The sequence below is a fragment of the Lissotriton helveticus genome, chromosome 1_1 (genome assembly GCF_964261635.1).
Source record: "Lissotriton helveticus chromosome 1_1, aLisHel1.1, whole genome shotgun sequence".
Taxonomy (NCBI): domain Eukaryota; kingdom Metazoa; phylum Chordata; class Amphibia; order Caudata; family Salamandridae; genus Lissotriton; species Lissotriton helveticus.
The window spans coordinates 1878274429-1878562786 of record NC_136057.1 but is presented as its reverse complement, the minus strand read 5'-3'; the positions used below and the strand labels follow the sequence as shown (position 1 = coordinate 1878562786).

Below are 288358 nucleotides of genomic sequence, written 5' to 3'. Positions count from 1 at the left end.
ATTAGATAAATGCATGATTGCAGAAAAGGAGGTTTTCAAATCCAGGGGATGCCCTAAGAAATGGGATAAAAAAATGGGGAAAATAGAACATGTACCAAGGTGAATTGTGTACTTCGCCTACTAATGAGATGGAAATGACGGAGAAGAGGTGGAACAGGTAAAAATAGGTGGTTGAACAAAAAAGTCAAATTGGAATTGAAATTGAACCTGTATTACATATGTAACATGGAATAACTATGTGATGATGTATAAAAGGCAGATATGTGTGTGATTGACATGTTCTTAAATTAATAAAAACATCTTATAAAAAAAATAAACCCTCATTGTCTTATGTTACACCCTGTACTTTGATTTACACACTTGTATGATTTATTGTCAATATATAGTGTGTGGATGTAATGTAAAACCCTTTGACACCCTACATTGGGATGAGCAGTGATATAAAAGAATTAAATAGAAAAAAAATAGTAAATGCTATTTTATTGTTATTTGTGAAATATTTGTACAGACCGATACATCTGACATTCTTACAGTGCATGCATACCTCTTACGTAAAAAGATTGAACACAGTCAATAGCTTGTCTCTAAATCATAATATTTCTATATTTTCTCTTAAGTTCTTGTGAAATGCTAACAAGCTGTGTGCCGTTGTATCCCTCCCTTCCATTACATTCGTATCTGGATGTTCAGCTCCAGATAGCTCCCTGCAAGGCTCAAACTCTAACAAAAGGAGGACTGATCGCCCTTTGTTTTTGGGCCCATCTTGAATCTAAAATTAGAAAGCCCTCTCACCGCTTACACATTGCTGCTACGAACAGAAAGCAGAATACGTGTGGGCAAAGCTGAACTGTGTGCGCGGTTTGGTAAATTACACCAAGACAACCTTGTCATATTTCACCAGGACCAGATGGATCCCTGTTCAAGCTCAATACTAGTTTCTGGATCTGAGATCCGACTGGATTCCCCTTCATTCTATCACTGGGCTCAAGCTTCAGTATTCTAAAATCGACCACAAAAGAAGAGCAGACCAGAGCTGATGCTCCTATGAGTTGCTGGCACGCCATAGGAGGAAAATGCAGACAATGGCACTGACTATATTTTTCATTACATTCCAGACTTCCATATTTCCAGGGTAAGTTTGCCATATTTCCGAGAGAAAAATCCCAGACATTTGTTCATGTTTTAAGATTCTGCAAAGGCCCAGATATGGTACTTGAATTGCACTTTATATACAGTTGTCTGTATTCATTTTTAACATGACTGGTCTCTCATTGCTTGCTGTAGATCAGTCAGGGATCATTAAGTCACCTGTATAACAAAATTAAAAATGATCTCTTATGTTTACTGTTTACAGTATTTACTGATAATGGAAAAAAACATCTTTGGTTGATTTTCCTAATTTGTGTACCAGCTGAAACATAAAAATACTGGTCATGCCGGTATATAAAAGCCAGGCGGCAAACTTATTCTGGAACAAAGCTGTCAATAGTGCAGCAAGTGCAGTGGTCACAATGCCCAGGGTTTGATGAGCCCACTGCAGCCCAAATAAATTTCTTCGATATTGCCAGTCCATGATATGGGGTCAATTTTCCTTACCTGAATACCATCCTGTGGCACCCATGCTATGCCAATGCACATTTATGTTAGGTTTGTGATCTTGCAAAATATTGTTCCTCTAGCTTGGCCACCTTGCTTTCTGTCATCTTGAAAACTCAATTTTTAGTGCTGAGCTTTTCCCTTACTGATCATTGTTATCAATGTCTTCGTCTAATTAGTGCAAATTAGGAAACCAGGACTGCAGCACTTTGAATGCATTAGGGTGTTAGATGAAAGTTCAGGAGTGGAGATGTGGGGGTCTGTTGATATGGAGAGATGGGTACCATAATGTAACCCAGGCATTGAATTAGACATTTCATGTTGTGCTAAAGCTAGAGAACCTTCATTAAGACTTTTATAGATTCAAAGATATGGGAACCTGAAGCCAGTGTCCAGATTTACTATGTCTTTCTAAAGAACAAACCACCCTCTTGTGTGAGTAAACATGTGTAAGATAACATGTATTTATAATTGCACGTTCACCCAAGGGTATCTCGGCACTGAATAACAGATGTTTATTGTTACCCAACACAATGGTACTAATTGTATCGACCGCCCAAGGAAGAATGGCCCTGTCAGGATTTGAACCGGTGACCACGAGGTCGAACACAGGCCCCCACAGTGAACGCATTAGTCCACCAAGCCACCAGACCTAGCTGGGTCAGAACCCATGAGTGGCTTTTTTTCAGAACCCGTGTGATGTCACTGTGATGAGGTATCCTTACTCCATTAATCAGCCCCGGGGTACCCCTCACAAGGATTCTATTGTCATCACTGGCATGCATGCGTCACCAGACACTTCCATGGTACACGTCTGCAGTGCGTAAACCGGAAGCAAATGAATGTGGGAAATGAGAACCAGCTGCCACACGCATTTTAAGTGTTCTCCATCCAAAGCAATGTGGTGGGCGAAGAGGAGGCTCTTACTAAATTAGTGCGTCACATTGAAATCAATTGGGTGAATGTTCCATATTTGGCGGACACAGGTGCTACTGTGAACAAAGTGACACGCCACATGATTATTCAAAACCAAAAGGTAAAGAGCTAGGACTGTAGGACTGCCGTCCTTGTCCCTGTAAATATATTGTAGCCAAAGAAGACAGCCAAGAAAAATGACTGTCTGACACTAGAGTGTCTGGCACCTCAAAGGTTTGTTAAGAAAACCCTCACACACCAACCTGGTTGGTGTCATGCTTCATCATAGGGTCCCACCCGGGTAGCCGAATGCTACCCAGCTGTGCTACAACACCTGTTTACAGTGGAGCATGTTTGAGGTGTAGTGAATGTGATGAAGTGAGTGGAAAGAATCTATAAAAATACCTCCAGATTTCAACCCGTTACTTTATTCTTGGTGATCTGGGGTATGGTTAAAAGACAAGAGAGTGGATAATGGGTTACAGATACTGTGTGTAGCTGTTTTTTATCCTTAGGTGGTCCACATGATTGGACACATTAAACTAAAGCTACTAAATGTACAATTCATTGCCTTTGGTTCTAATACACCCCTTTTGCTGCAAGTGCTATTTTCAACCAGCTGGCTCCCAGGCAGAGCATTATGGCGATTTTGACTGATTTGATCGTAAGGTTCCTCGGTTTACTGCAATGGTCAGGTTGTCAAAAGACCCTGATGTCGGGCGGGTATAATTTCTTTTCAAAGGTCCCAGTAAAAGTAAAGGAAGACAAATAACACTACACACTTGTGATTTTATAAAGACCGTTGTCCAGCAGCTGTGTTATCCCTTTATACATACAGAGAAGAGTTGAGGCCAAGATTAACAGCCTTCTACAGCAAGGTATAACTGAGTTTGTGGGAGGGCCTCCTCATAGGGTATCCCCAATTCTCCCTGTGCCCAAAAGACATACAACAGAACAAATTTGAATATAGACAGACTTACGACAGCCTAACAAAGCCATACATGAGAGCATCACCTTGCTCTTGGCACCCAGGACACGATTCACCAGCTGAACGGTGCACAGTTTTTTTCCAAGTTTATCACCAGGCTGTTGATTTCTTTGGGCCTATCCCCTGTGGTCGATACGTCTTTCTTGTTATGGAGGAATTCTCCTGATTCCCAAAGGTCATGGTGGTTCCTCACATGTTGATCAATGTTGTCATTCTCGCCACGGGGAAAATCATTTCGATTTCAAAACACTTTCACTCGTAAAAACAGACAATGGACACCCATTTCATGATAAAGACTTCAGTGAGTTTGTTAAATATTTAGTTTTTCGTCACTGCAAGTTTACAGTCTTGTTGTCACAGTAAAATGACATTGTGGATCATGACCACTCTGAAGAAGGCTACACATGGGAGTGCGACTTGTAAACAAGATGGCCACTTTCAAAGGGTGTTCAGGAACTTGTAAGTTTATGTGCTGAGTTGCTGTGCCCTGAGATGCACAGCTGCACCATCTAACTGACCTGGACGAATGGGCACTAGCTGAAGGCCTGGTGTGGAAGAGACACAGTGCATTGTTAAACAGTCATCATATTCCCACCCAAACATCTCCCCATGGCAGAGCAAAGGAGAAAACACTCACCTATGTCAGACTGTCCCAGGTCATCTTCACCTTCCAAACATGTTTGTCTAAACAAGTTGCCAAAACATTGAGACAACTACCACTTGTACAAAGGAGAACCAATTAAAAATACATAGAGGACACTGCACAGCAGCAGCAAATTAAATACCTGGAGAAGTCTTTGGAGGATGGCGATATCAAAGGGTTAAAGAGTGCACTCATTAATACGAACTGGGTTTTGGCAAATCATCAGGAGAGGACAATTTAAAGAGTTGTATAAAGGTTGTCTATTTTTTAACTGTTGGATTGGGTGGGCAGGGACCAGATCCTAAATGGTCCTTGACACTGGGCTAGAAACTGTAGAATCTTGCACATGATGGTTCTACAATTGAGATCCGCTGACTGCTGGCATATCAGGGAGTACAGAGTACAGCCCCAGTCAGGCCAAAGGGTGCCTATGACTATCCTTATCCCGAAAGACAAGAAAGGCAAAGACATGATTTTGCATGAGCTTGGAAGAATGCGAGGGGTCTATGTCAAGATTCTCTGATCTTTCGTTTTCTAGAAGTTCACACCACCACAGAAAAAAACAAATGCAACTTGGGGACATTGACGAAGGCCATTGTGACCCGAAAAGTGAAGGCAAGTATTGACTGCTAAACTGATGTCATCAATGATGGCATTTTAGATGCCTGGCGGGGGCACATGTTATAGTTATCTCTGCTAGGTATAACTGGTTAATTTCTGTGTGTTTTTGAAAACATTACTGTTGTCACTGACATATTCACCTAAATATAACCGCACTTTAACTTTACATTTTTTTTTTATTTCTATGGTATTTTATTTATTTTTAAAACATATTTGTTTTGTCACACCTAGTTATAACATTACTTTAACCTTTTGTGTTTTTTTCAGGAAATTTCTTGTTTAAAAAAAAAAAGTGAAGTAATGTTTCATTACCATATATAAAGCCCACCCCTGCCGCATACAGCCTTCAACTGTGCACGGAAGGTGTTGGCCACAGGCAGGCAACCCAACGCTGGGCATGGCCTTTGGCCGTGTGCAGCAGGGAGTTGGCAAAAGGGCCTGGCCTTGTGGCTGGCCCACCCGGAGGCAGCCAACCCCACGCAGGCAACCAACCCCATGCTAAGCATGGCCTTTCATCATGCCTCGACACAGAGACATCACCCAACACCTGCTTAACCTCCACTGGCTCCCCGTCGAGAAAAGAGTAACTTTCAAGATACTCACCCACACCTACAAATGCTTCCACAACACCGGACCCCAATATCTCAACAACAGAATCTCCTTCACTTACCCAAGAAAAACCTCCGATCCGCCGACCTCGCCGAACCCCCGTGCATCTGCAGAGCTAGAATGGGTGGAAGAACTTTCTCCTACATCACGGCCAAGACCTGGAACGAGCTCCTGATTAACATCAAACGTGGCCCGCGCTGCACATCTTCAGGAAGACCCTCAAGACCTGGCTCTTCGACTGACAAGAGCTGCTTCCCCCCCACCCCAGCGCCTTGAGACCCACACGGGTGAGTAGCACGCTTTAAAATACCCCGATTGATTGATGCTTCCAGCCAGGTCCTGCATTCAACCTACTCCAGACAGCCGCCCAGAAGCAGCCAATCCCATGCCACACAAGAACTTTGGTCTTACGTGTTGTGGGGTTGGCCGCAGGGCCTGGCTTGCAGCCAGGCTCTGCATCCAATTCACCACAGGCAGCCAACCCCACACAGCACATGGTTTTTGGGTGTGCACAGCAGGCCCATGCCCAAACTCCCAGCAGGCTGCCAACACCACACAGTCTTTGGTATGCGCTCAGTAGAGTGGGCTTTGGACCTGGGGACCCAATCCCCCTGAGTCTAAACAAATAAATAGTGTGCAGGCCCCTTCCCGTGCCTTAATTGGCCTTGGAGACCCCATCCCATGGGTTCAAATTCCAATAAAAAGGAGAGGGAGCGTGCAGCCCTCCTCCCCAAGCATTCTTGTACCCGGTGACCTAATCCCCCCGGGAGAAATTTTAAGGGGCGGGGTGAATGTAGCCCCCTCTCCAAGATGTAATAGGCCCAGGACCCCATACCCGGGGATAAATACAACAAAAAAGGAGAGGGGGCATGCATCCCCTATCCTTGAAATTTATTAGGCCCCGGGGACCCCATCTCCCGGGCCCAAATACGATACAAAAGAAAAGGGGGCCTTGAGATCCCCTCTCCAAACCTTTTGGCCCAGGGGCACCTATCCCCAGGATCTGCATTAAATGTAGGTGGATGACCTGGTGCTCACCCACGGCACCCACCAACACTGTTCTCTATACGGTGCGCGTGCACACGTGCACACCTCTGTCCCCCCGAGCGCACAGTGCCGCGTGTGAAGCATGCACAAAAAGCACATCCCGGGAGAACATTTGTGCGCCGGTTTTAAAGCGCTCCTGCACTTGCTGCATTTTATTTTAAATAGAGCGTGGCTGCCGGACTGATTGTGGCCCTTTTGAAAGTATTTATGTTAAATGCAGCCCATGACGGGTACTGTGATTAACATAATTACTTTCTCAAAGGCCCACAATCAGTCCCGCAGCCGCGCTCTATTAAGAAAAGAAATGCAACAAGTCTACAAACAAGAGGTGTGTTTTCAGAATCATCTGAAAGCACACAGCTGTGCTTTTAAACTTGACAAATTTATTTTCTAAATAGAGCGCAGTGCGGATTATTTGCTTTTTGAAAGTATTTATGCTAAATACAGCCCATGACAGGTGCTGTGATTAACATAAATACTTTCTCAAAGGCACACAATCAGCCCCGTATTCGCGTTGTAAGAAAATAAATGCATCAAGTTTAAAAGCACGACATGTGCTTTCAGATGATCCTGAAAGCACACGTTGTGTTTGTAGACTTGCTGCATTTCTTTTCTTAATGCAGCGCGGCTGCGGGCTGATTGTGGGCCTTTTGAAAGAATTGATGTTCTTTAAATGGAGCCCATGACAGAGCTTAAATAATGCGGGGGCTGTATGGACCACCGGGCCCCGGGACCACCACCTCCCTGGGGCAATGAATATTAGTAATGTGGGGGGAGCGCATGCCCCCCTACAGCCCCAGGGACTACTTCTTCCCCAGTGCTAAAGTTTAATAATGTGGGGGGGCACTACCTACCTGAGGCAATGAATACTAGTAATACAGGGGGCGCACCCCCGCAGCCCCAGGGACCACCACTTCCCCAGGACAAATGACAAATAAGGAGGGGGGCCACGTGGCCCCCTCCTAGAGCCATAGATGGCCCTGGGGACCACGACCTCTAGGGCTGGCTCCTGCAATGTCCCGGGATGCCCAACCCTGGGATATTGCAATTTTCTATGGCTTGGCGGGAGTGCTCCCGCCAATACATAGCAAACTCTGCTCCACTTTGTATGCCAGAGAGCACGTAAAATGCTCTCACTTGCACAAAGCTTAGCAGAATTGCTTTTGGACAAAGGGAGATGTATAATCAGCAGCTCCCTCTGTCCAAAAGCAATGCCAGCACCCGAAGATCGCGATGAGCCGGCAGGGACCATGGGGGCCTTTAGGTTTCCCCCGTGGTCCCAACATAAGAAACTGGGTACCCTGGGTGGGACCAAGACACATAGTTTTGTGGCCAGGACCTGAAGGATGGGGTCCCCGGAGTCAAACTCAGCCTGGGAGGGGGGCAAGGCGCCCCTTCCAATGTTAAATTGTTTTTTTTTTTTAAATAAAGCGAGGACCCGGGGGATGGGGTCCCTCTGGCCAAAATCTGACCAGGAAAGGAGGGGCCATGCAGCTTACCTTCCTTTATTAAAACATTTAAAAAAAAGAAAAAGTCGGACCCCAGGGGATGGGGTTCCCGGGGCCATATTCAGCCCAGGGAGGGTGGCTGCGTAGCCACCCTCCTCATTCTAAAAATACTTGGCCCCGGGGGATGGGGTCCCTGTGGCCAAAATCGGCCCAGTGAAGGGAGTGCGCACAGCCTCCATTTCCTTATAATAAACATTTTTTTTTTAAAGTTTAACGGCACAACTCTGGAGGCACGCTACTGGGTGGGGGATGAATTCCACTATACTCCTGAAAGTGGACTTCTTCCCCCAACCAGTAGTGTACCTGAAGGTGTGTTTGCAGAGTGGTGGAGAAAGGTGCATGGCCTCCAACAACCTCTTAGCAATCCAGCTGTGTGGGATTTACAAGTGGTAACAGGAGGGATAGTAGGCCCCCAAGGACCCTTAGGAGTAAAGTGGACTTCTTGCCCCAACCAGTAGTGCGCCAGGAGGTGCATTTGCAGTGTGGTGGATAAAGGCGGCGTGGCCTCCGAAGACCTCTCAGTAATCTCCCTGTATGGGACTTACTGGATGTACTAGGAGGGCTTGTTGGCCCCCAAGGACCCTCAGCAGCAAAGGGGACTTCATTCCCCAACCAGTAGTGAACCAGGAGGGGAGTTTGGAGAGTGGTGGAGAAAGGGGGCATGGCCTTCAAAGACCTCTCAGCAATCCTGCTGTGTGGGACTTACTGTAGGTAACAAGAGGATCTAGATCTAAATCAGGCCCTTAGTTCGGGAATATTTGTGCAGTACTAATCAGCCCGTCCAACAAAAAAATGCATGGCATGAATATCACAGTTTTCTTATATAATAGTTGGAAGATCTCCATATAATTTAAAGTGAAAATGCATTTAGAGATTCCATAAGTTGAATGCCATATCCGCATACAGTACTTCAAGTTCATTTAAAGTGCAAGTGCATAAAATATACACATTTATGAATGCGTCAGTCTTATCCTTCCTCAAGAAAGTGCAAAATGCAGTAAAGTGCAGATATAATACGAAAAATGCCAAAGTAACGTTATAGGTAGATGAATTTGTCAATAACAATAAAAAAACTTTGTTCCCGACGCTTCTCGAAATTGTTGAGCCGTGCGGACTTGAGCTGCCAGAGAGAGAAGAATTTATTCCTTCCCCGGCGGTGTATTTTTCTACCGAGTGGGCATTTAAAGTGAGCACCAACCTTGAGGTACCCCCCCGAGGGGTGTACTCCTACCCTGGATTTTGCAACCACGGTGCACAGGGACCGTATAATTTCGCCGGATCCCTGTAATTTGGCCCTTCTGTCCTGAGGAAGCCCATAGATACGTGTGGCTGAAACGCGACCGCGACTGCGTCGACAGACATTCTGTGGAGGAGTCCGTTTCAATTGTTAAATTTGTGCTATACTGTAGCATAAGCGCCAGTTGAAATAATCTTGTTGGGGTAATTAGTTGCCCTAGGCGCTGATACATAGGACTACCTGGTAGTGTAGCATTGAAATTCAGGAATGCGCACATAGACATATAAGTGTGTTTTCGTGTATTTTTAGTTTTTTTGTCTTTTGTAGGGCTGTGGTCTTTGTGCAATTTGAGTGTAAATATATATATATGTGATGTATATGTTGTATATTGTATTATATCGAAAGATTGAATACAAGTGAAGGTACTCTCGTTGTATATAATCATCTGTTGCTTGGTTTATGTGCTCCACCTAGTTGTTTGATATAGCTATATATGTGACCATAATTTGTGTATTTATTACTTTATAAAATTCATTTTTGGATATATCAAGGCTTTTAATTTAACCTTGATTACAAATAAATACTGAATCGATCCCTCTGTGCCTCTTTGTATTTATATACATCTTTTTGATGTCATGTGCTCATGTACATGAGGGTAATTTGGGCACAACCCCCCTCTCTTTTTTCTAGAAAGTAACGTTATAGGTAGATGAATTTGTCAATAACAATATTAATGTTTTGAACTAAAAAAAACACAGAAATTCACCAGTTATAGTTAGCAGCACTAACTATACCTTGCGCCCCGTCATACACTGCTTATGACCTCGCATATGACATCACTCATTACATATTCTATGACATCATTTATGACATCACTGATGTTATAAATGATGTAATTTGATATCTCATCACTAATAACCTCAGGCAATGAGTGCTAGTTTGTTTTATAGTTTACATGGCAGGTAAGTACCATATTACATGTCTACCTAATTTAGTACAGCCTGGGACTAGATTTGGCCATTCGCCCAGGGGGGTTGACTATATGCCTTGGTCCTGGGGACCCCATCCCCAAGGGCGTTTGTTTTTTAATTAAAGGAAAGAGGGGGCAGCGTGGCCCTCTCCACAACCCTTGTTAGGTCCTGGGGACCCGATCTCCCAGGGCCATTTCGAAAAATAAAGGAGAGGGGGCCACATGGCCTCTCTCCTCTAGCCTTATTAGGCTATGGGGACACCATCCCTCTGGGCCACTCTGAAATCAAGGGGAGGGGGCACGCCTGGCCCGCTCCTTGCGCTGATTTCGACCCCGAGGAACCCAACCCCGGAGCCCGCTGTTCTTTTGAGGGGTGCATACAGTCCCCTTCATTGGGCCAATTTCAGCCCTGGGGACCCAATCTCAAGGGGCCCGGTGTTCTTATGAGGGAGGCGCACGTGCCCCCCCACCTTCCCGGGCCGATTTCAACCCTGAGGACCCAATCGCCTGGAACCCGGGCCAACTTTGTCTTTAGGGACCCAACCCCTGGGGCTTGGCATCATTTATTAGCGGAGGGGGGCATGCAGGCCCACTCCAGTGCTGATTTCGGGCCTGGGATCCAATCCATTGGGGCCCGGCATAGTTTATTAGAGGGTGAGGGGGCACACAGCTCTCATCCCAAGCTGACTTGAGCCCTGAGGACCCCATCTCCCAGCGCCCAGGGCAATAAAGGTGGGTGCCCTGGTGCCCACCTAGGGCACCGACCATAGCATAGTTGGGGGCCACTGGGGGAGCCCCTATGTTACCACAGCCATCTCCATGCATACAGTGGGAAGCAGCATTGCTCCCACACCCAGTGAACAGTTTCTATTTCTGCTCCCTGCAGGCGGGAGCCATATTTTCATAGGTTTCCCAGGTCGCCTAAGTGCAGGCAGGCAAACAGATGAAAAGTTTGCTCTCAGAGGGCGGGAGCACTTTTGAAGCTCCCGCCCATTGCGGCAGACTTAGCATTTGCTCCCACTTGGCGGGAGATTTAAAAATGCTCCCTCCAAGCGACAGCAAGCACAGGCTTCCCTGCCTGCGCCACTGTAGGCAGGAACACCACTATTTCCTGGGGGTGGGATCCACCAGGACATAGCATCTGACCCAGCCCTGGGGGATGGGGTCCCCAGGGCCACTAATGGCTAAGGAGGGGGTTCACATAGCACCTCTCCCTTTAAAGAATCTGCCCTGGAGGTTGGCTTCCCAGGGTCTTTTCAGGCTCAGGGAGGAGAGCAGTGCGACCTCCTTCCCAATTTCCTATATTTTGTCCTATGCGGTGGGCATTGTGGTGCCTCTTGAGGTTCAGGCTGGGGGGGGGGCCATATGACCCTACTCACCATAAACAGTAATGCCAGCCCTGGGGGTGGGCTCCATTGGGCCCCTGGTGGTTCAGGGAGGGGCCCGTGCATCCCACCGCCCTATATAAACCATTTCCAACCCCTAGGGCCTTTGAATGCTCCTGGAGCAGGGCTGTGCAGCTCCCCTCTCTTATATGAAATCAGCCCTGGGAATAGGCTCTCCGTGTCTTATAGGTTATGTGTGCAGCCTTCCGCCATTTTTTTTCTGCAATCCCTTGGTAGTCTCACAGGATTGCGGCATTTTATGCAGTTTTTTTTGGCCCCATGGGGGTCCCTCTGGCCCCTGAGCCCCTTGAGGCCTAGGGAGTCAGGGTATACCTACCCTCTAACCTGCCCATATATCTTTATTATTTTAGCACTTCAGGACAGACGACTAAGTCCTGAGTCCTGTAATGGCTGCCAGCAACATTTTTCTCATGTTGCTGGCAGCCAATCTGTCGTGTAGTTCCTACAAATCCATGAAGGATCTGCACATTTAGACTACATAAACTAAGGGATTGGTGTCCCGACTGATTCCAGATGCCCCCAAAGGATATGTTAGTCTGTGGACCAGCTAGCTCACAGTGCCACTATAAGCTCCACAACCTTACCAAGGAGAGAATAGTTTCTGGTAACTATCGAACATGACAACTCTGACCCCACATGTATCGTGGAAACAGTACACTCGTGCTCACTCGCTCTCAGAGAGATATACAGAATAAACGGTGGGGACTTTTTCAATAAGTATTTATTGAACCAGCGTCATTCTAGTATAAAATATGTATGCTGCAACAACCATTAGACAGAAACAGATGTATACGGTTATAAGCACAAATATAGTAAATAGAAGGTAGAATTCTACCATAGTGCTAAAACAATGAATATATGAAGGCATATAGATTCATGACAATAATAATGCGCACTCCTATGTTGGAAACCCTAACTAGATGTACCTAAGTGTACCTAGCATCTAGGTGTAAAGCCAAAAATCCCCCTGCAAAGAGCCAAGCCGATTACCCAATGTGAGAGAACAAAGGACCCCGTCTTGGTCTTGAGTCGCCACTCTGCAAGGGATGTCAGAACCCTGCGTGCTAGAGTGTCTGCGTGCAGGGACCTCAGCGTCTCGTGTCAGCATGGAAGCTAGTTCTCCTCTCCCTTACCCAACGAAGAAGTGGTACTTATATACCCAACAGGTACCCTCCGGGGTTCTACCTAGATGTGACACGGTATTGTCGGCATGTCAGCCAAGGATGACAATAGTGGCGACCCTGGTACAGAGTTATTATGCAGAAACGGTAATCCTGCTGTGATACTGAGAATAATCATGCATAATAAATTAGGCTAGTTTTCGGAGAAAACCACACGACATTTAGGAGGCACCTAATTAGGTAAAAGGTCAGCACCAGAACCGTTATGTAGAACAATGGTAGAACAAATGTAGGAAAAAGGTTGTGCAACTACCTAGGCCCATATCGGGGCACATTGGGGTTCATAACAGATCAGAGCCCTCGCGGGAGTCTGAGTCCCGTGGGAACAAGATGGACCGAGGGAAAAAAAGCTCCATGGTCTAATCACCACGCTCTATCTTTAAATTGGCGCTCCTGCAAGAGTCTCAAGTCTCTCACGGACCCACCTGCCGAAATATACAATCATTGTTTACCCTAAATATCTCAAAAACTACTGAATGATTTACACCAAATCACAAAAAGCCGCTGGCGCACCTAAGGCAAGCCCGTCTGTGCCCGTCCGTGCCTGGACCGCGCCCAGCGCCAGGACCCCTGGACACCATGAACGCCACGACGCCCGACACCGCTACGATGCCAGAACCCTCCACGCACTCAACACCGGACGATCACACACCTGCTTCCTGGCCGCCCTGAAGCGCACCCATGGAGCTTTCACCTGCCGGAACTGCAGCTTCCCAAGCATCCGCCCCACCATGCTGCTGACCAGGAAAGAAACCAACCACATCAGATGCATCCTTCTCAACACCCGCTCTGCCCGAAAACATGCCGTTGAACTCTGGAACCTACTTGACTCAACCTCCCCAGACGTCGCCTTCCTGATGGAGACCTGGCTAAACCCCGCCTCGGCACCCGACAGAGCCATAGCCGTCCCGGAAGGCTACAAGATCACCCGCAAGTACCGCACCAACAGAGCGGGAGGAGGAATCGCCATCGTCCACAGGAACACTCTCAGAGTCTCAACCAACACCGACGACACACTCAGCACCGCCGAACACCTGCACTTCCAGATCCACACCGACCCCAACACCACCCTCAGAGTAACCGTCATCTACAGACCGCCCGGACCCCGACCACAGTTCAGCGACTCCATCGCCGACTTCGTCAGCACACACGCCCTCCCCTCCATGGACTACATCCTCCTCGGGGACCTGAGCTCCCACCTCGAGAACAATGACAATACCAACGCCACCACCCTGATCGACAACCTAGCCAACCTCGGACTCAGACAACTCATCACAACACGCACCCACTCCGCCGGTCACACGCTTGACCCCATCTTCTCCGCAAGCCCCCACGTCTCCTTCAACCATACCACCGAACTCCACTGGACCGACCACCGCTGCATCCACTTCACATTCAAGAAACCCACCACGCACCACCGCACCCAACAGATGCCTCACCGCTGCTGGGCAAAGTCACCGAAGACCAGCTAACCACCACCCTCGCCCAGAGCCCACCCGCCGACCATACCGACCCCGCCGCCCGCAACCTCAACAGTGAATCAACGACTACGCCAACACCCTCGCCCCGATCAAGAAACCCTCCAACAATCATACCAACAAGAAAGCCAGCTGGTTCACTGAAGACCTCAGGGCCTCCAAGCAAACCTACCGAAAGCTGGAGAAGATCTGGCTCCGTGAACGAACACCGGACAGCCACGCCGCCCACAAGAATGCCACCCACAGACACCATCATCTCATCAGATCCGCCAAAAGGGCCTCCTTCAAAGACCGCCTAGACAACAACTCGCACAACAGCCAAGAGCTCTTCAAGATCGTGAAGGAACTCCCCAACCCGAGCTCCAACACCAACGACGTCCCACCCTTGCAAGACCTATGCGACTTGCTGGGCACCTTCTTCCACCGCAAGATCACAGACATCCATGACAGTTTCAACGCCACGACCGCCCCGACAACCACTGAGACCTTCGCCCCCACGACCACCATCCGCACCAACCACCTGCTCAACTAGACCAACATCAACGACGATTACACCATCAAGAACATGAACACCATCCACTCCGGATCTCCGTCAGATCCATGCCCACACCACATCTTCAACAAAACCAGCACATCCATTGTACCCCATCTCCGGAAAGTCATCAACACCTCCTTCGAGACAGCAGCCTTCCTGGAGAGCTGGAACCACGCTGAGATCAACGCCTTACTCAAGAAACCCAAGGCGGACCCCAAGGACCTCAAGAACTTCCGGCCCATCTCCCTGCTCCCGTTCCCGGCAGATGTCATTGAGAAGACTGTCAACGAACAACTGACCCGCTACCTCGAGGAGGACAACATCCTGGGCCCTTCCCAGTCTGGGTTCCGCAGCAACTTACAGCACCGAGACTGCCCTCATCGCCACCACCGATGACATCAAGTCCCTGCTGGACAATGGAGAAACGGCGGCCCTCATCCTCGTGGACCTGTCAGCCGCCTTCGACACGGTCTGTCACCACACACTACGAACACGCCTCTACAACGCTGGGATCCAAGAGAAGGCCTGGACTGGACTGGACCACCTCCTTCCTCTCCGGCAGAACACAGAGCTTCCGCCTTCCCCCCTTCCGCTCCAAAGCCACCGAGAACATCTGCGGTGTACTCCAGGGCTCATCCCTCAGCCCAACCTTGTTTAACATCTACATGGCACCGCTCGCCCACGTCGCCCGTCGGCACGACCTCAACATTTTCTCCTATGCCGATGACACCCAGCTGATACTCTCCCTCACCAAGGACTCCCACACCGCCAAAACCAACCTTCACGTAGGAATGAAGGCCGTTGCTGAATGGATGAGGAACAGCGTATGAAGGATGAAGACGGAGGTCCTCATCCTCGGATCCAACCCTTCGGCCTGGGACGACTTCTGGTGGCCGACCGCACTGGGAACAGAGTCTTTCTCTGGGAAGAGAAAGACACTTTCGCATACGGAAAGTCAATTCACTCTCCGAAAGTTCAGACGTAATTCATCTTCCAAGTCAATCTTGAGTGATAATTACAATTTCACAATATATACTGTTAGAAAAACAGAGTGCACTCTTCAAAAATGAGGCACTGTATAAATATATATAAATGCAGCAAAAACAAGTTAGACACAAATCAATCATTATAACGCAAAAACACAGTGAATAAGCAGAGAAAAGAAACAATTCACATAAATCATCCCTGGAAAAGACTGTCCGGTATTGGTAAATAAAGCCCAAGTGGGCAATTAGAATAATAATTCCTATGGAAAATCACTTGTAAATTACGAAACCAGTAATGATAACAAAATACACCAGATCTGACAGTTGATCTGAGCTGGTATAAATACTAATTATAAATGCAAGAACTAAAATAAAAAAAGAAGAGATAAGGAGAGTTAGCAGAAGTATGCAAAATCAAATGCATCACAAATATCAATTTACCAACAGACTACAGGCAACAAAAAAACTCTTGGGCAAAATTATTTTATGTGTCTCTCCAACTCCTCGTCCTTAATTAACTGTCCTGGATATAATGTCCATAGATCCAGAATATATCTGGTTTCAAACTCCCCAGTCATTTAATCCTAATGCCTCCACGTACATTGCTTTGACTCTATCAATCTTCCAAAAAATGAGTTTAGAAACATAATTTCCATGAATCTGTCCAAAATGTCTTGCCACCGGATTAGTGACATCCCCGTTTCTAATCACCCTCTGATATTCCAAGATACGTTTCTTAAAGAGGAAGATGGTACTTAATACATATTGAAGACTACATGGACATGCAAGTACATATATGCAATAATCAGAAGTATATGTGAGGAGTTGATTGATATGTTGCTTTCTACCCTCAGGTAAGACATACTTCTTATTATTGCCTGAATACTTGCAGGCCTTACATTTGTGGAACTTTTTAGTCTTACCAAGGCAGTTCCCAGTGATCTCCTTGTTCGAGTATTAACTGTGCGTGAGGGCATCCCCTAATGATCTTCCCTTCCTATATGTGATGGAGGGTTTGGCACTTAAGTCAGAGCTTATAACATATCGTATAATTCTTTAGAATCTTCCAATTTTGACTCATGATGGATCTAACTTCATGGGAAGCACTGATGTATGAAGTGATTAGCAGAATATATTTGTTTCCTCTCTTGTCGGTATTAGGGAAAAGGAGTTGATCCCTATTCACTGCAGCCACTTTATCATTGGCTATCCTAAGAATTTTATTAGGCTCACCTCTCATTCTGAGTCGATTACTAATATGGGGTTTTTTCTTTATGGAATTCATCATCAGTATTGCATAGGCATTTGGCCCTTAGTATCTCACCATACGGGATGCTGTTGACCACACTTTTTCAGTGATAGCTATCATGATGGAGGATGCTATTCCCAGATGTCTCTTTTCTATGCAAAATATTATACACTGTCCCCTCTTCAATCCTGAGCTTTACGTCTAGGAATTCCATGTCATACTTGCTAATTATAGACATAAATCTAAGGTTGTAGGGATGGCGAATTAGTAGCGCATTAAATTTAGCAGTCACCTCCCAAGGACCAAAACACACAATAGAGTGCAAAATATAGTTTCAACAAGGTCTTCTATTTTCGTTCCCAATTTGAAACGGAATTCCAACCTTCAATATCACATCAAACGTGTCCTATAAGGAAGTGTCAGGTGCGGATTCTAGTTCCTCTTCTGGGGTTTGACTGATACCCTATTTTCTGCAATTTGGAAATCTTTACAATAGGTGACTGGTGGATAGTTTGTTTCCATCACCTTATATTGTGGTGCGCGTCACAAGCACTTGATAGGACACGTTTGATGTGATATTGAAGGTTGGAATTCTGTTTCGAATTGGGGACGAAAATAGAAGACATTGTTGCAACTATATTTTGCCCTGAAGAAGTGTATGTTGTTGGTCGAAACACGTTGGAAGTTTGGCTGTCTTACTATCACATATTTAAAAGAACTTTTTGAAACGATGCATAAAATAAAAAGATCTACCCATAAATTGGAACCCTTGCCACTTGGATTGTTTATTTGTCTGAAGATAACATTTGGTGCACCCTATTGTGTGTTTAGCTTTGTTAGTCCTTCCTTTTCATTTGGACTACACCTTGACAGCAGATGTTGTAAGTGAGCGCACATTCTGACTACACATTTCTTAACCTTTTTTTGATTTTGACTACTTGGGGATTACAGATGAGGTGTGTTCTGTTCTAGGGGTCCGCTGTAATGCTTTTGTTTTAATCTCCAAGGACCATCCCAGAGGAACATACAAGTGGAGTTAGGTATTGAAAATCTACACTTACTGACCTTTCAATATTTTGGATTCGATATTTTGGCCTAATTATTTGTATGCTTTGATATTCTGGATTTGATATTCAGGAGGTACACCTGGTAAAGCGCGTTTTGGGGGTTTTAACGAAGGGCCTATGCTCCACACATATATGTGTTAAGCAAGTAAATTTGTGCTATTGTAGAGAATTTGAGCAGCTTAATTTATTTTCGGGATGTAGCCCACTGTTTGCGCATTGCACAACAAATAAAGAAAGATTCTTTAAAGCTATGCAAGTTACAAGCTCAACAAGTGACGATTGCTGATGTTCCGTATTTGATTTTGAAAGACTAAAGCCACACTCCTCACTTATTTAAAGGAAATTAAGAACCAGGCATCTATTCACATCATTCCTTTCTAATCCTGAAATATGCAGATGTGAGGCATGATGATCACCACAAAAAGTCACGGATGAAACACTCTGTAGATAGAACAAGCTGGATCCACAAAGTTGCGCAAAGGAAATCTGGTATTGTCTCAGTCGAAGATCTGCGGTAAGGATAATTTACCTTTTGACTCAAACATACTTGATAACGAATAGAACAGGTAATTATAATGCAACGGTCTCACCTTTGCAAAGGTTAGAGCTATTGGCATTGTAAATGACAATTTTTTTTATTTATGTGTTGATTTTGAAAACAGATAAATAAATGCCATTGTCATTTACAATGCCAATAGCTTAATCTCTTGCAAATGCGAGACCTATTGCATTTGCACCCCCCCACACACACACACACACACACACACACACACAGAGCCACACACACAGCCACACACACACACAGAGCCACACACACACACAGAGCCACACACACACACAAAGAGCCACACACACACAAAGAGCCACACACACACATACAGAGCCACACACACACACAGAGCCACACACAATGCAACTTGAACTCACTTTCACGAGACAGCAGGCTCCGGCACTGGGCCGCATCTGGGGCGCACAGAGCTCGCGCCTGTGGTGGCACCGCTCTTGCAGAGGGCAGCACAGATGGCGATTCCGTGAAGGCCCAGAGCAGCTCCCATCAGTCACCGTCATGTATAATGCACAGCACCCCTGCATTCAGTGCGCAAACCTTAGAAAGGGTCACATCTCCAGCTACAATACTCTTCTGTTTTTTACACCGCACCTCACAAACTTAAGATGCCATTAAATTATGATTATCGTGAAGGATGAACACCTGCAGCTCTAGGATACTTCCATTTTTACAACCACGAGGTGGCAATCCCAGAGTGCTCTAAATTATGCAAATCTTGAACGGAATATCATCTCCAGCTACAGGAGCCTTCAGTTTTAAAACACATAACATCAGTTTAGAGGACCCCAAAAATTATGTTTTGTAAATTGTGTAAAGAGCCCAAAATTTGGATTTGCAAATTATTCAAATCGTCAAAGGCGTAACATGTCCAGCTACGGGATTCTACTAGCTTAAAAACACAGGGCACAAGGTCAAATACCGCATACCTTATGCACATCGTCGAAAGTGTGACGTCTACAGCTACGAGAGTCTTCTATTTTTAAAAACAAACAGTCCTTTGAAAGAGTAACATCTGCAGCTGCAAGATTAATACACCCCATTATGCCAAATCAGGAGTGCCGCATAAATTATGCAGGGTTTTGAAAGAGTGATATCTATAGCTGTTGAATTTTTCTATGTTTAAAAAAAACACTTTGCAACCTTATTCATTATAGGGTACCATTATTATGTGCCTTTGCTTCTATCGTTTGCAACATACATGCACTTTCCTTCTCTCACATGGTGTTTACTCTTTGCATACTGTGATCACTGTGCCGTGGCCCGAGACGGCGGCCCCTGAAAAATAAATGCATGCTGGCTGGCGGGGTGTGCATTCTTTTCTCTGAAGCTTGTCACCTCCCATGCATCAGTACTTGTCATTGCATTGCGAGTGAAGCAGGGGCAGGGGGTGTACAAACATAAGGCAAGGCAGAGAGACACTCCAGTTCGGGGCGTCAACATGGCGGTGAGGGAGGTGCTTTACTATTTGCTTATGCCTTGCGCTGGTGGCATGCATGTCTTTGCAGGGGGTCAGCGTTTATGATACTTTCAGTCATTGCATCATATGAAATAAAAGGTTGGCACTTTTTATTTCAGTCACACCTGCTCTTTTGTGAACCGGGTCCTTTGAGGCACATCTTCACTAATGGTTATGAGTTGGTAGTAAACAGCAACATCCCTAACATGACTATGTACCGGCACAGAAGTGCAATTGCATTCCCAGATTATAACTCAGTGAGTTGTAGTACATATTTCAAGCCTGTGTGTCAAGGCTTGAATCAAGGCCTGATCGCCTTAGCTGTGAAAACTTTCATACTTGATAAAATGAGAACCACTGTTAAGTAAGATAAAATGAGTACCACTATCAGGTACTGGTAAGGCCTCTTATCAGTGTGAATAGCTTTATGATAAGAATACACACAATTCAATGTGTAAGAAATTTAAGTAATGCAAGCAAACACATTTGAGTGGAAGGAGGGGTACGGGGGTAGGAAAGATCTTAGAAAAACGGGAAAGGAGCCCGCACACTCGTCAAAACTTTCATTCCACCCCACCTCGCACACGTTTTATTCTTAACACATCTGGGCTCTCATGCCTGCAGCAAGGAGCGGGCCCCCGCACCCCGCTGCTCAGGACAACACACCGCATCTCCATCACAGCTCCTCACTCCACACAAACGACGAACCCCAGGCTCACTCAGCAGCCCAAGGACTCATTTCCAGTCCTAAGCATTTCAATTAGTGTATCAAGCCAGAACTAACCCTCCCGCTGCACATCCTCGTTCATAAACAGGACAAAGACACCCACAGCGGGTCGAAAGTGACTAGGAGAAAAAAATGCAGTCTTCGAAATGCAGCGATCCATGAAGCCTACAGGGCAGATGTTAATTTGCATGTTTAATGTGCAACGTACACCTTACAGACCAGAGACATGCTCTGTCTCTATGTATATACTGTTTAACACTATGTGCAACACCCCCTTTCCAGACCCAGAATCAGCGGAAATAAAATTATTACCATTATCGCTCCTGTTCATTTTAATACCAGTGTAGGCTGAGCATTCTACTTTTCCACTTACCTCTGCAGTTAAGCGTGCAAAATATTTTGAAAGTGAATTTTAGCACGTTTGTTGTCACAAGCTCACATGCCGGAAGTTGCACAGCTGGGGCCTGCCAAAAAAACACACTGAGAGAGGAAGTCCCCTCGATGTGGTGGTGGTGGATGTGGTGGTGGTGGATGTGGTGGTGGATGTGGTGGATGTGGTTGATGTGGTGGAGGTGGTGGTGGATGTGGTGGTGGTGGATGTGGTGGTGGATGTGGTAGATGTGGTAGATGTGGTGGATGTGGTGGATGTGGTGGGGGTGGATGTGGTGGATGTGGTGGTGGTGGATGTGGTGGATGTGGTAGTGGTGTATGTGGTGGATGTGGTGGTGGTGGATGTGGTAGAGTTGGTGGATGTGGTGGTGGTGGATGTGGTGGACGTGGTGGTGGATGTGGTGGTGGTGGATGTGGTAGTGGTGGCTGTGGTGGTTGTGGTGGTGGTGGATGTGGTGGATGTGGTGGTGGTGGATGTGGTGGTGGTGGTGGTGGATGTGGTGGTGGATGTGGTGGTGGTGGTGGATGTGGTGGTGGATGTGGTGGTGGATGTGGTGGTGGTGGATGTGGTGGTAGTGGTGGGTGTGGTGGTGGATGTGGTGGTGGTGGATGTGGTGGTGATGGATCTGGTGGATGTGGTGGATCTGGTGGATTTGCTGGATGTGGTGGTGGTGGATGCGGTGGTGGATGTGGTGGTGGTTTGGGATATGGTGGTGGTGGATGTAGTGCTGGTGGATGTGGTGGTGGTGGGTGTGGTGGTGGATGTGGTGGATGTGGTGGATGTGGTGGTGGTGGATGTGGTGGATATGGTGGAAGTGGTGGTGGTGGATCTGGTGGATCTGGAGGATGTGGTGGATGTGGTGGTGGTGGTGGTGGATGTGGTGGCGATGAATGTGGTGGTGGTGGATGTGGTGGTGGATGTGGTGGTGGATTTGGTGTGGTGGATTTGGTGGTGGTGGATGTGGTGGTGGTGGTGGATGTGGTAGTGGTGGGGGATGTGATGGTGGATGTGGTGGATGTTATGGTGGATGTGGTGGTTTTGGTAGGTGTGGTGGATGTGGTGGTGGATGTGGTGGTGGTGGTGGTGGATGTGGTGGTGAATGTGGTGGTGGTGGGGGATGTGGTGGTGGATCTGGCGGTGGATGTGGTGGATGTGGTGGTGGATGTGGGGTTGTTGGTGGATGTGGTGGTGGATGTGGTGGATGTGGTGGTGGTGGTGGTGGATGTGGTGGATCTGGTGGATGTGGTGGTGGTGGATGTGGTGGTGGATGTGTTGGATGTGGTGGTGGATGTGCTGGATGTGGTGGTGGTGGATGTGGTGGTGGATGTGCTGGATGTGGAGGATGTGGTGGTGGTGGATGTGGTAGATGTGGTGGATGTGGTGGTGGATGTGGTGGTGGATGTGCTGGATGTGGTGGATGTGGTGGTGGTTTTGGATGTGGTGGTGGTGGATGTGGTGGTGGTGGATGTGGTGGTGGATGTGGTGGTGGATGTGGTGGTGGTGGTGGTGGATGTGGAGGCGGAAGTGGATGTGGTGATGTGGTGGTGGATGTGGTGGTGGTGGATGTGGTGGTGGATGTGTTGGATGTGGTGGTGGATGTGGTGGATGTGGTGGTGGTGGTGGATGTGGTGGTGGATGTGCTGGATGTGGAGGATGTGGTGGTGGTGGATGTGGTGGATGTGGTGGTGGTGGATGTGGTGGTGGATGTGGTGGTGGATGTGCTGGATGTGGTGGATGTGGTGGTGGTTTTGGATGTGGTGGTGGTGGATGTGGTGGTGGTGGATGTGGTGGTGGATGTGGTGGTGGTGGAAGTGGATGTGGTGATGTGGTGGTGGATGTGGTGGATGTGGTGGTGGTGGATGTGGCAGTGGTGGTGGATGTATTGGTGGTAGATGTGGTAGTGGTGGATGTGGTGGTGGTGGATGTGGTGGTGGAGGTGGATATGGTGGATGTGGTGGTGGTGGATGTGGTGGTGGTGGATGTGGTGGTGGTGAATGTGGTGGTGGTTGATGTGGTAGAAGTGGTGGTGGTGGATGTGGTCGTGAATGTGGTGGTGGATGTGGTTCCAAATCGCTAGGTCAGTCGCCAGCCCCCACTTCACAGCAAAACGAACGTGGGTCTTACCTTTGCATACAACCTTGTTTTCAACCCCTCAAGCCGAAACACTCACCAAAAGCACAGGCTACCAAATTCGCTTGGGCAGCGGAGGCAGCCTACCGCTTCAATTTAATACAGAAAAGTGCGATTGCCAGGTCTAGACGAGATTATTACAATTTCGCCCGCTCAGTCTTCCAGCGAAACACTTGCAGAAATTACTTTTTTTTAAAGAATTATGCAGATCTATTCACTCCCCAATCAAAAATTGTATATCCTATCACGCTTACCCATCCATAGTAACAGCCCTACCATGACTAGCTCTCAAAAGCTGAGTCACATTCAAATTTCTGTGTCCATAGAAGCGCACTTTGGAAAACTGCCTCTTACTACAGTCTTGCAAAGTCTGCAGTCCCTTAACTCAAGAAGGACAGCTTCCAATGGCGCTCAGTGAACTAACCAATGAGTTACCAAGAGCGACCCTGAGGAGAAACACGCGCCTCGGTTTTAGGCGCCTGACAGACCATTGAGAGGAGTTTGAAGACGCTTCACTTCAAGATACGCTCAAAATGCTTTCATTCTTGTGCGAATCCTCCCGGCGCTCTTCAGATACTACTAACCTATGAGGGTCTTGTTTACTGAATATTTACATCACCTTGTAATGCTCTCTTAGTACCAGCAACATCTGTGCAATCTTCATCCACAAATACTGTGACCTGGCTTTTGATAGTAACAGTACTATATAAATAAAACAAGCACTCGCCATGACGCAGGTTTTCTCTTTTAGCCCGTCCTTTTCAGACTGGGCTCCTTGACTTCCTGCTGGGGTAAAAGGTTCCTTATCTCCTTTGTGGGGCCATCTGGACCCATAAAAAAGATAAGAAACCTTTTACCACAGCAGTAAGTCAAGGAATCCAATCTGAAAAGGACGGGGCCTAAAGAGAAAGAAGAACGTCATGGCGACCTCTTCTCCAATGTGTACACACTCTAAAACATAAAATCTCACGAGCTCGACTGCGCATGTGCGCAGTATGCCACGCAAGACCTAAAAAGGCCAATACCTACCTTTTAGAATGATGGGCACACCCAAACTATAAACTCTTCATACTTTTGCGCGCTTAATGGTGCATCCTTCAAAAAAGCATTGGATGATGAAAACAGAGACAATGAAGAGGCCCAAGGAGAAATCTCCCTCCTGATGAATTTGTATCAGACTCTCCAAGCTCACCTGTTTCACTGACTTTCTCCTCCAGTTCTTGACCTCCAGCCTCTCGCCCAATCTGCAATATCAACCCTCTGACTTAGACTAATGGACATATCATCGCAAGTTACAATGTAGTTGGGAGGAGGGGAGGTGTAGTGGTGTAACTTGAGAGTCATGTATCTCCTGACACACTCATCCAATTTTTCAGGATTTATAAAAAGAGGCGGCCAAAGGCAGGGTGGGCCAGTAACTGAAGACCTTGAAAGTACTTTGTTACACTGTAGCTACATGGATGTCATCATATTGTAAAGTTCGGTCATTCACCTCCAGTTCCTGTTGTGAGTAATAGAGAATGTTTTTCTTCTATATAAAGGGTCATTGAACACTACAACAGAAAACGTATAGGCTGTCTAATGTGCTCTTGGCACTAGACCAGGTACACTATATGCAGCAGCCTGTTTGCCAGTAGGTGCAACTTTCACTTAAAGAGCTTTGACACCTTTTGACATGTTAGTCATCACATTCTTACCCAAGTGGATAAACTATCAGATAAACCAGGATAAAACACAACAGCAGGGACCCTATTGCTAGGACAGCCTTCACTGTGGACCTAAGACAAGATTGCAAGAATGGGATCATCAGGAACAGTAGCTGTCACTACTGTTTGCCGAGAGTTTAGTTATTGCCAGTCCAAGCCCCACATGAGTGTCAAAGAAGCTCTAAGAGGCATCCCAGTCTGATGGGACATGTGCAGCATAAGTCCCATTATACTTCCTAAGTCAGGAATGTTCCTTAAAGTGAGTCTTCCCTCTGGTGGCAATTATCATAGCGACCACTCGCTAAACGATGGTCAGGGGTTGGGTCTCAAACTGGATGACCAGAGTGTTTCACGCCAGCGACAGTCTTTTACTTGATCTCAGTCTGCTTCTCAAATGCTTGAGGATGAGTACCTCTGCTGCTCACTCATCGTTTCATTTTTTTTTGTGTTGTTGCCAAACATTGGGAACCTTAAGGTGAGTTGTAGCAACAGTGTGGGATGACTTCCATAGACTTACAAGCTGACCCATTAGCAGAGTGAAAGTGCTATCTTTGTTGATGTGCAAGAGCTTGACGGATATCCTCTTAAGCATTAAAAGACAGTTTAAGTCCAGTTTCTTATTTTTTCCAATTTGCATGGCTTTCTTGGGGGTCTACATGAAGCTTTCAACATCCCGATTTACCGGCAGCCAGTGTGTTGCGACTTCATTTGGGCAGGTTCAAGTTCTTGAGATATTTCTGAAACTCCCACCCCTTTAAGGTGGGCCCTCTGTTCATTTGTAGTTCTTCATGGATCCAGTGGGTTTTGCAAGACTCTTCTCTAGTATGGCTAGCACCACCTCCATGCAAGGGATGTTTACTACCTCCATTAAAGGATATTTTGAGTGCTCATCTGTTTTTAGAAGCAAACAGAATCCATAAGGTGCGTACCAAAACGTGTCATCATGTGCATGTGATATTCTCCTGAGTTCTTGAATGCAATAAATCTATACTCTGCTTTCAAAGCAACGCTCTCTGTCATTCTGAATGATTGTTGCTCAGCATTACAAAATGTTATACACCTCTGCCATTACACCCCTGCTGCTCTGGATGTCTGATACCTCCAATAGATTTTTCACTTTTTTGTTTTGAACATTTGGCATTCTGCAGTCCTGATCTGTGATACTGGTTCCCATTCGCTTACTTCTATCCCACCAATGATTAAATACTTCAACTCAACATATACAATTGCATTGTAGCCAAAACTATAAATTACTTTTACTTTCAAACAAAACAAAAGCTGCTCACAGCTATGACTAAATGCTGCTCAATCTGACAACTACTTCTCTATCACAGTGTTTATACCTTTTTGGGTCTCGCTTAGGCAGGGCATGCGCAGTCTCTTTGAGACTTGCTGATACTCTGTCCATCACCACCCCCTTTTTGCAAGTATCTACTGTAAGGGCTTTCAGCAAACCCATCCGTTTTGATTTGCTCCTTTATGTGCCTTTAGAAATTCCTTTGTTTTTGTCGGTGAATAGTTTACATTTGGACCTCCTTTTGCTGTTTTGGTAACGCCCTGGAGACTGCCTCTGTTACATGAATCACTTCACTATCGACCACACATGTTAGTTTCTTCACACTACTTTTCCTTTTGCCTGGGCATGTTTGGTTTTCCGAACGCGCTCAACCAAGGGCTGCAAATCATGTCTTTATCTTGTTTTCCACTGTCTTCCCTAGCGCTTTTCCAGCCAGAGGCTATGTTGTTTTTCATCCTATTGCATTTTTGGTTTCATTAGCTCAAATGTCCAAACCTTAAAAAATATACTTACTTAATGGAAGTGTAGTTTAAGAAGACGGCTAACATTAGGATTAACCTATTTACATTGTGCTTTTGACAGTGTGATTATTTGAATATGGTTAAAGAGGTAAACATGCTGTTATTGATCCATTTTATGAAAACGGAAGCAGCTTTAAGCTGTGCGCTTTAGGTTTCAATCTTTGGTGAAATAAAACCAATATCAAGGGATGCCTCCTTGTGCTCTCTAAATGTGGTATGTAACGTGAGGTTACTTAACAATATATCCTGCAAGTAGACAGCGCAAAACCACCTTAGCATCAGCGCAGCACCACTTCAGCAGCAGTTAGCATCACTCAGCACCACTTCAGCAGCACCTCCAGAGAACCATCTGAGCATCACTCAGCAGCACCTGGGGACCAGTACAACCCCAGCACAGCACTATCTCTACATCACTCAGCCCCAGCACAGCACCACCTCTGCACCAGTGTAGCACTACCTCACTACCAGCGCAGCACTACCTAGGCATCAGTGCATCACCACCTCAACATCAGCGCAGCACCACTTCAGCAGAAGTCAGCATCACTCAGCACCACCTCAGCACCAGTGCAGTTTCTCCACAGCATCACTCAGCACCAGCACTAGCACACCACCAGCGCACCACCAGCGCAGCCCCACCTCAGCACCAAAGCAGCATCTCTTCAGCATCAGGGCAGCCCTACCATCACCTCAACGCACCACCACCTCAGCATCACTCAGCACCACCTTAGTCTACCCTATGAATATGGCATCTGTTGACTCTCCCCTAATGTCAATCCCCTGCTTGTGTTGTAATTCAGGTACTACTTCCCAACCTCCACTCTCCTGTTGTTTAAGTGCCCCCCTCCCACCCCCCCACCCCAAGGGACAGACTGGGAACCCTAAGCCACGCTGGCAATTTTGCCATGCCAGCTCCCCTGCTGCTTTTGTTACTAGGGGCTGATATAGCAGCACTGCTGCAAAACCTGCCCCCAGTAACCAAAATGTTCCCCACAGCTGCAAAATGACCCTCCCCCTCCTTCCAACCTCCTGAGGTAATGCCCGCTGCGGCAAGTCCAGCCCTGGTCCCCGCCCCATAACAACAACAAAAACTATAACAAACAATCATTAGAACAGGTAGGAAGAAGTTGCCAGCACTGTAAGGACAAAAAACTAGAAGACATTATTTATGTCAATTCTTTTTTTAATCGGGTTGTTCAGTTGTACGTAATGTCTCCTTGGTTATATATAAGGTAACAAAAATAAACACTCATTTTATTATAACTAACTTTTCAACATGCTGCACAGCAGCCACAATGCTCTACAACATAGCTTAAAGACATTGGCAAAGTCAATAGCTCTGGCTAAACACTAATAAGGTCCCAAAGGCAGGACCTATTGGCTATGCCAATGATTGTTACAATAGTCATCCTCATTCTCTGTCTCTTTAAAAAGGCTCATGTCCCCATGGCCACTCACAGAACTCATTGCTGCCCATCAAAACTGGTCGTGGGCTGCTTGTGTTTTGTTAAGAGAGGGCATGCCTTGGCAGTTTGGGCTGGACTGATTTGCGTATGGCTGGGTCTATTCTGAAGTGGCATGGTGGGCAAGCGAATGATGTGTTTGAATGCTGCCCCACGCAATTGCCAGTTGTTAGACTTGTTGCAAGTATCCCCCATCACCTTTTGTGTGTTTGGCCTTTCGACACACACCTGTTTATAAAGGTTCATAGTATTTTTTTGGAGGAGGGGGATTCTCTTCTCATGATCTCACACATGACATCACAAACAACTTTGGTGATGGCATACCTTATCTAGTTCTACAAAAGGCCAGCATATCAAGACATGCCAAGAGTGCAGCATAGTATTTTTACAGGGTGTGATGTCACTTTTATCAATAAATGACACTCTTCACCATAAAACAGGACATAGGGGGTCACATGAAGACACTGTAGGGGTTCGCAATTTCTACTTTTGAAAATATATCGACAACCGGTTGTCAAATGAAATGCAAACCACAAACAAGCATAGCATTTATTAATCCTATAAATAAGAATTAAATCTCGAAACAAGAAATTAACATATTTTCATAGCCTTCTCTTGATGGAATAGTATTGTTGTCTATTGACCCCGCGCCAAACAATGGTCAAATCAACATGGAATGCACTAGTAATTTGTCTATGGACACGGCAGGGGGTGAGGGGCCTAGAGCTAGTCCTAGAATATTTATATGAGCAGCTACTCCATGCATTAGTAAGCATGAGACATCTTCACTGACTTCAGGATGATCCCACCCCAATCATCAAACCCAATACGATTGGCCTCTTCCCACAACCATAAGCAACATTACTTTTCACTGAGACCATGACGGTGCCACATGGACAAACCAGGACAGAGCCATCCTATTCTCCTAAACCAGAGCTCCCATAGAAAACACACTCGTTTACAATGCGATATCCAAGACTTCCTATTTTTGACATATTTCTGAAATATCAGCATACACATCGCTCCCTCCCTATTGTACTTTTTCTTTAAAGCCAAGAACTCAATCTTCCATTACAACAGTGATAAGATCATCAATTAAGCTTCTGTTCCTGAGAACAAGAACCAGGTCTCTTGCTGTCTTCAACAGTCTCCCCCACTCTAACCAACCAGCACACCACAGAGATCAACAAGTGATTTTCCATAATCATTTTAAGATTAATAGGATAACAAATCGACATACAGGGTGTCATCACCAGAATCTATAGCACACCAAACAAACCTCACATCAGAAAAGCCTGGTAGTGACAATAGGTATTGCTTTAGCAATCTGGTGCGATGAATAATTAAATATATATATATATATATAAATATATATATACTAAACCTATGCAACAAAAATAAAAAAAGTTAAAAAAGAGAACATTCACCGTTAAAAACTGCCATCCATAGGCGTGCAATTAAAATGTTTTAAATAACAAAAAAACATTACACATCGTTTTAATCGAAATGCTGCTTCCTGGAAGGTAGGTGCTCTTATAGCAGATTTGAAAATGCTACTTTAGTTTTAATACACATCACTTGAAAAGGTCGCAAAAATAAATGGTACTATGGGCTTTAAATTACTGTAACCTAGAGACATAGTTTAAAAATGCATGAATGACTAAATACATCATAAAGAAAAGAACACAGCATTGTCAAAGTAACGCATTGGCCCTCCAACACTGGTGCTGAAGTAAACTGCTTTCTAGGCAGATCTGCATTAGTGCGCAGTCAAAATGTGGCCACTCACTGTGCAAGAGAGCCAATGGCTGAAGGCGGCTGATCCACCGCCCCATCCTGTAAACTGCGGCGGGTGGAATAAAATTGTGAATGACATTTGCACAGACGAATGGTTGACAAGGACTGGTCCCAAAGCCCCTCTGTTTAAGTATATATGTATGCATTCGTTTTTTGTTATTTTCTTTTTTACTACTTGAGGCTACTGAGGCAGCTAATGTTGCCTCAAGTAGCAGACCTAAAGAGGACAGCAAGCCATTTCCCACTATCATAACAATAATTGTGGATTACAGATCGGCAGACAGTACGTCGCTACCAGAAAATACAGCTTGCTAATCAAGTCTCAATATAGAACAAATGGTTGAAAGCGGAAGAAGATCGAATCCAGCTCACTACAGGTAGCCAGAAGATGATAGTGTCTAAAACAAGAGCCATAGACCAACTTGGCACAGGCAAAATGGTATTAGAGGTAAACAGCAGAGCTACCCAGTGCAACTGCGCCCTCTAAGTATTGGTTAATCAGTCAGAACAGAAGGTAAACAGCAGTACTGAATCTGTAAATCCTTTCAAACCAGTGCGCACCAATCTAGAAATCAACAGCATATTCAGTAACATTAACTCCATCCTAACAGCGGTGAGATAACTTTCATAAAACGTGAAGCAACCACAGGCCTCTAAGTCTAACCTCAAATCGAAAGCACCCACTTGACTGTGCTAGCAGTCAGGATCCTGGACCGATGAGATAACTCTCCCCTTACAACAGAGAAGGCACCGAAGAAGGATTTAATTCTCTGCAATTTACCACACCCTGACCATCATGCACACAAAGGGAACGAAAGCTAATCCCAAGGCAAAGGAAAGGCATCCACTGACAGAATCTCATAAAAATTAAGACCACGCCCACCTCGTTGATGTTAGTCAATCAATCTCTGTTAAATGTATATTACATAGCTGTGGTCAAGCAGACTTGATTAAGGCACATAAACTTGAATTATTTTTTCTAATGGAAAAATGGATGAATGAGGCAGTGATTGACAACTGCACAGGGCATATAAACAGATTGGAGGCGTGGCATTGATCCACAGAAAACAAATTATATGCAAAAAGCTGAAAAACAGCCTTTAGTAGAAGTAAACACAGAGACTACCAACTCCATTAAAATCCACATCATCTACTGCCCCAGGGGAAAACACAAACTTTGTGGAACAACTCACTGCATTTATAACAGGCAAATTGATCTCTTCTGAGAACAACATATTCATGGGTGACTAATGTTCACTTATCCTCATTCTTATTCAACAGTGACTTCGTACAACAATGCCTAATGCCCCATATGTGAAAGGATCAGATCTACAACCCATCCTCACCTTAAGAAGGAATGGATAAGTTAGAATCCGCTATCCTGGTCAACAGGTCTTATCTGTACTTAATCCTATGCGCTCTACGTTCTGTCAAAATAACTGTTAGAGTGCAACTTGAAAACCTAAACAGTGGGTTAGATACCTTAATACACCAATGTCTGTACCTCAGCCCACACAGTACATTCTTCTCTGCAAGCAATCCCTATGGACCAAGATATCAACATATTCAGAATGAATCTGGTGACCAAATCCATCACCAATGACCCGCAACAATGTAAAGAGTAAATGAAAAAGGCAAAAAAAGTATGTTTAAACCAAGAGCGTCTGCCCTTAGAAAGCAGTTTGAGATGGGGAAAGTGCACACCAACTTCTCTAATCTGATTATAACCAAAGATCCAAAGGAGAAATCTGAAAAAACATTGGGCCCGATTACGATGGCGGACAGACTTCAGGCTGTTCACCATCGTCTCCTATTTGGAACCACCAGCCAACAAGGCGGCAGTCCCACAATAGGAAATAGGATGCGACCATCACTGTGGCGGTAGCATCAGCCACCTTTAACACTGTGGCGGGTGCTGCAGCCAGCAGCACCCGCCGCATAGTTAAAAAGGGATGTTTTACATATCCCTGTACTACGTGACAGATGACAGGCACCATGCAGTGCCTGTCACTTTGTAGAGGGACATGTAGAGGGGCATCATACGTGCCTCCCCACACCCAAAGAAAAGGACCAGGGTTGAAGGGGGGCCCGCTACGGTCTTCCAATGTCCATCCCCGCCAACCTTTTCATGGCTGATGAACCACCATGGAAAGGCTGGTGGGTAGGGAGCATCCTAATCCCTATGGTGGTGCCGGGTAGGAACGTTCACCATTTTAGGGATTCGGAGGCCCTCTGCCGCACTGGCGGGCTTAAAGAGCCTGTCGGATGTGTGGCAGTCGGAAACACGGATCCGCCTGCCATCCTAATGTGGTGGGCGGGGAATGGCCTTCCGTTGGCGGTCCTTCAGCCATCGTAACGAGGCCAATATTATTTGTGAAAAAAAAGTGAAAAGGTTGCACTGGTACTCAATTCTAATCCAGAAGATGGACTGACATTTTTACAAGTTCAAAAAGTGAACTCGCCCTGGTCAAATTTCAGAGTATCACAAACTAAAGTTTTACAGACCATTGATGAAACTAGACCATCGTCACATGTCTTCCAGCCACTTAAGTCAACAATAATTAAGGAAATCAGACACTCCATAATACTGTTCTCCGCCAACCTGATCTACTCTTGATATACTCTTTGTTAGTTCAAAGGAAAGTTCAAGAACATCGCAAAACTCTAGTTAAGTAAAAGATACAGGACATCAAACTTCCCCAAACTTACACCACTTCTTTCAAAAGTATTAGAACATTTTGTGACTATGCAACACAAACAGTTTATCTCTGACAACAACCTACCAGGCATATATCAATTAGGCATTAGGTCAGGATGCAGCAAGGAATTAGCCGTTCGGAACATTGTTGATAATGCTCTTAAGGTACTAGATTTAGGTGAAGTAGGTCTTTCTATCTTTCTTGACAATTCAGCTTTGCTTGACACAAGAAACCAATTCACCCTATTAAATGTGTTGATAGAAAGAATGGGCATGGAAGGTGCAAGCCTGAACTGGTTCACATCTTATCTGGATAAAAGCGCACAAAGAATGAAAATAGCCAACTCTCTATCAAACCCATTAATATTAAACCAGGTAGTCTAAGAAAGTATCTTCCTAACACCAACACTTTTTAACTTTTACATGGGACACTTAGTCACACTGCTGAACAACACACACATTTCTTATTGTTGATACACCAATGACACTCAGCTCTATCTCCTCTCAAAGTGACATCACATCTGTAGTTCAAACATTCAAAGATGTACACGCTGGGATGACATGTCATCCCTTTAAGCTTAGCCCTCTAAAAACAGAATCTTCACCAATTGGTCTCCTAACTGCTCCACTCCTATACAACAATGGTTCAACAAGTTGACTCTTCTAAGCCACAAGCCAGAGGATGTTCTCTGTGCAAAAACACTTGCTTTATTCTGGACAGAGCATAATCCTGTTTCCGTGAAATCCCGGAAAGAAGAAAATATGGAAAAGGAAGCAGGTCAGTCTTTTGGCTTTGTCAATGCATGTTTTGCTGTGTCATGTTTTTTGTAAAACGGGTTTGCTGGGAGCTGCAAGACCATCAACTATATAAAAAAAACCCTTAGCTAAAAGCAAACCTATTTTTGTCTATACATAGGATGGCTTCGGTATCCAACTAAACAACTAACACATTTATAAATGGACATTGCGGAAGAAATAACGGATTCGTTAAGTTATTGATTGATTGCCTTTGCTGATGAGTATTTTGGCATTCCTCGTGCAAAGTAATGATGTTTCATGTTGGCCATGTAGGAAGAATTAAGCACTCTGAGAAGTGTAGGTTTAGTTGTCAAGTAGTTTCCAAGGTGTGAATAATTGGGTAGCCCATAAAAAGAGGCAAGAGAGACAGCCCTCTGGGACTTGAAGGTCCCTGGGAGACTTAATTGTGTAATTGCACGCCTTGGTTGGTCCTAGTATGTCCTTAGCAGTTTAGAGGCTCTGGTATTTGTCAGTTTGTGATGTGGTTTCTTATTCCTTCTCTTTTTTCATAGTTTAGCTAAAAAGTAACTTGATGAAATGACAGCTTAATTAATTAAAGCTTAATAGACTTATAGACTATATCATGCCAGACAGAGTACTTTTGAAGGATATGTTCTTATCGATTTTTCTTGTATATAATACACCATTACAATAAAATCAAAATGGCAATCTTGAAATAATAAATACATTGTTTTCCCCATGCTAAGGAAGTATGCCTTACCAGTGGCAGTTATCACTGTTGCTCTCTTTGCCACTGGACTCAAGCTAGCCTGGCTGATGAAGGGTGTTACCCAGAAACCGGTCCCAGGATGCTCGTTTCTGGTTCAGGGAAGACATGGCTTGGGACTTTGGGCTGGACTGTTCCCATGAGGCACAGGGTCATGACTGATTTGCATATAGCTAAGTCTGAACTTAGGTGGTGAAGTGAGCTAAAGAATGATGATGGATTCAACCCAAATCTGTGACTGGGGGCGAGTGTCTGAAAAGTTTTAGCTCTCCGTCCATCATCTTCTAGTGTTTGCTCAGTTACCACAGATGGCACCTGTCTACACAAGGGCAAAGACTTTCATGCCTGCGTCAGTGATGCTCCTTCATGTAATAACAGTGACTCCTTTCTAGGAAGAGTAGCAGTAGATTTTACAGTGTGTTTACTGTGTTTCCACAAAGAATTAGGCTGAGTGAAGTCTATGATTATAAGAGTTCTTTGGATCAATTTTTAGAGATTAATTATTGGAGCACACGGACAAAAGCATTTTTGTGGTCAGAACCAGCCCGATTTGCAGAATCAGGCCTTTACCGACCACAAAAATGCTTTTTCATAAGTACAAAGCACAAATTGCGATTGGTAACATGTTACTGAATCGCAATTTGAGTATACCGATCCGCTATTTGGAAGAGGCCTGCTTAGGACATCCCTTCCTAATACCAATTCAAAGTGGTATGTATGAATGTTTTGTGACCAAATTACAGTTGGAAAACATTACTTTTTTACTGTAACTTCAAGGGTAATGGTCCAAGGGACTACTGCCTGCTCTTAAAAAATGAAACTTAAACGTTTCATTTTATTTGGGAAACATATCCTGTTTTCCTTTAAGGAAAAGGGGCTGCATTTAATAAAAATAAAAAAAAGCATTGCTTTATTAAAAAGCAATCACAGACATGGCGGTCTGCTGACCCCAGCAGGCCACCATCCCTGTAATGGCAGCAATTCCTAATGGGCTGCAAATTGCGACCTACTTAATTTAATATTCATCGGGTAGGTCTATGTGACCCTATTAGGAATCACTATTGCTAACTTGTACATTCTTGTACAATAGGAATTGCTATGTCCTAATTGCAATTCAGAAAGAATCGCAGTTCGAAACTCGCAAGCCCTAAATTCTGTACATATGGCCCATTGTTTTTAAAAGAAAAGGCGTGTCGATGAGGTATGAAAATTACCTAACCGAAGTTTTGGTGAAATTAAATTAAATTGAATAATTTACCTGTGAACTGTCCGATAAAATATTCATTGTAGCATGACATTATACAAATGACCATTCTGATGTCTGATTTGATAGTTGTATTTGATGAAATAGGGATTCTAATTATGTTGTATATATATTGCTATTTGTAGATTTGAGGAATAACCCACTAGGAGTTCACAGGTCCTGGTGATGGACAAAGTGAAGAGAGGACTGAAACGTAAACTCTTTGTGATTATTTAATGTCATTTTTGTAAAAATGTATACTGGCTTTATGTTCACTTTGTTACAAGTCTTTTTGTTACATGATCAGTCTTTGTTATGTAAGTCTGTTCATATCAAAAGCATGTTTTTGTGGTGATTGTGTTAACACTGTCTCTGACTCCTGCCTCATCGTTTACATTTTGCATGGTCTGTTTAAAGCAGCCGCGGCCCGTGTAGGTAAGAGCGGTGGGGCCGGGTGCGGGGAAACTTCGACAGACGCCAAGCAAAAATTAAATCATTTATTTTATTTTACCTCACAGTTGTCTGTCGGATCCTCCCCCCAACCTGGCTCCACCACTCTTACCTGCATGGGCCGCGGCTGGTTTAAAGTTTGCATAGAAGTTCATGACTTTGAATGATTCTTTTATACTAATTTTTGTAAGTCATAATAAAAGGTATAGACACTAGTTTTGAAATCCTCTTTTTCTTACCCTTTTCTTAAACTCAATAAGCTTTTAATTGTGTTAGATGTTATTTATTAGGTTCTTTGACTTTGAATTGTGTCAGCTAGGAGCACTCTTCTGTTGTAACTATTCTGCAACAAAGCTCTGATCAGGAGCAGGATCATTCACCTGGTCAACCCAAAGGTGACTGTGGACCCAACAGTTCAGTTCACTTTTACTTTTTGCGGTGAGGATGGATGAATGCTGCAGCGGTCCTACTCCTGTGGTGATGGCTTGTGAGTTGTTGGGCTGCGGTGGCAGCCTCGCTGTAAACATTAAGAGGTTTTCACTGCTTGTCTTGCGGCGACAGCTCTTATTTTCAACCGTTATGGTCTCACTAGGCCAGCTGCCGAAGGAACATGGGTGCGGCAGGTGTGGCCTCTGGGTGGATCGTGATCTTGTGGAGGGCTTCTATAGTGACAGCCTCCAAGCTGATCAGGGTGCTCACCTAGGCGTTGATGGGGCATTTGTACTCCAACGTTGGCAGAGGCAGCATCAATCTCTTAGTCTTGCCAGATTGCTAGTCTCACTAGATACTTAGTTGTTGCAGAAAGACTGATGCACTCCATGACTAGAACACTTTAAAGAGATCAGATCAGAGAACCCCCTTCCACACATGGGTTGCTCGTGGCTTTATCTGGTGCAGTCTCATGCACTCTCCAGCTACTCTCCCCACCATTAACACACTGGAGTTCTCCTCTTGGATAGTCTCCAGAGCCAGCACAGTTCTTACCTCCCTCAGAAGATAGACTTTTAGGCTCCAGGGAGGCACTAAGTTCCACACGCAGAAAGTGCTGACTTCAGGTGATGTTACCTCACCTCTGCAAGACTGGATGTCATGCCAAAATCAGCCTCGTTGACACAGATGACCTTGGAGTACTCTGCGGAGTACTTCCTTCCTTAGTCGCAAAGAACTGGAATCTGGAACAAAGTAGAGTGATTTAGATTTCCCCTTTTTACTCATTGTCCAGAAAGAGTACGACAATTCAATGTCTAAGGTTTCAGAACTGGTTTGGGGTGGTCTTTTTAAAATGGTATTTATTTTCTGGCTGTTCCTCAGACACGGCCTTTGTGAAAGGTGAAGATTCTTGCAGCAGGTAGCAATGATGCTGGTTCCAAGCATGAGTGTCCAAAACAATGGCACAATAAAGAGTGGGATATGGTTGTTATCAGCCTCCCTGAATCAGTAATCAAGGACAGGCCCTGCCAGGAAACTTTCTCAACTTGAACAATTGAAAGTGCACTCCTATCCCTCACCCTACCATCTACTAAAGGGCAGTTCTCAGGAAGAACTAATCAGCAGCCTTTTTCTAACAAGATCCTCAATACATTTCTAACAGGAGGCTTGGCTATGTTCTTCTTTGCAGACTGGGTCTCCGCCCTCCAGCCACAGGAATGCATTCAATACACTTCTGCTTTATGGGGAAACTGTAGCCACCTTCCATCTTGTGCCATATTAAACCAGGGGCTATCCAAAAGGGACCACCATGCACACACCGCTCCCAACCTAGTTGTGTAGCACACTTGCTGAACATACATGCATATATTTCTCTCCCTCTCTCTCTCTCCTGTCTTCCTCACTCAGAGAAAAAGGTCTGGTCATACTACTGATTAACAAAACACAGTAATCTGCCACCACCGCTTTATGTATCTCACTTCACACATTGACAGTAGTCCTATGCCCACACTGAGAGTACTTGTGGTATGCCCCTCCAGGTCACAGGACTAGATCTGGACCTTGCATTACCAGGGATATATCTAGGTCTCTATGCGCATGTTTGATTAGCGTGATGTGAGGGTGAAATAAAAAGTCAGGACACCAGTTTCACAAGCAGTCGGGTACTCAGGGCATGGTACATGCCCGTTCACCATGAAGGTGTTATTGCCATCTCAAAAGACATGCATCCCAGATCATTCTACAAAGACTATTACTCCACCCATGGAGTAAAAGTCCACATTTGTAAAGCGCACAATCACCCATAAGGGTCTCTAGGCGCTGGGGGCCGTCGGGAAGATTAAGCGAGCTATTGCCCAGAGTCACATGGTGCTGGGCTAACCTGCCGCCGGAGCCGGGGATCGAACAGTGGTCCCCAGATTCCAGCGTCAGTCGCCCTAGCCGCGGCACCACACCTCTCCCACTAGTACAGTACAGTAATCTGGAAAGACCACCTGCATTCCCATGATTCATTCCGGTTTCATGCTTCACTGTGGAATCTGGGCCTTGTAATGAGATAGACCATTTCAACAAATTGGGATTCTCACACTTTGTTGCTTCCAACCACTTGAGCGGCGTATACATCACATTCTTAGTTGCTAAGTGGTTGTAAGGCGTGCATCTTTGGTCCCATGGCTGGTCACAAAATTCCAATAGTACCCAGTGAGTCCTGAAAAGGCTCTCACTTGAGTTTGGGTGGTGGGCACCTCACACTCCAGTACAGACTGGATCTTAAAGTCCAGCCGGTGGAACTTCCCGTTGCCCAAGGTGGACTACAATGGCCTGCCCCAAGTGGCACTTGGGTGTCTTGATGTTCAGTTTCGTCATCTGTATCCTGACCACCACCTGTTCCAGCTGCTTCATGTGGTCGTCCCATGAACTGCAAAACACCACAATGTCACCCAAGTAAGGCACACAGAACTTTTCTAGCACTGAGAGAACATGACTAGGCTCTCCAGTTTAAATCGGAAAAGCCCAATTTCAGCCTATCACAACAAACACTTCCATGTACGGTTTAAACCATAAGATACTGCTTACTTGTTTCCTGGACCATACCAAAATGGTACCCGCATATAGTCACTGTGATGGGGTCCCCAGTCAGGACCAGGGCACAGGGAAGAACTGAAATTGTGGAGCTGGAGGCGGGAAATCATGGAAGGTAAGGACTCTTCCAAAGTGATGTCTCCTTCAATGGGGCAGGTTTGTAGAGCGTCCAAGGAAGAGACCTGCTGTTGTTGCTGAGAAGTTAGCTAGACACTGCCCACCACTGCAACCTACCATTTGCGAGGAATCAGAACAGATCTGCTGCAGGGTAAGACTGCTCTGTTAATACGCAGGGGCTTGCCCAACGAATAAAGATAATGCAGCTTTACAAGGGCAGCTTTTGTATGGCTGACTGCAGCATATCCTTTCTGAAATTAGACAACAGTTTGCCTATACGACTCACCCGGCAGATCTGTGCATGGGCGGGGCACGGAGTAGAGCGTACAAGACTGTTCCGCCCTTAACCATTTATCAGTATATTACCTTCCATCGAGGGCGTTACAGCCTAACGCCTGCAGAGAAGCCAGTGTTCCCCATCCATCGTGGTTCTCAATGCAAGAAAACCAAATACAAGAGCTTTGGCTCACACTGCATCCTTGCTGTCTTTCTTTTCTCCCCAGGAACTGTTTCCATTGTAGTTCTTTCTCATATGGGTGAATGAAAGGTATTTGGGGCTCATCTTAGAGGCAATTGTTGCTGAAAGGTACATGTGCAATAGACCTTTCTACAGCAAAATGATTACTGGGGAGGTGTACAATTTGTGTGCGTTAAAGTCCTCCAAACCAGTGTTTAATTTGCATAAGACTGAGTGCCGGGGCCCAAACAGGGTTGGACTGGCCTACAGGGCAATCAGGCAGTGCATGATGGGCTAGTCTGACAGGTTAGTGTGTGATCCAATTTTTGGCTATTTGTGGGCCCTTTTTATGGTCTGCTATGCTGTGTTTAGGTTTCGCCTACAGAGTGCTTGCAAAAATGTCTTGTAACTAAAACAATCTTGAAAGGGACTTAGAGCCTGCCCATTAATTACCTTTACTTACCATTGGTTGGCTCCCACGTCTCTCTCATTTGCTTACTGGACAGTGACTCCTCCTCTGCTCCAGCTTCTTCCCTGGGCTCCATGTGTGACTATGACGTGGAGCTTGGACCAAGTACTACTTCCTGCCTGTGCCTGCACGCCTGCAGAGGTACTCTCTTTTCAACTTTGAACTGTAGTTCTCCATCAGAGTGCCTCGCTTTGCAGACTACCTCTAAACGTCCTTTCCACCCGAACTGCATGTGTTACTGCTTGCCCTGTTCCCCCCACGACTTCCTCCTCTCGCTGCTTGCAGGTTCTCACCTCCCTTTGCCTGTCCCTTCCACAGATCTCTTTCCCCAACACCATTACCAGGGGTATCTTAAGGTTTTTGGGGGCCCTGGGACAACCGTATTTTGGGGGCTCTTGTCCTGAACAGCTTTGAATTCATGATCCAGTTCCAGTTCTTTCATTCCCTCTTTGGCCAGGTCCCTGACAATGCACAAGCACCCTCATCGAAATTCTAAATGGGTTTACATCTAATATTCATGGATAGTGCCATGTGTTTTCAATATTGTAACACCGCAGCAGCGCACGAATATTACTGCAAATAATCACTGTAACTCCTCCCATTCCTCATATGTGAGGTCCTGTTGTGATCTTCAAGGAACTTTTTTTTATGCATGCTGCATAAAACAAACACACTTTCTTTTGCAAAATGTCTGTAACAGACTCTCACACATCACCCAGAGAAAAAATAAATCAAAGGAAAACAGTATTTAAAACAATCTATTAAATAATTATTTCAGGTCATGTACAGGTGTGCAGAACAGATCTGGCTAGATCTGTGGGCCCCTGAAAGGCTGAGGCCCTGGGCCGGAGCCCACTGTGCCCATGCTTTAAAACGTCTCTGACCATCACTGCTTTCCCCTTTGTTGCCTGCCTACCCCATAGCCGCCTCCAACTGCCCTTTCACCGCCCACATTTGTTTCTGCTTGCCCTATTCCCCTATGACCTCCCTTCGATCTCTGCTTACTACCTCTCACCTCCCGTTTCTTGCCCCGTCCACAGATCCCACCTCCAACCTGTCAGTGATTTTCCACTCAAGGCAGCTGTCTCCAACTGTTCTTTGCTGCTTGTTTTGGTCCCAAAAGTCAGTTTTTTTCTCCTGATGACCCAGCCCCTTCCATTTTTTCTCCCTCCTATCCACCAGCCCCATCACCCTCACCGGCCCTCCGAGACATGCAATTAGGTAAGTCGCAGGTGTACTGTGTGCTCTTGTGCAATTAAGCATTTTAAGGTTTAAAAAAAGCGCTATGACGCGGCCAGCATTGACCGTGTCATAGAGCTTAACTTTTTTATTTGTCATGTTGCACAGCAGCTCATGCTGCTGTATATATAACATGTAAAAATAAATTTGACAAACCCAATAGATACCGCATAGGCGAAACATATTGACTTTTCCAAATGCTTGTTTTCTATTATTTTTCTCAGATATTAAAATAAACATTCCATGCAGCAAGCACAAATCCATGCAGTCTCTCATAGGTTGCAAAACATTTATATAGTGTGACTTTACTAGCTCTATTCTCCCCCAATTTCCAGACATGGCCCACTTTTTTAGTTCTCCAATTAACTAATGTGGGTCATCTTTATTTTGGTACCTAGGACTATTTTCAGTCCACGTCTGACCCTGGCCCTAAAGTGCTGCTCAGAAGCCCAAGGCCGGCACTACCAAAGGTTAAGGAGCCACATACCAAGGCCGAGTAGTTTTGATTCCAAATCATGCCTCCTCAATCCACCACTATACACTCCTTGCCTCTTTAAATCATGCTTGGAGGTTGTTATTCTTCCTTTTTCACAGTTTTTCTGTCTTTCTCTTCCTTCTTTCCCCCTTATGTGGTTTGCTCGCTCTTGCTCTGGATCAAAGTCTGCTGAGATAAAATAAGTTCCAGTCCCCAAATATGAGTGCAGACGGATCCCACCTGCAACCACCTGCTCAAATTAAACACTGCTCCAAACCGCTTTTCTCATAGTTTCTCCAGATCAGAAAAACAAAGAAGTGAAGTTGTGAGCATTTGATGGAGCAAGGACTCATGAAAAGGAGACCTGCTCGAAAACAATCTTCTCATGTAACCTCTAACCCTGTATTAAACCTGTATTGTTGAAATAATATACACAACAGAACATTTATGAGAAAAAAATTAAGCTTGCCTATGTGTTTTACTAATAAGTAAATCAAGTGTAATTCTAATATGGCCACTAACCGAAAATCTTTAGTGCGCATGCGTCTACTGCATCTACGTAGTATGACATATCTTTTGCTTGGAGGGAACTTTCTTCATTTGCGCAAAAGTTAACAAAATGGCCGCTTGAAACTCACATGCTTGCCACCTGCTTGCCGAAACACTAAACTCAGCTATTTTACTAATGCTAATGCGGGGAGAGTAGCAATAAGTAAATGGGATTAGAGTAGAGATAGGTGGTATACAGTGAAACCATTTATTTATGATTTTAACATTTGTCTTTTTGACTCTTTCAATAGTACTTATTATGGGCCTCGAAACGTGAACCACAGTCTATTCCCTCTCGTTCTACCGCACAGGCATAGTGAAATCAAATTGGAAGACACAATGTCAATTTGAACGTCGTCCAAGGTTGCTGATGGATACTATCCTGAGAACCGGAACGACAGTCCACTAAAATGGATGGGAACCTGCAGATTTTTTATAATTTGTGACAATTACATTTCGAATGCGGGTGTGAAATAAAGTTTGAATAAAGAATTAAGGGGATGGGCTTATTAACAAAGGGCTAACTGAAAGGAGTAATATGTAAGCATGGTGCGATGATCACCTCCCCTTGCCTGTCCAATCAGAGTTAGTATTTTCATAAGTTTGAAACATTATTGGGTGGTACTAGCATACAGAAAGGTATAATTGAGGTAGTTTAGTTGGTTAGTTAGAAGTTCCAGACGGAGATGATGAAGCATGAGACTGGGATGCTGTCGGAGTGACGAGTGATGCTGAAGAAGAATCAAATCGCCGAACCAATTATCTAAAGCAAATAAATAATAGAAGTAGATTGCGGAAGAATCTCGAGGAGGAAGAGAGTGTCAGAGAGTCGTCTGTCCTGTCCTGATTACTGTCCTAATTCCTGTCCTGAAGCCTTTGTTCGCCAGATCTATCCTTGGGGACCCTTACCAATTCCTAGGCCTGGGAGTTGGTTTTCAGACCATTCTAGGTAATTATAATTATATCTGTGTATGCGCTTATGTGCTTTTCTCTCTATCCTCTCCTTTTCATGCAGTGTCATTTCAAAGTATAACTGAATGCATTTTGATTATTTGAAATCGTATGTCATTTCACCATCAACTAGTTCAAATAATGGTCCATTGACCAGAGGAAAGAACTTTTTGATCAGTGAAAAGATGAGTTAGGGGCTAGAGATAACCAATCTAGAGAATTACAAAACATGACCCCATCGGTTATTGTCAGTGTGTTGTGATTGAATTTATGGGCCCAGGTGAGTATGTGGTGTTAGATTACCTGTTGCTGGTAACCCGCTGGATCAGCAGCATACATCAATAAGAAATGCAAATTAGTAAAAAACAAATGTTATGTCACTCCTCTTGAAGCTGGGTGAGACTTGTGACATTCTCCCAGGGAGGCGGGAAGGGTGGTGGTGTGTGAATTGGCACAGAAACATAAATAGCCCCAGGCAGGATTGTTGACAAGCTTCTGTGCCTTTGTATTTAAGTAGGGAGGGAGGTAACTAGCAGGCTAACTAATCTTGTTGAGTGCCAATCTTGTTGAGTGCCATTGATTAGAGTGTGTGCAGTGTGCTTGCATTCATGATTTCTTCCAGAGCAAGAAACCCCACATTCTGAAACATGTAACACACCTGCCAAGACCAATACCCCAGGGCTATTATGTATTAAAAATATATGAGGTGCAGTTACAATAGCATTTGAGTGTGCCTCTGTGCAGAGTTTAGGACTGAAGCATATATAATTGAGGTAGCATGTCTTGTGTGGCTAATTCCAGTTCTTTAGCCAAAAGTGCCTTGAATACCCGGACGTATGCTTTCACTTGTAACACTGTAACCAAAAGATGAAATGTCTGAGCATATAAAGTGCTACTGGCTGGAAATCCCACAGTGGCTGAAGGTGTAACACGTGTCACCTGTGTGAGCATCTGTGCCATCGTGTTTGTGTGATTGTAGGAGGACGGTGAGGAAGTTGCTCTATTTCCCAAGGTTGGAGATTGACATTTCTTTCTTATTAACAATGAAAGTAAAACAGCATAATGACAATAAATGAGAGAGATACAGTGTTTTCTTAAGCCTTTTTGGTGTCCCGGGCGAGATATATTTTGGGGCCCACTGTTCATAACAACTTTGAATTTTATTACCCATTTTCTTATCTTTGAAGCAAATATGATGCAACACAATTTTTAAAAAACAGGGTTCACATAAAAAACAGTTAAAGTATGTATTATCAGGGCTCACAAAATCCAAAAGATGCCACTGGATAAAAAACGGATACATACTCAGATGTAGAGGCAGGCAGAGAGGAGAGAGGCTGAGATATGGAAATAGACAGAGGCCAGTTAAAAAGAGAAAAAGTTTACTTTCCCAGGGGGGTAATTGGAAGGTGGGGGTCCTAGGCAATTGCCCACTTTGCCGATGCCTTATAACATCTCTGGAGTGATGCTTGTCATTTGCCACTGATTTTGTCTTTACAGTGAGTAAGCAATCTTTATTTCTTCAAGAGTAAAAAACTGTGTTCAGGACTATGCGGACACTGTGGGACTACAGGGGGAGGGGCGAGGGAGGGTGGGAATTGGGGGGAGTTCAGTATTATTTGGTATGTCTTTGTTATGGCATTTACAAAAGTCAATGGCTTTCATGGTCCTATCTGGTTTGATTTTGCAGATACCTCTGGTGTGCAGAGCCCTGCGATGCATGTGCAATTTGACAAATAAAATATGTTATTTTTTTTAAAAAGGGTAAAATACTGTTCTGTCTGAATCTTGTAAAACTCCTCACAGTGAAATGATCTCTCGTGGGTGACTCTGGGCCGGATTAGGAGTCTGGTGGTCTTCGAACCATTGTTGCGTTGGCACCAGACTCACTGCCACAGACCAAATGGTCCACCGGCTGTATTAAGAGTTTGGTGGTTTGACAAACAAAAGACTTCTGGAGCACCACCAACACCACCAGCCGTTCGACGATCGCCTCAACAGCGGTCGGGGTAAAACAGCTGTCATAGGGCGGTACAGAGGGTTCACCACCATCTGAATTACGAGGTGACTTTCTGACGAGCCGACCAAGGCGGTGGGACCGCCTGCTTCAAGTTGGCAGAATCAAAGGATTTGGTGTGCATACTCATCCATTTCCATTTTATCCCTTCAGTTATAGACTTGGATACCTTCCTCCATGGATCCCCTTCACAGCAGGATCTTGACCGAGACGAAAACGACACTGGTGGCATCAAAATCCAACTACGCCCATTTTGTACTATTTACCCATTGATTGGACTGGGCACTTATGGTCCAGATTCCAGCAATGTAAAAAGTACTGGTAGTAAGTATTTTTTCACGTCATGCATATGTGTATACTGCAGTCAAAAAATACACACCTACATTGAAACATGAACAAATAGACACCACAGTCAGAAACACCGCTGCCAGCCCTTCGGGAACAATGTAATATGGCAGGCGAAAGGCCGCTGCAACATTCCTGGGACCACCGCCATGGCGGTCGGATGGTCAGACCACCAAACTCACGATCAGGCCCTCTGTCCCACCTGAAGATGCTTTATAATCAGAAGGTGCATTCCAGCCCCCGGTGCTCAATATTACAACTACACAAGGCATACTAACATTGTTTAGGATTGCAGTCACTTCCTCTATGTATCGAAATGCATTGAGTGAGAAAAATATTTAAACAGGTTCAATTAAAAGATCGAGATGGAGATGGAGAGAAAAGGCTGGCGTGCTAAAGAAAACTTGCTTTCTTCTCCTGCCCTTCACACCTCTGCACCTTTACTTTCCTATTTCCCGTAAAACTTCCTTGTTACTCTCCCTGCTCACTCTATTGCTTCTCATCAAGTCACCAAAAGCTTCTCTCACCAGCAGATTGTTGGTGTTCCGAGTGAGGCACCTTGATAGTTTAGCTGGCCAATCAGGAAACAGAACTATCCCACACCTCTGCCCCCCCCATGCCCCATACCCCCCAGCCAGAGCACATGGCAGAGAGCTGACTGTCACATGTTGCTGCTCTGCTTAACTGCCCCCATCTGCATCCCTGTGGGTGAAAAGCAGATTGAATACTGTTCCACTTCTTCTCTCCCAAAAACAGAGGCGTTAAACAGGTGACTCTTGATATTTCATCCTCTTATAGCAGCAAAGATGTGTTTTCATTGTCTGTAATTCTCCTTTATACACCACATATGTTTAATATGGTACAAACACAATAAAATATTAGTGTATTTTGTAAACACAGGAACAGTATTGTCTCTAGCAAACATTTCTGGCACCAAAATATATAAGCACTAATAAGCATTGCTGTCTGAAATTGGGAAGACACTGGAAAATACCCACTGTAATTCACACAAAAACCCACTGAAAACAGAAAACCCTAAACAAAGTTCACGTGGTACTGGAAAGTGGCAGGGGCAATTTTCATCCCAAAGGGCATTACTCTAAATAGAAATAATCCGCTACATGTAGGAAATGCTATCTACTCCTTCGCACCAGATGCTAAAGCAAGCTGCCTGTAGCCAATGGTCAGATCAAAGATACTCAAGAAAGCTAGCAGCACCCTGCTGGTCCACTAACCCATCAGTGCTGGGAATTGGGTGTGCATATGTTTTGGTCATCTCATTGACATACCCATAGTTCACAGAAAATCACAGATCTGTGAATCCTAATTTCCTCAGTCTTGTTTGTCATTGTCAGGATGTTCACTATAAAATCCTTCTGTGGGTATAACTTAAGCTGGTTTACATGGAACACCCTCTTTTGCTCCCTTGTTAGACCTAGGGCCCTCAAGTCATTAACTTCAGCTACCTTCTGTACTACCTTGTAAGTCCACATCACTTATTCTACAAAGCTCTTGGGTAAATGGGCTGCAGTACCAACACCTCATGACCCTTCTGCTACTCACTTAGTTTCATTTTCTGGCCATACCAATGCTTCACCAGTTCTTGGTTTGCCTGAATGATTTTCTTTCCCTGCCTAATGTATTATGTCATTGACTTCCTGAGGCCAATCACATAGCCCAACACATCCTTCTGGGGTGACCTGAAGGCTCCTTCCCACTCTTATCCGGCTACAGTGAGAAGGTCACACACTGGGAGCCTAAACAGAAGCTAAAAGGGATTTAACAACACCTTTCTGTAGAACTTCTCTGTATGTGACAAGAGACCGAAGATCATTTCACTTCCTTCTGAAGTTCTCGAGAGTGCCATTCATGCCCTGATGGGTCTTTTTACATTTTTCCACCAAACCATTGATTTGAGGGTGGTATGCTGTGGAGAAGGTGGGTCACTCTAGCTTGCTTCACATCTCTCTCATATAGGAGGACGTAAAGGGTATAATTCAACTCTTGAGATGATACCTAGAAGTGCCTTAGCTACTACTTTTGCAGTTGTGTCCTCGGATGTACTACCTATGGATATCTGCAGGCATGAAACACCACAACCAAGATATACTTGTTGCCTGATGCTGGGGAGATTGCGGCCAAACGGACCAACAATGTGAAAGCTTAACTGGTCAAATTGAACACTTACTACTAGCACCTTCTGACTTCCCACTAAATTGGCTAGTAGGACATGTTCTACAGAACCTCTTTGTGTCTCACCGCATCCCTGGCCAGCAGAGAAAATAGTCCAATTTATCCTGCCCAAGTGTTCTGCTATGGGTAACTTGAGGGCCAGAGACAACAGGAAATCTCTGTGTACTAGGGAAACCACTAACCTCTTGCTAGTGCATTTTTCAGGATTCACAGGCTCATTGTACACCTAACCAGCCAACATGCCTTCCAACCCACTCCCTGACTGACCAGTTCCTGGGCTTCCTTGAAATGTTCCACAAGAGTATAGCACTTAATTTGTGTCTGGTGAAATTTCTCCTAGGTATATCTCCACCAGCTAATAAACTCTGCATCAGTGGCAGTCTGTCAGGCACCAACACCTGGTTTGCTTTGGATGTCTCATCCTGCTCTCCCTCCAGAGAAGAGCAAATGAATTCCATGACCTGTGCCTTCTCAGATTCTGCCCTTATCTGTTGCCAACCTGTTGGAAAGTGGTTTATTAGTAGGTACAGGTCAGTACCTTCAGTTAGTAATAACACCAAAATCACAAATAAGGTTCAGTCAATTCTCAATAAATTAATCCGTGCTCAACCCTTAGTAGCTTGGCTGATGAGCAATTAGGCTTAATTTAGGAGACAGGTGTGTAAAGCATTTAGTATCACCAAAACAGTAACTAAATCCAACACCAATTTATAACACATAGAGAATAGTTTTATCTTTAAAATGACACCAAAACGACAAAAATCCAATGAAGGAAACCGGAGATATGAATTTTTAAAGTTTACATTTAAAAAAAAAGTGTTTTCTAGTGCCTAAAAGTGAAAAGTGCCAACTGACTGGGACAAAGTCAAAGTTTCAGGCTGACTGCGATGGAGCACGGGTCATCTATGATGCGCCGTAGAGCTCAGTCAAGTTTTTACCTTCTCACTTAGCCACTATTGTTGAGCTTTTTCTCTTGATATCAAGCGATCGGGTCCTCGGATCCGGATTTAGGATCGATAATGCCGGCTCGTTTAAGCGCAATGCCTCGGTCAGTCCTGTAGGTCTTTGTCATCAATCGCAAGGAGCTCCGGAGCTTTCAGTGAGACAAACCTGCACGGTCAGGCCTAGTCGGGGTTTGACGTCGCCGGCTTCACTCTCATCATCAATGCAAGTCTACTCAAGCAGCTTTTGTTGGCAAAAAGTTCACAGACTTTCAGATCTTCTTCTGAAAGGTTCCTTGAGGGTCAAAAAGGGCCCATAGCACCAGCCAAGGGTTCAGAAATTCTGGTCTGCCTCTTGGAGTCTGGGTCTCTAACTCCCACAATGTACCCGGCCAATCCAAATAAAATACAGGTGAAGCTGGTCAGCTGATGTTGTCCTTGTTGGAGATAATGCAGGTAGCTTTTACCAGCACTTTTTTACCTGTTGCTGACCAGGGAGTCCACTCCTTTATTTTTATCAGGTGCAGTCCCTCTGAGTGCAGTCCTCTCTTGTGCAGTCCAAGGGTCCAGAAGGGCAGTCCTTCTTCTCCAGATGTTTTCAAGCAGGGATCTGAGGTTCATCGCAGTTCTCCCATATTTATTCCATATTTTGGGCTGGCAAGAGGGAGTGCACCCCAACAAATGAGGTTCAAGTTGCCACCTTCTGTCATTACCACTTCCTGGGAAGTGTGGCATATTTCTGTCCCAGAATGCACATCTCAACAAGAATCAAAATGAAGAAAATCTTCGTTGGAGTTCAGGTCTGGCTAACCCAACCCACAGGTGTGGATGACTTTTCCCTACACTTCCCTTCCCGCCCCTCTCCAAATCTAAACAGAGGGGCTCCCATCTGGCTGGGGATCAAGAAAATGGGGGAAGGCCTGGATCCCTTGTTATTCGGTCTTCCTCCTTTGAAGACCAGTTTATCTCCCCAGCCCCCTTCCTGTCCTGGCATCTGCAGGAAGCAGATCTCCTCCCACCAGATGGCTGCATTGTTTCAGCCCCAGGCCTCTTCACACTAATCAGGGAGCAGCTTGGCTTAGGCTGTTAAAGGCTGGCCAGTCAGAAGAGGCTGCTACAGGGCTGTTTAACACCTTGGCTGCTATTTTTATTCCTCCCCTATGCTGGACCTCAATGTAAATGGGTGTGGTCATGACGAGCTGAGCTCGTCATGAGCACCGAAGGGGTTAAGGTAACTTCAGGAAAGCAAGTTCTAAAACTACTTTCCTGCAATAGTTATGATAGATCCGACCTTGACAAGTTGTTGGATTTATTGTAACTGATATTTTGATGATGTTGCTAGCTCAATCCTGCCAAATTGAGACTTTATTAGTTTAATGAAGCTTTCCAATGTTAGCCTATGGAGCTTGCAGAATTAAAAAGAGTAAAATGACTTTGGCTGTTCTTCCCTCACCAGGGCATATAAAACATAATTTATAATATTCCTGCTTTTTATAACAAGGCGCCCTACCCTTGGGGCACCTAGGGCAGACCTTAGGGGTGACATATGTGATACAAAGGTATTTTTAGACTTTGAAAGCACTTTTTAATTCTAAAGTCGAATTTATACAAAGTTTTATTTTAAAACCACCCGCCTGCAAGGAGGGCTGGCTTTAACATGACACCAGACACCACAGCAATGCGTGCATACTTAAGTGCATTGAATCCACTGGGGTCTCTAAACCTACATGCCCTGCCATAAACTAGGGACTTACAGGTAGGTTGTCTGAACCAACTGTAATTATTCGAGTTACGATATACCGTTTAAACAGATCACTGGCTATGGACCTGGTTAGCAGAGCCCAGGGCACATTCAGAGTCAGTTACCACCAGTATTAGTCAAAAGAGGGGATGATCAGGGCAAAAATGATTACTTTATAACACTACCCTTCTGGGGCCTTTGCACATATGGGATGGGCACAACCTTTTCCTGAGACTGATGTGCAGCCTGCGCTCTGGTCAACGAAACTGGCACAGTCCTAACCATGTAGGCATGTGGTACTAAACCAAAGACAATCAAATAATTGCTCAAGTAACATCCAGCACATTTAACATATTCGATTTGTCATTAATGTATACCTCAAATAGGGCAATTGGGTACTTCATGGCATCCCTACTGGCAACCAAATCTATGCCTTAGGCACCAGGGAATACCTCCTTGGGTTTGAGATACTTCCTCTCAGCCATGGTCCTGTAAATACCTGTATCCTTGGGGGCGGGAACATTGCTCTCACTGCTACCTGCTTCTATAACAATTACCATGGAATATGGTTGGATATGCTTTGAAGCATCTGGGTCCCTTTCTAAAATGTCCATTGCTACTAGGTTGTGTGCCAAATGGCCCTCTCTGGTCCCCTCACCTATAGCGACACACTAACTGTCTGGGTGCATCTGACACAATGTCTTTGGCCTAACAGTCCCTTTTGTAGCACCCCTCCTTGTGGCACCTATAACAACAAATCACCTTAGCATTGGGAGAACCTTCTTGTTCTACTTTTTACATGCTTTCCTAACTTCAAACAACTCAATTCACTTTTTGTCTGTGTCTTTGGACCCATGGGAATCGCCTTGGAACTGCACATTCATCTACCAGCAACTAGACCTCTAGTGAGCAGGGACAGAAGTAGGATTGTAAAGTACAGTATAATTTCCCTCTACCCCTCTGCATGGTTTCTACAATCTAAGAGTTTGAATACTTGCCACTATCCAATGAATGCATGTGGTGTAGGTCAATTCCATCAACACAATCTACAATCAAAGATGGAAGAGCTTCTGCAATTGGTGCTCTGAGTTGGCCTGGATCCAGTGATGAGTGAACCGCCTCAACTCAGTGTGGTTTTGTACTGAAAGTCCTCTACATGGCTTGGTAAGATGAACTGCCGTGCCAATGTACATTTCTGGGCATTCCTATGTGTTTAATTAGATGAAAATCACATGTGTACTCCTTTGATCTACTTCTGTTTTACTGATCTAAGGCATCTGGCTTGAGTTCTGATGCCAAGGGGACACCCAAGTGCACCTGTCTCAGTCGGAGTGCCTACTTTCCTCTTGGCCCAGACTGAGAGACCGAAAGTGGAGACTGCGTAATCTATAGTCAAACAAACATATAGGTTCCTGTATCCTTATGGAGAGATGGTCTGTTGGCTCCTTCTATGGAAAGTCTGCGCCGCCTCCCATAACTGGGGTTCTTTGCCTTCAGGAAGAGGTGGGAAATGATGGGAGGATTACGGGAGGATGAGCGGGATGGTGATGGGCGGTGAGAAGGAGGAAGAGCAGCTGATGATGATGATGGGGTGGAGGAGGTGCAGAAGGAGCATGATGGGATGGAGGTGAAGGATGGTGATAGGAGGGATGATTATGGGAGGAGGAAGGGGAGGATAGTGAAAGAAAGAGGACGAGCATGAATGGGTGAACGTGGAGACCACTGGATGCACTTCTGTGATGCATAAGACGGTGGTTGTCAGTGAGCTAAGCTCACACTTGGACAAGGGGTCTGCATATTTACACCTCTTTTGTTCCTTCCTGACACCAGGTGTCAATGTAGGTTGTGTGGGGATAGATTTCCTATCAAAGTCTTTTTGATATTTCCGCAGGACCCCTAGTAGAAAGAAACATACATCTCTCCTCTACCTGTTTGAGATCTGCATTCTTTAGGACATTGACTCATGTCTGGATCCATTCCACATTTCACCTGAGCTGACCTAAATGGCCTTAGGAGAGGGAGTAGGGCTGCATAGCCAGGATATGAGGTGATCATGCCCCCTCAGGACAGAAGGGGCTAATGGAAATTAAAATGGTGATCTTGTATCTTGAGGATAGGCACTTCTGTGATCTAGCTTTCCAGTTTCCTACCGCTGCTCCTATTTATGAAGATTCGAGCTCCTCCTTCTCAGCCTCTGCTTCCTTCCTCATTGCTAAAGGTCTTGAGGCTGATCACATGACCCAAGTGGATCTCCCTTTCAGGGCCTACACACCCAACACACAGACATGGAAGCCATGAGTGCCTGCTGGTAAGTAGCCAGTGCTTTTAATTGAAACCCGAGAGGCCAACAGAAGGGACTTGGTAGCAGCCACAAGACAGACTCTGCACATTCTGCAAGGGGTGCTTTAGAGCTATTTTCCACCCACTGTATCTGAGGTCTTCTTCTCATCAGTTTATGAGCAGCAACAACTGTCATTCTACCCATGTAGTCCTAACTGTTAATTTGTTCCACCTCGTACTTGAAGTATTTTTGTTCAGTTTACAGCACTTGCAGTTTTTAATATTCTTAAGCCCTTTTTTGTGTTAGACTTAGGGATGAGACGCCATCTTTGGCTGCTCCTATGCGAGAGCTGAGACTTTAGCCTCTTTCTGTCACCTGACTGCTTTCCTCATCACTATAGGTCTTGAGCAGAAGGTGTAGCCCAATCTGACCTCCCTTGCAGGGCCTATCCCCTTAGGCATGGGCCTGATGGGCAGGGCTCTTAGGCTAGTGGTGACTATAGGTGAGCCTGATTGGTGCCTGAAAGCGACCAAAAGTTGGCACCCTTCCCATTCTGTATTCTTCCTACTTGCTCTTGTCAACCTACCTTTATCCTGCTACCCTTCCTACTACAGGTCTTGCAGTTCATGATGTGACCCCAGTGGCCGCCGCCATGGATTGGGGGTGGCGGTGAAGAGGGCGGGGCAGGAGTGGGGGTAAGGGGATCTAAAATAAGAAAAGAAAAACAACTTACCTTACCGTTGTGTCTATCCGCTGTTTCTATCCTCCGTCTCTCCTCCTCGTCACTCTGCACCACCGGAACAGGATGCACATCCAGGCTCCCCTAAGTCAATCACAATGCTGCAATACAGCATTGTGATTGGTCTGAGTGCCGCGGTTCGGCGCCCAGACAGGGAATGGGAGCCTGGGCCTGAAAATGCCAAGTGCGCATGAATGTTTGGCTGGCCCGAGACGGCCGGCCAAACATTCATGCGAACTTACAAAGTGTGCTCTCCACTCCCCCTGCTCTTGTCGGAGCAGCCACACCCCGCCCTGCAAAGCCGCAGCAGCAGGACAAAATACAATGATAATAATCTCGAGTTATCATTTTATTTTTCCTCTATATCACTGCATGCAAACCAGTGGGGCAACACACCTCTGCCTTAGCGGAGAAGCTGCCACTGCAGGACCAAAGCACACCTCCATTGGCAGGTTCACCACCCTGGTCCCACATACTATATACCCCTTTCTCTCAGATTGTTCACGTTGGTCCTCCAGGTAAAAGGTGGAGATATTAATGGTGTCTTCCTGTGGCATTTTCCCTGTTTGGCCCTCTCAATGACCTAACCCCCTACCCTTCAAAACCCTGCCTCTTCCTAGATGCCACCCAATCTAATCTTCCTAAACTAGCTATATTCCTTGCACATACTCACAGATTGGTACTGTGTACGACAACTGGCCTTATTCAGGGGCCCTACTTCCCACTAGGCATAAACTGTATACACCATTATGATATTCCCTGCTTATGTAACAGCGTAGCCAGGAGATGGCCTCTGTCGCACATTAATAACTTTATATGTAATTACACTGTTTGTTTAACTCCAGAGACCAGGCTTCTGCTGCTCTTAGGCAAATTCACAGACACAAACTTCATGTACTGGTTTCAGTGCTTCCAGAAGATGAGTTTCTGTCACTCCTGGGTAGACTCCATACAAAACTCAATGACCACTTGACTTTACCATTAAACAAAATAGAATCCACTCTGGGAGGTGGTAGTGATCCCTAAAGTGATGGGGAGCACACAGTGTTGTTTAAATGCCCCTCACACACCAAAAGGCCCCTTGGTGTCATGCTTCATCATCGGGGCCTTCGCACCCCTCTACGGAGTGCGGCGTGCTACGACTAACGGCTACGTAGGAGCACTTGATAGTGAGCTATGTGTAGATATGTGTTAAGGGAAGCAAAATGAGTGAGTGAGGTGAGGTGAAAAAAGTGGAGTTTAAAAAATACCTGGCTCGTAGGAAAGTTAATATTTATTATGTCCTCGGCTGGTATTGTTAAAAAAGTGCAAAGTGGGGTTGATAATATACGTGTTAGGGGATATCAACCAGGAAGTGTCAACATGTTTCGGAGTACAGCGACTCCTTCTTCAGGACAAGGATATGCACGTTATCCTCACCTTACTCACATGGGATGTCAAAGTGTATTCTACAAAAAAATCTCTTAAATAAACTAGGTGAAATGTACCTATCAATGTTATTTAGTGGACATGCTCAGTTGCGCCCAATTGGCGTTGAGGAGAACTTATAGTTCAAGGTTGGGAGACCTCATGAGCCTTAGCGTGATATTGGGGGATTCCTTCCTCACGGCTTAGTTTAAGCAACGGTTAAAGCCCGGTAGAATCGCCTGCCTCCCCTCAACGCTGCTCCGATGAAGTTTACCTTCAGTGACTGCCATCTGTCACTCCTAGGTGTTTAATACAGTGTTTCACTGGTACCCTACAAGTGCGTTCATAGGATGGTTTTAGGTCACTCTTGTGCAATTCCAGCTTCCTCTTCATAAACATGGCAAATATCCACATGCACGTATACGTCTATTCTCACGCTCAGCAACACTTCAGGCCTGATTCACAAACTGCACTTTGTAGTATGTTTGGTAGTATGACAAAATGAACTACAAAGTGTAAGTTTTGCTTACACTTATGTGGGTAGAGTTCTCTATCCAGACTGCGAAGTCTATGCACATATAAGTACAGATGTTAGTAGTAAACACGGCACTGGATGGGAGAAGGGGCAGGCTAACTATTAAAGAGGACAGGATTAAGGAGGAGTGAAAGGGGTTTAGGGAGGGAAGTCACCCACCAACACAAGAGTAAGCCAGTTGCATTAATATGGGGTTGGAGGACATGCAACTTACACTTTTGTAGTACGTTTAGACTCAGTTTGTGAATACCGAAAGTAATAAACTTACTACAATACGTATACTACACAAAAGTGCAACCTACTTTTGTGAATCAGGCCCTTCCTTCAAGTTTTTGTGCAGCAACGTCACTGCACCATGTTCAGAACACAGTGCCCAAATTCATGTATGTCAACCAAACACCTCCCACAGAGGCCAAACTATAACTTATCACCCTTTCCTACTGCGCGCTTGAAAATCTTGATTAGAATTTTGTCAGTGAGAATGTGTAATTATAATAATAGTTTTTTTTAGAGAGCTCTCCTAACCCTCAATAACAGCTCTCAAATTGCAGACTACACTACTGCCAAATTGAGCAACCTCAGAAGTCTGAGGTGACTGTAGTGTTTGCCACGATGGCCCTCCCCATTTGTCCACAATTGGGGGCCGGGGGAAATCAGCAGCCCTCACCCGTGTGTGCCCTCCCATGGTATGGCTGGACGTGCATTTGCATGTGATGGGCAGTGAAGAACCTCACAAAGCAGATGCTGTGTCCATGTGCTGTTTGTTCAAGGAGAAACCCTACAGTGGCCCTGCTGGGGTTTGAACTCACTACCTGCAGATCACAGCAGTTGTCAATAACAAGGTTTTTCACTCACTTACCTAGGCTACAATCCACTTTAGGTAGAAAGCATTCAATCAATCAAACAGTCTTGTAAAACACTGCTCTTCACACCTGAGGGTATCCGGGCACTGAGGTATGGGTGGTGTCATTCAATAAGCTAGGTCTTGAGTTCAATTCTGAATTCCGCTACGGAGGGAGATGTTAGTAGGTGGAAGGGCAGGTCGTTCCAGGCTTTCGCAGCGAGGTACAACAAGGCGGGCCTCCACTTCGGTGGATGCCGAGGTGTGCGCGAGGGCCCAGGAGGTGGAGAGCAGGTGCCTGGCAGGTTGGTGGAAGTTCATACGGTGGTTGATGTATACTGGTCCCTAGTCTTGTAGAGCTCGGGAGACATGTGTTAGGAGCTTGAACTGGCATCGCTTCAGGACGGGGAGGTGATGTGGGTGCTTTTGGGGAGGTCGAGGAGGAGTCTAGCTGCTGCATTCTGTCTGGTCTGGAGTCTCTGGAGGAGTTGAGAGGTGTTTCCGGCGTAGAGAGCGTTCCCGTAGTTGAGATGGCTGTTGACGAGCACTTGAGTGACGGGTTTTCTGGTGTTGATGGGGATCCATTTGAAGATTTTCTGGAGAGGCGACTCCTCCTGCTTCCACACCCATGTAAAATGTATCAATTCACTAACAACATTCTGTTGTCCCAACGTAAACATTTGTATTCTCACAAGATCTTTAAGTTTTGGATCATCGAAGATGCAGCCCAGTCAAGTCATAAAATTACCTGAGCCCCCAATACAGGCAAAGTATAACACCTTTTGCGTTTGTGTATGTACAATCACATTTTTTGCAGTTTTATTTAGCACAAACTCGAACCGAAGCTATTGGAACGCATTACACGAGCAGCAGTTATATTACACTAAGGCCACATACATTTATTAGGCATGGGGGGACTAAGTGATTTGCCCAGAATCTGATGACGTTGAGCCGATGGCGAACCTGGTTCCCCAGTGCCAACGTTGGCAGCTCTGGACGTAACGCCACATCTTCTCCCCTATCATGGCAGATTAGGGCGCCTGTAAAGTATCTGATGTACATGACCTCCAATATGTAAATTTATAATACATATCTTGAGAAGTTACAGTATACAGAAGGTGATAGTTGAATGCTAAAACTATTCCCTACCAACTGTAAAACCTCAAGGCATTACAGTGTAAATATTGAATTCCAGTAGACCGGTTTTTGGGGCATGGGATCTGGTGGGTTTGTATTCTCCGCAAGGCCTCTTGTATATTCTTACAGTTATCTTTCATTTTCACTTAAAATCAGAATTTGAAGAAATTAAATAATGCATAAATAGCGTACTTTTAACTCTGAAGGCCAGGGTGCTGGAAAAGTAGTATTGAGTGTTGTGTAATTCATTTTTCGTCCTGCAGCGCCATCTGCTGGACAATAGTTGAAAATGCAATGGGAAGTATAGGAACTGCCAAGACGACAGGATTTATTTTATTGCATGAAATGCAACGAAGACCGCTCCCACTGTAATACCTGCCGGCTCAACTCACAGGCAGTTTTGTTGTGACCCCGTTATCCATCTAGTTGCCATTGGGTTGTATTTTATGTGTGACACTCCCAACCAATTCCTACCCTTTTATATTGTGTGACTCACACCCACACAACTACCCTCTACGCACACACTATCAGTTTGTAGCTAGACAGGTGAGCAACGTATATTTGCCATGAAAGCTGCAACCAGACGGATAAGATGCATACAATCACATTCAGACTGTAGCTAGAGGGTAAGCCGTAAGACTTATTTGTAGATTTATCTACAGCACAGGTGGCCCTCAACATTTTGAAAGGAACAGCACCAAGATTGGAATTGCACACAGCCAGGTGAATGCACATTAAACACCTGCAACAGCCTCTCATAATATGCATGAATCGTACCTTTAGGTTCCTGGGTCGTCCAGTCAATCTAAAGTGCCGCCCCAGTCAATATCCTGAGGTGACACTTTAGACTTCAACCACATCATCAACTGATTGTACATCCTCATTACTATGGGTGATGAACCATTAGTCAAAGGATCCCTTGCCGGTTCCCTCTCAGGCCACTCTGTAGCTATCATACAGGCTGTTCATAAATTACTTGGGACGATAATATCAAAGAAAGTATTAAAAATCAGTCCATGAAACTTTGCAGATTTTCACACATCGCTCAACTTGTTTGTACCATTCCACAGGCTTCTCTCCTAACCTAGGGAAATCATTAGTGAATGATGCAAGATCACTCCTACTCCAAGGCACATGAACATAACCTCCACTGGCTACCTCTCGAAAAGGAAAACTTGCAGCTCCTGCCCCTCCCTCTCCGGATGCAGGTGGTTCTCCCATCTTTTTTTAGGGACCTTTCCTTTTCAACCATTTGACTACCCACTTATCCAGCGCACTCCTAATCTGGATGCTTCATCTCTCATATTCTCTATATAAACCATTTCACTGAATCTTCCTTGCAACTGGCACGGTGCAGAGTCCTTCTTTTCATAGCCCTGGTTACTTCCCCCAGTAAAATCAGTCTGCGATTTCATGGGCAGGTCCAAATGACCTGTGACCACTTCTTCTGATCCAGGTAGTACACAGACGGCACTTAAGCTGGACAACTAACTTTGGCATTCTGTTCACTTTCGGTCTGCTCCCTTCTGCTGGGTACTCATTTGCACAAGGATTGTACTGTGGTGTATGGAATACTGATGCACACTAACAGGGCCCCGGGCATTTCCCCGGCAGGCGGAGGGATGGGGGCCGGTTTTGTGGATGTGGGGGTTAGTTTTGTTACTCAGGCCGGTTTTGCAGCAGTGGTGCAATAGTGGCCCCTGAAACAAAAATAGGAGTGGTGCTTCTTACAAGCACCTGGGGACGGTCAAGCAGCAATCTGCCAGGGCTGGTTGCTGTTCCCAGTCCAGTCCTGCACGCTAATATCTCGGACAAAATAGCAAAAGTTATGTGAATATAGGGAAGTGTAGATCTTACTATTCTTAACTCCTCATAAATGTACCTTGAGGATATGGTACATATATGTGGAGTTACGTATAGGAACTCTATACAAACCTTTTGATATTTTATCCTGCGATATTCTGTCTATGATATTAGTGTCCCATGATATTCTGTAGTCGGTAATCAGGATCGACACCCTGTACGAGAACTACCATTGGGTATACTGAATGGCACTAGGCTGATCTAAATCAATATTGTCCACGTATTCTGGACAGTCCAGATGTTTGATCATCTGGTATTCCTTAAATCGTTCCACGATGAATCATTTAATTCTTGCACCCTTTGCTTGATTAGTAATTTGAGAAGTGTGAATACTCTATCAATTTCTCTACATTTCCATGTTTTTCCTGAAACTACTGTAAATGGCATTTTTTATGGAAATGTCAAAACCTTTTTGTTGTGTGCCAGAGATAAGATAACATGATGTCCCTCTTGCTTTTGAATTCTAATTTATCTTGTCAATTATCATTCCCGGTAAAACCTCAAATCCCTGAGCTATATTGCCTGTTCCCAGATCCCCTCACTAAGGCCTCCAACATTTTCATTCCATGCAGGCCTTAAGTCACAAATCTCTCCCTCTCAGAGATCACCGGAGAAGGCTTTGAGAGGCTCCTATTCTGCATTGTTGTGAGTAACGGCCTCTCGCAAACAACTTGCTAGGAGTGATGCACCTCTTCTGCCACTGTTAGGTGAAATATTTAGGGCAGTGTTCCTGTGCTTGGCATGGTCACTACTCATTCACTGGCATAGACACAAACATTTGGTACACCGCATATTGCATCTTATGTTGGGCCGGGAGAGGAGCCTTCTCAATGACTTGAATGGTCTCTCATCTTCATCTCATACTGTGCAGGTGCTGACACTGTTTCCTTTGGTTGCACAGTGTCATCAAATGCCTCACACTGTGCTGGGCAGGGCCTCCTCTTCTGCTTTTAGTAAAAGGTCTTTTCCAGGCTCAGATCTTCTTAAGAGGTCTTCCAAGAACTATCCTACCATTGGTTGTCGGCTGCTATCCCTTCAATGGACTTACTAGTTCTCGGTTTCTTGCCGCGGTTCCAGTTACGGATATGTTGTCTTCATGCATCTTGTCAACCAATGGACTATATTTACTCTTTGACAGCTGGCCTACTCTCAGCCTCTCACATTTGTCTGTGCTATACTCTTCCAGATAATGTAGATGCTATCTGCTGAGTGCGGCATTGGCAGCTTCCTCCAGTCTGAAATAATATCAAGACCCTCCAATCTCTCTTTAAAACACAATCCACACAAGAAATCTTTGCTTCTTTTGCAGATTGGTTTATTTAGGCAGAGTGCCAGGAGGAAGCGTTATCCAGATACATGCCGGGTAGCAGATCCAGATAGTCAAAATATATATGAATAATCAATTAAAATATTCCTTAGCACTTGCTAGGACGTGAAAGTCTCTTCACAGCAAACAGATATGTACCACTGCCCCGAGTAAACCAACTGCATGTGAAACTGGCACCCTGTCTTTTTTTTGGCCCAGCTAACATGCTAATCATGTGCACGTGCAGAGGCCTACGACTGTACTTGAGGAGTGTGAGGTCTAGAACCTTTTCTGTGTCATGGAGGGACACACTGACACAGGACTACTGTTCATGCCCTTGGTTGTTGATAGAAAGTGGTGATGGCAGTGTACAGTTTTTTAATTCTGTTGCTGAACAGACCTTTTTCTCCGGTTCAAACAGACTGCAGTGCTTGAAGGCCTCACTCGTGTAAAGTTCTGCTTATAAGTGGTACCAAGACACGTGCTGACATCCCTTGTGCATGTCGAGTGAATATATGTGAAAGGTGAATGGTGAAAGGAATTTTAATATAGCCTTATATCCCACCGTAGCGGGCTATACCGGCTATTAAAGGCCCGCCCCAGCGTTAAAGGCCGGAGCTGAAGGCTCGGGCATTTAACAAGGGAGCAGGACTTTAATAGCCGGTATAGCCCAGCTACAAAGGGCTATAAGGCTATTAGAACATTCTGCCACTAATTAATTAATTGTGGGTTTCTAAAGCGCTAGAATCGACTCCCGAAGGAGTATCTCTGCGCTGTAGACCGCTGGGGAACCCGTCCTGGCTTTCCCTGTGAGATGGTCCCTACTGGGTATCTCCAAGGTGAAACCAGGCATCCCCGGCGTATGTGGGGGGCCGTTGTGGAGATGAGGCAAGCTAATGCCCAGAGTTGCCGAGTGTGATCCCTGGTTAGAGTAGGCACCGAGGCGAGAATTATCGAGTCCGCTGACCCTGGTCCTCGACCCTGCCGCGTCGGGAATAGAACCCTGGTCCCAGGCCGTCCTCTGCTTCCAGGTCTGCTGCCTCTAACCAGTGAGCCACACCACTCCACTAGAGGGTAGAATGTTCCAGCAAATAAAACAAAGGCCTCTGCGAGCCCGAGGGGGTTTAAATCCCCTCGGGCTCCGAGAGGCCTTAGTGAACACATCATTGGAATGTTAATTTGCGGGCCTTTACCGGCCCGTAGAAGCACGGACCACTCCATTGTCTTCAATGGAGTGCTCCACATTCCAATGTTCCAATTTAGTGTATGGTTGCTGAGACCAGAGGGATACATTTTGCATTGTTCCGGTTTTTCATGGCACAAGCAGGAGGCTGGAATACAGCATCCCCAGGCAGTGGATGCACACTGCCTGCATTCTTGAAGCTAAAGGGAGGAACCCTAGACACTGAAGTATGGACGGAGACAGGGCTGGCTTTAGACACTAATTGAGGATCTTGTAGCAGGCGATTGCTAATTAACCATTCCTGAGCACTACCATTTAGTTAATGATTGGAAAATGTGAGTGAGGTAATAGATTCGGTCATTCGAGGGAGGGAAGTATCTATGGAGGATACTACCCCATTTGGCTCTCCCCGAGTCCTACTTCAAGAAGGCTGATGGCAGCTAGGTACAGATGGTTCACACCCACCTGTGCTCATGTTTTGGATACTCCTGCTTGGAGCCAGCATCATCACTACCTTCTGTGGGAGCCATGACCTTGCACTGCAACAAGAATAAGACATTTGAAAAGGAACAGCCCCAAACTGGTGCCTGGGCTCGTGACAGTGGATCAATATCTCCTGTCTGGAAAATTGGTTTAAAGGGACCAAACTATCCCACTTTATTGCAGTTCCAAGTTCGTGAGCAAGGAAGAGAGTGCCTGGAAGAGTACTCCAAGAGGTACTGTAATCCATGGCTGGTGTCAGTTTAACAGCCAGACTTCCTTAGGTGATGTGACATGACTTGACGTCTGCACAACTTGCTGCAGAGCTATAGGTCTGCCTAGCAATGAAAAGCCAGCTTTCCTGTACAAAGGGGGAAGGAGTGTGCATGACCCTTCAGCAGGAGGGACTGCCCAGGAGGAGAATACCAGCTGGATTCATAAGTGTGTGGCACGCAGAAGGGTGGAACAAGCACCAGCAGCGTAACTGGCACCAATCCAAAGTAAGAGGGGTCTCCCGGCCTCATTGTATAGTTTATGTGGCAAACTACGTGAATCATCATCAGACCCAAACGAAAGCATGCCGTCCAGCATTAAAGGGACGTGACCAGAGGATCCCTTTTTGAGGTGGTGCAAGTCCTGTGAGGTCTGTAGTGTAGTGTAGTGTAGGACCCCACCTGCCTGCAAGCACTGCCTGCCAACGAAGAGTGACAACTGAAGAGGCCTGATGAGTTGTTCATCCAGCATCAAGATCCAAGAGGTAGGACGGCTGTCGACAATCCCGTGCCCACTGGCTGAGGTGCTAACTGTGCAACTGGAATGGGTGCAACAACAACCCCAGCACAGACCACATCTAAGCCAACAGGTAAAACGAGACCTGAATCTAGAACCCGAATGTATCTTGGACTCAGAAAGATACTTTTGCACTTAGGAGACATTAAGAATTGCCACTGAGAACTCTAAATCAAGATACGTTACAAACTGGCATACGGATTACTGAACAGAGTAGTTTGCTCACCCAGTCCAACTATGAGCTGAGCTTGCATGCCTATGATCGTTTTGGTGGATTGAGACACCGGATTTGCATATGTATATACATATTCATATGGATTTGAATAGATATTCATCTCCATAGGTTAGCCTACCCCATAAGATGCATCCTAATAGTCCTATTCAAGGGGAGAAGAATACCGGTCCCCGAAGAGACCAGCATTTTTGATGCTTGGGTATAGTCATGCACTAACCTTGTCCTGCATCCAAATTCCCAAGAGCTGATCCTTCATATTTTCCCCATTTTTTTGTAAGCAATTTTTTATTGGCGTACAGGTTCATGTGACATGCGCACAGCAGCTTACAGAGCACAACAGTACGAACCAAGAAAAGACGAAATAGTACATGTAACAGAACAGTCCTTGACCAGCACGGGCAAAGTCTAAGCACCCATACTTTTTAGGCATATAGAAATAACACACAACCCAAACCCCCCTCCCCACCCATAAAACCTCAACGCCCCACCCACCCAGTGCCATTGAACTTCGTCCCACATCTATATATCCACCTCATGGGTTAAAACAGAAAAGGAAGTTCCCCTCAGAGCACGCCCAAAAGACCTCAAGGAAAACTACGCTACCACCATGTCAATGCCCAGGCTTAGAGGCACCAATATAACGAGATCCCTTCATGCCCATCTGGCATGCAGCAAGTGGTATAAATAACTGAGAGCCTTCAAGGCAAGCAGTAGTTGTCTTTGATAATGTTTTTTAATTGCTCTAGGAGCATGTCGTAGGTCTGCGAGATAAAATACTTTTGTAGACCCGCCCAATCCTCCTTATGCAACAGTACACTGTCTGCACAACTCTACATAAGCAACGCAGAGGACCAAGAAGCGATGGAGGGGGCGGTCGAACACCTCCAACGCATAGTGACCACCCACTTAGCTAAGATGAAGGCTAAGTCCAGGAATTTAGTAGCAGGCCCTTCCAGGAAAGGAGGGCATGAAGCAAGCACGCTAGAGAGTGAGGGAGGAAAGTCCTATTATAGTCAACAGAATTTGGATGATCTGAGCCCAGTAGTGCCACAGGGAGGGGCAAGCCCATAACATTGGAAGAAGGTCTGCCTAGGGTAGCGCGCTACGAGGGCAGACCAGGCTTGCATTCGAGAAAATCCCACCAATTCTGGCTGGCATGAGATAAGCCCTGTTAAGGACACTAAATTGAATTTACTGAAATAGGGCCCCTCCGGACACCTTACGGGGTATTCAAGTACCTTTCTCCAGACTGAATAATGGCAAGCATAGGCGAGGTCTCCTTCCCAGGTCGCCGGAGTGTTGTGTGAGACTGGTCCCTCTGCTGCAGAAAGGCTCTGTAAAGCCATCTAATGAGTTTGCTCCATAAACCCGATGTGTGGAGAATTTAGAAAACTTAGTGCGTGCATGGCACCATATTCTGGAAGGGGAACAATTGATGCAAGGATTCATTCATATGCCAAAATTGTCCAGAGGGGGAGGTTATACTCAGCTACTAAGGTAGGGAAGGCCATCAGCGCCCCGTTCTGGAAGAGGTCACCCACAGTGGAAAGACCCACCACATGCCAGGCCCACCGCTGTCCTAACCGTAACTGGCCCATAGCTGTTGGGAGGCCCACCAAAGGGACAGCCAGATCAAAAGGGGTGCGTCCCGCCGTCAGATTACCCACCCTTGCCAAACATGCTATAGCCCCCCGAAACATCCATGTAGCCGGCACGGCACCATACGCAGAAGGATAGAGCGCATAATGAAGCAGTCCATATGGAAATCGCTCCTAGTCAGCCCCGTTTCATGAAGAGTGCTATCCGCCAGCCTGCGGGCCACCCACTGCAACTGAGCTGCCAAGTATTTAAAATTGGAAATCCATAAGAGCATTACACCTTGTCTCTACAGGCAGCCTCAACATAGCAAGCGCAAAACAGTGGCGACACGTACCCCAGAGCAGCAAGTATCAAGTTGCCGAAAAAAAGAGTGGGGTATAAAAAGAGATGGTTAACAAAATAATAAAGGAGGTAAGGGAGAACCACCATCTTCGCCAAGGCCACCATCACAATCACCAACAGAGGCAGAGACTCCCAGAAAGACATCTGGGACCAGAGAGCACGAGTGGTTTTACCCAAGTCACCATCAAGCAGATCTGCCGGCGAATGATAAATCTGAATCACAAGACAGTGAAACATCGTAGGCTCGAACAACAAGCAAGGGTCAGGGGGGGGGCAGCAAACAGCAAGTGCAAGATGCCAGAAGCAGGGTAAAGCAGGATTTAGCCCAATTAACCTGAAGGCTGGAAACACCAGCAAAATCCGAAAGGGTCTGAGCGATGGATGACATGTCCATAGAGACATCCTGAACATACAACAGTAAATCATCATCATACAACGAGATTGTGCGTATCCTGGCTCGTACCAGGATACCCCGCTCCCCTCTGCGCCTACAAACCGCCAAATGTTCCATAGCTATGGTAAAAAACCGAGGAGACAACGGGTAGCCCTGCATGGTGCCCCCCGTGCCATGGCCATGCCACAGAGCTACAATGATCGTTCTGAACTCGAGAAGCTGGAGCAACGTAGATAATGTGCATCCACAGATGCCACGTGGTCCAACCCCACAATGTTGTAACACATTGTGCATATAGTCCCAACAGAGAAAATAAAAAGCCTTATCCAAGTCCAAAGCAATACATGCCATGTTAGGAAAAGAAGAGTCAGATTCCCCCATGACATGCCACAATGGATGAAGATTATGCGAGGAGTTATGACCGGGAACACAGCCCGCCTAGTTCTTGTGTACAAGATTAGACAACAGCGGTAGCAATAGGATGGCAAGAATCCTGGCAAGTATCTTATAATCAGTATTGAGGATGGAGAGTGGCCATAGGAGCCAAGTTCCATTGGGTCTTTTGAGGCTTTAACAAGGAGGTAATAAGCGTAGTGTTAAGAGATGGGGAAAGAGAGCCAGTATCATAAAAAGCCTGAAACAACGATTGCTACCTGGGCATCAGTGTCAAAGTCCATATAAAGTTCAGCAAGCAAATCATCGGAGGCCGACACCTTGCCCCGGGGCATGTCCTTCAAGCAAAAAACAATCTCCTTGCTTGTCAGAGGCTCATCCATTTGCCACCCAAACCTCGGGCGAAAGATGGATGAAGGGACTCTCAGAGAAGACCCGAAAGGCGGCAGTAGGAACCCGAGGCATAAAGTGATTTGCAGTAATCATGGAAGGAAGCATTAATAGAATATTGAGTGTTGGCAACCTCCGTGGATCGAAGAGAAAGATAAGTAGCAAAGCAAGGTCACAACAACAGGACAAGACCAGATGGGCCGATAAGCGACCAAAACTATCGCCCTCGTTATGTGTTCTCGCAACATATGCGGCGTGGTCATGTCAGGGAAGCAATTCGAGTTTATCATAGAGCTCAGCATGCGCATCCTTTAGGGCATCTAGCGCCCCCATGTCAGCCACCAAAGCACATTACGCCCCGTCCAGGGTAGTCTCTGCCTCCCGAACCTCCCACACGAGAACCCTATGCAATTAATATAAATCACTCTAGTAACTGCTTTAAATACATCCCACTCGACCAATGGCAAGAAAGAATTCCCCCTATTAGCTCTGAAGAAAGAATCAATGTGCTTGAGCAGCGTCTGATGGAAGACCGCGTCTTCCAACATTGTAATCGAAGACTGCCAAGAAGGAATCAGAGAGGGAGGGGCCCCCAAGCGAACTCCATGACCAAGGAATTATGGTCCAGGAGCAGCCAGGGACAGTAACCGATTGAGGGCACTGCTGTATGGATAGATCCCGAACAAACAAAATGATTGAGGTGAGAATGCAGTTTATGAACCGCAGAGTAGAAAGAAAAATCATGGCGCATCAGGTATTTAATCCGCCAAGTGTCATTGAGGGGCCAATAAGTTAACCAGCTACGAAAATTACACATTCAACAGCACGGGAGACTGAGGCAGTAGTGGTGTAGAACGATCAAAAGATGGATCAAGGATCGTATTAAAATACCCATTAATGACCCAAGGCTCTTCCGGCCAATCAGCCATATGACAAGTTACCAAAGACCAAAAAGACAAATGGTCCTAGTGAGGTGCATAAACCACCTCCATGTTCAACGGGTGTCCATTAGGGCCCGCCAACTAAAATAGAAACCGGCCGGCGGTGGCCACGTATATCCTGTCCACCTTGAAGGATGTCCCCTCCCTGACTCAGAGCGCCACTTCCTATAGAATAGGCAAAGTAACCTGTACCAAGCACCCAACCCCATCACTTGGACTGGCGTTTAGTCACCTCGGTATCCTACAAATGCTTCCCCTGTAGAAGAATGAATGAGGCATTGATGGATCTGCCCCATGCCTATAAGGATATGCAAAAACAACAAGGTGATGAATGGAACGCTTGAATTAATCTCAGCCACTGGCAATCGCTCGGGCCGCATGCCAATCCATCGTTTTTTACCCACCATGCGACCTCGGTTTGGACACAGCCCTGTGTAATTCATGGGAACAGTCCAGCCTGAACTGTCACGCCAGATCTTCCCTGAACCGGAACACAAGCAACCAAGGACCGGTTTATTTATTTATTTCTTCATGCCCTAGTTAGGGATCTTCAGCCAGGTACAGCTTGGTTCCAGTGACACAGTGAGCTCAGGACGCATGTCTGGACATGCCAGGTACACTTAGGGCATCAAATGCATGAACAACAAGGTGATGAATACAATGCTTGACTTAACATCAGCCACTAGCAATCTCTCGGACCGCATCGCAAACAGTTTTTGCCCACCATGCCACCTAAGTTTGGGCCCAGCCATTTGCAAATTATGCTTATAAAGGATATGTCAAACTTGACTGCTATGCTGACCAGTTATGTCATAATGTTATCTATATTTACTGCAAAAGCTAATTAATAAAGCTTATAAAAAAAGTAATAATTATGCAGGAAAGTAGGTGTTCTGAAATTTTTCTTCATTTGAGTATCATGTTTATATGAGAGATGATTTGTTGTTAGCCCTATGATATCATGTCACCCCATGTTGACAGCGTGCCTTTCATTGTCTGAAAGCGCTTTGATGCCCCGTCAGGGGTAGTAAGCGCTATATAAATGCAATTACAATACAATACAATACAAAAAAGCTATACAATGTGCCCTTTTGGGGAAATGTATCAGACTATTCTCGCTTTCCGAACAGTGCAAACTCCAGGTTAGTCTGCCTATTCGATTTATACTTTGACTTTTCTTGCCTTTGAAATCCAGCAGTCTCTATGTCAGACTGTTATATGACTTTATACTTAAACTTTCCTTGACTTTGAACTGAGTAGCTGTAATGCTGCTCCTTGGCTGAACTATATATTGGGTCTGGCTATTTACTTGCTTTAGAGAGCCACCATATGTTATTACCTCTTGCAATTGGCTTTATTTGATGCATAATTGATGCTGATTATGAATCTAACAATGTTTTGCCTTTTATAGACTTTTGAATAATTTTTTATGGTTTTGAGTTTGAATTTTGTCATGTGATGGTTTTCTTTGTTATCCTAGGGCCATTAAATTATTAGTCAAAGCGTTGACACCAGTTCAGCAACATAAGATTTATATATCAATCTTTAATCAAAGAGAAGCCACTCCCCTTGCAGCTAAGCAGCCAAGTGCACTGCGCTTGAAGCCAGCGCGTTACTGACCTGCTACTGATGATGTATCATGATTATTAATCTTGGCCTAATATTTCAAAGCCAGGGAATCAGGCTGAGGCCCCAGAAGCAATCAACCTAGTTTAAGACAGGGCTAGAGCAAAGTACACAGAGGCAAGGACAGAACCAGCTTCTGTTATGAGGACTAGAACATATAGTTTGCTGTTATGCTTTAGGGTTGTCCAAAACGTTCTTAACTAGCATATCTGGGGGACCTTATTTATTTATGGACCTCTCTGTCTGGTAATCTCTTTCAAACTTCTACCTCCTAATCCTTTCCGTGATGTTGTATATCTTTTCCTGTTACCCTTCCTTTGTATTCTACCTGAGATCTTTAAGAATCCTCTTTATCTGTGACTCCCCTTTATGTTCCCAACCCCTAAATTATTTCATAAGTATATCTATGCTACCCATCCCTTGTACCCTTTTTCTGTAGTTCTGAAGGACTGCCGTGTAAGCAGTAGCTCTTTGTAAGATTCTAGTTCAGTTTAAGATGACTTACGCTGACAAACCCACCCCAAGGATTTTCATTATATCACAAATAGCTGATCATTATTTGTTGTCTACGGGAGTGCAAGCAGAAGAGAGTTAATATAATGCAATAGTCAATTTCAGTGCAAATAAATCTTTGAATTTAGTTACCTGCTAGGATATCTACCAAAAGGGATTGCTAGCTCAAGTGTTTGTTTTTCCTCTATTATAACAAAAACTTTAGGGCCCAGCTGCTCCAAACATATCTCTCCGTCTAAGCCTGCTGTCTTTACTTCGATCCTTGACAGGTGTGAGGTGCACTACTCCTTCTCCGAACTACAACTTGTCTTCTCCAAAATGCTTTTGAGTGGGTTTGAAGCTGAACATCAACCTAATGTCATAACTGTCACTTCATTTAATGCATTTTCAGGTCATTATGCCATTGTTTCTAAAAAAGGAATAATCAATATTAAACTTAGACGCACAGCCAGGAAATGGAATCAGGATGTGCAAAGGACCTCTGATAAGGTGCGAGTCCCAAGTGCCACTAGAACCATGCTATATCTGACTGATGAGTCCCAACAGGGAGTCTTGGGTTGCCTGTGTTCTGGTTCAGGGAGGGCATGGCCTGACAGTTTGGGCTGGACTATTCCCATTGGAGCAGAGTCAAGACTGATTTGGATCCAAAGTGAGGTGGCATGGTGTGCAAAATAACAATGGACTGGGTTGCGGCCCAGAGTAATTACCAGTGGCGGAGATTAATTCATGCATTCCATCCATCACTTTTTTGTATACTTCAGTGATATCAAGTGGCCGTGACTGTCAAGCATGCAAACACACACATGAAGGTGGTCATGAGATAATGTCCCTCATGATCAGGTGGCCAGACTACGTTCAGAAGTATCAGATAGGCAGGAAGAGGGTTCTTCACTCTTTCCTTGCTACCCTCTTATGGTTCCAAAGATTAGATTCTGTAAACAAGAGTACTTGGTGGTTGTACAATTGCCTGAAGGTGTTTGGGAGGGGAGAGGGGTGAACAATGCATGCACAAGAGCAGTCCTTTTCCTCCTCTTGTGACATACACGGATACCAATACACTGCCATATTTGCTGCAGAATCCCCAATAGACTTGCAGGCTCAATGTGCGGTCAAATCTATTCCAAGTTAGGGGTGGTAGAAATTTACATATAAGGAAGGAGCCCAATCAAAGTGTGTGGCATCAGCACCTTCACAAGGACAGTTCATTTAGAAGTGAGGTCTGTCCTGAGTTAGTACAAAAAGAGAACGGTCTAGCGTCTTCGTAAAATCTCTTCAGTAGACAGAGGTGCTGCTGTCTTTCACTGTTATTCTGAAATTGATGTTCAACTTTGCTTACCATTTGTACTTTACTTACCATTGAGGTCCACAAACAGTGGCGGCTCATCCGCAAAGGCGGAAGAGCATCCCCGCACTGACTTCAATTGGAAAACTAAAATGATAATAACATATCGTTATCAACATTTTATTTTTCTATTGAAGTGAGTGGCTCTCGGGCGGGGCTGACCAGAGCAGGGAGAGGAGATGTTTGCACCCCTTATGTGCGCAAACAGTCCTGTGCAGTTTGCATCTTCCCCACCAGGCTTGCTTTACACAGCCTGGTGAGGAACATGCAAAGCCTCCCAGTCCCTCTCTGAGCGCCGTGGTTTGGCGCTCAGACCAATCACAACACTACTGCAGCATTGTGATTGGCTATGGGGACCCTGGGAGCCCAGGTGCTTCCTGCTCGGTGAGACAGAAAGAAGAGTACGGAGAAGAGGCGGCGCCCGGCCGGTCCAGGTAAGTGTTGTTTTTTATTTTTTTTTGGTTCCATCCCACACATCCCGATAGATCTTACAGCTGCATTAAAGGGAAGCATAATGGCAGTACTGTGTGGTTCCACTAGACGGGACTTTTCCCTTGGGCCACGCCCCAGAAATTTGGTCATTTTCCCTAGATTCTCCACCTCATCCTGATAGGTTTCAATGAGATGGAGCAATGCACGTCTAGCAAACAACTCAAATATATATTTGCAAACGACTGGGCTAGATTTAGAGGTCACTCTGCCTCAACCAGCTCTGTAACACTGATTTTGCAACCTGCAGAGGCAGGGATGTAACCTTGTTCACATGGGTACAAAGGGTTGCCAATGTTGCCCAATGTATGCAGAATACTATGTATTTGATAGCAGACATTTCAGTTGAAGGTGTGTGCTGCTCTAACTGCAGAGTGGACAGGTTTTCCTAGTCCATGCAAGAGTATTTAACCCAGTCAGGTTTTTTTTTTGCATTCTGACACTTGAATTCCTGCTTACCCCATTGAAGATTCTCGGCTACAAGTACCAGGATGCAAAGAAAAAACTTGGACTGGATGAGCTTCTCGCACACGAAATCAAACAGTTCTCAAATGAGCATACCTAAAGCTAAATAAACAAGTCTTTGGGACCTACTGGCTTTGTCAATGGTTTTCAGTGATACTGTACGGCTTCCCCAATACTGTGCAGCATAGCTAAAGAGTAAACAAAAAATGGAGCAATGACACATCTGACCATCTCATTGTATGAGTGCGCCTACATAATGACATGGGTGTTATTTTTTCTTTTTATTTACTGACCCAAGCTAGATCAGTAAATAATTATTTTTTTAAAAAGAAGCCAAAAGAGTTTTTTTCTTTTTTTGAGGCATTGGAGGATGCAACAAGGAAGGTGCGTGTGAGGAAAACAACACAGCCCGTGTGGGTGGGGGAAGAAAAATGAGTGAGAGAGAGAGGAACGTGGATCGCTGTGGGAGGACGGGGAGGTGGGTAGAAGCACACTGGCCAGAGAGAAGAATGTATCATGTGAAGCTGTTGTGTGGAAACACAGGCGAGAAACTACGCGGGTGGGGAAAGCACACTACCGCGATAACAACACGGAAGGGACAGTGGTGGCCGGCACAGGTACGAGTGGTGAGACAGGGCGGGGGTCGGGGAAGTCGACATACGACGGGATAAGTAAAATTAAAAATAAAATAAAAACCACTTACCTTGCGATCGCCGTCTCGGCGAGTGCAAGGTAAGTGCTTTTTTAAAATGTAATTTACCCAGTTATATGTCGACTTCCTCGACCCCCACCCCGTCCCACTGCTCTTACTAGTGCCAGCTGCGACTGGGAGGGGACGGAGAAGAATCACAGGGGCCAGAGAGAGCAAGAGTTTGCAGAGGAAGGGGGTGGGAAAGCAGTGCTTTGGGGAGGCGGCTGGAAGACATATGCACACTTGTGGAGTGATTAACCAAAAAGAAATAAGCATTTGCAATGCAATCGGTCTCGCCTTTGGGACCTTATATGTATTTAGCTGTTTAGCACATTAGCCTGGGTGCTGAAACATCTACTGTTCTTTAACATGGAGGGAAAGTAAGTACCAAACTGCGTGATATGCCAGGTATAGGAACACATGGAGAGAAATATTGCATTTCAGTGGGAAATGGTATAGTCCACGCTCTGTTTTTAATATAAAACTAGGGCCTTCGGTGGTCATATCACTGAAAATACAAGATTTGTTTTTTTTTAATTGTCTATGGGTGCTCGTGGAAGACAATTTCTATGGACTGGAATCTAGAGAATACTGAAGTAATTCTGGTATTTTACTGCCCTCTGCTGGTCGTTTTCTATCACGAAAGTTAAATAGAGGCAGTTTGCAGACATTTTTTAAAAAGAAAGACCCTCAGCAGAAAGCAATTCTGGTATTTTACTGATCTCTACTGGTCGTGCTCTATCAAGACAGTTAAATAGAGGCAGTTGAACAGAAAAAAAGTCCCTAAGCTGAAGCAGACAAATCCTAGGGCCTGATCCTCAGAGGCCACAAAGTACATACACATATAAGTGTATACTAAAGTATATAAGTATATACTAAAGTATATACAAGAGGTCTTGAATGCTCGACCTAAAAAGTAGTGCTTCAAAAATAAGCAGTGGAAGGGCACAGTAATGTATCCATGTTCCAGGGAGGGACAAACACAAGAAGAAGAAGAAGAAGAAGAAGTACAGTCCACACAAGCTAACTAACGAAAAGCAAGCAAATGAGAATGCCAATAAAGCCAACCAATGGTAAGCAATGGTTAGGCTATAAGCCCACTGTAGGCAGACCGGTGCTTAATTTGAGCAGGTGCTTTCAGGTGCTCGGCACCTGCACTTCTTTCAAAGGGCCGGGGCTACAATTTCTGAACCTGCAGGTGGTGGTCTCAATATTAATTGTTCAATTCAAAATAAAAAGAATAACATACATTGCATGGTGACTGGCTGGTAAATGTTCATAGGCAGGCTGGCATATGCCTGTCCAGGCAGGCATGATTGTGCATCATCACGCTGATCACAAATCCAAGAAGTCATCGACAAACTATGGCTTGCATTATATTCCCCTAGTCTGCTGCATCATGCCACTGCTTGAGCCTAAACCTCCCATTGGATAATTGTAGCTTGGGGCTGGCTCATGACGGAGTTGAGGCAAGGAAGCTGCAAGAGAGCATTTGGAACTTGGGAGTGAGGGCTCTTGAGGAAGAATAAATAAAGTAAGTGTGGACTTTCCACTTGTTGCATAGCCAGAGTAGCATATCCGGCAGCCCTGCATTGCTGCTATCCACAATATGCACGATGCGGCTGTGGCCCAACACAACTTTTGTGCGCCATGGCGTCACCAGTAGAATCTGTGCGCTTCACCCCAGCATGGTAATTGCTGAGCGTGAGTGAGTCCATTAGGCACTACAGCCATACTTGCCGGCATTGGCAGCATTACTGCTGGGGACAGGAAAATACAGAGTTCAAAATAGCAGGGACATGTACACGCTGACGACAGGCAGAAGCAGTGTTCGAGATGAGAGACGGCAAGAGTAAAGAGGAGAAGAAACAATAACGGAGGTGAGAGATAAAATGGAGCAAAGTAGAAGAAAAGGAGGAGAGCAAATCAGATACAAAGAGAAAGCAGCCATGATGTGAAGAAGAGATCTTTAAGAAGAGAGAAAATAGAATGAAAGGATGTGGAGGACAGGACAGAGAAAACAAGCATTGAAAATGCAATAGGTCTCGCAATAGAAGAGTTTAACATTTTTCGTTTTGCAAATGGATGAGTGGCGTTGCGTGGATGAGTGGCGTTGCGTGGATGAGTGGCGTTGCGTGGATGAGTGGCGTTGCGTGGATGAGTGGCGTTGTTTGTGTGAGTGGCGTTGTTTGTGTGAGTGGCGTTGCGTGTGTGAGTGGCGTTGCGTGTGTGAGTGGCGTTGCGTGTGTGAGTGGCGTTGCGTGTGTGAGTGGCGCTGTTGTTTGAGTGGCGCTGTTGTTTCAGTGGCGTTGCATGTGTGAGTGGCGTTGCATGTGTGAGTGGCGTTGCGTGGTTGAGTGGCGTTGCGTTGTTGAGTGGCGTTGCATGTGTGAGTGGTGTTGCGTGGATGAGTGGCGTTGCCTGTGTGAGTGGCGTTGCGTGTGTGAGTGGCGTTGCATGTGTGAGTGGCGTTGCATGTGTGAGTGGCGTTGCGTGGGTGAGTGGCATTGCGTGGGTGAGTGGCATTGCGTGGGTGAGTGGCGTTGCGTGGTTGAGTGGCATTGCGTGGGTGAGTGGCGTTGCGTGTGTGAGTGGCGTTGCGTGTGTGAGTGGCGTTGCGTGTGTGAGTGGCGTTGCGTGGTTGAGTGGCGTTGCGTGGTTGAGTGGCGTTGCTTGGTTGAGTGGCGTTGCGTTGTTGAGTGGCGTTGCATGTGTGAGTGGCGTTGCGTGTGTGAGTGGCGTTGCGTGGCTGAGTGGCGTTGCGTGGCTGAGTGGCATTGCGTGGGTGAGTGGCGTTGCGTGGGTGAGTGGCGTTGCGTGGGTGAGTGGCGTTGCGTGAGTGAGTGGCGTTGCGTGTGTGAGTGGCGTTGCGTGTGTGAGTGGCGTTGTGTGTGTGAGTGGCGTTGTGTGTGTGAGTGGCATTGCGTGGTTGAGTGTCTCGTCTTCATAAACGTTGGACAGAGTAGCGGATTGCCTCGTTGACAAAGGCCACATAAATTAGACAAACGGAAATCCAGGTAAGCACACACTGACACGGGAACTGAACAGAAAAAGACAAGCATGCACATGCATTAAAGGACATACACACAAGCCTATGAAAACACATACAATGCTAAACTAAAGCACTAGTTAGTCAGATGAGACGTTATGCAAACCTTCTTTACACAGTAATCCCGCACCAAAATTAAATAGCAGGGCTAGATTTTCCTAGAGGTTAGAGAAGCTATGTGGCCTTTAATTGAGATAGATGGCCGCGTATGACAACTCCATGTTTGTTCTGGAGTGGTTTATTGTCCCAGGAGAGCCGCAGAGTCTCATGTGAAGCAGAGGGTTGAGGAGTGTCCGCATTTTGGCAGCCCCTTTATAACAAGCATGAGATGGGACCCGAAAACACTGGAATGAGAAGGGGCTGAAAGGAGCTAGTGACAGAGTTCAACTGGAGGAGAGGTGGGCAAAAACAATGAAAAGGTGGACAAGGGAGGAGAGAAGGAAAGGTGACAGAGAACTGCTGGAGGAGCAAAGAGGAGAAAAGAAATGCGACACGGCGGGCAGGGGAGGGGGCGGAGCGGGTAAAAAAAAAAACAAGACGGAGGGAAAGGCAGATAAGGGGAGGGGGGAGGAGAAATGCGACACGGCGGGCAGGGGAGGGGGTGGAGCGGGGAGAGGGTGTGAACAAATATGTTTACTCACAAGTTAAGTAATTTCACTCCATACCTTCTGGTGCTAGCACATACAATTACATTAAGAATATTACAGTGAGTGGATTGATTTTGTTACGGTAATTTTAGCAACATATCATCTTCGAGCAGCGTTTTCACTAGACTTCAATGGAATTAACAATATTTGAGGATTCTGTCAATTATTCAATCGTTTTAAGGTCTGTTTCTTTCTGATGTAAACAACGAGAACACTAGCAAAGGAGTAAAACGTGATGTGTGCGAGTGATTAATCAATGCTTGTACTGCGTCTGTGTGGTGTTTCCTAGTGCGTGTCTGTCCGTTTTCCCGTGCATTTGCAGGCAAAGGGAGCTTAACCCCAAGCATGAGATGGGACCCGAAAACACTGGAATGAGAAGGGGCTGAAAGGAGCTAGTGACAGAGTTCAACTGGAGGAGAGGTGGGCAAAAACAATGAAAAGGTGGACAAGGGAGGAGAGAAGGAAAGGTGACAGAGAACTGCTGGAGGAGCAAAGAGGAGAAAAGAAATGCGACACGGCGGGCAGGGGAGGGGGCGGAGCGGGTAAAAAAAAAAACAAGACGGAGGGAAAGGCAGATAAGGGGAGGGGGGAGGAGAAATGCGACACGGCGGGCAGGGGAGGGGGCGGAGCGGGGAGAGGGTGTGAAAGCAGCAGGGGACTGGAGTGCGGCTGAGGGAACTGATGAGCACACGCTTTTAAGCTCAATGAGCATGCGCATTGAGCTTAAAAGTCACGGGCACTGCAAGGAATCGCCACGATTCCTTGCAAGTTAGTTAAAGAGTGGTTAAGCCCCAATAGTCTCGCAAGCTCGATGCGCATGCGCATCGACAGGCGAGACCTAAAAAGCAGACAAATGATTAAATGGAGACGCAGCTAATCACTGCTAGAGAGTGATAGTAAAACGCCAAGATCGAGGGGAGAGAGAGCAGAGCATTGATAAAAGTGAAGAGAAAAGAGGGCAGGGCTAAAATGATTAGAGGGCAAATCAGAAATACAGGGTGTGACAAAGGTGAAAGAAAACAATTAGAGAGGTGAGAGGATAGACTCTTAGAGCAAAGACTTAGGGGACAGACAACAGATCAAGGTTAGAAGATAGAGACTGAGGCAGTGAGTGTTGAAAGTGGGGCTCACCAGAGGAAGACGTGAGCGGTGGCCTCCTTGGCAACATTTTCAGCACCTGCACTTCTTTTTTTACAATTTAAGCACTGAGGCAGACAATAAGACTTTTCACCAACAGACAGCTTGCACTGTCTGGTAGGCGAGACCTAAAAACGACACTTTCCAAATACACTGTTTTGAAAAATGAAAGACCAGGACAAGATACATGGTGTACATACTGGTCAACTCACCTGCATTTGGCAGGAGCAAAGGCAAAACTAGAGCCACATTCCGGGGTTCTATTGAAAATGTTGGGGGGGTGTCTAATTCTTCCAGTGATAGTCAGAATGGAGATGCAGGGGATCTAAGAAGAGGTGAGAAAACAACAAAGCCTCGTTAGCAAGTAAATGGTCTTTCAAAGACCTGTGAAGTGCTCAGGTGCGGCTGTATGTGTGCCTTGGAAGCTGTCTCAGCACACACGACAGGGGGAGGGGATGGGGGGGACTGAAGCCCTTTGAGACCAATGGGCAATGCGCGCCTGAGCAGGAGTCATCTTTTTTGCTTCTAATCACCCACCTGCCAAACAAAATACCTCCAAAGTCTTTAATGGGGTCACTCCCTTTTCAGACCTATGTCACCTTCCAAAAAGTGTTCATTCCCCATGCACCTTAATGGGATTACCTTCTTAAACGCCTCACTTCACCCATATTTTTTATTCAAGAAGTTGATAGGTATGGGTAAAGGAATGTGGCAAATCAAGCGACACACTACTTAGAAAATCTTATCTACTCACCTGATCAGGTACACGTACACCTGACAGCCACCGGCTCCTAGTGTACATAATGAGGGTACGGTCGAGGCAGTTCTAACCAGAGATTTTCATTTTTTTATGGCGTTCCCTAATTGAGTAACACATGGATTTGGCAAAAAACAGAACTCTCAGATTGTTCAACGTTAAGCATGATTACTGTATCCAGTGCTGGATTTAATATTTGCATTACCTGCTTGAAGGTTTGTTTTTTTCTACTATATAAATGTAAAAGATGCACTACAAATTCCGAATGCAACGTGAATCGTGTGTAAATGCGCTACTCAAGTCTGGCTTGGCAGGATGTGAGGTGTTGCAACAGCTGCATTTATTCACCCCGGAGGCTGCACCGCCTCTGCTCAAGCTCCCGCAAGAGGAACGGCGTCCAAAGGCGGCAGCGCCGGAGTAGAGGGCGGCGCCACCTCCCCTTCAGCCTGGGCCAGAGGCCAGAACCGCTGCCTGGGAGGCGCGGCCTGGCTGTACTTTGAGTCCCCGGCTTCCGCGTTCTACTGCTACCGGGGGAGCGCGGGCAGAGATGGCAGCGACAGTCCGGTGCTGCGGCCCGAGGGCTCCACTCCTGGGGGCACTGCGGGGCTACCTCAGGTCTGACCCGGGATATGACGGGGGGAGGCCAGAGTTAACTGCAGAAGCGTGGGGAAGCAGGTGGCTATAATGGGGCGAAGCAGATAGGAGTGGAGGGGGCAGATACAGGCTGTGAAGATGGCTACGGGCGTGGGGCTGGTAGGTGATGGGAAAGGTGGGGGTTGTATAACAGCAGAAAATGGGCTGTGGAGGAAAGGAGCAGCAAAGAGTAATTTGGGGCTTCCTCCATGCATGGTTGAAACCTTTTGCAAATCCTGGCTTTATAATCGGCCACCCTTTGCATTCTGGTATTTGTAGTCTAGGTTGTAACCATTTAAGTGTGTGTTCCTAGATCAGGTGCTATTGTCCTCAAAGCTAGGTTTAACTGAAGATGTCATCATTCGTAGGACCGCTTGGCTTGGAAGCTAAGAATGGGGCTGTGAGGGAATGTGTCAGAAGGGGCTGACAGAAGATGGAACGGAAACGGGGTTGTGGGGAGTTTGGACAAGCAGCTGTGTAGTGAGTTACTGGCACGAATAGGTCTGTAGTTGAGGATAAATGAGCCCGAAAGAGAGTTGTTGGGTTGTAAAGGCCCTGGTAATGGAAGTTGCTGTGATTGTTACATTCGGAGACAGGTCAGGATGGGGTTTTGGGCGGGTGACATACTTATCACCCCTTGTGTAGAGCACTCTTTGAATGCATTTAACTATTCAAGATCCAAAGTGGAAGAGGAAACTGATGGGTGCGTCGTGCGGGGACTGACGCACACCATTGTGTTGTTATGTTTGAGATGGTGTTTACACTGAAAAGACATTTTTTGATTTGTCTGTTAACTTTAAAACTTGGCAGCCTACTTACTCTGTTAAGTTTCAGCATGCTAACTTTCATAAAGATCCGTCCATGAGAGAAGGAGAGTGGGGGGACAGAGAGGGGCTTACCATTTCCAATTTTAGCTCCCATAGGAGATTTCGCCGAAAGGTAAAGCAAAAATCTTTGAATGCAAAGTTGACATGAACTGTGAACTATGCTAAGAGAGAGTTATTTTAAAACACATTTTTTTATTTGGGTAAAGCCGTCTAGGAGGTTTTCAAATAATAGCATTTGAAGCGATTCGTTTTCTGTTATGTCCGGCTTTGTGCCAATCCATAATGGGAGGGTAAGTGATACCCAGTGCAAGTATATTACGTTTGGTGAATATACAATGCGGTTTGGGGCAAAGATGAACGGGACAAACTTAAAGGGAGGGGGTCAAAATATTTTTGATTTACTAATAATGTTGGCTTTGATGGATTTGCACCAACCGTGACAGGGACTTTGCATGTTTCTTATTTTGGTATTTTAAATGTATAATGTCCACCAAGAGGGGGCGCAAGAAACGGTTAGGCAAAAACTGTTAATTTGCTAATAACATTGTCATTGTGTGATAAATCTGCACAAAATGTATCCGAAGCAAAGGCCGTTCGCAGCAGGCATTTAAAATAAATGATCTCGTATAATGAAATTCACTGCAAAAAAACACAGTTAAAGATTTATCTTTAAAGCTCAAATGCGTAAAATTACTGAAATGTTCCAGTTACATTTAAAACACATACAGCACATGACATAACTCATTTTAATCTGCCATGTTGTTCCCCAGGAAGGTTTCTTGTTCAAGGTGGTCAACCATGACTTATGTCATATGTTGTGTGTGTTCTCAAATGTAACTGGCAATTTTCAGTGGTTTTACAGGGTTGAGCATCCACCATAAATCATTATTTGTTTTTTTCCAGCAAGCTTCCATTGAAAGGCATTTTTAAATTTACCTATAACATTTCACCTTTTGGATGGATTTTCATGAGATATGGCAAACTACTACCTCAGTTAGCCATGGACAGCCATGCCAATTTAAGTGCAGATCCATGCAGGGCTAAAAAAAAGTTGAGGGGTGGGCATCAACAAAGAAGTCATTTACCATTTTGACTCCCACAGGAAGTTTTGCTAATGCCTATATCCTGAATCGCTAAACAGATTTACACCAAACTTGGCATGAAAGTAGAACATTACCCAAAAAGCATACTTTTGTTGGTTTGATGTAACCCGTTAAGTATTTTTTGCGATATTAGTGTTTAAAACAAAAGTTTATTAAGCAGGTGTTAAAGGGTTAACATTTTAAAACTTGTGAGTCTTGGTTCATGAATCCTGTTAATTACATTTTGATTTTCTTTTTAAACGGAAATGTGATTGGTTCTAAAATAAATTACTGCCTTAATGAAACTCGTGAATTGGCCTATACTCGGGACATTTATGATGTGCAAAACAATTTTGCACAGCCATTGGAGGATGTTCAGGGGTTCTGAGAGGCATCAAAACGTTAAGGACTGCCACAGAAAAAAACGCAGAAAATTCCACATGGAATTTGTGTTGAAAACAGGTACCAATGGTAAGAATGTCCCTGCCCTGAAGGATATGTGCTTTCAGGACTGGTTAATATGAAGTATCTCAAACCCAGGAGTTTCTCCCTGGTGCCAATGGCTCAGGCTTGAAATAGTGGTGTTACATGGAGTACCGATTGCCCTAGTTGAGAAAGAAATAAATGGCAAGTTGTTGATTGTTGATGTGCAGGCCTCGAAAAAAAGGTACCCGCCCACTTGCTATGGCGAGTCAGAATTTATCAGGTCGAGCTATTTTCAGAACCTCCTGGTCCATTCTGGTGAGTGGACTTGAGCTGGAAAGGCAAGGTGTACTGTTCATTCAGAAAGTGAATGACAAAAAAAATGCCTTTAAATCTAGTTTTTATCTTGCACATTTGCTGTCTGTTGAAAGACAAGTAAAATGTCAGTTTGTCTTTTTACTAATTGCTGCTTATCTTATCGTGGAAAATGGTGTTTACTTTTCTTTCTCTTACTACAGTTAGAGGATTTTGTCAAGTGAGCTGTCTGTCTGACAGTCATGGTTCAACCAAAGGCTGTAGGATATCTTTGGTTTTCTAACAATCAAATAGCTTGTAAATGAATAGTACAAATATTAAAAAGATTATCAGGAATTACGAAAGCACACTTTTTTTTTGTAAGTCACAAGTGGGGTGCAAACAGAATTAATTCAGAGCAGAGCAAATCAGAACACTTTACTTGGTGATGTGCAAATGACAAATATTTGCAGAAACCCAATTTCTAAACATTATTGTTTGTACACAGTAAAGTGTATCAGTAAAACTGCATTTCGGTGGGAAATAATGTGGCTACTTTAGCAAAAGATGTACAGATTGCAAATGACCGTGCGCTACCACTTCATGCTTTAGTTATGTATTAAAAGTGATGGATTTTAAACATGATTTGAGAAACATTCCTGCCCTGATGACAATGCTGTTAATGAACTAAGAGGCCAGTCAGGGGTCATGTGTATCTATATGTGGCTAGATTTCTATCAAATATGGAGCAAAAGTTCAGTCAATTAAATCAAACAAAATTGTTTTTTGTATAGCAGACATGCTAAACTCGCGTATTTGAAGGTGCTCTCATATGTGATAATGAAGAAAATAGCAGCTCACTTATTTAAAATATTTGCCCAGTATCACATCATTTGAAACCAGTTTATGGGTCAACAGCATTACAGTTATATTGGGTGGAATATCTAAGTCACTAGACCTGCAGGTCTGGTAACATTTCTTTTTTGAGGCCTGATGTAGTGTGTTAGAGAACCAAGATTTTTTTGGCAATTATTTTCCTGCCCCTGGTTCAGGACTTAAATCGTAAGCCTACATAGCTTGGACTATATCAGCTGTGTTGACCACATCAGAGGCTGCTGGTCAATTTCCAGAAGAGATTGGGTCTGTCCCAGATTTGGAAATACCAGACATGGGTAGCAAGTGGGTCGGGGGGACTCTGAAAAGGTGCTAGCCGTGGCTCCATCATCCCTGCTTCAGAGGCCTTGGAGGATAAGACTTCCAAATCTGACCCAGTGTTGTATACGTGGCCAATGCCAGAGATGCAGGGTTCAGTAGCTGCTGGAAGATGTAAAGGGCCGGATTGGGAACCACAACTGGCCCTGACAAAGTGCTCGGCCGGCCCGCTCCCCACTCGGGGGAGGGGGGGGTTGGAGGTGCCGCCGAGCTCTTTACCGGGGCCGGTTTTCGGCCGATTTTGGTACAGGGCCAATTTTGCAGCTATGCTGCAAAAACGGCCCTGTAACAAAAACGGCCCCCAGGGGCCCAAAACCGGCCCCCACCTGTGCGGCGCGCCGGGGGATTGCCCGGTGCCCGCTATGGCCAGTCCCGCCCTGAAGATGTACTCGGAAGGAGTTCAGTCAGGCACAAGTTTCATGCCCACACTGGTGGATCTTTAAAAGGAAGCCCAGGAGAAAGGACTTCAAGGGAGTGATTGTGAAACCTTTTGTTGGCTGACAGGATGGACTACTGTGCAGTGAGCCAGTGAATGCTCAGCCAGGAACTTGTAAGAGGTTAGTGGTTACCATCATGAACAGGGCACTTTTGCCAGTGGCCCATCAGATGTCCTCAGAATGACACTTGGGCATGAAAATGGCCCAGTATAGTTTGGACTCTTTGTTCAGTTAGCCAGGCATGCACCAGTACACAGAGACGTTCTGTAGAACAACATGGCTTACTTGCCAATTGATTGGTAAGTCAGGAAGTAATATTAAGGCACCACAAGTGCCACTTCTACAAGTAGGTGTTTATTTGAACGGCTGTTCATTGACCTTGTTGATCCATTTGTCACCCCTCCCAGCATCAGACAAGAAGTGCATCTTGATTTTTGTTGAATCATGCCACCGGGTATCCAGAGGCAGTACCTCTGAGGAGCACGACTTTGAAAGTAGTAGCTAGGGCACTCCTAGGGATCTTCTCAAGGGCTTGATTTTCTGAGTCAGATTTCCAACCACAGAACACACTATATCCCTACCTATATGAGAGAAATATGGTAGAAGCTTATGACTTACCACTTTTTCTTGGCATACCATCTCAGACCAGTAAGTGCGTGGAAAGGTTTTAAAAAGAAAAAGCTTTGGAGCATAATGGGAACTCTGCCTGAGAACCTCAGGGAGCAGTGGAACCATCTCATGCCATTCCTACCTACAGAGAAATTCCATAGAAAGGAGTTGGGTTCAGTTCCTTGTAGCTTCTCTTTGAGCCCTTAGCGTGTTGCCCCTTCAGCTCAGTCAGAGAGGGATGGAAAGGGACCAGATTTACCACAAAAGAATTGGGTAAAAGAAAAAGTATTTAAATAAGCAAAGAGCTCATTAAAGAATAGAATAACCGAAAATCAACACTAAATGGCTGCTAAGATGGTCAGGAGGTGTTAGTGTTGAAGCACATTTGTCCACGAGCTTTGAAGGACAAGTGGTGGGACTATCTAAAATAAATTACTTGGTGGACACAGGTACCACACAGGAGCTAAAGGGGCTTTCCATGTGAACCAACTTAAGCCATATACCTGATAAGACTTTACAGTGAACATCCTGTCAGTGATGGAGGAGGTTGAGGAAGATAGTAAATCCCTTCCTCAACTATTGCCCAGTGATGAGGAGGGTGGCTCTGACGCAGCTATACAGCTTGCCCCTGAAGTGTCTTCTGAGCAGCAAAGGGAGCGTAGAAAAGTGGTGGATGTTGGTCCTATTTCCTTTCACTATTTAGAGGGTTGGCACTTGTCTGTGTGAATGGCCTAGATACAGGGGATAGCTTGCCAGCGAAGAGCTATGTTTACAGTTTCACGTCCAGGGCTTCATCAAGGCTGAGGTTTTTTTAAGATGCTGAACTTGGGAGTAATTGAGTTTTCGTGCAGTCCTTAGGCGAGTCCATAGGTATTGGTGCCCAAGCAAGGATCCACCACCTTGCTTTTGGTACAAACTAGAGGGCCCTCGATGAGGTGACCAAATCGGACAATATCTTAGTGTCTAGGGGTGCAAATTGATACTAGAGGTTGCTTTGTGAGGCAGTGGAAAAAAGTCGAAGCAAAAGCCCTGGCCCTCCAGGTGACGCTATCGGTCACGAAGGCCAAAATCTCTCCTTCATTAACCTATGGCAGGGAAATTCTACTGGGCAGGGACAACTTTTTGCTGAACAAACTTGTTACAGAGATTTACAAACACTTGTTCTGCCTCCCAAGTCTTCCTCTGCTGCTCAGATTAGACTCGAATTGGGCCTATCTGACCAGCAGGCAGCAGCCCAGTGCTTACCTCGACCTGAGTCACAAGCTACAGTAGACCCGGACTGGCAGCCTAGAGGCATTGTTATGGTCTGAAATTAGCTCCAGCAGGCCAGGTCAAGCACACATTCGGTTCCTTGAGGATTACCAGCAATTACTGAATGTAAAAGATCTCTGGGATAGCAACCCCAGCCAATTAACCTTCAAAACTGGTATCAGAAAGCGTGTTCGCCCCTGGTCATTCCAATCAGACAGAGCATTCCTCGCCAAACTTAGACATGCCTGGGCAGTGATCAATAGCTACCAGCTTGCCACCACAGCATCATATCTCGCCTGTACGCATGCTATCCATCTGAAGGCAAGATTTATGGACCTGGGGTTAAGGGATTGCTCATATTTGAAATATCTACCCAATTGGCATCAGACAGTTGAGGAAACAACCTGAAGGGCTGCGGCTGCTGGGAAGAATCCCTCAAACATGTTGTGTGCCTCTGTCCACCACTGCTGACCGAGCGCAGGACCAGACTACGGGGAGAGTGGAACAAACTGGGTACTCGCACATGCGGGAAACTGGAGTTCTGGAGAAAGTGCAAAAATACCTCGCGCTTGGCGAGCGCACGATTCCCCTGCTCCCAGGAACCGCTCAGCAAGGAGGGAGGAAGCCTTGCACACCTCTCCTACAAAAGGACGGGAAACTGCAAGACCTACTGCGCCTTGATTAGGAGTCCAGGCAGGATCTAAACATGTGCAAGTGTTGCAAAAGAGATACTGAAAATATTCATGAGAGAAATTATTAATTAATCTCTCTCCTGGTATGACATTATACCAACCTTAATTTATTTATCTGCTCGAAAATAGAAGCAAACACAACTTCAAAACAGTGTAGATAGTTTTATCTCACAAACATTCACAAAACAGACATAAGTTATTTACTACAAAAATAGAAAGCGTATCAAATAACATCAAATAATACTCGGTTTCTCTTCTGACACAAGATTTGTCAAACTGGCTGCAGAAATTCATTAAGCAAAGCAGTCCACATACAGTAATACACAAAGGTCGAAACAATAATAGGCTCCTTAATCAATCATAGAGTGTGTTCTCAATCGATGTATCATTCCTTAATTTGATTTGCCGGGCTTCTCCAATCCAGAACATCTGTCGACGCGTTTCGGCGCATTCAGGATAACGTAAGCAGAGAAACAAGCATTGGAAATGCAATAGGTCTCGCATTAGGAAAGTTTGAGCTATTGGTATTGTAAATGACACTTTTTTTATTTATGTGTTGGTTTTGAAAGTAGCAAAATTAATAGCTTTGTCAGTTACAATGTCAATAGTGTTAACTTTTGCAAATGTGACACCTATAGCATTTGTAATGCAATGTGTGTTGTATTTACGTGACTTAGATGTCTTGATATTACAAATAACAATGGCTTTTAATTTTGTAAATAATTAATACTTAAATAAAAGTTATTGTAATTTATAATGGTAATAGCTTAAACGTTTTTAAATAACTTTTGTGAAGATTATGTTCAGTGTATTTTATTGTGACGAAAATCCAAGAACATTGCATTTGCACCTACACACACACAGAGCCACACACACACACACACACACATATAGATGTGGTAGTGGTGGATCTGGGTGATATGGTGGTGGTGGATGTGGTGGTGATGGTGGATGTGGTGGTGATGGTGGTGGATGAGGGGGTGGATGTGGTGGTGGATGTGGTGGTGGTGGTGGTGGAGGTGGTGTATGTGGTGGTGATGTGGTGGATGTGGTGGTTGTGGATGTGGTGGTTGTGAAAGTGGTGGTGGATGTGGTGGTGGAAGTGATGGTGGTGGGTGTGGTGGATGTGGTGGTGGTGGATGTGGTGGTGGATGAGGTGGTGGATGTGGTGGTGGATGTGGTGGTGGTGGATGCGGTGGTGGATGTGGTGGTGGTGGTGGATGTGGTGGTGGATGAGGTGGTGGAGTTGGTGGTGGATGTGGTGGTGGATGTGGTGGTGGATGTGGTGGTGGCTGTGGTGGTGGCTGTGGTGGTGGTGGGTGCGGTGGTGGTGGAAGTGGTGGATGTGGTGGTGGTGGAAGTGGTGGATGTGGTGGTGGATGTGGTGGTGGATGTGGAGGTCATGGTGGATGTGGGGGTGGATGTGGTGGTGAGGGTGGATGTGGTGGTGAGGGTGGATGTGGTGGTGAGGGTGGATGTGGTGGTGGATGCGGTGGATGCGGTGGATGTGGTGGTGGTGGATGTGGTGATGGTGGATGCCGTGGTGGTGGTGGATGCGGTGGTGGTGGTAGTGGTGGATGGGGTGGTGGTGGATGGGGTGGTGGTTGTCATGGTGGATGTGGAGGTGATGGTGGATGTGGTGGTGGATGTAGTGGTGGTGGATGCGGTGGTGGATGCGGTGGTGGTGGATGCGGTGGTGGTGGATGCGGTGGTGGTGGATGCGGTGGTGGTGGATGCGGTGGTAGTGGATGTGGTGGATGTGGCGGTGGATGTCATGGTGGATGTGGATGTGATGGTGGATGTGATGGTGGATGTGATGGTGGATGTGGTGGTGATGGTGGATGTGGTGGATGCGGTGGTGGTGGATGCGGTGGATGTGGTGGTGGTGGATGCGGTGGTGGTGGATGCGGTGGTGGTGGTGGATGGGGTGGTGGTTGTGGTGGATGTCATGGTGGATGTGGAGGTGATGGTGGATGTGGTGGTGGATGTGGTGGTGGATGTGATGGTGGATGTGATGGTGATGGATGTGGCGGTGATGGATGTGGCGGTGATGGATGTGGCGGTGATGGATGTGGCGGTGGTGGATGTGGCGGTGGTGGATGTCATGGTGGATGTGGAGGTGATGGTGGATGTGGAGGTGATGGTGGATGTGGAGGTGATGGTGGATGTGGAGGTGATGGTGGATGTGGAGGTGGTGGATGTGGAGGTGGTGGATGTGGTGGTGGATGTGGTGGTGGTGGATGCGGTGGATGTGATGATGGTGGATGCGGTGGTGGTGGTGGATGCGGTGGTGGTGGATGTGGTGGTGGTGGTGGTGGATGTGGTGGTGGTGGTGGATGTGGTGGTGGATGTGGTGGTGGATGTGGTGGTGGTGGATGCGGTGGATGTGATGATGGTGGATGCGGTGGTGGTGGTGGATGCGGTGGTGGTGGTAGTGGTGGATGCGGTGGTGGTGGTAGTGGTGGATGGGGTGGTGGTTGTAGTGGTGGATGCGGTGGTGGTTGTAGTGGATGTGGTGGTGGATGTAGTGGTGGGTGTGGTGGTGGTGGTGGATGCGGTGGTGGTGGATGCGGTGGTGGTGTATGTGGTGGATGCGGTGGTGGTGTATGTGGTGGTGGTGGATGTGGTGGATGTGGCGGTGGATGTCATGGTGGATGTGGTGGTGGTGGTGGATGGGATGGTGGTGGTGGATGCGGTGGATGCGGTGGTGGTGGATGCGGTGGATGCGGTGGTGGTGGATGCGGTGGATGTGGTGGATGCGGTGGATGTGGTGATGGTGGATGCGGTGATGGATGCGGTGGTGGTGGTAGTTGTAGTGGATGTGGTGGTGAATGTAGTGGTGGTGGGTGTGGTGGTGGTGGTGGTGGTTGCGGTGGTGGTGGTGGATGTGGTGGTGGTGGTGGTGGTGGATGTGGTGGTGGTGGTGGATGTGGTGATGGTGGATGTGATGGTGGTGGATGTGGTGGTGGTGGATGTGGTGGTGGTGGATGTGGTGGTGGTGGATGCGGTGGTGGTGGATGCGGTGGATGTGGTGATGGTGGATGCGGTGGTGGTGGTAGTGGTGGTTGTAGTGGATGTGGTGGTGGATGTAGTGGTGGTGGGTGTGGTGGTGGTGGATGCGGTGGTGGTGGATGCGGTGGTGGTGGATGTGGTGGTGGTGGATGTGGCGGTGGATGTCATGGTGGATGTGGAGGTGATGGTGGATGTGGTGGTGGTGGATGTGGTGGTGGTGGATGCGGTGGTGGATGCGGTGGTGGGTGCGGTGGTGGATGTGGTGGTGGATGTGGTGGTGGTGGTGGTGGATGTGGTGGTGGATGTGGTGGTGGTGGTCGATGTGGTGGTGGTGGTGGATGTGGTGGTGGTGGATGTGGTAGTGGTGGATGAGGTGGTGGTGGATGTGGTGGTGGTGGTGGATGCGGTGAATGTGGTGGTGGATGCGGTGGTGGTGGATGTGGTGGTGGTGGATGAGGTGGTGGTGGTGGATGTGGTGGTGGTGGTGGATGTGGTGGTGGTGGATGCGGTGGTGGTGGAAGTGGTGGTGGATGTGGTGGTGGTGGTGGATGTGGTGGTGGTGGTGGATGTGGTAGTGGTGGTGGATGTGGCGGTGGTTGATGTGGTGGATGTGGTGGTGGATGTGGCGGTGGATGTCATGCTGGAGGTGGTGGTGGATGTGGTGGGGGTGGTGGTGGATGTGGTGGTGGTGGATGCAGTGGATGTGGTGATGGTGGATGCGGTGGTGGTGGTGGATGCGGTGGTGGTGGTAGTGGTAGATGGGGTGGTGGTTGTAGTGGATGTGGTGGTGGATGTAGTGGTGGCGGGTGTGGATGTAGTGGTGGTGGGTGTGGTGGTGGTGGTGGATGCGGTGGTGGTGGATGTGGTGGTGGTGGATGTGGTGGATGTGGTGGTGGTGGATGTGGTGGATGTGGTGGTGGATGTGGCGGTGGATGTGGAGGTGATGGTGGATGTGGTGGTGGTGGATGTGATGGTGGAAGTGGTGGTGATGGTGGATGTGGTGGTGGATGCGGTGGTGGATGTGGCGGTGGATGTCATGGTGGATGTGTGCCTAGAAGCGCCATACCTCCCATCATATAGGTCAACATGTTGCTGCGAATGGTGATAAATAGCACGTTCTAGTCTGCTCTACCTGCATGTATGGTTCATCCCATTGAATTTTTCATTAATATATGTTTTTTTTTTTTTTAAAACGATTAAACCAAGACCAGGGTGCAATGTGTTAAATGTGCATAAGGGCACAATCACATTACAGAGGCCATGTGACTTTTAGAGACACGTTTCCCTGTGTAACAGTCCTTGCAATGTGCAATCTGAGACAGAAAACTATTTTTCCCATGTCAATTCTGCTGTACCGTTGTAAAAAAATGGACTTTGACACTGTAGTCATAAATGTGTGAAGGTAGCGCGTTTTAAGTTCCGCTCTTTCAAAAAATGTGTATTATGGAACCAAATGCATTTCACTGCAACGACAGACAACGGGTCGATCTATCGACAGACAATAGTATGTAATTGACGTGGGTAAACGTGGCTGGTCGTCGCCTTTTTTACATGCATCTCCATGTAGAATTAAGAAAATGATATCACCTGGGAGGCACACCACTCTCCAACCGAGGATTACATACGTTCAGACCATCTGGTAGAAGGCACTATATAAATGCAGCAAATCACCAAACCTTCCTCAAAGCACACGGGAAGCATTTCAGGCTCTTGCTGGGCAACATAAAGAGCACGAGCTGTTCGCCCATCCCCCTTCAAGCAGGACTAGCGACCAGAGCCTCCCTCGAGGCGCTTTACTTTACACTCACAGCTCAAGAGCACGATGGAATGTATTCAGATAAGATGCTCGGGTGGTGATAGGCAGATGCATCACACCTCGCACCGCCGGGCAGGGCGCCTGTCATTGTGACTCATAATCACAAAATAAAAGCAGACGGAGGGCATTGCTGTGGGGAGGGGGGAGGGGGGAGGAGAAATGCGACATGGCGGGCAGAGGAGGGGGCGGAGCGGGGAGAGGGTGTTAAGCAGCAGGGGCCTTTGAAGTGAAGCTAAGCTTCACTTCAAAGGTGTGGGAGGAGTGCGGCAGAGGGAACAGACGGCGATTTGGTGATGTGCACGCGCATTTTAGGTCAATGCGCAAGCGCATTGACCTAAAAGCCACGGGCACAGCACCAAATCGCCAAGTTGGGTAAAGTCTGTTTAAGCCCCTATAGAGCTTCGCCAGCTAGGCGCATGCGCCATGTTGCTGCGAATGGTGATAAATAGCACGTTCTAGTCTGCTCTACCTGCATGTATGGTGGAGAAGTGTGGCTCACTGGTTAGAGGCGGCAGACCCGTAAGCAGAGAACGGCCCGGGACCAGGGTTCGATTCCCGACGCGGCAGGGTCGTGGACCAGGGTCAGCGGACTCGATAATTCTCGCCTCGGTGCCTACTCTAGTCAGAAACCACACTCGGCAACTCTGGGCATCAGCTTGCCTCATCTTCACAACGGCCCCCCCCAGACCGCCGGGGATGCTTGGTCGCACCTTAGAGATACCCATCAGGGACCATCTCTCAGGGTGAGCCAGGACGGGTTCCCCAGCGGTCGAAGCGTGGAGATACTCCTCCGGGAGTCGATTCCTAGCGCTATATAAACCCACAATTAAATTAAATTATGGTTCATCCCATTGAATTTTTCATTAATATATGTTTTATTTTTTTTTTAAAACGATTAAACCAAGACCAGGGTGCAATGTGTTAAATGTGCATAACGGCACAATCACATTACAGAGGCCATGTGACTTTTAGAGACACGTTTCCCTGTGTAACAGTCCTTGCAATGTGCAATCTGAGACAGAAAACTATTTTTCCCATGTCAATTCTGCTGTACCGTTGTAAAAAAATGGACTTTGACACTGTAGTCATAAATGTGTGAAGGTAGCGCGTTTTAAGTTCCGCTCTTTCAAAAAATGTGTATTATGGAACCAAATGTATTTCACTGCAACGACAGACAACGGGTCGATCTATCGACAGACAATAGTATGTAATTGACGTGGGTAAACGTGGCTGGTCGTCGCCTTTTTTACATGCATCTCCATGTAGAATTAAGAAAATGATATCACCTGGGAGGCACACCACTCTCCAACCGAGGATTACATACGTTCAGACCATCTGGTAGAAGGCACTATATAAATGCAGCAAATCACCAAACCTTCCTCAAAGCACACGGGAAGCATTTCAGGCTCTTGCTGGGCAACATAAAGAGCACGAGCTGTTCGCCCATCCCCCTTCAAGCAGGACTAGCGACCAGAGCCTCCCTCGAGGCGCTTTACTTTACACTCACAGCTCAAGAACACGATGGAATGTATTCAGATAAGATGCTCGGGTGGTGATAGGCAGATGCATCACACCTCGCATCGCCGGGCAGGGCGCCTGTCATTGTGACTCATAATCACAAAATAAAAGCAGACGGAGGGCATTGCTGTGGGGAGGGGGGAGGAGAAATGCGACATGGCGGGCAGGGGAGGGGGCGGAGCGGGGAGAGGGTGTTAAGCAGCAGGGGCCTTTGAAGTGAAGCTAAGCTTCACTTCAAAGGTGTGGGAGGAGTGCGGCAGAGGGAACAGACGGCGATTTGGTGATGTGCACGCGTATTTTAGGTCAATGCGCAAGCGCATTGACCTAAAAGCCACGGGCACAGCACCAAATCGCCAAGTTGGGTAAAGTCTGTTTAAGCCCCTATAGAGCTTCGCCAGCTAGGCGCATGCGCCCAGCAGGCGAGCCCTAAAAAACAATCACTCTGCTAAAAAAAAAAACCTTGTTGCCCCACGAGCAAGTCAATACACCTGCTTTGTGCAAAAAGCTACACGGTGATGGGGGATCAGAGGCGCCTAACCGTTCTGCTTCATTGTAACGAAGAAAAGAATCTGTGATATAATACAGGGTAGCGAAGATCCATCTCCAGGGCGTATACGCAGAGGCTTGAACACCTAGCAGAACCTTTCTGGGGAGGAGAACGGGGCCTGAGTGGGACACACAAGGTCAGTAGGCCGGTAGACAGGGCTGCCGGTATTTAGGCCAGTAAACCTGAACTGAGACTTGTAGGTGTAACTTAAGGAGGAAATAAAATGTCCTGCGGGGCTGAAAGTAAAAGTAACCCTTTGCAGACAGCATGCTTTTACACACAACGGCTCCTTGATAAATAATGATTCACAGCGCCTGGGAGCCATTTGTGGTGTAGCACTGCTGTGGTGTAGCACTGCTGGCACAAGTGGGCAGGTGAAAACTCAAGGCCACTAGCTGTGTTCTACAATTTACACACATTATGGAAAAATATCTCAGTCGGTTAATGTGCCTGCTGCTAAGAGCTGTGCAAAACCTGTGGATCATAGCTATTTTTCGAAAGACTAACCCTGGATTAGAATGGAAATGATGTGCATTTGCTTCCCAACTGTATGACATGAGCACAATACTTGTCTGTGTCTGCTACTATTCGTATTTTACATGACATTTGCTATTTGCTTTATCCATGTCCTCCTCGCACGGACCGCGTAGTGTGCGTCCCTCTGGGTGTAGGCCCCATCACCCACTCACTGATCTCCATTTCTTGACATGCGACTGACTATTGCACTTTGGCTTTGCCTTCATAATTTTCTATTTTGCAAAGTTTAAACACAATGGGGCTATGTAAGGACAGTGATTGCCTTTCACTCTTCCATCGAGTCATGTGCACTCAAACACATCAAGCACTTCCCGCCCCAGGTGCGCCACAGATTGTTTTGAACCAAACCTCTAGTTACAGTTTGCACAGTTTTACTCCAATAGTCCATGGACATTTTCTTTTTCCTATATATGTCACTGCTTTGAATATCCTGTTGAACAAGCCAGGTTCTGTGTGCATCTCAAACTAGACTGACGCAAAGCAAATAAGCTGTAGAAGCATCGTATATTGAAATGCACATGAATTAATACATTGCAGTTTGCTTATTGAATCATAACATAGTTTCCAGCATTGAAATCGGCCTCTCCAATCATGCAGCTGTTGGACCTGTGTTGGCCTTGGTGCAGGCAACACTATTCTCACATGAATATAGAAGTCTATCTTCGACTCTCCGAAGCTGCCTGCTCTGTAGACTCCCTGGAAATGATGTGGCGACGATTATTGGCCAGTGTAGTAAACAGGGCAGAGTGGGACCCAGATAGCCGGACAGGAGCTCAGCAGTAATCAGAACAGCAACACTATCAGTACTAACTAAGGCAGCAGGGAGAACCCTGCTCCAGATTCCAGGGCTGCCGGTGCACACCACCATGAATCATGGGGAATGCAGATCAACTTCCATTCCTGCTTTTTCGATGTCATGACTGGACTTTTCCAGCGGTGGAGTAGGGTTCAGGGTAGTCTGATCTGGGAGGGGCATCTGTTGAGACTGGAAGATTAGAGCCTCCTCTGGGAGCCACCGCACTGAAATCTTTAAAGTTTTCAAGTTCCCAATTGCCACACCCCCACATCTCAGAAGCTGGCACAGCAGGAGCAAGTGCACTACAGGTTGGCCCCACCCCTGCTCACACTGCAGCTCCAAGACGCAGGTAACCGCGGGGTTTGAGAACTATGAGAGAACAAGAGTCCGAGTTGCAGACCGAGGCCTGCAAAGAAACTAGGGGCCATATGTATCAAGCAAATTCGCATTCGCAAAGGCCGAAATTCGCAGAATTTCGGCCTTTGCGAATGTGAATTTGCTAAATGGTATGTATAAAGCAAAATCTGGTGCAAAACAAGGAATGGCAAAATTTGCGATTCCTTATTTTGCAATTGCATTTAAGGAATCGCAAATTTTGCGATTCCATAAATGCAATGTATGAAGCAAAAAAAATTAGCAAAATGTCCTTAAGGAATCGCAAATTACCACCAACTTCTAGTTAGTGGTAAGTTGCGAATTCCTTGAACAATGCACATTTTTGCATTTTTCAAAGTGCCATGTGACGCACATACATGCCCTTAGGGCATGTATGTGCGCCACATGTGCACCCATGCATATTTCAGGGGTGCAACAGGGTGTCATTTGGACACCCCTGCACCCTTGAAATTATTCTCAATTTACGATTAGCAAATTGCGAATCGCAAATTGAGAATAACTTCCCATTCATTCCTATGGGCCTCCGGGCCCATAGAAATGAATGGGAAAGTATTCCTTAATTGCGATTCGCAATTTGCTCATCGCAATTAAGGAATTTTAAGAAATCGCAAAAAAAGCGATATTGTACATACATACCTATTTGCGATTCTCAAATAGCGATTTCTTAAAAATCGCTATTTGAGAATCGCAAATCAGGTTGATGATACATATGGCCCATAGACTTTCTGTGAATAACCACGAGAAGTGCAAAGTGAACTGAAATGTTGGATGCATACATATCTTGAGTAAGCTGCAGCAGCTGTGGTGGAAAAGCGCGATATCAAGGATAAAATGCCAGGGATTATAGAGGCTGTGGGTAAGGGTATCAAAATGTGTAGCCTTTCAAAATCTTAGACAGGATTTCAACCTTTTGGTGCCTTCCCTCCGATTGCACCGCGTAATATTAAGTTATGCTGTGTCATTAATGTACTTTCTTTTATTCAAAAGACAACCTCTGGGTTGCACACTTGGTTACTGTGTCTATTAGTTTGAGTCTTGAGTTCTGAGATATTTTTCCCACTCTACCTCTCTGAGAAGCCTCTGACACCTTACCCCGGCCACCCTACGGATCAAGCTTGGAAAATGAATAATTGTCCTAGTTTGCAGAGCTATAGTAGGGCAGTCCCCAGGACACCAGTGTCAAACAACCTTATTCCCAGCAGTTGTGCCCAATGGCCCCTGTCCCCTCTGTGGCCACCTCCCTGAACAGGGTCTAATTCTAGGGGATTGTAATTTCAACTCACCTGATGCATCTCCATCATCACATCCACTATCTTTTCCTGTTATAACTATTTTTCACGGACTGCTCTTAAGAGTCGTAGACCTCTCCTCATCAAGTCCTAGGTTAGAAGCTGCACTGAGGGAGCAGCACAAAGGTCACTGGTATAATGCGAAAGGGAAGGACCAAATTATGTGACGAGAAAAGGCAATTTATGCAGCTTAATGTGGCACATTTAGTGATAGTATTACTTCTTAGTTTGTCATTTTACACAGGTTAACTATGTCCGGTAAAAGGTTTCACGTCATTAGTGCCAGTCTTACACCCAAATAAAGCAATAAGCAACCTAAAGAGGACCAGTTGACCTTTGCAAAAGGCCTTCCAACGTGTTGCTGTGTTTTAGTAACTTTTGATCCGTTTAAGCCACAAACAGATTTTTTGCGGATTGTGTAGCAGATTATGGATATTGTGGCAAATGCAGTAAATCCATAAGTATGCAAAAAGAGTAACTGCCTCAAAATCACATATTTGCAATAGGCCTGCTTATAGGTCTATATTTATGATTTCTCATGCAATATTATAATTTGTATGCCATTATGGCATGCACTGTAGACTTGGAATATGACCTAAATGTCTCTTCAGAATTAATCATCATGTGAACCCAATGACATTTTAGCAAAACACAAGTAGAAAAATGTGGCCTTGAATGATTGTTTTGGTCGGCACAGTTCTTGTGGGGGGATAATAATCCTCAGCCGCTCCATGAACCCCCGCGTGATATGAACGCGCTTACTTCAAGCAATGCAGGACTGATATTAAGAACTTCTCCTTTTAGCTGCACTATGGCACAATGTCCAACTTTCTTAAGCATGGCATGATACCCAGGTATCGCTCCAACCAAGCCCTCTGCCTGTAGGCATATATTTTAAAATGTAAATGCATATTATGTATACACTGTAAGGCTGCTCCCTGAAGGCTTCTCAGCTGCAGTTACGAAGGAAAAGCAATGTGTTATTTGTCACAGGAGGTGGGGGCTTATTTTGCATATTTAGGTACATTCTAATCTGTGAATTCATTAGATTGCGCCTCTTTCTAAACTAAATCGTACTTCCTCCACGAAGGCCGCCTGTTAAGATTGAAACTTGAAATGAGTCACTCTTTCCCCACCCTGTAGTTACTGATATTGGTAACACAAGTGAGGTACAAAAGTCTGACCCATTACGGGGTGGACCCTGAGACGCCACTAATAAATCAGGACTTGCAGGGGGGATCAATAATTCTGGATGTGATGCCCTCATTCCTCATTTGGCCCATATTTTTACCCAAATAAAAAAGGTGCATGTAAACAGTTCATAATTCTATTGGGTTCGGTAACTACTGATACCTTCTCCATAGGAATGTGTAGCCACTCCTAGTAAGGCCAAATAAATCATGCAGTATCTGCCTTGTGATTCATCCGGTCACCAAAACCTCTCAAAGGCAGTGATGGGCCTTAACACCCAGTTCTTGATCGTGTGTTTTGGTGCTTTTTTTATGTAACAGCAGTACATACTTTTGTAAAAGTTAACCTCCCGAGCATCATGAAAGTGCCTTTGTAATAATCGGCTATTAAATACAGCTGATCCCTGCTGAACTAGAAAGCAAAAGACACACAGATGATGGACGAAATGCAGAGCAAATCAAACATTTACCCCCAATCAAGAGATCTGGGTTAAATCCATCATTCTTTTGCTCACCATGCCACCCCAGTTTAGACCCATCCCTATGCAAATCAATCTTGACCCTGCAACTCATGGGAACAGTCCAGCTCAAACTGCCAAGTGAGGTTCACCTGGACCTGAAACAAGCATCCTGGGACCGGTTTTTGAGCATAACCTCTCATCAGCCAGGCTAGCTTGAATCCAGTGGCACAGTGAGCCTGGGACCCACATCTGGACATACCTGGCACACTTAAGGCAAGAAAGCAAAAGACACACAGATGATGGACAGAATGCACAGCAAATCAAACATTCACCCCCAGTCAAGAGATCTGGGTTAAATCCATTGTTCTTTTGCTCACCAAGCCACCCCAATTTAGGCCCAGCCATTTGAAAATCAGTCTTGACCGTGTACCTCATGGGAACAGTCCAACCCAAACTGCCAAGCCTGGCTGATGAGGTCTGAATCTCCAAAACCGATCCTAGGCTACTTGTTTTCTAGTCCAGGGAGAACCTGGCCTGGCAGTTCGTGCTGAACTGTTCCCATGGGGAACAGAGTCAAGACTGATTTGAATATGGCTGGGTTTAAACTGGAATGCCATGGGGAGCAAAAAAACAATAGATTTAGGCCCAGACCTCTGTAGTGAGGTGAATGTTTGACATTGTTCAACATTCTGTCCATCACATGTTCTTTTTGCATTTGTCACTACGAGTGGGACGGGTGTGCCCAGACGTGGGTCCTGTGCTTTCTGTGCCACTGGAGTCAAGCTAGCTTGGCTGATGAGTGGTGAATCCCCGACACCGGTCCTAGGATGCTTGTTTTTCAGTCCAGGGAGAACCTGGCCTGGCCGTTCAGCCTGGACTGTTACCTTGGGGAATTGATTTGCATATGGCTGGGTTTAAACTGGAATAGTATGGGGGGCAAAACATTATGGATTTTGGCCCAGATCTCTGTATTGGGGTGAATGTTTGACATTCACCCCACATTCAACATTTTGTCCATCCCATGTTCTTTTTGCTTTTGAACTAGAAAGGACAGCATTGTTCTTTTTAATTCTCTCTGCTAGCTCAACATTTAATTCCTCCCACCTGTAAACAAAAATTTGATCAAAACTTTTGATGCAGTAAGAAATGTTTCAAGTAGAGAGTTACAAAATTGAAAAAAGTCTTCGTTAGTAGCAAGTCGATCTACTGACTAACTTTAACATAAAATAAGTATCCAGGCTTTTTAGCATAGCGTTTTAAATACTATTGTTGTCTGATTATTTCCATTCATAGACTTTTTCACTGAAAATAATTCATTTTTTTTTTGCACTGAATCATTTAATCAGAGCTATTGCGTCGATTTTCGGAGCGCTAGGCATATTATATATTGCTGTTTGTGTGCTCCCTTTCTTCTAGCAGCGAGGACATTCTTTGCCCATCGCTTGGAATACTGCGCTCTTTTGTGGCAGTGCTACAGGGCATATCTAATTCTACCACCAATTTAGCAGTTAACTTTGAAACAAAGTTGACTTTATGCAAATGACCATCATATGATCACATATCTAGACGTTTGGTTAGGTTATAGGCATTTGTATAGCGTAGTGTCTGGTGTGAAGTATTCTTTTTTTTTTTAAACACATTTTCTTAAATTTACGGTTCACATCTTCTGCATTATGCTTTCAAAACAAGTTTGTGGTTCGTCTAACCTCGTCAAACTGTCAATACAGTACTCTACACAATAAAGGCATTTCGACGGTGTACATTACTTATTCAACAGTACAGATAAACATCCGTTTGAGAGAATGTAAAAAAATTATAATATTAAACATAAACTCAATTCCAGCTACCCCCCTCCCCTAGGTTACGGTCTTTGTCCAGCTAACCTTCACGCATTCGGTTAATCTAGTGGGTGGGCGGTGTCCTACAAATACCTAGCCTAGGCCATACATCCAGTTACACTTTATGCCCCATCAGTATGCCACTTCAACCCCAGCGGTGGTGTGAAGTACTCTCATGTACTTTGGAAAAGGTTTGAGCTGTGTAAACCGGCCAAATATAAAATGTGGATTCTGCCTGTCACCCAAAATGAAATGTGGATTCTGTCCGTCACCCACGCTCTAATCTCATCCTTAAAGAATTAAGAGCAAAGCATTAGCCTTTCATGTGAGAAAGATATCCGCATATAGTGACTGAATTTCAGTCTGAAACTAGCTAATCCTGGTTTCCCTGCTGGACAATTTGTGTGATCCTATAGTTTATCTCCGCGAACCACCTTTTAGTTCATTATCACTTTCAAATAGGTCAGTTTAGGATGTAACCTGTACATAAACCACACATGGCTGAGCTTGATTTAATAGTCTACGATGTTGCTCCATTTATGATAAGAATCCAGGCTACATGACAACTGACTTGCTTCTGAGCTCACTAATAACATTGCCATCAGGTTGTGGGCAGGAATATTGATTAGTTAATGTTTAAAAACTCTGACTTTTAATAAATGCTTTTAGGCGCACAGACATTATCTGATGTACTAAGGCGAATCTCTTCTGCTGGTTAAACAAATACACGTTTTGAATTCTTAAGACATCTTATCATATTCTAACATGATGTTTGTGTAATGATTTGCATGCCACCTATTTTCAAACCCGGGCTCGTTCCAGAGCTCTTCGAGCCAGAGCCGAGCCTTGGCTCGACTCTCCCTGTTAATTTGTTGGCTCGCAGACCTCAATCTGTACACATATATAAAAGACAAGCATGTTCTACGTTGGCTTCAAGTCGCGTTGTTGGAATCGACGCCACCCTATAGAGGTCCTGTAATGTCACGCTGCCCCCTTACCCCGGTCTCCGTCCTATGCGCATGCCGCCTGCTCTCCGCAGCGCCCCTCCCTGCCCTTGACTCTGCCCGGCTCTTACCTGCCTGGGGCAGGGCGCAGCAGCACTGCCCGGCGGCGGCGCCCCGGAGCGGTATCCTGCCCATCGGCTCCTCCGCAGCTGGACTGGAGCCGGTGCCGGCTTCCATCCTGGAGTGAGGGCGGGATCAGGGGCTCAGACCGTGCCCCCTCCCTCCCCCGCTCCGCGCCATCCCAACTCCTCGGCGCTGCCTGGGAATCAGCATTGCAGTGCACCCGCCGACGGGACGGGCCAAGGAGCGCCCCGGAGCGGGGGGTCTGGAGAGAGGAGAGACTGGACGAGGGGGCGATAGCGCCCATAGAGAAAGGGGGAGGGAGCGGGGCGAAGAAGAGAAGCACTGGCTTTTGAACACTTGGGGGCACTGGTTTTATTTATTTATTTTATTTATTTAATGCGATTTTATATAGCGCGAACATTACCCGAAGGTGTCAGAGCGCTTTACAAAAGAACCCGTTGCGATACATAAGGACTTAGGGTTACATGAGTTATATAAAATAACAAATTGCAAAAGTACAAGTGGTAAAGTCACACAAGGAAGAGATACAGACAGAAAAAAAATGCAAATGTACAAGGGCGATTAGGAGCAGGCGAGGGTATAAACTAGAGAGGAGGCGTGGTATGCAGGGGTAAAGGGGCGCTACGGAGGGGTGACAGCAGCGCGACACTTGAGGTGAAAGCAGGGGTGAACGTGGGGGCTACAGAAAAGCAGGAAATGAAAGGGGGGACGGTGTGTTAGGTATGGAGCAGGAAAAGGCAGGTAGGGTAAGAGAAAGGTAAGTGGAGGAGGGAACTGCTCGAGGTAGTGAGGTCAAAGTTCATTGAGAGTTGGAAGAAAAGAGGGAAGGCAGAACGTTTGGAAGGGAATGGGGAGATGGAGGGTATTTTTATTTTGGGAAAGGACATGGAGAGGAAGGTCAAACGAGATTGTAATTACAGGTGAGTCACAGAAAAGCAGCATTTCGAAAGTGGAAGTTAGGAAGGAGGTACGGGGGAGGTGTGAAATACATTGAAAGAGGAGAGCTACAGTACCGGAAATAGGTGAAGGGGAGGGGGAGGCGTAAATCAGTGGGAAGAAAGCGCGGCAGAAGAGGAGAGAAAGGAAAAGAAAATACTGGAGAGACGAGGCAAGGGAGGGGGACATAGTACGCAGCAGGAACTGAGAGAAAAGGAGCAGAGAAGGAGGCTGGGGCAGGCCGTGGCAGAGGAGAGAAACCCAAAAGGAGGGCTCGAACGGAGAGCGAGAGCCCTGGGGGTGAAATACATGGATGGAGGAAACTAGGACAAGACCAGAGGGCAGTGCAGGGACACTGGCACACTTATGAAAGATAATGCAAAGGTAGTAGGCCAAAGGCGGTGTGTTTTATGCGTTTCTATGGAAACGAGACCCATGGAGTGACTGACCCACTGGAGAGCTGGCTCCTTGTCGCCGGCCGCTCTTGCCCCCCCCTTGTCTCTTGGCATCCTGTGGCAGTCGCTGCAGCTTTGCTTCACTGGTACAGCCTGTTCCCAGCGCCGCTGCAGAGCCCGCAGGCGCCCCGCACAGTAACTCGAGTGGTGGCTGCAGTTCGTGGGGACGCTCCTCAAGGTGACTGACTGCCAGTGATGGAGAGGGGGCTCTTACCGACTCTTCCCCGCTTTCCTTAGCGCGAGGCTGGCGTCCTTGGGAAAGTGTACGCTTTTATAGCAAATCTAAGATTGACGTTGATGCATGGTACCTCACACACCATGCGTGCAAAGCACAGAGAAGGATTTTTTTTACACATAATCTTTGGGGAGTCAATTTAGTGATACCTTAAAGCAGTGGTTTTCAAAGTTTTTTTTAATATTTATTTTTATTGAAAATATAAAAACAGCAAGGTAAAGAATATATTACACAAAGTGTCAATTCAAATGGGGAAGGAATAGTCATTACAAATGAAATCAGCAATCCATATACGAAAGGGGAAGGGGGGGGGGAGGACAAAAGGAAAATCAATACACATAGAAATAGGCAGTCAGAATGCGTGGTCAGGGGTAAGGTGGGACATCAGTGTAATGTGCAATAGGCGGTGTACAAATATCTCCACGGTAGGTATTCCAAGGTCCCCATATTCTACACCACTTCCGGGGCCGACCGCGGACCAAATACACTGTTTTTTCTCGGAACATGCACCAGTCCATATTTTCCTTCCATAATGCAACTGTAGGTGGCTTTTGGGATCCCCACAATTGAGCTATATCGTGCTTGGCGATCATGGCCCCCAGGGTCGCCCATTGTGTCTGGGCTACGTTATAATCTGTGGGTTCCCAAACATTCAATAGACCTCTCCTAGCCTCTGGTAAGAGGGCAACCCCCGTTACTTCCTTCATCACATCATGTACCCCACCCCAGTAGGCGGCAACCTCACGACATTCCCAGATAATATGAAGAAATGTCCCCATCTGGCCGCATCCTCGCTTGCACAAACCCTCTTCAGAAAAGCCCATGTGAACCAATCGGGGGCCCGTGACATATACCCTGTGAAGAATCTTAAGTTGAACCAGTCTGAGTCGAGCTGGTATCGCAACCTCCTTGGGAGAGGAGATAGCACTTTGCCAGTCCACGTCATCCAGATCAAGTCCGTCACGGGTCCACAAATCACGAAGATGCGAAAGGAGATCCGACCTATCATTTATTAGTTTTTTATAGACTAAGGAAATAGTACTATCGGGCACATGACCGTCTAACAATCTATCTTCGAGCGGGGACGACTCCGGAATTACCTCCCCCACTGGAAAAACCGACCTCAAAGCATGTCGAACTTGAACGTAACGGAAGTACTCTGAATCAGCTAGCTCATACTCCTTCTTTAGCAGTTCAAACGATTTAATCTGGCCCTTCACCCAGAGGTCTCCCACCTTACTGATACCGATGAGATCCCACTTATCAAATCCCTTGGTCTTCCACAGTTTACCCAGTTTATCAGAGCCAAAGAGCGGGGTCGCCCGAGTCAAGCGGTCTTTCCACCCCATCGAACTAGTTGCATCCCGCCACAGACGCACTGCCGTCTTGGTAGGTCCCGACAAGTCCTTAATCACCGATCTATAATATAGTGCCCTGTAGTAGTTACACCCAGGTAACAGTCATCTATCCATTGCAAAGGCAGGGTTCAATTCGGGACCGTACGTAGCATGATTGATGGCTCCCAATTGAGACGCCCAATAGTAACGTTTTATATCAGGGAGAGCGATCCCCCCCGTCATACCATGGGAGCGTCAGTTTAGCAAGTGCAATACGAGGTCTACCATCCCAAATCAACTTCCTTTGAAGACCCTCGACTGCACGGAAATAGCTGGCCGGAACTATATCAAGGGTGTTTTGGAGTGAATAGAGAAAACGAGGCAGAGACATCATTTTAAAGAGAGCCGCGCGACCCAACGGTGAAAGCGGAAGCTTACGCCAACCTGCGACATCTTGTTTCAATCTAGACAAGGGAGGGAGGAGGTTATGCTCATAACGAGTCGTGGGGTCCAATGAAATGTAGATACCGAGGTATTTAAACCCGTGTGTGCTATCTGGATGGGACAATTATTTGGGAGAAGAGGGACATCACCTGAAAGGACGTAAAGATAAGATTTGTTCCAGTTAATGATGAGACCTGAGTTTCTGCCGAATGAATTCAAAACATCGCACAACACTATTAGGGATTTCCGGGGCGAAGTCAAATACAATAAGATATCATCTGCATAAAGCGAGATGCGATCTTCAAACTCCGGGGCCCACCGAATACCCTTCATTGAGGGCTCCCACCGGATCCACGCGGCGAGGGGTTCAAGAGCTAGAGCGAACAAGAGCGGTGACAGAGGACATCCCTGACGAGTTCCCCTCCCAAGACCAAACTGAGCCAAGACTCGGCAATTCACAACAATTTGCGCAAGGGGGTCCTCGTAGAGCAGCCGCACCCAGCCGATAAAACCGGGTCCAAACCCAAACTTAGTCAACGTGGCCCATAAATACGGCCATTCCACAGTATCGAAAGCCATCGTGGCATCCAACGACGCCAAGATGGCCGGCTCACGCAGCGTCGCAGCTCTCGCGAGAACACCGTGCAGTCGCCTAAGATTCAGGGCAGTATTTCTATGCGGGATAAAACCGGATTGATCCGGATGTATCAAGTCGCTAATTACCGTGATCAGTCGGTTAGCCAATACTTTCGCAAGGATCTTAGGTTCCGCATTTAAAAGTGATATAGGTCGATACGACGCACACTTATCTCTCGGCTTCCCTTCCTTATGAATCACCACAATAGTCGCTAAACGCTGATCATGGGGGAGAGAGCCACATTCCCGAGACTCCAGAAACATATCCCGGAGATAAGGAGCCATCTTGTCAGGGCGCAACTTGTAAAGTTCGATAGGCAGGCCATTGGGACCCATTGCTTTCCCCGAGCGCAAGGAACGAATCGCAAGCGCCACTTCATCAGGTGTTATAGCGGCGTCCATTTGGTCTCTATCAATGTCAGAGAGACGCGGTAAAGCAATATCTCGCAATAATAGATGTGAGTCCTAATCCGGTTTGTCAGACACAGAGGAGTACACAGACTACGCCGGACACACACTCGACCCAATCTTCTCTTCCAGCAAGGACATCGCCTTCAGCCACGCCACGGGACTCCAATGGACGGACCACAGCTGCGTCCACTTCAGCTTCAGAAGGACCATGCTCCACCATCACCAGCAACAGGCTCCCCGCAGAAGCTGGAACAAGATCACGGCAGACCAGCTCACTACGTCCTTGAGCAAGAACCCTCCCACCAGCACAACGAACCCCAGTCAAGCAACCACCAACCTCACGAAATGGATCAGCGACTGCGCAGACGAACTCGCCCCGCTGAAGACCCCGCCGAGCAGACCCGGCAGCAAGAAAGCCCCATGGTTTAACGACGAACTCAAGAGCTCCAAGAAGAACTGCAGAGCACTCGAGAAAACCTGGCGCACAGACCCAACACCAGACAACATGACTGCCCTCAAGCTCCTAACAACAAAAGAACCGGGGGTCTATAACGGAGCTTCAAGTACTCCGAGCTGCTGCAAAACTCCTACATAAGTGAGTTAGGCGCTAATAGAGCTACATAAGTCTCTATATATGAATGTGTGCCAGGACAAACCTGTCGAAGGACCTACTGAGATTGTTGGTAAGACCCGTACAGAGATGTGTTGGATTCCCATCAAATAGGTATGTAGATCAAGTGTTCTCATTTGGTCATCCAAAAATGGGGTGGTATGTCTCTTGATCAATGAGACCCATCCATCGCCCTTACTCAATTGGGTCGCACCATCAATCGCTAAGGTACCCATGAACAAATGATAAAGATGGGATCGAGTGCAGTGCAAAAATCAAAAGATGTGTTAGTTAAAAACAAGGGGTAAAAGGATCAATAGGCGAAAAACTCTAATGTAATTTGTCCTTTCCCTCAAACAAACAAGAACAATGCAGAGGAAGCAGTCTAAACATATAACTGCATTTACAAGGCCAACATGTTTCAGCCGGTAGGGACAAGATCCCATGGCTTTCTTCAGGGCCAGAGTTCTAAGCATTAGCTACTGCATACATAAAGTGAACGTAACGACAATCTGTAAAGTATATACATAAATAGTCCAAAATCATGTTCCTCTGTACCAAACGGTGTCTCTTACATCTGTTAACAAGAAACAAGAAATAAATTGTAGTAAGTCCTATCAAAACAGGAAAGACCTGGCACTGGCTTCTACTAATTAAGCCAATTTATTTTACTAATGTTACTCACCTGAATAGTACAGGGAGTGTACCTCACCTCTCCTGGAACCCAGCTCAGGAAAAAGGAGGCCCCGCTCTGTGAAGGCAAGGAAGGGGTAATGAACGGAAGGGTGGACAGTACTACTCTATCTCTCCCTCCAGTACATAATATAGCCCCTATAACAGTCAAGCTTCACAGAGCCACAAAAAATCCTAAGGGTGGAGACTAGAGCACACAGTGTCCCTAGCGAAAGAACTACCTCCATAAAGTGTAGTCTAAGAGAAAGACCCGCAGCTGGCAGCTGCTCTAAACAGTAAAACACAAACAATTGAAGAAGGGTCTGAGGGAAATTTAAAGACCTGCCCAGTTCGTATCCCCCTAACTGTAATCCTAACAACAAAAGAACCGGGGGTCTATAACGGAGCTTCAAGTACTCCGAGCTGCTGCAAAACTCCTACATAAGTGAGTTAGGCGCTAATAGAGCTACATAAGGCTCTATATCAGAATGTGTGCCAGGACAAACCTGTCGAAGGACCTACTGAGATTGTTGGTAAGACCCGTACAGTGATGTGTTGGATTCCCATCAAATAGGTATGTAGATCAAGTGTTCTCATTTGGTCATCCAAAAATGGGGTGGTATGTCTCTTGATCAATGAGACCCATCCATCGCCCTTACTCAATTGGGTCGCACCAACAATCGCTAAGGTACCCATGAACAAATGATAAAGATGGGATCGAGTGCAGTGCAAAAATCAAAAGATGTGTTAGTTAAAAACAAGGGGTAAAAGGATCAATAGGCGAAAAACTCTAATGTAATTTGTCCTTTCCCTCAAACAAACAAGAACAATGCAGAGGAAGCAGTCTAAACATATAACTGCATTTACAAGGCCAACATGTTTCAGCCGGTAGGGACAAGATCCCATGGCTTTCTTCAGGGCCAGAGTTCTAAGCATTAGCTACTGCATACATAAAGTGAACGTAACGACAATCTGTAAAGGATATACATAAATAGTCCAAAATCATGTTCCTCTGTACCAAACGGTGTCTCTTACATCTGTTAACAAGAAACAAGAAATAAATTGTAGTAGGTCCTATCAAAACAGGAAAGACCTGGCACTGGCTTCTACTAATTAAGCCAATTTATTTTTACTAATGTTACTCACCTGAATAGTACAGGGAGTGCACCTCACCTCTCCTGGAACCCAGCTCAGGAAAAAGGAGGCCCCGCTCTGTGAAGGCAAGGAAGGGGTAATGAACGGAAGGGTGGACAGTACTACTCTATCTCTCCCTCCAGTACATAATATAGCCCCTATAACAGTCAAGCTTCACAGAGCCACAAAAAATCCTAAGGGTGGAGACTAGAGCACACAGTGTCCCTAGCGAAAGAACTACCTCCATAAAGTGTAGTCTAAGAGAAAGACCCGCAGCTGGCAGCTGCTCTAAACAGTAAAACACAAACAATTGAAGAAGGGTCTGAGGGAAATTTAAAGACCTGCCCAGGTCGTATCCCCCTAACTGTAATCCTAACAACAAAAGAACCGGGGGTCTATAACGGAGCTTCAAGTACTCCGAGCTGCTGCAAAACTCCTACATAAGTGAGTTAGGCGCTAATAGAGCTACATAAGTCTCTATATCAGAATGTGTGCCAGGACAAACCTGTCGAAGGACCTACTGAGATTGTTGGTAAGACCCGTACAGAGATGTGTTGGATTCCCATCAAATAGGTATGTAGATCAAGTGTTCTCATTTGGTCATCCAAAAATGGGGTGGTATGTCTCTTGATCAATGAGACCCATCCATCGCCCTTACTCAATTGGGTCGCACCATCAATCGCTAAGGTACCCATGAACAAATGATAAAGATGGGATCGAGTGCAGTGCAAAAATCAAAAGATGTGTTAGTTAAAAACAAGGGGTAAAAGAATCAATAGGCGAAAAACTCTAATGTAATTTGTCCTTTCCCTCAAACAAACAAGAACAATGCAGAGGAAGCAGTCTAAACATATAACTGCATTTACAAGGCCAACATGTTTCAGCCGGTAGGGACAAGATCCCATAGCTTTCTTCAGGGCCAGAGTTCTAAGCATTAGCTACTGCATACATAAAGTGAACGTAACGACAATCTGTAAAGGATATACATAAATAGTCCAAAATCATGTTCCTCTGTACCAAACGGTGTCTCTTACATCTGTTAACAAGAAACAAGAAATACATTGTAGTAAGTCCTATCAAAACAGGAAAGACCTGGCACTGGCTTCTACTAATTAAGCCAATTTATTTTACTAATGTTACTCACCTGAATAGTACAGGGAGTGTACCTCACCTCTCCTGGAACCCAGCTCAGGAAAAAGGAGGCCCCGCTCTGTGAAGGCAAGGAAGGGGTAATGAACGGAAGGGTGGACAGTACTACTCTATCTCTCCCTCCAGTACATAATATAGCCCCTATAACAGTCAAGCTTCACAGAGCCACAAAAAATCCTAAGGGTGGAGACTAGAGCACACAGTGTCCCTAGCAAAAGAACTACCTCCATAAAGTGTAGTCTAAGAGAAAGACCCGCAGCTGGCAGCTGCTCTAAACAGTAAAACACAAACAATTGAAGAAGGGTCTGAGGGAAATTTAAAGACCTGCCCAGTTCGTATCCCCCTAACTGTAATCCTAACAACAAAAGAACCGGGGGTCTATAACGGAGCTTCAAGTACTCCAAGCTGCTGCAAAACTCCTACATAAGTGAGTTAGGCGCTAATAGAGCTACATAAGGCTCTATATCAGAATGTGTGCCAGGACAAACCTGTCGAAGGACCTACTGAGGAGTCGTCCCAGGCGGAGGGTGAGGATCCCAGGATGAGGACTTCCGTCTTGTCTGAGTTCAGTTTCAGGCGGCTGTTCGACATCCATTTGGCTACTTCTGTCATCCCTTCGTGCAGGTTGGCTCTGGCGGTGGCGGGGTCGTTAGTGAGGGAGAGGATCAGCTGGGTGTCGTCGGCGTAGGAGATGATGTTCAGGTTGTGCGACTCCTGGTGGCCCCCCGCCCTGGGCAGCGCACCCAAACCAACTGACCACGCACGCAACCTGGGCTTCATCCTGGACTCCTCCCTCTCCATGACCAGACAAGTCAACGCCGTCTCCTCGTCGTGCTTCCACATCCTGCGAATGCTACGCAAGATCTTCCGATGGATCCCCACCGAGACCAGGAAGACGGTCACCCAGGCCCTCGTCACCAGCCGTCTGGACTTCGGCAACTCCCTCTACGCCGGAACCACCGCCAAACTCCAGAAGAGACTCCAGCGGATCCAGAACACCTCAGCACGACTCATCCTGGACATCCCCCGCCGAAGCCACACCTCCGGACACCTGAGAGACCTGCACTGGCTCCCGGTCAACAAGAGAATCACCTTCCGGCTCCTCACCCACACACACAAAGCCCTACACAACCAAGGACCAGGATACCTCAACAGCCGCCTCAACTTCTACGCTCCCACGCGCCAGCTTCGATCGACCAGCCACGCCCTCGCCGCCGTCCCCCGCATCCGAAGAGCCACCACAGGAGGAAGGTCCTTCTCCTACCTGGCCGCCAAGACTTGGAACTCCCTTCCGACCCACCTCCGCCTGACCCAGGACCACCTCGCCTTCAGGAAGCAGCTCAAGACCTGGCTATTCGAGCAGTAGCGGACCCCCCCCCCAGCGCCTTGAGACCCTCCGGGTGAGTAGTGCGCTATACAAATGCTCTGATTGATTGATTGATTGATTGATTGATTGATTTGAAGTGATCTGCAAAACACTGAACTATCTCCTTAGGGTCAGAGATCCGAACACCAGCGTCTGTCTCAATCACAGGCACCACCCGATTAGCTCGATCTTTCTTATCCGGCCACGCAATCAATTTACCAGCTTTGTCGCCCACGTCATACAGACGTCCCTGCTGCTCACTACTCATGGCCTTAGCCGTGTCGGTAACCAATGTCCTGTACTCAAGTTGTTTGAGTCGCAAAACATGGGTCTTCGTACGGGGGACCCCCCGCTCCAGGTCAAGCTCCATGTCAGCGATCTCCGTTTCAAGCCTAACCACCTCCTCATCTCTCCGTTTCTTAGCACCCGCTATTAACGACAGGGCCTGACCCCTAAGGACGGTCTTGAAAGCCTCCCAAAGCGATACCGCTGATGAAACAGAACTCTTGTTTTCCAAAAAATAAAGTTCAAGAGATTTGACCAGGGCAGCGCGAGTTGTAGGGTTTCGGAAATACCAAGGATTAATCGGGGCAACCCGTCCCTCGGACCCGGAATCTAAATCCATCCGCAGCCATAGTGGAGAATGATCTGAAATTCCCCGAGCTAAATGCTTGACCTCAGTGACAGAAGAAGCCTGCGCAGCCGGTACCAAAACATAGTCGATTCTGGAGATGCTACCGTGAGCGCCCGAATGAAACTTATACTGCCGTTGAGTAGGACAATCTATTAGACTCAAAGTGTCAAGGAATCCATGGAGCCAGTTCTGTGATCCCTTTAGATCTCTGGGCGGGTGTCGATCGACCACCCCGGAAACTACTGCGTTAAAATCACCACCCAGAAGCAGTGACCCCTCAGGGAGAGCCAGAATGATCCACCCCAAGTGCGCGAAAGTAGTTGATTGCAGGCCAGGGGGGACATATACCGAGACCAGAGAGAGAGTGCGGCCCTCCAATCTTCCTGTAAGAGCGACGTAGCGCCCTCTATCCTCAAGAACAATGGAGTCAATCTCCATTGGGAGAGAATTCTTAATGAGGATTCCAACCCCTCTAGAGCCGGAGGAAACCCCAGCATGTGCAACCAGACGATAACCCCTCCTATTCATAGCATGACAAGTATTACCAATCAAGTGCGTCTCTTGAAGAAGGACCACATCAGGGGAGAGACGTTTCAACAATTGCAACACCACCCCACGTTTTATCCTATCCCCCAGCCCATTCACATTCCAACTCATTAGTTTCAGCCCTCTACCCCCCATCCTGAAGAAGAAAGAAAATCCAACCCCAGTAAGAACTCAACACCTCTATGAAACGATTTAAGGATACAGTACCTTGCAAGTAAACATACACACACCCCAACAGAACCTCCCCCCCCCCCCAACATCCCGTTACAAAGCCCCCCACCCTGCACCCCTTCGTTAGACTAAAAAGCCACCCAAACTTGCAGTGTGCCTGTCGCCCCCACATTTAACTAAACTACAAAAAGACCCTCAGAGGAAAAAAGACCCACCAATAGCCCCGCAACCCCCCAAATGTACATTAAATCACATATCAGGATTATCGAACCACTGTCCAAGGTCCACAAAAATATCCCAGGAACCAAGCAACCAGCGACTATTCTTGTTCCGCTTGTCCGCCCTCTGCTCCGCCAGATCGCTCCTCCGATGGATGTTGATTAGGTAGAGTGTCCAGCCAGTCGGCCACCACCTCTGGTCGATCAAAAAAATAAGTTCGCTCAGCGCGTTCAATCCTCAACCTGGCCGGGAACAGCATGGCATATTTGAGTCCCATATCACGCAGTCTTCGTTTCACCCCCAGGAAACCGAGTCGCTGCTTCTGGACAGATTGGGTGAAGTCCGGGTAGAAGCTAATATTTGTGTTTTCAAACTTTGTAGGTCCACCCAACCGTGAGGCCTGCAGGATAGCGTCTCTATCACGAAAATAAAAAAATCTCGCAATAATAGGCAGCGGTGGGGCACCCAGTTTCGGTTTGCCACCCGGAACTCTGTGAGCACGTTCCACTGTAAAGAACTTACTCAATCCTTTAGGTGTGAGGTGTCCAACAATAAGGTTCTCAACAAAGAGGTCAGCTGCAGGATCCTCCGCCTTCTCCGGGACACCAATAATACGAACATTGTTCCGCCTGGCCCTTCCTTCATACTCCTCCAGACGACGTGTCAGGAGATCACTAGTGGTCTTTAGGTGACGGACCTCCGTCTGTAGGTCAGCGACATCACCCATCAGACTAGAAGTCATGATATCCAGTGATTTGACCTTCTCGTTAGTTTTTGCCAGGTCCGTGCGGATCAGGTTGACATCTATCGCCACAGTATCGAGCTTATGGGCAAGAGTCTCCATTTGTTGCCCTAAGGAGGATTTAATCCCGTCAATGGCGGCCATGACATCTTGCAGGGTCAGTTCATTGGCCGGAGTAGGTGGATCTCTAGTGTCCTCCTGCGACCTACCAGATCCGCCGGGAGATCCCTTAGCTTGGGCATATCGATCCATGATGTTAGTCTGGGTATAGCCACCTCGCCGAGTGGTCTTAAGTTTCTGCTTTTCGCCCTCTGGTTTCCCCGTCATTGTGGGAGATAAGCTAACTTAAATAGGAGAGACGAGCCAGGAAGATGTCGGCCCTCGGTCCCCTCGGGCGGAGGCAGCCCCAGCCAGGGGGCACAGGCCAAATGTCCTCCGGACTCGGCAAGTCAATGAGAAATCACACTTGTGGTGTCGCTGGGAGGCCGTCTTCAGGCTCAGGGGTGGGCTCGGTTCCAGTCACAGCTTCCCCTGAAAGCAAAACTGAAAGTGAAAGCAACCGGACCGGATGTCCCAGCCCCCTCAAGCCGATGTTGTTCAACTACGACCCGGGCGCCATTCCAACTCCATCGCCGGGCATCACGGAGATGTAGGCCGCAATCTTCAAATTGCCATAACTCCGGCTCCCAGGGTTCGATTCAAAATCTGAAAGCAGATTTCACCTCCGTCGTGGTTCGCCTTCAAGAAGACATCAATGAGGGACAGGATAAACGACAGGATAGATGCGGGAGGTTGCGAGGGTCTCGGGAGCCCTAAGCTCACGTGGCCATCTTGGTTGCGCGCTAAGCTCCTCCGCCTTCAAACTTTTTAAGGGAAAAAATATTCAGCCCTCCCCATAGAATTATTCACAATTCGAACAAACTGCCAATGTTTTAATATGTCTAGACGTGTTGAAACATTGCAGTTAAGTTCGGTTACTATTTTAAAAATGCAATCAAATACAATATTGCCAAACATACTATACTAGTCACGCAGGCCTTACTAATGTGTAAAAGTATCCACAGTGCGATTATTAGAAATGGGGCTCGGAGTTTTAAATAATAATTGGAGACCCTTCCCCTTGTGAGACCAAATATAAATGACAAAAGGTGTTAGTGATGGCTCGAGATGTTAGTGGTGACTTACTGACGCTCAATTTCCCACGAAAACAAAGCGCTGTTATCAGCATAATGCAGCTTTTGGTCACAGCCTCGCACCCCCCCCCCCCCCATCACTTCAAGCCCCCCTAGGGAGGCAAAACCCACAGTTTGAAGACCCCAGTCTTAAGGATTTGTGGTGCCCTGGGCAAGATATATGTTGTGACACTTGTGTGGAGCAATTTTGAATTTCTTACCTCTTTTTGGCTTATTCAGGTCCTCGTGAATGATTCCAAACAATAATTGAACTATAAATGTTAAACCTTAAGAAACGGGTGCAAGCAAAAACAGCCGAAGCTCTGCTTGATCGCTGTCCCCCGGCAAATCGCACTAAAAGACAGCTTGACACTCATTACTAAAACCATTTCTTTATGAGTGTAGTTATTGATTATATTACTTGCCACAACATTTTATATGGAGTTCGGTGTCTAAACACTGTAGGAATAACTGCTAAGGGAGACTGTTAGATGTTTAGTAGACCAGTTCATAATGTAGCATTAGTTTCTGTTGGAACCCCACAGGCAAGCGGAGGTTACTGGGTCCAACTGTGGGGGTTGAGGCCTTTTAATCAACAGCGGCTGCTGCCAATCTGACTTGGGTTGGGAGTGCAGGGGGAAAAAAATATATATATATAGACTTACCTTTCACTTTCGGCCACCATGATGTTATGCTCCGGTGCCTCGCTGATCCTCTCCCGGCACTGCAGTCCCCATGAGCACAGGCTCCCAGACTCCCCACGCAATCCCAGCGCTTCTCTCATGCTATTACTCCCAGCATGAGAGAAGCGCTGGGATTGGGTGGAGTGGGCCGGTTTCACGCTCCAGCAGGGACTGCAAGCCTGTGCCCCCTAGCACTGCTGATATCTCCAAGTAACAGCCTGGAGATATTCAAGTGCGCATGTCGATTCGGCCATCGTAAGACTGCTGGCCAAACTGACTTGCGCGCTTACCACTCCTCCCCCTGCAGATGAAGCGGACACATGGCCCCGCCCTAGACTATGCGACTGGAAATGAAAAATAAAATGACAATAAAATAGTTTTATTGTCATTTTATATTTCTTCTGTCTGCTGCATTTCAGCAGTGTTGGTGACGGTCCTATGCCATAGTGAAGGAGCCGCTCCTGCTTTAAATTCTGATGTCCTGGTGCTCGACTTACTATGGATCCCCAGTAACTGGGCCAAGAACGCCTTCTGCACTTTACTCTTAGAGTAGGCATGGTCAGAGCAATCCAAGGCCCCCTGTAGGGGCGGGGTGTATGGATACAGTATAGTGATCACGGGCTCACCCCTCAAAATGTGTGCAGTTGCAATAGTTCTTTGGTACCCAAATGATCACACTTACGAAAAATAGAGAAGTATTTTTTGTATACAAGCAGTCTGTTACAGCAGGAGCGTCTCCAAAGCTGATTGTCCCACAACACAGGCCATGGAAGAGACTAGAGTTCACACCTGTATGTCAACCACAGTGATATGCGCATCAAAAGGTAAGCCCATGGCTCCCAGCTCTACTCCTAATGATTCTGTAGTAGGCCCCATCTCCTTCCTGAGATGTGACCTCTCACTGAATCAAAGAGTACCCTTTGAAGTGTCATGGGGAAGCCTGGCTTTCCGGTCCTCAGTGTGTGTTTCATGCAGCTCACAGGAATGCAGCAAAACACAAATCTGTCTTTGGGGAATCTCTCTACCACCTCTCCATGTTTCACTATGCAGACCTGGGCCTCCTGAAATGGAACCCAGAGGCCACCATGTATTGTACAACAGACACAGGCACACTTACACGGAGTGCATGTATACAGCATACACTCACTACACAGTACTGTATCCCCCATGTACTGTACTACTCATAGGCACATATACATATAGCATATGCATTTACCATGCATGCACTGTCAAGTACTGAATTATCCCTGTATTGCACCCTTCCCGGGCTCAAATACACCCCGTGCAGATACACCACTTCTGCGCACCGCATCACTTCCCACCAACTGATATAGGCCAAGGGTAAGCTAAGCACAAAGCAGCGAAACTTTAAAAACAAGCATTGGCAATGCCAGTAGTTCTCGCCTATGCAAGAGCTATTGGCTTTGCCAATATGTATTAACATCAGACTGGCTGCTGTTCAGCATGGCTAAAAGTTAGTAGGCTAAAGGAGAGTGGCATAGAGTGGAGTGTTTTGGAACGGCCTACAGAAGAGTTGCATGACGTGGAGAGGATTAAAGTGAAGTGTCATGGAGTTGCGTAAAGTGTTGTGGAGGGAGTAGAGTGTCATAGTGGAAGTGCGGAGAGTTGAGTGGTGTAGAGTAGAGCGCAGTGTCTGAGTTGAGTGGAGTGGCATAGAGTGTCGTGGAGTGGCGTACAGGGTTTTGCGTAGACTAGACTGGCGTACAGCAGAGTAGATTGTCATAGAGTGAAGTGGTGTGTCATGGAGTGGAGTAAAATGGCATTGAGTGGCATGGAGGGAGTTGCATAGAGTGTTGTAGAGTGTAGTGTCATAGTATGGCTTACAGTAGAGTGCAATAGAGTGGAGTGGCATAGAGCAGAGTGCCAGTGGATTAGAGTTTAATGAGTAGAGCACAGTAAAGTGTAGTGGAGTGGCCTAGAGTGAAGTGGTGATAAGTACAGTGGTGCATTGTAGACTGGCGTAGAGTGCATTGGTTTTGAGTAAACTGGTGTAGAGTGCATTGGCTTAGAGTGCAGTGACGCAGAGTAGTGTAGAGTGCAGTGGCATAGAGTAGAGTAGTGCAGAGTAGATTGCAGTGGCGTAGAGTGAAGGGGCACAGAGTGGAGTAGAGTGGTGCATAGTAGTGTAGAGTGAAGTGGCACAGAGTGGAGTGGCACAGGGTAGAGTGTAGTGGTGTAGAGTGCAGTGGCATACAGTGCAGTTATGCAGAGTAAAGTGTCATAGTGGTGCAGGGTCTTAGAGTGGTGTAGAGAGCAGTGACAGAGTACAGTTGTGCAAAATAGAATATAGTGGTGTTGAATGCAGTGGTGTAGAGTGATGTAGCGTGCAGTGGTATAGAATTTTGTAGAGTATAGTGGCTTAAAGTGCAGTGGTGCAAAGTAGGTGGCGTAGGTGCAGTGGCACAGGGTGCATTGGTTTTAAGTAAAGTTGTGTAGAGTGCAGTGGTTTAGAGTACAGTGGCATAGAGTGGTACAGAGTGCAGTGGCGTAGAGTAGATTGTTTCAGAGTGGAGTAGTGCAGGGTAGAGCTCAGTGGCATAGACTACAGTGGTGTAGAGTTGAGTGGCACACATTGATTGCAGTGGCATAGAGATAAGTGTCACGGAGTGGATTAGAGTGGCGTAGTGTGCAGTTCCATTAAGCAAAGTTGTTCTTGGTATAGTGGTATAGAGTTCAGTGGTAGAGAGAGCAGTGCTGCAGAGTAGAGTGCTGTAGTGTGTAGTGCAGTGGCATAGAGTGGTGTGGAGTAAAGTGGCAGAATGCAATGGTACAGAGTGGCATGTAGTGCAGTGTCGTAGAGTATTATGGTGTGCAGAGTAGATTGGTATAGATTGCAGTAGTATAGAGCATATTTGTTTTGATTAAAGTGTTATAGAGAACATTGTTGTACAGTGCAGCAGTATACAATTGAGTAGCGTAGTGTGGATTGGCGCAGAGTGGAATAGAGTGGCGTAGACTACAGTGGCATAGGGTAAATTGTTTCAGAGTAGACTGAAGTGGTGCAGAGTAGATTAGAGTGGCTTAGAGTGGATTGGTGTAAAGTACAGTGGCGTAGAGTGAAGTGATGCACAGTAGAGTGTCATAGAGTTTGGTGGTGGCGAGAGCAGTGTTGCAGAGTAGAGTGATGTAGACTGAAGTGGCTTAGAGTGGAGTGGTGCAGAATAGAGTGCAGTGGCATAAGAGTGAAGTGATGCAGAGTAGAGTGGTGTAGAGTGCATTGGAATAAAAGAGTGGTGCAGTGGAATCAAGTGCGGTGTCAGAGCCTTGCAGAGATTAGAGTACAGTGGTGCAGAATAGAATAGAGTGGCATAGAGTGCAGTGACGTAGAGCACAATGGTGTAGAGTGACGTAGCTAGCAGTGGCTTAGAGTGCAGGGGCATAGAGTAGAATGTTTTAGCGTATTGTGGTGCAGAGTCGCTGGTATAGGTACAGTGGCATAGGATGCATTGGTTTTGAGTAAAGTGATGTAGAGTGAATTGGCGTACAGTGTAGTGATGTAGAGTGGCGCTGTGTAGAGCGCAGGGGCGTAGAGTAGATTGTTTCAGAGTAGAGTGGAGTGGTGCAAGGTAGACTACAGTGGTATAGAGTAGTGGCGTAAAGCGCAGTGGTGTAGAGTAGTGCAGCATTGATTGTAGTGGTGCAGAATGGAATAGAGTGGTCTAAATTGCAGTGGGTAGAGTGCAGTGGCGTAAATGAGATGGTTTCATAGTAGAGTGAAGTGGTGTGGAGGGGTGCAGGGTAGAGTGTATGGTTTAGAGCAGTGGCATAGGGTACAGTGTTGCAGAGTGGCATGGAGTGGTGTGGAGTGATGTAGAGTTCAGTGGCGGAGAGTGCAGTGGTGCATAGTAGAGTGGGTTTGGAGTGTACTGGCGTAGAGTCGAGATGCATAGAGTGAAGTGGTGTAAGATGCAGTGTCAGAGTGCACTGGTGCACAGTAGATTAGAGTGCAGAAGAGTGGCGTAGAGTGGTGCAGAGTAGAGTGGTTCGGAGTTCAGGGGTATAGAGTGCAGGGACAGAGTGTGCAGTGCTGCAAAGTAGATTGTGGTAGAGTGCAGGGGTGTAGAATAGAGTGGCGTAGTGTGCATTGGTGCTCATTGCAATAGTGTACAGTGGTGCAGAGTAGAGTGCAATGGTGTGGAGTGGCATACAGTGCAGTTTTTCAGAATAGATTGGCCTAGAGTATATTAGTTTTGATTAAAATGGCGTAGAGTTCAGTGGTGTGGTGTGGAGTGGCGCAGAGGGCAATAGAGTGGAGTAGATTGCAGTGGCAGGGTAGATTGTTTTTAGAGCAAAATGAAGTGTCGTAGAGTGCAGTGCTGCAAAGTAGATTAGAGTGGTGTAGAATTCAGTGGCATAGAGTGGCATCATTTAGAGTGGCAGAGAGTACAGTGTTGCAGGGAATACTGCAGTAGAGTGCAGTGGTGTATAATAGAGTTGATTAGAGATCAGTGGTGCAGAGTAGAGTGGGGTGGAGTTAAATGGTGCAGAGTAGAGTGGCATGCAGTGGCATAGAGAGCAGTGGTACAGAGTAGACTAGAGTGGCGCAGAGTGCAGTGTGGCATAGTAGAATAGATTGACGGAGAGTGCAGTGGCATAGAGTATAGTGATGTAGAGTGATTTGGTGCAGAGTAGATTAGTGTAGTGTGCACTGGTTTTAAGTAAAGTGGTGTAGAATGCAGTGATGCGTAGTAGCGTAGTGTGTGGTAAAATGCATTGGCATAGAGTGCATTGGTGCATAGAAGAGTGGAGTGGTGCAGAGAAGACTGCAGTATTGTAGTGTGGAGTGGTACAGAGTAGAGTGGAGTGGGTTAATGTGAAGTATGTATGATTTTATTTATTTATTTTATTTGAGAAGTTTTATATACCGCTGGCTAGACCCGGAGGTATCAGAGCGCTTTACATAAGGAAGAGCATTGTTTCAGAACATAGTTACAAAGTTACATCAGTTGCACCAAACATAGTTACATGAGTTACCACAGCATAGTTTAAACATTAGAAAGAAGAACAGGCAAAGGGAGAGAAATTTGGGAGGGGGACAGGAAAGGAACAGGGGAGGTAGACAAAGACTAATAGAGGGAGGAGACGGGCGGGGGTAGGAAACACAACAGGGAGACGAAGTAAACTGTGTCCGACATCTGGCTGGGTAGGTGACGGCTGAGAGGTGAACCAGAGCCAAACTCCTCTATAGCTGCATATGACAACTCCACCGGTCATCGGCCAAAGGTAGCTTGGGCACCGCAATGCATACAGAAGGTCCTGGTTTCCGCCTAGGGGGCATCGTCAAGTGTTTCTTCGGTCACGGTGTACGGTGCTGTGCTCCCAATGGTAGTGGGACCATTCCCAATCCTCTCCTGCATGTGTCTCCCTTGTCGCTGTGGTTTCATCCAAAGGGGACTCTAAAATGCCAGGGAACAGATGCAGGAACCCTCCCCAACAAGGGGAGAAGGAGTGCTTTCGAGAAGGGCCCACTCATGGCGGCCATCTTGGGGACAGTCATTGCTTGAGTGGAGGGCCACAAATGGCTTTCTCCAACAAGAAACAGCCGTTCCGTGAAGAGTATAGAAGAGCCGCAAGGCGCAGTGGTCGGGATGGGTCGGCCATTTTGGAGCCGATGCGATGTTCCAAAACTGAATTTGTCTGCCCCTCCTGGCCTCCTTGGGCTCTGGTTGAACAGTCGATATGGTAGAGTACTACTATTACAGACAACACATCTTCAATTGAAATGACCATTACATTTGCACTCACATACAGTTTTAGTGATAAAAGTATACAGGGCACAAACAATAATGTGTGGAAATGTCATACACAATGCATTGATCTGATTGTCAGCGCAGTTCATTTACAGACATGTTAATTTTTTTTCTAGCACACAACAAAATTTAAATCTGTACAGCCTTTCTCAAGCACACCCCCAGTAGCCAGCATGATTGTCACATAAATCCTCTCACTTTGAAGTCAGAGAAAGAAAAAATAAAACACCAAGTTCCGTGGAAGACACAGCCGGATATTTAACCCCTGCCTTTGAATGCACAGCAAAAGTGGCAAGATCAGAACAAGATTTAAAGGCCTGTTTACTGGACGTGAGTTAGTAGAAGATTACAGTAAACCAGGTTTGAGTTACGAGCAGGACAAACTCGAGCTGGACAGCCTAAATCAAATAGAACCGGCACATAGAAACCAGAAAATGTGAGTTACAAACCACAAAGCCAATAGTAAGCAACTATTGGAATGCATTCCTAGATTAACATTTTGCATATCCCCAAGATGTCTTTAGCAAATCAGTCAGCTGTGCTGTCTGGTAAGCTGCGACCTAATGAGTGAGCCTGTAGGCCTCTCTCAAGTGACACGGCTTTACAAGCATTTACAATGCAACGGTCTCGCCTTTGCCAAAGTTAGAGCTATTGGCATTGTAAATGACAACATTTTTATTTATGTGTTGGTTTTAAAAACAGATAAATAAATGGCATTGTCATTTACAATGTCAATAGCCATACAACTTGTAATTACATTACACACACAGAGGGTCACACGCACACATACAATCTTACTACCACACACAATTTCTCTCTCACACACAGTCTCTTTCTCTCCCACACAATCTGTCTGTCTCTATCGTGCACACACACTTACAATCTCACACAAACGCTCACACATAATCTCTCGACCACACACACAATAATTATCACTTTCTCACATACACACTCTCACACATAATCTTTCTGACGCAAACACTTGCAATTATTTCCACACACACAAATGATCTCTCACGCACACATAATCTGTCTATCTTTTACACACACAATCCCTCTCACAATCTGCCCCCCTATCTCATACACACACACACGCAGTACGGAGGTGACAATCAGATGCACCCCTGAGAAGCCTGCCTCAGGAGACAGGCGTCCGTGGAGACACAACCAGGATGAGACAAGCACACACTCTCTCAGGAGGCGTCACGGGTGGAGCGAGCCTATCGGCACCAGCTGCGCGTCACCAGAGAGGCCTTAATTCAGGGTTATTCACACATTCACGGAAAGGTGAAATGAGGAGCGGGGGTGCAGACTGCAGGCACGAGCAGAACTGTGCACAAACGCGTCTGCACGTATATGATTACACACTGAACATACGTGTATGTGTGTGTGTAAATAATATCCAATGTATAGCTATATTAAACTGCCTCACTACAACCACATATAAATGTTATTATATACATATCTATATGAGCATAGATTATGCAGCCCCATATCACGGAAATAAACGCCCCCTTCATTGCCGCAATATCCTGGGGGGTCTGTCAAATGTTACTTCACAGCACTAAAGAAGAAAGAGCAACGCGAAGGCCTTTTAAGGCCTATGTGAAAGTCAGCCAGCATTTATACGAAGATCAGCTTTAATTAGATAAGCCATTACCCCAACATTACATGGCGATTATTCCCATTCTTGGACACCTATTACTCAGTTCACAGAGTTGCAAAGACTGGTCCACAACAATACCTCAATAAACCATTTCATGGACGCATCAGGACAATCGTTGAATTGACACGTAGGTACATGATTTATAACACCTTCCTCTTTCCATGCACAGTCACGCATACTTCGACATGCACAAACTAGAACTGTGTTTTTCACTAAAACACATTCCCGACCAAATTAACAGATAACACCAATACATGAATAAACAGTAGCCTAAATACCAACTCAAACCTAAACACGGACATCTATGCTCTCAAGCATGTATATGTGCATGATTCATACGCCCTCCATACATTGATACCCTTTGCGTATATATCTGTGTTCCAACTATATCTGAAAACCCCACACTACACATGGATTGTCACAATCATATTCTAAGCGTGAAAAGCTATGCACTGCCGATCAGTGATGCATAATCTGTGCAAAACTCACGCATTTATACAAACTGCATGCATGCATGCATTTATACAAACTGTCAGCACCGGTACCTATGCGCATCCATGTAGGCATTCACTTTGCATGCATACCTACGCAGATTAATTCATAAATATAAACACACAATCACAGAGACGTACAAGGAATGCATACAAAACATATATGATATACGTGTTTCTTCGCAAAAGCTCTGTATGGATACTTATTTGCGCCTAGGCAAGCTGTACACGAAGAGCAGAGGTCAAAGTGGGCGGGATCTGAGGGGCACGACTTGCTCAAAATTTAGTTTGGAAAAAAGGTTTTCCAACTTCACGTTAAAACGCATACATTCAGAATTTGAAATACATCAGCTGAAGTGGGGTAGCCTGTGCTGTGAAGCTGAGGAAGGGACAGACTGCTGACCAAGAAACAAACCTTTGGGCAAGGGTGCCTGCTACCTGAAAGAAAGGTAAACGTGTGCATTTTGGTTAATCTGCATACGCAAAGGCTGGTTGGAAGCCAGTGATGGCTTTCAGTTACTGAAGCTTTATGAGGATGACAAAGCCGTATTCTTTTTGATGGGTATTGTAAGGTGACCAGCTGATCTGTGGAGTGCATGCATCTTAAGGACAGTTATAAAAAATATTTGCATAAAGTACAGCCTGCACATTCCCCTGATCTATCTTTTCTAAATACTTTATTACCTTAAACTTAAATATTTTAGCAGACTTTGTGTCAGTTTAAGTTGCTATGTGTCATTCAAGTTAAAAACAATGACGTAAATATTGACAGTGCTTTCTGTCACAGACTTAGACTTCATAACACTAAAAGCACACAGGCCCTGATTCCCCACTGCACCAACTGTGGATATGCGTTTTGTGCTTGCCTGGGGCTCACCTCGAGCTGCTGCAGGCTTCGCCGGTGAACTACCACTGCTGGTTCCGGTGGCATCCAGCAAAGATCCTTGGTGCTGCTTCTTGTGCTTGGGTAGTGGCGGAAGCTTGAGGGGGCAGAAGGTGAAGTGTCCAGGACTGAGGGAGGAGATGGGCTGTGGGCTTTCCAGCTCTCTACTACCTGGGCCCCCCATCTTCCGGGCTTGGTCACTCGTGCTCTCGCTGCTCTTCTGGCGGTGGTGACGATGGTGATGATGGTGGTGATGGCGAGAGGGCTCTTGATTCAGCCTCACCCGCTTGCCCCGTTGGCTGGCTGGATCATCATCCTCGCGGCGCTTCTTTTTCCTCCCCCTATTCTTCCCTTTGTCTCTCCCCTCTTCCCGGACGCGCAGAACCTCGACCTGCGCAGCCATTTCCAACATTATTTTTAAATGGCACCTCGATTTTCGAGTGAGCATGCGCCGAAAACAAGTGCAAGCTGGGTCTTGTGATTTGCTAATGGCATTACCGCATTGACAACTGTAGTTCCATTGCAAAAACAAGTCAGGTCCCGGGCCGGCAGCCAATCACAGCGCGGCCCGGGGAATGACGTCACGGGGGTGTCCCGGGCCGGCAGCCAATCACAGCGCGGCCCACGGAATGACGTCACGGGGGTGTCCCGGGCCGGCAGCCAATCACAGCACGGCCCGGGACACACGGCATCAAGGGGCGGGACTTAAAAAAAGAGTCAGAAACGCCGACGATTCGCGTTCTGACTGGGAGAAAGTGATTGACACTGATGTCTTCCAATGGCTAGCCTCCATTTATGGAGCTAGCCAATGGAAGACAGAGGCGGGACCAAAGCCCCATATGTAGGACATAAGATTTGCTACGGCCAGGGCGAAACCTAAAAAGGACCTGTTCACTAGTACTGATCACTACACGTTATGCTGTTACTACCGCATTTGTGCTGCTTAAATCCTGGTGAAGGCAGTAGCCTTCTACCAATATGAGTGTATCGCTTTGGGTGCCCCTCCCGGTCCAACAAGACGGCAATCCGTAAGACAGACCTACGTCATGGCAAACATGTATGATCCTTGTTTGGCTATGATTACAGAAATCTGCATTAGGTATCCAGGCATCAGTACAGTAGGGCACTCAGGGTCGGGGTGCACATTCATTCCCATGCTGCAACATTGAAGATCAAAGTGCTGTTCTGAAGATTTTTTTTTACCGTTTCGTTGGCTAAAATATAATAACTCTTTTGTAATTTCTCTGCCTGTCTCCTTTTTTTGTGTGTGCACTTCTCTAGACAGTTACCTGTTATTCTGCTGAGTAAGATTACTGGAACAGGGAGGGTACAGGAGATGGACAAAGATATAAAGAGCCCACAATAGCAAAGGTTGTGAAGTAGAGAAAGATGTAAGCAGTGATAAAGGTGATTTAGAAATATATGAGTTACGCAGAAAAATAAACGGATAGCTAAGGTCGTCAGACTAAAAGATAAGGAGCTGTAGAAAGAGAAAGAAGTAGGTATATACAGTAAAGTAAAGAGATATTTACGATTTTGAAGTGCAGTAGATAGAGATAGAAGAAAATGTTGGAGGGTGAGTGCAAATGCTTGTATTGTCCGGTGCTTTTTTTTTTAAACAATGCCCCCCTACGGGGTCGGTCGCACCACCGTAGGCACACGTGTCCGCTCCCTTTGCTCACTAAAACCTAGGGGGGAGTGCGCGCACCCAACATCAGAGGCACGGCCACATGCACTACCCCCACTGCCCCGTGGAACATTCTGCAAAGCACCCTAGACAACAGGTGGATTACCCCTAATCCAATGGAGAACGAAGTGTCCACCAACGCCTGCCTGCCAATGCCTAACTAGCTCCCTTGCCACCTCCAAAAACACCCCTCCAGGCAAGTGTCCCTCCCAGGTCCATGCGCGAGGACCCTCTCCAACCTGGGCCCCTCCTGCAGTTGTATTAGAAAACAGGACTACAAGTCCCACAACCTAAAGAAAAACAACCGAACCAGAGCAGTACATCAGGTGGAAGCTATGCTCCCGTGCTTGGAGCTAGAGATGGACACTGGCGCAGGGCTGAAGTCCTCCAAGACCCTCTCACAACAGGTCTGCATAGCGCAACTTGTTTGTCCCTTTTCTGTGGTTGTGCGGCTTCATTGTGAATACGCGTGGCCGCTATAGTTAAAGCTTACCTCGCTGTAATTTATATACATACATTACTAAAAGCATGCGGCACGCTGTGATGTTGTGGAACATCATTAAAAACCAGCTGAAGAAGCGCATGTCGTGCTTCCAGAAGGAGAAAGTAATTAAAGCAACTAGTGCTTCCAGAATATATTACCCGTACTGTGTAACAACGAAGTAAAAGGTCCAGTCCTTATGGGCGGTAACAAACGGCGACAAGGCAGTTCCTAGGAGGGACTAACATGCCTACTTACGAATCAGAAGCCAGCATTTATGACGGGCAATGCATAAGCCAATGACAAATATGGGTAGAGAGTGTGAGACGATTCAAGAACATACCCTAATACAGCAGGCTTGGAAATGTAGGCATCCATAGCACAGTTTGGAACTGATTTTGATCATTTCTGGCTGACAGCTGCCAATCCTAACTGATGACCTTTTGGTCTGCTAGCCTGCCAGTAACTTGCTGTGTGCCCAGGGCTCCTCGCCGTCATCCATAATTCTTTATTTGGTATGTCTAACTTGTCAGGTCTATAACGACGGAACATACTTTCTTTTCGACCTGTGCAGTGCGCCGGGACACTGCGAAGAGCCGTGCTCAATACAAGTCACTTCCATCAACATCTAACTTGTGTCAGGCATCCTCGCTTATTTGGGTACCATACTCTTTCCTATGCTGATTAGATTCCGATATGATATGACTTGATAAGCAAGCGCCATACTCTATGAAGATTGTACATGATTGTCTAAGGGTAGCTCTGCTGTGAAGGGGCATTATTTTCAAAAGCTTAATTCCGACAAAAGAGATCTTTTACTTTGGGGAGTGACATACTGTGTTTTATTTTTTTTAATTTTTTTATTTTAATGGATAAGCAACCAAGCCCCATGCCAAAGTGAAATCCTGAGGGCTTCTTTTTGATGACAACATGGCATTCAACCATCATGGGGCCTCAAGGGTGGGCACTTGTTTTGGTCTGTTAAAACCCCTTAGAAAATATCTACCATTCCTTCCCAAGGAACCCTATGCACCTATGGTATCATCATGCATAATGCTCCAACTGGGCAACCGGAGTGCGTAACACTAACTCAAATTGCCAGGCTCCAACGTATCCAAAATTAGGCTTTTAACAAATTACGAAATTTGACCGAGTATCAGCTGCAGATTGCACTGGTTCTTTCTTCATTGATTAAAGAATCGAGTTAGATCCACTGTGCCTGGCACATAAAAGCTACTACAAGGAAGGCTTCTGGGATGGAGTATTCCAGTTCAAGCACTACTGTCTCCAGAGACCACCTAAGAACATCAGGACAAGCCTTACTACACACGCCAGGAATATACAAAGTCCTTACTGGGGGTTGATCCTTCGACTAACAAACATCCACATTGTAGACAGCCTCCCTATTTCTTCAAGACAAATCCCAAACTACCTGTCCTCCAGGAAAATGATCAAATCCTTAATTTTTAAGTAATAGGGGCTGCTCACCTTCCCTGCATTGCAGTCATCACTTGCTTACTTTATTCTCCTCTGTTTTAGTTTAGCAGCAAGATGCCACTTAAGTGGTGTAAAAAGCACTCAGTAAGTAACTCAGTCAAATCAAATGTGATGGTCCATCTTTGGAAATAACACACCCCTTGTGCTTAGGGACATTCCTAGATATTTTCCGTCCTGGGTTGCACTGACTGATATGGTGGATCTAGCAGAAAGGTCACCAGTGGAAATGTGGTTAGACGGGTCTCGCTAAGCGGAGTCTGCCGCTTATTCTTTACCAGTGGCAGAGACGGCAGTGGCTCGACTGTCTGGAAATTCTTCTTGCCCCGTATTCTAAATGAGGGGAGGAAAACAAAAGGATGGCAGACAGGACATCCACCAAAATAAGGTGATATCCTGTTACGGTTTCCTTTACATGATGCCCTTGGTGTGGTACGCAGACAGCAGGCTAGTATTAAGGTTCGATTTAGAGGAACTCAACCTAAGTTACAGCAAGCTCCTGTTGTGTCACAAAACTATGTGAAAATGTTGCATGCTTTTTTTCTTGTTCTTAATTTCAAAGTATTTTTATAAATTTTTTATAAACGGATACATTGGCATTTCTGTTACGAGGTTAATCAGACGTAGATTGTAATTACACGTACTTTGAAATATGTTTAGCTAATCCCCTCTACATTGACTTGCTGGAAAATTGGGCAAAGGATGATAGAAAGAAAGAAGCAGGAAAGAAAGGTTTTTTTTCTTGTTCTTAATTTGCATAAATTATTGACCCATGCTCTGTGCCAGATTATGCACAGGAGAAAGAACAAGTATTGAAAATGCAATAGGTCTCGCCCTCGTTTAAGTTAAAGCAATTCTGTTTGTAATTAGGTGGTTTTTTAGCTTTGCTTTTATTAGTGTTTTTCAAACTTTCATGTACATAATATGCATATGCACATGCACACCAGCCCATGACTAAGTGTGAGGAAGAGCACGAAACGCGCCGGGAGATCTATGGTGTAAGGCCTTTGCCTTGCCTGTAGAAGCTGCTGCTTTACCCTGAATAAACGCCAGAATACTTACCTCCTGTGGTGTGGTTCTTTACATTGAGGACAACTCTTGTTGGATGTTTTTGCAGCTCGTCCTGCTGCGTTTAGAGCCCCGCTTTGTAAGCGGTCTGTGCTGGCGCCAACTGACGCCTGCACCCAATGGAGTCTGTGATGAGGACTCGGGCTGTGTTTTTTCTCGATCGGCGGTGGGGGGGCTCGTGCTCCGTGCAAGGACAGACACCCGCACCCAATGGAGTCTGTGACGAGGACTCAGGCTGTGTTTGTTCTTGATGGACGGGGGTGGGGGCTCGTGCTCCATGCAAAGACAGACACCTGCACCCAATGGAGTCTGTGACGAGGACTCGGGCTGTGTTTGTTCTTGATGGGCAGGGGCTCGTGCTCCGTGCAATGACAGACACCTGCACCCAATGGAGTCTGTGACGAGGACTCAGGCTGTGTTTGTTCTTGATGGGTGGGGAGGCTCGTGCTCCGTGCAAAGACAGACACCTGCACCCAATGGAGTCTGTGACGAGGACTCAGGCTGTGTTTGTTCTTGATGGGCGAGGGCTCGCGCTCCGTGCAAAGACAGACACCTGCACCCAATGGAGTCTGTGATGAGGACTAGGGCTGTGTTTGTTCTTGATGGGCGGGGGGGCTCGTGCTCCGTGCGAAGACAGACACCTGCACCCAATGGAGTCTGTGATGAGAACTCGGGCTGTGTTTGTTCTTGACGGCCGGGCGGGAGGGGGGGCCTCATGCTCTGTGCAAAGACAGACACACCTGCACCCAACGGAGTCTGTGATGAGGACTCAGACTGTGTTTGTTCTTGATGGGGGTGGGGGGCTTGTGCTCCGGGCAAAGACAGACACACCTGCACCCAACGGAGTCTTTGACGAGGACTCTGGCTGTGTTTGTTCTTGATGGGTGTTGGGGGGGCTTGTGCTCTGTGCAAAGAGAGACACCTGCACACAATGGAGTCTGTGATGAGGACTTGGGCTGTGTTTTGTTCTTGATGGGCGGGGGGGCTCGTGCTCCGTGCAAAGACAGACACCTGCACCCAATGGAGTCTGTGACGAGGACTCGGGCTGTGTTTGTTCTTGATGGGTGGGAGGCTCGTGCTCCGTTCAAAGACAGACACCTGCACCCAATGGAATCTGTGACGAGGACACGGGCTGTGTATGTTCTTGATGGGCGGGGGCTCAGTAAGGACTGGCTAAAAGCACCACGTGACTGTTCGAAATACGTGAAGCTCTTCCTGGGAGACCATATACAGCCAAGGACTGCAAATGCTGACAGCACTGCCATGGTGACCATTAAAAAAAATGTGAGCAGCCCTTCGGTAGCTTCCAAACTTGATGCCCGGTGCTTAGGGGACAAATAAACAATACCAACTGAACACATCTTACAACACTCAATTTTCCAATGCAGCAGGTGCTTCCTAGGGAGTGAGTTGGTGGTTTACTTTCACAGTGCATGCCGCGCAAACATTTAGCACATATTACCCCAGAGTGTATTTCCATAGCTAAGTACTCAACAAGTGCTCGCCAGGCTGCCGCGGCACCCGCGCTTTGCTTATGACATTTTAAAAGTGAAGCGCGGGTGCCGCGATTCTACTAAAATGAAAGAAATAGATGTTTTTTCTATTTCTTTACTTTTGGTATAATCGCGGCACCTGTGCTTTACTTTTAAAATGTTATAAGTAAAGCGGGGGTGCCGCGATTATACCAAAAGTAAAGAAATAGAAAAAGCATCCATTTTTTTCATTTTGGTATAATCGTGGCACCCGCGCTTTACAAGCGCTGACCACGCCGTACACATTTCTCTATTTCTGGCGTCCCACTTGGACGGGCTCGGCCGGACTTCCTGCTGGCGTAAAAGGTTTATTATCTTCTCAATATCACTAAATCTCGCCAGCGAGACTGCGCATGTGCACAGTCTTACGCTAGGCTTCCATCTAAAAAAGAAACATGGGATCTATGGTGGCTGTGTAAATCACAGAACTTGGGGTACCCACACTGCTAGACAGATGCAATAGGGTGCACGACCATCAAGGGATTGCAGCCAGGGCTCTTTGCCCAGGGTGCTGCACTTTTTAGGTCACACTCTCCTGTTACAAAATATATTTATATAATCAAAAAACAGGCATGTTCCTTCACAGTGAACCTACCAGTTCCACAGTAGTAGGCACCACCAAATACTGTGTTTGGGTTTTACTTTTAAGTGCTAAAATATTAGGTGTTCCCTGGGTTGTGATTGATTTTTCAAATAGACACAGATGTATTCTATGTATTCACAGACTGCTATCACTCACACATTCATTATTAATTTCCCCAAGTGTGTATTGTGTATTGCATCCCATTCAGTAGTAGAACCACAAGGCATTAATGATTTAATGTAAAACAATTAATTAAGATTCATAAGTCTTTTATTCTAAAAAAGAGAAATCCAAATATAAAAAGAATCAATTCTTAATACAGTGCCTAGTGCGAATAAATTTTTATCCTTAAAGCACACAAATAAAATTAATTAAACATATATCCACAAAGTCAATCAAAAGTTTTGTTTAAAAACACTGGTTAAGGGTGTCAAATTAATTAAAAAACATATATCCACAAAATCAATCAAACGTTTTTTTTTTTTTTTTTTAAAACACTGGTTAAGGGTGTCAAACTGGGTTTTACTTTTACCCAGTGAACATTTGTTTCCTAATTAGGAGGTGCTCTTTGGATTACAAACTAGAGAGGGACCCACAAAAGATTTTGCTCCAGGCCCCACATTAGCATCTAACAGGTCAGCAGCAGACTACTAGGCAGGTAGCCTTTCTGGCTCCAGCAGGGTTGGTGAGAGGGAATGACTTGTCCTGAGGTTGATACCTCCGAAAAGTAAAAGATAGCAACCAGGTACCTGCCTGGGGAAGCGTACTCACTTCAGACTCATAATGGCTGGACTGGGTAGTAGGATGTAATACAATTAGATGCACCCTACATGCTTCCAATGGGTTGTAGTGATTCATCTTGCTTCATCTTTAAAATGTGTCTCTTGTGGTATTCAAGGGTTGAGCCACTAGCCACGTCTACTTTAGAAACTACTGAAATTAAACTAGTAGTTTAACCTACTATGTAGAATTAGCATTGCAAATATAGTTTGGCAATCTCCTCTGATCTCTCAATGACTATCACTGACAGACAAAATGTTTCTTCAGAATATCTTCAATCCTTTCATTTCCTCTTAGTTCCCAAAGTGTGGCTGTAGTAGAATATTTTGGAGCCTTCACAATTTGCCCTCTGCTGATTCTGGGGTTAAATTCAAATGCTCTCCTAGGGGCATGTGTTTGAGGTGTCTATGGTACCCCTTGCTCCTATGGATGGTCTATAACCTGAGAGCAGGAGCAAAGTCCAGGGGACAGACATCCTTTTTAGAGAAAGCACCTTAATCCTAGTTGGTTGAGGAGCATCCCGATGTTACACTTGATTGGGCTGGGCCGGGCCTGGCTCTACCCGTGTGTTTGTGGTACCAAGCTTTGGCTGCGGACCTTAGGTCCGGGAGGACAGCAATAGCAGCCAACCTATATACCCCTTCATAATTAGTTGTTGCTTCTGCCAAGGTAAGGTTTTGAGTTCAAAACCTTTAGTTGAGCTAAAAATACTTAAAAGTGGTACTTCAACAGGAACAGTGATACTTCTAAATAATATACACATCAGCAAGGTCCTCCTATAAATATTTAACCTGCTTCGTAGCATCGAGGTGCCATATTTGGAGTAGTGCATTTACATGAAAAAACTTTGCCTTGGAGATTGCTCCCTGCCTGAAGTTTCTATCAGCATGACACCTTGCATGGCACCAGCCTCTCCTGCCATCTTACCTCTGTCGGGGATATCTTTGCAACCTTCTGGCTTGGCAGCGGCTGATGGAGCTGCTCCTCGCTGGATCACCTCCACATCATCTAAAAAATCACATAATCTATAAAAGGGCAGCCATCTTAGTGCTGCATTACGGCACATCTCCTCACTCTAGTCATGGGGACCACTGGGGAGTTCCCCAAAGTTCAGCGCCTTGGCCTCGTCACGGCGCTCAGAGGGTTGGGCGAGGTACTTATACCTGCCCCGCCCAATGGCCTTCCTCTTAGTTCCTCCCGGTCATGCTGTGTGGGTGTGTTGTGTCAGGTCTGCAGTTGCTTCAGCATAGTGGTGGTCATTTTGTCCCCTTGACCGCCCCCTCTTCTGGGATGCCGTGCTCCTATGTGGGACACCCTCGTAAACCCCAACCCACACCCCTCTGTATGCATTTCAGCCGGCTGCTCCGCCAGGGTCTGCTTGGATTGGCTACTAATGGGCAGCGCCGTTGCAGGGGGCTGAGGAAGGGGCACCAGGGAATGATCATCCTTGATCTTCTGGCACCCCGTTGCAGAGCGGGGGTGCGGCCTTCTCTGGTAGTGAGTTGTTCTTGCCTTTCCCCTCAGATGGAGGGTGGCGCACCTGGCAGCTGCTAAGAGCTGTAAGTGGCATTTTATAATAGGGTGGGGCCTGCCTGTATAGCAGAGAGAGCTGCAGGCTTGGCACGGTAGGGTGCCTGAACCGGGCTGCTGCTCAGGTCCTGGCCCACCCAGGTGTGTGCCCACGCATTGTACCCATGTAAAAGGGCGGCCACCTTAGTGCCGCATTACGGTACATCACCACGCTGTAGTTGTGGGGACCCCGGGGAGTCTCCCAAAGTCCGTTGCCGAGGTCTTGTCACTTCCAGCGCTCAGAGGGTCGGGCGTGGTACTTATACCTGCCCCTGTCCACTGGCATTCCTCTTTGTTTCTCCTGGTCACGCCGTCTCCCTTCCTACCTCATACCCATGCGTGTTGGCTGGAGGGGTGCGGCCAGGTAAAGAACTTGTTAATTTTGTGTTGCAGGCAGAGTTACAGGGCGATCGGAAGGCTGATTGGTACAGAGGGGTACCCTCTTCAGGAGCACAATAGGGGTGCCCTATGCCAAACCCCAGGAGACTTTATGGCAGGGCCCTGGATGAAAATTTCGCCGCCCGCTAGTTGTTCGGGCAGTTGTAAGCCTGAGCAACCGGCGGCTTGCCTTGCAATGCTTTGCCCCTAAAAAAGGCGTGAGAAAAGTCAGGACTGATGGTCCACGGTATTTAAGGGGGATAATCCCCACTTAAATGGTAGCACCGATTGGGTTGGCTACAGTGCAGCTTTGCCCATCAGGCAGGCAGGGCAGCTTAGGTCAGTCACCGTTGCCTACCCTTGGATCGGCCGTAAGTTAATCCACCATGTTGGCATACTTCTTGCAGGAAAAAAACCAGCAGCAAACTTTTTTCCAACAAACCTGTTTGTGTGATTATTTATTGCATTGCATGCTATGTTCATCATGCGTGGGGAGGGTTGCCTATATTGGCACTAAACCTGGCTTGGTAGGCTCAGACCGGAAGAGGAGTGACTACTCTCCCTTTTTTGTCCTACTCTTCTCCCCTTCTACCACCAGTCTGGAGGTTTTCAGTGATTGTGTTTCAACCTCTCTCCTTTCTCTGTTGTTGCAGAATATACACTTCCCAGAGTGATGCGTTTGGATTGAATGCCCGGGATGGGCTAGGTCGTTCTACTACCCGAAGGGCCTATCGAGCGGCACTGTGCAGAGAGCTGAAAAAGCCATTGGTGATTGGGGCTGTGTCCCCCCGTGAGCTGCAGCCTGATGAGGTAATGTGCTCTGACAGCATCTCCATTACAAGTGTACAGAGGGAGGGATCTGGGGTAAACGTAGGTCAGAATTGTAATTGAATTTATATAGTGCTTACTACCCCTGATGGGGCGTCAAGGCGATTTTCTCGGCGAGTAGCAGGCTACTCCGGAACTCAAAGAGGATTAGTGGTGAAGTAGTATAGGGAGATATGAAATTAATTTGATCGGTGGACGTGCAAGTTTGTTATTCGGATTGAAAAAGGCTAAGGGAGGGACAGAAGAGGGAAGGGTTTGCATTTATATAGTGCTTGGTACCCCTGATGAGATATCGAAGCCCCCTTTGTAGGGTGGCACGCTACGGAGGACCCCAAATAGGATTGACAGGAAGAACATTCAAACATATGAGCTTCAGAATGAATCTTTTTACTCGAGATTACGTACAGCAGATTAGAAAACACCAAAAAACAGGGTTCTGAAATCATAACATTTAATGCTGCAGCATTAGAATGAGGGAATTATAGCGGAGAACCCGCTAGTTCCAGCTGAGAATCTCAGAAAAGTACACTCCACTAATGTTAACATTCAAACATTTAGTCCTGTCTTTTTTATTTTTTAAATAAGTATACTGAACACAAACTTCTAATCCAAGCAAACAACTGGGGGATGTCCATCAGTTGCAAATAGAAAAATACATAAACACAATAATAGGAAAATGACAACAGGAGAATAATGAAGAAAAGCAACAACCTAAATAATGTAAATGTAAAACAGCCATATCAGAGAAAATACAGCATGTCCAAATTGACTAGTCCCAAAAATGTTCTTAGAAGTAGAACCCAGCAAGGTTAGTAATAGGAGGGAAAAGAAAAGTTCTTCTGGCTTAAAAGCTGGGCCTTGCTGAAGGGTGCACACATAACACAGTTGGCCACTGGGCAAGGGTGGTGGTCGATAAGCTCCTTCTAGGGGTGGGACGATGGGTGGGGTAGTGGGTACTTGAGACCAATCCACCAAAATATTGTCCGTGACTCTTTTCCTAAAGCCACGGACATGAGATGGACTCCCACTCCCATGAAGATGATATAATAGCTCCTGTAATACAGGATTTGAGCGAGTCCTCTCAGAGCCTACAGCAGCACATGTGGTGACAGGAAGCTTCCTCCAGCACTTACATGATTGTCATTGTGATTTAGCATTTGGATAGCGCCCGCCTGCCTTTAAAACAGCGTCATAGCGCCTCTGTGTGGTCCAGGGTTTTGCTCCCCAAACGTTTCCTTTAGCAGGCTGAAGTCTGCTTCTGTTTTGTGGAGATCTGCAGTCAGTAGGGTGAGTATGGATCTGTAGTGATTTGTGAGTTTTAGTGGGTGAGAATGGAAAGCTGTACAAAATAACTTGGAAAGGATGCAGAATCAATCAATCAGGGATTTGTAGAGCGCAGTACTCACCCGTTAGGGTCTCAAGGCCCAATGAATGTATATACAGAGAGATCTCCCTTTATAACGTGCACTAAGAAAGGACCAATAGGCACATCAAGTCAAGTCAGAGGTATTTGTAACGCGCACATATCACATCCAAAGAGTCTCATGGCGCTTGCAGACGGCTCTGATGAGAGGAGGATAGCTTAGATTGCAAACAGCCATGTCTTCAGCTTTTTACGAAAGCAGATGTGTTCTGAGGTAGTGCGTAGGTTCAGGGGCATTTTATTCCAGAAGGAGGGGGCAAGAAAGGAAAAGGCACGACCTCCATTTCTGGAGGTTTGTATTCTCAGAGGGGTGAGCTGTGGCACAGTGCTAGATCTGAGTTGCCTTATGGGTGCATACCATGTGAGCTTATGGGTCCAATATTTTGGGCCATTACCGCACATAGTAAGATTCCATCAGAATGTACAGTAACTTGGGTCATAAAGGTACAATGGGAATTCTCCTCAGAACATATAAGAAGATGGGTCCTATAGGTAAGATGGGAAGCCCTGTTGTGAAGGAAGCCTCCTGCATTACCCGACCTGCTTGATATTCTGCTACAAATTCTACAAGGCTAGAGTGAATCCACTGGAGGTTAAGAGATGCTGCACTCCAGAGCTGAGCTCTTTTAAAACTAGGCCCTCTGAGACGATAATTCCCACTGTAGGGTGGTAACTACTGTCCCCGCCTATGAAGAGAATGTAGAGATGGCAGCCGATTATACTTGTGGTACAGGCCTTTTTACCTAAAGCGACTGTTTACTGGACATGCGTAGTATGGCTCACCAGTTCCCCATAAAAGGAGTTCTCTAGCTCCCTTTGGTATGGTGTATGTGTAGAATGTAAGTTTCAATGTGCGGCTAGAGACCATTGTAGGGCAATCATGTCTATTTGGGACACAGTGTGTCAGCTGCATGAGGTAGTAGTTTCCAGGTAGACTTGCCTCACCCATGCTGGCTGTGACATTATGCTTCTTATGTTGTTTGGTACCTTCTCCTTGATGCTGTAGCAGTCTGGCAGGCAGGGGTGTAGCTTTGAGGGGAGTGTTTGGAGTGTTACACCCTCCTAATAAATGTATTTTTTAATAAATAGTTGGGTACCGGAGCTTTCAGTTGGGTATGGTAAGTTGTCTAGCAGATTTCACCTGGGATTTTGAAATACGCAGACAAAAACACACACAAACCCTCACGCCTCTTTTGAAGGTTTTAAAACATGGTTATTTTACAAAATACTCTTGTTTTTAGTATCTCCTCACAAGCAGTACTCATTTCCCTTCTCACTTTAGGCCAGGTACCAAGACCTGTTATAGTAGGCAGATTTGTAGAATGCACTGTCACCCGGGAGGGTATCCTGGTGTGAAGCAGATGTGAGTCTAGCCACACCCAAGGCCTAGTCGGGCTAATGGAAGAGCCAGGTCTTCACCTTCTTGCAGAACTCAAGGAGGAAGGCGGAGGCTCTTATATGTAGTGGCAGATCGTGCCACCTTTTAGGAGCGATGTAAAAAAAGGCTTGACAACCATATCTAGTTTTCCATTTGCATGGGACGTGTGCAAGTAAGAGTCTGGGCGAGCCGAGGTGTCAAGAGGTTTGTGAAAGCAGATGCGATTATTGAGATATGCTGGTTCAGTGTTATGTACTGCGTTGAAAGTGTGGGTGAGGAGTTTGAATTGTGCTCGTTTGTGAATGGGAAGCCACAGGATCTTCTACAGGTGTAGTGTTTTCTGAGTGTGGCATGGGAGTGGCTGAGGATGATTCTGGCCGCAGAGTTCTGAATGGTCTGCAGCCTTCTGGTGAGGTTTTGTTGATGGCAGCATAGATGATTTTCCCATAGTCCAGCTTGCTTGTAACCAGGGCATGTGTGACGGTTTTCCAGGTGCTGATTGGCAGCATTTTAAAAATCTTCTTCAGCCTCTTTAGAGTATGGAAGCATGAGGCGAAGACGGCATTGACTTGGGCGGTCAAATCAAATATAACTTTATTCGATTGTTAAAAAGCAATCATAAAAGTATACATGTAAAAACGTTTCATAGAAATACATTTCAGTTCATGTTACAATCTGTGTCATACGAAAAAATTCATTAATAACAAAGTTTCCAGTTTATAACATCCTTAATCTTATTAAAGTGCATTATATAATCATACTTTTTCTAATACGCATCACTTTTTTCAAAAACAATATAATTGTTGCAACACATAGATGATTATCCAGGTATTGGATGCTTAACATAGCCAGACGGCATTGCCGATGGCCCATCTCTCTCAGTAACGGCAGTAAACCACTTTGCTTGATCAAGCTATAAAATTTACAAAATAGGAGAACGTGCATAGTGCTTTGGGGGGAAACATCATCACAGGTACAAGGCGGTAAATCTTGCATCCAGTTATTTACTGTTGGAAAACTAACCAGTCTATGAAAAATTCCAAATCTAAAACTGGATAATAGGAATCTGTCATAGTTATCAGGGACATATATCAAATAGGGTTGATTATTAAAAGTGATTAATAACATTTGGTGTTGCAGGACAGTAGGTTTTAAAACCTCAGATGTAATTCTTAAGGAATCCAAAAAAAAAACAGACCCTCCTTCAGGTCCTTACGTGAGATGGCTGAGATAGTAAGGGGATTTAGAAAATAATCCAGCTTTCCAATATCCGTTAAAAATTTACATACATAGCTCAGCCATGGTATCCTCATAGCTCCTTCTAATTTCAGAATATCTGTCAAAATGTCTCTATTCAGCTTGGTTTCTTCTTCGGTCGACAGCCTGTGCCATAATAGCACAGGCTCAAGCTTGATGAGATCAGATATAAAGGGAAGACCCAATTCTGCGTGGCAGTTGTAATTGGGAGTGCTCTTAGGAACTGCAAGGATAAACTTTAAAAAGGAGTTCTCAACTACCTGGATGGGCATAGGGTCTGCAAAACCCCATACCCCACTACCGTAGGTTGCAGCAGATACACTTTTGACTTTGTAGATCTTAATTAACTCCACAGGTGGTCTGGTACCTAATTTCTTCGAGAAAGTCTTGAGGGCAGCCGTCGAGCGAACCATTGCGAGTTTTTTCGCTGCCACTGCCTGTCCCCATGACTCACTCTGGGTAAACCGTATGCCTAGGTAAGAGAATTGCTTGGTGGATTCAAGCTTCTGTCCTGCTATAAAAATGGCCCTCTAGATTTTAGAGTACCTCCCGCAGCGCATGGTGAAAGTTTTCGACGTATTTACTCTTAGGCCCAACTCATTCATGAAGAGGGCAAAACTATCCACCACGCGCTGAAGTCCCACTTGAGTACGAGACATTAGCACAGCATCGTCAGCGTACAAAAGCGCCGGGATTGGACGACCAGCTACATATGGGGAATCTAAACTATTATTGCACAGGGCTTCCTCTAAACCATTTATGTACAAGTTAAAAAGGAATGGGGCCAGGACGCAGCCCTGCCTGACACCACTCCTGATTGGGATTTTGTCCGTGCGTTCCCCCTTTAGGCCATAACGGACGCGGGCTGAAGCATCACTATAAAAATGATTAAGAAAATAAATAATATTTTCTTCAACCCCAAGTTGTCCCAATAATATCCATAATTTGGAATGAACCACACAGTCAAATGCGGCCGAGAGGTCAACAAAGGCCAGGAACAAGTTACCTTTCTTGGCCCTTGTGTACTTCCCGACCAGCATTAGAAGATTTAGTCCCTGTTCCACTGTTCCTAGGCCAGAATGAAAACCATATTGTAGATCAGATAATATAGAATTGTCTTCGGCCCAAACCAAGAGTTGGTGCAAAATGATCCGGCCCACTATTTTAGTAAAAGAATCTATAAGGGAGATGGGTCTATAACAACCCGGGTCATGTCTATCCCCCTTTTTGTAGATGGGCACTATTATGGACTCCACCCAGGTAGGCAAAAATTCTGAAATACAACTGGCATTAAGCACCTGGACCAGAAGGGGGCCCCACAGAGGAATAATGGCCTTAAAAATATCTATGGGGACACCGTCCGGGCCAGGGGCTTTCTCACCCTGACTTACATGCAAGGCTTTTTCAACCTCTACTAGGGTGAACAATACGTTTCTTGAGGTGGAGTAGGCAGTGGGGATAGAAGGAAAACTCACCAGTCCCTCACCCTCATATACTTTAGAAAAGTGCCTAATCCAGTCTGATTCAGGAATTGCTATCTCTAGTCTGGGACCAGCCTCTTCCCTAAGAAAGGGTGTTCTAATAATCTTCCAGAAACCCGAACTGTCGTTCCTATCGGAAGCTAGATGCAAGGCTTCCCAAGCTTCTACTTTCAACTTATCCTTTCTGTCTTTTATGGTGAGTTTATACTCTTTCCTAAGTCTACTGACTTCCTTAGCACACCTAGGTTTCTTATGCAATTCTTTTTTTAGAAGTGCATAAGCTCTAGTACAACTAGAGTCAAACCAACCTCCTTTTTGTTTAACATTTTTACACTGTCTCGTAAGGGAGGTCCTAATTTCATTAGAAATAGTTAGAAAGGATGCAAGGAGCATTTCGGGTGTAGAGTCTTCCCCCAAACAGATCGCTAGCTCAGATGTGCATTTACCAATTACTACATTAAGTATTTCAGTTTGATCCACCATGGCCCATCTTAACGAGTAATTGAATAGAAAAGGAGAGTACCCTGCCTCAAGATATAAAGGCCCTAGCTAGAGGGTCCAAGAGATATACATAGAGGGGTGGTTAACCTAGGGATTGACACTGAACATCACAATCACATGGTCAAATCAAATAGACTAAACAGTTCATATTGAAAAATATATTTTTTATTTTTTGTTTTCTGATAACACAGACATAAAAAGTTTCTTCTTAAAATATAGAAATATATTTTTTAGTATATCAGCAGTGCATATAGGTCATAAATAAAACAAACATACATATAGGGACAATAACAGAAGGGAAATTTGTCCTACCCAGTAACGGCCAATACTTAACACACACTAAATCATTCACATTCAATCCTTCCTTACTCTAACTAGTCTAGTACCATACATCATTCATTCTATCAGTCAATTTTCTACTCCTTGCGGGTATAGCACAACGATGGTTCATGTGCTGGTTATGTCAAGGTGTTAATCCGGATAGGTGGTTTTAGCTACGGGTCCTGATGTAGTGAGGACAATAACCGTATTCCTGGAGACATACGCCGACGCGCGTTTCGGTGACAGGCCAGTTAGGCCGCACCTTCGTCAGGGCAAGGGGCAGTATACTGGGACGGGCACAGAGATAAACTTCTGCAAGATAAGGAGTAAAACATGCATTTTACTTTCATGTATGTATATATACTTTTCAAATTACTGTTCAGTGCTAGCAATAAACATTCATCATCATAGATGGGTTACTACATATTTCAGACATTTAAAGAGACTTCCAATATTTCAGCATGTTATTTTGTACATCTGATAAACACTGGAGCAATGCTCCTACACCTGACCGTTGATTGCCATGCAGTGTCAAACCTTCTAGAGACACTCCCTAGGATAGATTCCCCGAAAGGTGAAATCTAAAAGGCATCATGATAGCCTTGACTGTATGGACCAAAGAGCACATTCAATACCACACAGATTCTTTACTCACACGTAGGTCTATAAACTGTTTTTATCATACATATTAAGACAGTTCATAGTCTCTCTCAGCACTCCTCTCTTTTGAACACGCATGATTCTGTAGTGTAGATCAAGGACCGAGTCCAGAGTCAACAGGTAGTTCAGCTAGTCATTATTTGTTAGTATAGATCCCAGCTAGGACCAAGTAGTCTAGTATAACCATGCCCACAGTTGTTTAGTTATTTCTGGGATTTTCACTTTTATATTTTACCTGATTTTAGTTTTATTATTCAAGGATATCAGGCATCAGGCGACTTCTAGGAGGTATGGGGGCGCCGATGCTGCTGGTAAAATCCAAAGCCAGGCTTCAGGCCGTTCAGGTTCTGTCAGGGGGATAATTAGATTAACTCTTTTGTCAACATTTCGGGGTACTTCTAAACAGGTCAGATTCTTGTTGTTAGTCCATATCCTTTATAGTATCTGTGCTTATGGCCATAGGGCATCAAAGAGGTCTTTCAGGTATCCATCTCTACCGCTCTCTAGTTTACAGAGATCGTGTTTACCGGTTTAAAATATTTAAAGGGCTTGTTATTATCTAACAGACCTAATGCTGTAAGTTCTCGAGATACCTACCAGAATCGATCGGCACCTTGGCGTGGTGTTTTTACAAACCAACCTCCTTTTTGTTTAACATTTTTACACTGTCTCGTAAGGGAGGTCCTAATTTCATTAGAAATAGTTAGAAAGGATGCAAGGAGCATTTCGGGTGTAGAGTCTTCCCCCAAACAGATCGCTAGCTCAGATGTGCATTTACCAATTACTACATTAAGTATTTCAGTTTGATCCACCATGGCCCATCTTAACGAGTAGCCATTAATGCTACCAATGGACACATTTTCGTCCGCACTGTCCCTTTCTATATTACGTTTCAAAGTGGACTTCTTTGGGATCAAGATGGCTATACAGAGCGGAAAATGGTCACTTAAAGCAATATCTGAGACCTCAAAGGAATAAATTCTATTAGCATGCTTATTTGTTACAAGGGCATAATCCATAGTAGAAGCACAACCCCTCCCATTAAATGTTGGAGGAAGGGAAGATGGTGTCATACAGACTTCGTTTGCAAATCCCAAATCAAGTTTACCAAGTAGTTCATTAAATTGTTCACCCAGGAAAGAATGACTAAAATATGACTGGCACAAGCCGTCTTCCCGGGTCATTCCACACCTGTTATCCTCCATCATGTTACACAAAGTACAATTAATATCCTAGAAAAAGAGAATCATCAGGTCATGTCTAAAGATTTTTCCCTGTAAAAACAATGCTTTGGCCACTTTTTTAAGGACGTTAGATACGTCGCCCAGGGGATATTATTATATAGATTAAGCAGGGCAATTGTGGTATCAGAGTCCAGAACAAGTATCAAAAGTTGGAAATAGATATCTTTAACAGGCTCTGTTACCCCTATTACATTCAGCTTATTTGACAAATAGATGCTGAATCCACCCTTCGCTCTTCCGTGTATAACGTCAACAGCTGGAGTATGGAAGGTCTTGAAACCGTTAAGGTGGATCGGATCCCTATTCCATGTTTCTTGGAGGCAGATCAGATCCTGGGTCTGAATAAAGTCCTGCCAAAGTGGGTTGCCAATTTTAGACTTAATGCCGGTAATGTTCCAAGAGGAAACACTGCATAACGGCGGAACCAGAGGGGGAGATGCGGAGCAACAGGACTAGGATCTACAAATAGGGTCGCAGTCCTGTGCTCACTCCCTACCTCTAACCCAACATCTAGGACCTCCAGCCCCGCTGTATGGCCCTCAATCCTTATCATACTTTCCCCCAACCTTCCTTTACTTGGGCGGTCATGTTGAGCTTGTGGTCGATGATGATCCTGAGGTTCTTGGTGTGGGTGTTGGTCCTAGCTCCGTTGGTCACTAGGGTGTGTCCCACAGTGATGTGCCAAAAATCGTGCTTTCGGTCTTGTCAGTGTTCAGCTTTTGGGTGTTGGTCTCCATCAAGTGGGCGGTTTCAGTTATGCAGACATTGAACTTGATCCGGGTACTGGAAGTCTTACCCGTGAGGGTGAGAATGAATTGCGTGTCACCAGCGTAGTAGAGGATGTTGATGTCGTGAGAGCGGATGATGCTTGCTAGAGGGATAATGTATGCATTGAAGAGGGCCCGGCTCAGTGAGGATCACTGCGTAATTCTGCAGATGATGATACGGGCTTCCAGGGTATGTGGTGAAAGGCTGACTGACTTGGACCGTCTAGTTAAGAAGGAACAGATCCATCAGAGTGCATGTCCTTGGATTCTGATGTCATGCAGGCATTGAATGAAGATGGGGTGGGAGAATGTGTCAATTGCTACAAAGAGGTTCAGAAGAATGAGGGCCACCGTGTTTCCTCTGACCAGAGTCATACGGATGTCCTTTCATGTGTGGTGGTGATAAGTGCAGTTTCCTTGCTGTGTTTGGATCTGAAACCAGACTGAGTGGTGTTAGTGGTAGTTGAGATATTTGGTGAAGCGTCTGTTGATGACGACCTTGGCCGAGAATGTTAGCCAAGAGATCGATCTGAAGTTGGCGAGCTTTGAAGGGTCCACAGAGGGTTTCTTTCGGAAATTGAGGACAATTGCATGTATCCACATATCTGGGAAAGTCACAGAAGAAATGGAGGCATTCAAAAAGGGCGTAAACATGTCGCTGATGTTTTGCAGTCCTCTGTAGTAGGCGTGGTGGGCATATGGGTTCCATGGGTCGCCTGAGTGGATGGACTTTATGGTGGCAGCAGTTTCTTCAGGAGTCATGATGTGCCATGTGGTTAGGATTAGTTTAATGGATAAGATAGACAGGTGTTTGGCAAGGTCTGTCAGGTCCAGTTGCAGGTTGAAGTTGCCATAAAGGGTGGTGATTTTGCTTCTGAAGAATTGAGCAAAAATGTTGCAGAGGTCCTGCGAGGGGTTGATCAAGTTGGAAGCTGCCGTTGGTGAGGTGAAATCTTTCACAATGGTGAAGATTTCTTTGCTTCTGTTTGTACTGATATCAACGTGGTCTGTCATTTGATGGTACTGTCTTAGGGCAGATTTGAACATGCTCCTGTCTACATTTTCCGGGCTCATTCTCCATTTGCGCTCCAGTTGTTTGCAGCGGCGTTTCATCAGTCAGAGATCCTCCGGGTACCAGCTGGCCTGGAGTCTTCATCTTGTTGTATTGCTGTGTTTGAGAGGGGCCCAGGAGTCGATGCAGCAGGGGATCAAGTTGTTGAAATTCTTGATGTCTTTGGGGAGGCTGGTGATGTGTTCAGGTTGGTGAGTGTGGAGAGCGGTGTTACAGTCCTTGCCAGTGACGCTGTTCCAGTTTCGGCTGGCTGGTCTTGTGGTGGTGCATGGGTAGGACCGGGATGGAATGCTGCTCTTGATGAGGGCATTGTCTGTCCAGGGGACTGGTGTGGGCTTGTTGATGCATATGTTTTAAAAGGTGGTGAAAATAGGATCTGGGAGGTGTCAAGCTATGTGGGTAGATCCTGTTACTCTTTTGGTCAGGCTCAGGCTTCCTAGGTCCTCGATGAGTGCTTTTGAGTTGGGGGTCTGTGTGGTCTTCCAGGTAGAAGGTCAGGTCTTCAAGTACGATGTATTTGCTATCATTCAAGGTGAGTGGGTCAATGAAATACGTGATGGTGTCAGTGAGGTTGGTGCGCTGTCCAGGTGGTCTGTAGATGAGTGCCATTTAGGGTGAACTTGGCTGTAACATGGAACTGTCCATGTTGGACGGTGACTTGTCCATGGATGTGGTGCAGCTGCTGGTGGTCTTCTGGATGATGGCGATTCTGCCTCTGGGCTTGTGAAGTCTGTTTTGCCTGGCAAACGTATAGCTGGGGCAATGACTGTGGCAATGTCGGGTGCCAATGTAGGGTTCAGCCAAGTTTCCATGAGAAAAAGTTGGTCCAGTGCATTGTAGTGCATGTCCCAGATCTCTGTGCTATGCTTGGTGAGTGACTGAGTATTGAGTAGCATTCATGTGAGTGTGGAGTGTTGTTTGGATGGTTTCAGAACTTTGTGAGTGTTGTGTTGGATACTGTTGGTGTGGGTGCAGCGAGTGATGTGCATGAAAACATGCAGGAAGCACAGGAGAATGAGGTGTGGGCAGGCAGCAGCTTGTGGAGAAGCAGCCGGGGTGAGGATGCAGAGGGTTGCAGCATGGTAGCGGCAGGAGAGGGGAGGACCAGGGTTCCTGGCTCTTGGTGCGGTCCAGGCAGGGACAGGCACAGAGAGGCTTGTCTTTGGTGCACCAGAAGCGTGCCGGCTGGGCGTGCTAGCTGTGGCACCCATCAGGTAGGTTCTGGGAGAGGGATGGGAGAAGTAATTTCACTTCCTATGCAGATAGAAGATGACAAACCCAGTAATGTCACTTCATGACTACATATCAGACAAAACAACAACGGATTCAGTTTGGGTAGTGGGCCTTTGGGCTAATGGATTTTTTAGCCCATTTTCCTATAAATGTAGTTCCACGGACTCCCAACTAATTGAGTGGTTTGATACATTTTGTTCTCATGTCTGCCACCGCTGCCTCTTTGGCTGATACGGGTTCACTAATATTGAAATAAAGTTCCTTAAAGCAGACCTCCATCTTTGAGACCTTAACTAATATTGGAACCAACTGGTTTGAACCTGTTTGAGAGTTAGCCCCTAGAAGAACTTTAACAATTAAGCTCAGTTTTACGTAAAACTAGCAAATAGCAAGTAAAAACTGCATATCTGTTTTGCATGTGGTATATGTTTAACTTCTATAATCACTTACCTGTTAATAAAGTCCTATTCATTTCATGTTCATACCACTCCCAGGATATACAGTTTGAGTTTTAGTGAGTGTCATGTTTTATACATGTCTTAAGTCTTAACCACGCCTGTGAATAAGCTATGACTGTTCTCCTTTTCTAATCTTAGAGCAGTGGCTTCCTTTTGACTCCTGGGGATTCCATTAAAACACAACTGGAAGCCATGGACCCCAATTTGTACCGCAACAATACAACAAAAATACACAAACAAGTGCACACATAGGAACTCAATAGATCTACTTTCCTCTGCAGCTGTATGTTTAAATAAGGGAGCTACTAGCCACTGGTGTAAGACCTACATCACATCCACTAGTCAATAGGCATTCATGTTAAAATACAGCTCTTAGCAGAGATGGAGGGACAGAAGTAGTACCTACACTGACTTTGGCCACAGCCAGACATAGGGAAGCGATTGGATATGGTTGGTCTGGACAGCACTGGTGACCATGCAGGGTCATTCTTTAGTTTTAGAGCGCACGGCTACTCCGAGTGTCCTGGCGCTAAAGCTATTAGTGAGACCCAACACACAAAGGAAATTCCTAATAAACAGAAGAAAAGACTCAAGTTTGCAGCTTCCTTCTTCGAAAAACCTCGTCTGAGGGAAGCATCTGGAGGTCCAGAGGAAGCTGATTCCAAGAACAAAAATTGCTTTATCTCCCCTCCTCGTTCTCTAGATGCAAGGCACTACCACCAAGGCTGCTGACGTCGAAGCTCTGGCAGCACAGTAAGGGGGGAATATGTTGGTCAACATATCCTTGGCTGGCTTAATGGGCAGCCAGTGCAGTGATTTTAAAAAGACAAATAAATTGAAAGCTGTCAAAGAAGTCTCAGGATGAGCTGGGCAGAAGCCTTTTGCACAACCTGGAGATGGCCAAGCAGAGCCTCTGACACCGCCTAAGTAGTCATAGCGTAGTCCAGCCGAGATTTGACCAATGCGTGGCTCACCTGTTCTCCTACAGTCAATAGGTAGGAGATATCAACATACCTTCAGGGTGCGAAGCAACCCAAAACATGTGCCAACCACAGCTGACCTCTGCGGTGTCAAAGACTAACAAAGGCAATGATAGCATAAAATCCAGAAAACCAGGTGATGATTATACCAGAGTACCTGCTGCCTACTGGGAAGTGACACTCTGGCTTTGAAAGTACTTCAGTTCTGTTAAATATTGCCGGCATGCCCCCTTTCCAATACAAGAAGTGTATGTGCTTGACATCTGTTAAGCGCCTGGCTCATGTAAAACAGTGGATGGGAGAATGTGTATACTAAAAGGGTTTTTGGGCAGTCTATCTGTGTGAACAGGTGTAGATTACGAACTGCTTAGAACTCTGGCTCTCTGAGTGTGCAGATGAGTATAATTCTGTAGTGAATTATAAGCAAGTCAAAATTGTTTTTAGTCAGAAGCTGATAACTAGTTGGGGCATGCTTGAATGAGAACAGCGACTGTGCCCCATCTTGAACTAGCAATAAGCTTCTGAGTACAAATGTTTTTTAATGGTTAAATGGTTGTTTTTTTAACACATCTTTATTAGTTTTAATAATACATGCATCAGATACTTGTGGGTAGTAATACAGCAATTCAGATTCTAACTAGACAGACCCTACCAGGATTTCATAAATAGCAAAACAAATTTCAAAAAAGGCACTTTTGTAAAGATCCAGAAATTTTGAAGTCGAAGCCTACTGCACAGCACAGCTGTCTGGTTGGTAAAGACGTCTTGGGGACATTCTGAAAGGAATGTATTTCGCCCATTGCTTACAATTGGTTTTGTGATTTGTAGTTCATATTTGCTTGCTTTCTATTTGCTGGCTTTATTTGTTTTACCCCGTCCATGTAGTCTTTGTTCCTCCTGTGGACCTTAGCCTGTTTACTGCCTTTTTGACTTTTTCCTTGTATTCTTCCACGAGTGCTTGCTTTCTATAAACCGGCCTTTAAATTTTCTTCTTATCTTGTCATATTTGCTGCGCATTCAAAGACAGAGGTCTAATGTCAGGCTCTGTCTTCTGAGAGAGCTTGCTGTTTACTTTTCTTTCTCTGACTTCAAAGTGGAATGATTTATATGACAATATGAAGGGTCAAAGGAAAGACGTTTTTCGAGCACATAACAAAAATGCAAATGTCTATAAATTGACTATGCAAATATTTCAGAATATATCATAATTAGGAAAGCACAAATTAAGTACATTTCTGGGTAATTCTAAAGTGAGGGGAAACCAATATTTTAACATTATCAGAACAAATCAATACACTAGGTGGTGCTATTTCTATACATTATTGTTTGTGCCCTGTATGATTTTATCATTAAAACTATGCCTGTGCAAATATAATGGTAATTTCAGCTGAAACTGTGTTGTGTCTAATATCTGTGCGCTACTAGAACACTCTACTATATGCTACTCTACTTCTCTCTATGCTACTCTAAGACACTCTGCGACTCTTTATGCCACTCCACTCTGACACTCAACACCACCCTAAGACACTCCACTCTGACACTTTATTCCACTCTACGCTACGTCACTCCACTCTAATATTCTCTACGCCACTCCACTGTATGCCACTCCGCTCTCTGCAGCACAACACTTTACTCCAGTCTATGCCACTTAATTTCACTCTACGCCACTCTGTGACACTCCACGACACTCGTAGCCATGCTGCGCCACTCCACTGTACGACACTTCCCTCCACTCTACACCCCTCCATGACCCTTCACTTTACCCCACTTTATGCGCCTTCACAACACTCTACACGCCTCCACTGTATATTACACAACACTTTGATCCAGTCTACACCACTCCACTGTATGCCCACCAATCCACGACATGCTACATCTCTCTACTGTATGATACTTTACTCAACTATATTCTACTTTACTTTAATCCCCTCTGCTACACTATATGACTCTCCACTCTTTGGGGGTGTGGCTTGGGCGCCGATGGTGGAGGTCACCTGAGCGCTGGGCTCCGTGATCGAGCCCTTTTTTATCCTGATTGCGAAACGTTAAGGCTCCCGTTTCCCCTCACAAGAGCGGCGGAAGCGGACTCCTGCGACGGGGCTGCGGAACACCCCCTGCCCCCGACCCTGCAGACGAGTGTGCCGAGCTTTGCGGACGGCCCGGGGTGCCGAGAACAACCCGACAAAATGGCGCCCGCAGAGTCCCTCTAGCTGCGAAGCCATTGAGGTCCTTGGATTGCCCCTGTGGACCCTACGGAATACCGGATACAGCGGCGGGCCCGGGCGAAGCACCCTATCGGATGGGGGCCACAGAGAAATACTGGGCGCGAGAGGTGGCGGAAACCGCCCGACCGGATTGCGAGCGGCACTGGTGAGCAGCAAGCCCCCGGGCTGGAGGAGGCCTTCCGCTGCCGGAGCTGGTTTGGGACGTCAGCCTCCCTTATTGCACAGAGGAGTGTCTGGATTTCCCGCGGCCACGCTCTGGAGCAGGAGCTGTGATCCGATTGCAATGACAGTGAAGGGGGTAGCGGATCGCTTCCCACCCCCTCCCCCCCTCTGCGGCCGTCGGAAGTGCGGTGAGAGGCCCCTTGATCAAGCTGCCGGACAGACGTGCTGGAGCCGGATCCTGGCTGAGGGAGTGGACGGAGGACGGGAGGGACTGCCGGGGGGTCCCTGTTGTGTGCTGGGCGACCCTTGAGGGGGATAACGTGGAGAGCGCTCTACCGCGTCGGGCGGCGCTTGCCGGAGAGGAGCTTTGATCCTCAGAGCCAAGTCATCGGAGTCTGTTTGGAGGACCCCCCCTTGGGCCCCTGGATATACTTGAGACCCCCCTGTGCGATAGTGGAAGCGGGGACATCGACGGTGTGCTTCCCGCTGTGAGGCTGATTCACATCAACAAGAGGCCACCCCACGGTGAGAAATCTGTCATCATATGCCGGGGGCAAAAGAGGGGGCACCCATACACTGACTACCACGCTTTGGGGCTCACACTGGTGGCGGAGTACAGCGGCTGATGCGGGGCGGCGCGGGCTGGGTGCCTCCTGCGGAGTGGCACTACTAAACAGCGCTGGAGGACTAACAACTGGCTACGCCTAGTTACACGGGATACGCCTCGCAGGCCCTTTGCCGCGACCGACCCTCGTGCGGTTGAGATTGGCCCTTCCCTGGGACGCCTGCGAATTCGGCTGGTGCGCGAGCGACCCGGCTGGTGATCTGTGGGGCTTGGAGACCCTTGTTGAGACTGGCCTTGGAGCTGACGCTGGGCGGACTGCCGCGCTGTGTGGGGGCCCCCGCCTCCCCCCCGCCGAGGCCTTCCTACACCGGAGGTCTAGAGTGATACTGACTGGAACCATCTTGGACAGATATAGCTGTTATAGACTGCCGGTGACCTGCTCATAGGCTCTCTGTGACTGTTCTTTTGAGCCCGAGCTAAGCATACCCAGGTGATATCCCTCCCAACCGCCGGGGCATCTGCCAACCGAAATAGACTTCAGCGAGATTTGCCTGCCACTAGACGGCTCCCCCCCGCTCGTCGCTGATGACATTGGACGTCGCCACCGACATGGGGAAACCGAAGGGAGCCAAGGGCGGCACGCAATCCACATCGGACGCAGAGATGGCGGACAAGGGAGATCAACCAGATCCCGATCCGCCACGGGATCCACACCTACAACATCAGCTGGACAAGATCTTGACGGCGATAACAGATACCCGTGCGGCACTTCAACAAGATATAGCACAAGTGGCCACGGGACTCGGATTGCTCAGAGCGGACCACGGCAAGTTGTCTGATAGTGTTAAAGAGGTGGAAGACACGGTTCGCACTCTGGAGCCGGCGCAAAAAGCCCTCTCAGCCACTATGACTGATGTGTTGGACCGCATAGACGCACTGGAGAAAAGAGCAGAGGAAGCTGAAGGGCGCAATCGCCGGAACAACATCCGAATCGTAGGACTGCCAGAGAAAATTGAGGGGGGAGATATGGTTCGATTTCTTGAAGATTGGCTCCGAACAACGGTGGCGCCGGAAGGTCTGTCCCCCTTTTACACGCTGGAGCGGACGCATAGGGTCCCGTTCCGACCGCTACAGCAGGGCCGCCCTCCGCGCCCAGTGGTTGTGCGGCTTCTCCACTACCGAGACAGAGACCTATTACTTCACAATGCTCGGTTAAATGGTCCCTTTCAGGTGGAGAACAGTAAAGTTACACCTACGAAACGCAGCGTAAACGGACCTCCTTCCTGGCGGTCAAGAGAGAGCTGAGAAGCGAGAGCATCCAATACTCCTTATTATTCCCGGCTAGACTCCGAATAATCGTTGATGACTCTACCAAATTCTTTGATACACCAGAAGACGTATGTAGCTGGCTGGAACTGTACAGGGCCGGCAAAGACGGCTTTGGCTCACATCTTGAAGCGGTGTCGGAGGGGCTGCCGCGACGGAAGTCCAGGCGAATACGCAATCGACTTAGAGGTCTAGGGCGGCCTTCGTTGTCGGAGACGGCGGCGGAGCGGCGGGGAGTTCTGGAGGTGGTGTCCAACATTTCGGGATCGCAGGATGCTTTGACAGAGGGGGCAGAATCCGGCAGGGGCGATGACCGCTCAGACACTGAGTGCTCGGAAACTGACAGTGTGCCGATGCCCACGGTCACCCCAGGGACGGCTGAAGGAATATTAGACGAACAATGAGAAATCCTGGTGAGCTGTTGAGGTTGGTGTACGGACCGTGGTGAACTATTTGCTACGAACTGAGGGAGGGGGCTGCTTGATTATTTGTAGAGGGAAGACGGGCGAAGGTTTGAGCTGCACGTAGTTATTTAAGGCTCGATCACTCGCAAGAGGCCCGAGTGGAGGGTGGCTTCCCGTTGGTACTCGACCCCCCCACATTGCCCTTAAGGCACACCTGCGGTGACTACCGTTGGGTTTATCTGACAGTTTCTTTTGGGAGTGTTTAGATGGGAACTAGATTGCGATCTTTGGGTCCTGTTCTGGGGGGGGGAGTTTGGGGGAATGTTATATTGCTGGGGGGAGGGCACGCCATCGGTGCTGGGGATTTTTCACACTTAGAACACGTAAAAGTTGAGTGGAGAAGCGGACACGGGGCACTGTGGGACAATGGGTGACTTACCTAACTTGAGATGCATTACCTGGAACGTGCAGGGTCTACACACCATGACGAGACGTCATAAAATACATGCCTACCTGGTGCGCAGAGGGGTCCAGATAGCATTATTGCAAGAAACACATTTAACGAAGGCAGAGGGGATAGCATTGCAGCGCAGATGGAGAGGCCAAGTATACAGTCCTACATATTCAGAGTACGCTAGGGGCGCACTAATTTGGATCAGGGCTGGGGTCCCTTTTCAGGTTGCCAAGCAGGTGGTAGACCCTGAGGGGAGGTTTGTCGCCATAGCGGGAAAGCTGGGAGGCAGGGTGTTAGACCTGTCTGGCCCTTTGCGTAGTCCCTCCAATTTATTATTTATTTTGTTCCCTTTTTGCCCCTCATACCCTTATTCATGTTTGTGTCCACTAGATTTTTCAAGGTGTTGGTCTAGGGGATAGGTGCTCTTTCGCCCTCATAGTTTTTCACCTCAGGCCTAGAGGCCTTTCCTGACAGGAATTTCCTTGGAGTCATAAAATGGTGGCTACCAACTGTCACAACTGTCATACCTGGAACCTGTCCCATAGGATAGAGTAGGGCATTCCAGAACCTTCTGGTCCCTTCTGGACCTCTGAGGGTCAGCCTATATAAGGCGGAATGTTGGTCAGCCATTTTGTTTTGCAGTGTAAGCTGGCTGGAGTTAAGGCTGGAGTATAAGACGGGGGTAGGATCATCAGAGGGTTGACCTCCCATTGTAGGGACGCTCCTTACTGGTTCACCACCCTTCTACCCTTATAGTCGTTGTCCTGACCCTGCCTGTAGGGGATCCTGAAGACCCTGGGCACCTGTACTCATCTGGTCCCAGCGAAAGGCGTGGGTGAGGGAGGTTGTACCTGTGGGAAGCCCCCTGACCAGTGAGGAAAGAGGCTCTAGTGCAGAGTTTGAGGAAAGGGACTCCTGGATACTTCCATCGGTAGCCAAGGGGACTGTGAGCAAAAAGAGGAGTCATCAGACATTTTAATCAAACCTTTCTTCCCCCAACTCCCCGTTACCTGGGGTAGCCCCTTGTCAAGGAGTAGTCGGATTGACTGGATTGGGGCTAAAATTGTGTGCCTGGCGAGGCGTGACCAAGTGTACTGGCCGCCTGGTAAAGTCCGCCCTCATCGCCCTGGGTCCGGTGACTGTGGCGGTGACATCGTGTGAGGAGAATCACCCTTTCCTTCCCTGTCTCTGATCAGCGCCGGCCCTGCTGTCTGAGCGTGTCAGTCGGCGCGTGTGGGCGGGACCGGAGGAGGTAGTCCTGCGAAGTCGAGCAGGCTCTGGCCTGAGCCGCTACTCTCCCACGCATGCCCGGTCGAGCCGCTTCCCTCAAGGAAGGCGGAGGCGGAACCGGACAGGGAAGCGCCTGGAGTGTAGCAGCGGCTCGTGTTTGTTGTTGTGCCTTCTTTCCCCCGCTTGAGCGCCACACGGAGGAGCTGGCTTGAGCGGGAGGGGAGAGCCGAGGAGCCCCCAGAGGCTGGTGAGCCACAGTGTGATTCGGTTCCTTTTCATTGCCGCCCCCGGCGATCAAAGACACCAGCCCAGCAGATGCTCTACAAGTAAGGAGGAGGTCGAGAGGGGGAAGTTGTCCTCTTTAAGTAAACAAAAACAAAGGCAGAGAAGCAAGGCCTAGTATTTATTTAAACAAAGGATCAAGCCTAAATCGTGCAGCGCCCATAAAGACTTCCATAGGGGTCTACACAGATTGTTGTTTCCTACTGGCTATATAAATATTGGTACAGTGCCTGCCTCGTGACAGTTCTCCAGAAGAGCAAGTCCTTAAATAAGGGAAGTGTGGAGGGTTAGCCAGTACTTCCTGATGTCGGTGGTGGAGTGGGAGTAAATGTGTCAACCATTCTTTTAGAGGAGTGCAGTCATTGCTCCCTGGGAACTTCTGTAATGTGATGTAAAGTTAGAAAGCCAAATAGTGAAAGAGTTTTGGCAACTTTGAGGAACTTAATAATCTCATGATTAAATGTAATGTACTGAGCTGTAATTTCTGAAGACAAGAAAGCAAAGAATATTTTTATAAACAAGCTCGTATTTTTCCAAACAGTGGTATAGTGTCATTTTTGGGTGATATTGCATTGAATTACTGCGGGGTGGCTTGCAACCTTTACACATGTGCCTCTGTTGAATTTGCCTTACCCTAGGCCAGGCTACCCTAGGTGACCTGACATATTTAAGTTCCAACAAGTTGGTGTCTAGCGGTGGGATGTTGACTGTGGTTGCAACTACTCTGCAGTAATTGAGTGTAATCCACTAACCTACACCTGGAGTTTTCTCCTAGCGGCCCTCCTAATTTTTATTTTTGCTTTTTCCAAATTTATTCCTGGTGGTGGGGTGGAGGTAGCTTCAGGTTGCCCTTGCAACTCTATTCTTTTTGTGTGCTTAACCTTGTGTTGCCTGTTGCAAAATGGAATTTGCACTGGAAAAACTGGACACTTATTCATTGGCCCAGCTAAAAGATTTCTGTCAACAAATGGGAGTGTTCTTTAAGCGTGGTGCCAAGAAGGGGGAACTCCAGACCAGTTTGAGGGCTTGGGTGGAAGCACGCAATGAAGAGGAATCGGACAGAGGTACTGTCATTGATAGGACTGCGGAATGTCCCCCGGGGGTGGGTGAGATGTCAATCAGCCCCAAGGCAACCTCACGGGAGGGCAGCAGTGTGTCATCGAGAGGGTTGTCAGAAACCGAGTTAGCTGACAGGAGAGAGGAAAGACTGTTAAGGTGGGAAATAGCAAAAATGGAGTTGGAAGAAAAGAGGGAGGGGAGGAGGTTAGAACAGGAGAAGGAAGAGCGGAGAATGGCTCATGAATTCAAACTAAAAGAGTTAGAACTCCAGGCCCTGCAACTGGGACCCTTTCCAACTCCAAATGGTGGCAGCGAAACCAGAGAACCAACCAGGGAGTCCAGACCCTACCTGCCTAAGGATATAATTGCCAGCTATAGTCAGGGGGATGACATAGCCAAGTGGCTGGCAGCCTATGAGGTCTCCTTAAGAGCCCATGGGATCCAGGAGAAGCACTGGGGGGGTGGGTTGTACAAGTACATGCCTCCTACCGGTCGGGACACTTTGCTAGCCTTAGAACCGGAGGAGCAGACCAACTACCCCACCATGAAGCTAGCATTGATCAGGAAGTTTGGGTTAACCCCAGAAAAGTATCGCCAGGAGTTCAGGGGGAGCCACAAGTTAAGCACCCAGAACTGGGTGGACTTCCTAGATTATGCGAGGAAGGCATTGGAGGGCTGGGTACAGGGCAGTGAGGTGAAGGATTATGAGGGGTTGTATGATCTTTTTTTGAAAGAGCATCTACTCGAGAAATGTTTTCCCGAGCTGCGCCAACACCTGGTGGACAGCAAGCTGACTAATCCCCGGAAGCTTGCAGAGGAGGCAGACATCTGGGCAAGTACCCGGGTGTCCTCAAAGGGGACTGGAGGGGATTCCCAAAAGGCCGGACAGGGCGCCCCTCAGAAGAAGGAGGGGGGAGATAAAAAGCGGGAGTTCTCTAAAAGTCCCCAAAACAGTTTCCAGGGAAAGGGAACAGGTTTCACCCCTAAGGCTAACCCGCCCAGAAACCCTCATCCTGGCCAAAGCCAGCAGCCAAGGGTTGTCCACTGCTTTGAGTGTGGTGGTGTTGGACATTATAAGGGAGATGTCAGATGCCCAAAGAGACCACCCCCTCCCACCGGAGGAAAAGCCCCGGGAGTAGCTAGTGTAGCGCTTGGGGAGGAGTTGCCCTTAGATAAGGGGGGTGAGTGGGCGGGTGTCACCTTAGTGTCCCTGGGAGAACGGGAGATGGTTCCTAAGATCCAGGTGCCCCCAAAATACTGTTAAGTATGGACAATGGATCACCATCAATGGCCAGAGAGGGGAGGCTCTGAGAGATACAGGAGCCAGTATGACTATGGTGAGAAGTCAGCTGGTGTCTCCAGAGCAGGTGGTTCCCAATGTACTCCACCCCGCCGCGATGGCTGACGGCAGAATGGGCCACTATCCAGTGGCTGAGGTTCCCTTTGAGTGGGAAGGGGTTGCAGGTTCACTTCGAGTTGCCGTAAGCCCTGCCGTGCCAGTTGATTGTCTGCTGGGGAATGATATGGAGCACAATGCTTGGAGAGAGGTGGAATACCGGACGCATTCTGCGATGCTGGGTACACCTGACTGGGCCTGTGTAAGCACAAGGTCTGCGACTGCCCGGAGAGGGAGTTCGCCTGGGTTGGAGCCTGGAACAATGGCCCAACCCGCTGCCAAAAAGGGACAGACCCGAAGACAGGAAGAGCCTACTTCGGCTTCCACACCCCATGTGACAGATCGGCCACCTGTGATGGTGGACCAGGAGTCCGTGGAGGGAGAAGTAGTTTCTCTGGAGGACCTGCCCATCCCTGCTGAGTGGCATGTGGAGGGAGGGCCTACCAGAGAGGAGTTCTGTAAGGGCCAAAAGGAGTGCCCTACCCTTGAGGGACTGAGGCAACAGGCTGAAGCCCAGGCAGCAGGGGACGTTGCAGGACACTACCACATTTACTGGGAGGATGGACTCCTCTACAGTGAACCCAAGGTACCCTTACCTGGTTCATCAAGGGCCTTGGTAGTCCCGCAACGATACCAAGCCTTTCTGCTGGAATTGGCTCATGCAATACCGTTAGCAGGACACTTAGGTCAGGACTAGACCTTTGCTCGGCTTGTCCCCCACTTTTACTGGCCTCAGATGAAAGTGGCGTCCAACACTTACTGTCGGACATGTGTATCCTGCCAGGCCAGTGGGAAAACCGGGGTGAAGCTGAAAGCTCCTCTGGAACCACTTCCAGTCGTTAGCACCCCCTTTGAAAGGGTGGGCATCGACATTGTAGGGCCATTGGATCCACCAACAACAGCTGGTCACAGGTTTATCCTGGTTCTGGTGGATCATGCCACACGGTACCCAGAGGCAATTCCTCTGAGGACTGTCACTGCACCTGTGGTGGCTAGGGCCCTAATGGGGATCTTTACCCGAGTGGGTTTCCCCAAAGAAGTTGTGTCTGACAGGGGGACCAACTTTATGTCAGCATACATGCGGGCAATGTGGAAGGAGTGTGGAGTGACCTGCCGGTTCACCACTCCCTATCACCCCCAGTCCAATGGACTGGTAGAAAGGTTCAACAAGACCTTGAAGGGCATGATCAGAAGTCTGCCTGAAAGCCTGCGGAGGAAATGGGACGTCCTCCTACCCTGTTTGCTATTCTCCTACAGGGAAGTGCCACAGAAGGGAGTGGGCTTCAGCCCCTTCGAACTTCTGTATGGGCACCCTGTACGCGGTCCTCTCAGCCTGGTGAAGGATAGTTGGGAAAAGTCTCCCAGGAAACCCCCCCAGGATGTGGTGAGCTACATGCTGGCCTTCAGGAGCCAAATGGCGAAGTTGTGGAAGCAAGCTTCTGACAACTTGGAGGCCAGCCAGGCAGTCATGAAAGAGTGGTATGACCACAATGCTCACCAGGTGGAGTTGGAGCCTGGCCAGAAAGTGTGGGTGATGGAGCCTGGAGAGCTTGGTGCCCTCCAGGATCGCTGGACAGGCCCCTTTGAGGTGTTGGAGAAGAAGGGTAAGGCCACATACCTGGTGGACCTTAAGACCCCACGACAGCCCCTACGGGTGCTTCATGCCAACCGACTCAAAACCCACCATGAGAGGCCCGAGGTCATCTTAATGATGGTGACTGATGGGGGAGAGGAAGCGGAAAGTGAACCTCTCCCCGACTTGTTCTCGTCTCAAGAAAAGGATGGGTCAGTGGAGGGAGTGATTCTCTCTCCCACCCTAACTCCTGAACAGCGGGAAGACTGTTGCCAGATACTGGAGCAGTACTCTACGTTGTTCTCCCTTGTCCCGGGAAGGACTCACCTGTGTACCCATGATGTGGACACAGGGGACAGCCCACCAGTGAAGTCAAAGACCTACCGGCTGTCCGACAAGGTGAAGGCTAGCATCCATGGAGAGGTTGCCAAGATGCTAGAGCTAGGAGTTATAGAACCTTCCAACAGCCCCTGGTCCAGCCCGGTGGTGCTAGTGCCAAAAGCCGCTCCACCAGGCACCACGCCAGAACTGAGGTTCTGTGTGGATTACCGGGGACTGAACTCAGTTACAAAAACTGATGCCCATCCGATCCCTAGGGCGGATGAGTTAATTGACCGGCTAGGAGCTGCCCAATACCTAAGTACCTTTGACCTCACTTCAGGGTACTGGCAGATCTCCTTGACAGATGGAGCAAAGGAAAGGTCAGCCTTCTCCACGCCTGAGGGACACTTCCAATTTTGTGTGATGCCCTTTGGGCTCAAAAATGCCCCTGCCACTTTTCAGCGGCTGGTGAATCAGGTCCTCTCCGGAATGGAGGGTTTCTCCGCTGCCTATCTGAATGACATTGCTGTCTTCAGTAGCAGTTGGGAGGACCATTTGCAACATTTGCAAGCAGTTCTCCAGGCCCTGAAACAAGCTGGATTGACAATCAAGGCCAGCAAATGTCAGATTGGACAGGGGTCGGTTGTGTACCTTGGACACTTGGTGGGCAGGGGGACAGTGCAGCCCCTGCAGGCAAAGATTGAGGCAATCATGGCCTGGGAACCCCCCAAGACACAGACTGAGGTCCGAGCTTTCCTGGGTCTCACAGGCTACTACCGTCGCTTTGTGAAGGGGTATGGCACTATTGTAGCGCCCCTCACAGAGCTCACCTCAAAGAAACAACCTCGACGGGTAGTTTGGACGGAGGCTTGTCAGCAAGCCTTTGAAAAGTTGAAGCAGGCAATGTGTGCAGCACCGGTCCTGAGGGCCCCAGACTTCTCCAAGGAATTCATTGTCCAGACAGATGCATCAGAACATGGCATTGGGGCAGTGTTATCGCAACTGAATGAAGAGGGCCTGGATCAGCCTGTGGTTTTCCTATCTAGGAGACTGCTTCCCCGGGAACAGAAGTGGAGTGCAATTGAGAGGGAAGCTTTTGCGGTGGTGTGGGCTCTGAAGAAGCTGCGGCCATACCTGTTTGGCTCACACTTCCTGGTTCAGACTGACCACCGACCCCTTCGTTGGCTAATGCAGATGAAGGGGGAGAATCCCAAGTTGCTGAGATGGTCCATCTCCCTACAGGGAATGGACTTTCCGGTGGAACATCGGCCTGGAGTGGACCACGCCAATGCAGACGGTCTCTCCAGGTATTTCCGCCTTAGTGATGAGGACTCCCAAGGGGTTGGGTAGCTCTCCCCACTTTCAGCTGGGGGGGACGCGTGTTAGACCTGTCTGGCCCTTTGCGTAGTCCCTCCAATTTATTATTTATTTTGTTCCCTTTTTGCCCCTCATACCCTTATTCATTTTTGTGTCCACTAGATTTTTCAAGGTGTTGGTCTAGGGGATAGGTGCTCTTTCGCCCTCATAGTTTTTCACCTCAGGCCTAGAGGCATTTCCTGACAGGAATTTCCTTGGAGTCATAAAATGGTGGCTACCAACTGTCACAACTGTCATAGCTGGAACCTGTCCCATAGGATAGAGTAGGGCATTCCAGAACCTTCTGGTCCCTTCTGGACCTCTGAGGGTCAGCCTATATAAGGCGGAATGTTGGTCAGCCATTTTGTCTTGCAGTGTAAGCTGGCTGGAGTTAAGGCTGGAGTATAAGACGGGGGTAGGATCATCAGAGGGTTGACCTCCCATTGTAGGGACGCTCCTTACTGGTTCACTACCCTTCTACCCTTATAGTCGTTGTCCTGACCCTGCCTGTAGGGGATCCTGAAGACCCTGGGCACCTGTACTCATCTGGTCCCAGCGAAAGGCGTGGGTGAGGGAGGTTGTACCTGTGGGAAGCACCCTGACCAGTGAGGAAAGAGGCTCTAGTGCAGAGTTTGAGGAAAGGGACTCCTGGATACTTCCATCGGTAGCCAAGGGGACTGTGAGCAAAAAGAGGAGTCATCAGACATTTTAATCAAACCTTTCTTCCCCCAACTCCCCGTTACCTGGGGTAGCCCCTTGTCAAGGAGTAGTCGGATTGACTGGATTGGGGCTAAAATTGTGTGCCTGGCGAGGCGTCACCGAGTGTACTGGCCGCCTGGTAAAGTCCGCCCTCATCGCCCTGGGTCCGGTGACTGTGGCGGTGACATCGTGTGAGGAGAATCACCCTTTCCTTCCCTGTCTCTGATCAGCGCCGGCCCTGCTGTCTGAGCGCGTCAGTTGGCACGTGTGGGCGGGAATGGAGGAGGTAGTCCTGCGAAGTCAAGCAGGCTCTGGCCTGAGCCGCTACTCTCCCACGCATGCCCGGTCGAGCCGCTTCCCTCAAGGAAGGCGGAGGCGGAACCGGACAGGGAAGCGCCTGGAGTGTAGCAGCGGCTCGTGTTTGTTGTTGTGCCTTCTTTCCCCCACTTGAGCGCCACACGGAGAAGCTGGCTTGAGCGGGAGGGAGAGCCGAGGAGCCCCCAGAGGCTGGTGAGCCACAGTGTGATTCGGTTCCTTTTCCTTGCCGCCCCCGGCGATCAAAGACACCAGCCCAGCAGATTCTCTACAAGTAAGGAGGAGGTCGAGAGGGGGAAGTTGTCCTCTTTAAGTAAAAAACAAAAACAAAGGCAGAGAAGCAAGGCCTAGTATTTATTTAAACAAAGGATCGAGCCTAAATCGTGCAGCGCCCATAAAGACTTCCATAGGGGTCTACACAGATTGTTGTTTCCTACTGGCTATATAAATATTGGTACAGTGCCTGCCTCGTGACAGTTCTCCAGAAGAGCAAGTCCTTAAATAAGGGAAGTGTGGAGGGTTAGCCAGTACTTCCTGATGTCGGTGGTGGAGTGGGAGTAAATGTGTTAACCATTCTTTTAGAGGAGTGCAGTCATTGCTCCCTGGGAACTTCTGTAATGTGATGTAAAGTTAGAAAGCCAAATAGTGAAAGAGTTTTGGCAACTTTGAGGAACTTAATAATCTCATGATTAAATGTAATGTACTGAGCTGTAATTTCTGAAGACAAGAAAGCAAAGAATATTTTTATAAACAAGCTCGTATTTTTCCAAACAGTGGTGTAGTGTCATTTTTGGGTGATATTGCATTGAATTACTGCGGGGTGGCTTGCAACCTTTACACATGTGCCTCTGTTGAATTTGCCTTACCCTAGGCCAGGCTACCCTAGGTGACCTGACATATTTAGGTTCCAACACAGGGACATTAACTTTTGCAGCGTATATGCGCCCTACGTGGACCAGTTGGCCTTTCTTGCGACACTGTCAGGCTCCCTGGCCCACTTCTTAGTAGGGCCACTGCTAATAGGAGGTGACTTCCATTCAGTACTAGATGTAACCCTCGACAGATCGCACCCTCCACTGGCTGACTCCCCAACACACCGCATAGCTAAGGGCAGGATGGAATGGCAATCAAGATGGGGCCTAACCGACATCTGGCGCGCTCTACACCCGCACACCCGAGATTATTCCTTTTTCTCAGGAATGCACGAGCTTCATGTGAGGCTGGATGCGCTGTTGTGCTCCTCAACGTTAATACCAACGATTGTGAGAACAGAATATCTGTCGAGGACGTTATCTGATCACAATCCTTTATTGCTTGCTATGCAGTGGTTCCCGGGCGCCTCCTGTGTTCCTACCTGGAGACTACGCCCAGAAATGCTAGAAGATCCACTTTTCCATACAGCACTGGAGGAGAGGATAACCCACTATTTCGAAGAGAATGATGGCACGACGAGGGAGAGAGCGACGGAATGGGATGCCTTCAAGGTAGTCATTAGAGGGTTTTGCATAGGTAAAAAGGCGGGAATACGGAAGGTGATCTTAGACGACCTTGATAAGGCAGACAAGAAACTCCGAGAAATCGAGCTCTTGCGACCTGGCCATCCCGAGTTACAGGAGCAGAGCACTGCGGCGAAAGAAGCAGTCGCAGTTGAAATAGAAAGGCTGCGCAGCTTCGACTACAAGGCATACACAGCCAGATCCCATGCAGAGGAAGACAAGTCAGGAGCCCTCTTGTGCTGGCTCGCCAACCCCATGAGGAGAAGCTCTCCCATAGTATCCATACACACGGCAGAGGGAGACGAAGTATACACCCAGCCTGAAATCCTGCGTAGTTTCACAAACTATTATGAAACTCTGTATAAAAGTAAATTATTGGCCGGTACTCCGACTATAGATATGTTTCTTGAGGAACTCCCCTTCCCAGTGTTAGACCCTGAGCAAGCAAAGAACTTAGGCAAAGATATTGAACTAGGAGAAATCCATTGCGCCACAAAACAGATGGCACGCAATAAAACCCCGGGGTTGGACGGTTTGCCCATTGAGTTCTACGCCAAATACATGGATCTATTGGCTCCACGGCTGTTAGTAGTCTACAGAGAGGCAAAACAATTGGGTTACCTACCACACACCATGCGCAAAGCATTAGTAATCCCCCTACTTAAACCCGGTAGAGAGAGCAATGATACGACGTCCTACAGACCGCTATCGATGCTAACTACGGATTATAACATTTTGAGTAGCATTTTAGCGTCCCACCTATTAGAGCACATGACCACACTGGTCCATGAGGACCAAGCGGGCTTCATACCTAAGCGCAACACCACCATGAACATACGCCGACTGATGCGGCTTCTAGAAGAAGACCATGTGGAGGCCCCCCACCCCATGATACTATCGGTAGATCTAGAAAAGGCATTCGGGAGGGGGCGTGGCTAGCAGCCAACGATGGCGGCCGCAGCTTAGAGAGGCTCCCGAGAAGAGGCGGCTTCCCACGGCAATCCGACACATTTATCCTGACTTACACGGTGCCTGAAGGGGTGGGCCGGACCCGGAGTCCTTGCGGCACCCAGCGAAGCATTTTAAGGAAAGCGGCGGCCTGAACGCACCTCACAACGCTGAGCAGAGACCGGAGGGGTGAAGGGCCTATCGTCTGTCTGGCGGCAGCGGAGTCGCGAAAGACTGAGGCCGGCCGGAAGTGGCTTACTGACGGCGGGGTAAGACAGGAAGTCCAGGCTCCTTGGACGCGCTGCCCGAAACTTCACAGAGCTTCCTCCGGTGACCTGGTACCACAAGCGGAGCCCTGCTACATCCGACGGCACCCAACGCAACCGTAAGATCCAGCCCAGGGGTGCAGGAAACACCACGTAGCGTAGAAGCGAATCCGCCATTTTATGCATCTTAGCGGCGGCCGCCCTTGATGAGCCGAGAACTGTGCAGCCTCCTGGGTGTGAGCGCGGAGGTCCGCTGTACTCGCAGACTCACTTTTGGGTGCACCAACGGGCGGTTGGGAGGCAGCCAACTGCAGCGGGAGAGGTGAGCTGGTGAGAGGCCCCCCCCCTCCTGAAGAGACTTTGAAAAGGGCTGGTGAGATACTGGCGAAACGCATATTAAAGGGGCACTAAGGCTCAGCAGAACTCGGAGCTGTGACCCAGCACCGCCCACCGCACCCCGCCTGACCCGCTAACGGACACACTGCAGGGATATAGGCTCGGCGGGCCGCATAAGTTCCAATGCTGTGAGGTGGGGAGTTACATCTAATACCCATAGTGCAGATAGAGCCCTGCTCGACCTCACGTTGTTATTGGGGAGCGACCCAACTGACAAAGGCGTACAAGGGGACACTACTCCTACGCACCGAGGAGTCCGCTGAGGTATTGGCACACAGGTAACTACGAGTGAACGAGAGGACACCCCTCCTCGGCCCGAGCACCGACCCTCAGTGGCAGATTGCAACGATAATACATACAACGCCATGTCACACAGAGGCCCCAAGAACAGCACAACCCAGGCTAAACTAGACAAATTCGCATATGCGAGGCAGACTCCTCCCCAAGAGCAGCGCAAGAATGCAGGGAACACTACAGAGACCGAGGGGGCGAAAAAGGCCACGCTTGAGGATGTCTTGGAGGCATTGGCCCAGGTGCAAGCGACGGTAGGAGCTACAGCCACTGAGGTCACCTTGATACGGGCGGACCTACAGAAAATGAACGAAAGGGTCAAACAAGTTGAGGTCACCAAATCCTTGGTCGAAGATGTGTCCGAACTACAAACGGCGATGGAACGATTACAGACCGATAATAAACTGCTTAGAGACAAACTGGACGATCAAGAAGGGCGCTCCCGGCGCAACAACGTCCGAATTTTAGGTGTGCCAGAATCGGAAGACAAGGGGGCGATGGACCTCTATGTGGAAGACATAATCAAAACCAGACTCCAGCCTAAGGGACTCTCGAATTTCTTTTCAGTAGAACGGGCCCACAGAGTGCCGGGGGGTAAACCTAAGACAGGAGGCCCGCCGCGGCCAATACTGGCAAGGTTGTTCAACTTTAGGGACCGCGACGCCATCCTACAGGCTGCAAGAGTGGCGCCGGCCATCCAAATCCAGAACTCGAAAATAGCCTTCTTCCCGGATTACACGGCGGAGGTCTCCAGGAAGAGGCGAACGTTCCTGGAGGTGAAAAGAACGTTGAGGGAGAAGGAACTGCCATACTCGATGATATTTCCGGCCCGGCTGCGAGTAGTAGCGGACAAAAAGGTGTGGTTTTTCGACTCCCCGGATGCAGCCCTGGACTGGCTTGAGGGATGGCACACTGTGGACCGGCAGCGCAGAACGCACAGATTGAATCACGAATGCAGAGGAAACAGCAGAACTGGCTCACAAACGTCTGGCCGAGAAGGAGCGGAGGGCTCTCCCTCCCATGGACTGGCAGGGACCGGAGGAGAAGAATGACCCCTACTCTGGTGTCTATATTAAAGACAGTCGCTGACCATTGACACACCGTCTAACTGCTGCACACTGGACTCTGGCATGGCTTACCCGGAAGCACGCAGGGATGCCGCCTGTTCGGGGAGACACTCTCCCCCCTTACGCGCAAGTACTCTGGTTGTGGGTTGGGTAAAGCACTCTGCTCAGTTGGGGGGGCGGGCAGTTGAAAGTCCGTTAGGCAGGGATGCAGGGAGGGGGGGTTGGGGAAGGGATTGTTTTTTTACGGTTAGGAATACACATGTACGGTCAAAGACAAAGACTAGGCTTCCACACGAATCAAACCAAGGTGGATGGAGAGGGTGGGGGTCTCACGCCTCTATGGGGACCTTCAGCGTTCTCTCGCACGACTATGCACCCAGTAAACATGGCACACTTACCCACCGATACACCATGGTCCCCATAATACCAAATGGCTGACTTCCCACTTCCTGACGGGGGAGGAGTAGACGCTGTGACACAGTGCCACTCCCTACGTCTCATGACTTGGAACGTGAGGGGACTGGGGGACAAGGTGAAACGGGGGCTGGTACTAACCGCGCTCAAGAGACACAAACCCACCATAGCACTACTACAGGAAACTCATTTAACGGGGGGGGCTACCAAGGCCATGGATAGACGAGGCTACAAGATGGTAGTCCACTCTGACTTCACGTCTGGATCCAGAGGGACCGGTATCCTGATACAGAAAAACACACGGTTTATCTCCCTGCAGACCAAGACTGATGACCAGGGCTGCTTCGCAGCGTTGCAGGGGCAGTGGGAAGGAAAACTTATAAACTTAGTCTCAGTATACATTCCACCGGCACTACACTCGGTGCACCTCCCTAAACTGGGTGACTTTATTCTAGCTCTCCCCGAGGGGGAGGTTATACTTGGGGGGGATTTCAATGTGATTCTAGATACACAACTCGACAGGTTTCCAACGGCGATCCCCACGGGTGGAGCCCCCCGCCTCCAACGGTTCCTAACTGCCATGGGCCTGGTTGATATTTGGAGGCACCTCCACTCCGCTGCGAGGCAGTACACCTTCGACTCCGCAGTACATGGTAGTCTGTCTAGAATCGACCATTTTCTGACCCTGGGAGATGGTCTCCAACATATAGACACAATGGTGATTCACCCTCGGGGAATCTCGGACCATTCCCCGCTTACTCTCACGCTTTCCTCTCAGGGACGAACGCGCAAACGCATATATCCCATACATGCTACCTATCTCAAGATTCCCCAGGTTCGCAAGGCACTAAAAAAGGCAACGACACAATACTACACTGAGAATGTCAATTCGGTGCGCTCCTCAGCGGTACTATGGGAGGCATATAAAACGGTCTTGCGGGGCCACGCCATAAATTCCATCACGGGCTACAAAAGAGAACGATCTCAAGAACTAGTTGATATGGACTTAACTCTGCAGGGATTGACAGAAACACACGAACGACACCCCACACCATCCACCCTACACGCATTTACTATACAACAACAGCTATACAACGATCACTTGCGCATCCACGTAAAAGGGCACCTAACCGACACTCAAAATAGGATCTATGAGGTGGGTGACAAGGCAGGGAAAATGCTGGCTTGGCTTGACAAAAGGGAGGGGAACTCCAGGGGAATCCAACGTTTGAAAGATGAACACGGGGAGGTGCATTCTAACCCGGGACAAATTGTTGAACTGCTCGCGACTCACTTTGAACGGGTGTACACCCCTGAACATATGGTTACACCGGAAATGGCCAGAGAAGTCTTAGCGCCAATCGAGGTCCGTACGTTGACCCCTGAAGTGTCCAGTGAGCTGGAAGCGGACATTACCGCTGATGAGATACAACTGGCTATTCGTGCATTAAATCCGGGTAAAGCAATGGGACCTAACGGCATACCAGTAGAATGGTATCAAGCGATGCCTGAGACCCTCAGTACTCATCTGCTAGGGATGTTTAAGGAATGTCTGGAGGGGGGTGCACTTCCACAGGATCAAAGGGCGGCGACTATAGTGGCCATCTCCAAGCCCGGCAAACCGCCTGAAGAATGCTCCTCCTACCGCCCCATCTCGCTGCTGAATGCAGAAGCCAAAATTCTTGCCAAACTACTAGCAACGAGAATCTTGCCCCATTTACCATCTCTTATACACCCGGACCAGTCCGGATTTATGCCACACCGAAACACGGCTTTAAATTTACGTAGACTGCACGGAGTATTAGCACGGGCAGACTCGATCACAACACAGGCAGTGATATTGGCCCTTGATGCTAAAATGGCCTTTGATCTTGTGGAATGGGCATACTTATTTGAGGCACTGTCACGCTTGGGATTTGGGCCTCGCTTTATTGCATGGATCCGGCTGTTATACACTGACCCGGTAGCTCGGGTGGTGGCCAATGGCCATATCTCGCGGCAGTTCCCACTAGGGAGGGGCACAAGACAAGGATGTCCCTTATCGCCGTTATTGTTCGCGATCTCCCTGGAACCTCTTGCCACTCTTATTAGAACCTCACCCCTACTCAAGGGCATCTGCTGGAGGGAAGGCTGGGAGGACCGGCTGTCCCTATATGCGGATGACATGTTGGTATATCTAACTAATCCGGACAGCGGAGTACCAGCCCTATTACATCTCTGTGACACTCACGGAAGGATATCCGGCTATACATTAAATTGGAGCAAATCGGAACTGTATGTACTGAAGGGGCAGGTCCCAGCCCTCGACGCGGGGTGTCCTCTAAAAATAGCGGGGTCATCGTTTAAATACTTAGGCATCCAGATTACTAGTAACCCCGCGGAGTTCATGGACAAAAATCTGAAGCCCCACTTAGAAAGGCTCAAGCGAGACGTTACATTTTGGTCGGAACTCCCGCTAACACTCTTGGGACGAGCTGCGCTTTACAAAATGATGGCCCTCCCACGATTCTTGTATGTCCTTGAAAATACACCTTACCCGGTAGCCCCTAGGTTCTTTCAAAAGGTTGCGGCACTGGTATCTAACCTTTTATGGGGGAATCTCCCCGCACGCATCGCACAATCCAAACTGCATAGAGGTTGGTTTGACGGTGGCATTGCCATACCCAATTTAAAACTGTATTACTGGGCGGCTCACCTTAAACCCATCAACCAATGGATTCATACTTCACAAACCGAGCCAGCATTCCAGGCTGACAGGGCACAACTGGGCATTAACACTCTGCTGGCTCCATTATATGACCAACGCAAAACTCGAGCCTTAGTGGGACCCACCAAATTAATGGTGGCGCTCTGGCATATAGCGACTGCTGCTCTGGGTTGGAAGGGGAAGATCACCAAGCTGACCCCGCTGTGGGACACCCGAGCCCTCGGCAACATGAGGAACAGCAAGGGGTTCTCACACTGGGATACCATAGGGATATCCACTGTGGGCGATCTCTGGGAAAGGGGCGGGGTAATACCCTTCGACAGACTGAGAGAATTATACGACCTTAGCGAAAGGGAGCTCTACAGGTACATTCAGATACAACATGCATTGCTTGCGGCTTTGCCCTCGGACACCGATCTGCCCGAGTCCTCCCGCTAGAAGACCGCCTCCTCACTGACTATATGATTGAACGCGCAACATCCCTCACCTATCGCAAACTACTCAATAACCTACCAGACCCAACACTGTCCTTAAAAACAAAATGGGAGGGGGACACTAGTGAAATGGACGAGCATGAGTGGAATGAGGCACTAGCGTCACCTAAGGAAGTGGGCATCTCTGCACGACTACGACTAGTGCAACTAAAAGTACTACACAGGGTATACTACACAAGGACAATGCTACACCGTATTAACAGGATACAACACCCTTACTGCCTTCATGGGTGCGGGGAGGAGGGCACATTCTTTCACACCATATGGGACTGCCCCCGGATTCAGGAATATTGGAGACAAATACTGCGAACAATCTCACAAACGTTAGAAATGTCGCTGTTGCCTGAACCTAAGAGATGCCTTCTAAACGTATGGGAACCTACGGACATCTCTAGACACGGGCGAATCTGGGTTACAGTGGGATTGATGGTAGCAAAACGTGATATCGCACAACGATGGGGAGCGGAGGAAGTACCAACTAAGTCACAATGTTGTCTAAATATGGATAAGGTAATGATAATGGAAAGGGCGGTGTACTCCAACCGTGCCTGTCCGGGGAAATGGAATACAATTTGGACCAAATGGAATGTATATAGGGGGGAGATTTGTGATCCCTTGCCGGAAGATGACCAGGATGAATCAGATGGGGAGGAGGAAGAGGGCTAGTAGTGTGGTCGTGTTGTGAGGGGGGGCGGACAGGGACCACGGGAGTGGCTTCGTTACTACATTCTCATGCAGGATTGACTGGGGAGGAACTACATAGCGAACCAGTGAAGAGGGATACATACTCAAGCACACGCATGGCCCTCCGGGGCAGTTGGTGAGAGTGGGAGGGGGACTGGAAAGGGGCATTTTGGTGAAGTAACCATACACAATCATTAGGAATCTATGTACGACCACAATGTTATTCCTAACAGTTATTTTAGTTTGTTGCTGTTCATGTAAAAATGGAAAATCAAAAACCACTAATGATTGGGACACATATGCAAGTGCTGCACCTCATCATCGCAGCAGGTATGTTGATATCTACGGTATTGGATACTCCGCCAGGGGTTTCAGACTGCTGCAATGTGACTGATAAATTGTTATAGCGGCCAGCCCGATGGGTTGTAGGCGTTCCGCTGTGTAACTTAATGGTGCAATAAAGGTTTTTGGAGAAGAGAAAAAAAAAAGTGATTATGTACAGGCCGTATTACAGATCACTGTGAGCAATGAGGAGAACTCCCATAATACTGTTTATACAAAGCGAGATGTCATCTTAAGCAACATCATTTTGGAGATACTTGATAATTACATCAAAGAAATGTTACTGCAATTGCAATACAATATGTCAGATATAGAAAAGGCATTCGACAGCCTAGAATGGGAATACCTTTACAAAGTCCTTAGGCGCTATGGGGTGGGAGAGGAGTACCTGCAGTGGACTGCTGTGCTGTATGCTTCGGCAATGGCTAGAGTAAAATCGGGCGCACTGATATCGCCACAATACTCAGTAGAAAGAGGCACGAGACAGGGATGTTCGCTGTCCCCGTTGCTCTTTGCGCTGGCTGTGGAGCCCCTCGCAATGTCAATCCGCACGGGAGCCCATTATAGGGGATTGCGGAGCATGACTAGGCAGCAGTTCATATCGCTATATGCTGATGACCTTTTGCTCTTTCTCGAGGACGCCGACGGAGCCCTAGTGGGAGCCGACAACCTTTTGACCACCTTTGGTGAAATTTCCGGCCTCAAAGTAAACTGGTCCAAGACATGTTTATTCCCAGTACGCAAAGGGGAGATCCAGCCCACCACAATCAGGGCAATCAGGTGGGAACCCAGCTGCCTGAAACATTTCGGGGTTTATATTTAGCACACCCCAGCCGATATATTGGAGGGCAATATCTCCCGCAGTATCAGAGCACTGAAGGGTAGTATGTCCTTCTGGGCCACTCTCCCACTATCGGTAGCGGGTCGAATAGCGCTGCTAAAAATGGTGGCGCTCCCGCGGCTCTTATATTATTTTAGGACGCTTCCCGTTTGGATCCCTCCTGCTACCTTCCGGCTCCTGAAATTTATGATAGTGTCCTTCCTCTGGGGAAGGGGTAGGCGTAGAGTAGCTCTTACAACACTGATGAGACCTAAATCAGAAGGGGGCTTAGCTGTCCCCGACTTTGAAGTGTATTATTTAGCGGCTCAATTACAGACATACACCCAGGAAATAGCACGCGAGTTCAGAGGACCGGAGGATAGACGGGGTCTGGGAATACCTAGACATGTGCTCTCTTATATAGCAATGCAGCAAAGATTAGTCTTTCGTGACCTCACGCAAGAGGAAAGAACAATTATACTATGCTGGAACCGGACACAACGTAGGGCGGGCGTGACCCACCCATATGCCCCCGAAATTCCGCTGGTAATGCTAACAGCACTGCCACATGGCGGAGATTGGTCACAGTTGCAGAAATGGGAGGAGGCGGGGATCCAAGTCCTGGGAGACCTTTATGAAGACGGAACGCTACTGCCGTTTCCGACACTCTTAGATCGATATGATCTACCTAGGGGGGACTTTCTGCTGCATTCGGCACTCACACGTGCAATACAAGCACACTGGAAGGAGGGGCTCAACGAACCAAAAACTACGATGGCCTGCCAATACACCATGATGGGAACGGTTAAAGCAGTCACGTGCCTTTACTCCAGAATGACTAACGAGGGGTTGCCTCCTCTGGAGACACTAAAGGGTAAATGGGAGGCTGATCTCGGGAGAGAAATTCCTGAGACAGTATGGGCACAACTGCTGCAAAGGGCTTGGAAGAGCACGCGTAATGCGCGATTTCAACTAGTCCACTTCTATATCCTCCACCGAGCATACCTAACCCCGGGGAAGATCAAAAAATACTTTGCTGTAGATTCCGCGGGATGCCCCAGATGTAAGGCAGTTGGTGTAGAGCTCGATCACATGCTATGGACATGTCCTAGTCTAAACCCTTATTGGAAGATAGTGGGTGATACTCTTAATGAGGTGACAGAGCGAGACTTGAGGTTTGACATGACTGTTTGGGTTCTCCATTGGTTTCCTCATACCCCCAAAAATAGGATTACAAGCAAATTCATAGACATGGGGCTCATCCTTGCGAAGCGCGAAATTACACGACACTGAAAAGCACCGACGGGTCCTGCGGGTGCTAGATGGCGCAATGAGTTCCTTAAATGGGCTGGTGGGGAGAGCACGCTGAGGTTTCAATCGGCACAACGACAACAGAATGACAAGGCTTTGGAGATGGCACAAGCGTGGGAGGCCCTGGTACAAACACTGCGTGACTATGATACACGACACAACCAGGAGGACTAACACTATGATTGGACTATACCCCTATAACACGACAGGTACATTGCATGAACCCTTACCTGACGACTCCTGTGCTTTAGAACCACACTGACTACAGTATAAACCATGCCCGATGGCGGGAACTGGGGAGGGGGGGGGGGAGTTAACTTTAGCATCTCTTGAATATTGGGGGCAAGATAGGGTAGGAATAACCTTTATTGAGATTTTCTATACTAGATCCTGTTCATACCGGGGTCCACTATTTAGGACTCTACTGTAAAGAATCACTTAAATATGATGGGGTGACATAGGAAATGCAACAATTGATGTGTGTTTTGTGACAAAAAACCCAATAAAATTTGTTTGAAAAAAAAAAATGACTCTCCACTCTTCGATACTCCACTCCACTCTATGCCACAACATGTATGACACTCTATGCTCCACCTCTTTACACCTTCCAATCTACAATACTCTACTCAACTCTTTGCCACTCCACCCAACTCCCACTATGCCACATCACACAACTCCACTCTACTGCACTCTATGCCACTTCACAACACAACACTCCACTCCCCTCTACTCTACCCTGTTCTACTCCACTCTACACCCCTCCTCAACTGCACTCTCTGCCCCTCCACACCGCTCTACTGTGCACCATTCTACACTACTCTGCGATACACCACCACACTCTTGACACTCCACTCTATGCCACGTCTCTCTACGCCACGCTATTCCACTCTCCTCACCCCATTGCCCTCCCACTCCATAGTCTCCAGTGTACTCATCTCTCCATTCGCCCTCAGGTTTCTGGTGCACCATTTGGAACCGTGGCTGCCGATGCCAGAGAGCTTAGAGTTTTCAATTCAAATTTCGATATGCGCTCTCTGGCGTCAGACACCCTCCAGTTCTGAGGCACCGTGCTGCTGGACACTGCAAGGTCAAAGGCAGAAAGCAGGATGGATTCAACCCAGATCTGTGACTTGGGGTGAGTGTCTGAAAAGTTTCAGTGCTCCGTCCATCATCTCCTAGTGGACACTGCAAGGTCTAGCAGTGACTCGTCAGAGATCTGTACTGACAAACCAAAGACCAGGTGGTATTTTTGTGACAAGTTAATGTTCTGCTTTGCCACAAAAAAACCACAAATTACTATCCTAGGTCTCAAAATATTTGGAGGTTCTGATATGTGGTAAATGAGTGAAATAGCCAAATTTCTCAAGAGTTATGGGAGAGGTTCCTGCTGGTGTTGCACACTAAAATTGAACCCGGGGGTATATATTGTAATGTATGGTATTGTATTGTAATTGCATTTATATCGCGCTTACTACCCCTGACGAGGCATTGAAGCGCTTTTTCGGCGAGTAGCATCGAAGATTAGTGATGAATTAGTATAGTGAAACATGCAAGTACATTTTAAGTGGTGGATAGGTTAGTCAGTTATTTGGCTACCGATTCGGAAAGATAGCAGAATCTTGAAGCACACTACTCTGGAAACCCATACAGGATTAGTGCTGAATTAGTATGGTGACATATGAAAGTAATTTGCGTGGTGGACATTAGTCAGTTATTTGGAGTGAGAAGGGTAGTGGAGGGATACAAGGGAAGAAAGGTTTGCATTCATGTAGCACCTGTTACCCCTGATGGGTGTTAAAGCGCTTTTCTGGCAAGTAGGACGCTACTCTGGAACCCATAAAGGATTAGTGTTGAAAAAAATTAGTATAGCGAAGTATGAAGTAATTTGAGTGGTGGATATGTTATTCAGTTATTTTTGATAGAGCAGGGTAGGTTGCGGGATAGAAGAGGGAAAGAGGTTTGTATTTATATAGCGCTTGCTACCCCATGATGGGGTTTTGAGGCGCTTCATTGGCGAGTAGCACGCTACTCTGGAACCCATAAAGGATTAATGGTGAATTAGTATAGTGGAATATGGAAATTGAGAAGGGAACATAGACAAAAGAAAGAGCTTGGACAGCACGCCTCTTATCAATTATTGGTTTTGTGACCTTCAATCACAATTGTGGGTATATATATATATATCCCCATTTACTTTAGATGCAGGGGCATTAACAGCAACTTTAAACAAGCATAGAGATCCAAAACATATATTGAGTCTTGATATTCTTTTATTCCAAAATTGCACTCCAATAAAAGTTCCCAGCACACAGCTTGCCGACACGTGTTTCGTCTTACAAAGACTTTCTCAAGGCGATATTAGGCTCATATTTCATGGACATCCGGACGATTCAAGCAAGATATGATTTCCAATGTAGTAAGCAATTTACAGGAATTCGCTCTGACAAATGTATCTAAGACCACTTCAATGATGAGCCATATATTGGACACCACTGTGGTATCAGTGTCTCTCCAATAGTCACATGTTAATCTGGTATTTTGATTGAAAAGGATAGTGGAAGGGCAGAAGAGTGCAATTTCCCTTTTTTTTTTTTGGGAGGTCATAGCAGTAGGAGGAGGCTTTTGGATATGTAAAAGGGATTTTTGAGGGGAAGAGCCAGAGGGAAGAGTTTACAAAGGTTTGTTTGGGGGGATCGGTATAGGAAAAAGAGGTGTCAGATGATGCAAGGAGGGGTAGAGTATGAGGGAGTCTAGAAAAGGTTATTTTGGAGATCATAGTAGTGGTATGGGGTTTGGGATAAATGAGAGTGGATGTAGAGGATATATTGATATATGTATAGGGTGAGACATTGGGTAGTGCTCTGGAAATAATAGTAGAAAGAAGTTTGAGATGACATGCAAGCGTTAGTGGGATACCAGTAGGACATTAGTTTGAGGAGAAAATGTCTCCTGAGCACGATTTTTCTCTTCCTGTTGGACATTTTCTGCTCTTGCCAGGGTGTAGCTGGAGAAATTCGTTTGAAATTCCAACCCACAAATTGTGCAAATTAGCGTAATTCACAATTTTGCAAGATTTTCAAAAACTTAACATGTTTACCTCGGTCAAATTATAATTTACTTATAACACTCTTCCCTTGGATAAGACCAGCGGTGTAACACTTAAATGGTTGGGTTAGAATTTGCTGTGACTTGGCAAATACCTGTGAACCCGAGCTCACATTCTAGATTTCATATGTCTCTGAAATTATTATTATTATTGGGCATTTGTAAAGCGCCTGGTGACGCCACTGGCGTGTCCCCGCGCTGTGATAAGTGAGTGGTCGCCCCCCTCCTCCCACTGAAGGCTACCTGCTGAAAAGGTGAGTTTTAAGCTTTTTCCTGAACAGGATTTCCGATGGTTCAAGTCGCAGTTCAGGGGGTAAGACATTCCAACATCTGGGGGCGAGATGTCTAAAAGATCTCCCTCCCATACGCGCCTTCCTTACTCTGGGTACCCTTAGTAGCCCAGTCTGAGAGGACCGTAGGTTGCGAGTGGGCTCGTAGTGGGTCACCAGACTCTGAAGCGGTTCAGGGGCTTTACCGCTCAGAATGCGATGGCATGTAGAGAGGGCCTTAAACTCAACCCTCTTCTCCATTGGAAGCCAATGGAGGGCCTGAAGAGCGGGTTTGGAGGGTGACCTCCTGGGGAGTCTAAGCACCAGCCGCGCCGCGGCATTTTGGAGCACTTGGAGGCGGCTCATGACCTTGCTCGTGGCCCCCAGATAAAGCAGGTTCCCATAATCAAGTCGCGAGGTGACCAGGGCGTGCACCAGCGTCCTTCGAGCAGAAATGGGAAGCAGGTCTAGGACTTTCCTTAAGGCTCTTAGGACACCGAAACACACCCCCGTCACCCGGCTGATCTGGGGACCAAAGGCAAGGTCCTTATCCAGCCACACGCCAAGGTTCCTAGCCTCTTGGCAAGGTACGGGGACCTCACCCAGGCAGGGTGGCCACCACGCCGACGACCAAGCAGAGGGCCCACCCCCCACCACGAGCACCTCAGTCTTGCTACCGTTCAACTTTAAACAGTTTGCGGACATCCAGGCTGCTAGATCTTGCATGCAATTCCTGAAGATGTCCGCTGCAAGACCGGGTGCACGCGATAAGGAGACGACCAACTGCGTGTCGTCGGCGTAGGACACCAGGCGAAGGCCGTGTCCCTCCACGATGGCCGCTAAGGGGGAGACGTAGATATTGAATAGGGTTGGGCTCAGGGACGAACCCTGAGGCACGCCCTGGCCCAACTCAATCTCCCTCGAATAGCATTCACCCAGCCTGACCTGGAAACACCTGTCAGACAGGAAGGACCTGATCCAGCCAAGCGCAGCGCCTGTGACCCCACCTTCATTCAGACACTGTAGCAAGGTGGAATGTGCTACAGTGTCGAATGCGGCGCTTAGATCGAGCAAAATCAAAGCCATAGTTTGGCCCTCATCCACACCCTGTCGTAGTGCTTCAACCGCCACAAGAAGTGCCGATTCCGTCGAATGACGGGGACGGAAGCCAAATTGCGAGTCGTGGAGTAGCGAAGCCTCCTCCACGAACTGCATGAGTTGTACGTTGGCTATTTTTTCCGCCACTTTAGCCATATAGGGCAGGAGGGAGATGGGGCGGAGGTTGTCAAATTTTTCAAAATTCACATTGGCTTTTTTTTGTAGGGGGAGTACAATTGCTTGCTTCCAAGCTTTGGGGACACTCTGGGATTTAAAGGAGGTATCTAATAGGTGGCGGACATAGGGTTCGAGTACTTGCAGGCTGCCCTTAAGTCGACTGGGAGTCGTCGGGTCTCTTGGGGAACCAGATTTTATCAACCCGCAAATACGAATTAGGTCTTCAGTTGGAGGGGTGGCAAAGGAGATAAGCTGTCGTTCTCCTTTGGTTTTAGTACCCTCCCCATGTGGAAGACTGTTATTTGCCCGCTGGGGAAAGGAGTTGTAGATGTTAATAACCTTGTTAGCAAAGAACTCTGCAATACGGTCGCAGCCCTCCGTAGTGCATAGTTTCGTGGGCCACACAGCGGGCTTCCCTACTGCAATAGATTTGTAGATTGAGAAGAGTTCCTTGGTGGACTGTTCGGCTTCTTCAATCTTAGTGCAGAAGTACAGTGATTTGCCCTTTCGCAACAGCTTATGGTAATTACGCCTGCAGACTATGTACTCTGCTTTGGCGGGGGTGGAATAGGCAATCCTCCATTGCCTTTCGGCCCGTTTGCATGCCGCTTTAGCCACCCGCATGTCCTCGTTGAACCAGGGAGCAGATCTCTGAGCTCGACCCCCCGTTTTGGCCGCACCAAGTGGAGCCACCAAGTCCAGGGCCTCCGTGATACGTTGGTCTAGGTTGGAATTAATATCTTCCACGCCCACCCCTCCGGGATGACCTTTCGCTGTAACATTGGTCCCTTTGTTGCATGTCTTTCGTTTTTTATTTTGTTGTGTCTAATCCTGCAGTTTTATTTTATGAAATGTCTATTAATAGTTGTATATACATTCAGGAAAATAAATACCTAACAAGTCACACCAAGACTCTGGCATTCAAACTTCTCTTTTCTGACTCTTGCCTGCAGGTCAGGGTTGCTGTCCGTTGTGCAGGTGTAAATTTTGCGGATATGTTAGCTTGCCAGGGGATGTACCAGGAGCAGTTCGACCTTCCCTTCACCCCCGGTGAGTATAACTCTGGTTCCTCGTCCGCTTGAACAATTCAAAATGTACATGTTTACTGAATTCTCTTGGCTAAGCAACATCTTTAAAATGCCTGATACAGCCTTGTTCATGCAGTGCTTTATTTTTTAAGTATCTTGTGCTGTGTCTTGAATTTGTATATTTGTCACAGCTCATGTTTTGAAAATCGTTTGCCCTCACATAGTTTTCTTACAACAGGTTCGTATTTGTAAAAAAAATACAACTTTGTTATGTTGAGTTATATTTATTTATATAGCGCACCATCTACAGTTGTTTTTGCCTGGCAGTGTCCATTTGGTATGACACTTTCTTGCTTAGATTTCGAGCACTGGAGTCTTGTGTTGTAGTAAAGGAGGCAGTGTGAGGAAATCTGATGTTTTGTTGTTCACTTGCTGTGTTCTGAGTTTGTACAGTGTGACTTGAAGCTTAGCTACGCTGCAGACATACTAAAGGGATTATTTGACTTTGCACATGGTACAGAGGGTGTGTGTGGGTGTGAATTAACTGAAGGTACTGGTTAGTGTACTGATAACCACCTGCTGTATTATGTGACTTTTGTTTAGACCTCTGTTATTCTATGGAGATGTACAGGTGAATGCTGCTTGTCTATCACAGTGATATATCCGCCTAAGTGGAGTATCTGTACCACATCTGGGTATGTTTAAGGTATTCTTTAATATATATTGTTTGTAGGAGAGTAGGATCTGCTTCCTATGGTTACCCCCACTTTTTGCTGTGTATTACTGGTTTTTCGACTTTACTCAGGACCAAAGCATAGCTGTTCTCTCTCTAAATTGATTCCATGTACATTAGGCACATACCAGATTGGTTACTGAGTTACCTTGTGAGCCCCAAGTATATGGTACCTTAGGTACCAAGGGCATAGGTACCCCAGAGGCCTACCAGGGGTTGAAGCATGTATTATGCCACCCCTGGGAAGCCTTCCAAAATGGCACCACATGTCTGCCCTTACAGCCTGGGTAAGGTGGTGTAAGCACCCCTTACTTAGATATAGTATACCTATATCCACCATTTAAAACAGACACATATTAACCTATAAGTCACTCCTATGGCAGGCCTTGACAATCCTGAAGGCAGAGTGCTTGGTTTTGTGTGAGAGAGTGCCCTAGCATGAGCTGAGCCCCTCTGCAGCATTCGGAATCCCTTCCTTATAGCTGTTCTGTGATATGGCCATACCATATACTCCTAAGTGCATAATCCTCGTGGTTAATGCTAACTTTGGTTTGGCTTTATAAAAATGTGTCGTGTTTGGTGTCAAACACTTTGGAATACTACCCCCCCCACCCCCTCCCGCCAGTTCTGGCAGCAGGGGTAGCAATCCACCCTTCTAGAGGGAGAAGACATGTACACACTGGTATACCCGGTAATAGTTTTAAAGAGCTTCAGCATCACAAAATGGATGCTGCTGCCACAGACACGAGTCTGACCTCCTGCTGCTGGACGAAACTCCGGCAGGGGAGGCCTGGACAATAGTTTTCCTGTCCCCAGACAGGCTTTAGTGTATTGGGGCAGGGTGGGTTACATTCAGTGAATGCTTTTGAGACACTGCCTGGGGCACAAAAGGTGGTCCATGCATTTCCCAGTTCACACCGGTTGCTGGGGCACTCAGCCCCAGCTCTGGCGCGAAACTGGACAAAGGGGAAGGGGTGTAACCACCCCCTCCCTAGGTCCTCCCATAGGTGGGACCCTAGAGTTAGTCCAACCTCTAAACTTAGTATAAGAATAGGAACCCAGTCCCTAGGACTTTAGATTACCCTGGACGAAACTCTGAAGACGAAATCCTGGACCTTCGACTTTCCATATCGACTGGAAGACTGAAGAAATCTCCCTTGGGGTCAAGGAGTGACCTCCCTGTTCAAACGGGCACCGAAAAGCATCTTGCCGGTCTGCATTTTCGAGGCTCCTGCCGTATCCCGAAGAATCTGCGACACAGGACACGGACTTCCAGACATCTTTGAGGCCGACACGAGATCCCTGCAAAGCTGAGACCCGCAGCTGACACGAGAGACGTGGGACCGGAACTCCTGGACATCCTGCAATTTTGCAACTGCACCTACTTCCCAAAGGTTCCCGAAGTTGTGCATTGGGCTATTTTTTGCCCATGCCCGAGCACCTTTTGCGCCAAAGCTGAGAGGCCTACACTCCACCAGTGTTCGTGGGCTCGTTTTCTTCACCGCAGCTCGAGACTCCTTCGCGATCCCTAGTCCGTTGGCTAGTGGGTCCCCACGAAGGACAATCCTTTGTTTCTTGAGCTTTCCTGGTTGCTCCAGACGTGCTCTGACTCCCCTCCAAAGGGTGAGTCCCTCAGACCTTGCTGGTCTGCACCGAAGCCAATCTTGTCATCTTGCGTGGGTTGCTGTTGCCAAGGCTTGTCGGGTCCAATCAGGTTACCGACGCTGCAGTACTCGACATCCTTCATGGGACACCTCAAATCCAGCTCCTGGTCACCGTCGACGCCTCCTGGTCCTCGTGGCTGAAGAGTCAAGCTTCACCTATTTCGCCTTAAAGCACCCGACATCGGCTGACATCTTCTTGCAGCCATCCTGGTCACTGGCTAGTGACCCAGACTCTGTCCCCTCTGCTTTCAGGTTCTTCTGATCTTCGATCCACCCTTGGATCCATCTGGACACTTTGCTCCTGGTTGCCTGCAGCACTTCTGTGCAGCCTTCCATTGGAATCGACGCCGAAACCCGACACGAAAAGACACCTATGCACCCGGCTTCCCTGGGTGAGATAACATGAGTACTTCGGTGCTCCCGTGGGTCTTGAGTCTTGAAGTGTCAAGTACTGAAGGGGTTCCCTCGCATTCCACTCGTAAGTGTCCTACATTTTTAACTTTGTAACTTAAACTTTCCTCATAGAAGTCTAAGGTGATTTGCGGCTGTGTTTAGACACTGCACGCGTCCCCCGTGGGTCTCCTGCGTCCCTACCTTGGGTGGTTCCTGGTTGCCCCAGCGGTTCTACAGGCCCTAGGCCTCACTTCATCCTTCACGTAGTTCTTATACCACTATTTTAGTATATGGTTTGTGAGGCCCCTAGGGCAAAAAGTATACTGTGCTATTTACTGTGTGCTATTTAAAGTTCTTGTATTGTACTTTGGCCTCTAGCCTCATAAAGAGACTAGAGGGGTTGTGTTTAGAATAAATACATACATTTTAAATATATATACCTTGTGTGGTGTACTTTCATTTGATTATTCAAGAGATTATAGACTGGTAAAACAAGCTGCTTTACATTTCTTCAAGACTTAGCCTGAAGGCTGCTCTCCACAGCTCCCACTAGGATCGCTTTCTAGAAAGGTTGTCTTAAACCTACCAGCAATAAGGGTCGTTTGGACTGGTGCAATGTGCCCACTAGAATAGTGGACATCATATGCCAGGCCAACTTCTCACAGTGTTGGAGATGTGTGTGTATATATATATATATATATATATATATATATATATATATATATATATATATATATATATATATATATATATATATATATATATATATGTATGTATATATGTACATGTTTTTTACTGGTAAGTGCTGTTGTTGCCATGCTGACACCTAACTGTTTGCAAAAAAAAACAATTGATGGACAGAATGCAGAACAATGTCATACATTCACCCCAGTACAGAGATCTGGGCCTAAATCCATCGTTTTTTGCTCACCATGCCATTCCAGTTTGAACCCAGCCATATGCAAATTAGTCTTGACCCTTTGCCCAATGGGAACAGTCCAGCCCGAACTGCCAGGCCAGGTCCTCCTTGGACTGGAAACAAGCAACCTAGGACTGGTTTCAGGGTTTCACCCCTCTTCAGCCAGGATAGCTTGACTCCAGTGGTATGAAGAGCACGGGACCCATGTCTGGGCATACACGTCTCACTGTATGGCATGTCTCTTTGCAGAATTTCACTTCCTGGATGAACAATAACCATTTGAAACGGAACTCAGACACAACCAAGATATTGGTGTAGTGTGGAAAAAACTCCATCTGGCCAGATTAAAAAAAAAAATACTTTTTTATTGCTTTATTGCAAGAATCATAAAATCAACTGGCAGGAGGCATGCATTTGTTCCATTTCGTACATATATAAAACATCCAATCTCCATACATTACAGTAGATGTAACAGTTCTTTGACTAGTAACCTCTTCTGAAGTATAGTGCAGTTGAAATTTCATTGTGGTACGGATAACAGGTCGGACATATGGTTTGTTACAATTATCTGGGGGAGTTTATGTGTAGCCTATGTTGTTTTTCTGTGCACCCCCATACCTTACTGAATTCACAGGGACCTCTCCCTTCATAAACGAACCGTACCACTCGCATACACCAATCCGTGCATTACCACACTACTCGAATAATGGTAACAGAGGCAACCCCAATGTCTACCTATATTACGTCGGTTCACCATCAAACCCACATTGGAGAACAGTTTCTGGTATCAGTTTCCTCTGCCCAAATACCCAGAACATCCACTTTTGTTGTTCGGGTTTAGTCCCAGGCGGCAGATCAAATCAAATCAGCCTTATTCGATTTCATGTTAAAAAAATCATAAAAGCATACAGAATGTAAAACATTATTGCACATTATCAGTGTACATTTGCAAAGTATTTAAAATGTACACAACCAACCAAACATGTTAAGTGCAAGGTGCGAAGAAAGTGCAAGTGTCATTAAAAAACTAAAATCATGTCACCATCATGAGCCCATTCTAGCAATCACCTTTTTTCTGCTTTGTAAGACTGTACACAACTAACTAGCCACAAAATAGCAGATTGGAAGAAACGGTAACAATTGCAAGAACAAATTGGTGGGGCGACATTTCTTACAATTTAAATCGCGTAAAATAGGTAATATAAAATATTTTCTCAGGTCCTTAAAGAAGATACAAAAAGACAAGGTGTTTAAAGTGCTTTGAACACATGAATGGTCATGTGTATTTCGGTTGCATTTTCAGAACTATCATTTGCAATGGGAAATGTTAGCAGGCGGTGAAAGATATCAAGTCTGAAGCGAGTCAAGACAAACTTGTGTTAAGTGTTATGAACAGACTTAAGGTTGCAAATCAAAAGTAACTGGAATCAATTGGTTGTTAATGATACTGGGTTTTGTTAGTTCAGTAGCCAACCTTGTTTCCTCAAACATTGAAGAGCACATATTTTGTAATTCCTTCCTGGAAATAAAATACAACATATATCCTGAGCTAACAAGAAAATAAAAAATGTAAAAGATCAAATAACAAGTCCAGTATTTCTTCTTTTCTTCTTTTATTTCATGTAGTAAGCGTTCTTAAAATTCTCTAGCCATCGCCGAGGCGATGGCTAGAGAAATTTTGTATTTTGCTTATATGGTTATCAGTTGATCATGCCAGTTGGTTGTAGACAGATGGCCTAGACCTTATCCTTGGAGCTTTCCGTATTGTATGCAATAATATTAATATCACTGTGGCCCAGCGCAATCTTCACCCAGCCGTCTTTGCTTGCCTTGCTCCTTCCTGAAAATAGACTGTAGAGCATAAGGGTGTTCAAAAAAATTCTGAATGCCCCAAATCCAAACAGATCTGTTTAACATATTTCAACTATGGTATTTGAAAGGGTCCTGACCGTTTAATTCAATCGTCGATCGCCTTACAGATTAAGAGTGTCATCACAAGACCAAACTTTATGCCACAGAAGAGGATTGGAAGGGTTCTAGCTTTGTCAACTATGAATGATGTCCACAGTTCTGAATGACAGACCTGGGATACTGAAAGTAAAAATGCTGTTGAAATGCACTTTATCTTGTATATGGTTAACATTTTGCTCACAGGATTGCTGCCAGGTTTGTGTGTGAAGTTTAACAGTGCAGAAGTGGCTTTTGTGAAGTTTAACTTCCTGGCATTGGTGGCATCGTTCCATGACTGACTCTCCGGGAACAAAAGTCCCAGATAGGAAAACTAGGTGGTAAAACTTAATTTGGTGTCGTCCACAAATCTCACAGAACTTTTCCCACATTTCATTATGAATGTCTTACCCAAATAAATTGTTAAGGCCAGGTCCTGCATAAAATTAGGGAAACAAGTGAGTAAACGTTGTAGACCCATAGAAGTACAAGCCATAGGAACGTCGTCGTCCGCATAGAGAAGAGCAGGAAATGGGCGTTGACCGATTTGAGGGAGGTCCTTGCAACATTGTGTCAACACATTCCCCAAACTGTTGATATACAGGATAAACAAAAACGGTGCAAGGACGCAGCCCTGCCTAACCCCCACTCAACTCCAAAAGAAGAGGTACATTCACCCCTAAAACAAATCTGTACTCTGTAGCCCTGCTCCCTGAGTACAGTTCCCATATAAACCCTATTATGGTGTATCTTCTACTAGTTCTTCCAAAATGGACCACAATTTATTATAATAACACAATCAAATGCGCTAGATAGGTCCACGAAACTAAAAACATATAAACCTTCTTACTCAGTGTGTACTTTCTAATTAACAAATTAAGATTTAAACCTTGCTCCGTCATCCCCAAACCTCTATGAAAACCATACTGGATATCAGACAGTATCACGTTATTTTCTGCCCACTCCTCCAGCCTATTTAGTATGATTCTGCCCACAACTTTTATCAGAGAATCAAGTAGAGAAATAGGGCACTAGCAAGCTGGATTAGAGCAATCACCTTTCTTGTAAATGGGGACGATTAGAGAATCTGACCTGGTAATACGGAATCCTGAACTACAAAAAGCCCTTAATACCACGGTTAAGATAGGACCCCAGAATGCTATATTAGCTTTGAAAAGATCGACCAGAATGTCGCCAGGACCTGGAGCATTTCCGCACTTACTGGGCATAAGGGCCCTGTTTACCTCATCTCAAGTAAACTGAAGGTTGGATACACTACAAGGCAGATCTGTATGGTCTTGTGCCCCACCAGTGTTGATCTAGGATTATAATACATTTTTGCAAAATGGGCACCCGCTCTGATTCGGTGATGGCAAACTCCAGGCTTGGAGCCTTGTCATCTCTTAAGAATGGGCTATTTATGACACGTCAAAGAGCTGAGCTTTTTTTAACTAGACTTGCTTCTTTTAACGCCTCCCAGGTTTCGGCCTTTAAATAATTCTTCCTGTTCGTTAGGGCTAATCTATAGTCTCGCCTACACATCTGCTCCTTTCTACGGCACCTTGGGATTTTGTAAAGAGCAGCTTTAAGTTTCTTATGTACCTTGGAACAATCAGAGTCAAATCATCCTTGCTTAGGTTGACTTTCCTGGGGGTTACCACCAGACAGGTATTCTTTAGAAATATTAAGGAAGGGGTTCTGAATGTTCTTGGAATTGGCTGCTTCGTTCAAACAAATCGCAAAGTCCTCCTTAAATTTCCCCAAAATTAGTCAAATTTATCTTAGACCAACGTAATGAAATACTATTACATGATGCTAGTTCAATGTTCTCGACAATGCACACATTATCTATATTCACTTGGTTTGACAGGGAACTGAAGTTAAAACTAAGACTCTGTGGATAATCACCAAGAGAGATGGAGTTTGTGGTGAAATTGGTAAGAAAGGAGTGTAGTCTAGATGATGATAACATATAATCAATACCAATGTTATCAACCCTGCCATTAAATGTGCAATTAAAAGGAACCTAAGGAATACATAGTTCATTGTAAAATGCATGGTCATACTTAAATCGCAGCTCATTCAGTTCGTCGCTATGGCCGTTGTGTAAAAAATATGTTTAGTTGGCTTAGCGAGTATCAGTCATACCACAGACCGTTTTGGGAGTCAAAGGGCATAAATACATATTAAAATCACCTCACCAAAGTATACTAGACTCCTTCTTATCACTACAACAGGGGGACGCAAGGTCATTATTCAGATGGCCAAGAATAGTCAATGCAACTTCTAGTTAGATACTGTTGTAGCAATTGACCAACACCAGGTTGAATTTATGCGATATATCAATCACTATAATATGATAATGTCTAGTAGAAGACCAAGTTGTTATGTTAGGGAACCTCAAATAGTTAGAAATGCAAGTACACAAACATCCTTTTGCTCTTCCAGCATTGGACAACAGGTAGGTGGAAGGGTCTATAACCATCAATATGAACAGACTCAACTACCCAGGCCTCATGAAAACACTAAATATTAAAGTTGGTTACAAAATCAGTCAATTCTGGAATGGATGCCTTACCACGTAGGCCTGCCAGGTTCCAGAAAAGGACTGTACACCTCAAATGGTCAGAGGAAGCTGCGTCACCTGGGTCGAAAGTGGAACAGTTTACCAGAGTAGTGGTGGGTGGGATTATGGAAGACCTAATTTCTAAACTATTTGGGGAACCTTCCTTCGAAGGGACTGTATCATGGTGAGGGTTGAGTCAATCCACCTCCTCTGGATTCACTAAGGGAATAAAACGATTATGGACTGCTGTGGGGATACTGTATGTGCTGTGATTAAATGGAAAGGGGTCCTGGTGTGGAAGGCTTGTCCGAGTGGCAGAAAACAAGGGACAGTAGAACTAGCCAAGTCATAAAACAGAAATTTGGTATGGAGAGACAGGTAAGTCACCTGTCCTTTTTGTAACATAGCGTCAACTATTCTAGGTGGCTTAAAACTCAAACCTACAGAATCTCACTATAGCTTTTTAAAACCCCTACTGACCCAGCTCACCCTTCTGAACATTTTAATTTCTTCAAATGGGGTCCATTTAAGCTTGTTTATTTGCCTCCCCAGTTTAAAGATTTGTTTCTAAGAAATTCACAGTACACTATTGCTACGGGGGACAAGGGAGGTACATTGCATGACTTCAGGGGGCAATTGAGTAAATCCGGTGTTGTAGGTGATCTACTCGCAACCAACTCATTATTAGTTTGTAAGACAGGTAATAACGTTGGAGTAAGATTATGAGTCACTGGAGTAACATCCGAGCTGCTAATGGAGTCCTTTGATGATATTTGAGCGCACGGGGTTCTAGGAAGGTGGAAGGTCAAGCGAGAGAGCTGAAAGTGGCATCGCATTTATTGTCTGCGTCTGACAGGTGCTATCGGGGCTAACTTTGGGCTTCAGCTGGTCTAAGCAATTGGTAGTTACATTTTCCACTTGCATTAGTCTGGCAGTTAGAAACACTACTTAAGACCTCCCTAGACTCTCTAAGGTCTAGCCCGCAACAAGTAAGATCTTAAAGTCCTCTTGATTCACCCCAGCAATTTTTCGTCTCGTCTTAGCACCAGTAGGTTTATAAGGAGTCGTAGCCGTAATTGTTGTCCCTTCGGGATAATATCTGTTGCTTTTAGGCGAATCACTGGTGTCTTCATGCGCTTCAAGGTAGGTTGGGATGATGACTCGGGGTTGAGGGGGGAAGCACAGTGATACTGTCTATAGAATTTTGCACACAACCATTTGAGATCCGTCCAACGGTGGGGGCGGAGGTCATGTTATCGCAACTAGAGGGAATGGCTTGCAAGTAATGATCCTCTCTTCGACGCTGGTGATCTCTTTATCAATTGCTCCGCCAGTGATCTCTTTATCAATTGCTACGCTGGTGATCTCTTCATCAATTGCTCCCAAAGCATCCAGTTATATAATTAAAGACCGAAGTATGAGGCTTACCAGGCAACTTAGTCTTGGCCGGAATCGATGTATGCTCTCTTTTCCCAAAGATGTTTAATGGTCTACGATGCAGAAGCTAAGAGAGTTGGCCTAGCCCAGCCTCCTCTGGGCTTTGACGGACATAGGATGGACCCGCCCCTGGCCTGGGCGTGCCACAAACTGCGGGAGCTGGAATCGCACATTATGCACGTGCCTCCTCACAGGGCATAGCAGCGAGGTGCAGGATGGGACAGCAAGTCCCGGGTAAGTCTCCTGACCCTCAAGTGATGCTGGTAGCAACTTCTGCTAGACTTTTTACCACTGTATCCCAGTAGTTCCTAAATTCAAGGCAATCCCAAATGGTATGTATGACTGTGCCCACCTGGCCACACCCTCTAAGACAGGCACTAGTGTCAGCTCTTCCAATTTCCGTCATTAACTCCCTAGTGTAGTAAACTGTGTGGAGCATCTTTAACTGTATCAGGCAGAGTCCAGTCCTGGGAGGAGCATCCGTCTCATTATTAACAGCCAAAGCATCGATTAGCAGCCTGCAGCAACTAGAGCGAACCCTGACCATCTTTCCAAGTGCCATGATGCCTCCTTGAAGAAACTACTGCCCTTAATAACGTTTATTGATTACATTGATTCATTCTTTCATAAATGGTACTTGGCAAAGCTCACACCTTCTTATAAAGGTGTGGTATGCATGACCAATCTCCAGAACTGTGACTCTGAAGTTTTTTATTTCATAACCAGTCTAATGTCAGCCTTGGGAATCCGTTCCCCTTATCGATAATACCTCTGCTCTAGAGTGCGCATTAGTCTCAATGGGGAACAGCCTTTACAACGTGGGCATTACCACGTGCTGCCATTACTACGCTGCTTTTACAACGCAAGTCGTTTCAACGACTTGCGCTGGAGGGCGCTGTTGGACAAGGAATAGTTTAATTTTCTATTCCAACACCTTCCCTACTGTAAAGTGGGCTGGAGTTGGAATAGAAAATTAAACTATTCCACTATCCAGCGCTTACAGCGCAAGTCGTTGTAACGACTTGTGTTGTAAAAACAGCGTTGTAATGGCACGCGTGGTAATAGCCCGCGTTGTGCTGACATACAACCCTCTCAATTCCCCTGTTGTTCTGCCGTGTCTCACTACTCAGTACTCCCCTTTAAATTACTGCTGGGCTCCCAGTCACACTGGTTCCCATCAGCATGTGTCCTCCTCGCCATCTTTTAATCTCCTCTTGGCCAGTCTTCTCACCCAGTTATACATTATTTGCAGTATCTCTACTCTGAAGCTGTTATTGGTCAGAGACCTCACTCATTGTCCATCATCTATGAAATTCTGCATTTCTGTGATAGGTTCTGGAAGACAGTTCAGTTTTTCGGTGTTAGTCTTTTGATCACCCACGCCTCTCTTCCAACTGCAAGGTAAGTTATAGCTGTGTGTAAGGACCGCCATTGGCACCAGTCATGGACCACTTTAAGTCACAATAGTTTATTTCCAGGACCCTATACTATAGATCGGTGACTACTATTACCCTTACATATTCAAAATTGTGTTATACCACATGTTCCCCTCTCTGCCATCCATTCCCCCTCCTGCCCCCCATGCTCTAGCAAACCCTACTAGCTACAGGCTTCAACTTGGGAATGGATTTTAACAGCTGGACGGATGAATGAAACAACATGAATCATGTAAAAAATGCAGTTGTCTGTTGAGAAAGTTTTGAAATGGAATTGGCAAACAATTTGTTTTCCAGAATTTTCGGGTATGTGAACAGTGAACTTGTTGGAGAAACTGAAGCGAGTTTTGAAATTGGTCCATTTTTTCTGCAGGGCCACAAAGCCCAAATGCAATTTGCACACAGATCAAAATGGCCTTGTGTGACCAATTTATCCCTTTAGGAATGGAGTTCTCTGGCTGCGTCTTGGAAGTTGGCCCGAAAGTGAAAACAGTGGAAGAGGTAAGCAGCATTGGACCGGTAATTACCACGGATTTCGCAGGTACTCCCTCTTTTTTTCTCTCTCCCGTTTCTGCAGTTGATGCCTCACCCTCCTTCCTAGCCTGACGCTCAGAGTCCGAAGAACCGGTTTCCACAATTAACTATCCATTTGTGTCTGAAATACTAGAGTTTTGAGGAAGATCACTCCATCCACAAAGCTTCTTTCTTCCTCATTCCCCTTTCTTGCTCTACGTTGTCCTTCTTTTCCATGTCTACTGCTTAGTTCAGGCCTTTGAGACCACCTTAGGCGGTCATAAAGTGTAATCCAAATAAACCATGGTACCCAGCGTGGTAGAACTGCGGTAACATGAATGTGAACCTTTGTTAATACAGGCTCGTTTGACTACAGACCAGCCACATCATTCGAATAGGTATTATGCAATATTTTTGTGTTTTTTTGGTATATCTTTATTAATACCACTCCTTTTTTTCATAGTCCTTTATCTCCATTGGTGGGATTCAGTTTTTCTAGTTGGCAAGATTAGATCTTTCCTACAAAAGTAATACCTTACCCATCTTTTAGGCAGTTCCCCTTCTATTTGATAATACAGTCAAACTCAAAATATTGAGTTACTAACACTTTGAGACAGAGGACAATCAAATAGTTGGGTCTGCCAGTGCAGAGGTAGCCGTCTGTGGCGCACCAACCTCTGGTTTCTGGTGGCGCTTCGAGAAGCATGGAGCATCAGTGTGGAAGTCCTCTTCTCTGGATGCTACAGTAGCTGCAACAGGAAAACCCACAACAATAACTGAGAATCACCTAGAATGCTACTAGGAAGTAGGGTGGATAGCGCAGGACAAGGAGCACTAGATAGCGTTACCAGTCTCCGAGGCTGCTCAAGTGAGGAGTGTCTGCAGCCATCAAATAAAGCCACTGAGGGTTTAGTAGAAACTATAATCTGTACTGAGTGACTTTGTGATCAAGGAATGTGATGGGGCCTGGGTTCTGGTTGGCAACCTCCTCAAGACTGATTCAACTGAGCCAGTCTTGACTACTACGTGCCTTGGTCTGGTGCCTTCCTCAATGAGGGGTGAAAAGCTGGAAGCCAGCGCCTCGATATAGTGGCTTTCTCACTGCGCTCTGCCACTTCTTCCCCTTCCACCAGCACCCCATTCCTTGAACACACATGCTTGCTTTCTTCTCTCTCAACTTTTCTGAGACCTTTAACTCACGCCAAAGTTTTACGAAACTACATTTTAGTGATGCTAATGCACTCCTTTACTTTTGGTATTGGCCAATTGATTTGTACCAAGTGATGCACCTTTGGAACCCCCCCTGCCATCCCCCCTGATGTTCTTTTCGATTTACTCCCCTTTCTTTTTCCATTCTCAAGAAGTAGCCTACTTTACTTTTGAACTTATGATCACTAGAGTGATGTTCAAATGTAAACGGGCCCTGGTGAATCCTGAAGTTTGTTCCCTTGTCCTTTGCTGCCCGTTAAATGATCGCCCCCCCCCCCCACCCTTCCTTATAAAGCTGTGGCAATCATGCAGCCTCCCGGTAGCCATGACCCCCTACTTTACGTTCTACATCAAAATTCTTTTGAGGACACTTTAGGCTGAGATGGCCCCCATTGACGAGCCAGGTTCACTATCACAAAGTCTCTGTAAGCAACCCAACTTGGGGGTCCAGGTAAGAGGCTTTGTAGTGGTAAAATGTTTTCCCCATGCAGAAAATAAAAAAAATGTGCTATTGAACCGCATTTCAATAGCACATTGTACAGTAGCTTCATATCCTGTCCGTGTCTGTCCACAGAAGTCATGTGACTTTCCCAAGATTACTCCTGGAAATAGGTGACTAGGTTTACCTTAAGGAACTATTGTAAGTTTTGTGAATAGTCACAAGTTGTAAACCTATACCTGTGCTCTGCAGATTTCAGACTCTACTCTGTGAGTCAGACCCAGAATTTTCATTTATACTGCAGCGGATTTTAGACACGATAACGCCTACTTTTCACCAGACTCCCATGCGCCTGGAATGTAGGGAAAAAAGAAAACCTTTGTTAGATGTTGTAGTTATCCATTGAGCATGCCACTTAGAGATTGTATGTACTATAGTGTCTGTATAAGGAAGGATTGCTTGTGCGCATGTAAATATACAACTTGGATTTTTTTATGTGCAGTTCACGCGTGCCACCGAGTGATATTTGTGCCTTTTATAAAACAAAAAAACACATGCTGTGTGCATATATGGTTTGTAAAGACCACCTTCTAATGAAATGAACCTCTTTTAGCCAAATTGACAATGTAGTAAAATGATGCTCCTACCATATGAAGGTTCCTGGAGAAAATTCTCCTATTTCTCCTTATAGGGGCAGGCTTATCAGTAGCTATGATAAAGACTTTATTGGTTGGTACAGATGCGGCTGGTAAGGAACGGAAGTAGCGGGGCAGGTAAAAAAAATATATATATAACCCTTACGTCTGCAAGCCCCCATCTCTCATCCGTCATCTCTCCTCCACTTCTTTTCAGTTCAAAAGACTTTATTAGTCAGAATGCAAGGTATCAAATAACAGTATACGGAAAATTGAGGGACAACGAAACGGGGGGAAGGGGAGAACAGGAGCAATGAAAGAAAAATAAGACAGCAAAATCAATAACATGTGTAAATCATGGGCAGTTAATATGACAGAGATAATACAATGGATATATATAAGCAATCAGGAAAAAATGTTCAAAGAACAAATGGTAATGAAAGCAAAAGGAAATGCAAAGGGCATTCAGGGTGGCTTAGGAACCTCTTGTTGAGATGGTATTGGACAAAAGGAGCGAAGAGCACAAGCATCTAAATACAGTGTAATAGGGAGCCACAATTCTGCACGTTTCGTGGCCATAAGAAGAGGAAAAACAAAAGCAGTATCAATCCTGTGATTATGACAAACATTATACCACCAAGCTGTGGTATATAAATAAATAATACCGGATCTAGGTTTTACTGGACATAGCAATGACAGATAGCTCAATAAATAAGAGTCAAGATTCGAGGTAGTAGGAGTTTGCAGGTTTAATACAGCATAAAGGACAGGAACAGGACAACCTGCACAGGAATAGGATGGCAGAGCCCGGCAGCTGCCGGGGCTGGATCTGGGATGAGCGCGCTAACTTTAATAACAGTACACAAGTATATATATTAAAACAGTTGCATTACAGTGAATACAGTAGGCGGAGCAGTGGGTGTGGTCAATAGCAGTCGCGAAAGATAAGGGTGAAAGTAGGTGTAACAGGAGGCGTATACATGGACATGTGATGTAAACGTAACAGAATATGTCATAAATGGGGCGGAAACATGGAGGGGGCTACCTAAGGAGCCGGGACCTCTAACCTAGTGGTGCGCGCAAACTGACAATGACGTGTTACTAGGAGAAGCTGGGGGCTATGAACTCTGTGCTAGGAGCAGAGACTGAAGTCTGGAGAGTCAGGGCGACATGTACCTAAACATTATCTAGTATCTGATGTTTAGAGAACATGTTGATATAAACTAAAAGGTATCGGGGTAAAGGCTAACAGACTCTAAGACTGGTGCATGCATTATTCTACATGTAGTGCGTGATGAAGAATATTAAATGACCATAAATACAGTATTTCTCTTACATGGAGACGTAAAGGCTAGACTATGACGGAAACTATTGATGCGATTCAGTAGTTTAGGAATGCAGAGAAGGAGGGCTGGACTGATAACTAGAATCATAACATATTCTTGGCAGACTCGTAGGCAGAGCCAGGCTGAACCGGGCACTGTGAGGCAGGAAGTAAGTGAAGGGTCGAGGATACAGGTGGGGGCTGTATCGCTCCTCAGCGAGGGTTCAGGAGACAGGAGCTGAATCTGGTGTCCGGGCCCTTTTGAGGCCTAGAAACGGGGACTTTACAATGAAATAACGTGCACACTGAGAAACGTGGCAACGTAACTTTACATAGGCCTAATACTCGTAGCTTTCACGAGAACTGGGAACTGGCATACTAGGGATGGACACAACTGTAATTGCGTCTTTAATCAAACATGGGGGATGCATATGCATATTAATCATGCACACATAACATAAGATGGAGGACACGTAGGGACACAGAACATGGCAAAATTTACGTTTCCACATTCCCTCCTTGTCACTACGTTTCCATCAGGAAACATCAATATTCATGATACCATCTATCATTTCATACAGTATCATTTGCTCGTCTCGAATTTTCTTGGAACGGGATTTAGAACGGGACTTGGGACTAGGAATACAAGAGGTAGCACAAATGCCGCAAATCGCAGGGCCACATTGTATACAGAGGCAGCAACTGAATATGATCGCTACTGCAATACCTAGAAAGGACAATACTTTCCATCCCCAGGCGGAAATTATATTCCAGAACCAACCGGACCATGTCCAGGTGCCTGGATCTTGGCGTAACATATGGGCAATTTTATGGAGTCTGGTTATAGCTGAATAAACAGACGGCGCGTTATTAGGAATGAAAATGCAGCAACTAGATCCGATGACTCTACAAGCCCCGCCCCTATCGGCCAGTATGACGTCAAGGACGAGACGATTCTGGAGCACGACAATTCTCATAAAGGATTGCTCTTCGGTTAAGTTACCTAGAGCAGAAGTAGTCTCAATCACTACTGCTTCAAGGGTTCTCGTTAATCTACGTATCAGTTTACTGTTCACAACAGTACCTAGATAGGGGAAGACACCTTTATTAATATCTATGTATTGTTCTAGAGCAGTTTCAGTATAATCGACAATCGGGAGGTCTTTCTTGTGTCTAGTATGTACTAGGTGGGAATTCCTATGATAGTCAGGTGGGGCTAGGAAAACTGGTGGCAGTAGGAAGGCAATGTAACAGGTTCCCTCCCAATCGAGGGGCAGACGAACATATGCGGTCTGACCACAAACAAAATAAGAATGACGTGAAGCTTTAAAAATAGATTTCCTACTGTCACTATACTTGACAATAGTAGTACAATCACTATGTCCTACATGTACGGAACCATTCTTTCGGACACATAATTCGCCTTTTACTGGTAGTACTGACATAGCAGATAAGTCTGGAGTAGTATCAGACTGAACATTCAGGACCATGAAATACGAAGAATAATTACCTAAATTGTAAACTTCATTCTCTAGATCTAACCCTGTTCTGTGGGGAAGACCTTGCTTGTCTGGAAAACATGTACTGTTAAGAAAAAACATATCTGTTGAGGATGACGTTAACGTGGACCATGCTCCACACGAACCATTATGTGAAAATGGATAAGGAAAGAGTGGCAGAACTCCCTTCGGTGTCTGGAAAGGGGGGAGTCGACCACACACCCAACAATTAGTGGCATTGCTGGTCTGGTGTGAATAATGTAACATGCGGATAAAGGAATTATTACGCATAGCAATACGATAAGAGAGTTCATGAGGAAGCAGATCACTAAACGTGTGCTCTACTGTAGCAATAGAAGACTTATTTACATGAGAAACTGGAAAATACAAATAAAATGCATAACTGGTGCAGGTAGTCATAAGGCTGAAAAACAATATGAAACTTAGAAAAACGATACATCGGATTGAGTTTTGACTAACTCTCTCACTATGAGGGTCTATTTTATACATGTCAGAAACCGGTCTAACCGTTTCACCTAGGGGAGGACTTAGACAATCAAACTGGCTGACTTATTTTACTAGACCTTAGTTTTTGCTTATACTCCTGTTGCGGAGTTTTCTCTAACAGGGAGGGTTCAGTATTATTGTCTTTTGCGGGACAGTCCTTAAGAATAGTACTTTGGCAGTCTTTAAAATCCTCGGAAATGTTCTTTGAAACAGGCTTCAATCCATAAAACTTCTTCACATGTGACAAATGGACCCAGCCCTTCCTGCCTTCCAGCTTGACGGCAGTACGGGTGGCCAGGAGGACCTGTCTGGGTTCTTTCCAGCGAGGCTCCAGCGGACTTGAACGATCAAAATTCAGGACAAGAACCATGCATCCGGGAACAATTTCATGCGGTGCCACCTCGGTATTGTCTGGAAATGCGGCGGCAACCTGTGAACGACAAGAGTGTAGGGCAGACATCAAGGAAGCTAGGTAATCTGTCAGCATATTACTTGAAACATCTGTAATACTTCGAGGTCTAGGTGTACCCCACATGTTAGGGGGGCGGCCGAATACGACCTCGTACGGGGACAGACCTGATCTGGAATGTGCGACCATGCGCATATAAAACAAAGCGACTGGCAGAGCTACTAGCCAGTCCACACCTTTCTCTTTACAAATCTTGGCAATACGGATTTTCAGGGTCTGATTATGTCTCTCTACGAGACCGGCTGCTTCAGGATGGCGTACACAATGGAACTTCCACTGGTACCCTAACAACAGGGAAACGTGTTTCATAAGCTCAGATGAGAATGGCTGGCCGTTATCAGAATATACGACTCTAGGGAGTCCATAACGGGGGAAGAACTCACGAACCAACTGCTTGGCAGTGGTCGTGGCTGTGTAATCTGGGACTGGATATGCTTCTGTCCATCTGGACAAAGCGCATACAACTACAAGGACATACTTGAAACCTCGACATCGCTCCATCTGAATATAATCCATCTGGAGGACTTCAAAAGGGTGGTCAGGGGGCTGGAATCCACCTTGTTCCACCGGGACACTTTTACCTGGATTGAACTGGCAACATATCATACAGGTACGGACTTTCTGCTTGGCTGCAGCTCGTAAATGCTTGTTGAACCAAATGTTCTGGATACTGTCTAACATGGCTTTTTCTCCTAAATGTGCTGGACTATGTGCGGTATTGATAATGACTTGAACCATAGAGTCGGGGAGAAACCATGTGGCTCTATCCTTCGTTACCCATCCCTGATCTGTCTGGACCCCTCCTTGTTCGGACCATTTCTTGATTTCTTCGGGAGTAGCATGTAACTGGATATCTATGACATCTTGAGTAGGGTCCTTAACTGTCATACATGTAGTCAGATCTGGAGTATGTGTCCGTGTCGGATTGACTGGAATGTCTGGAGTCTGTGCTGTAAGCTTGGCTGTGCGATCTGCTAGATCATTACCTTGAGAAATAATGTCAGTAACTTTCGTATGTGCTTTGCACTTCATGATAGCAATAGATGTCGGTAAATGTATGGCATCTAACAGAGCTTGAATAAGGAGACCATGCTGAATCTTGGTTCCATGAGAAGTCATGAAACCTCTCTCCTGCCAGAGCACTCCGAAGTCGTGTACGACTCCAAATGCGTAGCGTGAATCTGTGTAAACATTAACTTTCAGGTTCTTGGCGTGTATGCAGGCTTGTGTCAGAGCAACTAGCTCTGCTGCTTGAGCAGACAGGATGTCAATACGGTGTGTTTCAATAACTTCAGTGTCAGTAGTCACTGCATACGCGGCTACTAGTTCTCCTGTACTTGTTCTCATACATGAACCATCCACATAAAGTGTCAGGTCGGGATCTGGTAATGGAATATCTGTCAAATCTTGTCTTGGCTTAGTCATAATGTTGACTACTTCCACACAGTCATGTGTGGCAGGATTTGAAGTAACTGACGGTAACAGTGTAGCAGGATTTAGAACGTTGCAGCGTCTGATTTCTATGTGTGGCTGGAACAGTGTCAGTTCATAACCTGTTAAACGTGCAATTGTCAAGTGCTGAGTCTGGGTTCGGTTTAAAAGAACTTCCACGGAGTGTGGAACTTGTACTGTCAGAGAGTGTCCTAATACTATGGAATCACTTTGTCTGATAGCTAGTGCTGTGGCTGCAACTGACTTGAGGCACGCAGGCAGAGCCTGGGCTACAGGATCTAATGTGCTCGAAAAATAAGCACAAGGCTTGTACTGTCCTGCTTGATCTTGTGTGAGAACAGATAATGCTGTACCTTCACGTTCTGTGACGAAAAGTGTAAAAGGCTTACTGTAGTTCGGTGTAGCTAGAACTGGAGCTTGGCATAAAGCTTTCTTTAACTCATTGAAACTAAGTGTATGTTCAGATGTCCAAGGGAGGACAGTCGATAGGGCTGCCTCCTGTGTCGTTAACTGTATCAGTGGCTTAGCTAGAAATGCATACTGAGGAATCCATTGTCTACAATAAGAAGTAAGGCCGATAAAAGCACGTACCTCCTTCTGGGTCTTGGGTTGAGGAAGACTCGCTATTAACTGGATACGGTCGGGTGTCAACTGCCTACCCCACTTGGACAGTAAGTGGCCTAAGTAGATCACTTGCTGGACACAGAATTGAAGCTTTGAAGGGGACACCTTGTGCCCCATCTCGGCAAGGAAATACAAGACTGTAAGTGATGCTCGCTCGCAAGCACGTTCAGAACGGGCTGTGATCAGTAGATCATCAACATACTGGAGCAGGGCAGTGTCAACTGGCATGTGAATGTTGTCTAGTTGTCTCTTAAGTGCTTGACTATAAATACTAGGACTTTCTGTGAAACCTTGAGGAGCTCGTGTGAACATATAGCTCCTTCCATTTAAACGAAATCCGAAAAGAAACTGGCTGTCTGGATGAATGGGGACACTGAAAAACGCGTTCTTGAGGTCTATGACTGTAAAAAATGAGGCTTCGGAATCAATGGCTGTCAATAGGGAAGAAATATCTGGGACAACTGGGTACTGGGGAATAATACATTTATTGAGTTCTCGAAGGTCAATCACTAATCGATATACTGGGGGTGCATTTGGATCAGTACGTTTCATGACTGGAATGATCGGAGAATTACATACATTGGAGTCAGTTTCTACAACTACTCCTTGAGCCATGAGCTCGTCAATAATTTTGGATAAGGCTGCTACAGCCTCAGGTGGCAGTCTGTACTGTCTGATTCGTGGTAACACTACACCTGGCTTGAGAGTCACACGATGGGGTGTGATTTGCATATAACCTACATCAGTTGGACCTTGCGCCCATAAATGCTGTGGAACATTGGACAATCTCGGATCAAAATCTCGTAATACATAGTGACCCTTGAAGTCGCGTAGAAACAATCGTATTCCTTCTGGGGAGCAGCAAATAACTGCACCTAATTCTTTCAGTGTCTTAATGCCTATCAAATTTTCTGGACATGACTTAGTAAGTAACAGATCAGTAGTACGGGACAATGGACCTACTTCTAGAGTAACTGGCTTAGATATCTCGTTTACAATAGGCTTTCCTGAAAATCCAAGGGAAACATTTCTAGAGCCTGAGAGCGGAGCCCCTGGAACTTCGGCGTGACTGATGGTCGTCCTACTTGCCCCTGTATCAATCAGAAACTTTCTGTCTTTCCCTAGTACTTGACTATGAACATAGGGACCTTCTTGATCTACAGGAATCTCGATGAGAGGCAAGCCTACCTCCCTCTCTAGGCTGTTTCATGAGTACTGTTGGTACTCTGGATACTCAGACTGTGCATACTGATACATCTGCTGTGTAACATGCTGTGTTGCAGCGATAGGCTGCGGTGCTGGAACTGTCTGTTGTGCATTTTGTGGCTGAGGAGTCTGTGAAACTTGTTCTTGTCTAGGCGGACGTGGTCTTTCTTTAGTTTTACCAGTAGCTATATTATGTTTCAGAACTACACACTCGTTTATGAAATGACCTGGCTGTTTACAATAATTGCATGTCCCTTTAACGGGAGCTGCAGGATGACTGGCTTGATTCGGACCCCTCTTCTGACTGTCTTGAGGAACAGATTGTGCAACTAGTACTTTCATTTTCGTGTCTTTCATACGTTTTCTCTCGTGTTCTTGCTCTTCTCTGATTCTATTCTGGTGGTACTGGAGCATCTGTAACATCTGGGACGGAGTACTAGCTTGCCACGTACTTTCGACTTTCAAAACTCGATTCTTAACTTGTGGACTTGAATTCTCGACTAATTTAGTAACAAAAAGATGAGGGTATGACTCACTACTTGTCTTCAAGCCACTGTTTATAATAAAACATTTCTCAAATCTAGAATAAAAATCACTAGTGTCTTCGTCTTGTTTCTGTTTACAGGCTGAGATTGCATCCCAGTCTTCCTTTCTAGTTGCTAATAATCTGGGCAAAACTTGTATTAATAGTTCTGGTAATTCTTTACATTTCTCTCCAAGACCGGTACCTGGTACTCGTATCTTATCTTCGGCTTCTAGAACTGCCCAATCGATCTTTTTCTCTCCCACCTCCCATTCTTTTTCCTTGAGTTTTTCATATACCCCTGCGGGCAACAGGACCTTTAACATTTTAATAATATCTGGATACGTGTATTCTCCCATACGGAGCATGTCTTTTAATTCTCGGTGGAACCCTGCTGGATCTTTGTCATGACAGGGAATTAATTTCTTCATTTCTAAGAGTTCCATCTTTGTAATCGGGGTGTAAACAAATACTCTTTGCATTTCACCATCTGTTGTCCTGACTGGGTGTACTTCTCGTAACGGGTTCTGTCTGTCTATGTAAAACGGTTTACTTTCTGGAGGTGAGACATGAACAAAATGCGGGTTCAAAAACATACTATATTTGTGGCGCTGTTCTAGAATGACACAAATTAAATCGGTACCTAACCCTTTCCATCTATACTGGAGTAACTCGTTCAGGACATCGTGTAACGGACCTGGATCAGAATGTTGACCCTCATACAATGTAATGAGGTGCTGAACCATATACATACCCACCAGTCGCTGCTCGGCTGGGGGCAATTTCAGAAACATTTGTGCCACTATTTCGTCTGGAAAAGTGGTAGAATCAGTAATCCATCGGACTGCTGATCGGACTAGTTCTTGTTCATGCATAGTACTTAACTCACTATAACCGATTCGTGATTTCAGAATGTGATCGGTAGCTTGAAATACTTGTTCTAGGGAACCTTGTTCTGGTGCTGGAAGATGAAAAACTGGCTTGTGTTCTAGGCGTAAGTGGCGGTCTGGAAATCTAGATTTTCCTACATACGCTATTCTGGCGGGATTCTCGTCGTCTACCTCTTCAGTAGAAGAGTCATTCTCTTTCTCGCTTACTTGTGCTGCTTTACGTTGTTCGTGTAACTTTATTATTTCCTTACGAATTCTCTTGTACATACTCTCTATACTACTGATAGTTCTGTGCTTACCCTCGGCTATATTATCACTCCACCTTGTCAGGATTCTCATTTCGGCCGGATCTTTAGTCGGGTAATCTTGTTCCCTTATTAAACAATTAATCAGAAACTTTAATAACATGAGCTGGATTTCAGCTTTCCTTTGAGACATGGCTTCACCAATACTTTCTGGATCATCCCCTGTACGGATGAAACGATATATTCTGTCTAGATCTTCTTTCATATTCGGTAGGGTGTCCAAATACCCGGTCACCCGTCTTACACGGATGGAATATATAACTGTACTATCATCACCTGCAACTGGATCATAGCGGCATTCAGTAAGAGCTCGTCGGATTTCTGCAACGGACTTATATTTGGGCGTACGCTGTAACGCACATTCATGTAACTCGACTAACGTTAAACGTTGGTGTGGTGGCGGGGTACCAGGAGGACCTCCTCCTGCGGCCCCTAAACCGGAATCATCGACTGATACTCTTCGTGCTGGCAGAGTGGGAAATTGAAATGCAGGCTGGACCGGGGGTACCGTAGCAGGTACTCCGGTGTCTGGAGGAGCAGGAATGGCATGATTTGCAGGGACTGGCGGAACAGGATTTGCATACTCTGGGACTGTGTCGTCCAAGTAGGACGAGATGAAAATATCAGCTGCGGTCGGTTTGTGACGTAGCTTGGTCGGAACTAATGGTGGCGGAAAATTACTGGATGCCTCCGGGGTCGCTTTTGGCAAGCCCTCGGCAAGAAGAGGATACATACCCTTAGTGAGGGCATTTCTCTGTCTGTCTGACTGTTCGGTTTTGACTCGTTCACCTATCTCGATTAATTCCCTTTCGTGGGCTCGTTCTAAGGATTCTCTACTTAATTCTGACTTTCTGATTTCTTTTTCGGTTCTTTTATGAGATTCTTTGCGCCATAACTCGATGGCATCTTTCTGTGACTGTCTGGCTTTCTTTTTCCATAATGCTTCTTCTACTCGCATGATGCACTCGGCATCCCATGTGCCTGATACAGGCCATCTATACTTTTCTTCTAACTGTTTGGTATACTCTACCCATAAATCTAGATACAATATGGCACTTATGCCATGCTTCTGATACATAAAATGACCTGGACTGTCCCTAGGCGGGACAGGAACTGCTTCTTCTAACAGACCTTTTCTAGTTCTTAACTGACGTAGTTTAGAAAATAAGGGCATGACTGAACTGTAATCTAGACACAATACAATACACAATGAACACGATAATTACTCCACATTCATACCACGACATTAAAATACATGAAGAACATTTAAAATAACAGTTCGAACAGAATACTACCTGGAATACTGAAAACAGAATACATGAATCTTCTTGAGAACTGAACTGACTAGAACAGAAACTAGATGCACTGATGAAACAGTACGAAACTTACCGGTCTCATAAAGAGACACGTCAGGACCCGCATCCACCGGAGTGGACACTTCGTTTTGGGATATGTGTACCACCACACCCCACGGACCAGAGACAATTAGATTGACCCTGTCTAGATACTCCCCAGCAACGGTACTCACCGGGCAGCAAGAACGGAAGGCCTCGGACTGGACTGGACTGCTTCGACGCCGGACGGACGAACTTCGGACTTCTGTTACGGGTGGGCCTCCGGATACCTCGGACCTTGGACTCTCGGCTTGGGCTTTGGTCGGGACTCGCCGCGTTCCTCCACCGCCTCGTCTGGATGCTGGACCGCCACCTCCGTCTCCTCCGTGGGCCTGAGGGATACTTGAAGCAGAAATATCTGCACGTGCACGGTATGGTTCCGTCACGGCTGTAGAGGATCAGGGGGCCGGCGTGGCTTCACCGGCGCGTGGGGAAAGGGCAAGTCCCTGTTCGGGCGCCATTATGTGGTATATAAATAAATAATACCGGATCTAGGTTTTACTGGACATAGCAATGACAGATAGCTCAATAAATAAGAGTCAAGATTCGAGGTAGTAGGAGTTTGCAGGTTTAATACAGCATAAAGGACAGGAACAGGACAACCTGCACAGGAATAGGATGGCAGAGCCCGGCAGCTGCCGGGGCTGGATCTGGGATGAGCGCGCTAACTTTAATAACAGTACACAAGTATATATATTAAAACAGTTGCATTACAGTGAATACAGTAGGCGGAGCAGTGGGTGTGGTCAATAGCAGTCGCGAAAGATAAGGGTGAAAGTAGGTGTAACAGGAGGCGTATACATGGACATGTGATGTAAACGTAACAGAATATGTCATAAATGGGGCGGAAACATGGAGGGGGCTACCTAAGGAGCCGGGACCTCTAACCTAGTGGTGCGCGCAAACTGACAATGACGTGTTACTAGGAGAAGCTGGGGGCTATGAACTCTGTGCTAGGAGCAGAGACTGAAGTCTGGAGAGTCAGGTCGACATGTACCTAAACATTATCTAGTATCTGATGTTTAGAGAACATGTTGATATAAACTAAAAGGTATCGGGGTAAAGGCTAACAGACTCTAAGACTGGTGCATGCATTATTCTACATGTAGTGCGTGATGAAGAATATTAAATGACCATAAATACAGTATTTCTCTTACATGGAGACGTAAAGGCTAGACTATGACGGAAACTATTGATGCGATTCAGTAGTTTAGGAATGCAGAGAAGGAGGGCTGGACTGATAACTAGAATCATAACATATTCTTGGCAGACTCGTAGGCAGAGCCAGGCTGAACCGGGCACTGTGAGGCAGGAAGTAAGTGAAGGGTCGAGGATACAGGTGGGGGCTGTATCGCTCCTCAGCGAGGGTTCAGGAGACAGGAGCTGAATCTGGTGTCCGGGCCCTTTTGAGGCCTAGAAACGGGGACTTTACAATGAAATAACGTGCACACTGAGAAACGTGGCAACGTAACTTTACATAGGCCTAATACTCGTAGCTTTCACGAGAACTGGGAACTGGCATACTAGGGATGGACACAACTGTGATTGCGTCTTTAATCAAACATGGGGGATGCATATGCATATTAATCATGCACACATAACATAAGATGGAGGACACGTAGGGACACAGAACATGGCAAAATTTACGTTTCCACAAAGCCTTGAAGGAAATATTAGCTGAAGCCTTCCAATTAATGGTTATCTGTTGGAACGCAACAGCCAACAATAAATCAACAATACGAACATCACAATCAGTATCATCCCAGCAAGGCGAGAGACTTCCCAAGAAAACATGAGTAGGAGAGAAAATAAGGTGAGTATTGAAAATTACATTAATTTGAGCCCAAACCTGTATCCAGAAGTCATGTATGGGTTTCCAAAGAAACAGCATATGGAATAGGGTGGCATGCGGAGAAGAGCAAGACCAGCAAACATCTGGTGTGTTCGGAAATCGTTTGCTGAGGGCAAAGGGTGTATATAGCAACCTATTGTAAAGGAAGATTAGAGACTGTGTTAGGGACGCCGCTCTGGACGATTTACGAATCTTAATCCATAACTTGTCCCACAGGGATACGGACCAAGAGGTGTCGAGGTCCTGCTCCCACTGCTCCTCTACCTTAGACTTGGTTCTAATTGACTCGTGGGCATGAAGGTATTTGTAGAGAGTAGAAGCCTTTGGAGTAGTGCGTAGGAGAGAATGAAGTTGTGTAATGGGTGAAGAGATAGAAGAGGGCGGTTGCGTTTGCAAAAGACGGTTGTACGTAGTCATTACTGCTGTTTTAAGTAAAAGGTATTTGGGAGCAAAAGACTGAGGTAAGTCAAAGGAAGAGCAAAGAGTTGAGAAGGGCACAAGGGATGAACCTGAAAACAGTTGCGAAACCCAAACTAACCCTTATGCCTCCGGGATTTCCAATAAAAGGGCTTGTTGTGGATTAGGAGATGAATATTATGCCAAATGGTGGAAGAAAGGAAATCAGCAACGGTGATAGGAGGGGCGGGTTTAGAGGAGAGGAGAAGCCTGGTGGTAAATTTATGAATGGGAGTGGAAATTGAAGGAGGCTTCCGAGAGAAAGAAAGATATTCAGCAAAAGAAAAGGGGGACAGGAAAAGGCGCTCAACCTTAGCCCATAGGGGACAAGGAGAGGCGGGGTCCTGCAACCAAAAGTTGGCTTGGCGCATCAAAAAGGCTTTCTGGTAGGCGGGAAAGTCTGGAAAGTTCACTCCGCCTTCTGAGGCAGGACGAATCAATCTAGCAAGGGACATTCTGGATTTTTTGTTGTTCCACAAGAAGGAAGATAAGACTTTGTTAATCTTCTTAAAAAATTTGGGGGGAATAGGCACAGGAATGTTGGAAGTGGTGTAAAGAATTATAGGGGATAGCATCATTTTGATAGTATCAAGACGACCCCACCATGATAAATAAAGAAGATGCCATCTAGTTGCTAAATCCGATATTTTTTGAATGCATTTAGTGAGACATAGGGAGACAGTATTAGAGATGGAAGGGGTAACGTGTAAGCCTAAATACTTAATGTGAGAAGGACTCCAAGTGAAGTTGGAAGCACTAAAGTCCGGTTTAAATGTGAATTTTGTAAGGGGCAGGATCTCACATTTATCATTGTTAAGTTTATAACCCGAAATGAGGGAATAATTCCGCACTTCCTCCAGAAAGGCTGGGATAGAGTCTGTAGGATTGGATAGGAAGAGCAGGATATCATCTGCGTACGCAGCGAGTTTAATGTGAGCGTCCGCAGTCTGAAAACCATGAATATTGGGATTTTGGCGAAGTTTAGACAAGAAAGGTTCCAACGCCAAGTTAAAAAGGAAAGGGGAAAGGGGGCAACCCTGACGGACACCTCTTCCAAGATCAAAGAAGGGGGAAACCTGACCATTTGCACAGACCGTCGCGCGTGGGCTGGAATACAGGAGGGAGACCAAGGAAATAAATTTGGGACCAAAGCCAAACCAATCTAGAGTGTGGAAAAGGTAGGACCATTCGACTCTATCGAACGCCTTTTCGGCATCTAGGGCGATCGCTGCAAGAGGATGCTGTAGTTGAGAAGATTTAGACAAGATGTTAAACAATAATCTAGTATTATAAGTAATGTATCGGCCCTTCATAAAACCAGACTGTTCCTCACCCAGAAGATCCGGAAGCAGAAGGTCAAGTCTAGCAGCTAGCGGGCGCGGCTACGGCGGCAAGCGGAATGGCTGCTCTGCCGTGAAGCTCCTCCATGCGGGCTCCCGGTGGCAATGAGCGAGACATGATCTGCTACTCCAGCTCTTCTCAGCCACACGGAGCCAGTTGCTGATGCCGCCCAGCGCCTTTGGGTGAAAATTCCACGTCGCGGGAGCAACCTACGGCTGCGTACACGGCGGAGGAGACCGAGGCCTCCGGACCTCGGCGCCATCTTCTCTTCTGCGCTGGTGCGCTGGGTGAGTGCGGCGCAGCTCTCGGCCGCCGTGCCTCCTTCCCCCCTCTGTTCCCCGCTGGGCCCACTCGCGCATCTCCCCTCCTCCGCGGCTCCCGTATTGAGGCGCCTGGCTCCTGGTGCGCGACTGCGGCCTCTGGCCTGGGGATGCGCTGAGGCCGGGGCCTCGATTTCGGGCCCGCGTTGGTTTTCGGGGGGTGGGCGGTGGGCTCGGCCGGTGGCGACGGGGGTTGGGATCGGGGCGGCTGGGGACTCCGGTGGCACTCCCTGGTGGCACTCCCTGGCAGCACACAGCGGCCCCGCCTATGGCACGCCTGTTGGGAGGCCTGGTCGCTCCCCATTCCTCCAGTGCTGGTCACCGGGAGAGGGTTGCTCCCCACCCTGCGGAGCTCCGTGAGAGGGCGCACATCTACTGGAACCTGACCCGCATTGCTTTTGTGGCCTTGCACCATCACAGTCATTGACAACAGTAGCTCCGTCCTCGAGTGTTGGGTTCTGCTTCCCTTTACCGGCCGTCGCCTAGCCCTACCAGCGCACTTGTGACATCTATAGTGGGGCTGCCCGTGACTTCATCTGGCCCTGCCTTCTGACTCACTGCTTGCCACCTCCACTGCTGCTGCTGCCGCTGCGTATACCAATCGGCCTTGGGGATGGGGAAAAGGGATCCAAACCAGAGGAAGCTCAGCTTCGACAAAACATCCCTACTCACCACAGATCCTCTGCCTGGAGCGGCCTCTGGAGCTACCGGCTCATCGGACGCTAGTGACGCGGCGTCCATGGTCGGCGCCATGATGGGAGAAATGCGCGCCGGCTTCAAGGCCTTGGACACTCGCTTTGATAGCCTTGAGCAAAAACTTTCAGACATGGGTTCCACGGTACAGGCTCACGACCGTCGACTCGACCTGGCGGAATCCAGGATCTCGGATGTTGAGGACGGGGCCGCAAAAACGTTGAAACGTCTGGAGCGGGTCGAGAAAATTCTCAAAGACGTGGCCATTAAAAATGAGGACTTGGAAGCGCGTAGCCGGAGGAATAATATTCAAATCCTTGGTGTGGCGGAGACAACTGCCACGGGCCGGTTTGATACCTTTGTAGAGCACCTGCTCATCGAATTATTCGGTAAAGATACCTTCACAGCTGGCTTTGTTGTCGAACGGGCGCATAGGTCACTGGGGCCCAAACCGCGCCCTGGACAACCAGCTCGGCCTATAATAGCAAGGATCATGAACTTTCGAGACCGAGACGTTGCGCTCCGCGCTGCACGGGAGGCGGGAGAGGTGCAGTGGCAGGGTAGCAGATTGTCCTTCTTCCCGGATTTTACACTCATGGTGCAAGAGGCACGTCAGAAGTACACTGGAGTCAAGTCCGCCCTCCGTAATCTTGGCCTGAAGTACGGCATGCTCTATCCGGCAAGACTGAAGGTTGAGGTAAACGGCCGATTCCACATTTTTGACTCTCCTGCGGATGCACAAGACTTTTGTCACGGCTACAAGAAGCAACAGGGCTCGGCTTCCGGCTCTAGGCCTCACTCTCCGCCTCAGAATGACACACAGTCCAGTGCTGACCTTTTCGCTGACACCGGCCTGGGCTGAATGCCCACAGTCACCTCTTTCATGGGTCCTCCTATATTGTTGTTAAAGGTTCCGCTATGCTGGGTTCGATCGCTTGGCCATTAGTTCGTTGGTCGCTTTGCTGGGATGCCCGCATGGAGTGGCGTTGCTACCCCCTATGGCGAATGCCTGTTTGCTTCGATTCTATTGGGGTTTCATGTTTTTTTGTTTGCAGATATGCTTTCTCACAATATGGTTTTTGCAATCTGTGTTCTGCACTGTTGTTCAGCGCTTGTTTGGGATCCGCCTCTCCTGGGCTGTTGGGAGGCTGGGTGGTGGGTGGGGGATGGGAGGTATGTTCTTTTTGTGGAAATTTTTATTTGTGTGTGATTGCGAGATTCATAGCATTGGCCTGTCAGATGCATGCTCACCGTTTATTGTCCTTGGTTGGGCGATATGGCCAGGGTAGGTCTGCAGTCTGGTCCTTCCAGACTAACGTTGATGTCATGGAATGTTCGTGGCTTGAACACCACTCGGAAACGTAAACAGGTCCTACATTACGCTGCCCGTCATAAGATGCATGTCCTCTTCCTACAGGAGACCCACCTGGTTCAGGCAGATACCATCTCATTGGCTAGGGGTTGGGGAACCCACAGAGTATTTTCCAGTTATAGCAGGTATGCACGGGGGGTTGCGATCCTTGTGCACAAGCGAGTTCCTTTTGTGAAAGCGGATGGGGAGGGCAGATATGCGTTAATCACTGGAGTGTTGTTTGGCTACAAAATTGCATTGGTGGGGGTCTATGGCCCTAATAACGACTCCCCGGCCTTTTTCCAAGACCTGCAACTTACGCTACTCCACTTAGACATCGAGCTATTGGCATTGGGGGGCGACTTCAACCTCTTGATGGACCCTAGCAGAGGCAGCACTGCTTCCTCCCCGGATCGCAAGCCACTTGCCCGCGTGGTGGTGGCGGCCATTTGCTCACACTTCTCTCTAATAGATGTGGAGGCTAGACTCCACACACACGCCCCTGCTTACACGCACCACTCTAGCTTCCATAACACTAGCACCAGACTTGACTATTGGCTACTCTCCCCGGGTGTAGCAGGGCGGGTGGTTGATCTCGCCACTCTTCCGCGCACACTTTCCGATCACTCTCCAGTGGTGTTGACTCTGGCGGTTTCAAGGTTGGGTGGATACGAAAGACAGTGGCGTTTCCCGGGTAGAGCCCTTACCGACCCGGTCTTTACAGAGGAGGTCCGCACAGCCATCGAGGACTATTTTGACATTAACACTGGCTCTGTGGCCACTTGGGCCGCGTTATGGGAGGGTTTCAAAGCCACCATTAGGGGAGTCTGTATCACCAAACATGTTGGGGCTCTGCGAGAGATTCCCACTACTCTGAACCGAGTGGAGGCGGAGCTCTTGGCGGTGGAGGGTGAGATACTTATTGGCCCCTCGCCGACCCGCGAAGCTAAGCGACTCGAGCTGCTGCTGGAGTTCCGAGACGCTGCAGATAGGGAGCTACGGTTTCTAGGCAAGTACCGCACGGCGCGGCAATATGGTGAGGGAGACAGGCCGGGCAGGTTGCTGGCGCAGTTGCTCCGACCACCAATAAAGGAATAAACCCCTCTTGTCAATGAAGAAGGACACTCATAAAAAGAGCCAAACCTATGGCGCAGACAGGCTACTGACAGGACATGAGCTGTGTCAGAGACATGAGAAATATGACTGCAACCAAAGGTAGGTTAAACTGCAGGAAATACATATCCAGCCTTAAATGGACTTGAAAAACTGCAAAAAGCGCGTTGCCATAAGACTGAGGTATATACGTCAGGCAATTGAAACATATAGAGTCTAATCCAACAGGAGCGCTAAGGTAAGGGCCAGCTATCATGCCAAAGAACGAAGTTGTGACTCACCACGTCATCAGCAAGGTCGCATGAGGCGCTAGGCGTCTAATATGAGTAAATAGGAAGTCCAGAAGACACCCCTGTTGCTGGGAGGTGTGACAACCAAGGTATATCCAGAGGAAGATGATAAAGATCATCAGCCACAATTTACAAATGCCATGCAGACATCCAAATGAAAACAGCGATATGGAGATGCATTATTATGCCAAGATAGCAGGTATACCTTCTCTGATTCAGCAAAACAGGAACACTCAGCACTGGCTCGCAGAAACATGTAGGGGAGCGGCTGCTAAGCACATAGCAACTCATGCGCCGTGACCAAGATAGCAACAATTGTCAAGCAAACGCTAGAAAATGGTAGTAAAGAGTTGAGGTAAATCAGAAATGCCTCATGTCAGTCCCAAAACGGAGCTAGGGGGGCAAACGCCATAGGAGAGATGCAGGAAGCAAAGTTCTGAGGCAAAAAGTGTTCCAGAGGGAAAAAAACGCTCCGTCTTATGAGGAGCCCCACGCAGTGACCAGAAAATCCGGTGACAGCCACATATCAAAATGGCGGCCGCACTCACTCGCGGAGATATTGGAGCCACTTACGTCGGTAAAATTCTCTGGCCGCAGAAGGTGTCGAGCAGCTGGAAGCGGTTCAGAGGCATCACGCCATGTTCCGAAATCCTGTCTCTGCCTCCAAGCAGAAAGAAACGGTACGTTAGTGGTGCGTCTCCCGAAGCCTCAGCAGAGCGTTACTCGGGAGCCGCCATTACCGCCGGGCGCCAAGCCACGCCTCTCCTCCACTTCTCTTCCTGACTCCCAGAAGCAGGAAGTACACAGGCTTCCCTAAGCCAATCACAACGCTGCTGTCACCAGCATGACAGCAGCGTTGTGATTGGTCTGAGTGGCCTGATTCAGCGCTCAGGCAGGGAGTGCACAGCCTGGTTCTCCACCCAAGCTGTGCAATACAGCCAGGTCAAGAACTTGCTAAGTGTGCATTACTGTTTGGCCGGCCCAAGACGGCAGGCCAAGTCATCATGCGCACTTAAGTGCACATATTTCCTCCCGCCCTTGCTCTGACAGCCCAACCCCCCCAGCCCTAACCTGGCAGGTGGTGCAATGTGTGTGATACTGCACCGGCATGTGGTGTACTGTCTTAGTGTAGTGTCTTATGAAGCCCTGTGCCCCCCCTACGAAAGTGTGCCCTCATATGAGATGGTCAACCAGTGCACCTTCGGACAGCATGTTTGACCTTGCGCCTGTGTCCATAATATCAAGGAGAGTAAACACTGGTAGGTGCAATGCTTTGATTAATCTCAGCCACCGATAATTACTCTGGCCACATTTGAGTACATTGTTTTCTTTCCCACCATGCCGCCCCAGACAGGAACCAGCCCTTGCAAATCAGCTGGGGTCCTGCTTCAAAAACTATGGGGTATCCCAAATTCTGAAGCTATGTCCTCTATGAAATGGAACACAAGCAACCCTAGACCAGTTTGGGGTCCTTAGGCCTCTTCTGTACGGTGCGACTTGATTTCTGTGAGCACAGGACTCATGTCTGGGCATTCCTGTTGCACTGAGCAAAGCAAAAAAGTAATAGGTGAAATGCTTGAATTAATGTCCGCCACAAGTAATTGCTCAGGCCCCCCTCTAATCCATTGTTTTCTTGTCATCCATGCAACTTCAGACAGGACCTGCCATATGCAACTAAGCCTTGGTACTGCTCCAGAGGCTGGCAGTCTGTCTTTAGTTTCAATGTTCCCTCTAATTTGTTTCCTCAGTGTGTGCTCGCGGACGTGAGGGTGCGCGTGCAAGCGTGCATCCTGCAGGGAGACTATCAGTTACATGGTGGGCCATAATCGATGGACTGGATTATGGCCTAACCGATCACCAATGGTCGCATTGCATCCATCACCTTGTTGTTGTAGTTGTGTCCATAACAAGGCTCGGGTGCATGGGCAAAGTTGTTTCTTCATTTGCTTGAGTCATGCCCTCTTGCAGATGACAGAACACCCTCCTTGCAATACCAATGGCATACAATTTGCATAAGGTTATTTCATTATACAGAAAGGACTGCATAAGCATCTGTTGCCACTTCTGTAATACTAATGTGCTCCTGAAGTGCAAAAAGCACATGCTAACATTTAAGGTCCCAGGGCACTTTATGGAATAAGGATATTATGGATATTGTCTTAAGATAAATTTACGTTTGGTGAGTATAAATGGAGTACATTGACAAAATCGGCGACTGTCCCGGAAATCTGGCATGGACAATCCCCCTTTCCCCGCTCCCCCCTCCCCCCGTTGATTTCCTTGGACACCCTCGGGCAAAAGTAGAAGCTCCACTGAGGGCAGGAAAACTTTTTCACTAGACTCAGAATAAACTTTGTTCGATCTAAATAAATAGACCATAAAAGTGTAATAAAAAATACATTAAAATACAATTAATATCCAAGCATATCTTTAGCCGTACATAATAAAAACAATTCATGAGAGGACACTAATTTACCTTGACATTCCCTGAACCCTGATATCCGAGCAACAGCATTACAAGTTCAAATTCAATTAGAGAGGAAAGAGAGGAGAACAAAACCTCCAATTATGGTCCGCTATGCACTTCTAACTACATAATTAACACATCGAATATCTAAGATGTGCTAAGGGGAATGCCAGTATACCAGCTCCAGCGTAAAATGGAGACCGGGCTTAGTCCAAATTACAACCCGCGTTAGCGGGCTTAACATGGGGGGGTCACATCACGGGAGTCCAGAACCATATCCTCACACCTCGGTGCATGAAAACAACAAAAACGGGATGCCGCAGCCCTGAGATGAGAAAAAGGCTAAAAGGCAACCAGGGATTAATACAGCTAAAAATAATCCTCACTTAGCAAAGCGCAGGACAAAAAAAAGAAATTAATAATGTTATCCTGCACTAAGATTTCCCTCTCCAGATCCCACTGGACAGTCTCGACACAGTATACATGGCTTCAGAACAGTCCTGCATCAGAGGCTAGCTAGTCCAGGCATATCTAGCACTTGACCCAGATGACAGGCTTGTATACTGAAAAAGCTTTCCCCTTTTAGAAAAAAAAACACTTTACAGTGAAAAAAACACAAGAATAGTATACAGAGAACTAACATGTCAAGAATATGCCAACCGAAAACACAACGCCTTTACCAATGCACCAAGACCACATAGCCTAAACCATTCGCAATATCGCGAAACATATAGTGCAGCCCCAGTCATTCCTAGAAAATTATGTTTACCAACATTCCCATGAGCAAATTCACCTGGACTCAGGCAAGGCGTCTAGAAAACCAACAAACAAACAAAAAATCGAATACATGTTTGCGACACGCATTTTGACATGGTGTAAGAGTGTCACTTGTTATTGTCCAAAAGATTCTCTAAATTACAAACACTGTGGAGACTCACACAACCTCACTGCTATCCTGGTATTGCATAACAACCACTTGTACCAATTCACAATACACTTCATCATCAATACCCCGCATAGCTTTCCAAGATACCATTGGCTTTCATTACTCCCAAAGTGATACACCCCATAGAAGTCGGCGCACATGCCAAGACCACTGACCAACATTTATCATCCTCCAACACTAGCCTACTCACGCTGTTGGACTCCTGGACTGGAACTTCCTCAAATGCACACTTGGACACTGCTGAATAAATAAATATACTGTCCCCTACACAAATCCAGATACATACCAAACTGCCTGATTCAGCATGCAATTGCCTCTGTTCTTGAAAATCACACACAAACATAAACTTATTGTACCCATTGCCTCAAAGGCACAGGAAAATCCAATTCATCAATCCAAAACTTCTTTTAACATAATACTTATAAGGCACCTTTCAGAAGGCATGCCAGTAACCCTCAATAAAAAAGAGAGAGGATCTTATGACCCCCCCCTGCATTATTCCCAGCACATTAAATACTATTATTAGGCTACATTATGGAATTAGATTATAAGTAATGCACTCAATGGAAAAACACACAAATGTCACTACTTAGCGTACATATCACACTCAATATACCAAAACACTGAGCCAAGGGAAACAGCTGTAAACAAGTTTTACGGTGGAGCAGAGGGTTTGTTGAATTGTTCAGTATGTGTGATATGTTACTGCCACTAATTTGGCTGGTCATGTAATTGAAAGAGCAATGCCTCCCTGTAGCAAAGCTCAAGTTCAGTTCTGAAGACCGTGATTATCCAATCAGCTGTTTATTGTGCTAAAGCTATGCTGATGTAGTAAATGGCACTGGGCTCTTGAGCCTCCCTTTAAAGGTTCCTTGTGTGCCTAAGCACTGCTAATGTGAAAATTACATTACCACATTTGGAGCGCGAAGATCCAGCACAGGTTTATCACTTTGCGCACATATTAGGGAATAACTTTAGTGCATCTTGTTTCCATTAGTTGTTCCTAATTTATTTGTGTAGATTAATCAGCAACAACCCTGGCATCTTTTTATCGTGCAATGCTGTAGACTTACTACATTAGTAATGCAGTAATACTGCATCATCTGAAATCATTGCAGCACGATAAATGTGTGGTGCAATGATTTGCACACATTTATTGCACATTTCAACCACCTTAAATGATTGCATTAGAGGCTGTGTGCAGTCCTAATTATAACCATGTACTCACAGTTTTCTAATGTAAACCCCAACATTCCATTGGGGTTAGTAATGAGGTCAAGAGGGCTTCAGACACTCAAACTTGATCCTTTGCCATTTGTTTTCTCCATATTCTGCCCGCTCTTGACATCATCCAAGGGCCATCTAACTCCATAGTTACCTCAGGCAGGGTGGAGGTATAGGTCTCTATCTAGCGAACATGTCCACCGGGTGACCATATTTTTATAGGCAATTTGCAAGGTGAGTGTGCCCTAGTAGCAGAAGACTGTAGAGATGTTTCAGAATCCTGTCTCACCAGCTTTTGAGTTAGAGTGCGTAGAAAAAGTAGCATTGCTGTTGAATGGAATTTGTGTGCAATTCACCAACTAAGCATTATAATTCAATTTAGTGGATCATTATTACTTTCTTACTTTTTCAAATAAAAATAAGATCTAGTGAAATATTGAAAGTGGAATGTTAAGTTCAAACTAAATTATTGAAACCAGAGATTTATAGTGGATAATTGTGCTGTGCAAAGTATACAACTCACTCAGTAAAAATAGATATTAAAAGGTGAGCTTTTTGGTGCAACTAAGTAAAAACAATTGAATAATGGAAACAAATGATGTTCACAGCCTAAAGATATACAATCTGTATATCTGACCAAAAGCAATTGCTGGTAGAGGGACCAAAAGAACAAACCGCTCTTGCCATTTGACCAGTCCTCTGTAACACCTTTGCTTTGGACAATTGAAATGGATCTAGTTTCGAAATTGTAATACAATATAGAGAAAATACTTACTTTTCAAAGGTTACAGTTTAATCAGTAGTTTGTCAATATGCACACTTTCAGTAGGGAAGTGAAACAAATACATTTGAATTTCCGTAGATTCAAAAGATATATTCTGTCTCATCATATATTTTTTATTACTTTCTCTTTATTCTTTACAAAACAGGTTCTAAGCCCATATACCTTACCACGGTCTCTGCCACGCTTCGATCCTCTATTTTTTGCTTACTTACCTTTGGCAGACCCTTTTGCACAATTCACTCCTTCCGATGCCTGCTGTATGTATTGTACAAAGGATGGGAACCCACTTCTCTCTCTCTTTCTTACTGTGTTCCCTTGGACCCGTCACCTAGAATGCTTACTTAGCCTATGCAGACCACTCTACTTCCTCTACCCAGTATGTTTTATGGTAAACTTTGGATTGTCTTATTTTTTTTCTCACGTGAAACATTTGTTCACTTATCCTTTCATGCTTTCAATATCATTCACTTTTCCATTCACACTTATCAGTGTTGCTACCTTGTGCCAAGTCTAAATGAGAACTCTACACTTTTCTAAAACAATGTTTGGGAGAGGTTTGAGGACATGGTGCTTTTTGTAAAAATATTTTCTTCTGTTCATTTTGTTTGAGAAAGAGTCCCTCTTCATCACACATTTCTCTGCCCATCACCCTCTCCATTTTTCAAAAATGTTTCAGTGTTTTTTTACCATCTAGGCAGCCCACTGTTTTGATTTGTAACTTTTTTATGCACTTGTGTTTTTTTGCCCCTTTGCAGCGTTCTATTGCATTCTTTCAGTAGAAAAAAACGCACTTTGTTTTCCCTCCAAAGTATAGCAAAATATAAAACTGTGTCCATAACCAAAACAGTGAAAACATCTGTCATTGTTATTATTTGGTGTTTTACGCGATTGTGCGCTCAAACAGATACTACATTTTATCTTGAATTATTACACAAGTTTACTAAAACGTATCCTGCACCTGTGTTACTGACTCTTGCTAAATATTCATCTTCCACAAGTCCATGGTATGCCCACAAAGATGTTAAAGTCTGCCTTGATGCTTGTGATGCCCGTACCTGCACAGAATGGAAAACATGATTGTGCTGGCTTTTCCAGATTTCCATTTTATTTGAGATATTTCACCATCCTCCGCCATCTTGTCAAGTACCAACTGTAGCTATATTATGAATAGATGATGCTTTTTGGACCGTCTTTTTTTGCAGTCTCTGACCTTTCTCTTGTATTTCCAGGGCGATCGTGTAGTTGGTGTGAGCGTTGGAGCTGGTGCTATGGCAGAGGAGTGCATCGTCAAGGAAGAGGTACAAAACCTTTCCAACCAGGGTATCTTTTTATTTATTAAACTTTACAAAAGGAAACATACACATAGTGGTTAAATAATGACACGCAAAAAGGCACATTTGCAAAGATCACTTACTTCAGCTGCATAGAGTTCAATATCATGGTTTTGGGTTAGAACAACCCACACAAATGGCATACACTTAGAATGTAAAACATCAGTCCATAGGGGGCAGCTTTTCCTGGGTTTTGGCAGGAGAAAGTTATTTTTTATGGGAGCAGCTGGCTGTGTGTTTTTGAAGCAGGCTGTCGATAATGATTATTTGGAAGTTCAAATGTAGATAGAAAAAGCTAAATTATGGATACTCTTTTATAAGATTTTGCCCATGTCAAAATTTAGATCCTCCCAGGAAGTATACAGACTTTTAGGAATCATTCTCCAGTGCCTTTGAGAAACAGATCCATCTCTTCCTGTATGAGGTCCCCAAAAATAGACAAGATAAAAATGGCTGGCACAAAAAATTTGCTATATTCCAGTGATTAGAAAAAAAATCAAAGGCATAAGTATGACCACGCTAGCAAAACTGCTTTCAAACTACACTGTTGAGCCGTAAGCTCTTTATTCTAAAGGAAAACTGAGCTAATGTTTCTTCGAGGATTGAGAGTTCGGTTATCAAACAAACTGTTAAAAAAAATGTATAAATGAAATCCAAGACTTAGGATCTGACAAAAATTATATCACATCCTCCAGGTCTTTGTGAAAACCCATCATAACCTTACTTTAAAAAAAATCTCTGCAAACTGCATTGATAAATATGGCAAAGAAGACCTCTAAAAGTAGTTTGAAGCCTGCATCCGCTGACTCTGGTTATTATGCTGCAATTGATGTTGGGACTTTTACTGGATAGTTTCACACTCATCAAACCAAACAAGTTTTGGGACCTATTTAATCCCACTAGAAATTCGGGGATCTACCATAATTTATGTCCAGTGCATATCGAAAGAGATCTTCCTAATACCCGAAATAACTTCTACATCCGGCAGCCTGCCTTTGCTACTAGTGACCTCCACAGCTGAAAATCCCCTCGACTTACCCAATGGACATTGACAATTATAGGCAAGTGTTTGCGCTATTGCCGGTCACGAAGCACACAGATTGCCTCTGGAAACAAGAGATGAACTATTAAGGTCCTACATTCTTGGAAGAAAGAAGTTTCCTCCACGGCTCATAACGGAATTATTACGGTTTACAACAGGAATTGACATGCCAGTCAGTCGGGTTGATTTTTCACATCGTTTATTGGAATAATCACGACCTATTGCATATAATTGGAACTCTGTGATTTGAAACATGAAATTGTACTCAGCATATTAAATCGAAGCCTTGAGGAAGCCCAGGGGGCAAAACGTATGTCGGCTGCTGCTGATTTCTATATATAATGAAATGGAATACACCAAACAAAGGGACCTGATTCAACAATTGTTGTGGAATTCTTCCAAAGGACATTCATTTTGACTGGGCAAACCACAGATCATTGGAAATTGGATGATAAGTTACGATCATTTGGTGTGCTTTGGTGTTTCTGGTTGGAAATTATAGGCAAATGTCCTCCCTGCTCTGTCTGACTAAGTTAAGAGAACGTATTGTTGATGACACATTGCCTATGTTTAGTCAGAACAGCAATCCTTTGTTGTATTCCAGAGAGTGTTTTTGGCTAACCCATGACTCTGTTTTCAGCCGTTTTGGAAAACTTAAGAATGAAGGTGGGTGATGATGATGCCGTAGTGCCTGTCCTGTTAGATCGATCAACAACTTTCAACACCATTGAGTATTTAATCCACCCTCACAAGCTTGGGATCTAAATACTTGATTTGCATAGCATCTGAACAAACTGATTAATCAGCCAAAACCCTGGAGTCTTTTTTTGTGTGCAATGTTGTAGACTTACTACATTAGTAATGCAGTAATCCTGCATCATTTAAAATCATTGAATCCCGATAAATGTGTGGTGAAATGATTAGCACACATTTATTGCACATTTCAACCACCTTAAATGATTGAATCAGAGGCTCAGAAGTGTGCAGTCGTAATTATAACTCTATACTCACCGTTTTCAAATACAAACCCCAAAATTCCAGTGCGGTTAGTAAAGAGGGCTTGAGACACTCTAACTGGAACCGCTTCTCCTTTTTTTTAACCATGTTCTACCCGCTTCCGACATCATCCAAGGGCCTTCTAACTCCGTAGTTACCACAGGGAAGTTTGAGGGATTGGCCACTATCTATTGAATATGCCCACCCGGTGGCCATATTGTTTAGGCAATTTGCAAGGTGAGTGTGCCCTAGTAACAGAAGAATCTAGAGATGTTTCAGAATCCTGTCTCCTGAGAAGGCAGGCGATTGAGCAGTGGAGGAGTCCACCTTCTGCAAACTGACCCTAACAAAACCTTTGCAACTCCTTTTTCAGATAAAATACAACCATTAGAACTGGGTCATCTGTTTTTTTTTTTAGCAGGGTACAGAACATTGGAGTCCTCATCTATAGGAGTCAGCTCAAGCTTTATCATAAAGGTAACATGCTCAGAAACATATTTAAGTATCTAAGGTCTCCATACCCAGTCCCGTGCCCTCTCTGCTCGATTATGCAAATCAAGTTGATCAGGGTTGCAGAATCTTTATAGTCTTTGATCTGCAGAGACTCCAAAATTTCACCATTTTAGCTTTGGCTTGCAACGGAGGGCCCATACCACCAGCTCCTTGCTCACTCCAATTGCTGCATGGTGCAGACAGAGCTCTGTATGGTCCACTGTGCAATACAGCAGCAGGGTCCTACATTCTATTCACAAAGCTTTTGTCCTTATAAGCCCAATAGACTTCTCTCTTCAGCCAGCGGTCATTGCTTAGTTCTTTGCGGAACATGGAAGGATAGAAACTTACGTTCTGAACCTTGAGGCCGCTAGCTCTGTAACTGAGCGCTATGCACAATTGTCCCCTGTGTTTTGGATGTGGTTTGTTCTTTTTTTTATTTAAGTATTTTTTATTGGCATTTATATGTATACAGCAAACACATCATCAACTCATATGAGAGCATATATTCCCAGTCGAGTCTTGTAGTATGCAGCTCAGTACCCCACAGTGACTTATAGACCGAGAGCATATAGCAGGACTGTGTGTTGCATACAGTTATATACTTGATATAGTATATTTCCTATCCAGGCGAGCAGCTTGGTTCAATCAACATTGGGAGTGTTGGGGATCTAAATGGCTTCTATGACTGGGATTTACAGCATTGGGCATAGTGTCCTTGTCTGGTTTCTCTTCGGGCAGGTTGTCCTTGGGTTTTGGATGAGTATATTTTTGGTTTGGTCCTTGGTCGACACAATGGTTTGTCCTGAGTTAATGTGGTAGTTTGTCCTTCTGACTTGGAAGGGATGTCCAGTATGTAGGTGGCAGTTTGGCCCTGAACTGGGTTGTCTTTGAGTTTTGGAACATTTGCACCCGAGATTGGGAAGCAGTTTTACATAGTGCTTAATCTCACACTTTTTGCAACCTCCAAGAGATGGTATCTATTTTTTTTTTTATCAGAACAAGATTTTATTGTTTTTGGAGTAAGATTGCAAGACAACCACAGTACTCCGTACACCGGAGGAACTGTGAGCAGAAGATCAAAATGTATAAAAAAGCAATCAATACATCAATCGACTTGAACAATATTATTAGAAAACACCCACCCCCCCTGCCCCGTAAGAACTACCCCCTCCCGAATCCCACCCTAGCCCTGTTCACGATGTCCACACAGGTCCAAGCAAAACAGACATTTTGGAAGTGGTGATGCACTCTACCCCACAGCCGGCTCGCAAAACAATTGTTCGTCAGCGACATCCCGCTGTATCGGCGGCTCCAGCCACAGTCCCCTGTATTCCGCCCATTTCTTCCATATTTTGTAGTGCTTTCTGGGGCAGCCTCGGGCCTCATACACTGGACGGTCTAACCCCATACAATAATCTAATCCCTGCTTCCATACCTCTATCGGGGGAGCCCTAGGGTCCTTCCAGGCTCGGGCCACACCCCTCTTGGCTACTGTAAGGCCTAGAAGTAGTAAGTGTTGTTTGTATATGTTACCACCCACTTGTTCCAAGACATGAAGAAGGCCCAGCTGCGAAGTACGGGGGAGCCTCCAACCCAACACCTCATCCAAGCAGTCCCACACACGCGTCCAGAACCTCGCCAATACCCCACAGGACCATACCGTATGCAGGAATGTACCGATGGTATCTATTTTGGGTATTAATAATACCCTACTTAATTGTGCTTTGTTCGTTGATCGTCAAAGTATGAATGGCGGAGTTGGCCTTGTTAAGATTCACGCCCTGGGGAAGAGCGGGCGCTCAGGTAAGCCACACGGCAGACAGTCGCATTCCTCCCAGTTGGATGGATGCAGTTGTTCTTGTTTTTAAAGTAATTTGTTTTGAATTAAGACAGAAGTTTATCCTTGGGTTAGAAACAGTTTATCTGGTGTCTGGACTTTAGAAAGCAGTTTACTCAAGGTTTTGTAAGCAGTTTGTTCTGGGTTTAGGAATGGTTTGTTCTGGATTAAAACAGAAGTTTGTCTGACATTTTGGGAATGGTTTCCCTAGGTTTTGAAAGTAGTTTAACGTGGATTTTGCAAGTAAATTATCACAGGCTGATATGTTTCTACTAAATAACACATCAGAATAATTTGGCCACTATTACATTTAGTACTGCTGCCCTTATGAAGTGTGAAAAGTGCTGACCGTACTCCTACTTTTGAGGCACATCAGCTGCAAATATTAATGAGCAGGAATTGATTTTTTGCATTATAAATGAAATCACTGCTTTTCTATATCTTCTGTCATATGGCATTTCCTTTCAAATAATACTTTTGTACAGCGTTTTAATGTGTTGCATTGGGTCATTTTTCACAAGAGATATATTTTTGGGGGTGTTTTGAACTATACTGAGCGAGTTGTGATCTTGCGTATCCTAGCGGGAGGGAAGTTGCCTTTCTCTTTTGATGTTCATTCCTTGGAGCTCCAGTAATGCTGCTGTCTTCTGTTGTAGATGCTGTGGTCCATCAAAGAAAGTGTGTCCTACACACAAGCAGCTGCCTTGCCTGTGTGCTATGGTACTGCTATCCTGGCACTCAAGCACCGGGCACGTGTACAGCCAGGGTGAGTTCCTCCCAGGATCTTCCCTCCTGTGTTTCCTAGCAGCCTCCATCCCTCCTTTGTTTCCTCCTTCCAGGGCCATTTGTGTTTGATACATTAGGTATGATGGGCGAAAGTTTTCAGAAGCTCTAAGCTCAAGGCTGCTATTGTAGCTCTGAGGTCACTCACTAAAGATACTGTGCTAAAGAGACATTGAGATCACTAGAGTAGAGAGGCATTCCGAAGAACATTTCCTCTTAACCTTAAAACATGCTGATGGGTGACTGGACATATACTTGTGTAGTAGGTTTGAAACCAGCATGAGCAGATTCTCTATTTTGCTGTCTTGTTACTGAGCTCTACCATCACAAGCCTCACTATATTTTGCTCTCTTGTTACTGAGCTCTGTAGTGATGAGTGCAAGACTGTGCTTCTGAAATTGTCTCTGCTCACTCTTGCTTACAGGGAGACTGTTCTGGTGACTGCAGCAGCGGGAGCCACCGGCCAAGCAGTTGTTGAGATGGCATCCAATATTTTCCAAACCAAGGTAGACTTTGGTTTTCTCTCGAGGTACATCCAACCCTCTCCCTGCCCCAACCTCCACAGTGCAGGATCTCCAGTGTTTGTAACTTCCATAAAATGGAAGCAGCTCTCCCTCAGTTTGAGATGTGCACCAGCCTGATTATCCTTTAGAGGATTGGTGTTTCCAGACTACTGTGAAAGTTGGCATGCAGACTGTGTGTGCTGTGTCTGTCTTGTCGAAGAGGAAGACTGTGTTGTTCAGGATTGCCTGCTGTGTTCTAATGAAGAGTATTCTCGATATGTTAGAAGGACTTGATCCACGTCAAATTGATAGGATCACCAGTTTATATAAATGTATTTTATGTTGATATGAAAATCTGGCACATTTCCATTTTTGTACCATCTACGTCCAACATCCTTGCTCTGAGATCTGCCATTACCCCAAGCAGTATGTGCGGTAATGTGTGTGATACTATTGCTCACACCGTCTGAGTACAGGTCCTAATCTAGGTGCTTTGACAGTGTGAATTTTCCGTCCCACTCTTAGGTGATCGCAGCAGCCGGCAGTGATGAGAAGTGTCAGCAGGCTCTGCGGATGGGGGCCACCTCCACTGTGAATTATACTCAGTGTAGCCTGAAAGAGGAGGTGAAGAGGCTGACCAACGGGAAAGGAGTGGATGTGGTGATCGATGCAGTTGGAGGAGATATCTTCAAAGAAGCCCTGAGCAGGTTCCCTTGCGCCGATAAAGCACATTGGGGAGAAGTGGGATATGGCCAGGGAGAAGTAATCCACTTTCTTGTATCTTCGTTGGTTGTAAAACCAGAAACGTTTGTTGGGCATTTTTCACACCAGTAGTCAAATTGTGTCTGGGTAACAGTCTAGCGGATCGGGCAAATGAGGTGAGTATAGGGCGATAAGGCAAGTTTCTAGGAGTCTGTGGAGAACTCATAAAGTGTTGGAGTCAGTCTTAGAGGCATTATTTCCAGGATTGCCTATGAGGTCCACCACTGGATAGGTGTCTTTGTGGCCTGACATAATGTTGTCGGTGAACCTTCTTTTACTAGGAACCCAGGACATTAACAGAAGAGAGGAAGCCACAAGCTAACGGTATAATTGAGCATCAGTGACATGTTCCACTATTGAAGACTGATGCTTTTTTTCACTGCGTAGAAAAGCACATTGTCATAAGCCACGTGACACAACTTTGGTCTACGAGGATCATAGCCAATCCAGGTTTTACGATAACTACTATCTATGTAAATGATTCCCATTTTGTCTAGTAGTATGTTAATGTATCTCGTGCGGATAACCTTAAAGTCTGGCTTGGATCTGGCCCCCATTGACCAATGTTGGATCCTTCATTCTGAAATTAGTGAGGGTGCGCTGTACCCAAACTTTGCCATCTATGTGAATAGAAGGTAAAAAAACACACAGCGGAGACAGCTAGCACTCAAGCGACTGGTCTGTAGAGTGAGACAGAGCTAAGCATAAAAATGACCATGAAACGCATCACTTTGTTTTGAATTGGATCTTGTGACTAATGGGGAAGATTAAGAGACACTGGGGATGGATAGGAGTTTGAAGCTTTAACAGGTGCCTAAGGCTGACCACAAATACTTCATTCTTATATATTTGGAATACGAGACCACTAGTTCTCATCCAGTCCTGGGGGTAAATGCCACTTATTAGGTTAATTAACCTCATTCACAAGAGAAATGCAGAAAAGTCTCAACACTCGAGTAATAAGAGGCCCACAGTGTTTCAAGAGGCTCATTAATTTCAAGTGAAATGTAAATACGAGACAACAGTTCTTATGAACAGTACTGGAGAATGCCCACCTAAAGCTCAGTTTGTTTACCTTACCTTTAAAAAAAAAAAAACAGGTTGATGATTCCATGGCCCATCCCTACATCTCAGTGACTAATAAGAGGTGATCGATGGAGACTGAGCTGTCCACTTCTGTAGAACATTAAGGAAGATAATTGATAGCTTATCTCAGTTGCCATAGCCTTTGGCATCATTGCACACAGCTACCGGGGACATGTGGTTTGAGTATGTTGAACTAAATTGAGCTTAAGGTTGCCAAGAAGTGTGTGCTTTAAAGAAGTTGTCCTACCTGGAACTTACACTTAAACTTAACTTTGCTCGATTGGGTTAAGCACCAAAGGTGTTTTACTGTCGGTTCTCAACCTTTCAACAATATTGAAGAGGGCAATGAAAATTTTCCTAGCCGTAGGCGCTAGTAAGTTTCAATTCTATTAAGGACTCGGAGGCGAGGATTATGCCTTCTTCCTCCACTCTTTATTCTTTTCACAGCAGCAAGAAAGACAAAATAAACCACATTTCCCATGAACATTAGGGAAAGAACAACAAAAACGAGTCAGTCCTTTGTTAGTCTCTGTACTCCTGATAGCTCCCATCATGCTCTGCAGCCTGTTCCCCTTCCTCTTTCTTCGCGCGAAGCATCCAGTTCATCACCATTAAGCATCCGCCTTGCCAGACCCATTTCCTGCAACAAACCACAACGTCAGAACTGAACCGTAGTCAGTACCAAACCAAGCAATTAGGTAACAGTGCAAAGCAACCACAGTTCAATGCAAGCATAAACCAATGCAAGAAAAAGGGTTACTTACAGCCAGTACGGGGAAGGGTCCACTTCTTGGAAGTCATTGGGCGGGATAATCCTCTCCTCCGAGTCCTTAATAGAATTGAAACTTACTAGCGCCTACGGCTAGGAAAATTTTCATTCTATGGCAGGACCGGAGGCTTCGGATTATGTCGGTTCAAAGCTTGTTGACAACCAAACTAGCCACCTCCAACACTGGTTTGAAATAAAACCGTTTAAAGGTGGAATCTGACGACCAATCGGCCGCTTGCATCAGATCCTCCAATCGTGCCCCAAGGGCGAATGCCTTAGGGGCCATAGCACCTCTCGATGAATGAGCACCAAACTGCTTAGTGTCAATCCCCGCCTCCTGCATGACCCAACGCACCCATCGGGCGATAGTCGGCAAAGAAACAGCCTAGTATGGCTTACGCAAATCAATTAGAAGTTGTCTTTCACCCGGAGGGCGGGTATCTTCAGTGGCATCTTCATAAGCACGGAGTCACTGCACAACGCACAGCTTTGGGGAGTCGTGAAAAGCCGGATACGAGATAACTCTCGTATTAGATTTAGTCCGCCTACTGAGCGTGAAACACACTCCCTCAGGAGAAAAGACTCTGGCCGAGATATCCAATGCTCGTACATCCGAGACTCGCCTACACGAAACCAGGCATAACAACATGGCCAATTTAGCCGTTAACTCCTTTCTAGACAAAAACCTATTCGGTTGTCATGACAGAAACAGGTTCAGGACCCTGTTCACATCCCACAGGGCCGAGTAACGCGGCTCCGGTGGTAGCGAGAGCCGAATCCCCCTCAGGAGCCTACACACCAGGGGATGTTCTCCCACCGGCAAACCGCGGACAGGAGCATGACCTCCAGAAATCGCAGATCGAACAGCATTTATAGACCGATAAGCCAGGCCATCTTCTGCCAGGCCTGCTAGAAAATTCAGGACATGAACTACATCAGCCCCCACGGGATCCACACCCCGTCGCACACACCAACGGCGCCATCGCTGCCAGGCCGACCGATACCTCTTGGTCGTGTTCGCAGCCAATGCTCTGTCGAGCAAGTCCTCAGCCTTTCCCGAAAGTCCCGGGAGCGCCCAGCGACGCCGGAGATCCTCCATGCCATCAAGCGCAGAGACCCCTCTTGGACTAACCGGTGGGGAGCCCCGTCCGGATTGAGCAGAATCTGCAGGTGATGGGGGAGTAGGATTGGAGAATCCCAGGAAAGTTCCAGAAGAACTGGAAACCAAACTTGCGATCTCCACCACGGCGTGACCATCACCACCTCCGTCAACTGGCGGCGCAGCAGAGCCGACACCCGTGTGATCATCGAGAACGGAGGAAACGCGTACCCCTGCTCGCTCAACCAATCCTGCAGGAACGCATCTGTTGCTACCGCAGGCGGGTCCGGACGCCAGCTGAAAAACCTTGGAAGCTGATGGTCCAGGCGGGACGCAAACAGATCTATTGTGAAGGGACCCCACATTTCCGCCAATACGGAGAACACCTGAGGGTCCAGCTTCCACACACTGGCGTCCAGGAGGTGACTGGAGTGCCAATCGGCCACCTCATTCTGACGGCCCGGCAGGTACTCCACTGTAACCGAAACCTGATGATCCAGGCAAAAGTGCCAGAAGTCCCGCGCGAGATTCGCTAGCATCTTGGATCTGGTCCCTCCCAGATGATTTATGTACCGGACCGCTGACACGTTGTCCATCCGCAGGAGAACACAGGACTGCACTCGGTCCTTCATCCAGCACTGGACCGCAGAGGATCCGGCCAGCAACTCCAAACAGTTGATGTGAAACGACTGTTCTAGAGTGGACCAGGCTCCACCCGTGGAGAACTCTCCGCACCTGGCCCCCCAGCCGGAACGACTCGCGTCCGACTCTATGACAACGTCCGGTGCCGAGCCGAAAACGGCGAGGCCATTCCAGGCTTCTATGTGCGTCAGCCACCACTGCATTTCGCCCCGCACCGCCTCCGACAAAGGAATCAGCTGAGAGTAAGTCAAGCCCTTCCTGAGGTGGGAGGCTTTCAGCCGTTGCATGGCCCGATAATGTAAAGGCCCCGGAAAGATGGCCTGAATGGACGAGGACAGAAGACCCACCAGCTTGGCCAACTGCCTCAGGGATGTCTGCAGCCTCGCCAAAGTTTGGCGCAACTCGTGGCGAATCTTCGCCATCTTCCTGGCCGGGAGGCTGAGGTCGCAGCCACCGAGTCTATGGTGAATCCCAAAAAGAGTGCCGTCTGAACGGGAACCAAAAGAGATTTTTTCTCGTTGATAACAAATCCCAGCCCTTGAAGCAGATCTACTGCCGCCTGAAGCTGGGAGGACAGACGCCTTGGACACTGATCCATGAACAGCATATCGCCTAGGTAGACAATCATACGCATGCCCTGGGCTCGCAACGCCTCCACCGCTGGGCGAAGCACCTTTGTGAAACACCACGGAGCCGAGGAGAGCCCAAAAGGAAGCGTGGTAAATTCGTACACCTGACCGTCCCACCTGAACTGGAGGAAGCGACGGTGAGGAGGAAAAACCGGTACCGTAAGGTAGGCATCTTTTAAATCTAGTCTGACCATCCAATCGGATGGCCGCAAAACGTCCCTCAGGAGGTGTATGCCCTCCATCTTGAAATGTCGGTACACCAGCCGTTCGTTGAACTCCTTCAAATTGATGACCGGCCGACGGCCCCCGTCGACCTTGTCGACCAAAAAGAGGTTGCTGAGGAAACCGTCGGGGTGTTCGCCAGCGCAACAAATCACTCCTTTTGAAAGGAGGGCGGAAACCTCGTCGCGCACCAACTCTGCGTCGCGCTGCGAGAACACAATAGGCCGCGGACGCTGGAGCTGACTAGGACGACCATGGAACTCCAGCTGGAAGCCCTGGACCGTCTGCAGCACCCGGGCGTCACTCGTGAGGGAAGCCCATGCTTGAAGAAACCGCGCCAAGCGCCCCCCTACTTTCAAACTCGCTGATGGCAGCACACTCACCTCTTCCAGCACCTCGTTGCTGGCCTCTCTGATCTCCACGGCCCCCGAAGCGTTGCCCTCTTGTGGGGTAGAAGTTGTTGTAGCGGTTATTGCTCTGCAGCTGACCGCGTCCGGAGCCTTGCCCCCTGTCGGAGCTACCTCCTCGACCGAACCAGCGGCCCCGGCCACGTCCGGTCTTGTCGAAAACCCAAGGGGCAAAGACCTTTTTAATATTCGATTGCACCCTATCTAAGGACGTGAAGGTGGCCACGAATTTTCCTAATTCTTTTAGGAACGGGTCACCAAACAGACCACCCTGCGCCACCGCGCCAGCTTCAGAAGAAGCGAGGTCACCCAACTTCGGGTCGATCTTAATGAGCAATGACCTCCTCCTCTCAGTAGAGAGGGCACAGTTAGCATTACCAATAAACACAATGGCCCGCTGAGCCCAATTGGAAAGTACTTCCGGAGAAATAAGGGCCCCTGAAGCCTTGGCCTCCTCGGCCATATCTAAGATTTTGGTAACGGGCCTCACCTCATCCTACAGCTTGTCCTGGTACGTACGCCAGGACCTATCCATACCCTTCCGGGGGTCCTTCACAAACTTAGTCAGGAAAGTGGCCATCTTCGGATCAATATCGGGGGTCATGGCCACCTTGCCCTCCAAGGAAGGCCGGGGGCACTCCGCACGAAGCCGGCTACGGGCATCCTTGTCCACTGGCTTGCGCAGTCGGTTTGCCACATACTGGGCCACCTTGTCTCCAGGCACCCACTCTAAGGACCGGGGATGGATAATATCGTCCGGGTCCAGCATGTCCGAAGGACCTGCCGAAGAGGAGGCCTGGGACGGCAGCCACGAACGGGGAGAACAAGCCTCCTCGTCGGTGTCCGGGGAATCGCCGTCATCCCGCGGTTCTGGGGTCACCGTTCTAGGGGTCGGCGGGGGGACCTCCGCCGGGGCCTCCGGGACCGGAAGGGAACTTACGTGCGCCATTAAGGCACTCTTAATCCTATCAAATGCTTCAGGATCAACTCTGTCGGAACAGGGTTTCTTTGGTGGAGGGGGGGAGGGGAAGGCGCGGACCCCGGGGCCGAGGCCGGCGCGGGGATAAGGGCCGCCAGCTTGGCGTATGCCTCGTCCAGTCTGGCCGTAAGACGCTGTTCCAGAGGGACCATAGCCTGGTCCACCGCCCTATAGATAGTCATCGACCGCCTGGTAGAAGTCCTCATCCCAGGGGGCGTAACTCAGAGGATCCTCCTCCGCGTACTGGTCTTGCCCGCTCTGCATAGCGAGGTAAATTAGGCTCAGCAGACCAACAGCGACAGCACCAGAACAACTGAACCCTCCCGGGTACAAATTTGGCGCTGGGAAGTAGCCCAGACAGATACGGTGGCGCCAGGCGCACAATTCAAGGGCCAAACCCAGGGACGCTGCACCCCACTTAATCACTGGGCACCACCCGGCAAGAAGCGTCCCAAGCACCCCACCGGTGCCAATTGCGATCCCGCAGGGTGTAAAAAAGGATAAGTACAGACCCCAATGGGCGTTCAGTCAACACGGACGTTTGCGACCCCGCAGGGTGTAATCCAGGTGCTTGGGGACCCCACGGCCAAACTGCGCCAACACGCGGAATGGCAGCGCGCGCCCCTAACGGTGAGAGGACGCCACTGCACCTAAACAGGCAAAAATCGCATGAGGAGCGCGCAAAAGTGTCCCGCGATTCCACAAAGGGGCTCTGAAAGAAAACACAAGGCAGCGCTACAGCAAAAAACACCAACACTGCCCCACAAGCCCCAAAGTGAGGAGAGTAAGAAAAACACCACTTAACTTGCTGCTGAGCAGCGAAGAAAGAGGAAGGGGTACAGGCTGCAGAGCATGATGGGAGCTATCAGGAGTACAGAGACTAACATAGTACTGACTCGTTTTTGTTGTTCTTTCCCTAATGTTCATGGGAAATGTGGTTTATTTTGTCTTTCTTGCTGCTGTGAAAAGAATAAAGAGCGAAGGAAGAAGGAATAATCCGAAGCCTCCGGTCCTGCCACAGAATTCTCTACACTAATAGCGAATGACCAATAAGTCTGAGAATGCACAGTAATGTAATAGGGAATGAAGATTCCAGCTATGGGCTGCAAACCCTCTGCCTGTATATGTTATTCCCTGCCAGAAAGTATAAGTGAGGTGTTCTTAGTTTACACTAATCACCAGTAATTCACAACTACTTTTTGACTTGGAGAGTGGTGTTTTTAAACCAAGATATCCAACACGGGCCCACTAGTGTCACAGTTTGGCCAGATTTTCAGGCTATGCGCATATGATAAAATTACATACAATGGATATTAACTGGATAATTTACATAGTGCCAGCCATGAAAATCTGCCACGACTCTGCCCCTCAGTGATCAGTGTTATCCATCAGTGTTGTAAACACTTGTTGCCACAAACAGCCAATATTGCTGTTCTATATTTAACTTTAATTTCTTCAATTTTGGTAAGAGGAATTCAATCTTCTTAGTATCTAACTTTAGTTTATAATGCATAGGAATAACTGACAATGTATCACTACTGATTATAGACCCCACCAGAACTTAGCACATGTGTTGCCCATTGCAGACATGGACATTTACCCTACTTGTTCCTTGAGTCTCTTGGTGCTTTGGCATCTGAGGACACCTACGTGCCCTTTCTGAAGGGAGTGCATGTCCACTCCATCTCTCCACTGGTCCAAAGCAGGCATATTCCTATTTCTGAGACCTGTAATGTGGCCACTTGGATCACTTTACAGGCTAACCCAGGGCCAGGTGCTCATTATGAGCAGGAGATGCTTTGTAATGTATGTGATGGGAGGATGTCTTGCCGTATATGCTTTTGCTGACCTCCAGCGTTCATTCTTTTCCTGTAAGTTGGCAGGAGAAGGGTGTTAGCTTTTGAGGTACAGAAAGCTTGCTTACCAGTGGTAGTAAGGGTTCACTTTTCCACTGGAACCAAGCTGCACCCAACTGAGAGCCCTAATCAGGGTGAAACCGACCTTGGGTTGCTTGTGTTCTGGCTGGGTCCAAACTGAGGTGGCGTAGTGAACAAAAGAACGAAGGGCAGGAAACCTACCCTGATCGATTGCCAGTCATTAGACTTATTGCAAGCATCCTCTCATCACCTTTTGTGTGTTTCATGTAATATCCTGAGGGGTCATGGATCTACCCTGGTGTGGGTCCCGTGCTCACTGTACCACAGAAACCAAGCTACACCAGACTGAAGAGCCCCAGTGTGGCTAAAACTGGTCTTGGGTTATTTGTATTCCGGTTCAGGGAGGACCTGGACTGACTGTTCTGGCCGGACATCTACCTGTTTAAATGGCAATAAAAAAACAATTTTAATAAAAAAGAAACAGGGAATGTCACTGTGGGAGTGCTGCAACTGTTGTTTTGCTGTCGCACAAAACAAATAATAAAAAAAAAAGACTTTACAGACAGTATCATCAACCATAGGATAAAAACACATAAGGCAACGCATCAACCTTAGAACCAGACATTTCAAAATGGTTGAATTCCTAATATACATTGGGACACATCTCTGGAAGTAGATACAACAAGGAAAGATCTCAGCTAGCCTGTGGGCAATTGAGGGGTGAAGGAGGGGAAGAAAATGGTTACTTCATACCTTTTCATGTGCAGCGGCACTGATATACCTTCAAACAAGAGATACTAAAAACATGAAAAAAGCTATAATCCTCATAACGGCTCCCTGTAACTAACATGTAACACATTTGAGGCAAAAAATGTAACCGAAGCAGAGAAGTCCCAGGGGTTATGTGATTTCAAAGGGCAAGCCATTGTGTTATTGCTCCTGGGTTTAATCTCACTTCTAAGTATTCATGAGGAGAATAGCCGAGTATTCTGTGTCTTTGAAACCATCAAGGCAGCTTTGAGAGACAGAACATGAATTGAGTCAGGCGCATGACGAAGAACACTCTATTAACAAGGGTATTGCCTAACACCTTCATGCAAACATCACTATACACCCACCATCCTCCCAGCCGACATAAAACTCTTGCATTTTTAGAGTTGGTTTGTGTTTCTCCAAATCTCTGAGCTTCTGTTCTAAGTATTCTCCAAGATCGGGTTAAAGTCACCCTCTATTATGCTTGTCACTGTACCTCCAATGACAGGGCACTCACTGAATCCAGGAATATCTGCGTCAATTTTGGGGGAAGATAAATGGAGTCCACTAAACGGAGGGCATCCCATCTCCCTGGTACCACTATGTAGTATATTCACCTCAACTGTAACCAGAACACAAAGGGCAGATTTGCTCAGTAATATCCCTACACACCTGAATCCAGATGTACACCCAACATGTGCCACAAATATATGTCTGTCTCTTGCAGGGAAGCCACAGTAATTGCCCACTAAATGTGTCTTCTATATAAAAGACGCATATCTGGCTAATGACAGAGTATCTTTAATAAAACACCCTTGTTTGCCTTATTACCCAGCCTCTTCACAGTCCATGTAACAAATTTCAATCTACCAACATCGTGAGCCATTTCGCAGATATAGGCAATGTGTACGTCAAGTAACTGTGCACATTGCCCCTAAGTTGTAAGTGATGAAAAGTCATCAGTTCATATTCAGCAACCATATTCCAGGCAACAACCCCCAAAGTCACCACTTCCATGTGGTAATCTTCCCAAGTGAAAGAAGTGCCTGGACCCACACATAACTGTGAACAGTGAAACTGTGTCTGTGCCTAAAGGAGCCACATACGCCGAACGCAGACCTAATGTCAAGTACTGCTATCACACCGTGCAAGATCACCCCATTCCTTTTCTGAATGTCCATAAAATGACAAATCACACGAGTAAAATACACAAGATCTCTTCAGTTTTACCATCATGAGTATTGCCATGCACCTCACCTTGCAGAGAAAATGACTCAAACATGCCGGTGTCAGTCACCGAATAATTCAAGCCCAGGTGTATAAAAACATTTAGATTATATCCATCCAACAATTTACAGACCATCTCCAGCATCCATTGCCTTTAAAGACACTATCATTATCGGAATCTGACCACCCCGGTGTCCTCTAGTGTCCCATTTCCCTTTGTTCACTACAGTTGTCAGATTGGGTCCTAGGCACCTCGGTCGCTTCAGCGTCTTTATTCTCTAGGTTCAGTTTTGCTTCTTCAGGACTTCTTTCTGATTTCACAGCGACTCTTGTCCTCTTTCTGTTCTGGGTCTTTCGACCGTGATATTTCAATTTCTTCAGCTTGTCCCATATCTCATTAGGACTGTGAAAGTGCCAGGATGTGTGGTCAGTGATAACCCTGAGCCTGGTTGGAAGAGCATCATATATTTTGAGTTCATATCCCTGGGCCTCCTCTTGACCCAAGCAAAGCATTTTATTTTTCACTGAACAGCTTGGGGCACATGGGGGCGGGGGGAGAGCAAGACCTTATGGTATTTTCCTAAGGTGTGAGTCCTCCCCTCTAATTCTTTTATAAATTACTCCACAATTAGGTTCTCTTTTCTCTTGAGAATTCCAATAAACCGAACATTGTTGCAGGAAGATTACTTTTAACATCTTCCACTTCCTGCAGGAGCAGGGAGTCGCTCACCTGATGCTTACAGTCTTTCATTCGTTTCATATCATTCGTCATGGTTTGCAATCATTCCTACATTTTGTTGACTCAATCTGATATATTTCTTGATGTCTGCACTGAGTGCATTTCTATCTGTAATAGGAGCCGGTGATACATGACATGGAAATATTTTGTTTTGTTGAGGGGGAGTTGCACACCACCTTAAGGACTCGAAATTAAGGATTTTATATATTTGTTCAGGCCAAAGTGCTGCAATGTATTAAAGTCACTCCATCACTGGTGCTCTTCCCTATGTTCTCTGATACTAGCATAGCCACGTAGGGCCTGATTGTCTAAAATAATTTACTGTTACTATGTGATGAAGAGAAATCTAGCTAATAGTCTTCAGTTGTGTCTAAAAAAAAAGTGAAAGTGCATTTTGTGATCTGCCGACATCTTTAGTATGGTTGAGCAGCCTCCTGGCGGGGAGGTAGTCTGGATCTAGCCACTTGACTTGAGATTGTGCAGCTTTCTGCGTCTACCCAGTTTTGATGTGATGCACCGGAGTTTATTTGTGGTGAAAACATACTAAAACTTTTTGTTTAGCCAGATTTGGCTCTAAGTTGGAGCCTCCCTACTTAATGAAAGCCCGCATTAAAACCTTATATGACCACCTCTCAATTCAACTCATCTCCCAAATTGGGCCCAAACCCAGAAAACCTGAAACAAGCTATCAAAAAATCCAACCTGGAAAAGCCAATATCCAAAGTTACATCTCTTTCTAACTATAGACTCCCATCTTCTTCTGTACATTTTGTGGCAAAAAGCATTGAGTCAATAGGCACATCACAACTGAAAGATTACCTATGATTCAAACATTCTCTCTGGCATCCAATCTGGATTCTGACCAAACCATTGCTTCGAAATAACAATACTAAACTTCCGAAAACATATAAAGACAAAACCTCTGTTATAATACATATCACTCAAAGACCCGTTTATCTCTCTTACTAATGTCTTCCTACATCCCAGTATCTGACTACTCTGCTCACTGACAGCATCACCATCCAATAAAAAATCACCTCTTGGACAGATTCTAGTCCTACATTTATTTGCAGGGGTGTAATGCAAACTGTCCCATTCACAGAATTGAAACCAAGTTGTTGGAATCCGACCCCGTAGATCTGTATTTAAATGAACTGTGATCATCACTAAAAACCTTTTTATCCAAGCAACGTATAATCAAATGCTCCAAGATGCATGGATTCAAACTCCGATATTATCTACTTTGTACTGTCGATATATCAAACCTTATCATCTGTTCCATGTCCTATTTAACCTGCCTACTGATGTGCTTATTATCTTGCATTGTTGATAATTTTTAAATACCAATACAAATATTCAATTAAAAAAGATAGCATCTACTCAGTATCTGTAACAAAGGTCATAATGACCCACTAATACTTTTAGATATATACGGAGCATTCAGTACTTTTGACCATGAGATGCTACTGGAATACCTTGGCAAAGATTACTGTAGTCACAGAATTGCACACACTTAACTACACTCCTTATTCTCTTATTGGAAACAGTACATCAAACTAGCCAAGTTCACATCCAAATTTGCTAACATTGGTTGTGTGTTACCCCATAGGTTTGTCCATAGCCCCAATTTTTTCAGCACTACTGTTGGATGTAATACCAAATTTACTTACCTTTAGTAACAATCTTTCTGGAGGGTTCTCGTAATAAAAATGTTTCTTACCTCCAGTAATGATCTTTCTGGTGGATACTCTATCTACCTGCCGATTCCTCACATTTTGAAATGTCACCTTTTGAATATCCTCCCCAGGGGCTAGACTGCAACTGGAAATACTGCAAAAACTCTCCTGCACTGGTAGGCGCTCCAGCTCGGCATCAACGTCTGCCCGGACATGAACTCACTGGAGCCATATAGCAGTACTATGGCACTCTAAAATCAGTTTCCCATCCATTTTTTTCTGAGCCCTCAGAGACAGCGATGGGGTCATGCACATGCGTTTGCAGTCTAATTTGGTACCTTTTTTTTTTTACTGCGATCATTTGTCAATACAGGGAGGTGGTGTGATCGGTGATTAATCTGCAGGTAGAGAGAGTATCCAGCAGAATGATTGTTACTAAAGACAAGTAACCTTTTTTTCCAGATGGAGAAATTTACCTGCAGATTCTTCAGCTTTTGACTATATACCACAACAATACCCCTCTCCCAGGTGATTTGCCTGAGCGGAATAGTCAAACCAGAAAGTCTTGCATCACGGAACAAGCAAATAGCCTTCCCTTTCAATTCCAAGTAATAATGCCGGACAAACTTATAGGGAGCAGCCCTTGTGGCAGCATGGCATATCGTCACTATGAGCATTCCCCCTGCAATTGATGCGCAAGATGCTTTTGCTCCAGCAGAGCGAGCTCCTATTTCCTTTTGGTGGTTCCTTTTTGGCAAGGGCATAACAGATTTTAGTACAGAGAACACCAAACCATGCCGGAGTACTCTTGTTACCCAGATATCTCCCCAAAAAAAGAGTTGGTCATCATATCTTAAATGTTTAGTTCTTAATAGTTAACTGCACTATGAGGGTCCAACCTATGTAACCTCTGCTCCCCTTTGGCGAGATGAAGTGGAGGAAAAAACATGGGAAGTATAATGGGCAGACCTATATGGAACCTGGAAACCGCCTTTAGTCAGAGCTTCTTTTGTCCAGAAAACGATGTCTATGTAGAAACAAGTAAAAGGTGATCTTTTCACGCAGCGCTTACAACCATCTGACTCCTTGAGCAGAAGAGATGGCCACCAAAAACACTGTCTTGAATGTAATACACTGCAAGTGGCAGCTATACAACGGTTCACATGGGGTCCCCATCAGATATGTGAGAACCAGATTAAGTTCCAATTGCAGTATAATGAAAGGAGGAAACATACAACAGCCACTCCAAAACTATAGTGGACTTAAACAAAGAGGGTTAGTCCGACAAACAAATGAATGTGGACAAGATTGCAACATAGCCTGTGACTGTGGCCACCGCACAAATCTAGCTTGGCCAATGAAAGCACAACAAGCTGAAAGATGCTCCTTTAGAGGGTAGATGCTTTCATTCTCACACCAGGCAAAAAACACATTTTAGCATAATTAGACTTTTTGGAGGGGCGATGTGCTGAAAGAATGGCATTGACCAACTCTGGCAGCTCTGAAAAGACTTATCTGGTCCTGCTCAAACTCCAGGCATGAAGGGAGAAGATCTGTAGGTTGGGGTGCAGAGCCTTCCCGACGGTGTGAAAAGGCGACTGTGTGGCAGCTCAAGTGGGGGACAGAGAGTCTTAGAAGGTCTGCGTACCTCACCCTTCTCAGCCATTCCAGAACAACCGAGATGACTTGTGCCTGGTCTTAGCATTGCTTCCTAAAGAGCTCAAGGACTCAAGGGCATGGGGAAATATTCATAGTGCAGCAGGCAGTTCTATGTCAACCGAAATACATCCCCAAGGCTCCATGCAACTGAAACTGGAGGACATGGAAATGCTGGCAGTATGCATTTTCACAAGTGGGAAACAGATCCACCTGAGAAGTACCCAGAGGGCAAATATGTTCTATACCACCCACGATTGACAAGATCACGCTCATTCAGGCTGTAGGTTCTCGTATTCAGGGAGCCTGCCAGATGATTGATGACCAACCAGATCCCATGCACTCAAGCCTAGGCCCAGACTCTCAGACCTTCTCAGAACAGAAGATGGGGCACTACCCCTCTCTGACAGGAAAGCTTTCAGGGACCAGCAAATCACCAGCAGCAGGAGCAAATTGATGTGAAGTCTTCACTCTTCTGGAGACGAGAGCCTCTAAACTCCTGATCCTCCCGATGTGCACCCCACCGTACGTGAAAAACTCATTGAGGGCAGCTTCGGCACTGTACAAATGGGCACAGAAAAAACAGAGAACTGATGTCGGAGCACATGGGCTATGGATGGCTTTAGTGATGTCCTATACAGGCAGTAACTGATGCCGAGATGTAGCAGACATCACCTCCCCTGCAGCTTTTCCAGATGTTTTCTGATCTAGGAACTCCTCTTTTTGTCTAATCTGCCAGATATGATAAAACCAAATTCTGATTTCCACCATGAACGCCTTGTCTCTTAAGCCATCTGATTTAGAAAAACGAACAAAAGCACCGGGTTCTGTGCATGGGTACATGAAACAATCTATGCTTTAGCACTATAGAAAACCAATTCATAGATCAAACTTATGAAAAATATTATTTTTATTGTCAAACTTTTTCCTTTTCTTTTATCAAAAAATATATATTTTGTGAATGATTGTTTATTGGACACATACATTTAATAAACACATTCTTGCATCTAATAGTCTACATCATAAAATGTGATACATAATCTGTATATTTCAACAATCAGTACATGATCCACCAAAGGCAAATTGATCACAAAAATTGATAACAGTATACAAATTAATCAGGAAACAAAGATCACAAGGTCACTGGTAATGATGTGCAGAACAAATCACCAACGTGTTTCGGCAAATGCCTTCCTCAGGATTTCTGTTTTACTAGTAAGTGCTATGAAACAAGAAATGTGTATAAGTATTCTAAAGTGAAAACGCAAAGATTTGATAATACAATACAATCAATGGTGAACCGGGGACATAAAGGGGAGAAAAATGTGGGGACCAAGTGGAAGTACATCCGTAGTGAAATCTAAAAACTAATCACATATCCATACTCTCATACTTAAATATATCTAGTGCTGTACAAATTTATACTTAGTGAGATGAAAATAATTATGTACACTATGAATATTATTTACCATCCTAGGGGTAATAGATCCTTGGAGGAGCTTCCTACTAATAAGTCTCACAGTTAGGCTGAATACTCCTGGTTATATATGTTCTAACTAGATGGATGACCGTTCATAGTTCTCTGAACAGTTCTTGGATTAGGACGACCTAATAGTTATTTGCCAATTTTAATAAAACGTATTCACATGGCCAAAGAGTATGTTACATAAATTTTAGGCTGGTCCCGGCTAATGCCTACATCTTGTATTCCAGTCATAGCGGAGGGAATTACATGCTATAGAATGTGATAGACAGGTTCTGATTACAATAAAAGATTAGACCATGAGGGTAGCCCAGATATTTAGGGACTAGCAAAACTTAGGGTGAAACATGTTACCTACTTACACATATGGTGCATAGATTCCTTTTATTTGAATATGTATGCCCTTCAACCTGTCACGATTCTGAGGTGTGTCTGTATAAAAGTATCCTGAAAAATATTTAAAATGGACATTATTATACTATTTTAAACATAATCGCCTAGATCGAGAAAGGAGAAGTACCAATAACTTACATACCTGAAAAAGTGCCCGGAGGCTTGTCTTTGGTTTGTTTATAATATAGACGGAAGCTGTCACGTTTTGCACTGCTACCGCTCTACTTCAAAATAAAAGGGGGGTGACACAGAATTATATACTCCCTATAGTTGTAACCCATAGCCAACTAAACTGCCGAATAGTCATGAATGAAAGAATACTTAAAATATAAAGGATATGTGTACCTGTATTGTATTGATATAAAGTAGGGGCTTCTAGGTAAATAAGATGATATGGTTCCTGTTTTTGCAGAATACGTTGCCCCTTGGAGCCTCTAGGTCCTGTTACTGGATCACTGAAAATAAACATGTAATTCCATTAAATTTAGAACATGCCACCGCCTCCATTAATTTTAAGTTAATCTTATAGTTGTGGTGCCTTAGTCTACTCTCCTCATGTCTTGACTAGCGGGCATTAATCTCTATCTCCTCATAAAAATCAATTAAGCCCCTATGGCTCGCTCTACATGTGGCCGATATGCCGACCACATTGGAGGGAGGAGACCTTAATAGTCCCTGGCTTGTATGAGGGAAGCCTAATGTAATGCCTAGACTCTATATATTCAGAGTCTTGACAACACTGACATAGGGGGTTCCACTTAATTTACTTGCCTGATTTAAAAAAAGGTTTTGGACTCAAGCTCCTCTCATCGTGTCCCGCATCAAGTCATCCTCATTTTTAGTTATATACCGTTATTTTTTTATATATTCCTTACACTATATTAATCATGTCTTTTTATCGTAAGTAAGACCTAACATCTTCATCATTTCTATAAGGTGCCCAATGATGTCTTTCTTCGCATCGTCGTGCACAATTTAATTATCGTTACCGCCTTAGCCCGTCCCCCCGTAAGTAAACGTGTCCATCCTCACCAGTCCAACATGGCGCGCAGCACTATTCTCTATCGTATTGTGATGGGTAGCAGAATTCTATTCACGTTCTTGCGTCACTACGGTTAACCTATCACCATGCAAGAATATTTAAACAGGAAGAGGAGGCAGTCCCCACTTGATGCGGGACACAATGAGAGGAGCTTGAGTCCACGACCTTTTTCTAAATCAGGCATGTAAATTAAGTGGAACCCCCTATGTCAGTGTTGTCAAGACTCTAAATATATAGAGTCTAGGCATTACATTAGGCACCACAACTATAAGATTAACCAAAGACAAGCCTCCGGGCACTTTTTCAGGTATGTAAGTTATTGGTACTTCTCCTTTCGCAATCTAGGCAATTATGTTTAAAATAGTATAATAATGTCCATTTTAAATACATTTTTAGGATACTTTTATACAGACACACCTCAGAATCGCGACAGGTGGAAGGGCATACATATTCAAATAAAAGGAATCTACGCACCATATGTGTAAGTAGGTAACATGTTTCACCCTAAGTTTTGCTAGTACCTAAATATCTGGGATACCCTCATGGTCTAATCTTTTATTGTAATCAGAACCTGTCTATCACATTCTATAGCATGTAATTCCCTCCGCTATGACTGGAATACAAGATGTAGGAATTAGCCGGGACCAGCCTAAAATTTATGTAACATACTCTTTGGCCATGTGAATAAGTTTTATTAAAATTGGCAAATAACTATTAGGTCGTCCTAATCCAAGAACTGTTCAGAGAACTAGGAACAGTCATCCATCTAGTTAGAACATGTATAACAAGGAGTATTCAGCCTAACCGTGAGACTAGAGGGTTTTTCGTTATATTTAATAATGGAGCAGAGTTAAAGGATGAAAGAGGTATATATATTAACTTTAGTGTACATGAGATTATACATATAAATGTATTCACTCTTCATCCCTAGGTCTATACTCAATCCAGATTACATGTATCTGGTACACCTACCCGTTTGATAAACTTTTCAAGATTAGACAAGACAGGTAAATATTTAAATCATAATTTCTGCCCTTGTGACATATTGAACCCCTGTTCCTTGTCAAGAATAACTTAAAGATTTGTGACATCTGTGTTGTTACAATATTTGTAGGAAGCTCCTCCAAGGATCTATTACCCCTGGTATGGTAAATAATAATCATAGTGTACATAATTATTTTTATCTCACTAAGTATAAATGTGTACAGCACTAGATATATTAAAGTATGAGAGTATGGATATGTGATTAGTTTTTATATTTCACTACGGATGTACTTACATTTGGTCCCTACATTTTTCTCCCTTTTATGTCCCCGGTTCATCATTGATTGTATTGTATTATCAAATCTATGAGTTTTCACTTTAGAATACTTATACACATTTCTTGTTTCATAGCACTTACTGGTAAAACAGAAATCCTGAGGAAGGCATTTGCCGAAAAGCATTGGTGATTTGTTCTGCGCATCATTACCAGTGACCTTGTGATCTTTATTTCCTGATTAATTTGTATACTGTTATCTATTTTTGTGATCAATTTGCTTTCGGTGGATCATGTACCGGTTGTTGAAATATACAGATTATGTATCACATTTTATGAGGTAGACTATTAGATGCAAGAATGTGTTTATTAAATGTATGTGTCCAATAAATAATCATTCACAAAATATATATTTTTTGATAAAAGAAAAGAAAAAAGTTTGACAATAAAAATAATATTTTTCATAAGTTTGATCTATTAATTGTTTTTCTATAGTGCTAACACATAGATTGTTTCATGTACCCATGCACGGAACCCGGTGCTTTTGTTCGTTTTTAGGGCTCGGACTCCTCCCCAGTGAAACTGGGAGGAGTTTCGAGAACTAATGTTAAAGGAGAAAAAAAAGAAGTATCTCCTAGGGCCTTGGTGAGAGGAATTCCACACATTCCTTAGGGTTTTCTGTCATCTGGCCAGTGATTCGTCTTCCTTGTGTTTTCGTTTTAATAGGCTTGAAGTGATAGGGTAAATGTAGTTTTGTTCCGCCATTTTGGGCATATTTCGTGCGTGCTCGCGCAAAGAAGTACATAAATTATAATTAGGAGCTGTCAGGGTGCCTCCGTTAGTGAATCCAGATGGCCGGGCGCGTTCACAATTCTGCAGCGCTCAGCGCGCAGCTTCCTTGTTTTGTTAGGCACGGTGAGATTAAGTGATTTGTCCAGAATCACGGATGTTGAGCGTCATTGCCGAGACACGAACCCCGTTCTTGTTTTGAATGGGACGAGCAATTAGAGGGTGGAATATTATTGTGATCTTAACGAGGCTCGTTAGAGCTAAGGAGCTGCAGGGGGGTGCCGTGTGTACGGGGGTAGATAAATGGGCACCACTGGAATATACACGCCGGGATAAAAGCCCCCTGGCTGAGGCAGTTTACACATGACTTGCACGTACTTTCACTTCATTCTGCCCATCTGAGCATTAATAGTGTCGGGGAAGAAAGGAGAGATGAGATCATTTGGAAGCTGCCTCCCGGAGCCGGCGACCCCGGTGTCTGCGTGCGCGCGGCGGACCCCGGGGTGGCAGAGGGCACCGCTCTGCCCCTGCTGGGAGCTCGCAGGCGCCCCTGCACTCAGCGCAGGACACCCCTCCCCGCTGTTTGGTTTAACCCGTTGGTGTCCCGCGCCGCCCATGCCCTTTTTGGCCACCAGTGGGGCTGACAGTGTTGATCTTAGCGTGATGTCTCTTTCCAGCTCTGTCAGCTGGCAGTGCCGTGTGTCTGTGCGCGCTACGCCGACGCCTCTCCCAGCGCTCAGCCCTCACTCCAGCTCAGCTCAGAGTTACACTTTTAGTTTGTTTTAGCCGCTGCTGCTGGAGTTGTTTTCGTTGCATACGTGCAGCCAGCTCCAGCGTCTCGGCGTTTAAGGACCGGCGGCTTAGAATCGGGCTGAGACGACTCTAGCGGAGGCAGAGACTTCATAGCACGCAAATAGTTACATGTGGATGAAGTGTGGCTAGCAGACACGTGCACACCTTCTTTATAAACACCCCAGATCTTTCCATCACACACAGTACCCATACCGCACACATTCAGAATCAGGGACGCATGCACCCCTCCCCCCCACACACACACACACATACACAGGGAGACCCACACATGCGCACACAAACAGAAACATACAAAAACACAGCCACACACTGGCCCACACAGGTGTCCACAAATACGCAAACATCGACACTGTAACAACTCAGGCAAACACATCCACCCCCACGCACACAGATGCCCACACATGCCGAAACTCACAGACGCAGAAATGTAGGCACACACAAACACGCTGACAGACACACAAGCCCTTAACACAAGGGGGCCGATAAACATAAACACACGGAGCCAAACAAACATGCATCCACACGCAAACCCGACAACCACCCACACAAACGGTCAGACACACACAAACACGTGCCCTACACAGTTTGACTGCCCGCTTGACTTCGCTGCCATGCAACTCTTTTTGCCAGGAGGTATGCCGCTTGTAAGCAGACTTAATCAGCCGCTCGGGCCGGCAGCCCTTTGTCGGGTTTCTGTGGCTGTGGGGGTGTGATGTGCAGAGATTTGCACGGGTCAGGAGCGCCTTTCCAGCCGCACCGTGTATATTTAGAGGGGACTTTTCCTGGTGTTAAAAAGTGTACACTCTGAATGGACCCACACACAGTAGCAAACAATGGCGGCATTGTGGGTGCATGTACAACGGGAGGAGTTTCGAGATCCTGTCAGGGTGCACATTGTGTGAGTGTGCAGAATGAGTGTGCAGGGTAAACAGTGTGTGACTATGCAGGGTGACATTGGGAGTGTGCGGGTGAGCAGTGTGTGAATGTTACGGGGCAGTGTGTGAGTGTGCAGAAAACACCACACACACATACACCACACACACATAACACACACACAAACCACACACCTCAGTCTCTCAACACCACACACTTGTCACCACTCAACACAACACACTCACCACCACACTCACTCCCCAGGCTCACCCCCACAGACTCACCACCACACACTCACCAGCACACAGAAAACAACACACACAACAACACACCCCCAGCCGTCAATTAATGCTTTCACCATGCACAAACACCAACAACCATCATCCATCTGTGCACGCTTTTACCAAGCACACACCCACCAGCCGTCAGTGCACCCTTCCACCAGGCACACACACCTCCAGCCGGCAGTGCACTTTTCCACCAAGCAATCGCAGTATGGTACACTTTACTTTTAAACATATTCATATAAAGCACAGCATGCCACCATTGGTAAAATTACAATTCAACAAACATACTTCCACTACACACCACATGCAGACACTCCATAACACATGGCAAAAAGACATTGCATTTACAATGCCATTAGCTCAAACTCAAATAAATCCGAGCCCGATTGCATTTCTAATGCTTGTTCTAAATTAGTAATTCCCTGCTATGGTTTATCCTATATTGCAGGGGCCCCGTAGTTTTTGTCAAAGCTCTAAAGCCATCTGTCCATCCTTGGTGGCTATAGGTGAATGTATGGGCAATAATTTCCTCTTCAACACCCAAAAACGCAGAAATCCTGACGTTTGTTAGAAAACCCCATCATGGGTCTCTTTAAAATGACCAGTAGAACTCCTACCGCATTGTGCACCGGTCAAAACAGCTCGAAATCTGGGTCTTCTTTGATCCAGACTTCTCCTTCACTCAAGAAGCTCAAACAATCTCCAAAAATGCATATTATCACCATTAAAATGTGTTGAAAATCTGCTCTTCACTTTACATTATCCAATTAATCCTTCTCATTCAAGGGTTGTAATATATGTAGACTCTTCTGTTGCTTTACTGTATCTCTAAATGCCCCACTCAAGACCGCCCAAACTGTGAGTGTTTCAAAACAGAATGATCAGAATCATCTGTGCTATAAAAAAAACGGGACTGCATCTCTGCTATTGAACTAAATGAAAGTGGCTCATGATTAAACTGCAAATTATACTGAACACATTGGGCCAGATTCTCAAACTACACGTTGTAGTACTTTTTGTATTACTACGAAACATTCGACACAATGTAAGTTCTGTCTATACTTATTTGTGAGGGGTTCGCCTTCTTGAATGCGGAGTCTCTGGACATACAAGTATGGATTTTAGTAGTAAATGTGGACGGGATTAAGGTGAGAGGGTGGGAACGGGGCAGACTTTCTACTGAAGGAGCTAGGATTAGAGAGGAGTGAGAGAGGTTTAGGGAGGGACATCACCCACACATGAGTAACCCAATTGCGTTGCTACTCTAGGGGTGAAGTCATGTAACTTACACTTTTGTAGTAAGTTTACACTCTGAGTTTGTGTATACCGAAAGAAGTAAATTTACTACAAAGTGTAATCATACTCAAAAGTATAACTTACCTTTTTGTCAATCAGGCCCGTTCTGTAGATGTGGAATGTACACATTAGAAAGCCCTTGAGTACCTCACATACCTATTCGTATAGAATAAGACTGAAATAATGATCTGCTCCTACAAAAACACAAAACATAGCGGCACAGAATATGTTATCGAACAGTCTCTCCCCCATATTGCAAAAATTACTCAATACTTAATTCAAAATCACCTCCAAGAGAGTTTTTATAATCCATCTCTCAATGCCTAAAGTGCTTCCATTTGTGAAGCGTCTTTTTTCATGTAATTGTTCTCACGGATTCTTTCCTTCCCCTTCCTGTTTCCCACCCTGCACTTAGAGATTATATTTATTTTTAGTATTTGCTACAAATAAATGTAATACAATACATTTCTTTGTTGTATTTTCATAGACTTTCTTCTCTTTGTTCCTGCAGTACTTCATTTGCAAAGCATAATTTCTGGTCTTGTAAAGTGGTGGCACAAGGTTCTCTTGAACCGAAAGACTAACTAGTTTTTTCATCCTGAGTCCTTTGAGGAGAGCAGCCATTTTGATATGTCTAAATCAAGGCAGTGTTGTTGATGCTATTGAATTGAGATGCAATTTTTTAAAATGCTACTGACCTTGGGAATTTCAGTGCATAGTTTTCAGGAAGATGTTTGCCCCTGACCCTGTAACCTGGACATTTTTTGTCTGTTCTTTCTTCTGCAGTCTGAAATGGGAGGGGCGGATCGTGGTGGTGGGTTTTGCAGGAGGTAACATCGCCTCAGTTCCTACCAATCAGCTTCTTCTGAGGAATGTGTCCGCTCTTGGCGTATTCTGGGGCCGATACAGAAAGATGGACCCACCCTTGTTCTCCTGGTCAATTTCAACCGTACTCCAGCATTGTCAAGAGGCCCGGATCCAGCCGTATGTCGGGGCTGTGTTTAACCTGGAGAATGTAGGTGAACTTGCCCATCACTTTACAATAGATTTTTTTATGTCTATACAAGGTACATTTTATTGAAATTAAACTTTTTTTTTGTAACATCTTTCATTTATTTAACTGTCAGTTGACATCAACAGGTTAAGTAGTGCAAAACATGGAATATCATTGTCTCAGTCTGTCTGGGAAGTTCGAATAATATCAGTGAGATGTCTATAGGATCTTACTGTGTCAGCAACCAAAGGTGGGTGGGAAGGGAGGAGGAGGACAATGGATTTCCACTGGCCCACTCCAAGTTCAGGGCTGGGTTGTGTAGAGGGGACACCTGAAGATATAGTGACCACAGCAGCATTAAATCAGGATCGTAACAATATAACATTATATAGCTGTACAACCAATGTGCAATCTGTGTTTCTCAGGTTCGTTGATAGCTGAAGAGAACATAATGGGTGCTGGAGGTAAACATCCTTTACAACGCATGCCATTACCCCGCATTTTTAACTCCGCAAGATCTTTTACAATGCAGGGCTGCACACCGCGAACCATTACAACACATTCACCATTACAACACCTTCACCATTACAACACCCCTGCGGAGTTAGATTAGTAAATTGCGTTGTAATGGACAATGCGTTGTAATAGATTGCGTTGTAGAGCCCTGCATTGTAAAAGATGTTGCAGATTAAAAAAGCGGGGTAATGGCGTGCATTGTAAAAGCATGCAGGCTAAAGTGTCGTATTCAGATGTGGAGGGTGGTCACTACGTCATTGACAGCTGTTTAAGTCTCTGGATGGTGGATCGGGGTGGGGCTGTAATGCATTGGACCTGATGTCAGTAGAAGGTATCTCAGTGTCACAAGAAGTAACCCTCATCCTTTATAATGAGGGATGAGAGAGGAGCCTGGGATTTGCAGCAGTGACCTTTATCTTGATGTTGAATTTGAGGGGCATGTTGGCAATTTATAACTCACCATTTCGCATCTAGCCACTCTCATAAGCATGCGGGTATTGGAAAATACGTCCTGTCCTAGAAAGAAACTCTGGATAATTCGGAACAGGTAGCCACATTTGAGTTGGATGAATGCCGTTTCCGTGCCGAGAGACATGGCCACGGCATTCACTATGATGTCCTTGCGGTCCATATGAGATGCTTCCATGTCCTGTGGTGATTGCGTGATGATCTGCCAGATGGAAAGCCCAATAAAGAGTGGTGTACTACGAAAGGGATTACTTTCCACAGTCGGGTGGCCACCACCTTTGCTAAGATTTTAAGATCCTCATTGATCAATCAGACGAGCGGTAGAGGCCACCGTCTTAAGGACTCTCTCCATTCTTGAGTTATCAGAGTTATGATGCAAGGTTTGAGATCGATCCATTCCCCTGCCCCTACCACCCGAAACTGCCCCTCACATCACCCCCACCTCACCCCCTTACCCCTACACACAACCCTCCCAACTCCTCCACCCACTACCACCCCACCCACCACCTCCCGGCTCACCACCTCCAACCTCATTCACATCCACCCACATACTCATCCTCAGGTAAACACTGTTTTGCTCATCTTGTAAAATTCCTCATCGTGCGATTTGCACATGGGGAGGTCATCAATGGCTTCTGCTGTTGCCTCCATTGTAATTTTCCCATCCAGTAAAACCTAACCCCTTTGCGAGGATGAATTCGGGTAGTCTAAGGAATGTGTCTCCTCTTTGGATCGAGGGGCCTGTGGTTTATATAGGGACTTGTAGAAATATGCAACTGCCTCTGTGATCTCGATTGGATGTTACCACCTTTTTAAATGTATTACGAGTGGCAGGGATGGTCATTTTCACTTTTATATTTCTCAGTTGTAATGCTAAAAGTCTACCTGATTTTTCACCGGTTTCATACTGCCTATATTTGAGTTTGATGAGGGTTTTCTCTTTTTTGGCCATGTATTAAATTAAAGGATATCATCTCGGCTTCCAAACGTAGGCACATGTCATCTGTGGGCCTAGATTTAAAGGCAGTGATGCGGGACCTGACTGATTGCACAAGACCTAGTTGTTCAGCTTAGCATTCTTGAGTATTCCTATCTGCAGTGCCTTACCAGCAGCCCAGAGTAGTTGGGCCAAGGAGAGCGAGTCCCTATTTTCAGTCTTATAATGCAGACTTCACAATAGAGGAAATCCTTCTCCTCTGAGGGGAAATATCTGCCTGTTTGAATCCTCCAATATGCCATTGGGGGGAGGAGCAAGGCCTGCATCTAAAATCAGTTGAATCAGGGAGGGGTCTGTGACTCCATCCTGCAATATATAGCATGCCCTTTAAAATGAAAAGGATGTGTCTTTTATAAGGAAAAAGTCTATTCGAGAGGGGGTGCTGTACTCTGAGGAATAGAAGATGTAGACCTTGTTATGCGTGTGCAGCACTTGCTATCTAACTTTCAGGCAGCGGTCATCCATTATATTGTATAGGTTTATACTGTCTCAATTACTGTTTCTATAAAATGGTCCAGTCCTATCAAGGAGGGACATACCACCAAATTCCAGTCCCCCCCCTTAGAGAGTTATCATTCTTGAAAGTCTGGAGAAGAAGTCCTCCTTCACAAGTGTTGGACACCTAGACAGAGCCCACAATCAGCAGCAAATGCCTACAATTTGACAAACACGTACATGCCCCCAGGGTCTGGCCAGGTTTTTAAGAATTTGCATTATAGGAATTTATGCCAGTAATATCACTATTCCTCATTTCGTTGAGGCTTTTGGGAAGGAAGACTATAAGTGACAGGCAAAAGGTAGTACATTAAATCTAGTGATTTGAAATAACATTGCAGGACCCTATTATTCGACCTCAAATAGTCTCAGAGAGATTTCTGTAAGTATATAACCGTCATAACAAACCATCTCCGGTAGAAAGAGGTCGCATAAGTCTGTGATGGTGTCCTAGCATCAAATCGATCTTTATACAGCTTGAAATACAAAATCTCAAAACTTTGCCTTTAGGTACCATGAGACTAGATGCAGGAGGAATGCAATTTTGACCTGATCAACGACATATTACTCTGCACTACTCCACCAATTCCCCTTAACCTGAGAAATGGTCATCAACATGGAATGTGTCAAGGCAGGATCTTGACTGCCCAGCATTATTATGAGTGTAGGGGACTGCTTCATCTCCATTCTCAGTTTTAATGTTTAATTTGGATGTGTCTTTGTCTTTTTTTATAAAAGGTAGACCTACTTGAAAAAAAATAGAGAGATATTGCTCTTGAACAGTGTTCCGGAATCCCACACTAAAGTCGATCTGTTTCGAGAAGAGTCCCTTGATATGGAACAAGAAGTACAAGTGCTATCTTGACTATTTAAGGTTTTACTACTTCATTGTTTTTCAGTTGAGTTGAAACTGGGGTTCTCTACAGATCTAAAACAGAGCTGAGGGAAGTTTTGTTTCTCGCTGCTTCCTTCTGTCGTTGTATTGAATTCTTGTTTACAATTTTAAGTTGTTTCTTTCTATCTTTCCTCGTGTATGGATTTCTTCCTACCTTCCTATCAGAGGTTGCTTCTTTCTTCTGAATGAGATTCCTTCCTCCATTTCACGTTTATGGCGTCTTTTCTTGTGCTTCCTTCAGTACTCTAAATATGTTTAATTCTTCATCTTGTTGTGTGTTTCCTACATGGCCATTGTCGTTTTCCCCATGTTGGCCTGGTTGTACACGGTTGTAGGCCTAATTTTCCTTTGAACATGTTACTATATAAACACGCTTGCTTTGCTGCCACTTTATATTTTCACACAGAACCTGCATGTTTTCGTGTTCTGTTTCTTTCTGGGGATGACTTCTGAAAACCGTAAACAAGGTAAAACAATACCCCTTGTTATTCTCTCTGGTCAGACTCTAGCGCCCAGACATAACAAGAGAATGCAGCTGCTATTTGTGAGTACACATGGTTTGTCATATAACTAAGGACAAGAGTCCTATAAACGAGCATTTGCAATGCAATAGGTCTTGCATTTGCGAGAGTTTAAGTTATTGGCATTGTAAATGACAATGCCTTTTATTTATATCTTGTTTTTAAAAACAAATAAAAGTCAATGTCATTTACAATGCTAATAGCTTAAACTCTTTCAAATGTGGGACCTACAGCATTGCAAACAAATGTTTTTTTTCAAAAAAAGCGCCCCATGCTGCGTTTTTAGTTTAATTGTGGCCGCGCACCTTTCTTTAGACGCGGCTCGTCTATAGAACGGTGGGCAGCCTCCATTAAAATGAAAGCTTGGTATGGGGTGCTTTTCCCCAAAAAAGCACTTGTTTGTCAAGTTGGCCCTATTAAAAAACAAGTTTTGCATAACAAGTCGTGTGGGCGTGGATTAATTGTTCACAGTTTTGATATTTTACATTAAACATTTAGAAGTTCTGTAAGTGCTATTTTAAAGGCCACGCGTCTTTAACCTTATATGGGGGCTCGTGGCCACTCTAGGAGTGTAAATTAAGATGGAAAGAGACTTCACTTTAACACCGGAGCCTGGATACCTTCAGGGGCAATTAGTGCACCATAAAAATCGATATAACATAAAAGACTTGCAGGAGTTGATGAGAAATTCAACGAAAAGACACGAATAACAGACAATCCAGGCTTTCGATAGAGGGGGCAAAGCTAAAACAAAGCCAAAAAGAATCTTTAGGGACATCATATGGAACAAATTAAGAACAACCCAAAAACAGACTCAGATATTTGGGAACCCCGAATATTCTTCAATACTGCAATGTAAAATGCAGCTGTGCATGTCGGCGCCTGTTGCCTAGGTTTTATAGTGAAACGACAAGTCTGCCAATCACCAGGACGATAAAAATCATAACGGTTTGCTGAGAGGCATTTCATGTTCCTTACGGTGACTATCAACAGGACAGTTTAGTGGAAAAGTGCACACAGCTATTACCAGCAAAGAGGGCATTCACTGGTTGAGTTCGTCTAGCACAAAAGCCGCTCCCATGACGCAATCAGACAAGTATCTGCTCTTCGGCTGCTGCCTTCTGCCCTGTAGTCACGCCCCCAGCCACAAAGGGCGTGGTTTTAACTCTTAACAGGGTATGTCTGCCCCCCCCCCCACAAGCCAGGCTCCCAGGGTGTAGAGATGCTGCTTACCACCAATGAGGACTCAGGAGCCAGGTTACGTTAATCACTTTTATTTGTATTATCTTCATAAAGAGCGCCGAGCCTGCGCTGCATGCCGGCTCTCCTCTCGCCGTTCGCGCTATTCGCGCCACTCGCACTGCTCTGCGCGCGCAGCCTGTGATGGCCGCCAACACGTCACGTCGCCGACGTGACGTGCGTAGACTAGACCGTCACTACATATCTCCCTTTTTTCCACACCAACATTTATAACTTACAGTCCGCCGCTCAGATCATAGTCTCTGAACCTTGTGGGCTTTATCACCACCCTGCCGCTCCGGGTCAGTCTTACAGGGGTGGTGTGGTTTTGTTCCTCGTCACTCCTTCTGCTTCCTCGTACATCTCCTTGTCCATTCATGTCACTACAGTTCTCACCAGTTCTTTGCTCGATGCTTCTCGCTTTCACCTGTTGCTGTACTTCTCCTCTCCTTGCAGGTTCATCCTCCTGATGTTCTTGTTGACCTAGCTCATTCTCTCCTTCCTCTGCGTCTACACCTCCATAGTCCCACGTAAGGATCTTATTGCATCTTGCCATGCGGTCTTGTGACCATATGTTTCCGTCACTCAATCTGACCGCTCTGCCCTTAATTTCCTTCACCTGCATGGGCTTGCTGTATTTGCTCTCTCCCTTCCTTTGTAGCATGGGCAACTTTACTCTCACCCATTCTCCTTCTTTGAGTTCTGTGTCTTGCACATTCTTCCGCTCGTTGTAATGCTTTGTGTATACCGCTTGTGCTTTCTCTATGTTGGCACGCACCACTGCAGGGGACCATTCGCTTAACAATGTCTTTTCTTTCCACACCCGATTGTCTTGGGTGAATGGTTCCCGGCCCCGCAACACCTGAAAGGGGCTATAGCCAGTGCCTGTGGGAGTGATCCTGTATGCCCACAACATGTGCCAAATGTCCTTCTCCCAGTCTTTGTTATCCGAGATGGCTGCTTGGATTGACCCCATCACTACCCTGTTGAAGCGTTCAACTTGGCCATTCCCCGCCGGGTGGTATATAGATGTGTGCTTCGCCAGGATGCCATTCCTGTGCATGAAGTCGTTCCATTTTTCCGATCTGAACTGGGGCCCATTGTCACTGAGGATGGACTTCGGGATGCCCTCCCTCACAAAGGTGTCTGCCAAAAATTTAACTATTGTTTCTGTGTCCATGGTTTCCTCTATCTTCACTTCAGGCCACTTCGAAAATTTGTCAACTAGGACACACACATACTTTTGGACTCCCTGTGTGTCTAGGATCGGGCCTAGGATATCGACTGACAGCTCTTCCCACGTATTTTTTGGTGTTTCGAATGTACCTAGTGCTGGGCGTAATGGCTTGAGTGTCTTGTCAGCACCTTGGCACCTCGCACAATCTCTTACATGCCGTTCTGCTCGTATATCCATTCCGGGCCACCAATAGTCTTGCTTGGATCTCAGCTTGAGTTTCCCAATGCCCAGGTGTCCTTCGTGTAGCATGTCCAGCAGTCTGGGGATGATGCTTGTTGGGGGAACAACCTTCTCGCCTCTGTACATGAATATTCCTTGGTTGTCCATGGACAGTTCTTCCCTGACTTCAAAGTAGGGGTTGAGTTCCCCACGGGTGTGTCTCTTATCAGGCCATCCTTGGGTGATGTATACCTTCACCTCTTCTAATGTCAGGTCTTCCTCATACGCCTGTTTCCATTCTTGGAGGCTGATGACCTTTTCGTGATCCTCCATTAGGGCTTCCCACTCTTCTGTCCCTGCCTTGTCTTCCTCACTTGGATCCATAGCCGCCGCTCTGCTCAAATAGTCTGCAACTGTGTTTTTGCTGCCAGATATATGTTCCACATCATACCTGAATTCAAGTAGTTTCAGTGTCATTTTTGATATTCGGGGCGTAGCATCTGCGTGTCCGCTCGACGTTAGCACTCTTAGTAACGGTTTGTGATCAGTCCGCAGCTGGAACCGTGTGCCCCACAGAAATTGTCTGAATCTCGTGGTAGCCCACACCACAGCCAACATCTCTTTCTCTATCACGCTGTACTTTTTTTCTGTTTCGCTCAGTGTGCGTGAGGCGAAGCTAATGGTTTCCAGCTGTCCCTGTCCTCGGTCTTGCATGAGAACAGCACCTAATCCTTTATCACTGGCGTCAGTGGTCAGTACGGTTTTGCCTTGAGGGTCGTACCCTTGGAGTGGTATTGCTCCTGCCACTTCCTTTTTGATGACCTCGAATTCCCTTTGTGTATCCTCTGACCAGCAGAATTCCGTGTTTTCTTTTGTCAGCTGTCTCATGTGATGAGTCTTTGAGGCAAAGTGCTGCACAAATTTTCCATAGTACTCTGCCATTCCCAGGAATGACCTGACCTCTTCCTTGTTGGTGGGGGATGGTGCTTCACAGATCGCCCTAACGTTTTCTGCTTTAGGAGTTACGCCATGCACTCCTATCTCATGCCCTAGGTAGGTCACCGAGTTCATCCCTATCCGGCACTTGGACCATTCTGCCGTGAGTCCTTTTCTTTCTAGAATCTTCAATACTTTTCCGAGCTTCACGTCATGGTCTTGCATGTCTCTTCCCATTACCAGGATGTCGTCCTGGAAGTATTGAACGTCGGTGATGTCCTTGAATAATTGGTGCATCAGCTTCTGAAACACCGCCGCTGCTGAGGCCAGACCAAATGGCATCCGGCGGAACTGATAGCACCCAAACGGGGTGATGAAAGATGTTAGTTTCCGGCTTTCCGGCTGCAGAGCTATTTGATGGTACGCGGAGGTCAAGTCTATGGAGGGGTACCACTTAATTCCCCTGGTGCTAGCCAGCATCTCCTCTAATCTGGGCAAGGGGAACTGTTCCACCACAATGTTCTTATTCAGTTCCCGCAAGTCGACGCACAGCCGGACCTTGCCATTGGGTTTCTTAACTACTACCAGGGGCGCCAGCCACTCGGCGCACGTGATGGGCTCAATGATCCCCTTCCTTTCCAAGTCTTGGAGTTCCTCCCGTACTGCTTCCTTTACAGCCAACGGGACGTTTCTTGCTTTGTGGGCCACCGGCACAGCGTCTTCCTTCAGGATGATTTTGTGGGCGAACTTTTCCAGCCTTCCTACTGTGCCTCCGAACACCTTTGGGTATTCACTCCTCCATTTGTCAAGACCGGGCAGCGCCTCCTGGTCAGTTAGTAGAATCTGTTCTTTGCCTCCCGGATCCAGCTTGATGCCCAGGTCGCCTTGATCTAGCCATCCTAAAACCGACTGGCCTTTCTCCGATACATAAAGCTTGCAGTATGCTGACCGGCCTCGAAATTCGAAGGTTAAAGGTCTGAACCCCGCCATTGGTATACGGTCTCCGTTGTACGTGACTGGGCGGATGTCTAGGTTTTCTAGCTCTGGGCCTAGATGCGGTGCGAATTTCTCCTCCCACACTGCTCTCTGGATGATAGTGAATGGCGATCCTGTGTCTGCCACCACGCTGATCATGACCCCTCCTATTGTCATTTCTAAAACTGGTTTCATCGTTCGTCTTCCGTCTCTGTCCAGGACTTTGCCGTCCGTGCTCAGCACCTGGTCTTCAATGTAGATCACCGTGACCACATCCTCCTCTGTATCGTCGTCTTGATCATCGTTACACTGGCCCACATATCTCACAGTGCCTTTGGAGGCCTTCTTCCGGCAGACCTTCTCGTAGTGGCCGATTATCCCGCAGTACATGCACTTCGCACGGAATGCGGGGCACTTCCTGTCGTGCGCCTCGTGCAACCAGCTACCGCACCTGTAGCATGGCTTATTGTTGCTCCCCGCTTGTTTCCCTGATGTACTTGCGTTTCTTTGCCACTTGTTGGACCCCTTCTCCATTGGCTTCCTGTTCTGATACTCTCTGCGAGGTCCTTCATCGTCTACCCTATTCACCATAGTGTTGGACGCTGTTTCTTTCCTCGTTACTTCAGCACATCGTCGCGCTAATTTGGCCCTTTTGACGATGACCAATACCTCTTTCAGTGTGGTGTCTCCACTGGCCCATAACTTGTCCTGCACAGACGTGCACGTGGTGTGCATCACCACCTGGTCTTTGATGAACTCCTCTTCCCAGTTGTCGTACTTGCACTTGGACGCTAACCGCTTCAGTGCCGCCACGTACTCCTCCACCGTCTCTCCTTGTCGCTGTTTCCTCTGTTGGAAGTTGAACCTGTCCACCGACACACACACTGCTGGTCTGAAGTGTTCGTTAAGGTCGTCGAGTGCGTGTGCATACACGTCGTCGTCTGTGGCTGTTCTCTGTTTCGGAACTAAGCTCTTGTAAATCCGGAGGCCCTCCGGGCCAAGGTTCAGTGACAAGATGCGCTTCTTTCTCTGGGGTTTGAACACTTCTTCGTTCTCGTCTTCAGGACACCTATGAAATTGTCTATATATTCTCTCCAGTCCTCCCATTTCATGAGGGGTTCTCCGGGGCGAGGCAAAAACTGTACTGGCGCCATCGCGTATCCTGTTTGCGCGCTCATTTTTTCTCTCTTGATCTTGGGTTGCACGCTCCCTTGGCCTCTGGGACTCCCTGGTGCGTCGTCCTGCTCTTCTTCACTTGTTTGGGCGTGGGGACTATCTGCGTCAGCCCCCTCGGTCCCCAGTGAGTTATCCAGCGCGTGTTCCCTGGTCTTGCGGACCGCAGTGTGGATTGGCGCCCTTCCTGCTTGTCCCTGGGGTCTGTCCCCCCTTTTTTTCTCGCTTCTCTGTGCTGCCCCCACGGGTGTTCCTGGGCCCTGCCGCGCTCTTTAGGGTACCTGTTGTCGTGCACCAGGATTCCTTGCTCTTCTGTCTTTTGTGTGGTGGTCCTGGTGCCACTGGTGCTCTCCCTGTCGTCCTATGGTTGGGTTGGTGGTTCTGTCTTGCTGGGGGGTCTTAATCCCACCCTCGTCGCCATTGTAGAGATGCTGCTTACCACCAATGAGGACTCAGGAGCCAGGTTACGTTAATCACTTTTATTTGTATTATCTTCCTAAAGAGCGCCGAGCCTGCGCTGCATGCCGGCTCTCCTCTCGCCGTTCGCGCTATTCGCGCCACTCGCACTGCTCTGCGCTCAGTGAAAGTCGTCTAAGCGACCCCCCCCTCCCCCGTGAAACTCGTATAAGCGAGCACCCCCCAGGTTCTTATGCTCCCTCGCCCTGAAATACTGGTCGCCCCCAGACTCTCTGCACAGCAGACTGGGCGTACAGCCTCACTCGGTGGACGGAAGGGGTAACAAGGGGCCTACGCAGCTCCATGACAACAGCTCCGCACTCTACATCAGACCGCAACACTCTGCGAAAAAATTGGGCCACAACAACTGCTTATACGTCTGCGAAGAGATTGTGACGTGAACTGGATCTTCCACCAATCAAAACAAGAAACCCGAGGAGGCGAGGCTAAGGCACGGAGAGGAGGAGACGGCGTGCGGACGATGAAAACAAAAGTCACTAACTAATGACAGAGCCGACTGGCGTGTGCTCCAGGCGTGAAGGCAGCAAAGCAGCGTGGTTGCAGGAAGCCCGATAAGAAAAGCATTTGCGACACACGGAAAGCAGGCGAGCCAGTCCGGGTGGGCCGGCACAAAAAGCCAAAGGTAGGCAACCATGAAAGCTTATTTCCAATGGCAGGCATTAAACATAACATAAACGGTGACGCCGGCCAATAGAAATAAGGGGCGAGGCTTCAAGTCCTCCTTGACAATAAATGTCGCAGAGCGAGGTATGCATGTGCGCAACAATGCTAGGCGAGACCTAAAAAACACTGAGCAAGGGTCCTGAGGCACGTTTGCCACTCCAGCTGAGACTTAGACCATCCATCTGTGTGTGCTAAAGTACGGGGTACGCCACTAATGCCAGAAAATCTTTGAGATATAATCATTTCGCTTTGGTAAGGCTGAGGGGGGTTAGGCTTATGTGTCGTATAACATGACAGGGCTTTTTATGATATATGGTTGCATACCCATGCTAATGGTATTTTTGGTATGCATTTGCTTTCTATTGTGGCTCAAATACTGCATATTAGAGCACAATAGTTTAAATAAATATTATACACTTCCTTTGTGTCTCTTGTTTATCTTATTGTGGACAAGTACGAGTGAGAGAGCGAAAGGGTGTGTCATGTTACCGCGAGCCCTGAGAGGATTGAGAGTGCTCTGTTCTGTGGTGCCATTTCACTTGTCTCGCTGGAAGGTTAGAAAGGCCAGTGAGGCACTGTAACTAGTTGGACTCTGGCTCATAGATAATGTAGTAGTATGGTTAGTCAGTCCCTAAATGCCTATGTTCTATGGTCCCAAGCATAGTTCTGTACCTGAACAGAATCCCTACAACAATTTTGTGGCGATTACTTTCTCTCAATAAGATTCATTCTTTGCTTTTAATTTAGATTATCTTTCCTCAGGAAGTGTTCTTTGCTTTCCCCTACCTGTGATTCTTTCTTTCGTTTAGGCATAATTCCTTCCTTGCTCTCAGTGCAACTCTTTCTGTCCCTCACATATGAATCCTTATTGGTAGGTGATTACATTTTTCTCCGTATGGTTTCTCAAGATGTGAATCCATACCTCTTGATACAATGCATTGTTACTTCTAGATGCAATTTCTTTGTCCCCCAAATGGATTTCTTCCTTAGCTCAAGCTGTGGTCCCACCTTTGCTCTATATTTGGGTCCTCCTTTCCTTTAGATAGATTTCCTCCTTTTCTCTAGAGAAGATTATACCTTTTCTATAGATGTAACTTTAACTCTAGAAGCTATTGATTTCCTCTATGTGTGATTCCCCTTTTCCTCTTCATGCGATTCCTCCTTTTTTCTATCTGTAATTCATTTGCTTTGCGTGCAGTTCCTTTATGGTGTTGGGTTTTCTGTCTTTTTCTTGAATTAATTTGTTTTTTATCTTGGTGACTCCGTCCTGATTGAAGTGATTCAGCTGCTTAATTGCTGTCTTTCTCTTCTTTGTTACTCTTCAGTTTCCTTCTATCACAATACCCTTTCCTTGACTTCTCGAAATTTCTGGATACAATCTTCTTCCCTCATTTCGCTGATGGACATTGTCTTTTCCTAGGTATGAGACCCGTGGTCCACCAAGCATTTTGATGAAGTAATCTGCAATGTCCTTCTGCTAGCAAGGACAGGAGCAGTTGTCTGTTCTGATGCAAAACTCTCAGTGCTTCATTGCATTCTAATTCATGACTGAACTCCTTCTCAGCTCCCTGTACACCAGTTCCACCCCACACATCTTTACTCATCAAGGCTCAATCAGGCTCCTGGTGAGACTTTGATCTCGGGTCCCCAATTGAGGAAGGGGTGCCCAGCCAAACAGCAGCTACTGGGCCTCAGCGGTGGTGTTTTAGTTTGTTTACCACTGGTATAGTTCCTCCAGTGGTTCTGGAAACAGGGCTAAGCACAACCCTCGACTCTCAGGGTAGCAAGGGCACTCAATTACATGCTTTTCAGGGAAGTATTGTGGGGGCAAGAGCATAGAACACAACAATCAACCAACAGATAATCTAAAGTATCTTCTGATGAATACTTCTATATCAGACTATGGATTAATTATGGATTCATTCGATCACAGCACTCAACTGCACACTGACCATAGTGGAATCTGCCAAATCTCTTGGGATAACCTTAGACAGCAACCTGAATATGCATGAGCACATCGACTTGATGGCAGAAACTGCCAGGTTTCATCTGAGCTACTTGAGGAAACTAAAACCCTTTCTTGAAACCGCGGACCTAAAAACCGCAGTTCAGGCGTTAGTCATCTTCAGAATTGAATACGGCTGCTGTACCCAATCTGGCCTACCAAAGACCTCAACAGCCCTTCTAAAAGCTTGCCTCAACGCAGCAGCCAGACTCTTATCTGGTTAAAAAATGTGTTACCACATTTCACCACATCTGAAGGCCTCGAACTGGCTTCCTCTTGAAGGCAGAATCCAGCTCAAGCTGGCCTCCATTACTCACAAAGCCTTGTACATGAACTCCCCGACATATCTCGCCCAGAAAATTGTGATATCTGGAAGATCCAGAAACTCCTGGTCCGCCAGAGACCATGTGCTCCAACCACCCTGCTTCCGCAGTAAAAAAACATATAACCGAGCGTTCTCTGGGGCTGCACCAAGAATCTGGATCTCGCTACCTACCTCCATCAGAAGATTACCTTTTCTGTCGCTCTTCAAAAAGGAAGCGAAACCCTTCCTAATGAGCAAATTCATCCAATAACTCTCCTTTGCGAATACCACCTTTTTCATCGCTTTGTTTCTGTGCATACTCTCCCATATTGCTTGCCCCTCTCCGTAAACCAATTTTCACTCCTCCTAATGTTCTGCCGTTTCTCTTTGCCTTTTACTATCACTTGTATACATTTGCTGGTTTCCTCTTTTTATAGATGACCTGTCGCTCACTGATTTTGGTACTGTAATGTTTATTGTACAGAACTCTGGCTTTGTCCTACTGTAGTCAATCCCCAAACCCCCTTCCTTGTATTTTGCCTTTGCTTTTCCTGCACGTAATGTGTTTATCCCAGTAAAGCGATCTGATACCCTAACGAGTCGTGTTCGCGCTATATACAACCTCAAATAAATAATAATCAGACGCATTGCCTTTTAGAATGTCCCAGATGCCAGACTGGATCTGAAAAATTCTCCTTGTAAAGGTTCTTGTGAGCTGACAGCCATGTGACAGAGAGGGGTTGCATATAGGTGCCACCCCTGAGCACAGAAGTAAGTTTCTGTATTTAAGCCCCTTTCAATTCGGATCCAGATGTTGCCCCTCAAACTGTCGACTCTCCAGTGACTCCAAAAATCTTTCAGTGTACTGGGTATGTCTTCCTGGATCCAAGTTACGACTGCTGGAAGCAGCTGTTGATTACAAAGCTGCTCAACATGTGTCTTTTGTGCCTTGGCTCCTGTCCTGAATGGAAGTCATGTGAGAAATAGACTCTCATGCACCCAAAAGCAATGAGAGAGTGGGGGGTAAACTCTATGGCCCCAAGTACAAGAAGAAGTCCAGTTCGAAACTGGGGTGTTGATCCCACTCCAAGTTGCAGGAGTGCTCCCACTCACTGGCCCGGTTCTGCATGAAGTCCCACATTTGCCCAAATTCTTCAATAAGTCAAAATCAAAACTCGTTGTAAACACAAGAAAGTCAAGCGAATCTCGAATCCTTACCGAAACTCAAACTCAAGTGAGAAGTCACAAGGGCAGCACTTAATGTGCCCCTTGCCTGTGGTATCTTCCAAATCCAACCCAGTGCCTTAGTTGTTTCTAGTACACCCCAAGTTACACAGTCCATCACTGACCCTGCAGCAAATTGTTGCCTTCAGGGAGGCCATGCTGCCGATATTTCAGATGCTACTTGCTCCCTCTGGTGCATGTTTAGGCCAGACAGACTTCCACCAGTGGGTCCTTCCTTGGCATACCGTCCCTGGCTGAAGCTTCCACTTCAGTTCCAAGGTCCACACCACTCCCTGCCATGTTTTAACCCTGTCAGGAAGGATCCAGAGAAAACAAATAGAGAGGGCACCCTCTTAGATAGTTTTATCTTATTACTGCCTATGCAAAGTGGATCCCTATTGTGTTTTCAAAAAATATTTTTGCGCTCCACCCTGTATGTTTGCCTGCAGCAGGGTGTAGTAACGGCCCATGGTGATGTATGCCACTATCTAGTGGGTAAGAGCAGTATTAACAAACGTCTACGGTTTCCCACTATCAGACTGTGATCGACAAAATATATAGAAGCTTCTCCTTTTTTGTGTGAATAGATGTGTGACATAGGGAGGACAAGAGAAAGCTTTATCCTTTCACCCCATTGTTCAAGTGTGATGTGGTGGATACTCTAACCACAGATTACTCACTGCCCCATCTCCTCCCTGTGCTGTGGAGTGGATAACTGTACACCCTGAAAAGGTCCCAAGTTAGATTTTGGCACACTGTCACCATCAATAAGAAACTGGTGTCTGCACGCAGGGGTGGTGCCTGTATGAAGCCCTGCTCAGTTACTTCTGAGGCAGTGCAAGATTACTAAAGAGTCACAAAGCACCACCTGTTGGAGAGTTGGAGTCATTACTGAGAGAAGCTTTCAGACCCAGTCTGGCACCTGAGAGATTCTAAAGGTGGGAAATCTGCAGTAAGGGAGAGATCATCCACCAGAAAGAAAATGTATGAATGTCAGTAGCTTGTTTGTCCAGCCCAGTGCTAGTCTTTTGAGTTAAAGTACTTAAATCATATGTAAAATAATACTACACAGCTCAATTAAAAGGAATGTAGTAGAGGATTAAAATCCTGCTTCTGAAACTAGGTGCTTCATCATTCAGTGCCCACCCCCTGCTAATAGAGTTCCCCAGTGCCCATGATCTGTGGTGTCTAATCTGGGACACCGTGCTTATTGGGCTCCAATGCCATTACTCACAAGGCACATATGCACTCAACAATTCAATTTTGTTTCCTCCATGTACTATTCATACAGCAAAAATTCTTATTTCATGCATCAAACCTTAGCCCGCTTCCTAATCTCATTCATCCTTCGTTATGCCCCATGTTTACCTGTTTTTGGCAATTGGAGTCTTTCTTCATGTAGAATTGAAGTCTACAGCGGTCTCACTTCTGCTGCTGCTTTTTTGGAGTCGTTAGGAATGCAGTGGCCTTGCTGGGAGCCTGACAACTCTGGGGGATCATGGTGCAGTGGGATCCTATGATAGCTTCCCATCTTGAACAGTTAATGCCTTCCCAGTCTGAATGCAGAAACGATCTGAGCTCATCAGTTGTGCCCGGCTAGCCGATCACGAGCTGGCAGATGACTTTAGCAATTGCGACTTCCTGGCTGATCAGGGTGTATACGGTTTTTGAGTACCTGTATTATGACGTCAGTAGCACCAGTCTTTCAGATGTGGCGGCTTGCTTATCTTGCATCAAACATGGTTTCTGGAGAATAAAAGCTATTCTGCACACCAGGAACACATTGGGCTTCTCTCTTCCAAAGCCAGCACGATTGAATGACAGAAGCACAACAACGAATGCGTCTTAACCATGCATTCCTTTACAACGCATGCCTCTACAGCATATTTTATTCTATAGGTATGTTTGCTAAAGGGATATGCGTGGTAAATTACCACTACCCCAAACCCCTCTTCCAGGCCTAAGTCCTAAAATCCTATCCCCCTGCCTCACCCCCCTGCCGCACTGAGCCCTAAAACCGACCTTGCCCTTCCCTTGAAACTACCCCTTCCCCTCCCCCTCCCCGAGGCCTAAAACACTGGCCCCTACCAAACACTACCCCTTCCCCCCCGCCATGAGCCCTCAAACTTACCCTGCCCTTAAAACTACTTCATCCCTTCCCCCGCCCAGAGCCCCAAAACCCTGCCCCTTTCAAAACACTACCCGACCCCACCATCCTGAGCCCTAAATCCGACCCCACCTTGTGCTTAAAATGACCCATTTCCCTCCCCAGTCCCCAGGCCTAAAACCCTCCCGCCTACCAAAAACTACCCTGACCCCAGAAACCCCGCACAGAGCTCTAAAACCCACCCTGCACTGCCCTTAACACTACCCTGACCCAACCACCCTGATCCCTAAAACCCTGCCTCTCTTTAAAAAGAATACCCTGATCCCCGCCGCCCTGAGCACTAAAACCACCCCGCCCTTAAAAACAACCCCCCCCCCCCAATAACCGGCTCCAGCCCCACTCACCCGTCTGCATCTGAAGCTTCCTGTTACAACACTTCCTGTTCCTCTCCCCGCCCATCCGGACACTAGACTGCTAATTGCCTCAACCACGCATATGCATGGTTAAGGTAGATGCATGGTTCAGGCAAGCGTTCTTATGCTTGCGGGGAACGGCACTTGTGGCTCAGCCCGCGTTGTAAAGGCCGTTTCCTCAGGAAGCAGGCTTCTAACCTCAAGGTAGACCCTCAGCTCCTACTGCAGAAACTTCAGACTTCAGGTGATGTCCCCATATCTCTGGGAGACAGTCTGTAATGCAGACACCAGCCACGATCACCCTGCGGTCCTTCAAATACTCTAGTCTGGGCAAACCCTTAGTTGATCATTAAGAACTTTGAAGTGGAGCAAAGAGGTTGGTTTACTTTGGATGCCACATTTATGATCATCATCCTGACAGGGTATATGGATCCACTGTCTAAGGTTTCAGGCCCGGTTTGTGTTGGTTCTTTATCACATGTCATCTTCAAGTTGCTCTCCAAACACAGGCTTTGTGCACAGAGATGGTTCTCATATCGGGTAGCAGTGGGGCGGGCTCTAAGCAGGAGCATCCAAAACGTGTGAGCAATGAACTGGGAATTCTCTGCACCTGGCTGCCACTACCTTTCTGAAGTAGTAACCAGAGACAGAGAAAAGGGCATTCCTTCCCTAGAAACTTCTTCCCCTTAAACAACAAATTGCGATTCCACTCTTCACCCCTACCATCTGCCAAATGACAGTGCTCTTGAAGAACTAAACAGCAGCGCTTTGCTTACAAGGGCCTCTTGGACTGATTAAAAGTAGCCATCCTCCTCTCTTCAGTGTCTGGGTTTCTATTCTCCAGCCACGGGAATGCAGACCGTGCATTACCACTGCCTGGAGAAGCTATTTTCAACCTCCATCTTGTGCCTTGCTGAACCAGGGGAATCCAAAATGGATCTCACTGATCCCAGTAATTAGATACCATATAGAGACATAACGTACACTTGCTACACTCAAACAGCACATACACACACTCGACATCAGACTCGACACAGAATGTCAGTGTAAGGTTCCAGATTTCATGTAACAGTGGAATTTTACATGAGGGTCTCAGTAGACCACACTCTCAATTACAGAGTCAAGAGAGAAAGGTTCAATCACACCACACAGTCTCAATACATGGTATGCTGCCACCACTGTTTTACTTGATGTACCAAGTTTTGAACTCTGGTCCCCTGCTGAGAGAATGACCCTCTATAAGCAGTCTTGGTTCATCCTAGTTTTTATTAATAAACTTCAAAGATGAACAGTAATAATAATTAATTTTTATTTTGACTGACATTTACTCTCACTATGAAAAAATCCTGTTTTTACATGGTCCTCAGTATTAAATTCAAAAGTGGTAATTCAGGTTTGTGCTTATTTCTAAATGATGTTAAGTCGCTCTTTTCCTTCTGTTCACAGGTGAACAATGCTTTTGCTTTTGTGGCTAAGCGCCAGTCCATGGGAAAGGTTGTTATTGAACTAGCGTAAACCAAACAGCAACCTGGTTGGAAAGAAGGATACTGATGTCCCCTACTTTTGCCAAAATCCTAGCAATGATTTGTGAAGCAGGAAGCAAGAACTTGTGACGGTGCCGGATACCACATGGAGGATGGGTTACTTCCACCATGCCAACCACTAAACAAAGGCCAGAGGCACAGCTCTCTCAAATTGTTCAAGTTCTTTCAGAAAGTCATGTCTTCTTAGGATTCATAATTTTGCCTTCTGGTACATATAGTTTGAATTTTGTGATTTTGAATTCACGCTTACAGAGTACAAAATGTACAGTAGGCTTAAGGTGGGGCTTGATGTACACATCACAGAGGACAGGAGGCAACTTGGGAATTGTGAAGCAATAATATGACATTGTGATGGCGACTAATAGTAATGAGCTAAGAAAAATGAGGTTTGTTTAATGTAATAAAAATAATATGCTCGTTTTATAGCTGGACAAAAAGGCATGTACAGAGTATTCAGAGCTGATAATGCAACAGATTATCATACACTCCCACCCTTGACGCATCGATCAACATTTGCAATCATTTTGCAGCACTTTTGAACAGGTCTTCACTAATATGGCCATAGCCTGTAGCAGGTCCACTTATTGCTTGAATCTGAGAATAAGAAAATGTGCCACTTGGTGTGTACAAACCGATTTTTGCCGCTATGATAGCATGAGGATCGGGCTTGGGCTAAATTTCCAATCCGAGTAATTTCAGTAATTCCACATCACTCTTTGACGCGGAATTACAGATAATAACATGATTAAGCTCACTGATGTAATGAATAGTTGCTAACGCGGGATTACTGGTTACTAGTTACCTTACCAAATCCCAAACTATGTCGACTGAATCGTTGGTACCTGTCATTGAGTAAAAGGTAATCTTACAATAAATCAATCAATTTATGAACTTACACCACTCTAAATGACCACTGACCAAATTTTAAGTTTCAAAGATTTAATATAAAGTCAAAGATAACTGAAGATACAAACTTCTCAAAATGAGATTAAGAAGATAAATCGGTATCACTATGAACATGAACTTTTTGAATAGTCTGAGTCTGAAAAACAAAATAATAAGTACAAGCTCAAAAACCATAAGGGTTGCCAAAATGGATACAAGTTGCAACCTCAAAGTCATTACAGAAAAGAAAATTAAGGTTAGTCTGTCCCTACACTATACTAAGTGACATCCCTACTTAGCAAGATCTTTACCCCTCTAGGTGTCAGCCGTGGTGACTTCCTAAGAAGATCACGCACTTCTCTTTATCTCTTCTCTGATAGTGGGTCTCTCCTGATCAGCCTATCTGCCTACCCATCCGCTTCCTTAGGCTCCCAAAATCATCTGCTCTGCTCTCCTCCCGGGTCTCTTTCCCTAATACCAAATCACATTTCCAAAAGAAACGCCCCTTGGGACGCCCCTCACGTGGTACATCTCTGCGCGGTAAACTCCATGATGGTACTCTTGAAGACCCTCGTTAAAGTTGACCTTGGTTCCCAGGCTTCTTCTCCAGTGCGCTGATACCCCCTGAAATTCCTGGAAACTCCTACAGGCCTGTGCAAGGCGCCACTGAACAAAGTCCCTTTCATTCGAGCTGATTAGGACCCTCGCACCTGCATACAGCTCGTCCTGCAGTGGGCCTCAAATTCCAGACTCCACCATATCTATAGGTCATAAAATATAAGTGAAGCTCTGTACTTGGCACCTCTCGACTTCTCCTCTAACGAGCACATGGCACATCAAAGGAGATGACATTATCAGTTCAGGCCTACTTGATTTACATGAAGCAGGTCCCTGCACTCTTAAAACGTTAACTTGATTTAAACAGTAAACATTCTTAACTAGCATACGTTTCTAAAATAACACATCTATAAAGCATATACTTTTAACCCTAAGTTCAATAGTACATTTAGAAGAACCATGTCAACCTTGTCTCACATTATTTTAGCAGCACGTTTAGATTTGCTTGTGAATTGCCATGAGGCCTACACAATATACTGGTTTTTAGAGTTACATTCAACTCTTACATTATTCCTTTAACATGAGAACGTGAGGTTTTCATATTCATCCCAAACATTTCTACATTAGTCTCACACAGTTATGATTATTGTTACTCTACTTAAACATTCTATGCATTTCACTACTGAATATAAGACACTCTGTGTATTTCACTTCTAAATATAAACACTCTGGTGCAAAGTACATGTTAACTAACTACGTGCTTGTAAATATGGTACACTTATACATTTTTTTCAAACTTGTGCTCTCTCAGTCCCCCCTTTGATGACCTTCAGGGGTCATCACCATCAAGACACTAAAAATGTAGAACCCTTCAAAGTGAAGACATGGCTGTGCCACTTCTTTTCATACTCTCTAATGCTTTCAGACTCTTGTATTGAGTGTCCTGCATCGCTGTCAACTCTTCCTCCTGTTTCCTCATAGTTCTCTGCAACCTATTTGCTCTATAACATTGATACAAGCGCACCAATCCCCACAAAGTGATTACGCAAATCACAATTATGATGATGGGTTTCAGTATGTACCAAACGATACCCTTTCCTAAGTTGGCAAACCAACTTCCAACTTTACCCATTCCATGACCTACTTTTTCCCACACATTTACTTTTGCCAGGTCCTCAATTTCGTAGTGTATGGCAGTGATGTTTTGTATATACTTCTCTAGAGGTTTTGAATTGTCTGGAATGTAAGTGCAGCATTCCTGGACCTTCAAAGCCTTACAGACTCCTCCCTCTTTAGCTAACAGAACGTCTAAAGCAAGTCGGTTCTGAAGAACCATTGCCCTAATCGATTGCATCTCCCCTTCTATCAGCATCAATGATCTTGCAGTACTGGCAGATAGCCTATCTACGACTGTAGCTAACCTCCTGATCTTAATGTCATTCAATATCAGTCCTAAGAAAGGGAATGCAGCACAGAGTACATCTCCAACTACTTCTGCTGCACCCAGCCCTCGCTTCCATCTAGTTGGTATTTCTTTCTTTGGCGTGTCTAAATTCTCAACATGATATATTTTAGGGAAGACAACAGCCAGATAGCATGATCCGTACCAATTATCTGGTAGCTTCACATAGGCATTTCTTCCACATACAAAATATACATTTGGAATTGCTTGCATCCCTTTCAAAAAGTCCTTAGAGTAATACTCCAATTGAAAGGCATGTTCACAATTGACTTGACCTACATAAAAGTTTTCATAATAAGAGTAACTCCTGTGAATGCACAGTTTCCCCCGTTTCTCCTTATCCAAAGCAATTGGACCAATACTACCTTTTCTTTGATGTGCCCTTTCCTCCTTGGTCCAATCTGTTTCCCATTGTCCTGATGCCTTCAAAATCTTCTGCCTCCTGTATCTAGTATCTACCTGTCCTATAAACTTTTTCTCAACTTCTGATATTTGACAAGTCAGATTGTTTCTTCGAGCATGTGAAGTATCTAACGTTTTCCATGGAATAAACCATTTGTGTAATCTGTCTTCGCTTTTGTAATAGTCCCATTTGTTCAAATGCTTGAAATTCGGGACCTCTGGCAATGTCGAGTCGAAATTCGAGAAATAATACTCAAATCCATCTCGTCCATAAAATATGCTCAACAACAAACTGCATGTGATTCCATATGTCAATGGAAGATGATGGTATCTGATACCCTCCTCCACAGAAGCTGGTAATTGCATACAAACGTAACAATCCTTCACTTCCATGGCATCAACATATTCATAAAGCAATTTAGCATAAGCATTTGACTTGTAATTTCCCTGTGACTCATCTGTATGTAGCCTTTTTATTTCTGCATCTAACAACGCTTTGTCTTTATCATTGATGTTTCCCTTTTCCTTAATAATGGTAGTTTTTGGTGTTGACACTCCCTTGACCTCCTTGACTGCAGTTTCATCCCTTTCGTGTCCCACTAGGAATGAAACAGTTACCACTAAAATTATAAGAGAAACCACTACTCCTAAAAATGTAACAACTATACATTTTGCCCTGCGGTTCGGGTTGCCAGCCTCCATGTTCTCAAACAGTGTAGTTCTCGACTTTCTTCCAGCATTCACTTCTTCTCTTTTCTGAGCCAAAAGTCTTTCTTTCTCGCAATGTCTTTCTTTTGAACACTTGGAAGCTTGACAATTTATTCCGCAAAACAGTTCAAAGTCCCGTAGAAATTAGACAACCCTAGCCCTTCTCCATCCACTAAAAGGAAACCCCTATCACTTTTCTTCTTCCACTCGGCGCTAGGTTATCTTGCAACAAGTTTACAATTTCTTTTCAAAAGTCTTATTTTCATCTAAAGTTATGTATGGCTCAAGGAGGGACACTACGTCTTCATAAATGTCCATCCGAAGTATCATTCCCTCAGGTTCTGGGCAGTTCGTACCACAACATGGAAAGTCAACTGTTTCTAGGATTATTCTCCTTATTTCGCTTTGGACAAGTGGACGGACGAAATTGAGAGTTAGCGTTTTTTCAATTTCTACTCCTGGTACTATCAGTTCTACATCCACAATCACAAAGGGGTCCGTTCTAATCAGGATCACTTTCTTCACCTTTCCAGTTCTGCGCCCCCTTGAAGACATTCGCAATATGGTATTAATCCACAACAATGAGTGCTCCTAGAATTTCTACTACTCGCTCAAGCATTTCCAAACGAAGAAGAGTTCCCTCCAATATTGGATATCGTGAACAGCAAACTGGAAACTCAACTGTCTCTAAAATCAATTTTCGTATTCCGCTCAGGAGAGCAGGATGAACGATGTTGAGTGTCAGCAACCTTTCGGTCTCCGCTCCTGGCAGTAGAAACCTTATTTGCACTGTGATGATCGGGTCAGTTCTGATCAGGTCCACTTCCCGGATCCTCCCGGTTCTGTGCCCCCCAGACATCTGCAACGAGGTAGGTCCAGTCGGGAGTAGAGTATCTTCTACTAGGCACTCGCACCCTCCTTGATCTTCTAAGACCCTCCTCGGCTTGATCCTGGATATCTTCTTCTGGATCTGAGTCTTCGGATATAGGAGCAAGCGTTTCTTCTTGGGCCGACCTCAAACTTAGCCTTCTTCTCCTTGTTGGCCAAGTGGCAGCTCCAAGCCTTATTCTCCTATTCCATGTCCTCTCACTTGGTTCTTGGTCGCTCTGATACGGATCTGAGTCTGAGTCGTATTCACTTCTGCTCTCTCCTTCAGTTGCGTCTTCCGTCTCACTGCCGTCCTGCCTTCGCTCTTCTTCTGAATCCGTTGCGTTCCCAACTTCTTCCGACACCTCCTCAGCTGCTGCAATCCCTTCTTGCGACCCTTCTTCCACTTCCGGGCTTTCGTCTGGGATAGGAGCTGTTCCTTCTAGAGGTGCTGGAACTCTTCGAGTATGGGATGCATGGATCCAATTTGGCAGCCCCCCGCACTTCACCGCGGTGTTCGTTATCAGGATTACCTGAAAGGGCCCACGCCAGCGAACATCTAGGCAGTTCTTCCGGACGTGTTTTTTAACCAACACCCAGTCCCCTGGGTTCAGGTCATGACACAGGTTCCTCGATGCTGGAACTTCAGCCGCATGCACCTGAAGGGACACAGAATGGATGGCGTCAGACAGTCCTTTACAATAATCCAAGATCAGATCATCTGTAATATTCAATAGGGCAGTAGTTGGAACTGTGGGAAGTCTCATGGCCCTCCCCATCAGGATCTTGTGGGGAGAGAGACCTGTTCTCCTGTCAGGTGTGCTGCGCATGCTCATGAGCACTAGAGGAAGAGCATCTGGCCAACTCAAAGATGTGGATGCCACTACTTTAGCCAATCTATTCTTCAATGTGCCATTCACTTGTTCCACAATTCCTGAAGCTTCTGGTCGATAACTACAATGCAGCTTTTGATCGATATTCAGTGTGGAGCACAACATCTTCACTATTTCGCTGTTAAAATGTTTTCCTCTGTCAGATTCCAAAGAGGCAGGCACCCCGAAGCGCGGTATCAACTCCCTGAGCAACAATTTAGCCACTGTGAGTGTATCGCACCTACGTGTAGGGTACGCTTCAACCCATCTGGAAAATACGCATACAATCACCAACACATACCGAAGGCGATTAACTCTTGGCATTTCGATGAAATCTAGTTGCATCCTATTGAAAGGCCCCCCCGACCTCCCAATGTGACTCAGTGTGACTGGTGTTCGTTTACCTACGTTCAGTTGTTGGCAGGTAACACATCGCTTACATACTGATTCTGCTGCTATTCTAAATTTAGGGCAATACCAAGTTTGCCTAAACACTCTCATCATAGCATCCCTTCCTAGATGTACTGGACCATGTATTTCTCTCGCCATGGGATTAGCCAATTCTTCAGGTAACACAGCCCTCCCATCTGCTGAAACCCAAAAATCCATTTCGCTTCGCACACAACCTGCTATTTCCCATGCCTTTTTCTCTGTTTCAGGTGCATTCTCTTGCATTATTCTTAAATCCTCCCAAGTGTCTACAGTTTCTAACATCATGCTTAATTCAGTCTTTTCTTCTGCACCTTCTATTTCCACCTTTGAGAAAGAATAATTTTGTTCCGCACAATAGCGTGCGACTTCATCAGCGTATCTATTGCCTTGTGACACAAAATCTGTATTCTTAGTATGAGCTACACACTTTACGATTGCAATGTCAACTGGACCTTGTAATGCTTCTAACAATAATCGCACAAATTCTCCATTTCGAATGGGCGAACCAGAGGAGGTCATGTAACCCCTCTGAGACCACAACTGCCCGAAATCGTGAACCACACCGAAACCATATTGGCTGTCCGTGTAGATGGTGACTCTCTTTCCGTTTCCTGCTATGCAGGCACGAGTTAGGGCAATAATTTCTGCTACCTGTGCGGAATGTACTCCTTCCAGGCAAGCGGCTTCCACAACTCCAGTAATAGTACAAACAGCATAAGCTGCTCTCAACCGACCAGTATCGTCTCTTAAGCATGAGCCATCAACAAAGTAAATTTCATCGGGGTCAGACAACGGCTCATCCACAATATCTGGTCTGGGTTTCGTGCATAGTTCAGTCACATCAAGGCAATCGTGGTCTTCACATCCTTCGCCTTCTATTACAGTAGGTAATGGCATCAAAGTAGCAGGATTCAAGACAGAGCATCTCCTAAGAGTCACGTTCTCCGCAGCAAGGATAACTTGCTCGTAGCGCGTGAGCCTACTATTGGTCAGATGCTGCGTCTTCGTCCTGGTCATTAGCAATTCAACTGAATGTGGTACATACACCACCACTGGATGTCCCATCACAATACTCTCGCTCCTTTCAATGCTGACACCCGTTGCAGCAACGGATTTGAGACATCCGGGCAACGCTGCGGCTACTGGATCTAATGTAGCCGAAAAATATGCAACTGGTCTACGGGCATTTCCGTGGGTCTGTGCCAAGACTGACAAAGCACATCCCTCTCTCTCACAACAATAGAGTGAAAATGACTTCTCGTAATCGGGCATTCCCAGAGCCGGAGCACGACACAAATCGTCTCTCAGCTGCAAGAACGCCACCAAGCATTCTTCGTCCCATGGTACCGGATCACTCACCTCCTTGTGCGTCAGTTTCTGTAAGGGCTTTGCTTTCAGTGAAAAGTTAACTATCCACTGTCGGCAGTGGATAGTTACCACCATTAACATGGATAGTAACCCACCATTCCTAGGAACATTCTAACTTCTCTCTGTGTTGTAGGCGCATTCATCTTCATTATCGCCTCAATCCTCTCTGGTGACACCTTACGTTTTCCTTTCTCTAACCGGTGCCCCAAATACTGTACTTCTGTCAGACAGTACTGCAACTTGCTCGGAGATACCTTATGTCCATTTTCGGCTAAATGGTTCAGTAAGGCAATTGAATCTGCTTTACAGGCTTCCTCTGTTTCTGACGCAACAAGTAGGTCATCTATGTACTGTACCAGAACCGAGTTCTGCGGCAGTACTAGATTTTCGAGATTCTTCTTCAACAACTGATTAAAGATGGATGGGCTGTCTGTGAATCCTTGTGGGATTCGACACCATGTTAAAACGCGATCTTCCATTTTAAAAGCAAAAAGATACCTGCTCTCTTCATCCAATGGGATTGAAAAGAAAGCCTGACAAAGATCTATCACTGTGAACCATTCTGCTTGACATGGTATTTGAAACAGTATCACTGATGGATTCGGTACCACGGGACAACATGAAACAACTATGTTGTTAATTTTTCGTAAATCCTGAACTATCCTAAACTTCCCGCTAGGTTTCTGCAAACCCATAATCGGGGAGTTACAAGGACTACCCACAATTTCCTTCAGTATTCCCTGTTGAATCATTGACTCGATCACAGGCTTTATTCCTGCAATCGTTTCCTGTGACAATTTGTATTGAGGTGTTCTTGGAAACTCAACATTTGGTTTTACCAATATTTTTACCGGCTCTACCCCCTTAATCAATCCTATTTCTTCTCCTGTGAAATCCCATACCTCTGACGCCACTGCATCTCTTAAATCCTGGGGAAGATCTTCTACAGTCAGAGTAGGATATAGTTCTACACAGAATTTTGAATTGGCCACCTTAAAGGTAGCATCATCGTCGGTAGTCTGTACCTCCACTCCTTGTGGGGTGCAGTATATGGTGCAATTCAATTTGCACAACAAATCCCTTCCTAACAGACATACCGGACTCGAGTCACAAACCACAAACTGATGTTCGTTCATGTGGTTTCCAATTTTCACAGACACTGGTTCTGTCAAAGGACTAGTCATTCTTTTATTTGCGACTCCTACCACCTGAATAGTTTCCCCTGACATTGGCAAGTCTGGAACCACCGCTGATCTCAGAGTCGAACGAGTAGCCCCAGTATCCACTAAGAACGTAGTGGGACACCCTGCCACTTCTGCCTCAACAAATGGCCCTCTTTGATCCACTTCTAGGACTGCCCCGAGGGTACAGTCCTCTTCACTGCTCACACGTTGTCCTGTCAATGGATCAATGTAGTAACACTTGTCTTCCTCGATGAAGAGAGGCATCTGCTTAAAGACCTTACCCCCTGTCGCTACCTTCGGTGGCTGTGGGAACTGGGCCCGTGGGGCCGAAGTCCCCCCTTTGGCCACCTTGCCTCCTGGAACTGTCACCTTTGGTGTTGGGACTTCTTGAACCTGCTCTTCTACTTCTAGCTCTCCATTTTCAGGGTTAAAGGGACACTCGCGTCGCCAATGCCCCACCTGGTGACACTGATGGCACTTTGTCGTTTTCTTTAAAGTGGCAAAGTCTATCCTAGGTCTCTGCCCTTCTTCATTATCTTTGTTCTGACCGTTTGGTTTTCGTCCCATCCCCTGCTTCTGCTGGCCACCCTTCCCAGCGGACTGCATTTGCACCACCATCAATTTCTCCTTTAGATTCTTGGCTTTAGAATCTATCTCGTCACTGCAGTACCTCGCATAACGTAAAATCTCATCTAGTGGTTTGTTCTGCCAACAGATTAAATGTTGCTGTATCATCAAACAAATATCAGGTCTCAACCCCAAGACAAACTTTGACACAAACTGCCCTATATCTTTGGGATCCATTACATCTAGTCCACTGTATTGCTTGAATGTTTTCAATAATCTTTCATAAAACTCGTGAACTGTCTCCTTGGGTTCCTGCCTTGTTCGGTCTATTTTCACCCAATCTATGTCCTGTGGTGGTACCTTATCTTTCAGCCATGCTATTACCCTTTCATACTTTCGCATGACAATCTCGGACGGTCCATTAGTCCGAGCATCCCTCACTGGTTCAGTATTTGGCCATTCAACACTAGTCTTACAAGGGGTCCACAGATCAGATGGGACCACGATGTCAAACAACGTGTTCAAATCAATCCACAATACCTTCGAAATTTTAACAAACCTCTCTACCTGCTTATACCACTCTACTGGATTGTCCCGCAACTTCGGAAATGAGTTGGTAAATGCAGCTAAATCTCCTTTACTCCAGGGTACATGTACATAATTTCCGTTTGATATTTCTCGCAAAGGGAATGCCTCCATATGCATTACCCTTCCCTCGGGGGTCATCACATTTGCACTTCGTCTAACTGTGCCCTTTTTTGACCACCTTTCTTCCCATTTGTCCAATTCTCTCCACACTCTTATCCCTGTTACCAGCTCTCTTATGTGTGTTTTTAATCCAGTAGTTCTCTTCTCATCTAGATCCTGGTCTGCGTACTGTAATCTGTGGTTACTCTGTAATGCCCTTGTCCTAGATAAATCCACGGCATACCTGTCTGCCAAATCAGTCAGTTTCTCATGAAACGCTCTAGCTTTCCTAGTAATATCCTTTGCCATGAACAATAACTCATCCTGTTCATACAATTCTATCCTTTCCAAAGGCATTGTTCCATCTATTATCTCATCAACATCTGATTTTAAACTAGTAACATCAAGCCTTTTTGCCTTAATTTCAGCTTTCAAGACACTCAATTTAGCTCCTCCATCCGCATCTCTCCCATCCCAGCTCCGAGATCTACGTTTAGGTATTGGTGAGTTATAGGGAGTCCTCCCCTGTTCCCATCTCTCTAGGTCCCATGCCTTTCCATCTTCTCGGGGTGGGTGGTGAAACACTCCTTCATGCCTCCTAGCCTCTCTCTCCCCATCCTGGCTAGTTTCACGGGATGCAGGGTAAGATGTTCCATTACTCCCTCTTTCTTCCCTACTTCCCTGTGATTCCTGATTATTCGAGGCGTGGCGGGACCTATCGCTGTTCTCCTTTCTCCAATGTTGAACATCTTCTCCGAGTACATGATGAAGGCACCTAAACCTATTCTGAAAAGCTCGTACCATTTCATCTCCTCCTTTCTCCCAGAGACGGGACATCTCCTCACACTCTACACTCCTACTATTTTGCTCCTGCTGTTCCCTCTCCTCCGTAGGACGTGTAACTCCTCTATTCTCCTGACTTTGGCCTTCCCGCCCCTGACTACTTTCGCTGGCCCCACAATGAGATACAGTCCCGTTACCTCTACTTTCCCACTCTGGTTCCGTTCTCGACCTATTATTCGGGGATACTATGGACCCGTCCCATTCCCTCAAATCAGCTCTTAATTCTGAATAGGGTCTTGGCCGCGGTCCCCTTAGATCCATTGGTCCTCTCGGACCTCCCTGTTCTGAATTGGGACCGACAGTTGTGTCTAATGGGGTATTCCATGTTACCGATCCTGGCAATTGCTTCCATGCATTTGTCACGTTATTCCTCCTTTCCATCTCGATCCTTTCTTTATCCAATTGCCTCTGTTGTTCCTCTCTATCTCTCTCAGGGTTATAGATCGAAACTATGGGTCCTATGGTAACAGGCACTTGAAGAGCATCTGGCAATCCAAAGGACTCAACCCTTTCGGTGGCTGGCGTTTTCTGCACCACTAACCTTCCCACTACACTCTGTGCTGTACTAGGTTGAGGTGTCTCCCCACCTTTGATAGGTGTCCATTCCGATATAGGGAGTGGTGTATACCCCTCTATGGCATTCCCATCTTCCCTTGCAAGCCCTCTATCTTCAATTTCCTCAACTCTCGGAGGTGGTCTATCCATTAACAATCTATTTATCAGATTGTCTTCCGACTCGCTTTCCTCGTCTTCTTCCATGAGGTTTCCTCCTCCTGCCACCTCCCTCATCGGATACATTTTTTCCACCTCAATAACCTGTACCCTCCACCGCTTTGCTTCCTCATCCCATTTAGAATCTCGTACTGCCCTTACCGATCGCGTCAGCCTTTGTTGACGCCTGTTCAAATTTCGGTCGTGTGCAGCCTTAATCCATGCATTAAGGGCCTCAAACTGTGTTGGTCTGGGCGAGGGTTTCAATGAGGACATGGTTGCTTTTAGCCGATGTAACACCTCTAACTTAAACGTCCCGTACCTCGGGAACTGCATTTCCTCATTCCCTTCCGTAAGCTTATTCCAAGCCCCAATCCATAATATCGTATGCAGCCCCACATTCGTTGCCATATAATGAGCTGGCGTACCCTCTGGCGGAGCCTCTTCCCCGTAATAATGTTCACTTCGTTTACGTTTAAAAATCCCTTTCAAACACTTAAAACACTTCATGATTTCGCTCTTTCTCTGCGTTTGTTTACTTCCTGATGATATTCCACCAATCTCAGCCCCGTTCACACTAACTGGCCTATCCGTACGCGACTTTCCTCCGACGTCACTCTAGCCGCCCAACCAGAGCGCGGCTCTAGCTAACGTCACACCAACCGCTCAATCACAGCGCGGCTCTAGCCGACGTCACCCGTCCCCCTTCGCAGCAGTTCCCCTCCTTTCTCAGCTCGTCTCCTCGGTCATGCACGCGTCCCATTCATACTCTGAAAAATGATTACTTCCGTCCAAGCGATCACCTTTCTTGACTGTACGCCCACAGTCTTTCTGTAGTTGTCACCTTAACTTGGCGAAATGTCTTTCCGTTTACTTCCAGAAAATCGCCTTCTCCGATAGGTTACTCACACACAGTAACTTTCGACCAGCGTCCGTTACTCATACACTCACTCTTACACTCCCCCTATCTTGGATCCACGGCGGTCAATGGTACCTCGTGACCTCCGTACTATGGTCGACAACTACCCTGGATGTTCGATACACCCAAAACCACTTAAGCTCTGGCCTGAACTTAAGATTTCACCAGTTCACCCGTTTACCAGGTAACCAGCTTACCAGGTTGCGCGCGCTCACAACCTTCTCTCATTCACACTACAGGCATTCAACTCCGCAAGACATTACAATACAAATACAACACAAAACCGCAATCTGTTCACGCATGACCCTTTTTATACTCACTCTCCGATACTGCTGCTTTTCTTTCACCGTCTGCACCTTTCGGCACACGATTCTTCCGTTGCTCGTCTCTCGATGTCTAGGGGCCTTGGGGTAAACTAACCTCTCTAGATTACCTTCCTCAAGAAGATAACCATCCTCACTCTGCTACCAACTGCTAACGCGGAATTACTGGTTACTAGTTACCTTACCAAATCCCAAACTATGTCGACTGAATCGTTGGTACCTGTCATTGAGTAAAAGGTAATCTTACAATAAATCAATCAATTTATGAACTTACACCACTCTAAATGACCACTGACCAAATTTTAAGTTTCAAAGATTTAATATAAAGTCAAAGATAACTGAAGATACAAACTTCTCAAAATGAGATTAAGAAGATAAATCGGTATCTCTATGAACATGAACTTTTTGAATAGTCTGAGTCTGAAAAACAAAATAATAAGTACAAGCTCAAAAACCATAAGGGTTGCCAAAATGGATACAAGTTGCAACCTCAAAGTCATTACAGAAAAGAAAATTAAGGTTAGTCTGTCCCTACACTATACTAAGTGACATCCCTACTTAGCAAGATCTTTACCCCTCTAGGTGTCAGCCGTGGTGACTTCCTAAGAAGATCACGCACTTCTCTTTATCTCTTCTCTGATAATGGGTCTCTCCTGATCAGCCTATCTGCCTACCCATCCGCTTCCTTAGGCTCCCAAAATCATCTGCTCTGCTCTCCTCCCGGGTCTCTTTCCCTAATACCAAATCACATTTCCAAAAGAAACGCCCCTTGGGACGCCCCTCACGTGGTACATCTTTGCGCGGTAAACTCCATGATGGTACTCTTGAAGACCCTCGTTAAAGTTGACCTTGGTTCCCAGGCTTTTTCTCCAGTGCGCTGATACCCCCTGAAATTCCTGGAAACTCCTACAGGCCTGCGCAAGGCGCCACTGAACAAAGTCCCTTTCATTCGAGCTGATTAGGACCCTCGCACCTGCATACAGCTCGTCCTGCAGTGGGCCTCAAATTCCAGACTCCACCATATCTATAGGTCATAAAATATAAGTGAAGCTCTGTACTTGGCACCTCTCGACTTCTCCTCTAACGAGCACATGGCATATCAAAGGAGATGACATTATCAGTTCAGGCCTACTTGATTTACATGAAGCAGGTCCCTGCACTCTTAAAACGTTAACTTGATTTAAACAGTAAACATTCTTAACTAGCATACGTTTCTAAAATAACACATCTATAAAGCATATACTTTTAACCCTAAGTTCAATAGTACATTTAGAAGAACCATGTCAACCTTGTCTCACATTATTTTAGCAGCACGTTTAGATTTGCTTGTGAATTGCCATGAGGCCTACACAATATACTGGTTTTTAGAGTTACATTCAACTCTTACATTATTCCTTTAACATGAGAACGTGAGGTTTTCATATTCATCCCAAACATTTCTACATTAGTCTCACACAGTTATGATTATTGTTACTCTACTTAAACATTCTATGCATTTCACTACTGAATATAAGACACTCTGTGTATTTCACTTCTAAATATAAACACTCTGGTGCAAAGTACATGTTAACTAACTACGTGCTTGTAAATATGGTACACTTATACATTTTTTTCAAACTTGTGCTCTCTCATAGTCATTACAACCTCAAGAGCACCTTAAGCAAGCGCAAGTGGCTGCACGATATTCGTGTTCTGTTGCATTTAGCACTATTTCTTAGCGCAAAATACATCCTCCAGTCCATTTTTGATGCAAGTTGTAGTTTACGCTGAGAAAATAGAGCTAAATACTGAGAATAAGTTGGGGAAAATCCTACCCCAAGTGCATATTCGCTCGCTATTCATGTTCTGTAGCATTTAGCTCGATTTCTTAGCGCAAAATGCATCCTCACATCCATTTTGGACAAGAGGGGGCACATTCGCACTAAGAAAAACGGGCTGAATTCAGAATTACTCTTCTCCATGTCAATCATACTGCTGACATTCTTAATCCAATTGTCTAATGCTTTATTTGATATCAGTATATTAAAAATGAGTATTGTGAATGGACTGTCTATATAGTCTCTCCTAACATTTAAGTAGTCACTCATGATTTATATTGGACTGTTGAAGTTTAGAGTGCATCACCCTACAAGATTTTCTTGCTTTGCGCCTCATGGTTTATAACAACGGATGGCTAATTTCTTTGTATTTGTGACACAAATGTTCACCCACTTACTACATGTGGTAAGAGAAAGCTTGCACATAACAGGAGAGATATTTGTCAGTTAAAAATTCTTGCTGCGAAGTGCTAATCTGGTATTGATTCACAAAATGTTAAAATTACTTTTAGTGATATGGTAAATCGAAATCTGAAAAACCCCACGTCACTTAGTGTGGCCAGCTTTTCTGGAAAGCGATACAAAAGGGGATGATGGACGGAGCATTTGAGCAAATCAAACACTCACCCCCAGTCAACTGATCTGGGTTTAATCCATCACCATTCTTTAGCTCACTCGGCCACCCCAGTTCAGACATGGCTATATGCAAATCAGTCTGACCCTGTGCCTCTTTTCTGGAAAGCAAAAATGGAGATAGAACGGACAATCTAATGAGATCGAAACCTAGAGTGTAAATTTGTGCAGAAAAATGAATTGGACGATTGGAAGGATAAATTGCTAAGACCCTGGTAAATAAAGAACATGAAATTGGAAGTAGAGAAAGCAAGATGTCTGACTACACTGCGGTTGATTAAAGGAAGCAGATGCTTGTGTATGCCAGTGGCACAAGGGAAATGTCCATGCAAATTTGGGAGAATGAAGAGATTAGAAAAGATATGAAATTAGCAGAAAATCAATTGATAATGACTTAACTAGATAATCATTTTTTATTAGAGTAATATTAATTTGAAACTTTGCTATGGCCGGAACCCAAGCCCAGCTGCAAAAGGAGGATGGTTATACCTGGGGTTAGCAACCACATCATGTAAAAAATCCTGACTACAGAAACATTAACCAAAAGACCTCCCGGCCTTGGGGAGAGAGGAATCTCCTTCACGGAAAATATAACACCTTGTGGTGAAAGCCAGAGATCCCAAGAAGCTCCAAAGCTGATCCACCTGATATTGACCAAGACCATCACTATCAAGACTTGTAACGTGAGGACCATGCACAAGACAGGCAAGCCGGCCCAAGTGGTAGCGGAGATGAAAAACTATAATCTTGCCCTGCTTGGCATCCGTGAGACCAGATGGACCCAGTCCGGACAGAAAAGACTGACCCCAGGAGGGATGCTGATGTATTCTGGACATGAGGAAGACTACCCCACACACTCACGGAGTAGCAATGATGTTGTCACCAGCAGCCAACAGAGCTTTGATTGAATAGGAAGCCCATGGCCCCAGAATTATCACAGCAACCTTCAAAAATAGGATAATCATGAATGGTATCCACTGTTCTGCTCCTACAAATGACAGCGAAGAAGAGGAAAAAAAACCATTATACAATAGACTCCAATCCATCTTGGAGAAAGCCCCGAGAGGGACATCACCATTCTGATGGGGGACCTCAAGCCAAGATCAGAAGTGACCAAACCGGGTACTCAGAAGTCATGGGCAACCATGGTCTTGGTGATATGAATGGGAATGGTGAAGGCTTGCAGATCTCTGCGCCTTTAACAGTCTGGTGATTGGCAGCAGTGTATTCCCATACAAAAGAATACACAAGCAATGCGGGTGTCACCAGACCATTCAACAGAAAATCAGATCGACCTTGTCTGCATTGCCAAGAAGATGTGATGTGAGAGTAATGAGTGGAGTGGATGTGGCGTCAGACCATCACCTTGTCATGGCCAGACTGAAGCTAAAGCTGAAGAAAGCATGGATGGAATCTACAAACCGACACCAGCAATATAACACCACCCACCACAAAGATGCTTACAAACGAGTGAGTGAATACTCCGTCACCCTAAGCAACAATTTTCAAGTGAGCCAGTAAAAAGTCAATGGGAGAAGATCAAATAAAAAGTGGCATCAGAAAGAGTGGATCTCCCCCCTAGACTCTGCAAAATCCAATAGAGAAAGGAAAAGAAAGCTGCAGTCAACATCAGCTGAGCAAGAGCAGAAAAAGCGAAAGCTCAGGGGGAGTACACAGAAACCAACAAGGAAGCAAAGAGAAGCTTAAGTACCGACAAGCAAAGATTCATCTATGTCCTTGCCACAGAAGCCCAGAAAGCAGCAAGCCATGTCAATTTGAAAGAACTCTACAACATATCGAGGAAACACTCCAGCAGACAGAGCAAGCCAGAGAGTCCTATTAAAGACAAAGCTGGGTGGTAATCCTGGGTAACGAAGGCCAACAACAAAGATGGGCGGAGCACTTTGAAAAACTGCTGAATCAGCCTGTGCCGCAGTCTGCACCAGACATACAACCAGCTAACAAGGATTTGACAATCGACTGCAGCAGACAAACCAAGGAAGAACTACAGCAAACCATCAAACATATGAGAAATGGGTATGCAGCACGACCTGACGACATTACTGCAGAGGCACTGAAGGCAGACATTGAAACATCAGTGGACATGCCCTACCTCATGTTTAGAAGGATCTGGGAAGAGGCAAAAGTGCCATCAGACTGAAAAGAGGGATCTCTCATCAAGATCCACAAGAAAAATGACCTGGGTAACTGCACAAACTACTTTTTTTATCAATCCCAGGCAAAGTGGCAAAGTGTTCAACAGAGTCATCCTTAACAAAATGCTCCCTTCCAAGACCAGCAAACTGACTTCCACAAAGATGGACCCTGCACAGACCAGATTGCAGCATTGCGCATCATCATTGAGCAGTCGATGGAATGGAACTCAATTTCTTCAACTATGAGAAAGCATTCAACAGTGTGGACAGAGAGACCTTTTGGAAACACCTCCACCACTGTGATGTGCCAGATAAACTTGGAAGAGTCTCCAGGACCGCTTACAAAGTAATGAATTGGACTTTGTAGATAACCTGGCTCTACTCTCCCATACCCATAAACAAATGCAAGAGAAGACCGACAATGTGGCAGTAACATCAGCACAACTTGGCTGCAACATCCACAGGGGAAAAACCAAGATCCTGAAGGCTAACAGCAAGCCCAGATGGAGTCACTCTTGCATGCGATGCACTGGAAAAGGTTGTGGCGTTTACCTACCTGGGCAGTATCGTAGTCAAGAAGGGCGGCACATATACCGAGGTCAAGGCAAGAATCAGCAAAGCAAGGGCTGCATTCATTTAGGTAAAGAAGATTTGGAGCTCCAAGGACCTAACACAACTTACCAAGATCAGGTTTTTTAACACCAATGTAAAATCAAGCCTTCTGTATGGAGTAGAAACAGTGACCACCACCAACAAAGTCAAGACCTTCCTCAACACCTGTCTGAGGAAGGTCCTTCAAATCTGCTAGCCAAACACCATCCGCAACAGCGGCCTATTGCAGCAGACTTCCCAACTTCCTTCCCATGAAGAAATCCTAAAAAGGAACAGGGACTGATAGACCTCATTCTCTGCAGGCGTGTGATTGAAAGAAAAGCTCAAGACAGATGGCTGGCGAGTCCTAATTGACGCCCTATACCCCAGGAGGGGGTTTTAGGTATAAGTAATAGAATTATTAATTTGTGAATATTTATTATACTGTTTATGACAGGGGTCTCTGACCTTTTCTGTAGTGAGGGCTACTTCTGATCAGTGAAAATCATTGTGAGCTACTGAAGGCTAAGCCACTCGCGTAGTGTTAACAGACACCTCAAAGCCCAGCTTAATTGAATTTAAGCCTAATGTTCATAAAGAGAGATACTATGGTTTGAACAAAATACTTTGACTAGGACCACTATGACAGGGCTGACGTGTGTCAGTAAGAACTTGGTCTTTGTGGATGTATGAACGTGTGCGTCTGAATGGGATATGTGTGCATGGGTGATCGAGAGCCTGTGTCATATGTACTTGTAGCACAGGACATACCATTCACCATATGACTCACCTTTACATATAGAACACAAACATTTGTTCAAATGGGAGAACCTTAAAGTGCAGAATAATGTTCTGCAAAAATGTTGATAATATGGAACATTTTTCTGCACTTTAAATTTCCCCTACTTTGAAAAATAAAGCCATTTGTTTGTTATAAATATGGTATAAACTGCCACTGGGAGAAAGATGCCAGCCGTGTTTCAATGTGACACTCTGAAATGGGAGAAAATTAAACTAAAGAGTTAACTTTATGTTTATATGGATTCCACAAAACTCATCTTTTACATTTTCTCCCAAAAATACAGCCATTTCTCCCAAAAATACAGCTATTGCTTTAAATTGGAGGAATTTAAAGTAAAGAAACATGCTTCACAAAAAACTAAGGCTTAATTGAAAGTGGAGAAAACCATTAAGACTTGCCTGATTTAAATATTGGCAAAGATCGTACTCCACCACAACGGCAATGGAGTTCCCTCCCCTGCAATATAGTGGTCCGCCTATCAAATTTAATTGCGGGCGGACCCTAAGTTTGGGCACAGCGGAACCTAAGCTGTCTCCCCTGTGGCCAAACTTTTCCGACTGCCCTGGGGCGAAAGGCCCATTGGAAGAATGGCTACATGTCCTCCCACCCAATTTGGATAGACGGACATATAGTCATGTTTTACTGTTTCTTGGAAGGAACATTAAAACCCTTTGGATGCTCCCCTCAACGTGGGAGAAGCCTCCCATGGCAAGGCGGAGCATTACTGGTTTTTCTTTTCAAAAAGAAAATCCAGTTTTGTGATTTTTCTTTTTAATGTTTGTTTTAAAGAAAACAAGACTGTTTGCTGCAGCACTGCATCCTTCCGACGCAGCTCTGCAGCAAATGGTAAAATGCATTACCAGGAACACTTTGACAGCGATTCCTGCCAATGCATTTATAAATGACCGCCTGCTTGACGGTCTTTTATAAATCTAGCGGACAAAGTATTCTCGGCCAGGCGGACGTAAAGTCCTCCGCCAGGGCAATGAAGAATACTCCATCCACCAAAATATAAATCTGTCCCTTAATGTTTTATAGGGATATTTTTGTTCACTTTAAATTTCTCCCATTTAAAAGAAATGACTGTATTTTTCGGTTATAAATATGGCCCAGTGTCTACTAGCCACTGGGAGTAAGAGGCCTGCTCTTTGTAAATGCGCCATTTCTAAATGGGAGATAATTAACATGAATAGTTAACAATCATTAAGTTAACTCTTCGTTATTCTTTTCTCCCATATAAAAGCATTCAGACGTATCATTTTTAGGTCTCGCCTAGGCATCGTGCATGCGCTGCTCTAGGAGTGACTTTAACCATCGGTCTTCACTTTTCAAGCACTGTACTCTTGCTTGTGGTGGCATCCACCTTGCGGGAGTGAGACTGCGCGCGCACGCACCATTCCCGGGCTCTCCTCAGATTCTCCGACTGCCTTTCTCATTCTCCTTGCCCGCTCTCCTCTCCATATGTGCTGCAGCTGGTTAACTGCGCGGTCTGCCTCGGACGCACTTATTTATTTATTTATTTAATTAATTTGCCGCACGAGGCAAAATGTAGCGTTTCGCAGCACTATCAGAGTGTGCTTTCATTTTCTGCGCGGTCTGCTTCTAACGCGCGTTTAATTACTTTTGCGCAACACGTTAGGGGTGTATGTGAACCATGTCTTCTTTGGCCCGCCTTTCATTACCTTTAATCCGTTTGTTTGTTTGAACACGTCTTTGATACGTTTCTCCCTTTTGCCTGCAGTTTACACTCCTCTTCATCTTTTAATTTCTGTCCTCTTCCCTTCTGCACTTTTCCATCCCTTTCCTCTCTGCACTCTTCTTCCCTTTCCTCTCCTACCTGCATGCACCCTCATGTCCACTTCTTTAAACTGACCTCTTTTATGGCCTAATCTTTTTCTTCTTTTGTACACTTCTCACCACTCTCTTCCTTCTCTGTTCCCCCTTCGTCATTCCCTCCCTAAGTCATCTACTCTGGTGTTCTCCCCTCCTCACCCTCTTTGTTTCATTTTCTCTTGATCACCTTGCCTAATTTTACTCTTTTTAAAATGCATACAGCCAGGATATTTACTGTAGGTGCGCTACAGCAGCTCTGACTACACTTCTCTGGCATGAACTACAACAATCCCCAGTTTCTTTACCTTCCCATCAAGCCCCTCTTACCCCATCCCCATTTTTTCAGTATTCCCTCATCCCTGCACAGCTCCACCATTTACCTACCACTATCTTTCAGCTTCAGTTAATCTAGACAGGGCAACCCCACACTTTAACCGCTCGACAGGACAAGCTACAAGATTGAATTCTATGCAAGTTCACTTAATACCACACCCAAGTCATGTCTTGCCCTGGCTCTGTATGTATCGGTCACAATAAATAGACCGTTCCAGCAGTACTGTTTTTTTAATTATTATTTTTTTAATGGAAAAATGACTTGTTATGAAGCAGATTCACCAAGTATATTTAATAAGTTATATGGCATTAATAGTAGTCTCCTCGTGCAAACCTTACTCTGTGTGTAAAGCCTATTTCCCATAATATAGCCAACTAGGGTTGCTCCATGGCAACCATTTGGATGTAACATTGCGACTTGAAAGGGATTGCAGGTAGACAGTTCCGGTTCTCTGCTAAAAGCACAGGAGTCCGGAAAGGGGATGTGACCCCCATCCTTTCTGTGGGGCATGTGTCCCAGCTGAGTTTCCAGTCCAAATTCTTTATCTAAGTGTTACACCCTGGCCAAGTCGCAGCTTGATAAGTTGAGTTTCAGTCACTTGGCAACATAAAGCCTTTCCTTTGGATGATGATTCAAAGCCTGACACAGCACTGTGCTTCTTATAGTTATTCAATGGAAGTGGGAATTGCAATACTAACGCAGGGGGACTTGAAGAGATGGGTAACTCTGGTTGCAATAGACCATAAAAAGCATGGTAGAACTTTAGGTGCTAGATACACGCAGGATTGATCGCCACTATGGAACGCCACCTCACATGTACCCAGCATACCCAAGCACAGGTCGGAGACACTGAGGAAATTGAGGGGTCCAGCAATAAAATACTGCTTGGATTTTACCTTGGCTATCCAAGAGGCAATTGTTCCACTGTGGTTCAGGTAAAAAAAGCATGTTCCCCACTACTATAATTCCACAACCATCAACAGTTAGTAGTATTATGTTCATTTCATTGCCATGATAGTCACCCCATAAACAAGCATTGGCATAGCCAATAGGTCTCGCCTTTGGGACCTTATAAGTATTTAGTTATGCTGCACAATATCCTTGGTGCAACAACATCAACTGTTGCATGGCTAAACACCAATATGGTCCCAAAGGTGAGACCTATTGGCTATGCCAATGCTTGGTTACTCCTGCTCCAATCCTGAGTTGACAAAGACTTTTATTTAAGAGTTAAATACCACAGTACTTCATTTCTTCACTTATGTGCAACGCCCTGGGTCATAAATCTGACTCCAGCACTGCTCATTATCACGCCCTGCTATCTTCAGTCTGGTGATAGTAATGTAAAATAAACACAGCTTTCCTTAACTTTCAAAGGAACATGTGACCCTGTGCTTTAAAAGGGCACTGAAGGCTGCGAGCTACACTGAAGATGTCTGCGAGATACTGGAATCTCCCGATTGACTGGTTGGATTTACCTGGTTTATGATAAAGTTGATAAAAATATATACTCTTTATCTTTGCATATGTTGTTGTTGTTGAGTTCTTAAAATTAAACATAACCTAGGTGTACACATCAATTAAATTCTACACCCCTTTGGTAGTATGCCAAAATAGATGGACGTCTTAGCGGCACCAGGCTGTTTGATGAACTAGCAGCTGGAAGAAAATAATGCTGAATTAATCAGAGTGGGTGGCTGTCTGTTACTACTGACTGTTTTAACCCATTAACCGCGGCGTAAAATCTGCCTCGGTGCGGGCGTTTCCGTGCGCAGGCAGGGCTGCGTTGGCCAGCGGACGTGCGCAGCACTACGGATGCAGCGCTCGTGACGGCCTTTGGCCGACGCACACAGCGTACGGGTTAAATGTCTGAAAGTCCTACCAAGTGCCCTGTGGTCTTCCCAAATGTTAGCACAATATCAGATCTGTGGCACAGAACACATATACAGAGGCAACTGCTGTCGCTTTTTCAGAACAAAGTATCTGCCGCCCTGGAGCAGAGCAAAGTAAAACAAAACATTTAGTATGAGCTAAGCAATCTTCCACTCTAAGCAACACTATTTCAGGTCAGAGTGACCTAAAAATCGCATCACATGACTTTTGCAGATCTATGCACGTTTAAAATTGGCAACAAGTAGTTTTGTGTTTCAGATTTTTACCATCCATCATTATATCCAACATTGGTTACTTTCAAAGCGTAGAACATTTTGCTAATTTCATAGCCCAAAAATCTGACTTTCTACTTAGTGTTTTCACCTAGTTGATGACTTTGGATTTTAGCATACTTTTCTAAATATTAGTAAGACAACAGTTCCTCAGAGAACTAACCTCATGTTTTTATAATTTGTGGCTGCAGATACACATGCTCTGCATACTCCTGCCATCTTGTGTTGACCCCTGACTTTTTGTTTACGAAAATCTTTTTGGGGCACAAGGTACCCAGTCACATCTCTCTTAGCTAGCAATGCACATGGACACCGATTTCTTTCCTTTTCTCCACCATTGGTTTTGGACATTTACCAATGGGCCCCTGGATTCAACACACTTGTGTTTCGGGTCCTCACGGTTGTTTCCTTCACACCTGCGTCCGAGAAAGACAATTAAGGTATCAATTCTGATATTTCTTCCTCTACTACACCAGATTTCAGTGACCGTAGTGTATCTTCAGCCCTATCCCTCTGGGCCGGTGCACTTGATCCACTGTCTTCGATTACAGAGAATATCCCACATGTAGCAGGTGACGGAAAGGACCCCTTTCAAAAATGTCCTTGTCATACCAAACTTCCATGTACTGACCAGCATGCTGTCTGCAACTGTTGCCTTTTCACAGAACATAATGACACCTAGGGTGCCTTCTAACTTGTGTTTCTTTACAAAAAGACCTTTCTCTACTAAAGAGAAGGACGCTGATCAGAGGCAAGCAGCAGCGGAAGCCCCCAGCATCTTTGAGGAAGTGGACCCCCTCGAAGCCAAGAAGGAAGGTGATTTCTATTCATCCTGCGTTCCTGCTCATCAATCCAGCCTAGGTCTGATCGACTTCAGCGCATCCAACGCCGAGCAGGACAAAGGTCAAGGCGCCCCATCCACTTTAGTAGAGTCGAGGCCAGCGACCAAGACCATGACCAGGACAGTGAGTTAGGCCGAGACCAAAACACATCAAAGGTCTCACAAGAGACTGCACTTGGAGCTCGAGCACCGCTCTCAAAGGAGTCGAGCTTTTAGCGCTGCATATAAGAAAAAACAGCCATCAGGCGTGCCATCACCAGAGAGCTCTGGTCACCACTCAGAAAGGCATCAGAGGTGCAACGGGACCCACCCAAACCAATTGAACCCCATCAACCTTCATGTTGAAAGACACCTGTTGACGCCAAAAAGCTTGATACACGTTGAAGCCAAAGAGATCACCAGCCCCTGCTTTGGTATCTAAGAAAGCGCCAACTTTGAGAACTTCCTCCACTCCTGCTTTCGACAATTCGAGAGACCAGTTCTTAAAAAAACTCTTAGAACACCTTGATGAAAAGCAGGAAAGGCTATCATTCATCATTGAATAGGGAAGATCACTACCAAAGTTCCCCCACCAGAGACTCAAGCCTCTTTGGGAAGAAAAAGAAAACTTGCCTTCAAGGAACCACCTCCTTTGGAGATCCTGCTAGCTCCAAAGAGATGTAAATACATGGCAACCAGCCCTCCCCCTTTTGCCTCTCCACCATCTCCTTTACCACCACCACCTTCGTCTTCATCTGTCTTTGTGCAATACAGAGGGGCTGCTGCCTACCATAAGGCAGACATGCACGTTTTACCGGAAGAGGAAGATTTCCTTTTTGAAGCTCTCGATAAATGAGAGCGGTCTATCCAGTTTCTTCCCATTTTAAAGGGAATGCTTAGGGTGGCCTCTGATGTGTTTTTGGAGCCAGTCCAAGTAAGGGTGGTTATGTTCCATGTGGGGAAAAAAGGTACAAGCCCTCTCCATCTGACCCCATCTACATTCAGGGTCATGTACCCCCTGACTCCTTGGTGGTGCACACTGCCCCTATGCAGGCTTCTGTGCAACCCACGGTAGATGCTTCTCCACTGGTTGTATATTACAATGCATGCCTGAACAATGCATGCCTGTACCATGCAGTCTCTACCACGACCGCATCTTTAACACGCATGCTTTTACCACACATGCCTTTACCACGCAGTTTCATAGTAAAGACATGATGGTTAAAGGGGCATGCAGCCTAAAGATCATACCCTTGTCCCCTGTCCTGTAAACTGTCCCTTTTCCCACTGCCCCCTAAAAATTAAACCCACATCCCAAAAACTACCCCAACGCCAGGCCTAAAAAACTCTTCCCTACCTCCATGAAGTACCCTGACCCGGCACCCCACCCGCCCTGAGGCCTAAAACTGTCTCCTGGCCTGAGCCCTAAAAACTATCCCCTACATCCCTAAACTACCCCGACCCTCCTCTGTAAACTGTTGCTTCCCCCCCCGCCCTTAGCCCTAAAAATTGTCCACACCCTAAAAACAACCCTGACCCCCTCCTGAGTCCTAAAACCTACCCCCACCCTGGAAAACCAACTAGACAGCGCATTGCCTTAACCATGCATATGTGTTGTTAAGGCACGTGTGGTTAAGGCAAGCGTGGTACGGCTTGCAGGGAAACTGCATGCGAAAGGCCCTTTCTCTCCTTCACTTGATAAGGAGAGCAGGCGCATAGATGCGGTAGGCAAGAGGATAGCAGTCATAAGATGGAGGAGCTCATTTAACATCTTCCAGGACAGTTTAGAAAGGGGGAGAACTTGTGACGGGAAGAAAATCTGTTTCCCATTCCACCATACTCTGCATGCTTGATGCTGCTGATCCTGCTGGCGGGAGTAAATACTACAGTGTTCCCAATATAGGTTTTGCATATCTGGCTTTAAGCAAACAGTCCAGCAGCATCTTATCTTCATGCCATTCGATGGAGAACATCTCTTTAGACTTCAGGTTGATGGGATGCTGGAAAAAGTTAACAAGTACGGGCAAAGCCAGTAGGTCTCCCCAATGAGAACTTTTGGCTTTGCCAGTGTTTTTTTGTACCGATGTTGTACAGTAGCGCAGCCCTGAGATCATATGCATATGCCTCCGCAACACTACTGTACTGTATTGTATTATACTTGTAAAATCTTCTTTTTCAATAAAAACTCTTTGAAATAAAAAAAATAAGTTAATACTACTGTACAATATGGCTAAAAAAACTAATTTAAGCCAATAACTCTCTTAATCAAGACCTACTGACTTTTGGGGTGCTTTCCTTTTTGGAACCTGGGTTTGGCAATCAAATGTAACAAGCATCGGATTGTAGAGAGAATTCACTCCCCGGTGCATGTGGGCAATCGCTTCTGCTTTATGACATTTGGCCCTAAAAGAGAGGAACTGTGAAAACAGTCTTCTCGCCCTGCCTAAAGTATTTAAAAGCTATATGTGCATCTTACTGGTCATCCAGAATTGTCATATTTCTCTTGCTCAGCTCAGGATCGGAGCCCAGGCCTTTTGTCGCTCTGCTGAGCAGAGTTAATTATGTTT

General features: G+C 46.1%; 1 protein-coding gene across 1 annotated transcript; it reads left to right on the top strand.

The window, feature by feature from the left end:
- Window positions 1-78556: 78556 nt before the first annotated feature.
- LOC144754364 (quinone oxidoreductase-like protein 2) lies at window positions 78557-277343 on the top strand. The gene is made up of 12 exons (XM_078642059.1): window positions 78557-78694; window positions 132616-132772; window positions 175771-175867; window positions 187383-187441; window positions 213996-214064; window positions 219124-219233; window positions 219675-219756; window positions 220279-220460; window positions 243297-243525; window positions 261755-262621; window positions 276275-277032; window positions 277200-277343. The coding sequence occupies exons 1-10, from the start codon at window positions 78627-78629 to the stop codon at window positions 261821-261823; spliced, it is 1122 nt and encodes a 373-aa protein (XP_078498185.1). The 5' UTR covers window positions 78557-78626; the 3' UTR covers window positions 261824-262621; window positions 276275-277032; window positions 277200-277343.
- Window positions 277344-288358: the final 11015 nt, after the last annotated feature.

Bases quoted from the DNA above. Each gene is read 5' to 3' on its own strand.
- LOC144754364 (XM_078642059.1), top strand. From the start codon at position 78,627: ATGGCAGCGACAGTCCGGTGCTGCGGCCCGAGGGCTCCACTCCTGGGG. The intron at 214,065-219,123 runs GTACAAAACCTT...CTTCTGTTGTAG, and splicing joins AGTGCATCGTCAAGGAAGAG to ATGCTGTGGTCCATCAAAGA. The intron at 219,757-220,278 runs GTAGACTTTGGT...TCCCACTCTTAG, and splicing joins CCAATATTTTCCAAACCAAG to GTGATCGCAGCAGCCGGCAG.